General features: G+C 38.0%; 2 protein-coding genes across 2 annotated transcripts; one reads left to right on the top strand and one right to left on the bottom strand.

Annotated features, from left to right (window-relative positions):
• Window positions 1-25,822: 25,822 nt before the first annotated feature.
• Window positions 25,823-39,460, top strand: LOC147177419 (uncharacterized). Its single transcript, XM_086072283.1, has 4 exons — window positions 25,823-26,137; window positions 28,473-29,288; window positions 34,002-34,172; window positions 37,104-39,460. Exons 2-4 carry the CDS (start codon window positions 28,493-28,495, stop codon window positions 37,223-37,225), a joined length of 1,089 nt encoding a protein of 362 aa, XP_085928409.1. The 5' UTR covers window positions 25,823-26,137; window positions 28,473-28,492; the 3' UTR covers window positions 37,226-39,460.
• A 69,940-nt stretch (window positions 39,461-109,400) lies between these two features.
• luzp2 (leucine zipper protein 2) lies at window positions 109,401-267,239 on the bottom strand. The gene is made up of 12 exons (XM_086072231.1): window positions 266,935-267,239; window positions 191,620-191,737; window positions 183,877-183,947; window positions 180,425-180,506; window positions 174,255-174,317; window positions 156,487-156,549; window positions 143,915-143,977; window positions 131,382-131,456; window positions 130,980-131,147; window positions 123,920-124,024; window positions 120,722-120,796; window positions 109,401-113,276 (listed from the first exon to the last, which is right to left on the bottom strand). The coding sequence occupies exons 1-12, from the start codon at window positions 266,994-266,996 to the stop codon at window positions 113,142-113,144; spliced, it is 1,080 nt and encodes a 359-aa protein (XP_085928357.1). The 5' UTR covers window positions 266,997-267,239; the 3' UTR covers window positions 109,401-113,141.
• Between the last annotated feature and the right edge of the window lie 11,860 nt (window positions 267,240-279,099).

The raw sequence follows: 279,099 nt of genomic DNA, 5'->3' as shown, positions 1-279,099 counted from the left end.
CCTGAATTTCACTCACTGGCGTGAGCTCAAACACAACGCATTGCGCTTGTCCTCATGGGAAATGTGGTCTTGCTTCAGACATAACATTATCACCTTTGTCCATATGGCACCGCCATAATCCACATTAATTGAAAGTTCCCTTGTGTTGCTTTTAAAGAAGTGTAAATGTATTCTAAATCAGATAAACACACACCTGTAGATGCCCGTTGGAGAAAGATGGCCGACGAGGGGTGGTCATCGCTAATGCTAAGTGCTATCTTGGTTGACAGTTCAAAAGCACTAAACAATCCTCGCGCTTCACTGCATTTCAACGTGAATGTTTTTATTGTTCACATTTTTAATACAAAAGTTTGATCATGTAGCAATGTTGATTTGAACTATACAGAAACATCTGTCTTTTCTTCTCTGGCTTCAGAATAATACTCATACTCAGTCATTTTTATAGGGTAGTATCAAATGTAGTCAATACTATTCTATTCTGGCACATATTTAAATCTCTCTTTGTGTAGTTTCAATTTTCACTTCAGTTTAATTAAGCATGGTAATATTTAAAGTACTGTAATACATGTATGTATATATTTTTCTGTACATCTATTTACATCTACATTAAATGCATATGATCTCGCAGTGCAGTGTAGTTAAAACCCCCCCAATAATAAACGGGACAATAAAATTGAACTAGAAAAATTCCCGCGGAAATTTTGAATGGGCCTGCTAACTCTTTTCAATGAGCTGAACAGTTTAAACTTTCAACCATTGAAATCGGTCAAGAAATGTGGAAGTTAACCATAATCAAGATCAAATAAAGTATCTTACTGTCCCTTTAAGAAATATGCACATTCACGCACACACATTTGATTTTAACCAACATTTCAATGAGCTGAACAGTTTAAACTTTCAACCATTGAAATCGCTCAAGAAATGTGCAAGTTAACCATAATGTACAGTATGTTACTGCCCCTTTAAGAAACATGCACATTCACGCACACACATTTGATTTTAAGCAACATTTCAATGAGCTGAACAGTTTAAAATTCAAACCATTGAAATCGGTCAAGAAATGTGGAATCTACCATAATTAATAGTATCTCACTGCCCCTTTACAAAACATGCACATTCACGCACACACATTTGATTTTAAGTTGTGAGGAGACGTCACGCACCAACACTCCATTGATTTGTATAGGATTACGCTCACCTCAAACAAAAGCCTCTCGCGACTTAACGGTTGAAGATGCAGATTCCAGAAATGGCTTGTTAGAACGGCAAGGGTTTGGGGAACGCGAGCATGTTCTCAGTTTTTTAATCGGATGAAAAATGACCAAATGAGAGCAGGTTGAAAACTTATGATTGATCGAAAATGAAGAGGGAAAAAGGGCGAAAATTACATTGAAAAGAGATCAAAAATGTGCGACTTCTCCTCGCTTAAAGTGAAAATAAAGGTACTAAATGACACCTTAGCCAAATAAAACTTAGTTTTTCAGAAAGCAGAGGCTTGTGGCTACAAAATGTGCGAATTTGATGTCTAGTGAGCAAAGATTGTGGCCATGGTGACGAGTTGAAGTGAAACTTGAAATCTATTTTTTCTCTGTCTACACTCTGATTCTTAATTGGTCCGCTCTAGCTCATGCAATACACACACATGGGATAAAGGATATTTCACTCACTGTCTTTGAACCCGCACAGGGGGGAGAGCTTTCATTCCTTAAATTTTTTTTGACACTGAGCTAAAGATGACAAAAATTCCAACAAAATGAGCTAAAATTCATATCGGTCGGTCAACGTATGCGCGCGCAGCGTGTCTTTGAAAAAGGTGCTTGATTGGAGTTGATCTCTTTCGGATTCCCATTCATTCCTATGGGACTTTTTTTGGGAGTTTTTTGGGAATAGCGTCGCCATGGTAACTGGGAATTCTTATAAAAATAATAGCGCAGCGAGTCAGAGCGAGCCGCATCGTTTGATACCTCTTTTGTCCCGGTGCGATCTACGGTACGGGCCGCATTTTTGCGGAAAATAATAAACCCTTTTTCCCTTTTTCTAGGATAGTAATATGTGCCTTCTGCTTCGCAGCAGGCCCATAATTAGTGTTGTATTAGATGGACTGTACGGGTTTGCCTCATGTTGTGACCAGTGTCTTTTTGTGAGTGTAATGTGAGTCTTCTTTTACTCAGTGTCTCTTGGCAGCGCATACTGTGCACTGAATCAGTTGCTCTGGGACATATAAAAAAGGTGTTACGTTAGCACATTTTGTTGCCACCACCTGTTCTTTTAGTCATCTGCTGGCATTAAAAGACAAGTCAAGATTAGGTCAAAAGAAATAAGACTACATGTGACTTGCTGAGTAACTAGAAGCGTTTGAAATATTTGTACTGTTGCAATCCAAATTGGGGTTTTATGACTTTGTTTTGTGTGTGCTGAATTATGCATTGCAGAAATGAAAAATAATAAGGCTATTGTTATCTTTCCTTATAAGACTAAACAGCCTTTTCCATCCCTAGAGTGGAGAACGATTTCAGTTTAAAAAGGTGATCCCGATTCCTCTCACATGAACGTATCTTTCCAGTGGAAAATGCAAAACACGGAGACCACCGGCTTTCCCACTGCATGACTGTTTATTTGGAAAGCTTTCGGTTGTGACTCTCATCCAAAAGGCTTTTAAATTGAAGTGACAGTTTGTTAAGTTTTGGTTTATTTTCTTAGATTTAGTGATGGAACTGAAAAATAAATTTAACATCCAAAATCCTCATGTAATCCAGTCTGGGCAAATCAGCATGAGTCAATATTGCGTGCTAGGAAGTCTGTCTTCATGTCACTTGTGGTTCCTGATGTTTATGACCGCATTACGTTTGCCAAGTCTCTACTCTAACCCTGGACTTAGGTCAACTTTAACAGAAACTTACTTGCGGCTGTGAAAATTGAATACGTAGACTGGAAAAAGTTCCTTCGTTTTTTTAATTTTACTTTTTATGAATTGGTCTCATTTCAGAGTCAGAGGGAAGAAAAAAGTGCAGTCATTTTAGGTCAAGGTATGTTACTCGGTTTTGAATTTAATGAATTTCATTATAATTACATCTAATCATTCTGAAACGAACTCCAGACACTCACATTAGACTGTGCCATTAAATAAATGGAGGCTGTGAAAGTTATTAACTGTAACAACATATCATTGCCCTCTAACTCAAGTTAACCCAATTTGTGCCTCCACTTGTAGCTGATGTCACTTGGTCAGAAACAGAACAAACACTATTGTTTGGCAAATAACAACTAAACTCTGTCAAAGCAAACAGGCAAGAAAAAACACATAATGAAAACCGGTATGGTAGAGAGAGAGTAGACATTTTTGTGCAGAAGCACAGTCCATACAGCTACAGCTTGACAGCAGCTTCATATGCCGAGGGTTTAATTAAGGGGAGCGAGATGGAGAAGCAGGTGTGACAGCAGCTGATGATTAGGTGCATGCTTAATTGCGGGAAGTGACCGGGAACGGCTGTTTAACAGGTAATGACATGGTGAACTGACCTGGCAGGTTAGAACTGGCAGACGTGCTTTTTGGCAAAAAAGGATGTTGAATGATGGGGCCAGACTTGACTGGGTCTGCAAGAATAATACGCCAGTCGCGCTCTAATTTGGTGTACTTTAAGTCACTGTGTTATCAAGGGGGTATCGAGATCCCGATGTTGACGTCACAAGTCCCACGCCACACTTTAACAATGATAGACAGCTGTTATGGACCAGCTGAGAAGAGGCCAAAAAAGGATTGAGCATTCTCCAGGCTACCGAGGAACCAATGGATCACAGCAGCCATAAAAAGGGTGAACAACAAGATGAAGGATTTGGGATCCTCCTCATTGCTTGTGTAGCGGTCACTTCATATCAGGTCAGGTGTGTCAATTACGGAGTCAGTTAGTTGTGTAGATGTAGCTCGATTGTATGTGTAGTTATCACATGAAGGCAAAAGGCGCGATTGGGCACTTTGTACATGATGGCTGAATCAGCAGATGCTAACTTGCTTGAAGCATCCTACCATTGGAGGGTGGCTTCATGCACACGCAAAATGTGGAGTAAATAATCTGTTTTGTTTGTTTGTGCTGCTACGGTTTAATAGATATTACACAGTTGAATTTAATGACTGCCCAACAAGCACGGCATAAATAACGGCAGGGTAGGCCGAATTAGCAGGTGCTAAATTGCTAACGTACCTAAATAACACTGTATCTAATAACACTAGTGTGAAACTGCTAACATCGATGGCATCTTTTACCATACATATAGGGGAAATAAATCCGGATTGTACAAACTTGTAAAGTAATTGTACAATCAGATTTGAAAGCACTCACAAGTGTAAGAAATAGGCTAATTCCATGTAGCAGCGTCTTCTTCTTTTCCTTTGGGCTTTTCCCTTCAGAGGTTGCCACAGCGAATCAGTTGCCGCCATCGAACCCTGTCCTTTGCATGCTCTGCTCTCACACCAACTACCTTCATGTCCTCTTTAACTCCATCCATACATCTCCTCATTGGTCTTCCTCTAGACCTCCTGCCAGGCATTTGGAAACTCAGCATCCTTTTGCCAATATACTATCTCTCCTCTGGACACCGAGTTGAAAAAAAATAAAACCACCTCGCGAATGTGTATCAGGTCATTTTCATCAAAGTGAGTGTCAATGCTCTTGGGCGGAAAGTTGATGGTTAAATGCTAGTTTTATTTCTCCCTGCCTTTGTAGTCCATTAACACGGCGCCACAACTTTCCTGTCAGAGGGGGCGTGTTCAGAGAAATAGTCACGTGATGACATCCGGATCGCTATTAGCAGAAACGCTGTCACTGTCTTTCCTGGAAAAGCAACACTATAGCTATATCCATAGTTGTAGGCTATATCCTTCAAAGGCCGAAATTATCGACCACATGACGTTACCCCCGGCAGTGGCCTTCAAATTTAGGGCCAAAGTGGAAAAGTGCACTGCAGTCTAATGAGTTTAGACTTCAAATCATTTTTTTGAAATCATGGACATACATTGTGATTGTGTGCGAGTTGTCGAGTACTAGACTGGCCTGCCAGCAGTCCAGACCTGTCATAGAAAATGTGTGGCGAATTATGAAGCACAATGCACAACAACGGAGACCTCAGATTGTTGAGCAAGAGAAACTGATAACTGTTATTTGCAAAATGTTAACTTGCGAACAGTGGTTGGATTGGGATGGTTTTCATTGAGCCTGACATGAGCTCTTAGAAACAAACTTGCACACAGACCTCTACAGCCAGGTGGGTTCATACAGGTATCTGGGGGTCCACATTGACAACACACTCAGCTGGAGGGTACATGTTGGAAGTCTCTGCTCCAAACTCCAACAGCGTCTCTATTTCCTACGCAGACTTAGAGTCTATGGAGTGGAGCAGAGGATCATGCTGTTGTTCTACCGGGCTGCATTAGAAAGTATCATCAGATACGGCATTGCGGCCTGGTACGGCAACCTCACTGTGCAGTCAAGGTCACAGATTGCCGGTCTGGTGCGGACTGCCAAAGATCATGGGGGTCAGGAATCATCCTTCCCTACAGATGCTTTATGAGCGGTCCGTCACCGGACTGGCACAGAAAATTGTTACCGACCCGACTCACATTCTGCATCATGAGTTCCAGCTACTGCCTTCCGGCAGGAGATTCAGGGCCCCCAGAACCAGGCTGAACCGCTACAAGAACTCATTCCTGCCGACATCTATCAAACTGCTTAACAACCAACATTAACTCAGTACAATAAGATATATGGTGCAATGTTGTGTGTGTGGAATATATGCAGCCGTGCTGTACATACTCATGTGTATATATATATATATATATGTATTTAGGAGTGTGTGTGTGTATATGGGTGTATGCAGTCCTCATGTATGTACTTTAACTTTAATTTTATCTCTTTTTATTCTGTTGTTTTTTCTTTACTGTAACTGCAGCTGGACGGAGTCCAGGAAAAAGTTCCCCATGGGGAAACTAAAAGTATATCGTATCGTATCGTACTGATTAAAAAAAAAAAATCTGTCTTCAACTACAAAGAAAAAAAATACCTCACTTTCCTCGCCTTTGCACATTCTCAATAAAAATATTTTTGGTTGCACATCTGGAAACATTATTAACTTTGGGCCCTTATGTCACACTTTATTTCAAATTAGGTCCAGACACCACAATTTAAACCATCTACTCTGCTGCATTACCTCAAGCCAAATAAGTGACCCAGCAAAACGAGTGATGACAGGATGGAATCAGTAGAACAGTGTATTATGTGGACTCCTACAAGTACTGAATGTGTAAGAAGTCATGAGTCATGTAGACCAGGGTTCACCAACTTTTTGGAAACTGAGAGCTACTTTTTGGGTACTGAGTAATACAAAGAGCTACCAGTTTGATACACACATATGAAAATAACATACAGTATTCGCTCAAATTACTTTTAATTAATTCCACTATATCATTATAAAAAAAAAAAAAACAAGCCCTAGGCTACTCTCGTGGTCATTGTTGGTGACTAATCAACGCCCGGAACTCATACGGGCAAAGTGTTGCCGTGTTTCATTTGCATTTGTGTTATTTTTGTGACAATATATTTACAGTTGTGCCCCACAATTTAGGGCTGGCCCACAAATAGCGAAAATTTGCGTATAATTGACGGCAATTATTATTATTTTTTAATTATGGACAATATTTTACCGATCCGGCCCACTTGGTAATATATTTTCCTCCATGTGGCCCCTGAGCTAATATGAGTTAACACCCCTGCCTAACACAAGCTACATTTTGCTACATTCATTCTTATCTGTTTGCAAAATCAGTGTGTTCTGCACTTCAAATCTAATCAAAACCAACTTTGTGCCCAAGAGGAAGACAATATGAAACTTTAATACGGTTTCCCTACAGCCAATTTAATAACAACGGAATTTCAGTTTTTGCACTCCAAAACCACATTGCTGTGTAAGATGGGGACAAAAGGACACTAAAAAACCATTCAGTCAAAATCACTACCCAGTGTTAATCCTTCATGCTCTCTAAACCAAGGTTTCGTATGATTTGTTAAAGTGTCGAGTGTTATCCATGATGACAGTTAAAAAGTTTTGTGCAACCTTTAAAACAGTTTTCAATCAAACTGAAACGAACCACCTCAGGGACCTTTGACTACTTTATAGAGCAGTGATTCCTAACTAGGGCGCCGTGTGAGATTAGGGTCGCCCTGTAAAATTTTCCAATTCCAAGTAATTTGTCAGAAAATTCTTATTTATTACAGACATATTTTTGTCCATCTATCTATACCCGAGATATAGTGAAAGGCAGAACAGTTAAATGCTCACTAGATGACAGAAGATACAACAAACACGTGTATCCACCCGTTGACATTTACACAGTTATCAGTTTTGTGTTCAGTTAATCAGGCCCACATTTAAAACGGAGTTGGTAAATTTGTGGGTAAATTGAGACAAAAGCATCATTATTTCCGTATTTTTGTTTGGTGCTTTGGCTCAATATAGGATGGGGAGGCTGGAATAGAAGGTTTGACTGTCTGCACCAAAACTGGTTCCCTCAAAAGGATCCAGGATCTTTTTTTTCTGGAAACTCGCATACAAATATACATATATATATATATATATTTTTTTTTTTTAGCATGAATTTCATTGGCAAGGCCTTAGTTGCTCAAAATGATTCACCACAGAAACTACGGAAGTGAACCATCCTCTTGTATGACTTAATTGTAAACACACGTGGGTGCAAATGCATGAGTCACAATGTGACGAATGTGTTTGATGATGATTTACACAAATGAGAGGTTGACGCCACTGTCTGATAAAATGAGTCACAACCACCATGAATCAGAATGATCTATTTTGTAATTTATAAAAAGCAATTCTTCTTTTTTCCCCCCTGCAACAACATTACCATTTTATCATCCGGAAACATAATAATTTCTAAAACCAGCGTGTCAAACATACAAAACAGCATTTGTATATTCAGTCCAGTATCCTTAACTAAATATTATTACAAAATAAGGGGATATGGGAAGTAGTGGTGTCAAAGTTAAAGCATTAACCCATTGATTAATCACAAAATGTATTAACGCAGAATAATCACACTAATTTTGATCCTTTAGCTTGACAGCAATTGGTTACATTAAAGGTAGCACAGGTTGTGTTTGAGCAATAAACATAAACAACATTCATTCAAGTAAAGCATTTAATAAATGCTTGCATATGACAGACATTCAGAATATTTGTTCATGTCAAACTATTGGGGTCACCCCCCCCCCCCCCCATTTTTGATTATACAATAATTAACTGATTAAAAAAAGAGGAAGAAGAGAGTGTGCAGTGGTTCAAAAAATGTGGAACACATCCTCATAACATTAAATGTAGAAAGGATTAACACATAACAGGTGCTCTTCAAATTTGGCAGGTAAAAAATGATGATAAAAAGCCTTTTTAACTCATTCACTGCCATTGACAACTATAGACGTAAAAAATTCATGTGAACTATTTCTATTAGTATAACAATTTTTCATTTAATTGAATTTTTTTATGAAAACCCATTTTTTTATTGTACATTAATAACAGATACAACAAATAACGAATACACGGCCCTTATTTTTAATATATATTTTTTAAATTAGGCCCGTCAGGCGATTCATTTTTTAAAATTGTAATTAATCACATGACTTCACTAGTTAACTAACGATTAATCACAAATTTGATATCTGTTCTAAATTTACAATATTTTTTTTTCTAGGTTTTCATACTCTTGTTAGCAAAAGTGGATTTTTTTTAAACTAATAGAAATAGTTAAAATTAAATTTTGACGTCTATAGCCGTCAATGGCAGTGAATGAGTTAATTAAGTGATTAATCATGATTAATCAAAATTCTAAGATAAAAAAAAATCATTTAGCAGCTCTACTGGGAAGGTAAAACTACTTTGTAATTTTGGTGAATTCATTATAAAAAACAAAGTCCAAATAGGAAAAAAATATATAATCAACCAATCTGTAAAAGTGCATTTTATGAAATGATTTAAAAAATGCAACCGATTTTGTGTATCTCAGATCCACAGGCATCTGATGGAAAATGCACTCTCACCCTCGACTTCAGAATAACTGAGACCACAGGCGGGCTCATAGGTGGTTAAAACTTTGAATACGTAGCTCGTAGCCAGTCCCATAAACACTTTAAAATTAATCAGTAGAATCTTTCAAATCAGGAGGGAGGTGAGAGGGTGATTTTTGACTAATTCCCGAGAGGAGTGATCTAACCTGTAAAAAATTAAGGCATGAATCAGTCGTTCAAGGTCGGGTTTGGATAGTATTTATTCCATCTCGGCTATTGCACGTACTTTGTAGATGACAGAAACATGATTGGCCAACTTTATTGATATGGGTTATGAAGGGGAAAACCTAATGCAAGATGAGTCTCAAGTGTTTGGCCGTGGAAGTGAACTTATCAGTAGAGAACCAAGACTAGATTTAACATTTTGAGTGGTATTTGGCAACTCGGACGAAAATCACGAGGAAAGAGCAAAACTTTAGGTGGTTGCTGTTTTCTCAGCTTTTTATTTTATGTACTTGACGTGGATGAATGGTTTGAGTGAGAGGAGACGGCTCGTCCCCGTAAGTTCCTGTAAATGTGGCCCGGTTGGGAAGGCTCCTGCAGTAAAGACGCGCACATACTGGGCTGGTCCCATAAATTTACCCCGAAGTTCCTGAAGTGGAAACGCGGCTTATATTAGGTTTGTTTGTTTCCCCCGATGTACGGCGCTTCCTGGTTTCATCACAGCTGCATGTCCTGTCCTAAACAACACCTGATTGGTCCGACCTAAAAAAAAAAAAGGTCAGTTGCAAACGTATCAGCGGGAGCAGTATATGATGTATTCTCGTAGTATTTGTGAACTACCACGAGAATTCAGCTGGCAAGGTGAGGGTCCTTCGGTCTCAGGAGAGGCTATATCTTGACTTTGAGTCATCTGCATAGCAGTAACAGGACACTTTATGGCGCTCAATAATTTGGCCAAAGGGCAGCATATAAATAGAAAATAACATTGGGCGTAAAACTGATCCTTGCGGTACACCATAGGCAAGGGCATACGTTGCTGAGCAGTTAGTAAACTTAATTAAGTCGAAGTATTTTTATTTTAGTATTTGAGTTAGTGCTAAGCTACAACAGCGCTGTTATCTACCATTGCTATTTTCACTGTGAAGTGCTTGTTACTCCCTGAACAGAAACAGTATGACTCAGGATCAAATGTTATCAGTTTTTTGTCAGGCTTTAAATCACAATTGTCAGGAAAACAAATGGGCAAAATGGCTCTGTTAGTATCTGTTTTCAGATCAATCCAATGGAAATTGGAAACGCATCCACTTAAATGGCCAAACTCCCAAAGTCATCAAAACCACTGTCAGTCCAATGCAGTGAGTGCTGACATATTAAACACCATTGTAGAAATCTCATTCAAAACTTGGTAATTTACCAACACTTTAACACACTTTGGAAGACTGAACTAGGTGATTAGGAGTAAAGCTGCCAACAGTATGTCAAAGCAAAGAACCTCCTCCAAATGAGAACTGTATCTACGAGCTGAAGCCTCTGACTGCTGACTTTGGGCGAGAGGTCGGTCGGGTAAGCCCTGGACTGTTTGCCAGTCAAATATAGGGCACATAGTTAAACAACCATTCATGCTCGCATTCACACCTATTGACAATTTAGAGTCTTTAATCCACCTCAAATGCATATTTTTGGAATGTGAGAGGATGCGAGCATACCTGGGGAACGAACACCCATGCAAGCCCACGAAGAACATGCAAACCAATAGCAATAGTTGAACCCTGAATCTCATTACCATGTAGCAGAGAGGCAAACCACTCGGCTCTTAAGGTTGATGTGGTTCACAAGAGTAAACAGTATTAGGATGTGGTGGTCAGTTAACATGTACATCCAGCATACCCAGGGGTGACGCTGAAATTGCATTCAAATAGTCTGATTCAAACACAACACTGTGCAGGGGTCATAAATTTGTGTCCAGGTTCAAATGAAATCATTATGGCAACAATGTTATTCAGTACGTGTCTGATTGAAAAGCTCAAAACTTTAGGGACTTGTATAATTTGAATGTTGACGGGAAGAATGACGCAGATGGGATAGAGAGAAAAATCAATATACAAAGCGGCAAGGCCAATCTGAACAACTGAATTGAAGCCACAATTTTGATGAAAATGATTACCAGAGATTTTGAAGCGTAAAAAGAAGGTTGATGGTGTTTTTCTGACACAAGACTTCTGCTCAAGCCAATAAAGACAATTAGTTCCAAGTAAGCTTGAAGACCATGTGAAGATGCCGTGCTTTGAATATTAAAAGTTGGAGAGAAAAAAACGAATAACGTTTTGGAGCTCGAGATCTGACCTAAATGCCATCAAAATGTGGCGAGAAACGATTGACTGTACTGTATATCTGTAGTCCTCACAATTCAATTTCCCAAGGCTTAGTACTAAGATTGATTGATAAATTTAGTTGCAGTCTGCATTCGAGATTAAATTCATATAACGTTTTACGGCACTATCGGGTACATCTAATTTAATTTGTGCCATGCAGGGTGCCAATTTGTAGAAGTGGGCACTTCCGTCTCTCGTCTATTCCAGTCATTGACGGATGCCCACATTTTCGGCGAGTGCTTTATGACGTGAAGCCTCGAAAAAATACATAAAGTGAGGAGCGTCTGCACTCTAAAAACAAATGAATAAAAAATTATCCAAACGGACCGACCAAACCTTTAAATTAAGTTAAGTGAAATGTAATTATTAACCCACAAAGGAACCCAATTATTGGGGTTATTTTGTGGGTTATTCATTTGACCCAACTGTTTGGGCTAATTGAATAACCCAATTGAATTGGTTTAAAAATGAACCGACCCAACTTTTTGAGTTACACAAAACCTTTTTGAGTTATTTAACCCAAAAAGTTGACAAAAAAAATGTGGGTTATTAAATAAACCCAACTATTTTGTTTAATTGAATAATCCAATTGAATTGAGTCAAAAATGAACCAGCCCAACTTTTTTTAATTATTTAAACCAAAAACTCAAGTTAACTTAAATTAATGACCCACAAAGCAATCCAATTGTATGGGTTGTTTTGTGTGTTATTCATTTGACCCAACTTTTTGGGTCAATTGAATAACCAACAAAGTTGGGTCAGTCCCTTTTTGACCCAATTTGTGCTATTTTTGACCCAACTGTTTTTAGAGTGTACTGACCACACTAAAAAGACCACATCAATGGAGCCAAGATTTGATGAGTCACTGCCCTCTGCTTCCGCGTTTTTGTTTTTTTACCCCTCTCAACAGGAAATCTAAATGCAATCTATCATATGGCAAATTTGATCATGTCTTTAGAAAAAAAAGTACAACACTGCAGCAGCTTCCCATAGGCGTGGGATAATGTTGCTGCTCGGGTCAATGCGTGAATTTAAATGTAGTCCTTTGCAATCACAATAATATTACAGGGGAAACCTGTTGAATGGTAGCTCATGAATTAATTTAATTTAGGTACAATTCTGCGGGGGAGAAGTGCACATGACTCAAGATGAAATATTACAAACCTCAGACGAAATATAAAAACATTATTCAAACAGGTATAAGAAAAAAAACGGAGCGCAACACACAATATGCTGTGATGTGAGCGCATGACCACGGCTGGTAATGTTGCAAATGTAAGGACGGATTAAGTTGTGTATGATGTAGATGATGGACTGTGATGCGAAACGGTACCGCTAAAAAGATAACTGTCCGGATATGTCAGCAGACGAATATTTAATTCCCTGATTAATAATGCGGCACCTTCATCAATAGGGTCATTGTCAAACGGACATGCCATGTTCCTGACAAAAGTGGACTTTACGCTATAGACTATAGCCGTATTTACGCAAAAACTCGCCGCAGCGGACTGAATGAATGAGGAAATCAAATGTCGTGTGTGGCTGAAAGGAGGCGGGTACAGAGAAAAACTCGAGGTTCATTGTGATAAACCTGCTACCGACCAGGTAAGGTTCATGGACACTGGTAGTACGGTAACTGACCGAGAGCTTAAATGACCTCTTTTTATGAAACAGGCTAGAGTTACCTCTTTCCCTCTGGTTTCAGTTACCTCCCTTTCTGAAACGGAAGACACAGTTTCCCACATTTCAGGGTTTCTTGACTCTGGATTCTCACTAAACCTGCTTTGTGAAATGGACCCCAGGTTGTCCATCCCAGACAAAAACAAAAAATAAACAAATAAAAACATTCTCATAGGTTAATTTAGACAGCATTGAATGAGTCTGTCACTGTCTTACGTGAGCTAATGTAATACCGACAACTACAGAGGACAAAATATAAACGACAGAGATGCCTTCCGTTGTGCAAATTGGCAGCCTTACAGACACAGCACATCAACAGCAGATTCGGCCCACATTTAGTGACTGAAAGGTTGAGATACATTTACATAAAAATAATTATTTGTGCAGAAATAACACATTTCGGTTTACAATTACATTAGACAGGAAATAAAAACTTGAATGGGAACGTAAATTAAAACTCTTAACACTACCCCAAGGCAAAAAACATTTTACGACACTTAATTTCCCCCTGTCAGTAGTAGAAAGTGTCTTCTTGTAACAAACGATCAAAACACAGGACACAGAGACGATTCACTTTTGGCAACCAAGTCCATAAACTACCCATCAGATCAATAGAACCGAGGCCCTGAGTGAGCGAGCTGCTCTGAATTCTTCGTCATTGCATAGCTTCAGTAAGTCTAAAGAAATGTTCCCTTTTTGAATGGACACAGTGGCTACTATCTATTTATCGTTTGTATTTTTATCTTCCATGCAAGTGTTGGCATCTGTTTTCCAGATTCTGAAAGTTGTCCTAATCACAGCTTGTGTAAAACCTTGTTTTGGTTGCTAAGCGATTTCCCCAGGGACACAAGGAAGTAAATTCCAGCAGGGGACAATGATTGTTTCTAAACAACATGGTTTCTTTGTCTTTGCTCTGTGTTTTTCTCTGTCTTTGCCGCTATATAGGTCCCTATTGTAAACTTGACTCCATACAGTTGGCTTGATGCTAAATGTGACCATAAAACGGTGTTACATGTTATTTGATTTCTTGTTATGATCCCAATTCCTTTTGCAACTTGTGAAATGTGGACAGTCCTGGGGAACACCTATGGTAACCTGGGAAGGAACGTATTTAAGGTCTTTAGGTCTAAGAGATGTAAGAGTGAAAAGTGAGAGATAGTATCAAAGGCAATGAAGTCATTTTTTATGTTTTAGCCCCTTTTCTTTGCTGTGACGAGGAAAGGAGCTGCACTGCTAAGGCTCACGTTTCAAACGAGGGCAGCATTTTACATTTGACATTTCTTGCGATCACATTTGAAATGAGGATTTTGGCTCTACAAAATAGATTGAGGGAAAAAAGAAGAGGGAACATTAACCTAATCCCAGATCTTGATTAAAAAAATATTCCAGTTGGAAATCTTGATTACAGAGTGTGGTTCCTTGAGAGCAAAATAACTATTAGTGGGAACCCAAATTATGAACTCGGCGAGGATGGGATCAGAATCAAAAACTAAGTGGAAATGTTTGATCATCAGATGATCCAACTTATTTAAATTCCTTCAAGACGTGATTTGGCTCAGTAATGTTTATGGCTCTACATGCGTATTTGCGCTCCCTAACGTCTGGCCATGCTCTTGATGAGATTGTGGATGGACTTGCTGGGGATCTCCTCCCACACCTTGATCACGGAATCGGTCAGCTTCTTGACAGTTGTGGTATGACATGGTGGTGATGAATGCAAAAATACATGATGTCCTAGAGATTTTCTGGATTAGGGTTCAGGGAAAGAGTGGGTGGGAGTCAAAGCATCAGACAAAAATGTCTCCCTATAAATTACTTAAATATTCTTAAGAGAGGACTAGATTTTGGAAAATGTGGAGTACTAGAGTATGACTTCCCTGCTGCGAGATGATGATGACTGAGGAATATGTCAGTGTGACAACTGAGCAAAATCAGGTGATGACTCACAACACCCACTGTATGGTTACTTTGTATTGGACAATAAACCACATTTACTTTCAGCCAGTATCACTGGAACAGAGACAGGCATTAGTTAAGTTGGCCTTTCACTGAGGTCGTGCTTCTTATGTTGCGGCAGAGGGTCTGCAGTGTGTAACTCCTCCACAAAATGTATTACCCACTGCAAAAGGTCACACGGGTGTCAATGTGTGTGGAGCTTGAACAGTGACTGGTTTATGTCTACGCGAGAAAGTGCATTTGTAGCTAATTAATCTTCCTGACAATTCCAAAACAAGGGACCGAGTAATTTTAAATCACTTAAATACCATTTGGAATGAGCAAAATGTGTATATTTTTATTTTTATTTTTTATTTTATACTATACATACCAGGTACATCTGTATTACAGTAATCCCTCACTGAGCAGCTGGAACAGATCAATAGAACTAGTTTACACTATAAATATGGAATATGTGTCATGCAGATAATCACAAATCCATTCAAAGACAGCACAATGGAGTTGTTCAGTAGCCCCGCTAAAAGTCTGCCTCATAGTCACTTATTTGAGTTCAATTTGTGTGCATGCTTTCCACATGCTGTAAGATATTGTGGTAGTTGGCAACACAGCGGAACCAGTGCGGTAATCTTTGGATCACGCTCCCGCATGAATGATGGCTGCGATTCTGTGAGTATGCTGACTGCCTGGCAGCAGCGGTGAGCTGATCCTTGCGAATGACACCATTAATGTGCATATGGGACATACCTCTGGCGCATGCAGTCGTCTCTTGCAAATATCAAGACACTTTCTATTCTTTCTTTTTCTCTTTTTGCAAGCGCCAGCTTTTAACTATGCAGCACATTTTTTTTCTAGCAGTGTTTTTTGCTGACAACTTTAATTTGATCTACTGTGGAACTGCTAATCTAATACTCCTCTGGTAATTCATCCCACCCCTAACCCCCCCAAATAAGGAAATTCTACATAAATAGAAATAAGTTGACAACCTCCACTCCGTTCAACTTTGGAGGTTCAACCGTAAACCATCTTGGCATACTTAGTTGTACTGACTGATTTTGGCCCAATTCCGCCATGTCCATAGCGGTTTTCTCGTCAGCGCTCTCCTGGTTGCAATTTCTCCACTTAACTCCAAACTTGTCTAATGACAACTGACACAAGATGGCTGACATAACCGCAAGGTCATACATCAAATTAGTTCAGTACATGCCGTGTTTTCAATACTCATCATTTTCGATTAATTATGATATCTTGGGACTTGCAATATATTCTCTGCGTTGTATTATGAATTAAATATTACATTTTGCAGAATTTATAATGCAATGCATGTTGGTATTTCTCACAAATGCAAAAAGAGTGAAGGGGATAATACAATTTCACTAAACCTAAAGTAACTCTACTGCAGAGGTGGCAAATCCAGGTCCAGAAAGTAAAAACCCTGCCACAGTCTGGCTTTAGCCCCTGGTGCTAGCTAGCTAGCTAGTTTCCTAGCAGGTGAAGTGAATTAATTTAATTATAACTGTTTGATTTATAATATTACTATTTAGAAGTGGATATAACTGCTTTAATTTACTCAGTATGTCTCTGTGTGAGAAGTCAAGGTGATGTGGGGGGTTGAAGCGAATGTGTTAATTAGATTCCTTTGTCTTTTACAAACCGGTTGAGCAGGAGAGGGTTCAGTGACATCTCTTCTTGCTCTGAAAACAACGTAAATCTTTATCTTGTGAGAGGAGGGGGAGCATTTGGGCGATGTGTATTGATGTATCATGTGACTGTCTGAGAAGGAGAGGATTGGCAGAAGAAGACGGGGAGGGGTTTGAAGAGTCACGAAGGATACTAGTGCCTGGAACTGGGGGAGGAGCGACACACATGAGGGAGAGAATGGCGGCGTTTGGCCATCTCATGTGTCCATAAGCTTATGTAAAAATAAATCCTGATTTCACCGATCTCATTGTCTGAGTTTGATAATCAACATTATGAACACGGGAAAACAAAGAACGATTTTCCAACACAGGTAAGGGAGCTAGCTAGGGAGCTAGCTAGCTAGACCTGAGGCTAAAGCCAAACTGTGGCAGGGTTTTTAAGATTTCAAGATAGCCATATTAAAGGAAGCATTGTAAGTCGTGGTGTTTTTTTGTGTCATGGAAAAAAACGCCTATCTAAGCCTTTCTGCCACATGATTCAGATTAGCTGCTGAAGTCCTTCCATTTTGTCACACAAACTCTAAATGAAATGTGCGGTGAGATTATAGTCAGTGGGTTTTTAGCTTTAACCCGAGGCATTGGTTTAAGTCTTCCCATTGTTCACATACCTATTAAATATTGGTGCGGTCACTTTGACAAATCATAATTTTTCTTTAATGAGTGGAAAGCTGCAGGAGAACATTTTCTTCCGCCACGGAATTGGATTTGTCTCATTGCAAGAAAAAGTATGGCTCTCCGAGTTGTAATGGATTCCAGTGGGATGTTTCTGTCGACCAATAGGTTCTCAGGCCTACATTATTTTCAGCTCCACAAAAGGAAACAAATGCAGAGGAAAATACAAATACAATTTCAACAAATAGGTCACACCCAATAGGAAATGTGACACAAAAGCAAATATTTATATCACAGGACCATCATCTGTTTAACTTTCAGTATGTTAGGCTAAGAGCAGGTTTGAACAGATGCAGCTGCCAGACTCTTAATAAAAAGTCTGTTATCATTTAATCATAGACCTTTCACAGACTTTTCTTTGGATGGATGAAATAGTTAAGAAGTTTATGTTGTATGTGGAGGAACGGACAATGACGTCAATGTTTTTATCCAATCCCACTGTCTAAAAAAATCTAACAAAACAAAAAACAGATTGGTACTTTCAAAAGCCAAGACAATTCAAACAATTCTCATTGGAATTCCAGTGTCTTCCACAAATATTTGTCATAGCCCCTTTTCTGTGTGTTTCTGGCAAGTCTGGATTGTGGTGCAGAATGTCAGCCCTTTTTCTGGACGGCATCCTTGTTCTACTTAAAAGGAAACATCAGTCAGTGGCCATTCAATACGTCTTGCTGGAAGATTTTATTCCAACCTTTTGTTGAGTTGTTTGTACGGAAGCACTCCTGGTGTCATGTATGAGAACAATAACACTGGAAAACACATTTTTTGTTGAGTTAAGTATGGCAACTACTATGCTATCTTTCTCCTTACTAACCTATTGGGACTGACTGCACACTCCTCTACGGAAGCGTGGAGATGCCAATGTGGAGTAAACATTTTTGGTTGGCGAGTACGTTCGAACTCCACATTGGCAGCTCCACGCTTCTGTACTCCTCCCACCGTCTCAATTGTGACCACTCAAATAAGTTGCCACGTTGCTGTAGATGAGTCCAGTCGTATAATCAGCTCTTCGTACAATGGTCTTACTATAGCTAATCAGTGGAATCTTGCTTATATGGATGGATTGGAAAAATGTGGGAAAAAAAATGGATAGGCTAGAAGAAGAAAAAAAAACAGACTGCAATTTTGGAATCAGCATACCAATTTTAGTTTTAATCAGCATAAAAATGTTATTGTAGTCTTCTGGTTGCTGCAATATTCATTCAATGTCTTCTGGCTGAAAAAAACCCCCCAGCCACAAACCAAGCACCGGGTACAAAAAAACCCCCCTCTCCATTGTTTTTGCCAGTGTGTGCAGTGCACGCTAGCTGCGGTTGCTTTAGCATGACATCACTGGCGAGGTGAGGAGGGGCTCCCGGGTGGTGGCCGTGGCGACACACTGCTTTTTGGTATAGAGCCAAGTAGAGCAGAGCAGAGTAGAGTAGATACCTTCGATGGAAACAAGGCTTAAGCTTACATACTTACTGCTATGGGGTCATTTCAAAGATACAATAAATGTCAAGAATGATTTATTTTGAATGAAAGAAACAAACAAACAAAAAAAATGAATTCCATACATGAATATACAACCAAAAGGGTGTAGGCAGAAGCAAAAGCTTTTCATTTCTGTGCTTACCCTTCTAGCACTACAAAATAGAAGAAAATAAGAAATAATCAATAATTCAATAATTGTACATTTTATATAGCACCAAATCAAAACAAGTTGCCACAAGGCGCTCCACAGCAAGGTCTAACCTTGCACGTACCCTCTGAGCAAGCACAACAGCAACAGTGGTAAGGAAAAACTCCTTCATTTTCAATTGTAGGAAGAAACCTCAAGCAGACCGGGCTCAGAGGATGACCATCTGCCCTGGTCTTTTTAACAGCAGTAAAACAATACAGTAAAACAATACAGAGTACAAAGAACACAAATCATCCAATAGAAAATTTGAATCATGAACAATGGAAAAACATACCAAACATTCAACACACATCAACTTCAATATGCTGGTATCTGTGATTATCTTTCCATGGTATAACTCATTATCATACCATCCTTAAAAACGTTTTTTCATCATACTTAATGAACTGCAGGTTTTGATATTTTACTGACACAGTGACTTTTAACATTAGTACGTTTTTTTTTTTTTTCAAATAGTAAGGATCCTCTGAGATTATATTCTTTGTCTCTGACTTTAAACAACATCTGGATACTTGGTTAAGACTTACTATGTCGTTAAATTTAGTATATTTAACTGAACAAAAAGTGGATTAGTTGATTCTCTAAACGCTTTTTTGACTAATAATTTGTATTGCTTTCTTTTGCAACAAGAGCATTTGTATTTGTTTTATAAGTATTTCCCCAAACCTCAATACAGTAAGTCATATATGGAACTACGGGTGAATAATATAATATTTTCAGGGAGTTTTGATTTATACAACTTAAACCTATACTAAGTGAGTGCGTGTGTGTGCGTGCACGTGTGTGTGTGTGTCATCTCACCGTATTCTTTCATAATATCCTTTCAAATGCGTGCCACGTCAAACAGTAAACTCTAGGTTGTGCTTGCGGAACGGACAACCACACATCATGCATCTAAGACCAGATGATTTCTACCCTGATCATAAGAACAGGGCAAAAGAAAAAGAAAATGTGTTAAAGATAACAGTGTAAGAGATTCACCCATATTCATTGTTTCACTTATTATTAACTCTATGCTACTGGAAAATTATGAGGAAATGCAACAATTTGCACCATACAAACTGAATAATTTTGGGCTTCTATGTATTTTTAGTGCTAATGCCACCCTCAGCAGATACTGATGTTGCTTGTTATCATCTTTTGGAGTCTTTTAAACGCCGATGTCCATTTATCATTCATGTGGACGGGTTAGTAAAGAAATGTCAAAAATACCATTTTGAAACAGATAAGGAGATGTTGATTGTTGCTGACATCTAGTGGTGAAAAAAGAACAAGCATGTCTGTCTATCTGTCTTTCTATCTATCTATCTATCTATCTATCTATCTATCTATCTATCTATCTATCTATCTATCTATCTATCTATCTATCTATCTATCTATCTATCTATCTATCTATCTATCTATCTATCTATCTATCTATCTATCTATCTATCCATCCGAGAGGGGTCTGCCTTTCTTCCTTGCCTTTTTTTGTCACATCAAACAACTTTCACGTCCCACAAACACATCATACATGCCTTGTAAGTGTCTCTAAATTATTGGTATAAAAGAGTGTTTACTTCCATCACTTAAGCTGTTTGGATAAAAATCTCCGGCTAATATATTAATGGGAGCCCATTTTGCACGGTGATGGTTAGCACAGTAAGTCAAAGCCATTATGTTTGTTATTCTCTGCCGGTGTAAAGAAAAATGGATAAATAAACATCAGGACATAATACAGAAGGGCGTCTTTTAACCACTGTGAGTCCTCGTCTGAGTTGAATCATGAGGCCAAAGGCGTGTCTACGTCTGTAGTAGAGATGAAAAATAGTGCTTCGTGATGAAGAGAACAGAGTAAAATTTCACACAATAAATATTTTAACTGTGACTGGGAATGGAGGATATTGTTCTTATTATTAATAAGATGCCATTGTTCAATCATGCTAAATGCTTGTTTTTCAACTTTGACCTGCATGGGTTTAGTTTGTGTAGGCTTAAATGAGGAAATGTGGATGTTCAAGGATCTGGACGCAAATATAGAGGTAACATTCGCGCAAAATAATTATATTAAAAAATAAAAATAAAGTGACAACAAATAGGACGCATGATGATTTGCAATCGATTTTAAATGAATGGGTTTATTTTACTGTTAAAATACAATAAGAACATCAATTTTTACAACCCCAACTACTAGACAACCATTCGAGTCTCTCTAGCACATGACATTGTTAACAATGTCTTACTCGTAAAAAATTAGAGGAACATTTCAGAAATGATCACCCAACTCACTTCCTCTAGATTCCGCTAATAAATTGCTTCAATTTTTACGACACATTTATGTGGTCTTCTTTTCTTTTTTTTTGTGCAACCATGGATAATCTTACCCATAATACTGACAAAAAAATGACAGTGTGATCTGAATGCTCATGTGGCTAATCTATTTAGAAGAGAATCATTTTTTTTTTTTTTTTAAAGGTTCCATTAAGGAGGCTTCACAGACTAATGCAGAGAAAAAGGACGTGAAAAATTGATCACCAACTGAAATAAAATAACGCTTTTAATGTGTACTTTGCATCATATGTAAGCGGTTTCTGGAGCAAGAGATAAAAATACAGATAAAGAAAAGTGTTCCTCCCCTCTCTCCTGAGAAGAAAAATCATTGTAAAGCTTTACAATTTAAATTATATAGTAGCCCTTGAACTACCAATGGAAAAAGCAAGCCTCTCCTTCATTTTCTTGTAGAGAATATCTAATGTTATTGGATATATTGTAGCCTATGATTAAGCTGTTTCCATGCACTCCATGAGTCTAACCAAAGCCTCACCCGTCAATGATGTTCATGAATGTGATTTTCAAACGCAGCCATTTATAATGAAATGCAATTATGGAAGTACATACTGTAGTTGTGATAGTCACAGAGAATACTGTCCGCGTCAACACACGTTAGCAATACTATGCTAGCTACTGTAAACAAGCTAATGCTAGCCACAAATGCTAAATTGGAAATTGGATGAGAATTCAAATGTCATATTAGTTGTAAGTCTTTGGCGTATCATCTCAGAGCAAAATACCCTTCTCAGGTGACATCCACGTAAGTCTTCGCGTGAGCAGAACTTAACCTGTAAGCGAGCACGTTCAGGGAAGTTGGGTGAAGTTGAGAACAAAAACTTCAAAAGTTCATCACCTGAAAATATCTAAAAAGATGTGAGGATGGAAGGTCAGTGAAAGAGCAGACCCCACCTTTACAAAGATCCTTAAAACATTTCAGTCCCTTCTCATTCTATACAGCAAAAGCGGAGTCAGTAAAGACAGGTTTTATCACCGGATTCTTTAACAGTGGAGTCAACACCGCGGGAGCCGTAAATTTAAAATGTATCCTAAATTGAAACCATATCTTAAGGGTTGTGATAAGATTTTGCTGCTAAGGCCAGAGGTGTTTGTGGTGGACCACACAAATCCGACTGCACATCCAAGTGACTCACACACGCACGCACACGCACCCGCACCCGCACCCGCGCCCACGCACACGCACACAAATAAAAAAAACAAATGCAATTCAAAAAAAAAGAGTGAAATGATCAAGTCTAACCCACCTTTGAATATCTGCCAAAGGATGTGAAATATTTACACAACGAAGTGAATAAAAAGATCTGCCTTTGCCAACCCCCAGGTACCTAAACCCCAGAGGGCTCATTTTAAAAGGAATGTCAAATGTAGAGAGCTGAACTGCTAAATCATTGACTGGATAGCATTCACTCTTAGCAGCATTGGCCCTTATTTACTAACCATGCAAATGTTGTGTTCCGAATGGCCAGCTGGTACCCCTCAAATTCTTCAAGAGTCTCACTGGCCATAAAGACGCAAAATGACTTTTTGTTGCGCTTTACCCATGTGAGCATTGATGTTCCTCTGCAAAACTAGAGTCTCCATAAAGAGTTGTGTCCAGCACACCCTTCAAGGACTCCCAAACTGAACTGATCTGTTGCTGCTGCATAAGCACAAACAAAAGTCAAAACCCATTTCTCCCGCGCAAAGGTGGAGTGAGGCTACCCTCTCGTTCACTGGGTGAACACCAAAGTACAGGGACCTGCTCGGTCCCTTTTTCCGTGTGAGATACCAACCCCTCTCAGAGTCCAAGCTAGGTGAGGCGGACAATGTTTAGCTGGAAGTTGTCAACCTCTCACACCAGCTTGGGCTCCTTTCCTGCTTCAGAAATGAAATTCAACATCCCCAGAGACAGCTTCTGTAGCCTCAAATTTGGCTTTGCGGCTTTGGCTGCACAGCTCACAGTGCACTGGACTCCTTTGGCCCCTCCCACAGGTGTAGAGTCCATGGGAAGGGACAGATTAATCAATTCTTTAAAAAAAATATTGTTGCAAAACTAATATCATTACATAATACAACTACTTATTTGTATGGATGTGTTAAATGGGGAACAAAAAAGTAGTACCCTGAAGTAAAATGTCACAAAAACATATTATTGCTCTATTCCTTAACAGCAGAAACCTCCAGCTACATATTTTTTTTAAAATATGCCTTATTATAGATTCAAGGGCCCCTTTGAGAAGCATAGGCCAATTTAATGAATTGAAAAGTTATAACAAAAAAAAACGAGCGAACCATCTTTTCATTATTTTGAAGAATCCGTTGAGACATTTGTGGAATATTTGCAGTGATTATTTGATCATTTCATCAGAGTATAAACGTGCTTAGGTGTCATAAACAGAAGATGCACCTTCAGTCCCTGTGAGAAAGCAGGCTTACACGCTCTACTGAACAAGCACATAGTCAAGAACACGAGTATCCATATTTTATCAACATGAAATACATACAGAAAATTTTGAGGAGGCGGGTAAAATTTACAGTGTGTTCTTGACGCATATTAAATAAATATATGCAAAGCAACTCATCTCCCTATTCAGAACTACAATATAAGAATATTTGGATTATTAACAAATTATCCATGACTTTGGAACTCAGAAGCAAGAGACTCGGTAGCCAGTGCACTGGAAATGGGATGTTGCATGAGTTGAAGCAACAGCCAAACAATGCAAAGCAGCTACGGCGCCTTTGTGGAACGGCTGCAGCCACCAGCTGGAGTTGTTGACATTGATGGTGTGTTAGACATGTGCTGTTTGCACACAATGCCGTGAAAGCATGTAGACAATCGACTTCTGCCGGTCCATCAGGGGAAAGCTTTTAATAGAAAGTAGGAGAATGACAATGAGTGGGAGATGGGGGTTTTGCAGAACAGTCAAATCATCACAGTAGCTACTCAACCAAACCTCAGTTGCTGCGGTTAAGTTTGTTGAAATTAGGACAGAAATACTTTTAGAACATGATGAGCGAGTCTGCAACAAGTCACTTGGAGTTCAGAGGTAAAAACAAATATATTTTTTTCTGTTTTTTTGAATATTTTTTTTCTGTTTTTTTTAAATATTTTTACCCTGTTTTCCTGAATAATTTTTTCAGCCTGTTTTTCAAAAATATTTTTTGACAGAAAAAAAAATTCAGTAAAACAGAAAAAAAAATTCAGAAAAACAAAAAACACTCAAAAAAACAAAGCTCCCCCCAACAATGTGTCAGAAAAACAGGAGTTGTTTTCTCTCTCTCAAATGAATGCAATACGCTTCCGTACTATTATACCCTCATTGTCAACATGTTAAAAAACTGATGGCAGAAAAATCACAATTTTAAAAAATGTCTTATCACATTAAATAGTCTTGAATTAACATTAATGAAAAGTTCATATTTGTGGCCATGCATTGCATGCATGAATGATTTTAATGAACCTACACTGCACATCTTTTCAATGAAAAAATGTTGGAAACCGGTTTTTACTGCCACCCTCAAGCCAAGCCTAATAGTGAGCTGGGAGGTGTGGCATAGGTACTGTTGAGTTTTTCCAGTGGTAACAGAGGGAATCAAGATCCGGCGTGCTGTTTGATATAGACAGAATTTACACCACACTTCAAATTTTGTGTAACGTTCATTCTTCTTAGGTGTCAGATTTGGCCTAAAGTTTTTTTGACACGTGGACTACCTAAAGGACTAGATGTGAAGACTTCCTGTGATGTATTTTTTTCTATGCGCAACAAGCTGACGCGATCAATGACAAAAGTCTGTTTTCACCCATGTTTACTCCCTCAGTAATTTTCATTTATGGATGAGGATGGAAGAGCCTGTTTAAAAAAAAATTGTCCTGTTATGATTGTGCTTGACCTCGTCATATCATATTTCACATTTTATGCAGGCATCTCCACCCAGGGAGTGGTTTCTTTGTTGTGTTTATATTTGTCACAAGGAAAACAGTAATCGTATCTATCTGCTTCTGCACCGCTCTGTGTTTTGAGCTGTTAATTTCCTCACAAAGGGAAGAAAATAGCAGAAATACAACCGCCTTTTTTTCCACCAAAGAACAGCATCCTTGAGTACCAACTCATCCGCTTGTCACAAGCACTGGAATCTCATTTCAACCACATCGTGACGCACTTATCGGAACTGAAACAACAACAATCACGCTTCATTTGAGTTCAGAAAAGCTACGTGTCACGCGCTAGACTGATATACAACACAGACAAAAGATGAAACCTGAGCTTGTCACCTTTGTGTTGCTATAACGACAGCAGCCGCTTCTACTGTCCCAGTGGGGCGGGGACTCGGTGGACTTGTCGCCAGAAGCTCCACCCATTGGGGGGAATTTACTCAGGTATCACTGTGAGAAGTCAGGAAATGGATACAACCAACTCATTTAAATGCTAACTTGATATTTAACAGTTCTATCACGCCAATTAATCCTTTAGGACCACTTACTTATGTATGTATATGCTCTTGTACGTAAGACTGGGTTCAGCTACGGGTGTGTCGCTATTGCTGAGAGGCGCAGCAGCAGGTTTAGCAGGTTGTTCCGTGCGTGAGTGCTCCCTCCTCTCGCAGGGTGACTGCTGATTCATTCGGGTTGATCACTCAGTGAAGATAATAGTTGCTTGAGCACCTGTTCTCCTCTGAGAGAGCCGCCTTGAGAATAAGGTAAGGAATTTACTGGGAGAGACTTGATTTGGCTGGTTGTCCAGTGAAGTACAAGCTAAAATGGCCAACTGGAATATCAATGGACATATTTTTTGAACAGATCTGATGTAGGGAGTCAATATTTTGAAGAAACAACCCACAACAGCAGAATTTCAAACATCCTCATACAGACATTTAAATTGAGTACTGTACAGTGCATCAACATAGAATAGAAAAGTTGGGCTTATGTGGGCAATATCTGGCAGTTTATTATGATATTTTTTTTTATTTACAATTTTAAGAGTAATGTTTTGGCATGGCAATGTAGGCTACTTAAAGCTACATCCTAATCACTGCAACAATATCAACAATAGAGAAAGGAGGTGAATTAATTATTCATTAGAGCAAAACTAAACACATTTGAATGAAATCCTACCATATTGAGCCGTTTCAGTTTTATGGTGACTTAAGGATTTGGTGTTACATCTAGTACAGAAGTTGGTCAGGCCACTAAGCTTATGATCATTTTGGATTTTTTCATTAAAGCTCGTTTTTATTTCATTTTGTATTTACTATTTTGAGTGGGTGATTTTTTAAAGTAATTATTATTATTTTGTATTTAACAAAAAAGAAGTCCCAATAAATAAATAAATATATATATATATATATATATATATATATATACACACATACATACATACAGTGCTAATGTATACAGTGCTAATGTTACATTCTTTTATAAATACAAATAATATTTTAGAGAACTAAAAAACTAAAACTAAAAACAATATGCACCTCTATTTTGATCTATTGTCAGGTGGGGGGCGAGCACTTGGCGGCAGTCCATATTTATGGGCTGCCTGATGATATTGCTTAGACGACATACATTAAATAAACTACAATTCCCAAAACGCCTGTTCAACCTTCCTACTGAAATAAATATATTTAAAATCAACCCCAAAAGATGAAAACAAAGGACATTTTTGCTATAAATATACTTAGTTTCAGTTAGTCATAGTTTTTTAAAAACACGTTTTGATTTTAATTCATTTAAGATAGTGGGTTGTTTTTTTCAATTAATTTTTTTTTTTTTACTGTAATAATCTTGTCTCCCATATTCCATGTTAGTTTAATTGAAAAGGTAGAGTTTGAAATGTGTCTTAACATAACAGCCAACTTCAAAATAAATATTTATCGCATATTTGATTTTCAAAGCATTATGTTGACAAGCTTGAGATAAGTATTCATATAACTGAGAAAACAGTTCTAGAATGCAGCCAAGCCAGTCTGTGTCCACCCTTACTGCATGCAGACTGAGGCTTGGCAATGCCTCGTTGCAAGGATAATGATTAGCCAAATTAAGTTTATTTACGTAGCCCTTAATTACAAAAAGTCTCAAAGGGCTGCACAGGCCTACAATCCACAAAAATAAACAGCACCCCGTGGTTTAGACCCACCATACACAAAAGGAAAAGATATCCAAGAAAACCCATTCAGATTGTCCTAACAATGGGCATGACTGCAATTGGCTGGTAGCCAATTGAGGGTGTGCCCTTGGAGAGACGGAGGGTCTTGCCTAAAGTCAGCTGGGATAGGCTCCAACTCAACTGAAACCCTTAACATTCGCACCAAAACCGAAAAGGCGGTGGATGGGGTTTGCTTTAAATGGGAACGTTTATAGTTTGGATTTGAAATATAGTATTGGTGACGCTGGTCCTGAAACTTTTCTGACACACCTCGTTGATGTCCTACAATAGGGTGACAGGTTTTACAGCAACAATGTGGGCGATAGCAGGACAAAACTTCCCACATTTGCCAATTTGACTGCCATGACTAGCAATGCTCTATACAGAAACATACACTAATTACAAACTAATACAACCATTAAACCGTAGTATGATATTCTACATACTACTGTATATAGTACATAGACGCTTATATTATATAGATATCATATTTTTACATAGATACCCATATATATTAAATTCACAAGTAAGTAAGTAAGTAAGTAAGTAAGTGAGTGAGTGAGTGAGTGAGTGAGTGAGTGAGTGAGTGAGTGAGTGAGTGAGTGAGTGAGTGAGTGAGTGAGTAAGTAAGTATCGGTAAGTCTCAATTTGAGTCACAAGCCTGAACTCCATAAAACCAAATGATCGTGTCTTGGAGATATGTGTGAATTACAATATGGCTTAGTTTCCCCCTCTTCTCACTGAAAATACTGTTTTTGGGTCATGGTACTTTTTCTGAAGTTAAAAGCAGCTGTGGATTTATTTATTTATTTATTCATTCATTTATGTATTTATATATTTATGTATTTATTTATTCATTACTAACAGAAATAATCTATTGTGTGTTTCAGGGAGATACCATACAGAAGAAATGGGACGGAATTTTATAATCACAATACACGTGCTGCTATTTGTTCACGCTTTTTACTTCGCCTTACTCCAAAATGTAACAGATTCTCCGGTGGACAGGTTGACTGGTAATAAAAGCTGGTTGCGTCAGCCAGACCTTGCTGGTGAAGAGGAAGGTGAAAATGGGCAGGAAGGTGATGTGTCTGGTATGGAAACAAGCAACAATTTCAGCGGCATATTTCATGAAGAAAATAATGTGGGCAGTCTCGAGCAGAGTGAGAATGAAGCATCAGATGATCTGGATGTTGCCATAACTACCGAGCCTCCCACATCTCCAAATGCCACAACAGTGCAACCCGAAATGTTGGATGGGAGAAGCAACATCACAAACATAAAAAATGAGGAGGAGTTTATTAATTCAACCACGCCTCCTCCTGCAATACCGGATGTTGATCTGCTTGATCAAAATGCAACTATAGCTCCTGATTTCTCCAATCACAGCAATATAGGCAACACCACCACCTTGGCACCAGAGATCCATGATTTAAATGAAAACACAACAACAACAACAACAACAAACACAACAACAACAACAACACCATCTGGGAACGATACAAAGTCAACCAACGTAACAGAATCGAACAACATAACAGTGGTAACGACATCAGCAACAGCAGAGATGAACAATACATCTGCAACATTGTCATCAGCAAACTCGTTGCCTCCTGAACCCACCAATGTGACAACCGTTGCTCCTATAACTCCTGAAGGCAACTTGACAGATAAACAGGCATCTTCAGGGAGCAGCTCCGACAGAGGTAGAGTTGCATTTTTGACTGTCCAAGTTTTGTTGAACCCTTAAGATCATTCTGCTTTGTTCATGAGGAGATTTCTCAACTTTAGTGGTGGGCGGATCGATCCAAATATCAATATTATCGATACCAAGTCAGTATCAATATTGGATCGATACTGGCACTATAATATCCATCTAGTAGATTAATTTCAGTTTTGCTCTTTTATGCACCGCTATGGTTTTGGTCAAACAGATAACAGTCAAGTCACAGTAGCCACAGGCAGACTTGCTCCCGCTCTCCCTCCTCCCCTCCTGTGTTTTGGTCGTGTGCCGTCATGTGACTTAGCATCTCATCTTTGTAGTAGATTGCATGAACACACATTTAATTTTTTTTTGGTTTTTTTTTACGTTTTATATTTGTTGTTGCATGATCATCTTTAACATCTTGTTTATTTAGGTTAAAAAATACGTGATGAAGACAGAATTTTTTGTTTTGTATTTGTAGTTTCTGAACAGTATATGATGAAGTATTTTTTTAAATTTCTTTTCCTATGATCACTTTGTGCGCTTTGTTTAAAGCTGCAATATGGAAATCCCCCCCCCCCCCCAACAAAAAATATCTTTACAGTAGCCTTTTTATTTGACCATTTATGACTTAAATGTCTTCTAATTAGTAGATGAACACCTTAGCTGTTCACAATGGCTACTCCTGCAAGCCTCTGGTCAATAGTTTTCAGGCTCGATTCGGGTTTGAATTTCTCGTCGTAATGTGCGCGCTGTGTATGTGAAGAAGTGTATGTGCAGTTCCATTTTTTGTGGCAGTAGCAATTCAAAATAGAATAGCCTACGTTCAGTAGCTTTAAAAAAGTGAAAACAAATGTTAGGGTTGTAATGTTTCTGGGGGGGGGGGGGGGACATTGATAAAGTATTTTGTATTTATCAATAAAATGTGTTATTTGTTTAAAAAGGAAATAACACAAAATCACTTAAAGTTTGACAATTGATTGTGAACAAACAATTCAATGAAACAGCTACCTTAATTTAAAAATTAATTTTATACCAGAATTTTCAACAAGTATTGATATCAGTATCGGCGATACTGGCCCTGTATTTACCTGGTATCGGATCTATACCAAAATTTGCAGTATCGCACACCACTACTAAACTTCCTAAAAATGGAAGATTGGAAGAATGAAGATTACAACGTAAATATAATCAGCATTGAATCAGATTGCACTTTCTATGCACATTTCCAGAAGAAGAAGAAGAAGATAACTATTTTACAATTTAATGTGTATGGAATTTTAACTTTGGTCCACATACAAACTTTAAGGTCACTAAAAACAGACTTGACCCCAGAGTGAAAAAAAATAATGCAAATGTACGTGTGTGCATGTGGACAGTTCATGTTTTATGTTTCTAGGATCAGTATTATACTGTAGCCAGGTCGTAAATAAGCATGTGTATTATTTAGGTACTGTGACTGAAGCAAAAATAGGGGAATTTAAGAGTAATATAATCCTCGCAAGATTGTTATCGCATTTTTCAGTTTGACGGTAACTCTAAACTCATTGTTTACAAGCATACAGTAGATATCACTGGTGCTTATTTGGTTGCTTTATTCTGTCCACCTTCTCACCGACCTACATTAAGTGAGATTTCACACAGGACAAATATCCCTTCTTTCAAAAGGAAAAAACAAAAAGCTCGGGGTTGGGTTTCAGCTGCCCACTTTGCCTGAAGGGTCCTTTTATAACTTCTTACTCTGCATGGACAATGATCTACTGTTTTAGTGAGGAAAAAAACAGAGAGAAAGAGCTTTAGTTCAAAGATACCTGCTCTGCCTCTGCCACATGCGTATGAGATGAGTTAAAATGAGATTTAAATTGATACTGTCTAAATGATATTATGAATTTAATTGTATTAATTCTTGAATTTTGACAATATAATACTTGAATTCAATTAAAATGCGGGCTTCTGAACAGGGTATCATATATTAAATAAATCCCGTAAGTAGTTTTAGTGTCTGGATAAACTTTCAAAAAAAAATTCAAGCACAACATGATCTGTTTAGCCTTGACTTTCTTCCTAGGGGTTCACAAAGCCAACAATGGGTGTCTGTTCCTGACCCAAAAAGATGTGAAAAAACAACACAAAGTTGTGCTTATAAAATTACATACAGTACAGAAAGGTATCTTGGTCGACCTGTTAAGAGCTTTTGCTTTGGAAGCTCTGCATGACATCTCAGCTGGTAAAAACATGACAGTATAAACCTGAATTTGATGTATTACAGCAGTATTAATGTTTAGGAAATCCAAGTTTTGGTCACAAAAGAGTCTCAAAGGGCTTCACAAGCCCACAGTTGACAAAGATCAATGACATCCCCTGGTCCATCCTGGTCATTAGGGGGGGAAATTGAACATTTGAGAAGATGACCAGGCTGAAATGGATACAGAGTGGGCAACATGAAACATATGATACAATACAATTTGAGGTTAAACAGCATGATAGTCCATTTGATTAAATAAAGCACCGCAGGTAGACACATTCAGAGAAGTGGTCTCCGTTGATCGATGTACACAATTGTTATCGCAGCAGGTTGCTTACTAAATCACTTTTGCATCCATGTTAAAGATGCCACTGTGAGCACTAAGCGTATCAGGAGCAACTATATAGCTATCTACAATGCAAAATGCACACCGGTGTTCAACAGTGTCAAGTCTGTAAATATCAAGAATGCTCAGCCTGGACCATGGCGCGCGACTGGCAGATACATTTTCACATTTACGCCTCCAAGCCAGTACAAACTGTAGGCCGGTCACCGATCACTCAGGCCTGGAGCTAAATGCCAAGCCTAAATGCTGAGGGTTGCATCAGAAAGGGCATCTGGTATCAAACTTTGCCAAACAATTTCATACCATTCACAAGCCCTGCCATTGGCGCTGTTAACCAACAGGGGGTGCCCTGGAAAGTAGAGAAATAAAGGTTAGTCAGTAATACAAATGAGCATGAGCGACGACACAAGGAGAAGAGTAGAGGACTTTTAATAATTAGGGTCAGCAGTCCAAATCAATAGTGAGTTTGGAACAAGTGTAAAGTGCCATGTTATGTTATAGAATGTGATGTCATGTGATAGAAGATTAGGATTACGGGACAAGACAATGGTGAGGTCTGCTGGGATGTAAATTGTGCAGACACTCAAGAGATGACAGGAGGTGGCGCAGATGAAGCTGTTGCTTTTCTCTTTAGAAGTGACCAGGTCGGATTGGATTCAAATTGAGATTAACAAAGCCAAGGGTCAGGCGAGGTTAGATGTTTTGGAGGCAAAGATAGAGAGCCCAGACATAGATGGTTTGAGTTAGTGAGTACAGTATATTGGTAGAAAGATGATGAGGATGGAGCTGCTAGGCAATAGACTTGAGGAAGACCTACGAGAAGGTTGATAGGTGATGGCAGTTGGGCGGTATTTTCATTACCAGCTCAAGTCTAACTTTGCGCATGGGTGGAGTTTTCTTTCATTTGGTGTTTACAGAAACTAGACAAGCAGAGGTAAAAAGGTATTTTTGTCATTATGCGTTATTGTGGTAGTAAACGCAGACGATTTGTTGAGTGCAACTCAACAATACTTAGATAGATGATAAATCTGAACGTATGGTGTCCTGGCATCTAATTACCCTGTGTAATGGAACCGTGTGGGAAACTGGCCGTAAATTATAACTAATTATTATCTGCATCACAAAAAGAAAAATACAAATTTATCAAAATCCTCCCAATGCCATCGGTGTGGCCAGTGGGGCAGCCAGAGAATGGCCCCACGAAGCTCCGCCCCTGGCCAACCAACCATACATTTTCACTTGTAAAACTTTAGCTGCAAGAAAAAAAACGATACTAATGTAAACTGTTTATAAAATTGACTGTGGTGAATTAATTCATATTATTGTCAGTATTTGGAACAAAATGTTAAGAGAACATTCCCAATTATAGAAAAAGCAATGCATTATCTCCTAAATAAATCTTGGCTGATCTTTTTATGAGTAAGCCTATTCCCCAAATTTTTATTATTATTATTAAATCCTAATTTAGGACACGTCCACGTAAAAATTTGGCAGTAATACATTTAATAATAATGCATATATGTGTGGAGACTGAGGTCAAGTTGTATTTTACAATTTAAAAAATGTGCAAAATTTCACAACTTACTTCATGTTAAAGTTGAGCTTAATATGAAAAGAAAAATGCACTGAGCTGTCACCGTCTTACAAATGCAATTATGCCATCTAGTGGCAGAAAAATGATCTCAACACAAATCAATATCATATTCAACACACTTTTTACAGTATATCTTTTTAATTTTAACTCAACTTTATGAATTATTATGAAATTCCTGTGTCAATTACTAAAAGATGTAGCCATGTTTGTATTCGTTTAACATTTCCCCCACATTTATGTTAACAAGAGTATAAAACTTAGGAAAAATACTTTATTGTACATTTGATTGTACATTTAGAACACAAATCAAATTTGTGATTAATTGTGAATTAACTACTGAAGTCATGCAATTAATTAAAAATCATTAATCACCTGACATTTTAGTTAATTTTCTATTTCACTGCTGCACAATTCAACAGTGTGGTCCTATTTGGTAGTAAAATGGGAAGTTTAATTATTCAGAATATATAGAATACTCTGACTAATTGGGCAGTCCTTCTAACCTGTCATTCCTTCTCTTATTATGAAGGGTTGTCATCCGAGACCAGCAACAGCAAACGGAATGAAGCGTGGGGGGCTGTATTGGGAACAGCTGTGGTTGTGTCCATCGTGGGATTGGTGGCATACATCTTCTTGAAAAGAAGACACGTCAAAGGTTTCTCCCACAGGAAACTGGTTGAGGAGTTCCCTTCGGACCCAGGTAAGATAGGTTCAAAAAATCCTTTAATGATTCCCCAAAGGGGAAATGCAGGCTTCTCAACAACACACATATGACATGAGAGAGTGTGAACAATAAAAAAAAATAAGCACAACAAACCCTCTTGTAGGATAAAGTGGGATAGTATTTTTTGTTATTTTGAGCTGCAGATAAAAAAAAAAGAAAAAAAAAAGAACAGCTGATTAAACCACACATCGAGTCTCCGAGTTGTGGGCGACACCGATGGTGATGGGCTAAAAAAATGTTGGTTGCCCATTACACAGTTTAGTAGGAATATTAATCGTAATTATTGTTGAACAATCTGCAACAGCACATGGTGACAACAACATCAATTCATAATTTAGAATTGTCCTCTCTTTGGAGAGACGTCCTCGTTAAAGTGTCAAATTGGACCTGACAAAAATTACACACACACGCACACACGTCCCCCCACTCCCACACACGCCTGTAAGGAACTTGTACCATGGTAATTTGCAATTCATCAAATTCTAGCCATGTACTTCAGCAAGAAATGTCACTTAGTTGCTAGAATTACATGCTTAACCTTACTGTTAAGAGTCCAAAATGAACCACGGGGACAGAGTAGAAGAGAAAATATCATGCTGTTCCATTAAATTCTAACAGTACGTGAATATGAATGACTGATTTTCATTTCTCAGGTTACTTGCGTCACAAAGAAACCAAGTACAAGGCTTTTGAGAACACTTAATTAAAGCTGCTTCAATCATTTGTAAGGCTTAATATCCATTAAATAAATTATGCATTCAAGTATCAAACATTTTTATGGTGATTAGAGATTAAATATAAAGGCTCCACATTAATTACGACATTGGCATTTGAACAGTAGAAAATGAAGAATATAAGTCGGGAAATTTATGATTTAAGGGTCTGCAGACACGCTTTATTCTCATCTGCCTTTAAAATATTCTATTGTCTTTCATGTAAAGAAGCTAGTCTAAATATTTTTATCCTGAAAATATAGTTTGGTGGTACCGTAATTGATGAACTTGTCCGGTCACAACCATAGAACCTGAAAAATTAAAAGAGGCCTTTATTTCTTGGTGTACACAGTTACCTTATTGCTGTCAAAATTCTTTAAAAAAAACAACAACAACAAAAACATTCAATAAATATCTGTAAGGTTTCAGTGGATCCCAAAACACGGACAAATAAGTGAATTTACAAAAATATTTATTTACAGCAAAAACTAAGCACAAAGGCAAAAGTCCAAAAAAAAGAGCTTGCAATGGCAAGAGAAAATTTAATAACAAAAAACGCATGCAACAAATACGCGAAACATATAAATAATAATAATAATGCATCGGATTTATATAGCACTTTTCTAGACACTCAAAGACGCTTTACAATGGAATGGACACATTATTCATGCAGTCACACATTCACACTGTGGTGGTGCTAAGCTACTTAAGTAGCCACAGCTGCTCTGGGGCAGGCTGACGGAAGCGAGGCTGCCAGTGTGCGCTCACGGCGCCCTCTGACCACCACCAAACTTTCACACCTTCCATACACCAGTGTGATCAGCACTGGAGGCAATGTGTGTGAAGTGTCTTGCCCAAGGACACAACGACACATGACTTGGGGAGAGCGGGGATCGAACAGCCGACCTTTTGGTTACCGTCTCTAAACCCTGAGCCATTGGCCAAAAAGGCAACAAGGCAAAGTACAAAAAAAAAAATCTTCAAGAACTTACAAGGAACAGAAACGGGAAGGCAAGATCTAGGTCGAGGTCACAAATGAGGTCTAGGAGTCGAGGCTATCTTGGACTGAGCCATGAGCAAGTGAATAGTCCGACAAATGGCCTCTTAGGCCCCGTCCAGACGGAAGCAAAGCCGGCTTCGTTCCTCAAACAAATCTCGTACTCACAGAAGCATTTCAAAACTTGCGTGTGTCCAAAAGAAGACGCTGAGAACGTTTAACGACTGTAATGTATATGCCAAGTCTGGAGTGGCGCTGTAGCGCAGCCACAGGGAATTAACGGAAAGCGTAGAAGAAGAATCAGCGAAGAAGACGGACACTTTTTAAAAACTTTATTGCAATCTACAGAACAAACATGATTTTGCATGTATCGAAACAACATGAAACACAGGAGAAGTGACAACGGCGGGTGATTCAAGTACAACACCGCTTGTTGAACGTGGGAATAAAGAAGCAACATATTTTGCTGCAAAAGCATAAGCAAGCTGGGGAGGCTGCGCAAAACGGCTATGACACGGCTATCCGTCATTGTCACGCGAGAATTGGCGCATACGTCATCAATCTGCGACAATGCGTCGTCATTGAGCTGCGACTATTACGTCATCACATGAGGAGAATCCTGCATATGGTTTCCAGACGGACGCGTACGGGGCGCGTTTTGAAATCTTTCCACTCTCTAGCTCGGTTTCAAAAGTGATCAGTTTCAAGCTCCGAAACCGCGCCATCGTGTGGACGAACGGTTTAAACGGTAAGAAATTTGTGAGGATACATTGAAACTGGCTTTCGTGTGGATGGGGCCTTAAATATACAAGACGTAATTGCTGATGAGCAGCGGCTGTGCAGAGTCTCATGGGCGCGTGACAAAGTCCAGGGCTATATGCGACCTTGGGCACGCAGGAACAGGCAAGGGTCTCACTTCACCGGCAGAGGTTCGAGCACAAACCGAGCAGGCCTTGACAAACTAATATCTTTGCGGTGTGTGTTTGATATAAAGAGAGTGGGTTCAGAATAAAAAACATATTAAAAGGTAAAAGTTATAGTAAATTACATCAATATCATAAACAGTCCAATAGCTATTGGAATTTAATGTATGGATTTCATGGTCAGTATTAACAGTTGAAGAAGCTGTATTTCAAATTCCTAATAATAGTTTTATAGTGGAACTATAAACTCTTTGTGTTAATCTTCATTTTCCAGTTCTGCGATTGGACAACAGTGATCCTCTGGATCTGAATTTCGGTGGCTCAGCCTATTACAACCCGGGACTACAAGGAGACAACATTCAAATGGCCAACATTCCTGCGCGCCGGGCAATGTAAAAGGACACAGTTTGGTGAATAAAGCTGCCATAGTAACTTTTTATTGGAGACATTTTAGCTCAAATGTATACCATCATGAACTCAATGTGATCATTTTTCATGGCCAACACAATCATCCATGTTGCCAAAGGTAATATGCTATGTGTTCCTCGGGTAACCCAGCTTTCTCCCACATTCCAAAAACATGCATGTTCAATTATTTGAGGAATCCAAATTGCCCACAGGTTTGAATGTGATTGTGAGTGGTTGCTTCTCTGTCTGCCCTGCGATTGACTGTCCAGTGTGTACCTTGCCTCCCACCCAAAGACATCTTGGAGAGGCTGCAGCACACCCATAAAGAAAATGAATGAATGGATAACAAATGTTAGGATTTAAGATTATATTCCCCTTTGAATATTTCTAATTCAAACCTTAATTCCAATAAAGTTGGAACATTGAGTGTAACAAATAAAAACAGATGACAAAGATTAGCGAAACCTTTTGAACACATAAAAAAAAGGGTATATTTACCACTGTGCTACATCAATAATAAGCGTTTGGGAACTGAGGACACAAATTGATTAAGCTTTGTAGGCAGAATTGTTTCCCATTCTTGCTTGATGTACAACATCAGTTGCTCAACAGTCCAGGGTCTCCATTGTCATATTTTGCGCTTCAATAATTTCACACAGAAGACAGGTCTGGACTGCTGGCAAGCCAATCTAGTCACTGACTCTCTTTGTACTATTTTCCTTTTTTTACACTTGGTTTTGGAGGACACAACGTCCACGGTTTCCAAAGACAATTTCAAATACGGACTCGTCAGACCACAGCACACTTTTCCAGTTTGCAACAGTCCATCTATGATGAGCTCCATAAATCCATAAATTCTTTGCAATTGTACATTGAGAAACTTTTTTTTTCTTAAACTGCTGGATTATTTGCTCATGAAGTTGTTCACAAAGTGAACCTCGGCCCATCCTTGCTTGTGAAAAACTGAGCCTTTCGAGGATGCTCCATTTATACTCAACCATCACACCTGTTTCCAATTAACCTGTTTACCTACGGAATGTTCCAAACAGTTTTTTTTAGGAGTCTTTTGTTGCATCTTGCAGGCAAAATTCAAATTCAAAATGAGTGGATATTTGCATAAAAACAATAACAGTAATCAGTTTGTCTTTGGAATGTATTAATAAAATTTAGGTTGAAAATAATTAGCACATTTTGGAATCTATTTTTTTTTAACACTTTACCAAATGTCCCATCTTCATTGGAATTGGGGTTTATATACCCAAACAAAATAAAATTTCTGCTTTTACAAAATAGAATGAGGAGCCAATGCGAACAATGATATTACCTGTATGTGCATTCGTTTCGGCATGCCGAGGTCAATAGGTAGTAAAACTAAAAGTTGTCCTTTCAGGTGCTGCCAGTTGCATAACCACACACCAAGAACGGGAATTTCTTGGAAGAAAACTATTTTGAGTATCTGTTTTTGGTTTTTGGATTCCATGAAGTTATATATTTAGTTGTAAGATAGCTACAGCAATATTATCATAGAAAACTTCCTTAATTTATGACCTCTATCTGTTTAAACAGAGATATGACAATTTTTTTTTGTGTACAGTGATGTGGTGCTCCTCAGAGAGTTACTCCGCTTTCACATGCAGCATACCAAGCAGAGACTGTGAAATGCACAATCGTTTAAAACTTTTTCAATGTCATTGTCATTCTTCTCATGAGTTTTCTTTGAATTTGAATGACAACCTTCAGCAAGCATCTCTAATCTCAATTTATTTTGTTATACATGGGGAGAATAATTTCTAATAATTTATTTTGTAACATTTTGATGGCCAGTCAAACAATATTTTATAATTGCAAATAAAAAATAAAAGCATATTGTCATATTCTCTCTCTCTCTCTCTCTCTCTCTCTCTCTCTCTCTCTCTCTCTCTCTCTCTCTCTCTCTCTCTCTCTCTCTCTCATTTTTTTATTATTATTATTATTTTTAATGAACTAGGTTAGCTCTCAATGAATGTGTTCTGATTTTAATTGATATGCACCACAGTTTGTAAAGAACAGCCGACAATAACTCAAGAGATACGTAACTTTCTTTGTAGTTAAATGCAGTGGTGACGCCTTTGTTCTAATTCAACTTTGTTCTCAAATCTGACACCGATCAATCAAAATGGCACTTTACGCAGCACTGTTAAACATAAATAAATAAATACATGTGTATTCTGCACTGCATATCAATGGTTGAAGTTTCTGATGCTTTCTACCTGCCTTGATGTTCCCACCCTCAATATTCAATGCACATATTTTGTAAATTTTTACACCCATTTGACACTGTATGTATTGTTTGTATGATAATTAGCATTTATTTATTTTCCATATCCAAAATCCAGAATTGTGGGTCAAAATAAACTGTGGTTGTTTGTCAGTGGACTTGGATTTCAATTATAGACAATACACACAGTAGAACTTTTAGCCAAACACCCCACAGGTCGAATAGAATAGAATAGAATAGAAGATATTTTGACTCTCATCCAAGTAGGCGTCTTTAGTTCATGCAACAAGATTTGGTTGGGACTGCACCAGCCTAAGTTGGTGTGGAAAACCCAACTATTTATGCTCCAAGCATAAACAATATCATTCTTTCAAAATTCACAAACAGCAGATGCCTTATCGAGAGGGCTCTGTAAATATTCCATTCAGTTGGAAAAAGATAGCCGGGTTTTCTACACCACTCGAATGAGAAGTGAAACGTCTTCTGAGGGAAACAGATCAGTCCAGTTGCGATCGATTCAATGCCCTGAAAATGAAATGATATGATGAATGAGAAAAGTTTGTTTTTATATATATATATTAAAAAAAAATCTAATTCTGCATAATGGTTCATGGAAAAACAAAATAAACAAATGATCAACTGAACACTCAAATGTTCAGTCAAGATCACAAAGTGTTTGACTTTAGAAGTTCCACACCCCATTATTTCATGTAAGACAGTAAAATACAGTTAAACACTATTATTCACAAAAGATAAACAGGCTCTTATTGATATGTCAAGCCGACAGAATAATGCTGTAGATGGACTTCGACACATGAGTTAACTTGACACTCACGTGGTTGTATTTTCACATGTTGCATTCAATCAGCAGCTGATATATACAATTTCCATTCCCAGGTTCATTTTGATCAATACAGCAGCACAGCAGTTTGGGATGAACCCATTTGGCAGGATGCTGAAATCAATTAAATGACACCACATCCCTGCTCGGAAATGTTCATATTGCATTTGAGGGTTTGGATAGGTTCATTTTCTCCTCCAGCTGAGTCAAATCAATTTGAATGGAATTAAATGATTACTATCTAAATTGAGGTTATGCCAAACATTTTAACAGCTAAATTCAATTTCATTCTTTTAGATAACACTCAGTAAATGAGTCAAGAACCAAAATTATAGTTGTTTTAATTACGGCAGATGAAACTTTAAAACAATGATTATACTCAACCATGGTGCCTTTGTGTGTTAATTTGCATATCTATTGACATTAGTTTCCAAACATAAAAATGTATATAAACAACGGCACAGTTCAGATAGATAATAAATGTGACTGAGCAAAGGAAAACGGCACAGAAATTGAATATGCTTCAATGACGAGGCCAGTTGTCTGATGTCAAGCCAACTTGTACTTTTCACCAACTGAAGACAAAATGAGGGCATCAAGACAGAAAAAAGCAAAAGGTAGGGTTGGCTACAGTCGAGGCCTGGACAGCATCTTGAAGAAGGAAAAACGCAATTTGATGAAGTCCTTCAGACAGTTGAGAGTGCAAATTATTTTCATTCAAGTATTATAGTAAGTAGTAGTACTGATTGTATTTATTTTTGTGTGTGAAATATAAACATCACTTGTATCAAGAATGTTGTATCCATTGTGGCGGTGCTGGTTCTAAAGCTGCTATAGGAAAAAAATATATCTGTATATTAAAAAAAAAAGCATTCCAAATGGGCTTCGTCCAGTCTTTTACATTTTTTTAATTTGTTTTTAATATGGAGCAGTGTGGTTTTTGCCCAGGCTGTGGAACATGGGTGGTGGACCAGTTCTACACCTTTAACAGGGTTCAGGTTGGTACATGGGAGTTTGACAAACCAGTTTACATGTGGTTTCTGGATTTGGATTTCAACTGTGTTTCCCAGGGGGTCTTTTGGAGGGTACACTCAGAGTACAAGGTACCGGACTCCCTAATACGGGATGTTCAATCTCTGTACAACCAGTGCCAGAGTTTGGACCTAGTGTTAATTTCGCTAACGAAAACTAAAAATATGAAATATTTTCGTCAACACACATTTTTCACCTGACAAAAACTAGACTAGACTAGACTAAAACCCACATTAATAAACAATAATTGAATCTAAATCAGAATGCATTTTTGTCGACGAATAAAGACGAGACAAAAATGTAGCTCACTTAATAAAGACTGGACATTTTAGTTCACTAATAAAGATGAGACGAAAATCATGATTTTGTAAAATCCTGTCTCTCCTAATCTGTCACTAACACACAAATCTGCAGCTAGCGAGTGCAACGTAACATTAATCCAACAGCTACAACGTTCAAACAACGTTAATCCGACCGCTAACTAATGCTAGCTAACTTACTAGCTTGTAGCATGGAGTCATAATAGCCACTCGTTGATCAACTGTAATTGTGTGTGAAGTTATTTTAAATAAAAAAGATGAGAGAAAATTTTATGTGAAGTAGTTTTAGATTAGACGGATATGTTCAATATTATCTGCTGACAAAAAAAATGTAAAAGGGTAAAATGATTGACTAAAACTAGTTTAAAATGTTGACAGTTTCTGTTGACTAAAATTGGACAAATAAAATTATGTTTTCTTGAACTAAAATAAAGACTAAAATGTTCGACTTATAGTCGAATAAAAGTGGACTAAGTAAAAATGGGATGAGGCTGACTAACTAACTATGATTAAAAACTAACAAGTGTGATACTGAAACTGAGACTAAATTTTAAAATGGCTGATAAAATTAACACTATTTGGACCGCATTCTACTGTCTTAATCAAGCTGTGATCTTCAATTTCAAATTTGGGACCATCAGTTGGAAAAGGGCGACGTGCCTAAAGTGTTATTGCACAAATGCAAATTTATTCCAATGAACTGCTCTATTGTTTTTTAAAAGAAAAAAAGTTACATTGTGACATCATCTATGGAGAATTTATGTGAGTGTATTATTCCAAAAGTAGCGTAACCAACATGCCATCTGTGCATGTACAAGTAGGTTGATGCTCTTGTTATGCATATTAAAAATACCCGCGCTTCAGACAGGTTTGACAATGAAGGCACAGGCGAGTTGCATTTAAAAGTAACATATCACCGTGAGGTGAGAAAGGAGGTCAATCATCAGGTGAACTTTCTCTTTGTTAATGCAGCACTTTGCTAATGTTGCTTTCTGTAGTTGAAACAGTTGATCATTTAGCTCTTGGAGGGGCTACAGCAATACACTCTGTCAGTGATCTTTCCAAGCTGCTGCTGCAGTCATGTCACCGGGGTGGGTGTGAAAGGTCAGCATGCTCCTGGCAGTCCAGAAAGATAAACAAAGACGGTACAAAAGGTTTCCAAATATACATGGCCGGGAGGGAGATTTGCATCGACAGACTTTGAATACTAAAAACGCTGCTAGTAAATTGGGTTGCAGCTTGTCGAGCAGAACACTGGCGGTGAGATATATTTGACGGTTTGGTGAGCTTCTGGACAAGATGCTGCATGAATGAAAGATACGTGGCAAAATATATTCTGTACACCAAACAACTGGTATCAAACAGTAATATTAATTTTAAAAAAATTGCAAATTGAGATATCATGTTGTTCTTGTTTTTAAATATAGCAGACTTGATTGGTTGTAGTCCTGTCAGCATACTTTGTTTAGTTTATTACATTGATTTGTCCAAATCCAGTTAGTGACATCAACAGCTCTGCCATTGAGAAGAAGATGAAAGCATGAATAATCAAAAGACTGCAAATTAATTGCCATCTAGATGCACCATTGTAACAACTTGCCCTATATTTAAAAATGTGTATTTATCAGCGTCTTTGACATACTAGCCATTTATGTGTGTGTCGTTTGTAAATGTCCTATTAACAGCCTTGACTCCGATGAATGCTGTACTTTATTTGCTGTAGAAATAAACCCAATAACATACGACATCTTCTTCATGCTTAGCAAGGTAGCTTCCAGTGTGCAGGCGGAGAGGGTTCCGTTTCTACGGAAGACATCAGGTCTCGTGCTGGTACCTAAAACTGGGTGCCCTCCCTTCACACATTATGAAGACCCTGAAGTGGCTGTTCCTCTCCCACCAGAGACCACATACCTCTCATGCTATGGACCCCTTTACAGTTCGGGTACTGCGAAGATATTGGAGTGGACGACACTGTTGTCCTCTATCAGCCGCATCGGTACTAATCCATCGAAATGAGTTAACTGAGGATCACATTCTTTGACTGAGAAGTGCTTTTCGCACCATCCGGGCTTCTGTGGGTGTTGGTTTCTCCTTCACTTTCTGGATCTTAGACCCGCCACATTCAGAAGTAGTCTGTTGATATTGTAACTGTGAGGGAAGGACAGTGGTGTATTTCACAAAGCAGGTTTAGTGAGAATTCTGGGTCAAGAAACCCTGAAATGTGGGAAACTGTCTTCCGTTTCAGAAAGGGAGGTAACTGAAACCAGAGAAAAGCTCTCGGTAAATTACCGTAATAACAGTGTCCATGAACCTAACCTGGTCGGTTGCAGGTTTTTCACAATGAACTTCGAGTTTTTCTCTGTCCCCGCCTCCTTTCAGGACCACACACGACATTTCATTTCCTCATTCATTCAGTCTGCTGCGGCGAGTTTTTGCGTATATACGGCTATAGACTATAGGCTATAGCGTAAAGTCCACACATAGCATATCCGTTTGACAATGACCCTATTGATGAAGGTGCCGCATTATTACGCAGGGAGTTAAATATTCGTCGTGAGATTGTTATCAGACCGTGCATAGGTATGCTGACATTTGCGGACAGTTATCTTTTTGAGCGGTACCGTTTCACATCACAGTCCACCACCTACATACACAACTTAATCCGTCCTTACATTTGCAATAATACCAGCCGTAGTCGTGCGCTCACATCGCAGCGAAAATGGTGTGTTGCGCTCCGTTTTTTTTCTTATACTTGTTTGAATAATGTTTTTATATTTCATCTTAAGTCAAGGTGCGCTTCTTCCCTACCTCCAAGCTTAACTACTCTGCGTTGATACATGTACATACATTCTTCAAGAAGTGACACTAACTATAGAAAAAGACGATAAAAAAAAAAAGATTGAAGAGACACTTGAGGGGTACTTGTTAAATATTGCTATACGTCGCTAAGTTGGTAAAACTTTCTGCCACTTACTCCTTAAAAGTGACACAACACATTACATATTAACACAAAGTAACAAAGATTAAAACTGAAAGTTAAATTCACCCTTGGAAATGTTAAGGGTCTTTCCCACCCCACCCCACATTGAACTATTTAATTTTCAAAGGTCAGCTAGCATCCTGAAATGGAATGCTTTCATCTTTTAAGTCCAGCACAGTTTAAGCTTAGAATTTTTTGTTCCAAACAATTGCTATCTATTCATTCCCAAATACATTTGTTAAACAACCTCTTTTGTGAAAAGCAGCATCAGGTGTGTCAGGTGATAAAATAAAATAAACAGAAATCTCATATGTGCTTCCTATATTAGTCATCAGTCAATTCACAGCTCTAAATGAAAGCAGAAAATTGCCCATTGGGTTTCTCTGAGCAGCTTGAGCAGCATAAATCCAGACAGATGTTTGCAATGTGGTTCTAAATGTGCAATATTTACACCATTATTGCTTGGATTACCCGCATCTCAGATCTGCACCAAGCCAACTGCCAACAACATTCTCGAATAATTTTTAAGACTGTTGACAGAGGATTATGTAAGTGGTTTACAGAGAATGAGCAGAAAGTAGAGAGAGGCTGGTGATCAATGATTTTTTTTTTTATGCTTTTGTGACATGAGAACATGCAGAATCTTGTGTTTTAGTGCACATGGAAGATACATATAAATGCATTTGCATTGAATTCTTTAGTTACAGAATGAGCTAACATCTATTTTAATTTAAAAACATGCAAAACGTCACGATGGTGTTAAAATGCCTGGCTTAAGATGACAGCTGTGACTACATGTTAAAGATGCATTACCATGTTTACATGATAATACAACACGGCACACATTTAAAGATTATGTTGTCGTAGATGATTTACTTATTCAAATCCAGAATTGTTGTTGAAATTTAACAGTGATGAGTACCAATCGAGTCCAAGACTGGATATCCCTCCCTATGTGTATGGAATGTGGTGTTCCTCTTTCACATCCTATCTATTGTATTCAAACTGTCAAACTTGCAACAAGCTCAAGGTGCTTGGGGTTGCCGAATAAGGTGTTTATTCCTTTTCATCTGAAGGGCCGTTGAAAGTGTGTTTTGCCAGGTTTTCTCTGGGAAGTCTAACAAAACCTGGCACTCTTAAGGGTACTTATAAGATTCGCTTATACATATATGTATAAGCAAGCAAGGCGAGGCAGCTTTATTTATATAGCACACCTCAAATGCAAGGTAATTCAATGTGATTCACGTCATTAAAAATATAACTTTTAAAAGCATTTAAAAACAAAATCATTTAATACATTTAAAAAGCAAACTAAACCCAGTCATAACAGTCCGTTTTCTGCGTCCCCAGACCACCCTCAACCTCCCACCCCCGCACACCCAATAAAACAAAACTGCACCTTTCAGAGTGGCCTTTTATTCTGGGCAGTCTAAGGCACACCTGTGCACCAATCATGGTGTCTAATCAGCATCTTGATGGCACACCTGTGAGGTGGGATGGATTATCTTGGCAAAGGAGAAGAACTCACAATCACAGATTTAGACTGGTATGTGAACAGTATTTGAGAGAAATTGTGTTTATGAGTTCATCTCATACAAATTGGGAGCACAAACAAAAGTGTTTATATTATATATATATATATATATATATATATTAGAGGTGTCAGTCTACATTTTTTAATTGTAGTTAATTGCATGACTTCAATAATTAAGTCACGATTAATAGCAAATTAATCACACATTTTATATCACACATACATTTAAAATAGAAGGTGTACAATATTTTTATTTTATTTTTCATACTCTTTGTTATGATTTGTGTATATCATGCTTAGGTTTGTTGTTTTGGCTTTGTGTCCTGTCTTGCGTGTTAGGTTTTGTTTGCACCTGTACTCGTCATCCTGTTCCCTTGTGTCATCCAATCATCTCCCCCAGCCACTTGTGTCTTGTCCAGGTGTCTGTCGTTGTCTCGTCAGTTGGCTTGTATTTAGTTTCCTGGTTTCGTTCCGTCTTGGTTGGATCATTGTCGCTGTCACCACTCTTGTGTTTTGTGGTTACTTTGACTTTTTGGTCTTTTCATAACATTGTTTTGTTTATTTAGAGTTTTACCCAATTCCCCTGTTAGTGTTTTGGTTAGATAAATTGTGTTCAGTATTACATGCATCCCTGCCGTGGTTCTCCTGCCTCCTTGCATTTGGGTTCTTCACCCCAACGTGACACTATTGTTAATATAAAATTGGGAGAAGTGTTAATCTAATAGAAATATGGTAGCATTTTTTTAGTCATTGATACAGTAATTTCATAACAATTCATACAAAAATAAAAAAAATAAAAATAGTTACTGTACTGTTAACTGTAGTTGCGTCCATTCGGCTCTTGGCTCTCACAAGGAGACCCATGGACACCTCTTGGCGAGCTGGAAAAACCTAGCTCATTGCTAACGGCTAACCAAGTATGTTTTTCCAAGGCAGAGAACCGGCGGTAATGCTACACAGTCCAAATGGCTCCTCCACTTGAATATTCTGCCCCTTAAACATTGTGTGTTTTAGCTTCTGTATAGTACAGTGCATTTCTATTGCGTAATTTTGACATGCATGTTTCTGCTGCGTCATGACTGGATTTCCCTTCAGTAGAGGCTTTCCAAATAAGGGGCAGTTGTTAATCGAGTGAAATACTTGACCCAATGCTTAATCTCTGCTTTACTATGTATGCAAGTCTATTATAGCCCAATTTTACATTCAAACAGCCCAGATTCTTTTCTTTGTAAAGTTAGGGAGCCAGGTTCCCTGCAACCTTTAACACCCCACTGCAAAGGAGAATAAATCCTTACAACACTTTCTCTATTCAAATGCTATGCATGGAACCAGCATACGTCAGCATCTTGTGAAACAGCTTAATGACAAATGCAGCAGAATGTTGTACAGACGGAATCCATTGGGGAGACTGTTGGGCAAACATAATCAATTATCACGCCTCCCAACACGTTCCAATTGCAGGGGCCACTTGATTATTTAAGGGAATTAGCTATCGATCAACTAAGAGCCACCAGCCAACTAGACAGTCACATTTACTGCATTAGGGGAAATGGTTGGTTGAACGCCTGCTATCTTCTGTTTAGGACATAACTTAAGATGACTGGGAAGGATTTGAGAAATGGAAATTATGAATGAAAGGCATGCTCAAATCAAAGTATACAAATATTGACAGGCCGTTATTTCCAAGTTATATGTCACACTGGCATTGTGTTTATTTCATCAGCCAGGACATATTCGTACAGTTTAGCCAATGAAGAAGAAGAAGAAGAATGCATACAATTCCACAATTCCCATATAACACCACATCTCTGAAAAATATTTGATAGACCTGCGGTCTGGTAGAAGCAAAACTATTAACCTCACAGTCACATAACACTTCCACAATGCCAAACAGTCATTTTAGGACTGGAGGGCACTTTGACTCTTGGACTGAAATAAATAGCAAACTTGGCTTCTCTAATTCCCAAAATTGAACAGCTGGCACTGCAATTTGTCTGCCTTCTTAAATGTGGGTCCACAAATAAACACAGAGCCAAAAAAAAAAAACAGCACCACAAGGTTAAAAGCAAAAACGTCTCTTGACCTATAAGTACCTGCTGTAACTGTGGCCCTGACTAGTCACTCGTCAATACGCAGAACACATGCTGACAAACTAAATGTCACATTCATACCAATGGACAGTTTCGAGTCAGGTACTCAAACATCCACGGTTCGGTGTGCCTGTGATGTGAAAGAAAGCTGGAGTATGTGGACAAAATAGACACAGAGTTTCTAATGTCAACTCAATGTTTGGGTGTCCGATGTGTCCATTTTCCATTATTTTTATGATATTTCAGATCACCAAGGGCATCTTACATGATGCAAAAATGTGTCTATTGCAAATATTTGTTCTCTTTATTATTGGGCCCCTCATTAGCCATAAACGTGACCAGCCAATATAAATTTAATACTTGCAAGGCACAAGTGCCTTGAGGTTTCCTGATAATGAAGTAGCTTGCCACTTAAAAAGATGACATCATGTTCTTTCCCGGTACTTACTGTTTTCTGCAACGGTCTCTCATGACCACTTCGTGACAACTGCACACCACTTACTGGGAAGTGTCTCAATGTTTCTTCTTCATGTACTAGGGGTGTCAGGCAAATAAAAATTGCAAAGAGAAATGGTCATAATGTGTATGTGGAAGAAGTTTTTGATCTTTGAGTTAATCTCATAAAAAATGGAAGTACAAACAAAAGTGTTTATATATTTTTTGATATATATAATAGAGGTGTCAGTCGATAATTAAAAAAAAAATCGTAATTAATCGCATGCCTTCAATAGTTAACTCACGATTAATCACACATTTTATATCTGTTCTAAATGTACAGTAAAATGTACAATAAACTATTTTTAGGTGTTCATACTCCTGTTAACATAATAGTGGAAAAAATGTTAAGCTAATAGAAATATGGCTCTTTTAGTCATTGATACAATAATTTCATAATAATTAATAACCAAATTTTGACGTGGATGTGTCTGCTGCGTTGCGACTGGAATTCTCCCAGTATCGAATTTTCAAGTAAGGGGTGGTCATTAATGGAGCATAAAAAAAAATAGTGGCATTAAATAAACTTTAAATTAACTCAAAATTAATTACCAATTTTGGACACCCCTAATATGTACATTTGTATGCATTTCTTTTGTTGTTGTTGTGGGGACCATAAGAGCAGGACATCACTAAGAATTTACGGGCAATATATAATTGCGGCACGTCTCAGCTGCATCCTGACTATTGTCAATCTGCCCTTGGGTCTGTCCTCTAGACTCAGTGAAGTGTTCTAGCATCATTTGTCCTCCCCATCACTCACCTCATCTCTTCTTGCATTTCTTTATGTGTGCTCTCTGCTTCTCTTTGTTGGTACGTAACAGAAATATACAACAGTGTCTTAAAAATCCCACCAGCCATCCTCCGGTTGTTTATGATACTCTATGTGGAGAACATTTATCATTAGAACCAAAACGTTTGACGATTAGAACCAAAACGTTTGACGATGAAAAAGCTATCCCAAGATTGCAAACTATACTCTTCAGCAAGGAGAATAGACAGGCAAAGGTAAAACGTGCTAGAAAGTACAGAGAGAACGTAAACAATTCTGAGGTAAAGGTTTTATGCTGAACCTTTACCGACAATAGGAAGACTTAATTTTCCAGACAGACGGGATTTGCTCATGATCCCAAATAACAGCGCTTATCTGCAATAAGCAGTGGAGCTAATGTCAAAGCTTGGCCTCTCATGATACTGCAATATTGAACGTGTCAGCCTCACTTCTGAAATGATGGCGACAAGCTGCCCTTGCACTGATTGGTGAGAGACCACCTGCAGTATCACAAGTAGTGTCTTGCTTACAATCCACTGAGGCACACTCTCCTCCCAAATCACATCAAAGTTGACGAGTATGGGCAGTAGACGAGTGTACTCCCTCGCTTTTGAATGACTCCCTGGCGATCAGAGGTGGCAATGAACGACGCGAGAGCTGTACTGTCTTTACTGTCTCCTTTGGATGAGTTCACAGCCTCAGGAGAGTCAAAAGTCATCTCCAGTGGAGCTACAGCTGAGATGCTCTCGCTTTGTGAATTGCTCCGGGTTTAATTTGAACCTGGCGAGCGGACACGCCATTTACAACATTCATTTTCTACATTTTCTACATACAGTAGCTTAATGGGAAAGTCAACCCACCAAAAAATGTCTTGATAATAATATGTTCTTTGTAGCCCCACTAGTCTAAACACAGTATTCTGGTTAATATTGTGTTAGTGGAATATGAGATAAGCAGCAAAATCCAGCTGTTTTTATCCATCTCAGAGGGCGGCCATTTTGCCACAGGCTGTCAACTGAAGATGACATCAATGATGCTCAGATCTCAGGTAACAACCAATCACAGCTTCAAAAAACAGGTGCGCTGTGATTGGTCATTGCCTGAGCAACTGTGATGCCATCCACAAACGTTATATTAATCAGAATGTCATGTTTAGACTAGTGAGGTCACATATAACATATTATTGTAAAGAAAAGTTTAAGGTCTACTTCCCCTTTAACTAATTTTCTCCAAAAATCTATCACAAGATTGCAAACTATACTCTGTTCTATTTTAAATGTTTGAAGTGTCCCAAAGACGTTTTTAATGTTTTTTTTTTAATGCTATAGCATACAGAAGGCTTTGATGCAGCCTCTGAACTGCAAAAAAACGGGTGAAGCAATGGTAGTTATTACAAATACGGCCAGCAGGTGGCAGCAGAGCAAAATAGATCAACCAGGGCCATGTTGCAAATAAACAGATTTTCCCACAATACAGATTTGTGTATAATGATGAAACTCCGCTATATTCTAATGCTAATTGGTGCAAAACGGAAACATAGAAATATGTTTTTATAGCAATAGAACACAACATTCTGTGGGCCTTGCAAAATCAGTCAAAATTCAGTCAAAAAGCCGGGAGCGAAGGGGGTTTCTTCAGTGAAAATGGCTGGGAGTAAATGAGTTCAAAAGGTGAACCACAAGCTATTCATGTTTTGCCAGGAGCCAGAATTTTTTCAGTGGGATGGTCAGGGTGACAACACCTCATAGAGGGTTGGCCATGCACAATAATACAAGCAAGAATGAGTCCAACTAAAAAGCAACATTTTGCTGAGTCTAATTTATGAGATATTTCCATTTCCTTTGCCATTGCTTTGCTTTTGTGTACTATCACATAGTTTGCTTCAATTTCATGCACTGATTTGCTGGCGAACAGTCAGTGTTCAGTTCACCGACGGACGGCACCATTTTGCAAACTAATCTAATCATATCTAAAAAGCACAATGACTCAAAAATCTCTTAATTCTTCACAATTCTAAATGTTGCTTTTTTACTTAGGTTTAGTCTTGCTTGTTTTATGAGTGTGTTGGGGAAGATTGGTATATGTGTGCATTTTATTCCATGAAACCGTGACTGTGGATGGTATTATAAACAATCAGCCATATTATTTGCTTACTATGATGTGGAAATTTGATATTGACTCCAAGACTCAGATGTTCTTCCATGATTCTTTTAAAATTTGCATTCGAAGCAATTGCTAAGTTACTCTAAATGAACTGTGGCATAGTGTATAAGAATACTGCATCCATGTAAAAATGAGCAATAAAGTCACAGGTATCAAAATCATCTTCCCTAAGGAGAAAAGGTTCTGTTGTTTACGAATTGGCAACAGGGTTTCTACGCATTTGGAATTTCAAAATTACATATTTTTCCTTACCCTAATTTCCAGACTTCTGTTGAGTTTTTTTCTCTCTCTCAGAGAAATATGCTACATCTGAGTAAATACATCAGTGTATCATAAATAAATCATGCACTTTAATTATTCTTAATATTTTTATTTTAACACATTAACAGTTCAATGCTCACATTTTTTTTGTGTCTGACTTCTCTGAACATAAAACTGTAACCAAATGCGCGCACGCACGCACATACATACACACACTGAATTATGTTATCGTCTCATTATTTGCGTGCTGGAAAACCATAGAGGTATATTTGAACAAACACGTGCAAAACCCACACGAAACCACGTGAAACCTGTCCGACTCGTCCATCTTGTCGAGAGTTCAGTGCTTGAGACAGTGAAACTTAATAATCGGCTACTTCGGGGCCTAGTGTAGGGCCATGGGGCAGTGGACTGGACAGACCGCCTGTCAATCCGGATGTTTTCCGAGACGTTCGCTCTCACGCAACTGTGCTTGACCCGGCAAAAAACACAATCTTGATTAAATGAGTGCAGAGGTTTTCAGTGTGTGTTTTAAGTTTAGCAAATGCAAACTGTATTTCTGTATATATGAATACCTCAAATCTAAAATGCCACCTTTCTCACAAAGCAGCCACTCTCAATTTCCATACTTTAGTTCATAGTGGAACTGATCCAATGAGCTACTTCCTTTAAAGATATACACACTGGTGTATTCCCTCCATTCTTGGTCCACAGCATCCACTCAAACACACACAAAAAATCAATTTCTCTAGGTGCTTTTGGGGTTGTTGGAGGCACATAATGATGAATTTGATTGCAACTGCATGCCCGTATTGATAATTGCTGTCATGTATAATTAGTCCCTTTCAGTGGCAATAAGAGCATGTACTTGACAGTTGTTTTCTTCTGTCAGCCCCACAGCTCCTGTAGAGCGTGCCAAGCACACATTAAACCTTCAACAGTCCACTGCTCCCCAAGCATTCACTTATTTGTGTGTTACATTAAAAGGATGCTCCTCTTTCATCTTCTGTTCTGAACATATCTCACCCTATTTTCTTTCCAAAGTAATGCCTTTGGATACTAATAGTGTCAACGCCCCTCCATTGCGTCATGTTCCAGATTTCTGCGACAAGTGAAAGACCAAATTAATAAAAAAAAATTCTTAACTCATTCACTGCCATTGACGGCTATAGACGTCAACAAGAGTATAAAACCTAGAATTGTTTTTATTTTTATTGTTCATTTAGAACAGATATAAAATTTGTGATTAATCGTGAGTTATTAACTAGCGAAGTCATGGGATTAATTATGAAAAATTCAAAAATGTTAATCTTTTTTTAAAGTAATTTTTTTAATTTAAATATATATATTTTTTTTTTTAAAGAAAAGATTATTAAAAATTAGGGGCGTAAAGCGATTACAATTTTTAATAAAAACATTTCTAGGTTTTCATACTCAACTTACTTAACAAAAGTGGGGAAAAATGTTAAACTAATAGAAATAGTTCAAATTAATTTTTTACCTCTATAGCCATCAATGGCAGTGAAGGAGTTAAAGATGAACACACTGTAAAACATTACTAGGGATGTTCGATACCACTTTTAATTTATTATTATTCTTTTTTTTACAGATCTGACTATATCCAGTCATAACTTCTCAATCTCCCTATCAGAAAGACTGCATTTGCCATTTGCCTTTTTTTTCTTTTCTTAAACTGGTCAAATTATCTTTCATTGAGGACTAAGTTGAGGTTCATATTTTAGAGGTCCCATTTCGACCATCACTGTGCGTGAGGATGTTGAGGGTGTTTGCAAAATGCACGAAGGCAATTTAATGGGAGTTTGTCTGGCCTCATCTCGATAAAGATTTACATTCCGTTTCAATTGAGGTGACAGACGAGGCATCAGTGTTTGCGCGCAAAATGCAAAGTTGTCAACCAGTGTTCTTATGATTGCATTACAAATGTCAGGCTTTCCCTGTTCTTGTTATTGTTATTGTAGTCACATTAAGGAAACAAGGACAGTTCCGCTGCTGACAAACCGCCATTTTTCAATTCAATACAACTAGAAAAACATTTCAGTCTTCCTGAGGGATGTTTTTGAGACAGTTTTTTCACCATCTGTCAAGCCAAGATGACGTGTACATTGCTCATATTCAAATGTACTTGATTGTAAAGTGTAGACCAAGGGGATGGAATTAATTTAACATCTTTTTAGCTCAGTTTTCAGTGCTTAGTGTATTTATTATTCATGACTGTATCACTATCATCCTGATTTGATCATCTGCCATGCTGCTGTTTTCCCCACCAAGTTTCCTGAAATTGAATAATTAACCACCACTGAAATAATCATTTTTGCTATTTGGCACTTAATGTTATGGTTTGCTTTTTATTATGATGGCCTATTAATGATGTATTAGTTTTAAAGTATTATGACTGCACTGGAAAATCTCCAAAAAATTCTTGTCATGGGGTACATTTTGAATTGTAACAAATGCCTTGAAAGGTGGCACTGCGAAGAGGATGGGCAAGACTTCAATTTGTCCTCCTTTTTTAATCAAATTCACCGCAACTTAGCTCCTTTGCATTACTCCATGCGGCTTTCTGAAACATGTGTAGAATTATGTTCACCACAGCTTCCTGACTGTTATTCTGCATGCAAAATACAGCTGCGCAAAAACGGAAATGCCATTAACTCAAGGTTTTCTGATGCAAATAGCATGTACTTCTAGAGTAATAGTTACCTACCAATTCCATGGTCTACATTTCTGTAATTAGCATTTCAAACGTACCCAAAAATGCATATTTCTGAATTACATTGTATAGTGTACATAGAAGCATAAAAAACATGCAAATTAAGGATTAGTGTTGGTGCTTGGAGCGTTCTTTTATGCACACTCGCCTGCTAAATCTAGAGTAGGTGTCTTGTGCCCGCCCATCTACACGTGGCCCGAGGAGGTGCCTGGTGCCTCTCCCGTGCGTGAGGTTGTGGGTTTGATCCTCGCCCCTGCTGACCATGTCAAAGTGTCCTTGAGCAAGACACTGAACCCCGATTTCCTCTCAATGGACCTGGCAGCGCTGTGCGTGGCAGCAGTCGGCCATTGGTGTTTGAATGTGTGTGTGAATGGGTAAATGTGAAGCATTGTAAAGCGCCATATAGTGAAGTTAAAGCGCTATATAAAAAGTATATTTACCATTTATTATGCACATATACCAATAACACAAATAGTCCCGTAATTTATATATCGCTGCAATGACTTATGTATGGCTAATAATAGCTCAAAATATCAAGTACCATGATTATGTTTGCAGTAACGGCCACGTGTCAACCGTAAATGCAAGATGAACCACAAAAACAGTTTATTTGTGGATGTATTCAAAACATATTTTAACACAACTTTATCAGCACTGTAGGTGAAGTCAATGTTATGATATGATATTAAGAAATACACAATTTCTGGTGGCCATTTTTTTTCCTGCCATATAGGTCAACAGTCAAATGTGTGCCTGCCCTGCCTGAATCATTTCTCTAGGGCTTGTTCTGTTTACACCTAATTTCACGCTTTTATCATTAAATGAGCAATGTTTTCACAAATCTGCCTCTACTTCTACTATTTCTTCACCGTCATTTCTTACATTGAATTAATCTGCAGTGCCTTACTGACACAAACACTGTACAATTGTTTCATTGATTCATCCGTCCATGTCCATCGTGTCCTCAACATCAGCAAATGTTGTTTGGAACACAATCCATCTTGACGGATACAGTTAAACAAAGAAACTGACAAATCAGTGATTCTTCCCCCCCCCCCCCCCCTTCTCTTTAAGTAAAGGCAACCGTAAGGGGTCCATTTTTCGGTTTAGACATCAACTGAAAGCTTGCTAGCTTGTTTACACACAAGACATTTGTAAATTTGCTCAGTGACATTTAACAAATCACGAAAGATAGACACACTTCATCAGAATATCTTTAGCTGGTCCAGTGATGTTTTCAATTTTGTGGAGGTGATAGTTTTTTCCTTACAGGAGCTCACATTTAATGTCAATAAAATCCGAAATATTGTGCCGATCAGTTTTATATTTTTGCAGGTTTAAGTGGACAAGAGAAGGAATGTGCATATGAATTTGGGTGACAATTGGTTTCTATTTTACAATTTTACATAAAGACAGACCTAAGGCAGGGAGGAAGAACTATTTATTACTTCAATTCACATTCTAATCCACATTCATCTAAACTCGGTTTTCCAAATTAATTAATTTGACATAGAATACAAATTAGTGTGTAAAATGGGGCCACTGACTCTTTGACACCAATCAGTGGTATGGGCATTTCAGCCCAGGCTTTTCTGATACTTTCTATCAGCTCTTTGTTTTTGGTTCTGGTGGCCCTCATTTTCCTCGTGATAGTAATGTATTACAAAAGGAAAACGAGGGCCACAATACATTACTATCAAGAGGAAAATGAGGGCCCCCAGAACCAAAAACAAGGAGCTCACAGCAAGCATCAGGAAAGCCACGGCACATCGAGGCAGTGATTAAGGCAAAGGGAATCCAGCCAACTATTGAAGATTGACATATCGTTTTGAAAATACCATCCATCCATCCATCTTTTCCCCCCCATGCAAAAGACTGGGAAGTATGCATGGTGATTTCTTTACATTATTCAAATTTTTTGACATCCTGTTTCAGTGGGTTTTATGAGCTGGAAGCCCAAATAATGTAAAAATGAACAAATAAATACTTAAAATCACACAACTGTGGGCCCTGAATCTATAATCTATGAAAGTTTGACTGTTGAGTTCTCATCTTTGGATATTAATGACAAGTGGAGGCAGCTTTTGCGTTTGAAGGTAAACTATTGCTTCTGGCTACGAGTCTGTGTTTACATCACATGATTCCGTAACGCTCGCCTGTAGGTTTATCTCTAATGATTGGGCGTCTACACTTGCAGGCCTAAAGTTAAGAATGACAGGGAGAGGAGAAGCAGTTTTGAAGGCAGATACTAAAGCTGTGATAAGACCACAGACGCAGCAGACACGTTAATAGAGGTGGGTCGGGGGGGAAAAATAGCTAGTGGCATCTCAGAGAGCGTGTGTGGCGCAGAGACGACCTTGAAACATGAAATACTTTCATTTTTGTCCCTTTGTGCTGCTAATTTAGTCTGCTTTACTTCAATAATAAGGCCCAATTGATGTCCACTATCTCTAACCGGTCTGATTATAGCCTCTAGCTAGTAACTTTAGTTTGCTAGCTGAAGCAGAAACCTGCAGGAGAAAATCATTTCAACAACACATTTGGTCGTGATTCACTGAAATATATTAGATTCCAGCAGCCCTAGAGAGTTTCCTTGGCGAGTGAAAGTTTCTCTCTTGTTATTTCGATGTGTGTAGGGTTCAATACTTCAATCATTACACATTATGCTCGTCTGCTGTGCTGAGCCGGGACTGCACTCAAAGCAGGAAGCGCCTGAACCTGCCGTGGGATTAAAAGGAAGCTTTGCATATCTAAACAGTGTAGCTCGCAGACATTTGAGACTACCAAGCTTATAAATCAATACCGACATCAAATATGACAGCTATAGATTTTACAGCTTTGTCTGGACTTGGATGTTGAGTTACATTTCTCCAGCTGCACACCAATCATATGTGTTGACCAAAAGGAAGTTAAGATTCAGATATTCTTCATTTTTGCTCCGTCTGTTCTTTCATAAGTAATTCTTTAATCTGCACATCCTTTTTTTTTTAATAGCCAAATGATGCTCCATGTTAGTATTACAAACAAGTTCAAATCTGATGTAGAGCTTGTTCACTTGCTCCTTTTGCTCACCTATCATTTCCCCAATATTGTCATCCAGTAATAAATGAGTGTGCAAAAAAATAAAAAATAAAAAAAATTTAAAAGAAGAAGAAGAAGCAAAATCTAGCAAGAGAGTGGAAATAGATTACTAAAGCTTCTCCTTTAAATATCTATTAAATGAAACTGTCTGGAATTAATAAGCACCAGCGGACACTGAAGCTAAACTATGCTTTAATGAGGAATGATGTTGTTTTCAGCTGAAGGTCTTGCTTTTGTTCCATAGACAACGGATCTGAATAAAGTAACTCAAACACATTCCCTGTTAGCAAATATGGGACCATAACATAATAATTGCATGCTTGCTTATATAAAACTTTTATTTCTTATGTCATTGGCAAATGATATATACTTCTAAGTTTACAAACATTTAATCAGACACTAACAAGCAGTTACCAGCTTCTGCACTGTCACACATTTTCATCCAACTGGCCTTTGATGTACATGTTAAGCTCTGCTAAAAAGACACCAACATTATATAATGTATACTTTTGTTTACATGGATTCAAATACAAGAAGGGGCTTGAAAAAAAATTGACATTTCAAAATGTCTAAAAATAATACTTCCCTTAAAGTGCAAGCTACAGCTTAAAGTAGCTCAAAATGTGTATTATCACACAAATGTTGTGAGAGTTGCAACAAGCAAAATGGGCACTTTTTGGGCCACCTCATTGCAACGCAAAGTTCATGTGCTGAGGGAGCGAAGGTTTCGTCGCTGTCTTTCCATTGGAAGCAACTGCCGTCATTAATGTCTCCGAATTATTGACTCATTTGACGCCATGCTTCACTGGACACCAAAATTGTGAGATAACGGGCTCACCTACAGATATATGCAAATGCTCACATTTCCATCTTTGTTGTTTTTGTTTTGGGCACAGAGTTTGTGCGTGAAGCCCTTCAAACAAATATTCTTGTTTTAAGCAGCATACAAAGCGAGCCTGAAATAGTCCTCACCCTCCAACCATAATCTCACTGAATCCAACTGACCAAGGCTGACGTCCTTTCCGACTTGCTCTTTGTCTCCAAGCCCAAATTCTGTGATCTTTTAAATGGTGTAGTCAACTGGACACCAAAATAAAAAGCATCACCCAGTTTAAGGCGAGAAAATAATAAGCACTCCAGATGCTAAACATGCCGTTTGCCCTTGGACGATTTGAAAATATTTTGTGTAACATGTTTGGTGTAACCTCATTAAATACAGTCAGCTAAGCTTTGAATTGACGGAAAATATTTGATAACAGAAAATGGACGGATGACTGTACGACCTCCAGTTTTAAAATACTTTGAAGTGTGAGAGTGGGGGAGCAAGCATCAGTTAAGAAAACATTCACCCAATGCTGACATCCCTCGGTCATATTTTCTTTCCATTAAATGCATTTTATGATTTTGGTGCGAGCTAGATTCACTTTCACAGTGTCACAGGAGCTTCTTAGATTGTCATATTTGATTTAAAAGCACTACTTATTGTGGAAACTGTGGGTACATTATGTCACAGTACCGTACTTGTATTTTGAATTTTTTTTTAACCATGCTGAGTAGCAAGCTAGCGGTGTACCTTTGCTAAGATTTAAGCAAGAACCACGTAATGTTTCACAACACTCGAGAATAAAGAGAATTTGTGCACAACACTGAACTGATTCATTTACCAACTTTTGGTTAATTCCTAAATCACATATTTTATTTTACAATGAAATGCCATTTTTGAGATTTAACTAGTCACCCAATCAAAAAGCAAATTATTATTAACATTAATAACAATTAGCACAGAAAGGCATGGTACATGTCAATAACACCGGGAACACAATTTTCTTGGATTAGGTCTGACAGCTGTTTTTTTTTCTTCCTCTACTAATTTTTGGGTGCGGAATCCAAAGCTGATCTATAGGATCCCCGTTTTCTTAAAAAATATGAAATAAATATATGAAATAAATATATGAAATATGAAATAAATATATAAAATATGAAATAAATATATAAAATATGAAATAAATATATAAAATATGAAATAAAACATATAAAATATGAACTAAATGTGTGTGTATAAATAAAACGCTAAGATGGAGTAGTTATACGCTATGAAAACAACAACAAAAAACACATACAAGAGTATTCCCATGGTTACAAGGTTAAAAGAAAAACAGCACTAATCATCTTAATTCCTTGCTCGCTTTCTGTTTGGAGATATTGATAGTACTGACCTATTGGGAGCTGCACACACCTCTAGCTGCTCTTTCTCAATTGTGATTGCACAAACCATGCAGCTGTAGATGAGTCCCATTGTACGATCAGCTTTTCTTACTACATTCTTACTATAGCTAATCAGTGGAATTGTGCTTATTTGGCGGGTAAGATGTGGAGAAAAAAACTTGACGTGCTAGAAAAAAAACTGACTACAATTTTGGAATTAGCATGCCAATTTTAATTACAAAGACTATAAAAATCTAACGCACCTGAATTTTTTATTTTTTTTTAATTGTATGCCATTGTGCCAAGTTGGCACGATTCAGTAACAATATTGCATTGGAAAGGGGCTTATACATGCAGCTCTATATATTATATGGTGTGGGTGTTCATGTGATACATTCAAGATTGTACAATTATATACAATTTGAATAGTATAAGATTATTAATAATATATTTAACATACATAATATGCATACAAGGAGTCACAATGTATGTAATATGTACTGTATATTTCTTGTAAATTACACTAAGAACTGCTTCTATGTAAAAGTGAACTAAAATGTTATATAACTTAAAAAGCTCCTCTTCTGCTTTTAAGTTGTGGAGAGGATGTGTATGGTTGTCCCTAATGGAGAGCAGTTTGGTCCCCTATACAAACTTCAGCTTCGGTTATAATGTATATTAACAGCCTTCTTATTAGATGTATTAATCCTGCTAATATACCTCTGCTCGAGCCAATTTCAGGTGAGCAGAACTAGTCACTGCATTGCCTTGGAATATATTTACAGCTGACTCTTTCAAGTACTTAATATTTGATCATTGCTCTCTGATTTAAAAGAGAACTTTGTTTTTGTAAAGTTTGTGTTGCTCAGTTACTGTGGACTGGCAAACATCTTTCGGAAATGAATGATTTATCAATGTTTGCTCAGGTACTTGCTTGTTGTGTTATGGTTGGTTGAGCCATTTTTGAAAATTCTCTCAAAGTCATTGCTAATGATTTCTCAGTAAATATTGACTTAGCATCTGCATGGCCATGCCTCTGCTGTGATTACATTTCTCACATGTTAATGTTACTGTAAAATGTACCACTGACAAATGGTTGAGTTATACTCAAGAAGAGATCTTGCCTACAAAAAATTGACACAACCCCTCACTCAACATTATTGTACTGTAAACATTTTAAAACAGTTGAAATTTCATTTTCAATTCTTACAACCTTACACACCTTACAACCTTGCCCTGCGATTGGCTGGCAACCAGTACAGGGTGTACCCCGCCTACTGCCCGAAGCCAGCTGGGATAGGCTCCAGCAACCCTGCGACCCTTGTGAGGACAAGCGGTACAGAAAATGGATGGATGGATGGATGGACAACCTTACACACGCAGAAGCCCCATAAAATAGATGGATTACATTATTCATGGTTTGATGAGATTAAACTTAGTTCCTCCCCGACATGCAAAGCTTGTCTCCCATTCAAAACGCATCACTTCAACGCGTACCACATTGATCTCAATTACTGTACTACTTTCCTATTTAGACAGGGCTTTGGTGGCACCTTAGGATATCTCAGAAATATTACCAAAACCGTAGATAGGTGAGTTTTCCACCAAATGAATAGGTTTCACAAATATGTGTCAATTACCGCATGTATATATTATCAGTAGTTTATATGCAATTGAGCACATGGCTAACCTGCTGACATTGTGGAAACAAATTAATTAGCGTTCCAAGGACCCATCCCTTTGCAACATTTTCTTACATGTTCAATCAATTGAAAAAAATCTGTTGATGCAGGCATGATGCATGATGTCAAAGGAGACAAAAAGAAAGAAAGAAAGAAAGAAAAAAATCCAACTACTTTGTGGACATGTTCCAAGCCCTTGGGGAATTTATAGCCAATTTATTATTTCAGTATGTAGGAAAAATCAATACCATCATGTTTTCCCCTCCACATATTAAAATAACCAAATAATGATTCTGTTAAACTGCATTTGTGCAAAATGTACGGATTCTTATGATGAACCAGGTCAGCAATTTGCTGTAATGCGTTCAGACAAAACCAGTAGGAAGGCTTTTTTTTCTTCATGAAAATCATAATTCAGTATAACCCTGTATTCAACTAAAACTAATGAAATAATAATAATAAAATAAAAAGGTCAAGGTCTCAACATTTCTTGAAAGCACATTATATGAAGCAGATCATAGTGTCTATTTCTATTTAAATTACCAAGTCATCATCATCTGCTTGTGATCAATACTCAGTCAAATCAAATGGTGTCAAGTTACACCATGCAGGGTGCATATAAGTTTTTGGGCTGTATTTTGTAGGGCTTTTGTGAAGTCAAGTTAATGAAAATCCGTTTTTTTCTCGAGGTGTCTTCATTTTATCACTTCCAAAACGTTGAATATTTGTGACACCACATATCCCTCCATCAAACACCTCACTGAGATTTTGTTTTTCTTTCAACTGTCCAATCCAGCCTAGTCAGCTCTGCTAACACGTTGTTGGCCAGTGTTTGTGCGTCACCTCTATCAGCTGTTGCTGTTGTAAGCAGCCGCTTTGTCACCTCATCATTTATATATCTTAAGACAGTTGTTGAAATATTTTCGCACCTGGGTGCCATCAACATTTAACGTATGAGTCGCCTATCTCTTCCATTATAACCTCAGTTAACAAGGTGCTGAGTGTATTTATCAGTTTGTTAAAATTTGGAAAGTAAAGATCTTTTTTTGTTTTTGTTTAGACCAGACACCAGTCCATGCCACACACGCACAAAACAAAACAAATACTGTACTGCTGACTACAGTATAAACCAGCATACTCAGATCTACAGCGGATGATAGATAGACAGAGAGATACATACATATAGAAAAAAAAAAAAAAACAAACATATTTTAAACTTTATTATTATTGTTATTATTATTATTATTTTCAGTCATTCTATTCCTTCAAATGAAGAATACATTTAGTTATGATGAGGACCATTTATGTAGCCTCTAAGCTACTGACAAATTACTAAAATATTATAATAATATAATTTGGTGTAGGACTTAATCAACATTAATAACAAAATAATCATATTTGTCCATTTCCGCACTGTAATCAACACAGAACTTTTCTCGATGCCCAACATACTTTGAGTGACGTCAGGGTACCAGAACATTAGGTTAACAATACGAAGGAACGAGGGGGCAACAGGAATGCATTGCTTATGCCGCTTTGCTTATCACCAAAACCAATGGTATCACTTTAGGGCAAAACATGGAGCAGCGAGCATGGAGACCACGGCGAACGTTAGCATCAACAATTCTGGTACAAGCCTCAGTAACTGGCTGAAAGAGGAGAAGAAATTTGCTGAATCCTTTTTTTTTTTTTTTTAAGAGCTCAGTATTGTTCATTCGGAAATGTCATCATCATTGCTCTTTATTATTTTTTATTTATTATTATTATTTTTTTGTGTGTGGGTGAGTATGTGTATGTGCGTGTGTGCGTGCGTGCGTGCGTGTATTTGTTAGCTCACCAAAAACCTATTAGAAAAAATCTCATACCGTTCACCTAAACCGAACACCGCCGTCAGGAGACCCGAGGGGACCAAAGATTTGCTGAATCCTATTTCACCCAAAGTCAGCCAGGCTCCAGCTTACCCTTTACCCTAATAAGGAGAAGAAAGTTTGGAAATGATTTGATTTATCATGGTCTCTTTTTTTTTATGTTACACAAACTTAGCATTTGATCAGGGTGTGTAGGCTTTTTATGTTCCTTTTACGTGCCTCTGTCTCTTTTTTAGAAATAGATAAAGACACACAAGCGATTGCTTGGCGTTCAAAGACATCTGACAACGGGCACTTAAAGATGAAGTGAAACACCCACTGTTGAAGTTAATGTAGGGGTTCTCAAACTCCTTTTTATAGTCGCCTATATTTTTCCAAGGACCGCCTCATAATCTTAACAGTAATTAAACATATAAGGAACAATACTACATACTGTACATAATTAATTGCAAATTATTATAATGTACTTTTGGTTCATCAATGACCATAATGTATTTGAATTACTGAGGATTATTTTAATAAATGGCCTTATTTCAGAATGACTATTAGTAAAGATCTAATTAATTAAATAAGTAAGTCTAATGGAGTCCAACCACTTTCCTTAAGCGTATTCTTTATGAGGTTATTTTTATCACCTTTGTCACCCTGCATTCACACTCTTTGCTCTTCCACAACTGTTTCTCTCCAAGCCATTTCATATTGTCTGTACTCACTGTCAAGCTGTCAGCACCTTGTCGAGTACAATGTACTTGAATGTGAGCACGAGATGCATGACCATCAAGTTAATTCAAAGTGTTCCAAGGTTGTTGGCACTTGGTTTATGAAAAAAAAGAAGAAGATGATGAGCCCTTGTCTTTGTATTTTTAGCTGCCCCACAAGTGTATTGATTTGTGAAAATTATTACATTTACCAAATTGTGATAAAGCAGGTTCCGACCCAATGCCAGCAACAGGCATGTCAGCTCCTGTTCACCGGGAGGAACAAGAGATTCAGCCTTGAGCAAGTCCGAACTTTGTGTTTTTTCCCCTCCCTCCTTCATGTAATCTGCAGCCGGAGTTAGCCAGGAATAGCAATAAGGCAGGTGTCTTGCCTGACAGCCGGTTCATGCGCAACTCATCTCAAAAAGCCATTCAGCCCTTTGTGTTTGACATCTAATAAACCTTGACTTAAATTAGAAGCCCATTAATGCCACATAATGGAGCATTGCTGCGCTCCTTGCACCGAGCGCCATCACACATCCTCCATGAGGAATTACGTTGTGCTGCACGGCTAAGGCCTTACCTATAGACGAGCACACTCCATTAAAAAGTTTCAGTACAAGATGGAAGAGTCACAAGAGGAGAGCGGCTAACAACCTTTTGGCAGCACAATTACTTACTATCTAACAGTATAATTAAAGACAGTCTTGTCGTCATTATGACATTGACTTCCTTTTCACCTGGTGACACTTTCCTCTCTGTCTTTTTGGAGAAACACGTTAAACCAAGTTACATTGGTCCTTATGCTTACAACTAGGAAGATGTTCGAACCTTTGCAAATAATATCTACTGAGACCCTTGTACACATCTTGCAAAAAAAACAACAGGATCTCAACAGTGTCATTCGGAACGTGAGTAGTTGAGGGATGGTGGACTCAAATGCAGGGAAGCAAGACAGTGAGACAGGAATGAAGTGCAGTATGTGGAGCTTGAATGAAACGCAGGAAAAAAAGGTGAACAGACAACAATGACTTGATGGGTGTCGACAGGACGTAACTGGACTGGGCCTGACATAGCGTACTTCGACTGGACATCGTGACTGGACTGGTCACCGTGACAGTACAGGACTGGACATCGTGACTGGACTGGTCATCGTGACTGGACAGGACAGGACGTGACCAGACAGGATGTGACTGGACTGGTCGTTGCGACTGGACAGGATGACATGACTTAAAGTGACAGGAGCGTGACGTGACGTGACAGGACCTGACTTGTCTTGACTTGACTTGAATAGCTGTGAAGTGGCTATAACTTGGCTGTGGCTGTGATGATGTCTTGGCTGTGACGGAGACTTGGCTGTGGCAAAGGCTTGGCTGTGACAAAGACTTAACTGTGACAACTTTGGCTGTGACAAACACTTGGCTGTGACGAAGACTTGGCTGAGACGAAGACTTGGCCGAGACGAAGACTTGGCCGAGACAAAGGCTTGGCTGTGACAAAGACTTGACTGCGACGAAAGCTTGGCTGTGACAAGGCTTAGCTTTGACGATACGAGACACACAAACCTTTTTTTGCCGATGTCAGCAATGATTAACCAAAGCAAATACAACCAAACATAGTGCAAAGTCCTGTCAAGCGAATTTAAGATGTGTGAGACTTTCCTGGTTGTACACCACTGGTTTCTTGTGACTCTCGAAGGAATTTAAACATTTGTGTTTACAATAATATTTTGGTGTGGCAAGTGTTAAGGCTGAGCTGCATGCACTGAAATGCTGCGACAGTGTCTCTTTGCCTCAGGTGCAGAATCTCTGTTGAACTAACAATTGTGAGAATTATATTCCTTCAGCATTCAACTCTAGATAAAAAAAATCATTTCTTATAGCTGTAGTCAGAGATGCAACATTTGTGTTGCTAGATACAAATATAGTTGACTCACTGGGAATAAATAAATGAAATAAAATAACCATAAATCGTGCATGTGAACAAGATGTTGAGTACTTCTGGCCCACGGTTTCATTAAATTAGCCAGCGGTTGCCATTCATTTGCTGTATGGGCCAAGAGGGATGAAACAACAAACAAACAAACCAAAAAGTACGCAGATCTGCACCGGTAGGATGCACAGATTATTTTACACCCTTAACTTCTGATAAGTGGCACTTAGTTGATTGCTCAGTGAAGTTGTCAACATGTTGGCAGTGGGGGCTAATTTGTGTTTGACGACGTGCCCGCTGCCACATCCATGTATCCTCACAGTAATGGACATGTAATTCACCGGCTTAGTGCTGCCTCCACGAGGGAAAATAGCGCTGCCCATTGCTGTCATGGTAACATAATCCATACTCATCACAGGCCCAGCAGTATGTAAGTGGGGGGAGATGATGACTAGGGTCACTTGAATGAAAAAAAAAAAATCCTCTCCAATGATAGTTTTTTTAAAGAGATAGGAAATAGGGTGTGTAAAATGTACAGTAAATCTGGGTAATTTTGATGATAGCATGTCATAAACATGTTACGAGATAATGATGATAAAAAGCGACACATCCATGCGGACTACATGTTTGACGATAAACCAACCACACCGCATTGCCGCCGTCCACTCTTTGAGGCATGATTTGATGCAATAAACACACGTGATATTCTGTTACGTCTTAATTTTAAAGGCGCTGGTGAGCAGCAACAGACACAACTCCCACGGCGCCACCGTGCAAAGCGAGCTTGACTGTGTGGAAACAACTCTATCTGTTTAATTACCCTCCTCTGAAGCGTCAACACATCACAAGTGCCACCCCCACAACTCATGAATTAATGATGCACATCTCTTGCCGTTATTAGTTAACTGCTTTGGGAGACAAACTGGTTGAAGTTAATTTAAGAATCAGCTCCAAAAATCTTCGGTGAGGTTCAAACAGACAATGAAAGCATTAAATATTCTTTCTTAAAATGATCAAGTTGATCACACCGCATTATTGTACCTGCCGCTCTTTTGACAATGCTCGGAATGTTTTTCCTGTTGATTTGATGTAAGCAAACACAAAAGCGCGCGTCATGATCGGTTGAGTGAAGGGTGAGAGTGAGAGAGTGAAGTCAAGCTGCACAAGATATTTTGAAATGCTACGTGATCGTTTAGAAGAGGGGTGCTCAATGCGTCGATCGCCAAGGTAGTATTGGTAGATCGCATGACAACATGCCACCTTAAAACAAAACAAAAAAGGGCGATATTCCATCATTGATCCCGTCGCTTGATTGTGCACCTGAATTTTTCTGACACTTAGGCACAGGCAACAACACAGCAAGCATCGCTGTGGCACGCGCCAATTTCCATATTTTACGCAAACTAAGCAAGAGGCCTTGCCTTCGCCATAGTCATAGTCATAAAATACAGTATATACAATAAATATAAGGCTAAACTATATTTACAATTTAAAAAGTACTTGAGGATGGATTTTTAATGATTGTGGTTTAAAAAAAAAATCGCGAGTGCGCACCGCTCGCCTGGTCGTGTGTTCCCATTCAATTGAATGAGAGCTTGAGCTGTAGTTAAATGAATGAGGCTGAGCTCTCCGTTCAGAAATCAAGATCACAATATTTCATCCATGGTGGTCCATATGAAACAGTAAATATGGTTCAATGTTGGTGCGACTTGCCACCTGTGAGATGCTATGGCAGAGCCACACATACTGCAGGTGTGCAAGTTTGGACAGTTCAAATGATCCTGCCCACATCCCGCCTGTTGTAATGAAAATGCAATGGAGGCCGTGTCTTGAAAAGTAGATCTTGGGGATCCCTAGTTTCGAAAAATAGAAAAAGGAAGCTTTCCACGTTTATTTTCAAGCAAGCAACAGACTGAGTGGAGTCAAACACACAACATGCTCTATTGCTAATATATCTATATCTGCGCCGCGAGCTATCTAGTGTACCAAGGATGCATTCTAAAACATGCAGCATTTAGGACTGTCTTGCCACAAGGACTATTTACTCCAGTTTTGTAACACAAAGTGTGCAATAAACAGACCCGGATTTTACAAATGGCCACAATACACTCAAATTACACAACAGACAAAAGGGAGTTTGCCAAAGTGGACACTGGCTGACCTTAGAGACAAACTTGCTCAGCATTAGCTAGTAGCATTAGCAAGGAGGAAGCTACAACAAGCTCGTACACATAACGCGGATGGATTTAAAATTGGACCAAAGACAAACTACACCCTTAGTTCTCCCATTTATCAGGGTACATGGTGCGAGATCCTGGAGCTTAAAGTTATTTGAAAACCTTTCCGTGTGTTGGTACACCGTGCCAACAGCCAGTGTAGGCTTCGACAACCGAATATGTTTGAATGAGATAAGTGAATATGTGCTTAGCAAAAGTATGAAATCAGTCTTAGTTGAAACACTGACTGAATGCACAATCCTCTCCCCTCTAATGTGGAAGCAGCGTACACTATGTGAGCTACATGATTTCAAATGATTGATGATGCAGCATCAGTGATAAACAGCACACTCATTTACATATATTAATTAATTTATGTATTTATTATATTTTTATCCAGTATGTGAACCTCTATGACAGTACATTGTTGAGTTCCTGGAAATGGCAATGAAAGTGTTCCACTGCAGTCTAATGCATTACTGAAACAGAGCACTTGGGGACTTTAGCAGCAAGATTTTGCACAAAACCACTTCATGAATGTTTAATATTAAGGCTTGTACCTAGAAACTGAGTTTTAAAAAGGAACATACACTGGTGAACTGAACAAAATCAAACTTTTTTTCATGTATAAAATAAGCTAAGAAGAATTTTAGGAAATTCTGCTGATTCATACTGCAGTGTTTATTTAATTTCCCCAAAGCACAAACTATATAGATGAACGAATACAGTGACAACTTACAATAATGCTGAATATCATTTCCACAACATTGTACACAATTGGTTTTGACTTTAAGGTCTGTTTTGGGCACTTCACTCAAATCAAGACAAGACTTTACAGGAGCACAGCTATGTCTATTTCAAATGGCGTTTCATGTATAATGTATTTGACATTTAGAAAGTCAATTTCAACAAGTTTTTTTTGCAGGTATGCTCCATTTTGCAGAGTTTCTCGCTGCACACGACAACATAGTTTTGTTACAGGTTTATGTAAATGATGGTTGTTCTTCCTTCTGAAAAAAGTCACAGTGCTATCGTCCATAAACATGAAACTGATTGATTTGAAATGAAAAAGTTCATTTATTATTATTATTATTTAAAAATTTCTTCTAGCAGATTCTGAGGAATTATTAGTGCTGAATCATATGTTGACATCGCAGCGGTACGCAATCTATAAAGATGCCTCTTACATTTGCCACTTGGAGATGTAACAACCTATAACCTCAAGACAAGGCACAACTCATGAGATTAACACTTTAATTTTAATTGCATTAATCCATTCAAACAACATTTTGCCATTTTTTAAATATAATTTGTAGAGTTTGTGGCAAATGTAGCAGACGTGCTGACGTATCGCACGGAACGGGCCACCCCGCTCAAGGAGGTGTCTATTTATACATTTCTATGCATTTTACAAAGCCCTAATGTGTAGAAGCTGTGATGTGCGGCTCACACTTTTGTACAAGTGATAAAAAGGAGCAAGAACCATTTTTTATTTTTCATAAACATGAGAAGGAATCATGTAAACATTTAGTACTGTTGTTGAAAGTAAGATTTTATCTAACTTATTTTCTCCCGGATTTGCAAAAAGTTTTGTTGCATACAGAATTAAAATTATTATAATTATTATTTTTTTAAACAAGCACAAGAAAACTCTCGTCATTTTAGATGCCCAAAGGGGTTTTGTGGCTCTCATGTTTTTTTTCCCCTGTATGAAACAGGTTCAAGCAGCTCTTTAACTTGCTAACCCGTGCCCTAACGCTTAGTGATATTGAAATCAGTGCTTCTTCACATACATTTATTCACATTTGCAGAAATTCATTATAAAAAGTACTTTACCTCAGAAATGTCCATTTCTAACTGTCGACGAGTTATTCCGAATTATAGGTAACGTTCTCAGAAGAACAAGCTTGATTTACTGGTCGCCTTCATATATAAGTGGTTCTCCCTGTAGCTTTGTCTTCTCCAAAAACTGTGACACGTAGCAATCAGTGATCATACAAATAATTCAGTGGCTAGTGAGCTGTATTGAAATATTAGAGGCAGGTAATTCACCTCCTAACCGTGTCAATTTATGCAAGGGGAACAGGAAGCTTTTGACCGAGTAGCTTGTAGGGATTCTGCTAAGCATTTTCACAGCACATTGCACCACATCAGCACTGCCTCGGGCCATCAGAATGAAAGCAGTAGGCTGATGTAACTCTTTAAAGAGTACAGAGACCAAGCAGATACAGGTCAGGTGAATATAATGACTTGACATGCTGCAGAATTTGGGTCACTTCGCTGGTTGGTAACATCAAGATCCAAGTGGGTCAGGCCTGTTATCATTCTTATTCTCATTGTAATAATCCTAATTTTGGGCAATAGTTGGGCTAAACAATGGACTGGTTGCCACAGGAAGCCGGAGTACACAGATTAAAAAAAACATTATTATTATTTTTTTTTTTTAAATAATTCAACTGGTGTGACAAAAAAACTGTTTGAATTGAAAAATCTGTTTTGAGTTAAGTGAGTAAAAATAGTAATAGCCTAAATTTAACTGTAAATATCCTCCCTTTAATACATTTTCAGCAGTATTTGGGTGTTTATCTTTAGTTTGCCTCTTGACTTTCTCTCTACACAATACTTGGGGATGTTATTACAATCAGGTTTGGGAGGGTTACTTTTAAAATGTATTCCGTTACAGTTACAAATTACCTGCTAAATTTTTTTTAGTTAGTAACGTAATCCAAGTACCATAATATTAAAGTAATGTAACAATTACTTTGGATTATTTTTGAATTACTCCAATACCAAGTATGGTCATGAAGTCAAAATAAAAATAAATATTGCCACAATTTATATTTCTAGTGCACTCCTGCTATTTGCAGGTGATAAGGACCCGGGCAGCCTACCAATAGCAAAAATTCTTGTATAATTGGCAACCATTTAAATGCATGTACAATATGGATGGATGGATGGATGGATGGATGGATAGATAGATTAATATTTTCTAAATTAGAGTAAAAAAAAATCGCAATAATCAATTTATAGATTTGTATCGGGATTAATCGGTATCTAATCGAATCGTGACCAATGAATCGTGACACGAATCGAATCGCCAGGTACTAGGCAATTCACACCCCTACTAAATACACAGCAAAAAAAAAAAAGCGGGGCTGGGGACCCTGACGAGTTAAATCAAGTAGTTTGAACAAATCTCTTTGTCAGGACCATTAACAATGGCAGTTTTATTACTGAGTTTATGAATACCGAAAGCTTCAATCTTCAGGGGTGCAAAAATCTTGCCATGATACATTTATAGACCTCTTTAGCTTCAGTTTTTCTAATTTGGTGTGCTTTTGAGCTGTGTGTAGAAATGTGTGCACAACATTCCTAATTTGAAAATACTACACTATCTCAGCATATGAAATTGTACTTATCATTTTCCCATCTGTTATTCATTGCCATATCTAATCAATTGCTGCAGAGCGAACATTGAGATGCAAAACTGTGACATTTGCTGTGATACGTATGTTAATTCACATGATTAGACCTATGGAAATATTAACCAGCTCTTTTCTGATACTGTGAGTTTCTGTGTTGTGTGTTTCATACTGCACAGTCAATTATGTCAGTAAAATGTCAACATTATTGTCATAAAACTATTGGCAAAAGTAGTTCATTATGTTAAAAACAACAAAACTACGGCGGCAATGAAGTGCAAAACACAACAACAAATAACTAAACACAACAGCCTATATTAACCTAGCGGAACTTGAAGAAATATCACACAAGTATAAAATGAAATACCGGTAATGACAAATCTAATGTAAAATGCTAAAACATAACACAACTACAAAACTCCACCTTTTTAAACATGAGACAAAATATGTTAGCTAGACAGTTGACAGCGAATTAGCTAGCGGCTCAGACTCATCAATTTTCATTCACTCGAGGCTCAATTTTGTCAAGCATCAGAAAGAGATGGACTTAAATTCACCACACGCAATGACGCAAAAACAGGATGTAGCAACCTAACCAAAAAATAGAGCTTTAATTGTCAGGATAAATGTTTCAGATATTTGATAATGAGACAATTGCTGACTTTGGCCGGAAGTGGGTAATCAGGCTCCAAATTGGTCTAATAAGCAATATGTGTGTCCTGGACTCGCCAAAGTGGTTTGCTCATTTTTGACGGACATCAGTGTGCCAGAGAGGTATCTGTAGCTATAATCAAGCTGCCTCCCTGTTTTTGTTTTGTTTTATGTGGCCCCAGGTGGTTCACTAGTCTGAATAGGTCAGTTTAGAATTTAATTGAGAAACACAGGAGTTAATTGATACTCCAATGGTTTCACAGCTAATAACTATCTCCAATTAGTGCTCCAGGACCACCTGTTAGGAAAGATCAGCGGAAATGATAAAAACCTAGAGAGAGGCGATATGTAATAGGAGTCTAGATAGATGATCTGATGCGCATTGTTTGAAAGACTGAGTCCAAAGACACAGCTGGGTAAAATCATTAACAAATCTATTGTGTGGGAATGATGAGCCATCTGCTCTCAAACTGACAATTCTGTGGGATGTTCATTAAAGATGTGAGCGCACACTGTGCACTGATAATGCTTAATGACTGCTATAAAAGGTATGAAACAGCAAATCATTATTGCAAAAGGGGGAAATGTAAGCTACACTTTAAAGTTTTTTGACATGGAAATGTAACTTCTTTTCTAGAAAGAGTTTGCCATCATTTTCTAAATACGGACTCCTACCAGTGTTGGGAATAGCGGCGTTTAAAGTAACGGCATTAGGTAACTCTTCTTCTTTTTTCATAATCTAACTAATTATTCTCCCCATATTTGAAGCGCCGTTATTGTTATTGTATATGAAATGCAGTGCTTTATAATTGATTTATTAGTTTGAAGGTTCGAAGTAAGCTTACAGTAGGTTCCGGTAAGTCCATTCATAAAAATGTCTTTTGTCGCATCACGTCACAATAAAGGTTTCCTGACAGCTGGAATGTGTAGTGACTTTTATTTTGAAGGTGCCGCAGGAAGCGGGTCATGTCTTTTTCACAATGAACATGATGTTTTAGCATTTTAGCAAGTCCACGTCCCTCACCTGGAACTCATTCGGGGTTTGACAACTTTGACAAGACTGACGTAGGTCAAAATAACCGAAGAGATCTGTCGAAAAACGGCCGGCATGATGAGCGATTTGTTGACAATTGTTGACAAGAGGAGATTGAAGACGACATTTTCATCTATTGCCGTGATAGGTCAAAACAAACGTGCACAAGATGGCGCTTCGTCTAATCAGATTGAAGTATTGTATAGTCCCTCCTTTCCCAAACAGATCTGCCAAGTAACGTTCCAGATTGATAATGTGAAGAACTCCCATGAGTGAATCACAATTATAAATCTGGTTTGTGAGGTTAAATTACAGCGATAAAGATAAGTCATAGCGACACAATTTCCTAATGTAATTAACAGCGCCAACAATTGTATTTCTCTTAGTCTGCGTTACGACTGTCCATAAATTACCGGTACATATAGGTGACATATGTGCCAAAAATCTCCATAGGCTATATGCAGGATTTATTTTATTTTTATTATTATTATGATTGCTGTAGTAATTGTCAGTGGTAGAGCATACAGTATTTTGTCATTATGGAGTGAGGAATTTTTGTGACATCAATAAATATTCACAACGAAAACACCATATGTAGCCTGGACATAATTTGAATTCCTTGTATACATATTTTTTAAACTATAACAATAATAATAACAAGAATAATGATAATAACAATAATAATAATAATAATAAATACATTTAAAAATCCAAATTATTTGATATAAAAAACAAATTTTTGTATGTAGTGAAAAAAGTAACTTTGCCTGGTAACATGCTACTTTTATTTTGAAGTAATTCAATTACTAACGCAGTTACTTTTTCTTTTCTTTCCTTTTTTTTTTTTTTTTTAGCAAGTATGATGTAATGAGTAACTATAACTACCGGTAATTACTTTTTTAAAGTAACGTTCCCAACACTGACTACTACTTGTACAATATTGGTCCTAAGGTAGAGTGTACAGTATCAGGTTGTGTTCTCGTTGGGCCATGACTAAGCAAAAATACATGATGACTAGGGGTGTGCATCTCTCCAATTAAAGACAATTTGATATGTATCTCAAATCGATACATGGGGTGCGATCCGCTTCAAGGACGGTACGTATTGAAATAGAGTGATTTGTTTCGGTTTGATGCAGTGGGATTACAATTCAGTGAGGTACTGCTAAATTCAAGAGGGTATAATGCGATGAGTTTGTTGTTGAAAGTACACAGATTTTACAATTGAGACTTTATTAGTTTGTGTACCTACTACCAATGCACTCACATCTTTTAAACCAAAGCCAATTTTTTGATTCAAATAGTTTTTTGTTGAGCCCCTAATCATTATCATAATTCATTTTAACCAAACTAAATATGTGAAGTTGTAATCTGTCCTTAAAAATTTTAATTAACGGAAAATTAATGTTAGAAGCCGGGCTCTAAGTCACACTAGAAAGGATCCAGCTGAGCCAGGATTACTCTTATCACTCTTTTTCCATTCGCCAAGTTTAGTTTTAAGTTTACTTAAGCTTCTTTTAATTCAATCATTGGACCCAAGCTTCAATTGTTCTCCATGTATTCAGAATCGAAAGACATGAATGATTTTGGTGTATGTTCATGTGATATTATTTTGTTGTGCATTTGTCATGCACCCACTTGCTCTGTTATGACACACACGATTTTGTCTCAAGAGTATTTTGTTTTGTGCCTCAAGCAAGATTTTAGTTCAAGGAGAAAAGGAAATCATGTGTAGCGTTTCGGTACGCTCTATTTCCTACTACTACGTTTGTGATTTAGTAAAGTGCATGCAACTCTTACTTTAGCGTTTGTTAATATTGAAGTAAAATCTGATGATTGTTCTAGGTTGATTAAGCTTTGAGATGGCACGCATCACTTTTACAGTGTTGGGAAACATTTTGTAGTATTAAACAATTCACCCCATCTCCCTACTCTATATCCCCAAGGACAACTTGAAGAAAAGAACATTCTTTTACACTAACTAAACATTACATATTAAGATGCACCGCAGCCCATTTTTGTTTGGAATCCATTGAAATCGCCTCAGAAAAGAAACAGTGGCAGAAAATATAAATGTATTCTGCTCTTGTCCCGCAGCAGGGACATTCACATTGCCAACACAGCAGCAGATAGAATTGGGCGTTCGGTATCTTCCTCAAGGAGAACAATGTTCTAATTTCGTGACAGAAAACTCTATTCCCTTCGGTCAGGCTGCCCTCCACATACTAGACTGTAAAAGCTAACATCTATTCAAATTTATGACTTTGCTCTTGCAGTGTCAATAAACCTAGACAACTCTTCCACCAACAATATCTCCACTGTTTATGTATTGTTTTTTTTTGTTGTTGTTTGTTTTGAAGTTTCTTTTTACAGCCATTGGTATATTTATTTGTGTCGTAGGAGTTTTTGCAGCTACAGACAAGAACATAAAGGAGTTGAGTGCAGTACGGCAATATTTGGCATTCGTCCTGTAAAGTTCTGGTGGGAACTTTCACTGGTTCTTGTATCTTAATGCTCGTGATATTATACAGACAGTAATGACCAGAAGATTGCATGTTCTCAGTTGAACTATTTACTGGATGCCAGAAAGATCAAGTACGCATCTGTGGAGCCCTCTTCTCTTAGTGTGCGGAAGAGGATCTAATCTATTCAAAATAGTCACTACTCTTAAACTGTCTTGGCCGCCCACCCACACTGGGGACGGCTCAGCCCAGCCCATGTAAAAATGTGTGACCTAATGGTCTTAAATGGTTTCTGCAGGATAAGTGTGCCAGAGTGCAGATAGATAAAAAAGGCGCCAAGTCAGGACACGTCACAGCGACGCAATGACCTATCACCTAGAGTCACCAAATACCAAATAAGTAAGAGGTCGGTATCCCTCTTACTGAAACTTTCAGTCCTTCCTCCAATCTGAATGAATTTCCTCTTAATATTTGTTAATTGGTTGAAAGCCATAACATATTTAGTTATGTTTATGGGTAAATGAAATATTTTATTACCAGTATTTATTTTTCACTACTACATTTTCATATTGTTTTTCTTAAATAAAGAAAAATACGGCATTATCTCTCAAGGGAAAAAAAGATCAAATATTCTTCTTTTTTTTTCCAAGTAGAATGAGTATTCAGGAAAGACAATACAACAGTAGAATATCATTTTAATACATTAGTTTTCTGGGGGGTTTCTCACTAGCCACTGTGGCTCGTGGTTTCTCAGAGATGGCCATTCTGCAGTTTCATTCGCCACAGTGTTGCTGTTGGATAAAAGGTTTTTTTAGCATCAATCGAAACTCAAACACAATCTGCTTCTTCCTCTGGTCGTCGAATCGGTGGAGGCTGATGTCTGTGGATCTCCCTCTGCTTCATCTGTCCTTCCTTCCTTTCCTCAGTCTCTCCTTTGGTCTCTTGATGTCTCCCTAATTTGTTGGAATTTAGATGTTTCTGGGGTTGGTGAAAGACTCTGGTTGGTAACCTGGTGGGTAGTAGGTAATGTCTGGTTGGTGCTGAATTTCACTTTCTTTTCTTTTCTTTGATCCTTCCTCGGGTCTCCTGACAACCTCACGACTCTAGCTGGATTCTGAAGTATTCGGTTTAATAAGTTTTAGGTGAACTAATAAGTACACGCTCACACGCACGCACACATGCACACACACATACAAAATAAAAAAATAAAAAAAAAATTACCGAATGAACAATACTGAGCTCTCAAGAAAAGAAAAAGGGGAAAAAAAGGATAAAAGGGGTTTTGAACAACCATATGTCCTGCATTTAGTAAAATAGGACATAGAAAAAGATAAGAGAATCAAAACAAAACTACAATAGGAAAAATGATGTTAAAAACTTGTATACAGTCACGTCACTTCCTGTCAAAGTACAAAACATGCATCTGACCATCAGTGAGCTGACTGATGACAAACCTATCCTAGCATTTGGCATCTCCATAGCAATATGTGAGAATTCCCACAAACACATATTCAGACCACAGGTGCACAATGCTCCATAAATGAATGTATAAGTTGTTCCACTGATGTTTGAGAGACGCGACGTGAGCCAAGCGAGTGGATGGGCACGACACCACTGTTACCATCGCTGTCACTTATACAGAAAAATGCCCAACTCTGCCAAGTCATGCGTTTAGTTTATTCAATACCCACCTTGAAATAATTCTTCATTCACACTCAGGGCTTTATTTCCCTGCCCAGGCAAAGTCTGCAGTCTAACTGTGCATGGGTGGATTTTTCTGTCTTTTGGTATTTTTCCTTGACTGGCACTGTTTGGCCATGCTCATGCGTGCCGAAACTGTGCTTGGAGAGTAATCCGTATGGATCACAGATCAAAGATGCACCCGCCAAAGTAGCCAGCGGGTGTTAAGGTGTCCCTAGCGACAACTGAGTTTCACTTACATTTGGCAGGGGTGAATGCCAAGCCCTGAATGAATCCCCCCACCACTAACTGACAGGACATGCCCAAAAGATGTCTTTGTTCTGGTCCTGGAAGTGCTGATTTGGAATTGGTTGTAGAGAGAGTTTGATATTTCATTTTAAGCTGTAAACCTGAGGTGAAAGGTCATGTGGCAGGAAGAGAGCAGCTATCAGGCAGATGGCATGACTCTTCAGAACAGCAGGGCAGGATAGACCGCAGGTGTGCAGCCTGAGGCTTGTGAGCTCAGAGCAAAGGCTCTGGAAAGCAGAACTGCATGGCCACTGGATTTGCATGCCTTAGAGATGAAGGCTGAGGACGGATGGCAGAAGAACAGAGGGGCTGGAGTTTTTCTGAAGTGGTTCATCTACCACTTTAGAGCCTGTAGGTCTGGTGTAAAGAAACAAAAAAAAACTCATCTGTGTTGGGATGTTGTTGTTTCTTATAGGAATGTCATAGAGGTGATCATTGGAATCACAGAGATTTATATAAAACTGAAGCATATTTATATGAATGTTTTTTTAATATTAAATCATTGTTGATAAATATTGTAAGAAGTCTGTCTGTCTGTCTGTCTGTCTGTCTGTCTGTCTGTCTGTCTGTCTGTCTGTCTGTCTGTCTGTCCGTCCGTCCGTCCGTCCGTCCGTCCGTCCGTCCGTCTATCTATCTATCTATATATCCATCCATCCAACCATCCATCAATCCATCTATCTATCCATCCATCCATCCATCTATCTATCCATCCATCCATTAATCCATCCATCCATCTATCCAACCATCCATCCATCCATCCATCTATCTATCTATCTATCCATCTATCCATCCATCCATCCAACCATCCATCCATCCATCCATCCATCCATCCATCCATCCATCCATCCATCCATCCATCCATCCATCTATCTATCTATCTATCTATCTATCTATCTATCTATCTATCTATCTATCTATCTATCTATCTATCTATCTATCTATCTATCTATCTATCTATCTATCTATCTATCTATCTATCCAACCACCCACCCATCCATCCATCCATCCATCTAACTATCTATCTATTTCTATCTGGCCTTTCTAGCAATTATAACCTGTTGAAAATTCAGTTAATATTTCTGATTGATGTTTTCCCTTTCAAACTCGTGTTTTGTATTTATTTGTATATTGTCCCTCTGGTATTGCCCATTGTTGGATTCAGGTCTGTAAAATTGTGGTCTACAGGGTAAAATGCGACATTTATTAAATTTCAATCTTGTGTAAAAAATGTCTCAGCGAGATCAATTTAATGACTGCTATCATTATTCCTGCTGACATCTGTTGGAAGACTTTACAAAAACAATCACAATAGTAATAGCTGATGGTAAAGGAGGAGGGGGGGGGGGGGAGAGCTGGCTAGGAATATAATGGGTTTGCAGTACACAAGAGACATCAATATGCAGCAAATACACTTACAAAGAAATATGGCTTTGGGGGTGACTTACGGGAGTGCAGATAAATACGGCCGCAAATACTTGGCTAAAGTACCAATAGGGCTAAAATCTTAGACTTCTATAGGGTCTTTTGAAAGAACTTGAAGGTCAGCTTAGAAAAAATAAATACAAATCATCAGCACTTTAGGAGAAGACCGCAAACAATGCAGTCAAGTATTACACAGCAAATCACAATTGTGTGAAAAGGCCGGATTTGGAGAGCTTTTGAGAGAGCGACCAGTGTGGAGAAAAATCGTGGCCTTGGGCTGTTGACAAAAGGGACTTAACAGGTCCGCTTGTCAAGAGGGGCCAAGGGGCGTGTAAGGTAAAGAGCTGAAGTACGATTGAGTGTTAAAGTATTAAACAATGTTAGAAAGCATGCAACACATGGCAGAAGCTGACGCCATCAAACAGTTGTAGCATGAAGAAAGACAGATGGAAACAGCACCATATTACAAATCAGAGTGAAATTGTCAATATTGAGAGATGTAAGGATTTTTTAAGACCTATTAAAAAAAACAGCTAAGTTTTTGTTGTTGCCCCCCCCAGAATAAGCTTTAAAGCAAGTCTGGTACAACAAAGAGAACAAAACAGTCCTCTCGACAAAAGCAAAACATGAACATCTCCTTAAATCAATGTGAAGCCACAGCCTAGCATCTCGTATGCGTGCAGCTTCAGTACTTGATTGACATGTATTTGATTGTGATTAAGACACATCGAAGGTTGTTAAAACTGCAGACTAGGCAGCTGTCTGTATGAGAATGACATCTGTCACAGGGTGGACTTGTATTCGGATTATTTTTCAGACAACTACAACATGTTCACTTTTGGTCTGACGTGCTGGGATCATTAAAACACTGGACGTCTTTGCCAGTTTTTATTTTGGCCAGAATTGATAACATATGGGCACAATTGGTGACAGTCTCCAGAATGACATATGAACCAACTGACAACATTCACAATTCCACTTCCATCCCACACAGATGTCAGTTGTCACCAACAACTGAATGTAAATTGAGGTTGGCAAATCTTCAAAATAAATGTAATTGCCTCAGCCTCTGAATTGGAAGAAATGCTAAGCACTGTGATGGTAAGACTCTTTAGTGTGACTCACAGTGCATTTGGTAATGACGGATGGATTAGTAACCCCATCGTCCCGCCAACGCAGACTGCAACTCACGCAGGCCACAAATGATTTGAAGCTTTTCGGCAACTAAGTCACACCTGACAGACGACACGTTTGGAACAGCACTAGAGTTTCTGAAAAACAAACACTACTAAAACATTCTCTACAAGGTTCAAACTAAGCGGTTTGGAAAACAAGTTTGCGAGTCAAACAGAATAGCAAAATTGACAATCACAAATTTGCATTTACGTTGTAAATAACTGAGTAAACTCATGCAGCCAGGTAACTGTGTTAGTGAAATTGTAATGTTTGTTTGCCCTCTATTCCCTACCTATAAACATTTTGTTGTGTTTTGTTGTGAAGTAGCATGTCTCATACAGCACAAACAACAATTTAGCATAAATTAGCCGAATGGCCACCTAATTAGCTAGTTTAACGTTATACGCTAAATCAATCATAGATAACGTGTTGAGCACCACAGGGTACAACTAATGACGGTGAAAGGAAGCTCTGTGGTCCGTGCTTTGAAAAGCATTGGACTTTGGATCATTGTAATTTGATTTGTGGGGATTATGTTGTCTTCAAAATGCGATGAACTGTTATTGTGTCTGGTTTGAAAAATACCCTTTTGCCTTCTTGTGACAAGAGTCAGCCTTATTCATTTTCATGCCATTGGTCTGTTTGGATACAATTGGTCTATTTATTTAGTAATTGTAGCATACTGCCTAGAAAGGAGAAGCTGAAAAGGGAAAAAGAAAAGGAGCTACAGCAAGCAGTCAAGGGAAGCATCTCTCTGCTCTCTTGGATGAAATCAAAGATGCATAAAGATGAAAGGTCAGAGTCCAGGCCAGAGATGTTAATTCGTGTTTAGCACATTTTAAAGCTCCCATTTTAATATTGATTTGTTTCTTAAGGTTAGTTTTATTGAAAATCTTAAAAGCTGTTAAAATTTTATTTTTAAGTGGTTTGTACTATATCAGCAGACATTAAGCTATTATTAGCTAAATTATTAGCTATTATTTTGTACAAACCATAACTGTAACTGAAAGTTATTTCTTTGCTACAAATATTGCAGTCGTGTTGCCCTAACAGGCTGTTATTAAAACTAGCAGTGGTGTATTATTATTATTATTATTATTATTATTATTATTAATATATGTGTGTGTAATGTTTATTTATTATTATTTTTTTAACTTCTATTGACATTTCTGAACTTCTGGGCATTTCTGACACTTCCCCAATGCAATGCAATGCGAAATGCTTCCTTTATACGGTGAAAGCAAGCAGCAGATTGTAATGCTTTTGTCTGTGACTATCATACAAGCCACGCCGATTGTTATAGTAGTCAAATGACATCTCATCACATTTTTAGATTAAAATAATCCTCACAAATCAAATTACAACGATCCATAGTCTAGTGCTTTTCAATGAGAGGATGTATTTCGTTCAGCAAATTGAGCGCCATCTTGACTTGTGACGTCATCTCGGAATTGTCAATAAGGTATTCCTTAAAAAGCGCAAACGCTCCCTTTTTCCCCCCTACGGCACTTGCCCCCCAAAATGTCTGTGCACGCCACTGGCAACACATTTATGTCACCGTACGTAAACTGTCGAGAAAAGCTCATTACTACTTAAGCCACAACCAGCTAACCCTAGCAAGGAGCTTCAGCTGGCTATTGTTGCTTGCTAAACACACCATAAATCACTGAAACGATGCGAAGTCTCTTGCTGAGTCAAAGGCCAAAGAATAGAGATGTCTGGCAAAAATATTATATATGTAATATGAAATTTTGTCCGTATCGTACATCCCTAAATCTAAAAAGCAAATGAAGGCAACTGCTAGCCAATCCCAGATAGAAGGGGCTGGGCCACAGAGTCATTCATTCGGACGTAGTTGTGGTGAGCAGTTATGTTGCAAATTAACTTTTGAGTTGAATAAATGCAAACAGAACTACAGTTCTTTCCGTTTGTCTTTTAGATTTCAGAAAGAACTGCCGCTTTTAAGTGACAAAAAAATACTTCTGAGCACTTTTGCGGTTGTCGCAACGGCACTATCCAGCCTAAAGAATTTTGCCCCCCCACCCCAAAAAAGTAACGCCCCCCCTGTAATTTCTTTCTGCAGAGGGGTCTGCCTATACATCATATACACACAGCTGCATTTTGTAGTTGGAGCCCCAAATTTTACCTAAAAGACATGTTTAAAAACAACAAAGTGTTGCATGTTCAATTAAACACATACAGAAGTTGTTCAAGTGCCATAATTTGTACTGTAGTTTAGAGTTAAACCCTTGGCTTTTGTTTCTCACACAGATATGATTTGTTGAGTGCACAAATTATTTCACAATTAACTTCTCAATTGGGGGCATTGATAGTGTTGACTTTGATGCAGCTTGTGTGGGATGAATTTCCGTTCAATCCTCAATTTATTTTCTCACTGACTGGCGACCAGCCCAGGATGTAGTGAACCATTAAACCTAAGCCTACACAGCTTTTGCTGTGACATTGACAAGGATGAGCGATATAGAAAAAGGGAAGAATGGAAAACTGTTCTGTCCTCAAAAGGATGCGACATGAGATAGAGTACAACATCATATTGGGTTTTAAGCCTTCAATGTTTTTTTTATGTCAACATGCTTTAAGCTAATTTTAGAGAATTTTCCGCTAACCAGTTTTAGAATCCGTTAGATGGACAGATTGAAGCAATTTGGAGATATTCTGTAGAGAATATGTTTTAAAAGTCAAGCCAAATTTGGAAGTCAGCGATCATCATATGCGGCATATAGTGAGATGTCGGATGATTTTTTTTGAGCTAATGTCTACCCTGGAAGTTACCAGAGAGGCTTGCCAACAAATTACTTTTTAAGTTAAAAAAATATATTTTTAATATTATTTCATGTATTTCACACCACACCATCTTCGGTAGCAATTCTTTAACAGTTCATGCTGTAGCATACATTTACAAACACAAACATGATTTTTTACTGTTCACATTGACATGAAAAAAATCAGATACATAAACCATTGAGCAAAAGAGTCAGAATTGACCCACAGCCTAAGGCTGGATTTACGCCTCATGGTTTAAATAGCACAATTTGGATGTGTCTCATGGCAGCGTAAAGAGGAAGACAGAAAAACTTATGGAATCAGCTGCATCATCTGAAGCAGACCTAAATGTGGCTAAAAGACCATCTAAATGATTTGTACCATTTAATATTTGTATTATTTATTCAATATGTTTGCTTTTGTGTTGTTCCTAGTGGAGTTGTGAGCAATGCGGCTTGTTTCATGTGCGGCGGTCCTGCAGGTTTTGGAGGTTTCCCTCTTCCAACACAAGCTGATTCTAATCAGCAGGATCGTTATCAGGCTCATGCAGAGCTTGCTGATGAGCTGATCATATATCAGCTGTGTTGGAGAACGGAAACATCCAAAACCTGCAGGACCGCGGCACATGAAACAAGCCGCATTGCTCACAACTCCACTAGGAACAACACAAAAGCAAACATATTGAATAAATAATACAAATATTAAATGGTACAAATCATTTAGATGGCGTTTGACACTTATGCACCAGACCAAAGACTGGGGGGGGGGGGGGGGGGGTGTTATGTTCATATTTAAACTTTGGCACCATGAGCTAAGGTCAGGTTAATTATCCCGTAATGTATCACTTGACCTTTCAGGTAGTACTGCACTGGGACATAAGATGATCCAATCATTTGATTGTGGTGCAACGTTAACATGAGTGTGGAAATCAGGATGACAGCGAAATGCCCCAAATGTTACATTCTGGACAATGAATATGCAAAAGCTATGAATCTCTTTGCAGTTGGCCTTAGTTCGTTTCACTGCATTCAAATGGTCCCTTTCCTGTCAGAGCCACAACCGCACAATGCCTGTCTGGAGAGCTATAAATAGTGACGGCAACAAGGAACCTTTAGAATTGTATTCTCCTGCGGCAGTACTGACCTGGAGTGGATTTGAACAAGTTATTCTGTTAGACATCGCTCTGAAACTCCACTTTGGGAAGAATGGGCTGCTTTTCTCTTTAAGATATCGTAATGTGAGAAATACTGCCTGTCCTAGATCTAAAACAAGAGTCCCCCGAGCTTGAGTAGCGTATAACCGATAACCAAGTCTCCACAGCAAACCTCTGATCATTAAAATATTATGCAGCATCCACTTTTTTGATGGCTGATCTTTTTAATGACCTTGATGATGACCCTGTCTGCTCCCAGGTGGTTTTAATTAATTTGCCGCATCACTCTAAAATAAACACTCAAGTTATTAGCTTGTTGACTCCATAATTGTATCGTTAAAAATGTGTGAACACACTTCAGGCAGGTCTAAGACTTGTGGCCTATGTATGTTTTTAAGAGTTCTGGCGCTGCATATTAAGTCAATTATAGATCTACATTTGGTATTCTTGACTGAGGCAGTTACTTTTCCTTATTTTTCTTGCTTTTTACACACAGAGTTTCATCCTTGACTCACCGCTTGAAGAACCCCCTCCAGTCAATGTCAGGTTGCCTTTTATCAACATAATACAGCATATAGCAGCGGAGCTGTTATGTTCTTCCCCTGCCACGACCTGTCCCAATCGAGTACGCTACATTTGATCTTCAATGCTACACCCTCTATTCCTTGCCACGCTCAACTTTGAGCAAATATTTCCTAAAGTTTATGCATAAACCTCTATATTTAGCATACGCACTTGTGTAATATGTCCTTGCTAATCTTTATTAGATTTGATTGTTTGCTGAGTCGCAAAACAAAGTCTGTTTGTTACAGAATGCATAGATGGCTCATTGAGGGGGTTGAGCATGGACGAGTATGAGTTTAGCTCCTCAATGCTCATGGCGGATCCTTCTGTGAACTCATGCAAGTGAACAGACTAAACTTCAGTAACAACCTTAAAGGTACAGTATGTAATAATTGACCACTAGATGTCGCTATACCATAGAATGCAGCCGAGGCGAGAGAGAAAAATAACAACAAACATTCAGAAGACCAAAAAAAGTAAAAAAAGAGAAGACAACGATTTATAGAAATGGTAAGTAAATAGTAATATATCGAATAGATTAATTTAACTCAATAATACTAATAGTATTGAGCTAATTACAAGACCTCAAATATTTGCTTCCAAACTAAATCAAACTGTTTTGTTTATTATTGTCCACTGATGTAGTTCTCTCAATATTTAAATAATATTTCATTATAGATTTCCATTTACTTATTCCTGGAGGGTGTGTATTTTTTACAATGTTGTAACAATAACTTCTTATAAACTAATGAAGAAAATTAAAGTTGCCATCCCACTGAATATTTAAATTTCAAAAAAGTATCTCGCAAGTCAAGTCATATAGTCTTGCTTAGTCAAACTATATTGGAGAGAGCAAATATTTTTTAACTAATCACACACAAAAGTACATTTATGGCCCTCTATTTTTTTTGTACTTGTTAATTAAAAAAACATTTTTTTTTTAACTTCATTTGTTATGAGTATTTACAGATACCAATATTACTATGATGATAAATATTGGCATTATACTGTATATGGGAGTGAACATGTACTGTAATTTCCAGGTTTAAAAATGACATACGCTTTTTTCCCCATGCTAATCTGTTCCCCAAATCTGTTAGTGTGGGTAAATGGGTGACTGACCCTCCGCGACACTTGCTCAACGACGCAGCTTCAGCACTCATCTGCGGCATTCTACAGCGGCTGAGGATGACCTTTCATAAAACGAGGAGGTAACTAAAATATGGAGATTGTAGCCAAACTGCTCTCCTATCAAGTGGAAGGGCCAAAAGGAAAATGCTTACAAAATGGTATGGTACAGTATGCATCCATTTATGTTTGATATGTTTTACATTTTTCTTTTTTTCTAGAGATAGCTCAGTATTGTTCATTCGGCAATCTTACCAATTCAACATGTCATCATCATTGCTCTCTCTCTTTCTATGTGTGTGCGTGAATATGTGCGTGCGTGTGAGTTTGTGCTCATTAATTCTCCTGAAACCTATTAAAAATTCTATACCCTTCACCCAAACCGAAGACTTCAGAATCCCACTAGAGTCGTCAGGAGACCTGAGGAAGGATCAAAGAAAAGAAAGAAAAGCGAAATCCAGCACCGACCAGACACCACCTACTACCCACAGGGTTACAAACCAGAATCTTTCACCAACTCCAGAAACATCTAAATTCCAACAAATTAGGGAGACCTCAAGAGACCAAAGGAAAGACTGAAGAAAGGAAAGAAGGACAGATGAAGCAGAGTGAGATCCACAGACATCAGCCTCCTCCCATTCAGTGACGAGAGGAAGAAGCGGATTGTGTTTGAATTTCGGTAGATGCTGGTGTGGTGGATCTGGCATGCATGAAAACCTCCACCAAAGAAGGGAGCCATCGACCCCGGCCAGGATAGGGCAAGCACAACCCCCCAGGGTCCCCCAGGCCGCTGCAGCGCCAGGGCACAACCCCCAGGCCCCGCGGGGGCCACCGACCGGAGAGCAAACCCAGGAGCCCGAAGCACCCCACACCCCAACTCGGCAGGCGCCCCAAGCCCAGAACGGCAGGCCCACCAGTCACCCCACCGGCCCACAGCCCACGCTCCCCCCACGACCCCCCGAACCACCCGTACCACCCCCTCCGCCGAACCGTAGGGCCTGATCTGAACCGACTACGGATCAATTATGATCCGTTGCACCACTACTTTCCAGTGGATGATCTGATATCTATGGTGCTAAACGCAACAGACAGTTTAATAATCCAGGTGGTGAGCAGATAAAATTATCAACAAATGAAAGCGTTTTTTTGCAGTCCCAGATGAGGGATTATACCTTGCTCACATAGAAAATAAAATCAAAATCAAGGCCCATCTGTCTCCCAGCCAAATTCTCAAATTTCGACAGTTTAAAGATGTTAAGTTGTTCTTATTCAATTTCAGGTGCTTGACGTGATTGGTCACAAAAGCATGATCGTTTGCTGCGTCTCTTCTCCCTATACCAGGCAATAGTGGACACCTGAGCCTTTTGCAGCATTGTCCCAATGTAGCAGCTTCCTGGCCAGTCAGGCACGGCTGTGGGAGTCCTCCTGGTATAGTCGAACCTATAGAACACGGGTCAGCAACTTTTTTGAAGCCGACCTATATTTCTTGGCTTCTGATTAGTGTGAAGGACTACCAGTAAGATATATATTTCTGAAATGACAAATTTGTTAAAATCAGTTGTAATCATATTTTATTATTATATGTTGTTATTAGGGCTGGGCTGGAAAGAAATCAGCCGGCCAAGTTCAAATACCAAAATTGTCTCAAAACACAGAAACATGTTATATTCCAATTATTAATAAAACAGAATCTAGACCATTTTGAGGATCCCCACTAAACACTCCCCAGTTTTATTACTCATTTTGCTTATGACGTGTAAAGAAAATGATGATCAAAATCTAAATTGCCCTTACAAATCTTCTTTTTATTACATATACTAACCTCATTCTCCCCTGCTCTTTTCTCCTGCTTGAGACACTTTCTACTTTGTCCTTCTTTCCTATTGCCAGGGTGATGACGGGTGCAGAGAGAATTAAAGAAGTGCTTTGAACAAAAAGCTTGAATATGAAAAGGAATGGGATATTAGGCACCATGAGGGGCTCATGGCGCCGCACCACTCCTTGCCTTGAAGTTGTCATATAATTAGATAAAGGTAGACACTCTGCTGCGAATCCATCCCTATTGAGAATCTCCTGCGACCCGTAGGTCAGTCCATAAATAGAATGGCAGAAGAAATGCAGGATGTTTCTTCCCTCATGTCAAGGTGACATCGTCTCATCACAATGAGGAAAAGAAAAAAAGGGCTAAAGGGATAGTGAGTATAATCTGATGGTGAAAAGGGACATGAAAAGCACAAGGGCTCTGCTAATGACCGATCGAAGTTGGGGAAAAAACAAACAAACAAACAAAAAAACGGTTTACGTAGCAATTTATTCTACTGGGCTGCAAACACACTCTCAAACAAAAACGTTACCTCCTTGGCAGAGGTAATGACTTTTTTGTGGGGGGGGGTGTAGTTAATTCAATGCTCTCTCTCTGCAAACACTCTGAAAATTTGGCCATTCTTCAATTTGTGCGTGAGTCCTTTTTTATGCGACTTGATTTGCATACTTTACATATCTAGACATATCATCTAGACTTCTGACACGCCCTCTGCGCATAAACTGCAAATCGCCGAGGAAACAGAAACAAAAACAAAAAACTCCAAAGAATTGTTTTCTAATGCCAACCATGAATAATATGTTTAGGGCAGAATTGCTTTCTTTAGGCGTTCGGTGGCGTATTAGGGCCACATATAAATATATTTATTTATTTATTTTGAGGGGGAAAAAAATCATAAATTCATGAGAAAAACTTGCAATTTGTGGCATTATAAAGTGGCAAATGTGCAAGAAAAAAACCACACACATTTACGAGAAATAAATTCACAGATTTGCGAGGAAAAAAAACCCTCAGAAACTTGTGCCAAGTCACAATTCCCAAGTGCGCAAAATGCCTACGGTGGAATAATTATACTTTTCGGTCGGTTTTCAAATAAGGAGATAATAAATGCTTTAGCAGAGATTAACCACATCATATCAAGCATTCACATTTTGGAGAGGCACTGCAAAATTTGCATAAGTAAATTTCTTAAATATTTTTATGAATACAGACTGGATTTAAGTTTGCCAGCTGCCTCCTCCCTTCTGAACATGTCATCATCTCGCAAATTTGTGAATTTGAATGACACAAATATTCAATTTGCCACTTTATAATGTCGCAAATATTCGAGTTTTTTCTCGTAAAGTTGTGAGTTTTTTCTCTGAATATTACACCCCTCAATAATATATATATATATATATATATATATATATATATATATATATATATATATATACGTAGCCCTAATACGCAGTTAATATGTGAGCATAAAATACAAACAGCAAAAAAAACAGTCCACTAGCGCTAATATACATTAATTCGACATTAAATATTGTAAAGCGCTTTGGGCACCATATGGTGAAGTTAAAGTGCTATATAATAAGCAGTCCTCATCCTCATCAACTTAACGCTCTAAAGTTGCAGACTCTTTGATCAACTGAATAAAATAGGTTTTGTTAGTAAGACCAGTCAGGCATGGAGATGATTGCTCTCTCCAGAGAGCCAAGTCCCAAAGTCAATACTGTACACTGTTTGTGTTTTGATTGCCCTCTTTTACAAATCTACCAGTCTCTGTTGCATATATTGTCCATCCATCCATTTTCAGTCTATTCCTCACATGAGTCGCGGGGGTGCTAGAGCCTAGCCCAGCCGGCTTTCGGCAGTAGGCAGGGTACACCCTGAACTGGTTGCTGCATATATTGTACATAAGTAAACATAATGATTAACCTTCCCGACAGCATCTGAAGCGCGCAAGAGGAAATGGAATTAAGGTGTCGAGCGAATACATGGAAGGTCAGATTTGACAGGGAACACTATGGTTGCTCAACTCAGAGTGCATATCTGGCAAGGAGGTGCATAAATGGCAAGATGATAAATGACATCAATGTTTTTTATTGGGTTTAATTTGGGTTGAAAATGAGCAGGACGCCCTTTTTTCCCCAAGCTATTTTTGTTGCTCAGAAAGAACTGTGATTTTGAATCGTTCTTTGTATCCTTAAAATAAAAAAAATGTTAGCTTTTCTCCGATTGGGTCTCTGTTCTGGAAAACAGCTTTCATTTGATTGGCTCGTTCAAGATATGAAGGCAACTTGTGTTGTCTCCAATGAAAGTTAGCTGGTGACCTGGTTGCCAGCCAATCACACAGAGACGAACCACCATCCGCACACACAATCACACCTATGGACAACTTGGAGCGTTCAATTAACCTGACATGCATGTCTTTGGAATGTGGAAGGAAACCGGAGTACCCGGGGAAAACCCACACAAGCACGGGGAGAACATACAAACTCCACCCAGGAATGCCGAAGCCCGGACTTGATCTCACGTCCTCTGCACTGGGAGGCGGACGTGCTAACCAGTCACCCACCGTGCCGCCCCACAGAAATTCTAATCCGAGTATTTTGCAAGCCTTTACTATTGCATCCAATCCATAAACTGTATAAACACTTAAAAGAGTTCACATACTTATTTTGATGTATGTTATGCATAGAACAATAGAAATTTATGATGGAAGGTCACGTTTAGGGACAGCGACTGTCTGAGCTTGGAATTCATATTTAATGGAGCAGATGGTTTTTCAATGTGTGTCTAAAAAGCAAATAATGTGTTCTATGAATCATAAAGCCTGACTAATGCTGTACATGCATATTTTCAAAACAGACAGTGTAATATAATTCGCCCCATTTTTGCACAATTTTCTACAAAACATTTGTAATATACTGACAGACGAGGCAGATTTGTGATATTTTGAACTTTTGAAATGGCTAAAGTACATACATTTTCACATGCAGTAAATAAATAACCAAGAAAGAGACCTTCAGTAAATCATCACTAATACTTTGCACACATGCTACAAATGACTATAATAGCACATATTGTTTTTGAGGACAAGATGGCTTGCGTCAAAGTAAGTATGGCAGTCTGTCAAACGTTTGCAATGTTGACACTCGCATTGACGATACTTGGTGTCAGCAACCCCTATTAGTGAGCAAATTATCCTGTAGGTTATAGACCACTCACGGCAGTGACAGGTTGAACTAATAGCATTTTCATGCATTAGTAAACACTGCGAGTCAACACAGACAGAACAAGACACTAATGCTATTACAGCTCTATATATTCTGAAAAAGATCTACTCGCAAGGGCTGAAAGGTCGGAAGTATTGAGAACTTAAAAACTAGCGCGTGTCCCTGCGACTTCGATAGCGTCTTCTTTAAATAATCAAAAGAAAATTGTTCATCTTTTTTCCAATGGCAAAGGTTGAGAACTTTGACAGTTGGGTCACTAAATTCATTGATCTCCCGCCTTTGTTCTTCACTGTCTCCCGACAGTGCCTTGGAACAGAAGGCTGAGATAAAAGTGTCTGACACCAGGAATTAGTGACATGTGAGGGCACAGCTCTGCAAGAAACTTCTTTCTGTGAAACAGAGAAAGGAAACTGACAGTAAGTTAGAAGAAAAAAAGAACAAGCTCAACTTGAAAACTCACACTGTCAAAGCAGTCTTGATGTGACAGTTATAATTTTTTTTTAAAGAGAGACACTAAAAAAAAAAATCGAGTTGATTAACTGTCACCATGAAAACTTTTCATTTTCTTTGAAAAGTAATGAAATACATTTAGCTTGAAATTCTTTTTCCTTTTCATTCCCAGATTTCTTAACAAATTGGCCATCAAATATGTCAACTAATACCACCACTAGAGACATTTTGGACCATTCGTCTTTACAACACTGTTAATGTCTTTAGTTCTCCTGCAAAATGTCTACCTAAACTTTAGAATTCCTTTTCCTTGTCAATGATAGTAATATTCAGGTTTTCATCTAATTGTTTCGATTTTTTTTTTAGCAAATTTACTGAAAATGCGCAAAACGGACATGCGACTTAGGCCCATTTCCATCTGTTCTTCTTTTGTGAATATTGAGAGGGGACTCCGCCGCTGTAGGTGGCGGTATACACCATAGAGATGTGATCCATCAGTAATTTAAAAGGAGAAGAAGACCAGGAAGCAACTGCGCCGTGCGCTGACGTCGTATGAATTTTCTTTTGAAATTCTTGATAAACCGTAGCGTATCTTTGCTGTTTTCCATCTAAAATAGCATTCATATTCACTTCTTTAATTAATTCCGAAAAAAAATTCTGTTTCGTCGTCCCCCCAAACATACCTTACTTTACCATCCGACATTGCTTTGGGACTACCAACGTACGTGTAACGTAATATCTGGTCAAAACGTACGACGTGTATCCGGTCTTGCCAGCGGTTATTCACAAAACCTGTTTCCATAGCCAAAATTTGCATTTTCCTTTTTTCGATATATGTATATATATATCTGAGGGTAAAAACATTTTTGGGCAAATTTTGGGCCCTTTTTCAAATTTCTAGTTTCCATTTAAATTTGAATACAAATGGGTTAGGGTTAGGGTTAGGGTTATCGTTAGGGTTAGGGTTAGGGTTAGGGTTAAGGTTAGTAGAAGCACCTGTGGCAAACTGTTTCAGGGTTTTTACTTTCTGGACCTGAATTTCCCAACCCTGACCAAGTACAAGTATTTCACATACTTTCTCTTGCCATTGTATTTTTTAATTCTATTCTAAAATTATAGTCATGTGGGTGTAAACACAACAGCAAAAATAAAGCATTGATGATTTAAACTGTAACCTATTGTCAATATCTTGTCAAACTTGTTAAAAAAAAACAACCTGTCTTTGCTCAGCTGTGACTCACTTAACTGTTGAGTCATTGGAAAAGTAGTAATTGTCTTTCACAAATGGAATGAATTGCTCTGCGAAGGAGAAGTTTGGCAAGTTGCTGAGATGAAGCAATCCATGTCCAAGCACAGGTGTAAGTGTTGTCATTACATTCTGCCTGAGGTTATGCTCTCCCGTTGGAGAGATTATTTGTTTTTCATTTAAAGGCAAACAACAGCAGATGTCCTTTGTTCCCACAACATAACAAAAAATTGCTTCATAATACATCTTTTTAAATTGAATTAATTATACAATACATATTATAATTTGTATGTGACATTTTTGCTTTTTTTATTCGATCGATAGTAAATATGCACATTGTCAATGGTCCTGATTGACGTGATTTAGATATCGTTTTACCAGGCTGCCCACATCCTTGCCATTGTTATTCTTGATGTGCCATCAAAAAAATATATCTATTTTTTTTTTAAAGTAAAAGTACTAAGAAGTACTACTTTCTACTTCTCCTATTGTCATTTACAGGAGAGAAGTCATTTTTGGTAACTTAAGTGGGTGGACCCTGTACACCTCATTACAAGGAAGCAGAATCCAGTCAATAAGCCAAAACATTTTTATTACACATAATTTGGAATTGCATATTTAGTGACCTTTAACTTTTTTTAAGGGAACATATTATGGAAGCCGTTCACATAATGGTTGGATGAACTTTGAAGTAGTTGGGTCTCTGGAGTGACTGCCCACCTATCAAGTCTGAAATTAAATAACCAGTAAAAACTTTGATCTGATCATTTTCTGATCAGTTAATGTGCACAATACATAAAGGTAAACCTGCCACTGCATTATCCAATAGACAAGTGATATTCCAAGGCTGGTTTATGCTTTTGTTGTCTTTATGGAGGCTCACTTTATATTTAAACTCGCCGCTGGCACTTCAGCACAAGTACTGTCTTTTTGGTTTAGGACTACAAGTCCCATTTTTTTTTTTTATAGTTTGGCTGGTCCTGCATCTTATACTCTGGCGTGACTTTCTGCGCATTACTACATTCTTTCCACCCACGGTAATGCAGCAAAATTGTCTGCTAACCGTCAAAAGAAAGTTGAAGAAGAAACGGAACAAGAAGAAGAGTAGTTGGCAACGATTGTGACGTAGCTATAGCTCGTTTAGCATTCGGCTTCCTTACGCTACAAAAAGGATTTACAGCACCAAATAAATCACCAACCGGGATTCTACCTTTAGCCACAATGTAACATGGGATTTGAGTTAAGGTAAACCATTTTATACTAAAAAGCAAAGCGTTTCTGTTTTGAAGTTTCGTCCAACTGGGACTCGTCTGCTGCCATGAACATGTTCAATATGTCATTGCGACAAAGAAAAACATTGAAATATTGGGCGATTGTCTGGTGAACATTTTACAAATGTTGCAACCTTGAACGAACCCTAACAAACCCCAAGGTGAAATCAACATTCGCTAGCATCGCAAATGTTCACCCCTTGCGGGCTTAAACAGGCTGATTTTAACGGTCTCTACAAAGAATGAAAGAGTAAAATGTGTGCTGTATTTTTTGATATTTGTGGTATTTTGATGAAAGCCTGTCACAGACATGTTGTCAATTAATAATTTGTGGAAAATTTGCATAAAATCTAACCATTTATTTTCAGGACTACTTGTCCTTATTAAGGTTATGGGTGAGTTTGAGTCTATCCCAGTGGACTTCGGGGCAACAGGTAAAATACTACTGACTGGTTTACAGAATCGGTCTCCTTTAATAATAATAAAACCGTTATTTACATTTGTTAAACATCTTCCATGTGCATGTAAAAGATGAGATTTAATTCATGGATATAATTTTTTTTATTAGATAATTTTGACACTATAGGGCTTCTAACCCTGTGCTGACCATTTTCTTGTAGGCTATATTTAATATATTGATATGGACTGAACTTCAGCATAATGAGGCAAACGTAGTACATATACCTTATAAAAGAGACTGAATTCATAAAAGCCAACCTTTGAACTGCTCCCTTGTGTGAGGAGGTTCAGCCTCATTTAGCTTGCAGCCTTCTTTACCTTCACTTTTATATTGTATTGTCTCAGAAATTCTTCCCCTTTGGGGAAATGTACATGAAAGCAAATATATACTTGCAGCCAAGAATCAGCCGCAAGTTTCGGGCGCTGGAAAGTCCCCTGTGAATATTTGATGTGTATGCCTATGCCCATCCTCCCACACACAGTGCACTCAGTAAATCAGAAATGGCTGGACAAGGGGTTACAGTAGCTACATCAAAGCTCTGTTGTAGTCCCAGAAGCAAGTGGGAAAAGCAGCTGGTGGCTTATTTGGATGATGCAAGAACATCTAAATAAAGTTTAGTTGTGGAGTTTGGGTGCTGACTTTGAGAACCACAGGTCATCGTGAGCTACTTTGCATCTTGCTTTTATTGTGTGCCGCACTCAGCCTGGCTCAATAAATGTCGGGGGAGCTGTTTCAAAGCAACAGTTGTTCTATTAGTTTCCAGTAAAGCCAGTTGTTACCAAGATCGATGATGCACGCGGGAATTCTTCTTCTTCGACGCTATAGGGGCAAAGTCTGAACTGAAACTTTGGCGCAGCTCTGGTGTTGTTGGGATAGTCTTAAGGTATGTTCAATGTTATAACAGTTTATATGCGGTCTGTTTTCAGTGTTCACATTGGCAGAAATCTACCATTTACATCATGCCAATCTGAATTCAGCATTAATTCAGCATTAGATTCAATGAAGTCTAGCAAGTGTCAATATGACTGGCTTCATTTGACAGTTTTAGAAGATTTTCCTGTCTTGGAATGGTCACTGATTTGGTATGGTAGTTTGTACGGTTTAGGCAATTTTTTTTTGTAAATAAACTCTCCACTTTTAAAAACTGAAATCATGCATTTTGTACAATGAGGTATTAGAGCCCTGTATGCATACATTTTGTAGAGGGGGAGGGGGGGATAATATTCGGAGAAAAAAAACTTGCAAATTTGCTACTTTATAAACTCTCAAAATTTATAAAGTGGCAGATTTGCGAGAAAAAAACTCTGAAACTCACGAGAAATACACATAATACTCGAATGATTGTTCCAATACTTTTCGGTCGGGTTCTCAAATAAAAAGATAATAATTAGAGAGGGCAAGGAAAAAAAAAAAAAAAAAAAACATCAGGGGGAAAATGGGAAACAGATGTGGTAATCACCCTTCCTGAATGATCAGGCCGCAATGGATGCCGAATGTGCAAAAATTTACATAGTTTGTGATACTAATGATAGGGGGTCAGGAAGTGTTGTCACTTTAGTTGTCGCGTATGACGAGTAAAGTTTCAATTAAGAAGAAATCTGTCTCCATCCTGCCTTTTTATTTTATAAAGGGTGTTCCATTAATCACTAACGAATCCTTCCGTTAGCTCCTGGTGGACACAAGCCAGTGCACCTCATCCAGACTATAGCTACGCTACGTGTGATTCATGCAAGTTTCTGAGGGTTTTTTTCGCCACAAATCTGCAACTTTATAAAGTCGCAAATTTAAGCGTTTTTTCTCCAAATATTACCCCCCCCCCCCAAAAAAAAGAAAATACATATAGGCATATTTATACATTGCCCTAATATGCCGTCGTAATTTTGTACACATTTATTGTAAAATTATTGTAATAGGGACTTACAGACACAAAAATAAGAGTCCTGTTCTAATGCATTCTGTTCATGAAATTTAATGCCGTTTTTTTTTTAGACTTTAAAAGAATAAATACCACAGACATAGTTTAGTGCGACGGGATTTTATTCAGTGGATGTCAACTGTTCCATGAGGGACACGGGCATACGTTTGGTATTCAAGTTATTAGTGATGTTCTGATGGTTCTATTTATTACTGTATGTGTGAAGTCTATGCAAATGTGACAGTGGCGCATTCTAAGAAAAGTGTGGCAGGGGCTGGTTCAAACTGCTGTAAGGCTGCAGCACTTTGAAAGGAGGCAGGAGGAGTAGATTCTTTGTTTCCATGGAAACCAAGGGAATGTGCAAGGGAGAAAGGGGGTGCTACAATGAAGAAGCTAAAGGTGAGACCGAAATGCAAATTATTTGACCACATATTTTTCTTCCCTGAATAAGTGTGCTCACGCCCACATCTCATACCTTTTGTAGCAAATTCCAGGTGATTTTATGTTGGGCTTCATCTCACTATGTGTTCCATATATCCACAACACGACAGATTGTACTTGAAATAGAGGCTCCATCTGATGTTAAAAGACTGGCAGGTCTGGTCTGTTTTTGAAATGTTTCCCTCCTTCCCGCCTCATTATTTTAGATTTCAAGAGAAAGCACTTTGATCTGCAAGACAAACCTCAGAAGAGTTAATAAGTGTGCATATGATGCATAATGTCTAAACTTACATCATTTTCCGAATCTCCACAGACTTAGTGAACAAGAAATATTTTATGGATTGCAATATCAGTAACTGTAAAAGAAAAAGACTAGATATAGTTAATGAAGTTCCTTTTTTTTCCGGAGAGCTCAGTATTATTCCTTCGGCAGCCGAGTCAACATGTCGTCTTCATCGCTCTCTATTGTGTGTGTGTGTGTGTGTGTGTGCGCACATGTGAGTTTGTGCTCTTTAATTCACCTGAAACCTGTTATAAATCCAAGACCGTTCACCTTCTCCGGATACTTCAGAGTCCCGCCAGAGACGTGAAGTGGTCAGGAGACCAGAGGAAGGACCAAAGGAAAGAAAGATGAAGCAAAGTGAAATCCAACACCAACCAGACACCACACTCCACCCACAAAGTTACAAATCTGAATCTTTCACCAACCCCAAATACTTCTGAATTCAAACAGATTAGGGAGACATCAAGAGACCAGAGGAAAGACTAAAGGAAGGAAGGAAGGATAGATGAAGCGGAGTGAGATCCACAAACGGCAACCTCCACTGATTCAGCGACCAGTGGGAGAAGCAAATTCTTTTTGAGTTTTAGTAGATGTGGTGGACCTGGCATGCATGAGAACCTCCAAAAATATCAGAAATGCAGCAATAATCTACTATCCAAAAAAGAGCATGTTTGTTCAATAATAGTTTATTCGGGGCTCACTCGTTAATGTGAACGAGAATAGAGCTATAGAGGTTAATTTAAAAAGTATTCACAAATTGATACTATCAGTGATATTTTTGAGATACGCTACAAGACATGCTAAATGATTGATAAGAAAGATTTTTTAAATGTAATTACTTATCCTGCTCACCTGTGCAAGAATTTCAGGATGACTGGAATATTAATGTGTCTCCAACTTGGTTGTGCTTCTGAACGTGTGTTATGTATTCCAACCCGCTGGATTCGATACCAAAGCGGCTACAGTACATAACTTCGTTCCCATGACATTCTGTCTCTTCAACTCCTCCTGTTTCTTCAAGCAAAATTCGTTGTGATTAGAGCTCGTCTCTGGCAGACATTTCCATTCGTTGTTCAAAATGTCAATACATTTCATCATCATCTTAGTCCTGGGAAATGCATTTTTATGTCGTTTTCATCTCGTTTTCATCAGCAAAAAAAAAAAAAAAGTAATTCACTATACATATGGCAAGACATTTTCATCAAGAATATTAAGGCTGATACTGAGGCCAATTAAATATTTCTGGAAGGTTTTTATTAACGTGAATTTTGAAAATATGTCATGCAAAAGTATTGCTTTGAATTAACTATTCACAATGTTTAATGTATGAGTATGTGTGCATCTTTTTAAACAAAATCAAGGTTTGTTCCTTTCTGTGTGGAGTTTGCTTATAACCGACCTCTCGACCAAAATCAGCTGTGCTGATTACCCATTTTGCTTGTTTACTTCACTTGGTCTTGGGGGTGTTGGGTGGGGGGGTGGGGGGTGTCTTGTAGATTCTTAGAAGGAAAGCGTTTTGGGCAAGATCAGTAATCGCATACCAATGAATAAACACCAAGACTTAAGCAATACTGAAATAGAAATGACAATTTATTTGGTAGATAGAAAACACACACTATGAAGACATCGGCATGTTTAATAGACAATGTAATTTTTTCTCGTTGACAAGTAAACAGAAAAACAACGCAAATCAATATTTAATCTCCAGTAATCTGCTCTGACCCCTAAAAATATTCTGTCTTTGCGGAATGTTTCCATGCTTTATATTTCTGGAAGACAAAAAGCATCAATACATTTTCCAAACAATTTCACAAAAGGAAAGGTTACATTTGTCTCGGTGACTTAAAAAAAAAAAGGTGAAAAAGAAAATAGAATTCAGGAAGCCACGTTGTAAATGTAGGTATTGATTCGAGTCTCACAAGTAAACTTTCATCAAAAGTTTGCTTGTTACACAAACAGTGCTGCATCAGTTCAAATCAGCGCCATGTGTTTAAATTGACTCCATGTTTTCAACTTCATTGCTTGTAAAAACTAAAAGGTATCACATGAGGGGGGCTTTCATTTGACTGCACTGTGGCAGCATGTATAAGAAGATAACCAGACTTCATCTGCATTTTCCCAACATCGTAGGACAGTAAAACAATATGAAAATGAAGACTTATTTCCAAGTCACGGCGCCTTTCTATTCTTGTTCCCGCAAACATTGATGCTTTTTCACACCCACACAGAGTTGTTATATGTAGTGTGAGATTAGTCATACAGTACTGAAAATATATGAACCTGTCGTGCTACTGTGGAAATTATATTATTTTGGACTGTTAACTGGGACTCAACTATGATACCAGCAACTTAGAAAAGTATAAAAGCACTTTATTTTGATTTGAATACAAATAGACATCCATAGTGATCTAAGCTGACTTCATATTATGTCCCTATTGGCACTGCTGCAACAATGACTCGCTCCTGGTCTGATTATGGTGTGAGCTAAATCCAAGGTTTCTCTAATAATGTAAAATTAATTGATTGGTTAGACTTATTAGTACCCCTTGGCTGTGATCTTTGTTGCGGGCTAATTTACAAGGTTTTCAAATATGAATGACAATATCCAAAGAATTTGACTCAGGAGCTATGAATTACCAACAATTTAATTTTCAAAAGGAAGACTGCACTCTTCTGATGGGAAAAATTCAATAAACTAATTAAATTGTGCTCTTTCGTTTTTCAATGTTAAATTAAGATGCTGACTCCAAATGGATAATTGATGACTTACACAACTGCATTAACAAAACAATTTTTATAAGCTACATACTAAACATATACCGTATTCACTAATTGCAAGAATGCATCATTTGACAAGAGTATTCACATTGACAATGAAAACTAGACAACAAGAAACCCTCATTGCTAAACACTTGAACATCTAAACAACAATTTTGGACTACGACAAGAATTAGAAACTGTGATTAACACAGTTGGCTTGAGTTCACCAAGTAGTAGTGAAAAAAGAAAATACATGCATGCATATTCAAAGGATACCAAAACAGACCAATTAACTTATACAGTAATTTAAGGTATTGAAAATGAAAGTTACACAAATGAGGTGCTATATTTTGTTCATGTAGAACAGATTTTCAGTTGACACAATACACGTGATTGACACAAGGTCTATAACTTTTAACAGGATGTCAGGAAAGTGGCACAAGTGCAGTTATTGTTCCTGAGAGTGTTAAAAGGTCCAATTGTACATTTACTTTGGTGAAAGTACAAATGATCTTTCCCCAAGAAAGACATGAATAATGTTGATACGAGGTCATTGTGATCGGGGCTTCGTGGAAGAAGCCGTTGCTGAAATTTGCAGTGCAGATGTGGATGCTGCAAAGCCTTCGGCCTGATTGCATGGGGGCAAAGAGGGTGCGTGCAGTTTGGGAGGGGTTCTTTAAAACAGGGGAGGAATGCATTGATGTCCTTGGATATGGAGGACCAAAACTGCCCAAATTAAAAATAAATAAATGAAGAGATAATGAAATGACTAAAAGTGAAAATAAAAACGGATATAAAACATATAAGTCAACTGTGCGTTTAGGCTAGGCTAACGTTATGAAATGTAGTGCTATCCCAACGTTAGCAATTTAGCCCTAAACTAGCTAGATTAGGATCATGTGGGGCAGTGGTTCTCAACCGATTTGCAGTGATAAACCCTTGCAAAAAAAAAAAAATTCAGCCAAGTACCACCAACCAGTGCAAAGCATTTGGGAAAAACAGTGCTGTGCCATCATGCCTCTGGTTTTAAATTGGGAACTGGTTTTAAGTTTGACCACAGTCCCACTATGTATTGGTAAAAAAAAAAACAAGAACAAAAAACAAAGAATTGTCTTAATGGTAAATAAATAATTGTGCAATAATTATCAACATAACAAGTCCTTTTGGGATAATGGTTTCTTGCATGTATGCTGCTTTTTAAATACACTTTAAAATCCCATGTGCCCTCTGATGTGTTTTCACCTACCCACAGGGGCACACGTACCCCAATTTGAGAACCACTGATGTACGGAACCTCTGTAATTGTTTCAGTAATTGTATGATTAACCCAGTTTGCAAAGATTGTTATGCCAGACTGCAATGTCAAATGAATGAAACTGTAATAAATGACCAGACCAGAGATTATCTCAGTGTCTATGAAGCCCCCCCCCCCCCCCCCCAACCGTATTCTTAGGTCTAAGTATTGTTAACCAAGTTATTGTATACTGAAGACAATAACTTAAAGTAACATAGCACTAACTAACTTATATGATATAGTTTAATTTGATAGTGGATACCATATTATTCATTTCACATTACAAACTGCTTCTAATTCATTCATGATCATTTTATTATTGTGTGTAATTACAAATGATGTTTTTTTACCTCAAAGCAAAAAAAAAAAGTAAGTCAAATTTAGAGTATACTCACTTCTCCAGAGACCACGACACCACTTAATGGAAGGAATCATTTGAAGGTCTCCTAAATCCTCCAGACTTTCTTTCGAGAAAGAGAGTTTGAGCATGTGGCAGGTGTTCAACATTTAACGTGTGAGGAAGGGTGTGTTGCTCATGAATAGTTTGAAGATCACAAAATGTAAAGTTTTGGGAACCATCAGTTGTATCCAGGCCAGTCAGGCTCACGTATGAAATTGTGAAAACTGTGATACAATCTATTTGATTTTGCACTTCTAGCAGGCACGGGCATTTTCATTAGCTAAAATGGTAGGAAAGAAAAGGGTTCAGGGTTCACATACAAAACGTTAACTGGACTGACAACCAACAATAACAAAACCCCAAAAAATGGAGTTCTGTTATTCTTAAGTAAAGCTGGCGGTGTGACCAAGGCTGAATTGGTTCAAAAATGGAAACAGGATGAGCTGATAACGGAATCTCATTATTACAGGAACAGAGAAAGCACTTGTCGGAGGGTGCACATTAAGCAGTCAAGACGGGATTAAAGATGATTAAGGACCACTCAATAAGCTTCTCATTTCCACAATGCTGCAGTCAAACTTTTCACACTTTCGTCCTCCTCTGCAATGTGGCAACCATCGTGGCGCTCTCAAATAATGATCAATGTTTTTCAGCATCTTTATCACAAGCGAGCCCATCGGACGAAGATTAAATAATGCAACAACCATCATTGCTTTTCAGCCTTTGAAAGGACAAACATGGTAAGGTTAAAGTTAACGTTTATTTTGAAAGTTGAATTGTATGCATTGAGTTGCATTCACACTTATTGACTGTCGCTAGAACCCTTTCATGGTCAGAGACTTTGAAACATCCGTTCAAAAGGTTCAACATTGCATGCAATTTCAACAATGGTCCACTGTTTTATATACTCCACACAATAAAAAATTAACAATAAAACCAAACAATATGGGGCAGTACAATGTCATAAAATAGAAAACAAAGAATGCTTACTTCATTTCTTTTAGTTGAACGTTCATTTACTGATCTGTCCTTTTTCTATACTGCTTGCCCTGGTTGTACTCATTAACATTTCATTTAACAAGTACATTTTTATTCAACGCTCATGAACTTTGTACGAGAACTTGACTGTGAATACAAGTGCTGGGTTACCGTAAAACATGACATAAACACCGTTCTAAATGTTATGTTTATGAAATGGTTTCATCATACGATCGTAAAAATGGCAACTCAAATGTGAGGATTTTTACTACCCGTATTTTCTAGGCAGTGTCTTACTAGCAAGCTGCGCACTTCAATGTCATCCACTGAAAGCTCAGCCATCACCTTGGGGAAATCCAGGAGACGATAACACATATTTGGATCTTCTCGGTTGTCTGCTTCAATATCCGAGATGTCCGATTTTTGAAGGGGAGAGGTCCTCAAGCCTTCAGTCACAGCTCAGTAGAAAACTCGCTCACGCTGAGGCTTGGTGTCCATCCATATGCTGCAGCATGAACCTTATAAATGACAGTGAGCTGCAGCGGGAGTATGCTACGGATCATCCATCGAACCAAGTTGTATTCCGCTTGTCCTTATGTGCATGTTTTTGGAATGTGGGATTAGAACAGTGGCAGGAGAAAAGGAAGGCCCGTTAACAAACGTGGAGACGAGGATGCCTGAAAATAGCTTTTAGCTCAAATATTCCGTGTAGTAACTGAACATATTTTTACATCTTTGGTTGAGGATTTGTGGCCATTGAATATCAATGTTTACATTCTGCTCTCAGATCAGGTCGGACACAATGAAGACAAATTGGAAGCAACGCCGACATTTTAATTCACCTTCTGTTGATTCCTATTGATAATGAAATATCTAGGCGGCGTCCATTGGACAAACATAGGATTAATATCAATCCATCATTCCATCTCTACCTCCTCTTGTTTAGGGTCTCCGGGAAAGTGGAGCCAATCCCAGCTGATTTAATGCGCGATCTTATTATCAGTCAATCAGAGGAGTGAGACAAAAAGACACACAATGTATACAGCACTCACATTAGAGAATTAACATTAGGGATAGTTCAATACCACTTTTTTTCAGACCGATACCAGTGCATGTAATCAACTCTTAGTCACCAATATAAATGCCATTTACCCATACTAGAAGTACTTCGATACATAAAATCCACCCCCCCCTCCCAAAATAAAACAACGATAGATCATTTTAAAGAAAGACCTATACATTCCAATAATACATTTGTCCTTAACTATTTCACTGCCATAAATTCGTAAAAAAAAAGAAAAAGATTATTAAAAATTAGGGGCGACAAGCGATTAACATTTTTAATTGTAATTAATTGCATGACTTCACTAGTTAACTCTTGATTAATCACAAATTTTATATCTGTTCTAAATGTACAATAAAAAAAACATTCTAGGTTTTCATACTTTTGTTAACAAAAGTGGGATTTTTAAAAAAAAACTTAATAGAAATAGTTAAAAGGAATTTTTGACGTCTATAGCCGTCAATGGCAGTGAATGAGTTAAAATTGCATGAGATTAATGACAATTTTCAGTTTTTTTTATAATTCTTGGTTTATAGTTCATGATTTTAAACCGGCTACAAGAGGGCGGCTGATGTATCGGCCGTTGTCATGAGTACTGATACCTTGAAATAAGGCCTGATATCAGCCTGATAGAAAATTCCCATAAATGCCATGGAATTTTAGGGAAACATGCTCTATTGAAATATTTAGGTCTTTCTTTAAAATGATTTGTCAATGGGATATTTTATGTATCAAAAGTACTAGTGTAATCGATACTTGGTATCAGTGACTTCTCAAGCTTACTCGTATTGGTATCTGTCTGAAAAAAAAAAGCGGTACCGAACATCCCTAATTAACATAAAACTAATATATTTATTAGAGTTAATATTTGTACATTTTGTTTTTGTAATTAATTGAAGTAACTGAAAAATTTGACATACTGTAGCTCAGGTCTTCCACATCAATGTTTCCAAACATTTATTGCGCATTTATTAAGTCATCCATGTGACATAACAAAAATCTCAACCAAACAAAAATATCAACATCAATTTGAATATTGAAATAGTGATCTCAATTTACTCACAAATGTACGTACTCAATGTGAAATCTGGTCATGTTTAATTGAACACATACGCCATGACTTATTGTTGTAAGAATGTGCAAGTGGAAACACTTGAATACACAAGTTTATAGCATCATTTGCTAGCTAATCAAAGAGTGTTTGTTTTGCTTGTGACCTTGTGTTGCCAGCATTGTAAAACGGTGTAATTGTTCCTAATAAATAACATTCATCCCAATGAAATGAACTTGGATGATCTCGTGGAGCGCGGCGGCACCTTACTTGGAAATCACGGATTCTCAATGCGACTGACTGGCCAGCGTGTAGTTAAAAAAAAAGAAATGCAATCCCTGCTTGACAAGTATGGGACAATAATGACTTTTACATTGACAGGCTCCGACTTAGCATATGCATGTCCATGAAATAAAGGTGTCCTTTAAACTGTATATTACTCGCCTCATTGGTATTGATTAACAGCCTTATACACTCAAGTTCATTTTCTTCTTAAGAGGCAGTAAAACCTCGAAACAGCTTATTTGATAACGACTGTGCCACAAACCTGTCGATGCTGCAATGCCTCGGTCTCTAAATATGTCAGTTATACAACCGTCCACTTCATGATACCAAGGATAACCGTGTCTCAAATCAGAAGCTCACACCCATTTTCATCTTTTAGCACTTCTATGAGTTTTCCTAAAAGACAGCCTAATGCACATTGATCTGTGCAAACTGCACTCGCTGCCATGCCGTAGATCAAAAAAGGCAAGTTGAGAGATCAGGATACATGTGATTTTTGTTTCTTCAATTTTTCAGGAGAAGGCAACAAGTCTTGAAATGATTGTTTGATACAAATGAAGCAATTGTGCTAATGTTACTTTTCCTTCTAAAGTTGTGATTGACCGAAACGTTTGTTCACCTGAAGGCAAGTGCAGGAAATGGGAAACTGCTGACATTGGCAAAAAACAAAACAAAACAGAGCAGAAGAGATGGATTGAGAAGACCTCGAGAGCAAGGTCATAAAAACAGGCTGGTCAGCAAGAGATGCTTGATGAATGGCTTTCAATTTGCCCCCGCTCCATAACCACCCCCCCCCCCCCCAATGTATTATACTTAAAACCAACATTCATTTGAGTACAAATGTACCTTTACATTCACTCCATTATCAATCACCAGAATAAGATGGACATTTACTTAACTGTGTGTGAATTTGATTTTATACTACTAATCTGGTAAACTTTGCCAATAATGTGTGAGACATGCAAATAACACGTATTCCATTCATTATTCTGACTACTACTACATCGACGCCTTCCTAAAATAATCGCCTGAGTAATTTTTTTCAGATTTTTCAGGAAACACATTTTTTTTGTACCATTTGCATCATGAGATGATTTAGGCAATATATATGTATATTATTAATATATATATATATATTAGGGTGTGCATTGCCTAGTACCTGGTGATTCAATTCATATCACGATTCGATTCGATACCGATTAATCCCGATACAAATCTATAAATTGATTATTGCAATTTTTTTTTATACTCAAATTTAGAAAATACTAATCAGTAAATTTGTAACAGTACACTGTAATATTTGTATGAAAATTGATTTTTTTAATCTGAAAATTCAGGCTTATAACTGAGCCACAATATTTAACAAACAGGTTGCAGTCTGTTTCATGTTTGAACAGCACTGAAATAAAATATTAAGGCTTAATGTTCCATTAATATAAAATGATTCTATGCTTAATGTGTGAATTCTAACCCTAAGTAAGGCGTTTTGTTGAATATTCCCATAGAAAATTTGATGTTTAAAAATCGATTCGGCCGCATATCGAATCGATTCAAGAATTGCGCGCTGTAATATTGCAAAATATTGCCAAATTGATTTTTAAACACCCCTAATATATATATATATATATATATATATATATATATATATATATATATATATATATATATTGCAAAAAAACAAAACTTAGGCTAACGAAAGAAAAAAAAACTCTTTTAGCATTAATATCAAAATGTTAAAAGTAGAAGTGTGGATTCTGCACATGCATACCTGAAGTCATATGGTTGCACGTGTATGTCACAAATCACTGCAGACGAGACACATATAGCCGACACATATAGAGTACTGTAATACCACAGTTGTTTTTTCAAATAAAATGAATACCCAATAAAATGTGCAATTGTTATAATTGCTCAGTAATAATTATTTTTTTAATGTTCTCTTGTCGACATAATTTTTTTAATTTTGTCTAAATGCAAGTTCAAAATGAATGATAATAGGATAGATGGTAGCTCCAGCTCATGAAAACAATGTAGTCAATACATGAGTTTGTTAGGCTTGAGTCATCTCACACACTTGTGTACGTGAAACGAGCATCCATTGTCAAAACATTTGCAGCTTATAAATATTTGTTGAATTGGGTTTGTGAATGTGGGAAAACAAAAAAGGTCCATGTATAAAAGTAAAAAATTCATACTTGAGCCTTGAGTCTTGTATATTTCCTTATTAAGATCTTGTCTCAACCTTGGCCAAATTAAGATCCAAATAAAATGATTTATGTGCAAAATGGTAAATAAACTCCCCATTGCTGGGTTTCTTCATCATCATGTAAAGTGCTTAACAAATGTATTATGCCACCCTCCCCTTTTTGTCTCAGAGACCATCCAGGATCATGACATAATGAAGCCATTTCCTATTGTGTGAGTTGATCTTAATTAGTACAAATGCAAAATTCATTTGCACGGGGACAAGGTTAAAGAAACGAAGATAATCCGGCTTCTATCAACAGCCTTTGTTCCCTAATAAATTGTAAATCACTCCTCATTGGTCTGTTGAATTTGAAAAGGATTTCAGCTTCAAATAAAGGTATCGTGATGTTTTTTTGTGCGTGTGTCTGTGGCAAAATGAAACTGGCATACAAATAACGCCTTGTTGCTTTGATAAAAGCCCCAATCTTCTTTTTTTCTCTCTCCCATCAAAGGGATATTGTTGAAAGGCAGTATCTTTTGAATCCTGTTTGGCTCTCCAAATCTTGGTTGGAGGGTCTTTTTAAGCGACTGCAACGTGTTGACCTGACCTGTGGGAGTCACTCCGTTTTGCACAAAAAGAAGGATTATGGCCTTGGAAAAACGCGGCGCACCTGTCATCTGACATTTTTAAAACGGCCGGCACGTTCTTGGATCCTGTGGTCACAGCAAATGTCACACGGAGGGGCTGCTGGAGATGGGCTGAGATGTCAGTTGGTTTCAAAACAGACAAACTTGGGGGGCTTCTTGGTCAAATGTGGTCGTAACAGTACACGATAGTAAATGGTAGTCATATAAAAGGCTCACAATAGATGAATAGTATGGGTGAAAATAAATAACGCTTAATTGCATCCATTCATTTTCCTTACTGCTTATTTTGTTTACGTTCACACAAATGTGATTGGTCCTTTTACCCCACTGAAGTCCGAAACATGAGCTGATACATGGTGAACAATATAAATATGTAAATTTAAGCAATGAATGTTAAAAAACAAAAAAAATAGAATCAACAATTTGTATCGCTTAAATTCACATTGTAGTCTATATAGCGGCAAAAGTCAAAACTCAGGACACTATTAGGAAAACAAACAAATTACTTTACCTAACTATATGAATATACTTTTAAGCTTATGAGCCAAGTTTATTCATTTCTACCTCTAGATTAGTTTAGCGAAAATGATTTTTACTCTATTATAGCCAAACGTTGGTGAAAATTGTAATCGGTTTTACACTTAATTGCGGTGTGAAATAGGGATGCAACAATATCCAAACACCAATATATGATATTATCACGATATGATAATAATATTGTGGCGAGGTTGGCGATAGGGCTGTGCAATTCATTGAAATTCAATTACAATTTCAATTATTACATGCACTCCACGATTACAAAATGAGCATAATCATAAAAAAAGATTATTAACTCTTTGACTGCCAGACGTTTTCAGAAAAGGGATGCTGTGAGTGCCAGCCGATTTAAGCATTTTGACTGATCTTTCAAGGTCCACAGAAAATGTTCTGTTTGGACTGTGCACACATACTACCAAATGAAAGATTGAACTTTCATCTTTCATTAGAAAAAGAAAGTTTGTTTCTACCTTATTCCGTTCTTTAGTAATCAACAATAGAAAATGGTCAGTTTCATCTGAATGCGCTTGTTTTGGACCAAAATACGGAGAAATCAAGCTTTTAGTGAAACGATATTATTTCATGCACTCTAGTGAATTTTACACTTCTTTTTGTCCATGAATGATGCCACAAACACCTAAATATTGCTTTACTTCTATAAAACACTACCACCAAGAATGAAAAAGTGTTTTTTGATAGCAAAATACGTTTATTAACATTCAACAGTGTAACAATTTGACAATTTGGCAAACTATTTACAAATGTGTGCAACTGTGGTACAATTTACAATTATGTGGATGTTTCAACGACAGTTTTTCTTTTTGTGAAACACTCCCCTGCGTACAAGGAGACGCAACATTATTTGCACAACAGATTAGTTTCACTGCGATTGCCTCTTCGCGGGCAGAAGCTACACTTTCTTGCAGGCCGTTTTTTCCGGGGAATAGCAAGTATATACTGCAGTGTGTGTTGCCATAAAGTTTAATATCAGGATCATGTTACGGTGGTGTTACGTCTGGCTTCCTCATGTCCTTCAGTTGCTATACCGGGTGGTAAGAGATGTTCTGATCCATCTTATCCACTCCATTCATGGTGGCATCGTAGTCCAGAACCAGTGTCTTCTCCGTGATCAGACTGTACCCGCTCCTCCGATGAACATGCATTGGACTCGGGGTACTCTTCATTGTCCGATCGAATGTCCGCTTGTGCAGCTCCTGCGTTAGCAGCGCTAGCCGGTGAGGCTTTATGACGTGAGAATAAAGGCCGCGTCTAACTGTGGCGTCCAACTGTGGCATCAACCTCGGGATTCACCATCATCATCATCATCAATGTGCATTGGTCGATGCTTTTCGACAACTCTCCATCGCCCGATCAAATCTCCGCTTGTGCAGAAGTACCCGGTCGGTTGTGCTGCGCGTTTTCCGGCGTTAGCAGCGCTAGCCGGTGAGGCTTACTACGTGATCATAACGGTCGCGTCAAGGCTTCCAACTTTGGCGTCAAGCTCGGAGTCATCATCATCGTCGACATCAATGTGCTTTTTAGTATTGATCGATGCTTTCCGTCTTTGAAAAAAATGCTCAAGCGTGAGCTGCTTGCAACCGGTCGCCATTGTTGCATCATCATTCATTGTCTCCTCAACACTCTAGCTCCGCCTCACGTCTTCTACTGACGCCCACGGTGGGCGGCCCACCCAACCTTGTGCAAAGAGAGTCATCGCTGCCATCTAGGGGCCAAAACGAGTCATTAAACTAACTAGATCTGCTTGATACTTGATACACAGCTGCCCAAGGCTTTCCTCCACCAGTTTCCAAAAAAAAACAAAAAAAAAAACATAGTGAACGTCTTTTAACGTCCTCGGCGCCCCTCCGTAGGTTTTTACTAAACGTTTTATAACGTTTATGGCGGTCAAAAAGTTAATACTAAATTTGAGTTGTTAATTTTATACATTTGCACCTTTTTTAAATTTTTAAATAACTAATTTAATACATTTGGTTTCATCCAAAAGCAACTTGCACAATAATAGGTTAAAACAATTAAAAAATATATTTTTTACATTTAAACATTTTCTTGTTTTGTACCAAAAAAATAATCGTTATTAATATTTTCTTCATAATCGAGCAGCCATATAAAAAAAAGGTCACAATATTGTAAAAACAAAACAAAAAAGTTCATACTAAAAAAAATACAATGTTGTGCTTTTGTACATAACAGCAATGCATATAAACCACCTGCAATCTCTAATAGCACTTAATATTGAGGCACTTACTTGCTAATGCACGCACACGTTGAGTTACTTCACATATTGACTCGGTTCATAAGCATATTACGTTTCCCTTCATCTGCCCATTAGCATGGATTTTAAACATATAAGGGCCAAAACATGCCTTGTGAAAATTAAACGGCACTAAAATACTAGCCAGCAGAGGGTGCTAGAACTGCACAAATGGAAATCAACCTGCCTTTTTTAACATATGTGCTGCTTTTAATATCGGGACATGACGACGACGATATTTTGGCAGTTTTAATATCGCGATATCACGATATTGCCGTTATGGTTACATCCCTGGTGTGAAATGAGCTAGCCTAATATCAATCCTAGTTTAGCATTTTGTTGAGGGTGACTATATTTTAGGGGTTGCTAGGCCTGGTCTTAAGAAACTTAAATTATATCAAAGATGGCATAACTATTTTAACGTATGCCTCCTCTGTATAGGTTTAATCTAAAACTAAGAAAAACATAATTTTTTTTTTACTTAGGTGATAAATAAGTAAAAATAATCCAAGGTCTTAGGTTACAAATGTCCTATTGCTTGCATTATAATTATATTGCATTATATACTGAATTATAATCATATTCCATCCCATTTCATCAGCAAAGTTTTCCTGGCACTCATGTATCAAAACAAAACATTCCATCACTTGCCTTCTTTTCCGGGTCCCCTACCATTCGTGTTCACGTCACACACATCATGCCCCAAATATGCCGTTAACAGCACCACCTTTCATTTGGCGTGCAAAGCATCAGTACATGCTAATTGGTCCAGTGAAAACCAATGAAACGCGTTAAAATCAGGCATATTTTGCAATTTTTTGAACCGCAAACTGTGATACTGGTCCACTAAAGTGGTCACACTTAAGATGAAGAACTGCAGGTCTGCTGGGGTTATACGGTAACTTCTAGATTTGATGGATACATTTCTCACAGACACCGCATTTGTGACGCCTTTATCTTAAGATGGAAAGGCATAAAAATGATTGATTGACTTCTATTGTTAATTTCATTATTCAGAAAGCCCTTGACAACCTCCACTATGCGGAGAATATTTACGACTGTGGAAAGTACAAATCATCGGCTCTAATCTAAACATCTATTGAAATGTGCACAATTAATGAAACATTCTTCATAGGACTTATTTGCGCAATGAGCAATGTTTTGCTCTGTTGATCACAAATATACTGGCTCATGTTTTTTCCCCCCCACAAATAACCATTTATTCTTCACAAATGTACTGAAAATTACAGTTCATTGAAAGTACACATAAAGGTCAGAGAACACAGATACATGTAGCTAGGAAATACTACTCAGTGCATGGCACATTCTCAGGGAGACGACCCATTGTGAGTCTTCGGCTCGTTGCCTCTGGAGTGGTAAAGGCAGAAAGGGTGCACAGAGATTCAATGTTCAGCAGTTGGCCAGCCAACTTGAGCCTTAATATTCCAAAATGGCGAGGAGTAAATTAACCTGCTACGATGAGTGACAAACAATAGAATACGTTTGGTAGTAGTTGTAGGATTTTGTTGTCGTTGTATAAAGCACTGTACAATTTTGACCATCTCGAATGGAAAATGCAACAAAATATGGAACGTGTGTGACCAACATCCAGCAGCGTCCCAAATTTCACGGGTTCTCTGACGGTACGATAGAAAATCAGACAAGAGAAACACGGCATGAAATGAAATGAATATCATCAGCATCAGCAACTGCACATGTCAACTTGCATTCATAGTGTCATGTGACTCTCTTCGAGTGACGCTTGTAACATCGGTCACACTTTCCCATACTTCTTCTTTTATTCATTTAGTTTCAACATAAACACCACTATGTGAGCATTTTGGCTCAAAGTCACAACAACAACCTGCGGTGGACCCATACTAATGATGCAAAGACCCTGAAAATCACTCTAGCCAAACGTCAACGTATGTTCCATCACACAATGTGAATGAACATTATGAAAATGAGCAACTGCAAAAATGGTACAGTGTAAAACAGGCATCGGTAAATTCATATACTTAATCACACTATACAGTGTCCGGACCTTACCAGTGCAAAGGGATTTTTTCTAGAAAGATCACACATTAGTAAGCAGTACCCTCACTAAGAAGAAAACTCAGATAAGTAAACATCAAATGAACAATCATGAAACAAGTTACCAGTGCCATTCATTTGCTACCTTCAAAATAAAACTGTAGAATGCATGCCGTGTTGTTGTGTTGACATTTCCGGTGTCAATGCTGATACGGGACGTGTGTGTGTGTTTTGCGTGTGTGCACGCACATTTTTGTGAAAGTGCGTCAGATGTGTGTGCTCTTTGAAATATCGTGGCAGGAATGCAGGAGATTTGTATTTTTCATGATACGCTGTCCACTATTTTGGAGGCTTTATTTTTCTGCTGCCGCCGCTGCCGCCGCTGCCGCCGCCGCCGCTTTGCCCTTCGTCCTTGCTGTCGTCTGGGCGCTTTCCACTGCTTTCCGAGCTCCCGGGCTGCCCTTGGCTTCTTTGCTGTGAGGTTCAACAGACAAACATGAATAATAAATAATGCTCATATTTCATTGCAGGCGATTTGACTGATAGGTATTAGGTAAGCGCAATGCTCATTAATACGGCAGAATGTCAAGAAATGATGTGTTCAAAGAATAGATAGATTAAAAAAAAACGGTTCCATTTTTATTATTCGTCAGGGCCTTATACTGATTACTGTACATTCAATGTTTAGAGCTAACATTAGCTAGTTAGGCCAGCTGCATTTTCTTGTTTATGGCTAAGAATTAACAGCATCACAATCCATATATATATATTTTTTTATTCCGGACAAAGAGTGAATGAGGAATGCATAATGCATGCCATTAACCACCATGTGGGGTGAAAACTCCATCCATTCTTTGATGGACAGCCACAGCAGTCTGCTCACTGTTGAGCACAATACGCATTATGAAGGATGCTTGCTCCTGCTTTGTAACGTATGCCCTCCAATTCCATTCTCATTGTCATTTGGAATATTTGAGTCCATTTTTCCGCATGTTGGCGTGACATTTTTTTCAGCTCAACTGTACACGCAGAAACGACTGAGTAGAAAGCATTTCTCTATGCAAAGCACCTGTCGTATGCTTGCCAATGTGACTTTTGCGAATGCCTTTCTACTGGTGGCAGCAAATGATTTATTTACACACCACTCACCATAGCAAAGTGTGACTTAAAGCAAAATACACTACAATGGCTGTCAAACAAAATCACACGAGGGACCGAACTCAAAGCACACTTTATGGTTGTAGGCTGAAGAGAATAAAAGGAAACACTTTTCTTTCTTTTTTTATTTATTTATTTTTTTTACATAAATGTGAATCGAAACATACAGGGTACAATCTTGTTCCAAAATAAATCAATTTGAACTTAAAATAACCTTTAAAGTGTCCATCCACATAAAATATATCTGTCAAAATTATTAGAGCTGTCAAACGATGACATTTTTTAATCAGATTAATCACATTTGATAATTTTGATTAATCACGATTCATTTACTTACTTTTTTTAATCAAAATGTTTTTCCTGCCAAATTTGAAGACCAGCGTTTATGTGTTCATTCTTTTGACATTTAATGTTATGAGGACGTCTTCAACATTTTTGGATCCACTGCACACACTCATCCTCCTCTTCTTCCAGTTAATTACTTGTCATAATTTAAAATGTAGAAAAAAAATGACCCCACTATTTTGACATGAAGAAATATTCTAAATGTGATACGCAAACATTTATTAAATGCTTTACTTTAATGCATGTAATGTTTATTGCTCAAACACAACCTGTGCTACCTTAAACGTAGCCATCCGCTGTCACGTTGAATCTATGGTCTGCATTAATTCAATGAATAATGCGATAATTTTTTGTGATTAATTAATCAGTTAACGCTTCAATTCATTGACAGCACTAACAATTATACAAACCCTACATTCTAAAAAGAGAATTGCTGAACCAACTTAAATGAACTATATCACGGTATTTTAAGCCTTTCCACAGTTAACTATAAGCATATAATGATTAAATCTTACCTCTGACATCATGACAATGTAATTTTTTTAGGAATTTATGGTATTTTGCTGGCTATTTTTAGAACGCCCGGATGGAAAATGGAAGAATTAGCATTTTCACATGGCTAAAAGACCCTGCACACTCCACGGTTTCTTTAGGGAGGGAAGGGGGGGATTTCTTACCTCAGTTGAAGTCATGTTTTGTCTTCGTTTGTCAACTGTGGTTGGCGCGTTAAGATGGATGAAGATTAGGGATGGAAATCGAAAATCCGTTCTTGTTGAGAACCGGCTCCCAGTGTTTCAATTCCCTGGCATCACATTTTTGCTAACGATTCCCTGTGCGGGACGATGACGTTAGCACGCGGGCCGAGCAACAAACATGGCGCCACGTTTGCAATATTTGCAAATTGGATATTTCATCTAAGGGAGGAAACACTACCACCAACGCAAGAGCATTTGCACACACAGCATGCGATGACGTTCTGTCGTGTTTGGGAGCGCTCCAAAGTCCCGGTGGGATCAACACTGCAGGCAACGGCCGCCAGCATTGCAAGCGTTCTCTCCTACCAACAATCCAGGTGCTGGTAGTAAGTATATTAGCGCCAGTTTGCCTTTATGTGAAATGTGCCTTTAGTAACTGCAAACCGCGAGGTTTGTGGTTTTTTTTCCATCAGGGTTCATTCACCAGTCTACTGACTGCGTCTGTTTTGACTGAGGAAGGGAGGAGGAGGAGCTTTTAGTTCATATGAGTGTTGAAATGTTACTGGAGTTCGACATTATTGTCACAAAATAATCTAGGTTGTATTTTGTAAATTTCTACATTTTTAATGTATTTATTTTCAAATCTTTTTTTTTTTCTGGAGACCCCATGGCCCCCCAAATGTGGACCTTAAAACTTCACTGTTGGGTTTGTCAGGCCATGTTACTTTTAAACATGTCTCTTGTTTACAGATACAACTAAGACATAAAAAAGTGGATGCTAATGTATGTTTATTCATCTTTTTCCCCAAAAAAGAATCGATAAGACAATCGATAAAAGAATCGAATCGTTAAGCAGAATCGAAAACCGAATCGCAATCGTAAAAATCTTATCAATTCCCCTCCCTAGTGCACGTACTCACACGCGCACCATGAACGAGCCTGACACAGATGCTGCAGTTACGCTTTGGGCCAGAGGTGGCAGTCGCGAGTAAAAAAGTGACAAACTGCACAAAGATCTTTTAATTATTAGTTTATTAAACTTAATATATTCACTTGAATTACGTTAATCCAAAATTAATCCAAAGTGAATATATTAAATTTAACGAACTCTTAATTAATTACATTTAATGTATTTACTTTGGATTGGCCATTTTTTTTTTTAAGTTGGTCAACAATTCAATTTGTCATCTTAAATTGGTTCAACAATTCTCTTTTTAGAGTGTTTATATAAACATGCAGCAATGAAGGACATTTTAAAGAACAATTGTGCTTTTCAGTAAAAGTTAGAGGAATTTGTAAAATCAAAACCTTTCTTTACTCTTATGCCATTTTGTCAGAAACGGAATATTTGAGATCTTTTCATGGCATGTTTTATGTTTGAGTTGTACAGTCAGTGTATGTCAGTGTGGCAAATAGTGTAAGTGATGATAAGGCAATAGTTATACAAAGAAAATGACAGCACAATGTGTAATAATAATAACTAAAGTTAGTTGTAATTCTCAACAACTAATCACTGGAAAGTCCAGCAGCAACCCTTGCAGCTATAAAGACTATACAAAACTATAGATTTCAGCAGAGTACTTTTCTGAACTATATTTTAAACCTAAAAAAATGCAAGGCCAAACCCTCTGTGCTGTGTTTTGAACAAGCCAGAATATGTTGTCTTTCTCCACTTTTTCCGGCATTTCACGGAATCTTAGCGAAATCTCTTCGGCGAGTGTCTTGAGCTGTCAAACTGTTGATGCAAAAGCCACAAAGCGTGAGAACCAGCACGTGCGATCAGCCTGCTGGAAGGCATAGAAGAGGACATATTATATTGAACAGGCCAGATGCTGCTCTATTTTTGTGGCTTTCAGCGTACTATTTCGCTCCATAAAACATTTGTACATCAGGGAAGGCCTCACTGAAGTTCTGAGTGAACATGAGAACGCATAATGCAAGTAGAACGGTGACAGCCATATTGGACAATGTAATGCAGACGCACCCAGACAGACCTGACTGCAAATCACTACTAATCAAACTGTTTACTGCAAAATGAATGTTGGCGTGATTCTGCGCGGAAGGAACAAATAACCAAAGGGAACAAACAAACAAACAAACAAACTTGTGTCTAAAATGAAATACTATACAAACGTCACATTTTTTCCCAACATAATTAACCATATGCATGACACCGCATTAAGCATTTCCTGTGGAAAGGTCAGATGGAATAACAGCTGTTAATATGTTCCGAGATGCTGGGACGCTATTTGGCTCTGTTGTTCAACATCTGATAGTTTGGGGTTGTCGATAGTTCGCGCTAGTACATTTCAAGGTCAAAATGGCACCAATAGTTTTTACTGATCAAAGACGAGGAGACGTAGCGTGCCCTAATTTCACCATCAACTGGTTTTAAGTTTTGTTGTCAAGGGGAATTTAAATTTTCTTTACAATAATATGTTCTATGCGCCCCTACTAATTACACAGATTTTTTAATTTCATTATTTTATTTTATTTTTTACGGTTTTTATTAATAATCACTCTGATGTTGCAAAATCCCGTCATGGCAGTATTGTTTGAAAAAAAGAAAAAAAAAGTCAATTAACGTCTAACAATTAAATTAGAGCAAAACCACTCACCAAGTCAAATGCTCTGAGCAACAGTGCAAATAACAAGGCACATTTCACAAACAGCTGCATGCCTGACAGGCAATCAATTACCTCCTTGTAAATATTTACCGTATACTGGAGAAAATATACTGTATGCATTAACTATATATATGAACATCAAATAAAGGTACAAGCATATAAAATGCCAAACCAAAATAAAATAAATAATCGTTAATAAAAGTGCAAATAAGGAAGGAATTTAAATAATTGAAAGAGACCATCAATTGAAAACCCCATATTTTAATTAACTAATATATTTTTTTGGGGTACTACAAACTACTACATAAAGCACAACAACTACAGTTTTTCCTTTTTTTTTATTTTTATTTTTTTAAATATGTTTTGCTGTGATCTGACTTTGCATACATTGTGACATACGGTGTATGCAGCAGGTGCATCAAATCAGAAGGTGCATCCAATTTTAAACTGTGCAGTTAACAGAAAATTGAATCATATTAGAAATTGTTGACTGTGACAATACTGGATTTTCTCTTTGAGTAAACATGCCAGTGATGCCACCATATACTTCATGTGTTAGTGCTGTATGCTAAGAGCCTCATTCATCATCTCTAAAGAACTTGCTGTGTTGTATTATTTTATCATCATACATAATATCATACACCACATCATTGTATTTATTGATGAGGCAACAATACAACTGACCAATAATTAATGATACCAGCTAACGTATTGATAAACAATCAATAGCTGGGCAGTCACTGGAAAGTTTCTGGTATGCAGAAATTCCCTCTTAAAATGTTGCCATATTCTTGTGCAAATAGAATGTGTCCAAAAGTGAATGGATTCATTTGGAATGCATGACAAGTTCTCCGCTTGACATGATTGTTCTGAATTCAAATGGGATGTGTTGTTTTATTGCACCATCTGCCAACTCCAGGTAGGTGTGACTTAATTTAGCAATATGATGCGACATGTTATGCTTCAGCATCGCAGCCAGGATTAGATATTGCACTGTATTTTCCCATACAATATCTTAAGCTCTCATTTTCTCTTCTGTTTTTCTCCACATATTGCTTTATAATTGACCTTAGTCCATTTCTCAACTCTTATCAGCTAGAAATCCATTGTGGATGAACACAAATTAAAAAAGGCTTAATATAGACAATCAAAATGCTATTCTTTCCATTTTTCTTTTCATATTGAGATCCTTCAATTCACCATTTTCTAAAGTCTTTCTTTTTTTTCTAAAGACTTTCTGAGAGAGGTGTGGTCCACCTTGGACAGGTTGCTGGTAGATAAACAGCCACTCACATTCACACAATTTAAACAAAATCTAGGAATCCTGTTTTTGGAATGTGACAATGCAGAGAAATGCCTGCAGGCGTGGGGACAACACACAAACTAGATATATTTAAAACCCCCAACCTCAGAACAAAAAAAATCTGTTTGGAGCCACAACACATTTGAACATTGTGATGACGGAAACAGGGTGTTATTGTTAGTGTAATGTACTGCTGCAACAGAACAGAACAATATGCAGCATCCAATACGTAGAGGTTCATTTTCTTCTACCTTTTGTCTTCCGTTTTGGGATTTTTTTTCGGTAATATTTTTAAATTTCGATTTTCATAAATTTTTTGCCTTTTTAGTCTGTCAAATTTCTGGCATTTTTGGCAATCTGATGGATATATTACAGTAATTTTCTGCCTCTCTTATTCCTTTATTTGACATTTTATGGCTATTTTTTGACTTTTTTTCCCCTTGCCGTTTTTATATAAGTTTTCTCACATTTTTGGCAATTTTGTGGACATTTTACCGGTAGATTTCCAGATATTTTATTTTGTTTGTGAACATTTTATAGTTAATTTTTGAACATTTTCATTCCTGCCTTTGCTTAAATATACACTACTCACAAAAAGTTAGGGATATTTGGCTTTCAGGTGAAATTGAAGGAAAATGTAACAAGTTGATGCTACAGTGATATCATATCATGAAAGTAGGACATTGAAGTAGAAGGATACACTGGTGATTTCCTCATCTCAAACAATTCATTGAAAGAAAAGGTAACCACAATGGTGGGTACACCACAACATAAAAATGTCAACGTCTCAATAACTCCTCATGTGCCCTTGAGCATCAATTACAGCTTGACAACGACGTCTCGTGCTGTTCAAAAGTCGATTCGTTGTCTGCTGAGGCATGACATCTCACTCTTCTTGAAGGGCAGCCCTCAGGTCATTGAGGTTGTGGGGTGCAGAGTTTTGAGCGGCGAGTCTGCTGATCCCACAGGTTTTCAATTGGATTCAGGTCTGAAGAAAGTGCAGACCGTTCCATTTGCGGTACACCAGTCTCCAACAGCCGTTCCCTGATGGTGCCACCTCCATGAGCTGGAGCATTGTCGTTTGTGAATTCGATTTTGAATTTTAAGCTCCTCGTTAAAGAACACCACTGAAAGATTTAACAGTTGGACATGTGCATTCAAAAGCTTAGAGAAGATAACATTAAGCTCACCTCCCTAACTTTTTGTGAGTAGTGTATTTTCAAACGTTTTTTTGGGGGGGAGGGGGGCAATTTTGTAGACATTTTATGTTTACTTTTTGAATGCTTTCTTTTCTGCCTCTTTTTATATTCAATTCTCTGACATTTTTTGCAATTTTGTGGACATTTTATGGTAATTTTCTGCTTTTCCACTCCCTTTTGGACATTTCTAGGTAATTTTTGATCGGCGTTTGTCTGTTATTCTAACAACTTAAAAATGTGAGCTCTGACATTTAATTATTCATTTTTCAAAAATCTAAATCATTCATTCAGTTAAAAATGTTTTATGTATATGTCAATTTAAATATATGTAAAACAATATTAATTTCTACAATCTTTTTAGAGATCCACAGATCCACATGAGAGGGATTAAGGAGCCGCAGGTTGCAGACCCTGTTCTTCATCATTTCAATATCTCACAAAGATAACAAAAGTAAGTATGAAATGGAATTTAAAAATGAGGATTCCATTGTTTACCAAGTGTGAAATACGAGAAACTTCCTTTAAGAGTGCCACAAGTTTCTCATGACAACATACCGGTACTTCATTTTGAGTGTTTTGACCTCAATCTCACCTGATGCGCTTCTGGTTGCTGTTTTGCTTCTGGAGCTAATTCCTTTGTCTGATTCTGGAAGCAGTCACTACCAGTCTGTTGGAGGAGAAAGAAAACAAATCGGAATGTACATACGGAAGCTTGCAACTTGGCTAACAAGCTTATTGAATATTGTGTTCCAAAACACGTTTCATGTTAATTAAAATTGTCCATCATGATTTTTTCCCTGTATGACAAATGTGTGCATGCTTGTGCACCAACAGCTCTCGCTTGTGCTCTGACTTCAAGGCTGGATTTCAAATGCAATATATCTGAGTTGTTTTTTTTTTTTTTGCGTAAACTGTGAAGTATAATACAAGCTGTGAAAACCAGACCCCAAAAATTGCAGTATTGACTCTAATGGATGCAGGAAAGATGCCACGTTTGAGCTCTAAATGTGCGTTGAAATTTTTGGAGGGATATTTTATAGCGTAAAGCAAATCATGTGTATCATTATTTCTCATCTCTCAGGGTGAGCTATACCTATAAACTGGTGGGCTGGGCACCGACACTGGCACTATAACCAACAACGTCATTAAAATGTCTACCGACTAGCCACCACATTATGAATGCTTGCACAATATAATTGTATCCAATAAAATAGCTTGATCAAATATTCTGTACACCGCTGCAAAATACAACCACAATAATGAACATGTTTTTGAGCCTTTTTGTGAACCGCTAAATATTTCTCTGACAAGCCTGAACATTTTTATAAAAGCACAATATTTCAATAATTATATTGTGGAAGTGGTCCAATAGCTGCGGTTGGTCAGTGTCTGAAATCAATTTCGGTCCTATTGAACCTTTGTTCCAGACTTTTCCACAAATCACGGTAGTTTAAAAAGTGTTTCATATATTTAATATTGTCAATGTGAATTCAAATTTCATTGATTAATTTTTTTTTTTTAAAATATAAATATTCCATTTTTGGAGACACACTTGCTGTCAGCTGTAAAATTTCAGAACATTGTGCGAAGATGTAAAACCATTTCATTTCCAGAGGATGGCATCACAAATGCCCATTTTGCTGGCATATAATGAATGACGGGGAACTTCGAAAAACTTACAGACTAAGCACCGACGGAAGCCAGATAAATAGCATTATTCACAGCAATTTTATCAGTCATATATGTATGGGTTGCAAGTCGTCCTGTATTAACTAATTTAAACCCCCAAAATGTGTAAACACGTTTTTAATACTTTGTCCTTCACTGCCTAAAATGTATTTACAGCTTGTTTGTTTTTTTTAATAATTTTTTTTATGTAAGAGCATACAGAAGACTTTTTTGCGCTTCTGATATAAAGATGTGGCTTAAAGCAATGGTAGTTATTACAAAAAACGGCCAGCAGGTGGCAGTAGAGCAAAATAGATCAACCAGGGCCATGTTGAAAAAAGCTCTTTTACCCAGTTCTATACAGATTTGTGTATAATGATGAAACTTAGCTATATCGTAACGCTAATTGCTGCAAAACGGAAACAGATACAAATATACTTTTTTTCCTGATGAAAGAAGAGACTCTAATCTTTCTTTTGGTAGGTTCCATGTTTTTATAGCAATAGAACACAATATTCCGAGGGTCTTGCAAAATCAGTCAAAATACAGTAAAACAGCCAGGAGGGAAGGTGGTTGCTTCTGTGAAAATGGCTGGGAGTTAATGAATTAAAGGTGTATTCCAGGATCTTCTCGAAAAGTAGAAGCCAAACGTCTGTTTGCCACTTTCTAAAAACTGTGCATGCAAAAAAACATCCAATCTGCCGGGAACATGCAGGCTCATGTTCATCTTCATCTGTAGCTGCAGCCATTTTCAAAATATGCGGTGAGATCGGTGGAGCTACAACGATGAATGGCTGAGTCAGAAGCTCTGCAGCTGCTACAAACACTCGAAGTGCGAAGGAACGAGCACGCACGACGTTGTTACGGCAGATTGTTTGACGTGATCGAGAAACAATCATTAAAATGATCCACCCGGAAGACGCAGCGACAAAAGATCCTGGAATACTATATTAAAAAAAATCAAAAAAAAAAAAAAAAAAAGATCCTGGAATACACCTTTAAGAGGTAGATCAAGTTGAGTAAGTACCCACTGAAGAAGCAGGTGCAAATTGTGTGGCCCACCACTGAAACCCATATATCCACCCTGACTGCTGGGAAACCAACACGAGTTATGGCAACATTCACTATTTGAGTGTTTTCCTCAAATTTGCCGGTATCTTCCCTTATCCGGATCACAATGGTTCTCTCGCTTGCTGCAGGAGTTTTACAACCACGCCAAAATTACGTAATCAATTGTTGCACACAGCACAATTTCATTACGAACGATCTCCTTGAAACAATTTTTACAAAAGCTATTTTCCTCCATGACATTCTGCAATAGTCTCCTGACACTCTATCAATGTTCATCTTTACTACTTCTTGCTAGCTACTTGTCGAAAATCCTGATGGTCCTGTTTAATCCTTTTGGTTTTCACAAGTCTGAAGAGGTTATGAAAGACTCCTTGACAGCCGGAATGTCACAGTTGCCTGATTCTTAGCGATGTTCGCCAGTGACAGTGGAGCAGCAAATTAAGCAAAATTTGAATAGCGAATGTCAATTATTGACTATCTCTTCTCACTTGCAGTAACTGCTTTCATATTCATTTTCAACTCAGCGCAGCACTCAGCTGAAGATTTTGTTCAAATGAGTCCTTCTGGCAGGACTATTTGGAATCCAGAACAGTGTAGTTGAGAGTGAAGAGCTTTTATGCTGTAAGTGTCAATTTTTAAATGATACCCTAATGCAAGTATTCCTTTCATCCATTTATTATCGTAAAAGCGTATTCTGTGCAGGGTCATAGGGAGCTCGAGCCAGCACACACTGGCCAAGATGTGGCGTCACACTGGGTAGTTTACTGCTGACCTTGAATGACTTTGGCTCAATTGATCAGCTTTTGGTGTTAAAGGCAAATTGTCTTAATAAAGAAATATATATTTATATTCACACCTCCATCCATTGCGCATGATGGATAATCGAATGAATGAAAAAAAACAAAACAATTTCAGTCCTTCCACAAAGTTCATGGATAATGATAACAATAAAGACAAACTATGTTTTTAAACCCTGGTGAGGGATTTGAATGGATGCTGGTGGATTCAAGCCCTTGGGTTGCATCGTGGTTTAATCACTGTTAAGGCTCACCTCCTCCATCTGGCACTTTTTAACTCCGCCACTTTCTCTCCTCATTACGCCGATGTTCGTGGGGGTTTTGCTGGTTGTGACGACTCTCTGAACTTTAGAGATATCCTGTTAGGAAAAAAACAAACATTTTAGCCTGGGGTTAAAAATAAAATGCAGAAACGGCTCGTATATTGCGGTATTAAATCTGAGCATCCTGAAAAACACATCTGACTCATAATGGTTGTGTTTTATGTGCTCGTTTAAGTTCATTTATGCAATTCAATCAATCCATAGTATTTCTACAGCATTAAAACAAGAACAGCAGGGTTGTAGAAGATGTATAAAAGATAAGGAACAAAAATAACCAAAATGCAATTTCAAAATTGGTGTTGAATTGTTTTGCACACATTACATTTAACGAGTCACAACACTGTCAAGAATGCAGCAGAGCATCATTACTTGGTTTAAATGAACTGGTTGATGACAAGCTTGGGCAATGAATGTAGTGTCTTAGGGCAGGTCAACTGTTAACGTTAAAGGTCAGAGCCTGTTTGTGGCATGCATGCATTCAGGTGGACACATTTGTAGTAAAGTAAAGTCAATTTGATGGTGATTTCAATATAAAATGTACAGAGTATATAAAATGACAAAGCAAAGACATGAGATTAATTTAAATTTCTGGTGCTATATTTCAGTAAAGTTGCCTGAATTGTAGTAGAAATTGACTCTAGTGAGGTTAAGCAGTTTGGAAAATTGATGGATGGATGGTATGATGTAGTTTTCTCTCTTGTTTCTACATGAAACTGCACTTCGGGGCATATTCTTCCAGGTGTCAGACATGGCGCACTGCTGCACTTTTTTTGGGCTGTGCAGGTTCACCCATTAACTTAATCGTGTCAATTAGGCACCGTCATGAAATGTACGCACTCTAGATGGAGGCTTAAGCATCTTTCTTCCAATCCTACAAAACCATCAAAATAATGCAGTCACAAAGTAGCAATATAATTTGTTTTTGGGAAGTAGAAATATTCTCATTTTTAACAGGTTCACCCTGCCAGTTTCCCATAATATGGTTTATGCTGATGGATTTTTTTTTTTTAAATGAAGTTCATAGAGATAAGATCTGCTGATTTTTTTGTTTTGTTTTAGCCCACAAACATTGGATGCAAAAATAAGAGAAAGCTACAGTATAGAAATCACAACTGCAACACTAAACCTAACCAGACTAAATATATAATTCTCTTTTTTAAGCCAAATCAATGTTGACATTTTTTTTTTCTTAAGAAACTGCATGTCCAAAGCAAAGGCGAAAGAAGCATCCACTGCATTAAGAAACACTGATCCAAATGTAACTGCCTGTTGCAACCAACTGCTCAGGGCTGTTATATTGTAGTTTCCTTCACTGGGCCAAATGTCTCTTGAGAGTAAAAAGCAAAACATTTTTAAGATGAATACAAGCCATTTTAACGTCACTGTCAAACTTTTTCTTCTTCTTTTTTTTTTCCACAGCTCAGTCAAGAATACTTTTGGAAGAGAGAGGAAGTTTTGAGGGAGGGCATTGCATGAATTATTTCTCACCTCTTGACAGCAACCATCACAATCACAGCAATAGGGGAAGGAATAGATTTAAAATGCTCTTTCTCCTTGTGTGTTAACAATACTTTTTATACATAATGATAAATTATATATATATATATATATATATATATATATATATATATATATATATATATATATATATATATATATATATATATATATATATATATGAGTGCCTCAATCGGTATTCATTCCAAAATCAACAAAGGAATTAGAAAAGAAACAGATATGATTAAAATACTTGAATCAGAATGTCTTCATCCTATTATGTAGAGCACCCTTTTTCAATTAAGAAGCGTTTCTCCTTTTTTCTGCTACTTGGTTAAACTAAATGAAAAATAAATAGTTGTGTGTTTTAAAAAAAAGTTGTATTTATTTATAATAGTGTGTTTTTGCTTTATTCTATATTGTGTTGTATTTAATCACACACTGGTTAAAAAGAAGTTAAGCATAATTACATTTGGGGGCAGAACAGATTAGTTACATTCCCATTAATTTAAATGAGAAACATTACCTGTGAACGTATCGGGTTACAAACATTTTAAAATAAAATGTAATTCTGTTTAACTTGAATAAAATTATCACTGATTGAAATTCCCATTGTTTGTATCAATTTACCGGTAAACAAATTAGGGGGGGAAAAACATACTTGCATGAAGTGCCGAAAAAGGAGCAACAAAATGACTTATTTCTTCTTTAAGCACAGTGTACCAAATCCTACATCATCAAGACATCTTCTTCCATTACGCAGATGCAATTTGCATGCTATTGGACCACAAGCCATGACTCTTTCCCCAAGACTCTTAAATATGAAGCAACTTCCACTGCAATCTTGCTGCATCCTCACACTAATGAATCTTTCAACAGTGTGTTGAGTTTTGTGAACGTGGGAGGCCAAGGCCATGGCTCCCCTGCTATTGCATCCATGAGCTCTTAAGCCTCATTATATTAACTCAAACAAGAAACACAGACAGGTGTCACTGAGCAGTGCACTTGAACAAACTACCCTGCACTTATCCTCTTTGCACGGCAAATGCGGAATCTACTCTCAAGTGTGCTTATGAAACACTAACATCATATGGTGGGAAATTGCCATTCTCTTTGCAATGTTTTTTTTTTTTAATCAAACAGATTACAAAAAACACCAATTCCATATGACTGTCAAATGACAATGCATATGTTAAACAGGCTAATTTAACCTTAAAGGGATACTTGACGCATTGAGCCATTTTTAGCAGTAAAAAGTTCTTATTTTGTCCAGAATTAATTTGATACATTTATTATTTTGCATGTACAATTAATGGCTTTACAATTACCTTGCTACACCCCGCCCCCTTTGTGCCCTTGTTCTACACTTCGGCTGAGCCAAGTGCATTACCCATAATTCAGTGCGGAGTTGACTAAAAGAGCGGGAAAATGGCATTTGATGGTAATTCCTGTGCCTGTGTCAAATAAAAAGTATTTTCAAGTGCAAGTATCACTCTATCATTTGTTTTTGCATTTGTATATATGTCATTTTAATCAAAGTTTAACCTCACCTACATACAGTATTTTGCACGAGTGCAGTTGCCATACTTAGCGACCTTGTGCGTGTGTGCCGCAGGTCGTGCAGGGGCTGCAAATAAATGCTTCGCAAATCCAGGCATGGAACCATAGCTGTCGTCGACTGGAGTTTTTACTTTATTACTACTTTACTAGTTTTACAGTCATTTTAAGCAGCAAAATTGCTAAAACATAATAAAACACGGTGGTGCAAGTCTACAATTTTCTCACACTTGTAACCTGCGCTCTCCAACACTTCGTGTACCTCTAAGTGAACACTTCAGTAGTTAGGTTCCCATCTAAATGTTTCAAAATTTGTAGGCAAATTTTATGAAAATTTGACTTAGACTTAGACTTGACTTTATTCATCCCTTTGGGATGACTCCCTCTGGGAAATTTACGTTTCCAGCAGCAATAAGAACAGATAGGCATGCAGACAGGAAGAGCAAAAAATTACAAATTTAAAAAAAACCACACAAAAATAAAAAATCAATCAATCAATAAATAAGGTTATTGCACCAGGGAGTAGTTTATTGCACATTGAATAAAGTAAAGTGCCATTTCTGTGCAGTGTAGTGTACTGTACGCCTTCCTCCCCCTCAGTGAGGAGTTACAGAGTACAATGGCATGGCAATGCGCAAAACGGACATGCGAATTATGCCCGTTTCCATTTGCTCTTCTTTGGCGAATATGCGTCGCGAGATGACGTTGTAGTGACGGAACTTTGGGACAATGGGGAGTTCCAGGTGGGAATGTTGTTTTTGACGGACTGAACGGAAGTAGTTTGTCTTGTTGGCTTCCCTCCCGCATGTAAGTGAAGTGTGTTGTTACATTGAGAGCTGATGTTAATAAAGCCATCTAAAATTGCATTCATGGTTTTTTTTTTTCTTTAATTAATTATAAAAAGAATCGTGCTTCTTCGTCTCCCCAAACATATCTTACAAACAATGCTTCCCATTTATTGTGACTACAAATTTCCGTGTGACGTAGTATCGGTCAAAACGTGCGACGTATATCCGGTCTTGTAGTCACTTATTCGCAAAACCTGTTTCCATCGCCAAAATGCGCATTTTCCTTTTTTCCATACTCTTCAAAAACCACCTCCCGCAAACGTAAAAACAAATTTTGGGCCTTTTTTCTAATTTCTGCCCTTTCCATTGTTTCTTTTTTGCAATTCTTGAAAATTAGAATAAAAATAGGTGGATGGAAACCCACCTATTGAAGAGTGTAGGGTGTAGTGTGGGTATTGAAACTGGGCCATAAAACATGTGCTGAAGAAATAGGTAACGACCAATCACGGCTCACCTGTTTTCTTGGTTTGGCCAGCAAAATGAGCCATGATTGGTCATTACCTGTTTCCTCAGCATCAGCCTCAGTGATGTCATCTTCAGCAAGTGGCAACATTTGTTTTTAAAGGTATAAATTGTTCATGAAAAAATAATGAAGTTATCACATTCATTATAGACAAAATATTATCTTTTTACTGTTGAAAATGGCTCAAAGAGCCAAGTATCCTTTTAATGTTCAAGTACTTCTTTCGGTCTTCGTGAGATGCCTCCTTCTAATAAACCAGGATAAAAGATCTATTATTCTTTACCATAATGAGAAACATATTATTATACTAAGAGATATGTTTTTGACCTCTGATGATCATCAGGATATTTTTCTAATGCATTTCAAAACATAGTCCTTTAATTTAGAGAGGTGTGATTTGCGGGTCTCTGGCGTGACTCCCTCTATGTCAACTAACCCCTCATCAAACACTGGGGATTTGCTTCCCTAATTGCCAGGAGTGGTTGCAGAATCGTATCTTGAAATTGTGAGTACATAAGAACACCATCTTTTAAACATACAGTATGAGCTCCTTCAACTTTGTACGGAATGATTTTAGTATAGTTCCTTATTCTAAATATTTAATTTCTTAAAGATATTTTGCTTTGTAATATTGGTTCATTATTTCATTTTCTGTGCATTATCTCTTAATGAGCACTGCCTTGAGGGAGACTTTGCACTTATGGTGGGGTGCCACAAATCTGGGGATGTACAGTAGAATGAATGGACCTGTGGTGAGTGTGTGTGTGTGTGTTTTGTTTTGTTCATATATTTTATATTGTAAAACTCATTTTAACATCTGCAGTTGTGAAATGATATAATAAAATCAAAATCACATATATAATAAAAATCTGCCTTATTGCCTTGGCTCTTTGTGAGATGAATATTTTTATAATCGTTTTCTTTACAGCTCTGTCTGTCTTCTAAAGTATCAGTAACAGTCCACCACACACACACGCACACCCACACACGCACCCCCACACACCCCACACGCACACACACGCACATTCACACACACGCACGCACGCACACACCCACACACACAGAAGTGAGGCTTTTGATCATTTTTCTAATATAGAAAACACACACACACTTAACATGGCTGCCCCTCATGCTTGATTTTAGTCATGAATCTTAAAAAAAAAAGAACATTTAAAACACACACTATAATGTTGCCTTCACTAAAACAACATTTGGAGCACAGCATTTCTGCCAAGTTGGGGGAGCGTGTTCTATTGTTAGCAAACATAGTTGTGCACCATTCTACTCTACAGTGAGTGCAATTATGTGCTGTTCCGAACAAAATTATTTTTAAACAATTTGGCAGGGATTTCAATGAGATCTGGCACACCTCCATATAAGCAGACAGAGTGGACAGATGGAGCACCCCAGTAATCTTTACAGCGAGGGCTGATTTATCAGACAGCCAGTCAAAGATTACAGCGCTTAAAGGAGATAATGGAGATAATAGAGCTAGAATCTTCCTTCGCCAGTGGAGTGTGGCTATTTTTAAGTGTGCACAAACCTAACGCTTTGAGTTTGTGTTTGTTTTGCAAATATGTGGTACACAAGGTAAAAAGTTGGCAAGAAAATACACCTTTGTATGAAGCAGTCTGTTTGAAGTGTTTAATTGGGAGCAAAAAAGCCAGTCTCATCCTTTTGTTTTTCACAATGTCACTGACAGTGGAGGCGATGGTGAAAGTGAGACATGATAAGGGAAAGAAATGGAAAAAACATCTTCGTAGCATGTCGAATCTCCGAGGCGCCCACTGAAGGGACGCAGAGCAAATTGCGACTGCTTTGACGGGAGAAAAGCCTCTTAAAGACAGAATTGCTCACCAGAATCATGGCAGATAAGGCACAGCAGTGCTGTGGCCGACCAGATGATTTCAAAGTGCCAGCAGTGGCTGCTTTTCAGAAATCAGAATGAACGAAATCTCTGATTGGGCTTGACACGACTGCTTGGTACAGCAAAAATACACATAACAATTGTTCGGGTGATGTATGTGTTGTGGTGCAATGCAGAAGCGCAGTATCTTTTTATGGAACTGATATCATGTGACATTTTGGGTATTATTCTTGATGGTGACGTTTAGACTACACACTGTCTTTAAAAAGCTACCCTAAATTAATTAAACAAGGGTACATTCTATAAAATGTAAGGTTGAGTAAAATATGAGGATTTAAAATGATAGCTGATAATGAAGGACTCAATATTGCACTCTAATATTGTAGTCGGTGTCTCTGCTCCAAAGATGACAGTGTGTTGGATCTAAATGTAAGCAATAACCCCGTGCGAGTTGCAAATTAGATCGGAAAAGATGTGGTCGCTTGACTGAAGCTAAAAATGACAAGCTTTTACAGCACTTTGATTTTCTTCCCCCAAAAAGTAGGACCATCAATTCCCAGGGACAACAATACATTTGGGTCTTTGTTACATCTTTGCCCACATTGACATTCTTCATGACACACTCTGTTAGTTCAAGGACGGCTGAGAGTCACTCTTCAGTAGACCCGCGTAAAATATTAGTGGAGCAAATTTGACAACAAAAGTGCTTCTTTTTGATCAGCATTAAATCAGATGGCACTGAGGGAAATACTGCATTACCTTGGCATGGGGCTGTTGAAAGGTGACTCTGGAGCTGTTGATGAGTGATGAGTATCTGTACAAATGGGAGGAGGAGGTGGGAAATCTGTGGCTGCCGCTGGGCTGGTTCTGCAGGACAGCTGAGAAGCAGATGTGAACAGTGTCCTTTAGCGCCTTCAGCTGAGAATCCTGTGCCCAAAAAAGATTACACACAGGACAATTTTTGAATTCATACGTTTCTCTTAACATGCATTCAATTGATTAATTGATATAATCAGATACCACGCTCTTAACTTTCAAATAGCTACAAAGCATTGTGTATGTGCACATAGACATGTTTTTAAGGACAAGTGCTATGAATTCGAGGTCACATTTCAATGACTTGAAATGCAAAAGCCCTACTAAGGCATGAAAAGTACTCACCCTGTCGAGAGCAGTCTTCTCTAATTCTTCCTTGGCCATGGTTAACTTGTGTTCCAAATCCATTAGCTGCTGTCCCTAGAAAAATACATAACTTTTGAATCAAATGAACCTTTCAGCATTTTCTTCCTACATTTCCTCAGTACTATCACGTCCAAGTGAAATCTTGCGGTTTTGCTGAAACTGTTTAATTTAGCATAAAATCACACACTCAATTTAAAGGCTTACGGCACATCTGGGCAAAGTTTATCGTTAATATGTTTAGATATGTCATTTTAATATAACTGAATAAACTTTTTTCAGTTTTTTTTCTTTCAGTTCTTATTTCCTGATTACAACAACATAGTTATCCCAGGGCTACATAATAACAGCCTATTTAAATACTACAATTCAATGTTTTATTAAAAAAAAATAATAATTGCATTGCCCCATTTAAAATTAATTGCCCACCTCTGACTTGCAGTATAGAACCGTGTGATCTGCTAATTCAACAGTTCTCTACGGGCAGCCTAACCCAATCGAGAGGTTACGCACATACAACAACAAGCCATGGTTCACTGCCAAAATCTGTCAATTGTCAGGCTAAGGAGGAAACCTATCGGAGTGGAGACAGAACTCCGTACAGACAAGCCTGAAAACCAGCATAAATAAATTAACATTGCCAATCGAAGCTATGCAGAAAAGCAGGGGAAAAAAGTTTACTGATAATAACTCTGTCAGTGTGGAAAAGTCTGCAATCAATCACCAAATAAAGAGACCCCTTCCCCAGGCAGAGAACAATAAGGGATTCTCTGGTGATTTGAATATGTTCTACTTGTCATGTCTGGGAAGATCTGGTTTTGGATGAGGGTCCCGATTGGTCCTGAGTGGGTTCCAGCCCTTCCGGGTTGACCAATCCGGGCCCTCAGCCACTTATGCCTGGCCCCAGGTGTGGCTAGTTACCCAATTAGTGTGAGTGTATTTAATTCCCGGGTGGTGATCAGTCGGTGCGGGATCATTGCCGCTTGTCACGGTCAACCACGGAGTTCTGCCTGTCATTTTGATTTAGTATCTTTTCAGTTTGTTGTTTAGTTAGCATTAACCAGTACCCTGGTTAGTGTTTTCTGTAAAATAAAGCACGCCAGTCTCGCACTCCTGCTGTGGTTCTCCTGCCTCCCTGCATTTTGGGTCCTCCACTTCACACGCCGACAGACACCACGCCGCTCCGTGACCACACCGTGACACTACTGAAATTGGAAAAGCCTATTTTTTCACCTCAAACCTGCCCAGCCCCACCAACAACCCCCATCACACCCGATTCCATCTTCAAGTGACAATTGCCGATTTATAAACAATTCGTGGGACACCTCTGCAAGAGACAAAAGACCAAGTAGGCATTAGAACGAGCAGAACCCAGCAGGTGATGCTGGCGGGGAAAACCACAGCAACACACACCACTAGCACTGGGCCAAGGGCCAAGGATGCATCCTCTCCACACAAACGACTGCACATCAAAGCACCCAGCTGTCAAACGCCTGACATTTGCAGATGCCCTCACAGTCATCGGCTCATCAACAACGGTGATGAGTCTGCATATGGAAAGGAAGTGGAACGGCCAACACATCTTGGAGCTCAACTTGCTCAAGACTAAATGATTGTGGGCTATAGGAAACATCCTTTGCCACAGCTGCCTGTCTCGCTGTCCAACTGCCCTGTGTCAACCGTTGAGACCTACAAGGTCTTGGGTATTACAGTCTCTAACAACCTGAAGTGGGAGACCAACATCAACTCCCTCCTGGAAAAGGACAAGCAGAGGATGTACTTCCTTCGACTGCTGAGGAAGTACGGTCTGCCGCTACAGCTAGCAATTCAATATAGCAGTCATTGAACAGGTGTGTTTATCCGTCAGTCTGCTTTAGTGCCATCACAAAGAAAGAAAAAATCGGACTGCAACGGACATCTAGAACTGTCAAGAAGATCATCGGATTCCTCCTACCAACTCTTGCTGACAAGACAAAGGCAAGCAAAAATGGTCTTGGACTCACACCAGACACCACATTTTCCATCTCTTTCCCTCTACTAGTTGCTATCGAATAATGCACACTAAAACCAGCAAACAGTACTGTCTTTTTCCTTGCCATCAACAAGAAATTTAAAGTGTTTGAAAACTTGTGGTTGTAGCAAATACATAGTAAAGCAATCCTCGGATTCAGGAGGAGCAGTGTAATTTTCGTCCCGGCTGTGGAACAGTGGACCAGCTCTACACCCTCGGCAGGGTACTCGAGGGTGCATGGGAGTTCGCCCAACCAGTCTACATGTGTTTTGTGGAGAAGGTGTTCGACTGTGTCCCTCGGGGAGTCCTGTGGAGGGCGCTTCGAGAGTATGGGGTACAAACCTCCAGATACGGGCTGACCTGCATTACCAAGTCGGATTTGTTTCCAGTGAGGGTTGGACCCCACTAAGGTTGCCTTTTTTCACCAATTCTGTTCATAAACTTTATGGACAGAATTTCTAGGCGCAGCCGAGGCGTTAAATGGTCCGGTTTGGTAGCCTCAGCATTGCATCTCTGCTTTTTGCAGATGATGCGGTGCTTTTTCAAGCCGCAATCTCCAACTCTCACTGGAGCGGTTTGCAGCCGAGTGTGAAGCGGTTGGGATGGGCATCAGCACCTACAAATCCGAGACCATGGTCCTCACTCGGAAATGGGTGGAGTTTCCTTTCCCTGGGTCAGATATTAGATCCTGCCCCAAGTGGAGGTGTTCAAGTATCTAGGGGGTTTTGTTTACGAGTGAGGGCAGGAGGGAGTGGGAGATCGACTGGCGGATCGGTGCGGCGTCTGCAGTGATGCAGACTCTGTATTGTTCCGTTGTGGTGATGAAGAAGTTGAGCTGAAAGGCGACGCTCTCGATTTACGAATCGATCTACGTTTCTACCCTCACCTATGATCACGAGCTGTGGGTTGTCATCAAAAGAATAAGATCCCAAGTGGCCAAAATGACTTTCCTACACAGGGTGTTCGGGCTCTCCTTTAAAAGATAGGGTGAGAAGCTCGGCCATCCGGGTGTGACTCAGAGTCGAGCCGCTGCTCCTCCGCGTTGAGAGGAGCCAGCTGAGGTGGTTCGGGCATCTGGTTCTGATGCCTTACTGACGCCTCACTGGAGAGGTGTTCCGGGCATGTCCCACTGGCGGAAGGCCCCGGGGACGACCCAGGACATGCTGGAGAGACCATGTCTCTCGGCTGGCCTGGGAACACCTTTGGATTCCGCCAGAGGAGCTAGATAAAGTGGCTGGGGAGAGGGAAGATTGGGCTTCACTGCTAAAGCTAAGCGAATGAAGATGGATGGATAGATGGCATGTTACAACATACATAAAAAGACATTGTCTGCTGGAGTGTTGCAATATTACATACTCTAATGTATTACAGTGCAGTGTTTCATATTAAGTGTCATACTGTATATATGACACACACGACCCATAATTACTATCATTGCGCAAGGTTGAGCCCTGAACTGAATAATAAACAGTAGGGGCATTTAGTTCACACAAAAAGACCATCAATAGAAGAGCCAAATGAATGTCATTGTTAATAGCTTTAACACCGTGATAATTTGCATGCAGATTGTGTAAAACTAAAACTGACCTTGGTGGTCTACTTTCAATGATGATCTTTTATTAGGTTTCTTTTACTGGCCTTTTGAAATGAAACGTTCTCCGTGCTTGAAAACAGCAAAGGCTGGCTAAATCCACACATAGTAGGGACAATGTATTGGTTTGTATATGTCCTTTTCAATAGTATTACAGTGCCCGCATAGGTATTGTGTCAGTGATGAAACATTGAATATTTGCAAAATCCACCTCATTTGTATGCATTTTAATCACACAAATTCATAATTTTAATGAGGTCAGTTGCGTTTACAACTCAACGGGTCAAGTAAAATTATGTTTATTTGGCCTGATGGGTGAGTCATACCATACAGAAGAGGACTAATGTCTGAAAATTTTATTTTTTGTTGTTGTCAGAATCACATCTATGTGGACTATTTTCTAAAATATTACTACAAAAAACTAGCCATATTCACTGGTATTGTTATTTGAGCAAAACAGATGGCAACTAGAAAAACAACATTAAATCGCTAAATTTCAAAGAAGCCTGTGACATTTTACATTGTGGCTGTCAGAATACTGGCGCAGGACATTTTAATACGATGCTGCAGAAGGGAAAACACAGAATGTATCTTATCACAGGAGATAATACACGCACAAAATGTTGCTCAGTATGTCAGATGAAACATTGCAAATACAATGTGCTAAATAACGAGTCCAGGTTGGTTTGGCTAACAAGCATAGACATTTGCCGCCTGCTCTCAGTCTCCTCCCAAAGGCTGACGGAAGAATGTGTGCACATACGCATGCATGTGACTGTGTTGCATTACAGAGAGCCATTAGTGCCATTGCTTCGTGCATCATCAGCAGATAGTCCTCTGAGGAATGCAGGCACATGGTGACTGACCCAGAAATGCTGACTTTCAGGGTTACTGACTCAAAGCTCCATATTTATGTGTCAGTCCATTATGGAGGTGTGGGGTCAGTAGAGTACAAGCCATTTCGCCAGATGAGGCATGCGACTACATCAAGCCACCATACTTCTTTTGCTTTTAGAAGCCAGTGGAGAAACAGCCCGAGGTAAAGTTGAATGGGGACTTGCAGAGTGGAGGCTCTTCTGACATGCAACACGAGGAAGGGCAGTTCTTCTTAGGGCCTTTATATAATAACAGAGACAACAAGTGAAGACAAACCTGCCTGGGTATAGTGTTTACAGTTTAGCACTGACTGCGGTGACTGTTTTACAGCAACTAGAGAGTATTCTGACATCTTGACATTTTTGATAGAAGCTAGAGGTGAACACAAGTGCATTGGTAGGATCATCTGATGACAAAATCAAAGATAAAATGCATTCCCATTTGCATTTGGAGTGAGCATTGGTGATTATTGATAATACCTTAGAAACAGGGTGAATAGATTGTGCCTTTTTCATCTTTGGCACAATATTAGATTTGAACTACTGGGCATGACACTTCTTTGTTCAGTGTTCTGAATTCGTATAATCATTTAATTTTAAAGACTTTTTCAAAACATTTGTTCACCGAATTGTTCATTTCCCCCCACGGGAGCATAAAAAAAATAAAAATAATAATAAAAAAGCTCCTGAACAAGACATCTCCATTCTGCTTTGTGTTCACTCTCCTCTTACTCTTATGTCTGTATCTATTCGTTGATTATTTATTTAAACCTATAAAGACTGAACCATGAATTATACGAGAAGAAAATCGGATTATTTGTATTTATTGGTCCTTTTGAACAAACAACAGCAAAAATAATAATAATTGAAAATCAACTTCCTGACTTTTGATTTGTGTCATATTTGATACATCCGGTCACAATGCTTTAAATTCGTAGACTTATATTATAACTGTAAAAAATATAATAATAAACAGACATATCAAACGTATTAGTATTTCCAATACAATCCAAGACATAATATTTCCCACTATTAATAAGTATAGGTGTCTCTCCTTTCTCAATTGGGGCGATCTTGCAAAGTCGCTGGAAAAGCCATCAGCTGGGTGATACTGCTGTCTAATGGATTATCCGTGCAATGCATGTCAGATCATATACGTCAGGGTTTTAATGGGAAAAAAACATTGTACTCATGAAATAGAGGGCTCAAAATGTCTTGTATTTAATATGATACGTTTGGCGTTATAGGGTTAAATTTAGTACAAATCTTTAAAAAAAATGTGTGCGCTTCCTTTTGTGTGGTTTGCATTTACCGTTAGCTTGGCTAAATGGATGCCATTGAAAGCCCTGTGATGTCGAAATGAGTGGTGGTTCACTGAGTGTTAACATTGTTATTTCCACTCACATATAGTACGTTCAGTTACTGAAATGGTAATATGCCATTATGGCAGTACGTTCACTGACTTGTTCGCAAACGACAATAGCAGTGCATTCACTCACTGACTCGTTCACAAAGGGCAACAGCATGACAGTACGCTCAGTTAAGACCGTTCCCTGACTGACAATGGCTGTTGATTGGTTGTTCGTGAAGATTCACGAGTGAGTGACAGGCTGTAATTCTGTTTCTACTCCCAGCTGAGATGGCTGAGCTCAAATGAACCGGGAAAAGAACCAATCACTTCAGGCAGCTATCTGTTCAGTCACATTTATTGAAATGATTTGTTCTTTTGAATGAAGTGTTGTGGCATGAAAATGACACAACACTAGTCTGAACATGCCATAGTCTGCTGGATTTAAATTCACACATCGAATCTCAAGTTGATCTTCAAGTAATTGTGCTCACAGATAGTGCTCAACAGATGTTGTCCTCTTTTTTAATTATACTGTATTTGGGGGAAAAAATGCCCTAGTGGTTTCACAATGTTATTTTGTTGTACCCACAGTATGTGCCTTTATAAAATACATCATAAAGTTCCCATTTGGTTTGTGTCGGAGGTATCTGTATTTTTTGCCAATGTGGTGTAACGCCGGACCGACGGTTATAATTTTTGTGTACTGTCACCACATAAAATGCATTTTGCTGCGGTACAATAGCTGTTATAACCAATTCAATTTCCTGGCGGACAAGGTGCCTTGACTGACATCCCCCATGTGAGGCTGATGACATTTCCGATCTTGAGTGACTCTTCCCTGCATTCTCGTCTCATCTGTCCCCTGCTGGGCTTTCAATCATTGCATACAGGGAATACAGATAAGATTTAAAAGAAAGCTGGCAAAAAAAATAAAATAAATAATAACTAACACTGGCTTTGTCCCCTAATAAAAAAAATAAAACAACACACAACACATTGCTATTTTTATGCATCAAAGTTAGTCATATTTCCAAAAACACTCAAAGACTAGTCTGCTTAAGGTTCCTTGAACATACTGTATGGGTGACAATGCTTTGGATAATGTGACTGAAGCAATGTTGAATCAACAACATACAAAGGGTCACATGACACAACAAGGCTAAAAGTAAAGCAAGGGACAGAACAGTCACAAAATGTGGAAACCCTCAATGTATATATATTAAGGGTGTCAAATTATCGCGCTAATTGCAATCAATTTATTACAGCCATATTTAAAGTGTTATGTTTTTTAATTGTGTTAATATAAACTTGACGGTTTCTGTATTCTGATGAGATCCATTTTTATGCATTGGGCTTCTTGCGTCTGTGTTGTTGGGGGAGAGTTCCCGTTCTTATGAACAATAAATTTCAATTTAAAAAACACCCCAATGGAACCTTTGATAAAGGTAGAGTCATATGCCTTCTTTGTAGGGAGTTTGCTTACCATAGATGCATCTCAGTTTTGGCCTACCACATAAATGAAAAGCACCCAGTCACGACTGTAGCCACAGCTAAAAAAAGCAGCAAAGATGCTGATGTAGCGAGCCATTGCAGAGTTCTTTGCCATACTAAACTCAAGAATACCCTGCGAATGAGCAAGTCTGCGACCGACAGGTTGACAAATGTTCTTGTCAAGTGGATGGCGATGAACTGCAGGCCGATTAAACACAGCTGAACACAAGGGATTAATTGAGGTGTTACAAACAGCGTCCTCTGACCCATCATACAAACCACCGCGCAGGACTCCAGTGACGACTAAAATCAGCAAGATCATGTATGACGGTGAAAAGCAAAACAAACATGATATTTGCATGGAAGATTCCTCCAACTGTGTTGCTATAACCGAAGATGACTGGACCTCAACTGGAAACCACAGCTACTTGGGCGGGGTGGCTTTACTGATGGTGAGTGGAACATCAACTCATTTTTTACTGACCGTCGTGAAAAAAAAAAAACAGTTTGGGGCCATTATTGTGCCAAAACTATTTACATTATTTAGATACACAATTATGTAAAAATAATTTGTATATGTAACCAAAGTCACAAATGCGTAACGAGAATCCACATATGTGTGACATAAATCAGCAAATGCGTACAATGATTTGTATGCGTAAACACATATTTGAATGCGTATCTGACCTGTAAACGCCGGGCCTCTTGATTGGCTGTATTTTTACATGTGACTTTTGTCACAGACCTGCCATGCAGGAATCACGAATGCGTGTGGCGCTTTGCAAATGCGTGAATAGAGACTTGTAGGACCACCAGGAGAATCTAGAGTCAATAATATTTACGTTGTTAGCTGCAATCTAGGCCACAGGCGTTTGTTTTTGTATGTTTTCTTGTCTTTCGGAGACCAGGGGCCTCTTCAGATTCTCGTCTTTGCCGAGGAAATTTATTTTCCTATCATATCCACAGACTTCTTATGAACAGTCCATTCATATTTAAGTCCGTGATCCTATGCGAGATGACCCGGAAGTACTTGGAGGATCATTCTCGTCATCCTTTACGAATACACAGTAATTCATGTTTTTCCTTGATTTCTATAATACATTTCTTTAATAAATAATCTAAATGTGTTTACAATTCTGTTTGCCTGCAGCCACACTTTTGTTTATGCTTTGAACTAGTGCTGTCAAAGTTAAAGTGTTAACAGATTAATTAATCACAAAAAATTATCGCATTAATCATAAATTAACGCAGATTAATCGCACTATTAATTTTGACCATAGATTCAACGTGACAGCGGATGGCTACGTTTAAGGTAGCACAGGTGGTGTTTGAGCAACAAACATAATTACATGCATTAAAGTAAAGCATTTAATAAATGTTTGCGTATCACATTTAGAATATTTGTTCATGTCAAAATATTGGGGTAATTTTTTTCCATTTTAAATTATGCAAGTAATTAACTCATTAGAAAAAGAGGAGGATGAGCGTGTGCAGTGGATAAAAAATGTTGAAGACGTCCTCAATGTGAAACAAATGAACACATAACCAGTGCTCTTCAAATTTGGCGGGAAAAAAATGTTGATTAAAAAAATTATTTTTTTATTAAGGGATTAATCGTGATTAATCAAAATTCTAAGATGTGATAAATTTGATTAAAATTTTTGAACATATATTTTTCGGCCTCGCTCACAACAAAGTTGCATTACTATTTTCATTAAATGATGATTTTAAAAGTCTTGAGTGTTAAACTTGAGCGTTTGAGTAGTCTGTTAATTACGTTGGTGTCCTGTTGCTTTAAATATTCGAAGTGGATACTTTGCCATGACCGGCAACTCGCCACTTATAAATCGTACAAATAATGCGCTGTTGTAGATTTACTAAATTGTGGCATAATATATGATACGTTGGTCCCGAAAATCCGGAGTCCTGAGTTCGATTCTTACTTTGACAATTAAATTATTTTTTTTTTTTATATATACATCTTCATTAAATAATATGAAACTGCAATATCTTGACAACAGCTTGCTCTGAAGGTTATGATTAGGGTTAGCCAGATCATGCTGATAATAGCCTATCTTCGGTGGCAAAACAAAATGGAATCATAATGAAAAGTCTCAAAAGGGGTGAAGTTAAGCAAGGCAGCAACCACGGCCACCGCATGATTCGGACGGTAATTGACCAATCAGACCCATTCACGGCAAAATAGCATGAGCAGGAGAGTTACAGGTCAGAGCAAAAATATCTACTGCCTTAAATATTGCTGGCGTAATGAATTATTGACTATTATCCTCTCATAAAGGACGACGAGAACAATCCTCAGAGTACTTCCAAGTCATCTCGCTCGGATAGGGATCACAGACTTAAATATGAATGAGGACTGTTCATAAGAAGTCAGTGGATATGATAGGAAAATAAATTCGGCAAAGACGAGAATCTGAAGAGGCCTCTGGTCCCCGAAAGACAAGAAAACAAACAAAAACAAACGCTGTCTATGGCCAAGATTGCAGCCAACAATGTAAGTATTATTGACGCTAGTGTCCCTTGGTGGTCGGAGCTACATACAAGTCTCCATACACGCATTTGCAAATCGCCACACGCATTTGTGACTCCTGCACGGCAGTACTGTGAGAAACGTCACATGTAAAAATACAGCCAATCAAGAAGCCCCAGCGTTTACAGGTCATACAAATCAGTGTATGCATTTGCATATTTATGTCACACAATTGTGACTTCAAGTCACATATGTATGCACTCTCCTTACGCATTTGTGACTTTAGTTACACATTTGTAGAATATCGTTACGTATTTGTGACTTCAGTTACACATTTGTGGATTCTCGTTACACCTTTGTTTTTTTTTGTTTGTTTTTTTACACCTTTGTGACTTTGGTTACGGTTACAAATTCTTTTTACATATTTGTGAATTTCGATCCACAAATATGTAAAAAGAAAGGCACTTGTAAATAGTTTTGGCACAATAATGGCCCCATAAACCAGGGACTTTGCTGATAAATGCACCCAACGTTTGCTTACATACAGTGCAGCTAGTGTACAAGCCAAGTGCCACAAACAAATTCATTTCATTTCAAACAAAGCCCGACGAGCACCACAAAATTTAACCAGCAACAAATAGAAATGTGGAAAAAAGAGCGAGCAACTTACAATAACAATATATTTAAATAAAAATACCTCTGTTTTTTTCAGCAATTTTTAGGGTAGATTAAAGATATAGAATAATTAGATGAATTACATAGAGTGATCAAACACTACTGTCTCATAATATCTTAGTAATTTTGTCACAGACCCATTGGGACATTCTGTAATATCTACTTCCTACCAATTGTCCCCAATAGTTCATGATCCTTGCATCTTAAAGTTGCTGTAAAGTGAAAATAGAAATGTCATATAAAATGTACCCACCAAAGAGAACAGTGGTGTCAGCAAGCCTGCCAAAATCAGAAAGAATTAAAAAATAAAAAATAAAATAAAAGGTAAGTTCATGAAATCAGGCTCTCTCGGGCTCCGTCAGAGCTCAGCTCTTAAATCTATGAGTGTGTCTACTAAATGCGCTGAAAAAACACACACCCTGATCCTGACAATATGCACTGCCTACACATCCCTATATAGTATGTTTGAGCCATGAAAATATATCCCATCATGAAAATATATCTTATGATGAGAGGCGCTAGCGACCAGTGCGCTTCTGGACACCGTGGGCTGCCGTTGGGTTTGTGCGATTCTTCATTTATATAGCACATTTCCACGTTACAAGCCGTCAAAGCGCTACATTTTGACTACTCATTCACCTACTGATGATGCAGGATCAGGAGCAACTGGGGTTTCAGTATCTTGCGCAAGATCACTCGTTTTAGCCACACCCATAAAATCCTAAACACATAATGGTGTTAAATGCTTTGTCTCCATAATTGAGTACTACATATTTCTGAATCTTTGCATATGGTTAGTAATTGTTTTTTAACACGTACAATGTATATGAATTCAATTTAGAGGTTCTTCAAAGAGCATCTCATAAGAACTTATCAACATGCAATCTGTGACTGAGAAAAATGTTAGGGATTTTGCAGGAAATAAACACAGGACAAAGAACATGCAGACTGAGTTCTGGCCATTTGACAAAAAGAGAAGAAAAAAAACACGGAAATGCTTTAAAAAGAAAAGAAAAAGACAACTAAATGAAACAAAATTTCAAGTTCATAAAACTAACTAAAAACTAAGTATAATTACAGCAAAAAAAGGTTTTGTTTTCGTTTTTGTCAATTAATATCATACATGAGGTTTTGGGGTTTATGTTACATGTATTTATATTGGTATTACTGTTAGGCCAGACAGAAGAAAGAAGGCCAAACAGTTACTTTGGAATTGTAGCATTCCAGTACTTTACTTTATTACACAATCCTTAAACACAATAATCGTAATTAATCGCATGACTTCAATAGTTAATTCGTGATTAATCACACATTTGATATCTGTTTAAAATGTACAATGAAATATTTTTTTCCCAAGTTTTCCTACTCTTGTTAACATAAAAGTGGAAAAATGATTAAGTTCAGAAATATGACTGCATGTCATTGATACAGTATTTTCATAATAATTCATAAAATTGAATTAAAATTAAAATTATATTGATTTGTGTTGAGGTAATTTTTCTGCCACTAGATGGCATAATTGAATTTGTAAGACGTTGGTGACAGCTCGGTGCATTTTTCTTTTCATATAAAGAGCTATCTAATCTCTAATATGAAGTAACTTGTGAAATTCTGCACATTTTTTAAATAGTAAAATACAACTTGACCCCAGTCTCCACAAATATATGCATTATTATTAAATGTACTACTGCAAAATTTTGACGGGACTGGAATTCCCCCACTTTCAATTCCAAGTAAGGCGCCGTTACTAATTGCGCGTAAACAAAGTATAGTGTAATATTTTGACACCCCTAATAAAAACAAAAGTGAAGCATTAAAAAAGCTTACTCTAAAAAGTTAAATTAACTGAATTGAAAAACAAAACAAAATAAAAACTAACTACAATGAAAAATCCCAAACAATTTTGACCCTCTCAGTTGACAATTTAACTGCCTTGCCTGAAGAGATTTTGTAATTGGAGGCAAATTAATGAGGATATTGCCTGTGAGTGGACCTTCTTTAAAGCTAACCACCTTTCAGTGTGAGCTTACCTTAAAAATTAAATCCTTTTTCCCATACCGCAGTTCTTTCAGTTGAGCCTGGATTTTTTTGGACTGCAAGAGAAAGATAAGAAAATAAGTGTTAGCTCATTCAAATTGTGAAATTGGTTTTAGATCACGTAGCAGGATTCTGGCAGTTGCAGCAGAAGACTCCTTTGTGAGTGTTCCCAGGGCAAAAGCTCCAACTAAAAGAACAGCGTTACTGTGGGCTGGGAAGGAAAATATCAAATCTCCCCTTCACTGAACTGCAAAGGCAAACCAAACAGTGATGCAGCCATGTGTTGGCTTTATGCCCACTGCCAAATTATCACACACCCCACATAGTGACACCACCAGGTATGAAGATTCCTTGGTGACAACCAGCTGTTGCTATAATCAGTACGCAATTCCCTCAAACACTGACACATTCTTTTATGACTGATCGAAATAAATTGTATTCATTCATTCATTCTTTGCTACGACACCTAACGGAACAAGCCGAAAAGAAAATAAGATAGTGAGTAGAAATTAAAATTCTTGGCCGAAAATCAAAAACCGAAACACACACAAAAAAATGTAATACCTCTAAATAATAATAATAATAATAATAATACAATTCTGGAGAATTTTCTCAATTTTGGTGACACCACAAGATTTTGTTCATGACACGGAAACATTACAATAAAATAATTTTTTGTTTTTTGTTTTCTTTTTTTAATCCAACCCAGGCCTCTTTTGTCTGATCAAATTTGTATCAGATGCATCTGCAGTTTGGACGCTCAAGTCATGCTCATCTGACCTGTCCGTCATCAGAAGGAGCCAAAGTCCAGCAATGGTGGAGCAGAAAACAGTTACTCAAATTATAGCTCTTTAAAAGCAGGGCCAATTTTAAATCAGCACAAAGAATAAAAAATGACTTTCAAACTCACAACAATTAGTTTGTTGTGCTGTGGATCGGGTCACGGAAAGAAGTTAATTAATAACAAATTGATTCCATCTGAAGCTTTTATGAGACGTTACAAGAATAAATTACCGAAAGAAGTTGCACTGCTCCATTGAAAAGTTAACTTGACAAAGAAATGCAAATATTTGTATCTTTTAATATGCTGCACTCTCGGCATATTTACCCACTAAATCACCTCCTCTACCCAAGAGAATTACAGCGTCATGTCAGTCTTGATGTCTGAGGAAAGTATTGTATGAAAGTACAATGCATTCAGGAAGTATTCATATGCCCTACATTTTTATATACAGTACAGGCCAAAAGTTTGAACACACTTTCATATTCAATGCATTTGCTTTATTCTCATGACTGGTTACTTTGTAGATTCTCACTGAAGGCATCAAAACTATGTATGAACTGATGTGGCGTTATGATCTTAACACAAAAAAAGGAAAGAAGGTGAAACAACTCAAAACATGTTTTATTTCTATAGATTCTTAAAAATAGCCATCCTTCCTTAAAAACTGTTAAAAAATCCTTTCAGGTGACTACCTTTTGAAGCTCATCGGGAGAATGCCATTAATGTGCAAAAAAAGTAACCAGAGACAAAACTAAGTACAAAACTCCAAATGCGTTTGTTAGTTGTTATAGTTTTGATGCCTTCAGTAAGAATCTACAATGTACATAGTCATGAAAATAATGCAAATGTATTGAATGAGAAGGTGTGTCCAATCATTTGGCCTGTACTGTACATGTGATCAAATATCCATATCCTAATCTACATTCTACATTGCAGTACATCCTAATAATAAAGCTATACTTGAGTAGGATTTTGTGCAGTTCTTCATTTTTATGTAGGTGCAATTTATTCTAACATTCAGTTTGGCGTTGTCATTATTTTTATAAGGCTCTAACATAAATGTTTACTGATGGAGTGTGAATACTTTTTGAATTTACTGTATAGTCAAGTTCTTCGAAATATATTCCCACATTCTTAGGATAATTGATGACGCCAAATTGTGCATAGGTGTGAATGTATGTGGATGCTTGTGCAAACAAATAAGATGTAATATAATACACTTTTATACAGAAGTGTATTGCATTCATTTGAAAAAAAAAAGGCTTGTTTTTCCGACAAATTTTTTGGGGGAGCTTTGTTTTTTTGAGTATTTTCCCCCCTGTTTTTGAGTATTTTTTTTTTTTTATATTTTAAAAAAATATATATTTTCCTCTGTTTTTCTGTCATTTCCCCCCGTTTTATAAAATAACTATTTTTTGTTTTGTTTTTCTGAATATTTTTTTAAAGGGGTTTTTCCTCAGAGATTAGAGAACAAACCACAATACAGTATACGCATTCATTCCTTTATTGAGAGCCAGTAACTAAACATGATCATCTTATTGCATATGGAGGTGTGCGGGAAAGTGTCCGCTTCCGCTATTAGCGAGTCTGCAACAAGTCACTTGGAGTTCAGAGGTTAAAAAAATAAAATAAAACTCCAGCTCTGTTTTTCGTAATAATGTTTTTTTCTTTTTCCTTTTTTTTTATTCTGTTTTTTTAATATATTTCCCCCTGTTTTTGGGGATAATCCCCCCATCCCCGTTTTCTGAGTAATTTTTTTCAGCCTGTTTTTCTGAATATTTTTTTTGACTGAAAAAAAAAATCAGTAAAACAGAAAAAAATATTCCTAAACACTCAAAAAATACTAAAAAAAACAAGGCTCCCCCAAAAATGTCAGAAAAACAGGAGGTTTTTTTTTCTCAAGTGAATGCAATACGGCACCTCCTTTTGAGTGATGTATACGCAAATTATTTCATTCATTCATTTCCAGTTTTCAGACCCTATTGTGTGAGGCTGTTTAATATTTATTTTCGTTTTTATTTTTTCGTTAATTTGCTGTTCACAGTTGGTTACTCCCCACTGTAACGAATGTGGTTCCAATGAGACTACAGTGCAAATTGTAGTGTAACATCAATCATTGATTCCGGTGCATGGTGGCTGTAACAGCTTAGAGCCGGTTTAGCATGGCTTAGCAATAGCAAGCCTTCTGTAAATTACTACTCATCCTCCTTTGTTCTTAATGAAACTTGTCAGAAGTGTCACTTATTCCACACAATGAAGGAGATGATTAGAGACTTTTAGATAAGCAGCTGCTGTTTAGCCACTGTATTAACCACTGTATAAAACCAGCCAGCCACATTTGCACATTCATGGAGCTAGTTTTGTACACGGTGAAGATGCGATGACATCAACAAACATAATCATGATTGGCTGTTAGAAGCCACACAGCCTCATCATCTTCACAACATTATCGACCTCTGCGGAAAAGCGGAGTAGATGAGAACTTCCGTAACAAATTGGAACACTTGGCATGTCTGTATGTGCCCTGTAATTGGCTGGTGACCCGTCCAGGTCAAAGCTATAGAAAACAAAGTCTGGACACTCTTTGAACTTGCAGTGCTAAATGAGTTGAATCCACATTAACTGGTTTATGGACATCATGCTTTTTGTATTACCAACCCTACCACCGCAATGCATGGTGATGTTGCTGTCAAGCTGGGTGACAAAATGGCACCGGCGTGTCTCACTGTAGCCTGGCAAGCCACACCCACTTTCTTGAAAGACAGTCATCACGCGAATCATCAAGGTTTTACCGCAACGACGACGTAAGTCATTCACTACTGTCTCTCTTCGAGTAGCCATGTTGAATTTACTCCGTATATGCCCATCGCTACTATTTACTCACGGTCTGACACATGAATATTATATATTTCATATTCACTGTCTATGTTTGCCCCTCCTCAGAAATGCACTTCATAGCGACTGAGCCCAGAATCACTCGCTGGTAAAGCAATGAGTTTCCACGCTTGTGTCCCTGTCCATACTTTGTTTTCTACAACTTTGGTCCAGGGTACACCATCTCTCGGCCAAGGTCAAATAGGATAGGATTTAGATTACCTGAAATTCTGGAAAGGATAATCACTGTAGAAAACTAATGGATGAGTAAGTGCAAGTACAGCATTGGAAAAAACTGCTCATGGGAACCATACCACTATATATCTGGCTACTTTAATATATGTCATGATCCATTAATAGATAAATACGAGAAGGTCACCAAAGTTAAAGGAATACTTAGGAACTTTTCAACCTTCAATATTTTTATAATTCTTCTGATGAAATATCGACTTACAGCTAGTTCATTGGTGCCTTTGTCATGGCCGTAGGGGGTCTGTACAGTATGGCTTTTACTGGCACTAAACAACTCTGAGGAGGGTGGCAGGAATCCTGACACACAGAAAACTACAAATGTGGACTGCTTTACAGCATATGTCACTTCTTCCTTTCCCCATTCATTACAAAGACGGAAGTCGATTCAAACATATATGTGCAATTGCGGCTGTCATGGCAGAAGCTGCAAAACAATAACAAGTTTTGTCTGCCGAGACCAAAAAAAAGAAATGAAGAAAAAGCGAGGCTAAAAGGAGAGTCAAGAATCAACATTGGCCCGGTTTTCACTCGCTGGTGTGAGCTCAAAGACGATGCTATGTGCTGGTCCTCATGGGAAATGCGGTCTTCCTACCACTACTACCACTTTTGTCCATATGGTGCTGCCGCAATCAACGAAAACTGAAAGTTCCTTGTTGTTTCTTTAAGGATTTCAAGAGTTTCGTTTCTGCTGGGATAATACTCGATTGCATGACTTATCATTTGCCACATTTCACACTCTATGCATCACAATTTAGAGGCCTGTATTGTAATGTAACCATATTTATATTATTGCAATTATAGTTAACAGAGCTGTACTTCATCATACTAAGCTGTTGTTATTTGTTACTCTTTTCATGTGGCTAAAAGAGGATTACTGAAATTAGCAATGTGACAAGTGGCTGCCATCTTGGTGGAGGTTTTGAAAAATTCCGAGTTAGCTCTTCAAATGCCACTAAAATCCTCTAAGTGTTCCCAGAGGATGAGACAAATGAAAGGATCAGCTGCCGCTGTGGACATCTGTGCAACGCCGCCAAAGATGTGGCCTCCCTGGGTGAGTACTGAAATTCTGTTCAGGTTTCAATACCCTTGAAACCTGCTAATATGCAAAATGTCAAGTCAATCACTGAGTTTTCATGTTAGTAACTGAACATAGATGAGTGATCTCGCAAGCAGGCGCGACTCGCCACACACCCTCGTACACCTGCACGTTCAATTGCTACGTCCTTGGGGTGAGTTCAATAAAACATAACATGCGGGTTCAGTTATCGGAGTGATTGATTTACTTTCTGTACTTCAGTAATAATTGATTGTTTCTTCCATTAATGTTACAAAAGACTAGCTTTGTGGTGGTGTCTTACAACTTCAGGTGTATATTGTATACCATCAAGTAAAATATACTGTGTAGCATCAATCATCACCAATAGCTTTGGAGGTAAATGCATGATAAGTTTTAGCGTTGTTCCGATACACCAATACTGCATAAAAACAGTAGTATCGGCATCCGCAAGTAATAACAAATAACATGCCGATACTATTATTTCCGACGCTAATATAGGACTTTGGATGCAGCATCTTTTGTTTTACTTGTGCACAACATTCACTGATGTGTGACGTGTTCACTGCATGCCAAGCTAGGATACCCTATTTGCCCTTGAATGCTCTGAACCAATGACAGGGCAGCTTTTTCATGTTGAAAAAAACAAAAACCCAGGTATCGGAACGGTATCGGCATCGGCCGATACTGCAAAACTGGGTATCGGAATCAGTATCGGAGGCCAAAAAACGGTATCGGAACAACACTAATACGTTTCAGGCAAATCCATTCGGCAATTCTTGATAAATAACATTGCTAGTGAATTCACGTAATTCTATTAGAAAGTTCCTGTAACCATGCTAATGCTAACATTTTCAAATAGTCCATAATTTTAAAATTATAATAAGTTCATGTAAACATCTGTAAACATCAGCACCCTTAAGTTTCTTCTGATAAAGGAAAATCTCTTTAAATAATGTAATTTTTTTTGTCAGTTTATGATAATTAGTTTAAACATTTAACACTATGACGCAAGTTAATTTTCAAAAGTTATGTCCCATTTCTTCTAATATTCAATGCCACTCTGCAACTCATAAGAGCACAAAAGTATCCCAAAACTGCTATACATCCCTCTCTTCAAAGTCGTCTATTCGCCCGACTTTCTAGGATATGTCAGATGAGGCGGAAGGGTCATAATCAATGGACAAGAAGTAAATTTTATTTTAATCATTCCAGTCATTTCAGGTGTCTGAATTATTCAATACGGATAGTGAATGAGGGCGAACACGGGAAATTGTTTTATTTGACAGATATGCTCTTGCGCTCATCACTAATTGTATTGCAGGGTACATTTAGTGAAGGCGGGTGCTGCACACATCTCTCATAACAATGAATTATCAATGCGGCAAAACATCAAATTTTTGTTTGTTGAACTTCAGTGCTACTTTTGGATTTTTTGACACAACATTTTGATCTTGCATCTCGATGAATATGCATTGGTCCGTTTTTTAATTCTTTTTTTTTTGCATTCTCTTGCTGCCTTACTAAATTAAACCACTTTTCAAATGCTTCATTGTTTTTTGGCCTATGCATTCTCCACTGTACAACTCTGAATGATTGTACTTGACTTTTCAAGTTAGTGCAAAATCTATTTGTCCCATAAATACATAAGAAAATATAATTTCAAAGGTCAATTTTGTTTTTGTATCTTACTGTTTTCTTGAAATTTACTGTTCACATGAATTTAAAAGTATTTTCTTACATTTATGAAAGCCCTGATTGATTGCATGTTAAGACAATTCAGAATCTTTTAATTTATATTTATTTTTATTTAATTATGAAAATATTTACATCTCATCCTTGCACATGTCAGTGTTTGTGTAACACTTAAAGTGATTATGACGTGTTACTTTCATTAATAAACTAAAACCAGTTACTGCCTCAGCACATTTTAATCTGGAATTTAATGTTTGTGGCGTTTTTATCATGTGCTTGATATCTAAGAAGAATTCATTGATATTGGATTGAACTGAAATAATGTGTTTGCTTCAGTGACGCAGATTCAAAGTCGTGCTGCATGACTTTGTCTCCCAAATGCTTAAAAGAGCCTGTACCTACCTTCCTGTCCACCTATCAATTCGCTTTTCCTCCATTTTAAAATATTTCGACTAATGAGGACATCATAACTAGTAAATATTGTAAATACTATAAACGCACAGTAAAAAACAAACAAATAACAACTGTTATGCTTGCAGTTAGGCTAATGGCAGCTGTGCAACCCTCCACCTAAATTCAAATAACCAATCATCGTTTGTCTGCACAGCACAACCCCCCCCCCCCCCTTCCCTCCCCGTGCAATTCAGCGTACACACCAAGTCAAGTCAAAATACCCTCCTCAGGCTTAGGAGCTTAGGTAATATCGTTCTGACCTCCCCAGATTCCGAGCCAGTTTTGTGTGTGAATGCAAACTTTGGACAAACTCCCAAGGGTACATAGGGAACTTCTATCATTGGTTCCTGCGGTGTGAAAGCCCCTTATGTTGTTTCTGTGACTTCAGGCTCCTCCCATCAGAAGTTGCCAGAGCAAGCCACTCGCATGATTTGTTTGGCACATATTTTGTGACAGATGTCCTTCGTGATGCAGTACAACACATTTTTTAATCTGGTTTGGGACAGACCATGACTGGGTATTGGGGCCGGGAAGCGCATCACAGCAACTACATATACAGTAACTTGAGAGTCGAGTTGAGTGAAAACATGGCCGTCAACCTTTAATGACTGCCATTACATCCTAGAAAGACACATTTCTCTCTACAGCGCCAGAAGCACTTTTCATTCAATCATTCATTCAGTCTACACCGGAGTTTGCATCTCAGTACCATTAATTAGGTTATTTTTACTGTCAGAATCATCCTCAAATTTTGATTGCATATTAGTTTGGTACTCAAGGACAATCTAAAATTTGTGTTTTAGGCCGCAGGCGCAGCTGTGGAATGCATTAAGCTGATTTTCTCAGCAGGATCCATAGACTTATGGCTAGAATAGAATTATAGTTTATGAGATCCAGTGGAGACGAAATCCATGGTACTAAAACAGATTTTTCACATGCAAATCCCTTTCCATGGACACCTCTTGTGTTTTATTTGCCTGATGACACATTTAGGTAGGTATAGCATCATCTGTAATAAAGAGGAACATGCAGCAACAACATTTAGTTTACAGAAAAGAAACAAGCAATGGTCACATGCGCTTACAGAGGAAGCAACTGATTAAACGGCAGATGCAATGCCTCTTACTCCTCCCTTCACCTCCAAGGTCTGTATGACTCAGACTAGTATTGAATTTTTCAATGTCAGATGTTTCCCTTGAGGATTTCGTCAAATGTTTCTGAAAGGTTAGATGGTACTTTTGTAATGAACCAACAGCTGTCAACTCAGAGCCAGCTAACTGAACAGCTTTTCATCTCAAAGCGAAGTCCTGGATTATTGTTTGAGACGCACATCGTATGAAAGCCTTAGATATTGCAAATAAAAGCTTAAGGGCAGCAAACTGTAATGTACTTCACTGATGCTTAGGCGCTCTCCACTAAATCCTTGCAATTTGGAACACGTTCTTCTTTATTATGAGTACCTAAGCCGATTTGCTTGTTCACATGTTAACAACTGTGTTAACGTTATTCAGCTGGAATCACAGTCTTAGTTTCCTCAAACTAGGAAATAAGGTAAACTGAAGGATAAGAGGATACAAAATATTTGTATGGCCACAAATGTTTACACTGAACTTTCTTCGTTAGTTTGTCTCAGTCACAATAATATTCTCTTCCCATTTGCTGTGCCACATAATCATTTTCCAAGTCTCATTAAAGTGTTCTCAAATATGATGCACCGAGATGTAGAATTGTTTCTTCACTAAGTCCAAAGTCACACAGACAATACAAATGTAGGCCTACTGCATGTAACAAAGTGCTTGAAAAGTTTATCTAAGTCCTTCTAAAAAAGCAGTAGCCTCATTTCGGCTCTTGGCCATGACTTCAAAGCTCAGATTTAAGATTTTATCAAAAGCTTTGTTTTTGTTTTTTAACTTAGCTGGAGCTTTAAGTGGAAATGGTTTTGCTCAAAGTGCATATTATAATATTCTAGCATAAACAATTTCTTAAGGGGTAGTATGTAGGTTGAACTTTAAGGGTGCGTAAAGTTACCCTATCACTGTTATTTCAGTGTTTGCCTGTGGATATTCTCATTCATCCAGGTTTATTTCATTGAAATGATCATAACTGATCATAAGACGCCGCTCATCCGAGAAGGCTTCATTTGTTGAAGCATACATACTCTTATCATTTTGACAGTGAATAGTTTGATGTTTACACAGTGGCATTACGATGTGTACTATTTAAAGACTGCAACTCGATGACTCGACCAGTCCATGGTGGATGGATTTAAAGCACACATTTTAATCTGCTTATTTTCAAGAACTGTTTGCTTGCCTTAAAGCACGTCTCCAGAAACATTTGGACAGACAACAAAAAAGGACTGTTCAAGACCACAATTCACACTTCAATAACAGATAATAAGACATGAGATAGTAGAGAAGAGATCGAAGAGTCATTTCATCTCTGCAAGTGGAATGAACACTTTTATTTTAACTTAACTCATTCACTGCCATTGACGGCTATAGATGTCAAAAATTCATTTGAACTATTTCTATTAGTTTAACATTTTTTCCCATTTTTTGTTAACAAGAGTATGAAAACCTAGAATTGTTTATTGTACATTTAGAACAGATATAAAATGTGTGATTAATTGTGAGCTAACTAGTGAAGTCATGCGATTAATTATGATTACAAATTTTAATCGCCTGACGCCCCGAATTTTTTTTCTTTTTTTTTTATTAATTCATTGCTATTGACAGCTATAAACGTCAAAAATTAATTTAAACTATTTCTATTAGATATAAAATTTGTGATAAATCGTGAGTTAACTAGTGAAGTCTGCGATTAATTAAAATTTAAAAAAAAATTATTGCCTGTCGCCCCTAATTGTTAATGATCTTTTATTTTTATTTTTTTATGAATTTATGGCATTGAATGAGTTAATATTGTTGCTATAAAGGAAACTTAAGAAATGGGTCATGTCCGCAAGAAAAATACTACTGTCACAGTCTCAAAAAATAGAGCTGTACAGCTGGAATCTAGTTTTTCCACAGCTGAAATAATGCATTTTTTTTCTATATGTTGACCTAATATTCTCATAATATACTCACATTTGTTAAACCTTTTGTAAAGTACGGCACTTTCTCAGTAGAAGCAAGTATGTTAAATCATCCTCGCCTGCTAGGGAATCCTTGGCTCCGGCTTGACTGACAAACTGACAGCTTAAATTATGGCCTTTCGGTCTTTGTTGTCTTTCCAGCTTTTTCTCCAGGGCCTGCGCCAGATCCTCAAGTTTACAAATATGATTAAGACTTGGAAAAGCTACATTTTTGTTGGATGCGATTCAGATATACTCGTCTTGAGGGTTTAGTGCGGAAAAGAGGCTAATAGGTGTTTCAACAAGCAAATTTAGGTTTGTTTGTTTACAGCAGAGGTTTCCTGTGTTGTCAAATAAAACACATCCTTAAAAAGAATTGGGCTCTTGATGATATTATAGCATAATGTTTTCACGTGACAAATCCTACTGTTCTACATAATAGGGAATGCACAGACTAGTCTGCTAGGCGACTTGACTACTCCACGATGTTTAGGTCATGACGGCTTGAGGAGAAGACAGAGCTACTTGCAGAATAGATGAGCATGCTGAATAAAACTTTAAAGTGGCAGTGTGTAATGGTTGACCACTAGATGTTGTTGTCGTATGGTGGCTTAGAGAGACCACACTTCGCTAGCCTACCACCAATTCTTATTTTGAGCAAACGAGCATCTCAGCTCGAGCAGCTAACAAGAGCGGCTAGCAGGAGATAGTTGGAGCCATCGGCCGGAGTGGCTAACGAGCGACTAGCGGGAAAAGCTAGTAAAAAAAAAAGCTAGCAAAAGCTTACAAGAACAAAGCAGAAGGTGACAATTAGTGACGGGAGCCTGAATCACAACTCCAGTTGTGGAAGGCAAACAGCGGTCAACCCATTGGGCCATTTGGAGCATAATATATTTTATATATATATATATATATATATATATATATATTTTTTTTTTATATGTGTTTCTATATAGGTACATCAACCTACGTCATGTACGTTAAACTTGTCTGTGGCTCAAAAAGGGTTGGGCACCGCTGAAGAAATATAAAAATTATTGCTTTATTGCCATTGGCTGGCTCAACTTTCATCACATAAACATCAAATCCCAAAAATAGTTGTCCAACTCCTATTTCCAATGTGTTTATGTAAGATATCTATTTTTGGGGAACATTTTTACAAACATGAATACGTTTTTAATTTAACTATTGTACTGTAATGAAAATATATCAACAACATCATCAGCGATTGGTCGGCATCAACTTGACTTTCATCACAATAGTGTCGACTGAAGTCATGAAACCCCTATCATATAATCCACCTCTAAATAGCACTATTAGGACACCCAAATGACCCACTAAGTCATAGGTGTCAAACTCCGGTACTGGAGGGCCGCAGACCTGCAGGTTTTGGATGTTTCCGTTCTCCAACACAGCTGATATATGATCAGCTCATCAGCAAGCTCTGCATAAGACTGATAACAATCCTGCTGATTGGAATCAGCTTGTGTTGGAAGAGGAAACCTCTAAAACCTGCAGGACTGCGGCCCTCAAGGACCGGAGTTTGACACCTATGCAGTAAGTGTTTAAAACTACTGCTATCAAAACACTGCAAATGCAGTGTTTAAAATATGGACTCATCCTGAATTCAAACACCAACTAACTCATAACAGTTGGTCTAGGAAACGTAGATAATCTAAATCTAAAATATATTATCTAAATGTTGTACAGTAATTTCTGGACTATAAGGCGCACCTGACTATAAGATGCGCTAGCTAAATTTCAAGTTTGTTACACAAATAAGCCGCACCTGACTGTAAGCCGCAGATGCTTTAATGTTACCGCACCGGGTTCCCGCTACTTTCCTTTTCATAATGAGGGCGTGTATTGCCTCGTTCTCGTTCTGTCTCTCCTACTGTATCTGGGCTCACTTGATTTGTTTTGCTCGGCCTGACGCTCTTTCGCTTCCTTTATAGAGCGCCCCCTTGTGATCTGATGGATAAGCGCACCTTTGTATCAGCTGCAGGGTCAAATGCAAGTGAAAAAAGTAACGGCTTATAGTCCAGAAAATACTGTAGTTAAAGATTCCATAAATTCAATGTGATATCCAACCTCAGACTAGGCTTGGTAAGTATGGGTACATGGTGCACTGCTACATACATACGCACCAAAACGATTACCAAACAGTTACTGTAGCATTGTCACAAGCTAAATGACACAATGGCAAACTGAAATCATTCATTTTTTTCCTCTGCACTGCCGTGAAAAAACAATTCACCTGACAAAACAAATTTGGCTCTACAACACCCAAATTGATTGTTTTACAGTTGAAATTACATTTCAGCATTGGCTTAGTTTGTGTTGTGTTTCTTTGTTCTTCAATTGAACATGCACTTACCTCTTCGGCGTGAGCGTCACAAAGCTTGTTTCCCGACAAGAGTTTATTCTTCAAGCTCTTGTTCTGGAAAAAGGATGAGAGAGGAGATGATGAAATTGGTGTCTGGTGGTTTATGTTCTTCCCATACATGTTTTGTTATTTTATGACTCAGTGGGCCTCGCTTTCTCAGTCTGGGCTGGAGCTCTGACAGTGAGTGCTTGGATGCCTCTCATTGTCAGAATAGATTTAGTAGCACAAGGAGCGGCCTCTCTTTGGATATAAAAGCTTACATGCAGGTTACAAAAGCAGCTGATTTTTCAATATATTTTTCTCTTCCAAGCCACAATGTGTAAAGCAACAAACAATTGCAGATATTGCAACATTAACCTATGAAGCACATCTTTTTACCTAATTATTTTCCACAACACACCTTTATGTACTGTATATACTTTTATTATGCCCAGCAATTTGGGGTAATGATCCAAAAGGCAATTTTGCGGCCTGTGTTACGCCTGAAAAGATCATTGCAGCAACTCAATCTCCGATAAATAAAACAGCAGTGGTAAACATGGTGAGTCAAGCGCAGTCAATACAAAGAAAAAGTTGTCAGTGTTATAAGATCATCTCAAGTAATAAAAACGACTGAACAGAAGAACTGTGAACAGTAATAGAAGTAGTAATGGTGTTGTTTGCCAAATAAAATAAAATAAAGTAAAAATAAAAAAAGGTGATTGAAAGCCAACATCCACCAACTGGCCATTTACTGATCTAATGATATCCAATACAATTGATGTATAAAAAGGTCTGCCTTTACAAAGATTATAATGTGCCGTTTTAATTGAGTTTGTTGTGTCAGGAAGTTTTATCTGGCAAGCTTTCTTCTGCTCTTTGAGAACGGGGAGCCTTTGTGCAAACATTGAACACAATGAATAAATGTGTGGATATTTTCTGGAGGCACACCAAGGGAATTGGTTACTTTTTCTTCATTTTTTTTCTTTTCTTCCCAGTATTCAAGTCTTGCTTAGTTTTCTCATTATCTATTAGGGTATCCATGATGGGCATTGAGAGGAAGGAACACTTCAATTTAGCCCACATTCGCGACTTCAGACTTTCTTAAGCTTTTCCACATAAATGCATTCCCAAAGGTTAACATATATTTTACTCGAAAATTGTAAAAAACCTGAAACATTTTGAATTTCTATTTAACATACAAGTAAATCACGCTAAGGCAACGGAGATAATGAGCTGGCATAGAAACAGTTTTGGGATCCAATGAGGCAAAACTGGACGAGTATCAATTCCAGAAATTTGCACCTCCTCTCACTCCTACACAGGGAGCACCATATGAGGACATGTACAACTGGCAGCTGTCACAAAATGTGATGCAGTTAAGCCCCTGGACATCCTCTGAGTGAAAATGAGATCCTCTAGAGCCCCTCTGTCACTGTGCATTATGCAAAATGCAATACTTTGAGTTGCATATGTCCAAACGTGTTAGTCCCGGAGCACTGTAAATTGTGGACCTGGAAGTAAAAGAATATTTTCATATTTATATGGTGTTCTTTTCCCTTTGGCCGTATACAACAATGCACTACACGTGTAGGTCCTGCTCCAAAATGTCCCTTTCAGCCGTAAGAGCATTAACCCAGATTATTGCATAATTCTGCAACTCAACAGTCTGGAGAACATAGCTAACAGCAACATTAGCAATCATCACCTCACCTACTTAGCTGGAAAATGACAACTTTGCTTCAGTGCCCAAACTAGAATGTGATGCCAAATAAATTAGGAATACAACTGTCCATCATACAAGTACCGAGGTCGTGATTTAAGTTGACAAGGCCCTCAAAATGATTTTTTACAATGTCACCTCATTCATGAATAATTAATGATACGTTGAGTTGAAAAATAAAAGGTTATTTGACTGATGAAGCAGAATCGTGACCATCAATCTTGGTCAAGGTCCACAATCCACGAGAGAACTTGATCTTGTAAACTATTCTAAATATTAAATCCTCATTTCAACATTGAAAGTGGAGGGAAGATGCAGTGATACTTTAACCCATAAGCAACCCTAGCAATCAATTTGATTAGCTAAAATAGGTACCACCTTCTATTTGTATGAAACACCAAATTGACTGTATTTTCTCACCATACACATTTTAAGCTGGCCCTAAAGGAGAGGCTTACAAGCTAGTCGGCCTTTGTCTTTTTTTTATGCTACGGGATGTTAGAGAGGGAAAACAACAACAACAACAACAGTAAAATAATAGTAGCAGCCAGAGTGCAAAAACTACACAGCATCCTCAGCTTGGTCTATTCTCTGTCGTCCCTACAGTTTTGGGCATTAGCAAACCATCCATCAGATCCTTTTCCAGCACTCAGGGCTAACCTGCAGCGGATTCCAAAGGTGGTCTGTCCTGTATACAGCCACATCGCCAGCCTTCACAGTGACTCCATCTTTGGCACCGAGGCGACTTAACAGATGGGAGTGGCTCCCCCTTTGTTGTTTCCATTCAACAGAAAACTGACTTCAGCACTTGGGTTCTTCGTTGCTTCATTGCCAGATCAGAAGCCACCCGCTGATGTGGGTGTCCACCAACTAGGCTGAACTTTATGCTGTGTTACCATATTCAGTTTTACTTGCATTATGATGTTAAATTAAAATAATAATTTGTAATTTGGTCACATCTAACCAGTGTTGGGAATAACGGCGTTTAAACTAACTGCGTTAGGTAACTTTTTTTTTTTCCATAAACAATCTAATCTAACTAATTATTCTCCCTATATTTGAAACGCCGTTATCGTTATTGTATTAGAAATGCATTGCGTTATTGCGTTTATTTATTAGATTCAAGGCTCGAAGTAAGTTACAAGACATTGTGCGATCAATAGCTCTGAAAATTTTATTTGCGCACAGTTAGAGGCACTGTTGTTGTCGAACCTCGTCACAATAAAAGTGTCTTGACAGCTGAAATGTAGTGACTTTTATTTTGGAGGTGCCGCGGGAAGTGTGTCACGTATTTATTTTATTTGTATTATTATTCAGATTGCTGTGTGTGCTGTATTATTATTATTATTATTATTATTGTACGATGTGTCATATTATGGAGTGAGCCATTTGTGTGACATAAATATTCACAAAAATAAATGAAAACACCCTATATAGCCTGGACGTAATTTTAATTCCTGGTATAATAATAATAATAATAATAATAATATATTTTAAAAACATTTAAAATCCAAATTGTTTGATATAAAAAAAAGTAGTGAAAATACTTACTATATTGGTGGTGTACAGTGAGGAATAAAGCAATGTGCCTGAGTGACAGCCTGAGACCAACATTCTATACTATTGTGGTCTGCCTTTACTTCTCAATTTTTGTTATTTCTGCTTCAAGGGAAAATAACCATGGTTTGATATGTCCTCATGTAACCTCTTATATAAGGATATGTTGTTGTCCTGAACTGTTGTACGAATCCAGGTGCCCAACAATTTGTAAATAAAGGGCGTAATCAGCCTGGGAGTGAATACCTTGTTTATACTACAGCCTTCCCTGCTTCGCAAACATGTTTTCGAGAGTGTCTGGGAGAGGGCTTGGACAGCCCGGTTTCTCACGCTCACAACTTTTTGCTAACGAATAAAAGACGGAGCGGCACACGGTCCGGACGGAGTCCGCTGTAGAACACGTACGATTGCCCAGCCGTTTTGCAGCTCGCTTCACCTGGACCGTAGGCTCCCCGGTCTAGTGTCAAGGTAAGCGCTGATGATGATCCTATTATGCTGCTTAATGTTGTAGTGTATTGATTGCTGTTTGCGGGGAATAAAAGACACCATTCTTGCAAATCGAGTTGTGGTTATTGCTGTTTGCGGGGAATAAAAGGTACAATCATTCTAGCAAAGCAAGTTGTGATTATTGCTGTTTGCGGGGAATAAAAGGTACAATCATTCTAGCAAAGCACAGGTGTTGATGACTGTCTGCGAGGAATAAAACGTACGATTATTCTAGCACAGTATAAAAGTGTTTATTGCTGTTTGCGGGGAATAAAAGGCACAGTTATTCTAGCAAAGCATATCCGTTTCTGTGTATTCATTGTTGCCGCCGACCACTCACGATCCTGCATAAAAATATAAAGGTGAAGTAGTGTTTTCCACAAAACACTGCTCATATGGAATCAGTAAGTAATAAGAGAAATGCCGTGAGCATGAGATATAAATGCATGCACAAGTACTTTTGTTTTTTGAGGCAAAGGTCATAACGATTGTGATGCATACTTTCATTTGGGATGGATTTACACTGCATATATATATATATATATATATATATATATATATATATATATATGCCCTGGATTGGCTGGCAACCAGTTCAGGGTGTACCCCGCTGAAGGGAAAATAACCATGGTTTGATATGTCCTCATGTAACCTCTTATATAAGGATATGTTGTTGTCCTGAACTGTTGTACGAATCCAGGTGCCCAGCAATTTGTGAATAAAGGGCGGAATCAGCCTGGGAACTTTTCCTTGTTTATACTATAGTCCTAAACATGTTTTCGAGGATGCCTGGGATTTCCCAGGTTGTATGCCTTGTTTATACTGTAGACCTAAACATGTTTTCGAGGGTGCCTGGGAATTCTCGGGTTGTATGCCTTGTTTCTCACACTCACCCCTTTTTGCTAACGAATGAAAGACGGAGCGGCACACGGTTCGGGTAGAGTCAGCTGTGGAATACATATGATTGCCCAGCCGTTTTGCAGCTCGTTCTACCTGGAACGTCGGCTCTCCGGTCTAGTGTCAAGGTAAGCGCTGATGATGATTATATTCTGCTGCTTAGCGTTGAAGTGTGTTGATTGCTGTTTGCGGGTAATAAAAGGCACAATTATTCTAGCAAAGTACAGGTGTTGATTGCTGTTTGCGGGGAATAAAAGGTACAATTATTCTAGCACAGTACAGGTGTTGATTGCTGTTTGCGGGGAATAAAAAGCACAATTATTCTAGCACAGTATATCAGTCTCTGTGTATTCATTGTTGCCGCTGACCACTCACGATCCTGCATAAAAATATAAAAGTGAAGTAGTGTTTTCCACAAAACACCCGCCTATTGCCCGAAGTCAGCTGGGATAGGCTCCAGCGCCCCCCGCGACCCTTGAGAGGAAAGGCGGTTAAGAAAATGGATGAATGGATACATATATATATATATATATATATATATAATACTGTATATTTACAGTATATTTACATTACAAGTAAGTCATCCCATTTGGCAGTGTTTACATTCATGGAACACATGAGACGAAACTCACGTGTCCAAAATGTACATAATTCCACAAGCATCCTCACTGTGGAGTGCCAACACAGAAGTAGTTAATAATACATAAATGAAAGAAATATTAAACGTTCCATTTCGCTTAGTTGGTCTGGGCTCACCCTTCCCCCCATTGATTTGAATAGGGTAAACTCTACATCACTCCACTGGTTGTCGTCAGCCATTATTTTGCTTATTTATTATTCAATGTACCTCTGTTATACATATTTGTACTGTATGTGATTTTTGTCCACATTTGGAAAAGGCCTGATTACAGCCACCCACCCATGCATCCATCAATTTCTATATCACTTGTCTTTATTAGGGATTCTAATCTAGTATATAATCTAGTATGTGAAAGAGTCACTAAATTAAATATTACAACTGATTACATTTAAAAGATCAAATATAAACAAGGTTAAAAAGCAAGAAAAATAAGCAACTTTCCCCTGTCAGGAGTCGTCACAGTAAGCCACCCAACATGATATGTTTGGCAATTGGCACAGTTTTCACACCAGATGCCTTTTTCCACGGGTGGGCCATCCGTCCTGACTAGTGTCCCAAGTCAGTGCGCCATCAAGCTACCAGCACTTTCACAGAATATTACATAAGATTTACTTCATTCTTCAGTACACATCATGTACACATGATCAAAAAAAAATTCAGTTCTTCAATCTGCCCAAATGCAATCTTAAACCCAAAATGCTTTGTCAAAATAATTAACCCAACCTGAGTAAAAGTAACACAATCTGATCAAAATCCACAGCTACCCAGTGAGTGGCTTAAAAAAAACCCCCAGCATTTCTTATCTAAGTGTATATGCATGCAGGCTGTTCAAGCTTTTTGTTGTTGTTTGTAATTAATACTTTTTAAAAAATAATAATTGTCAACCTAAGTAATTTGTATTTAACATTTAAGCACTGTACAATACATTTGCATATAACTGTGAACTGTTTATTAAAAAAAAAAAAAAGTACAGCTTTCATTTAACATGTTTGTGTAATGCATTTTCATTGAATCATTTAAGTACATTTTTCATTTTATAGTTAGCATATGTTTTAGGTAGTTAAAGAGGACATGAAGGTAGAGAGCAAAGGATGCAGAGGACAGGGTTAGATGGGGGCAACTGATTCGCTGTGGCGACTCCTGAAGGGAATAGCCAAAAGGAAAAGTAAGTATACGTTTTAACATTTAAATAAAACCTCTCCCCCTTTTTTGACGAACCCTTAGGCCTACTACTACTTAACCGTATTCTAACGTTGGCCATTTCTGTTGTACTTGGAGAGCTAAGTATTTGTTTTGGGCGGTACCTGGTGAAAAAACTTTGAGAATTACTAAGCAAAGTTGCTGATTTCATAGGGCGGGATGGCACAACTTCCGAGAACAGAAAAACTGTGTATACAGGTTTGCATTACGGATTTTCCAAAAAACTGACCTGGATTTACACTGATTGGTGACTCAATTACAATGTTTTGCTCTTAAGTGACACAATTCCGATTCTCAGTGACTGCAGCATAAGCTGAATGATATATATGATGAATATATCTTGCTAGTGCGAGCTTGATATTATTAGAATGTACTGATTGGTATATACTCTACCCAAACTACATCAGAAAAACAGGTGCAAGGCTAAACCACAGTGAAGGCATGGGGCAGTTAAATAAAATCGAAATATGGTACATATAAGAGATGTGTTATAAAGTTATAAATTATAAAAGGAAAAAAAACAACAGACGTTATGTAACGTTGAAAGGACACAAATGAAGCCCCCCCCCCCCCCCCCTTTCTACACTTGTAATAGTTCCTAGGTGTCTTATCGTCTGTGTCATGCATTCATAAAAATAACTCAAGCACCTAGAATAATATCACATTTTATGCACATTATTTTCGTGCAAGTAAATCAGCCCTCATCCCACATCATCTACTGCTGGGCCAATGAGCCCGGCATTTATAAGATTGACAACCAGTGGGCTGTATTTCATTTGTCTCCTCTTTTCGATTGTCTCCTCTTCTGCCTTGCTCAGCGGCGAGTGTTTGTGGCAGCCTGCTGCTTGCATCTCCTTGCAGAAGCAGAGCCCAGAGTGTAAAAAAACAAACCAGTGACCTTAGCTTAAAGACAATGAAAGCATTTTATCTTGTGGAGGGAACAGATCATTCTGTATATATGAGACATTGACACTTTCCCAAAAATAAACAACCTCCACACATTGCACCAAGTAAATGCCATTCATCACAAGCTAACACTGCTTTAATATGCATTGAATATGCATTACAAAACTCAGTGCAGCTCAGTTTACTTTGGGTGGAGGCACAAGTGGCAAATGTAACTTTATCCCAAGGACCCATAGATTGCAATATTACTGGTGAAAGCACCATTTTATCATGCAGCTGCCGTGTTACATTTGTCAATGTACGTAGCGGTTTGGTGCATGACATCGCCAAACATACAACCATGTTGAGAACTTTGAGTATGCACTCGTTATCAGAAGTGAATGCTGGTTTGTCAGCCTTTGACTTTGACATGATAGTCACTTGCTGCCATAGATTTGCCGCCTTTACCAAAAAGTTAGGTACAGTAAGTGGTACAGAAAAAGGATGGCTGGATATGCAACATTAACATCCTTTAAGGACTCTAGCCAGTTAGACAATGAAGTCATGGAAATAAAATATGCATATTGAAAAACAACAACAACAAAACAAACAAACAGAAACATCCATTTTTCGTTTCTGTGTATAAAAGCACTTGGGCGGTGGATTTGCAGATTTAATTCAATCAGCCCACTGGCATGCTGAGCTAATATGTCATCATATTAGTATTAGACACTGCACCACCACTTGGTCATTCCGTTTTCCAGATTCACTGCCACCTCAGATTTAATTAAAGACAAGCTGGCAGAAATATTTTACTCCACAGTTAACACATAACACATACTCTTTATCCGGCAAGGTTTCTGATCATAGAGCCTGCACTATTATAAAAGCGTCATAACTTCACTCGGCTTCTTACTTTAGGCAGAGCACGAATGATGACAAAAAATGAATGAGAAGACAGTTTGTTGACTATTTATACTGTCGATACTCCATATCACTGAAAAAATACTAAACTACAACAATGAATACCTTTAGTTTTCTCGCATGTCAAAACACCCATGTTGCTCCTATGCGTACCTTCACCCAGTTGTCCATTGTTCACTCCAGATGAAAATGTTTTCCAAATCCCATTTTTTTCTGTACCCATATGGACAAAGAAGACTGTTAACTTTTTCCCTCCAGAAATGACAGAGACCAAATCATTAACACATAGCTACATCCTAAACAATTTTTTAACAATGAAGTAAACATTTCCTAGGGGTTGCATATAGCTGTATTTCCTCTTTGGCTTATTTTCACTGATATCTTTTAACATGTCAGAGAAGTTACAAGGCTAAAACACTAGGATTGTGCCAAGGATCCAGTTTTGCCGTCTTTTTTGTTTGTGTACTTTTTTTTTTTTTTTAAAGATTATATTACGGGTTGTGAGGTCGCATTACTGTTGAAGAGCCAAGGGTCAAGTCAAGTGTTATTCAACAGCCCAACTATGGCATATGACACAATCAGTGAAATGCAAATAGAGATAATTGCATGTGTAAATTGTATTGCACTACACTTGTATTGTCAGTTCCAGCCTTCTAACGAGCACTTACCTTCCATTTTGTATTTATTAACTTCACCCCATACTTTGCATAACAAACCAGCCCTACTGTGTCTTCTTTATGAATGAAGTCAATCAGGCTGTATATCAGTTGTCTGAGTCAAACGCTACATCACGTCCTACCCCTTCTCATTCCATTTCACTTAAAGCTCCATTTTCGCCAGTGCACTTTCTCCTTAATGCGTGTCAGCAATCATATGTGTGAAATTACTTCTGACAGTGTCTTGATGGCGCTGAAAGCCTCCTTTTGTTAATACTGCGGTTGTTCAGTCATTGAGTGATATACCAGTTGAGTAGGGAGAAAGCTATTAATTCTTCATGATGTTAATATCCTACAGCGTGCAAGTATTTTTGTGAATTTCTTAGAAAGGTTCATGCATACTTTTTTCACTGCAAAAAGATCATTTCCTGCTGGCTTACTATTTCAGTAATGAACTTTAATGGTCTCAGTTGTCACAAAGACGGCACATTTTTGTGAGTATTTTGTCTCCCCAGGGAAACAGATACATTTTGCTCATTTCATCTGTTTAACTACATTTTAGACTAGAAGCATCAGTTGCAACGAGTGGAGTATGTGGCAAAGCAGCCGTCCATTACGATTCTCTGTAAAGCTGATGAAACCCAGTAGAAGCCAATTTTGCATCTAAGTCATTCTCCTTCTATATTCCTTGTAAAGCAGAGAACGCATAGATAACATTTTCCGATTGAATTGCAGCCCCTCAGCTACCTCGCATCATGGCACAATCAACATTCATGTGAAAGATGGCGAGCCACATTTAATGGCTAATGCTGACATGGGTGAACATGATTATCTTAAAAGATGACCCTTGCAGCTTAATTCAGCATTTCCACAGTATATTTTAATGAAAGCAGGTGTTTGACCAATGGCTATGCTCTGCGTTGTGTATAGAATATACTAAAATATGTACTGGTAATTATAATGCTTTCTCATTTCAATAATGAATACCATTCTTTTACGAGTAGTTGTTGTTGTTGTTGTTGTTACAGTTTGCTATCATTTTATGTAAAAGTGGAGAAATATGACAACAAAAAGTGGGATGCATGTCTCTGTCTTGCTGCATGGTACATTGGTGCAGAATTGAATGCAGTTAAATACAAGTCAAGTCAAAACTTTTCTTTACAACAGTATGTTCTATGCACCACACCAAAATTGTTTTTATAGAATATAAATTAAGCAGCAAAATCCACCCATTTTTTATCCATCACCAGTGGGCGGCCATTTTGCCATTTGCTGTCCACTGAAAATGACATCACAGTGCCTAAGGGCTCATGTAATGACCAATCCGGCTCAGCTGTTTTTGTTGTTGTTGTTTTTTTTTGTGGGGGGGGGGGGGGGGGGGTCGGTCATCTGACATTCACAAACTGAGCCATGATTGGTTGTTGACTGAGCAACTGTGATGTCATTCTCAGTAAACAGCAAGCAGCAAAATGGCCCTAAAATGAGAAGGATAAAAACAGGCGGATTTTTCTACTTAGCTAATATTCCACAAACACAATATTAATCAGAATTCCATATTTGGAATAGTGGGGGTGCATAGAACATATTATTGTAAGTAAAATGTTTGAATTGAATTACAGTACAGGCCAAAAGTTTAGACACACCTCATTCAATGTGTCATTGTAGCTTCTCACTGAAGTCATCAAAACTAAGAATGAACATGTGGAGTTCTGTACTTGACAAAAAAAAAAAATCTCACCTCTGGGAACTCCTTTAATACTGTTGGGAAACCATTTCAGGTGACTACTCTTGAAGGTCATCGAGGGGATGCCAAGAGTGTGCAAAAAAAAAATCATCAGAGCAAAGAGTGACTATTTTGAAGAAACTAGAATATGTTTTCAATTATTTCACCTTTTTTTTTAAAAGGTGCATTGTGCTGTTTAAAAAGGTAATATTAAAGTTTTTTCTACATCATGCATGCTCCACAAATGCCCAGATGAGTACGAAGAGCCCTGACTGTTTTTCTCTGACTGCACCTATTAGCTTTTATCTTCCCTTTTTAGTAGAGCGGACCCGCACACTCCACAGTTTCTTTGGGGAGGAGAGGGGTGGAGTGATGGAGGTTGACGTAATGCGCGTCCCCGCAGAGTAGTGGACATGTGGTGTTGTGCTGGCATTAGCCTGTGGTGTCAGCTAGCGTACGACACTGCACGCATGAGCTGCTGACTTTCCACAGTTGGGATGCTGCAGTTACACTTTGGGCCAGAGGTGGCAGTTGCGAGTAAAAAAGTGACAAACTGCACAAAGTTCCTTTAAGTACATAACTCCACGTGTGTTCATTCATGGTTTTGATGGCTTCGGTGAGAATGGATAATGTAAATAGTCATGAAAATAAAGAAAATCTATTGCATGAGAAGGTGTGTCCTAACTTTTGGCCAGTACTGTATATAAAGTGAGCTTTAGTAAATCTATCATGCTATTGCGCGTTTTTGGCACAACATTTTCATCATCTTCATCTAGTGTCCCTGCAGTCATGGAAGAGTTTGATCATTTGTTGTTCAGTATGCATTTAAAATTTGCATATAGATATCCATCCATCCATTTTTAACACCATTTCAGGGTCGCAGGGTGCTGGAGCCTACCCCAACTGACTTCAGGAAAAAAGCAGACTACAGTACACTCTGAACTTGGCAATCAGTCGAGGAAACACACTGTATAGAGACAGACAACCATTCACTTGCTTTCACACCGTCAGTGAGTGGGAAGTGAACCCACGCTGCCTGCATTAAAGTCAGACAAATGTACCATTACACCACCAGTAAATTGCGTAAAGCTACTGTATATAACATGAATTACTGCCTATATAATGTTTAAAATATTTCCTATGCAGTTAATAAGGCTTTTATCTTGGGCATATTTTGAGTTTTTAATTTTATACAGTGGGAGAAGAAATAGTTGAAACAAATTGGAATACAAGTAGCATCACTCACCGGACCGTGGCAGACTTTGAAGGTTTTACTGTAATAGTTTAACATTGTTACTGTTTGACTTTCTGAACGCAATACATTTTGGTAAGTGATGCTCTAATAGATTCTGTGCATGAAGCCAGTTTAAATGTCAGGTCATCACAGATGTCAGAGATGTTCTGCTGAGCACAAACGATCCTTTCTGTATGTGATTACATTGGCCCAGAAACCTTGGAAGGGCATTTACTAAGTGATGCAGATATGGGAAAGAAAAAAAGCAAATGTCAGCAATTAGGCACTCATATGATGATGGAGCAACTGGTTGAGACATCTGCCAGTGCAGTGCAAGCACGATGGCTTGCTGATCCTAAAAGCATTAGGGACATGTAATGGAAAAGCTGCATTCTGAACAAAAATGGATGACAAAAGTACAGTAATCCTCTCAGCAGAAACTGTGCTGTTTCCAACCATGTTTCCGATACAGTCAAAGCAGGTTCCTGATTTTCTGCCAAATAATTTCTATTTTAGATTTTACATCAATCCAGATCCTTCTGTGTAACATTGTAACCCAAAAGTATCCCAAATCATGTGCATTTATTTCTAACATCATAACAGTATATTTTTTAGTCTTAAATGACTGCTCATTTACCAATAAGAAGAATAAACTGCTGACAGCAGGTTTTCCCACTTGCTCTTTCTTCCGCTAAAATTAATCTTAGCACTCGTTGAGAGACTTATTTGTGAAATTAGGTTAACCAGTCGACTAGAGATCAAAGTATGTCAAAGAAGTGCTTGACACTAACAAATATAATTTCAATTGGTGTCGAGGACTTTATTCGGTCTATTTCCACATTGTTTAAGAGTAAAGGAATACCTAATCGTCCATTAACAAGGCAAATTATGGCCCTCTTTATTGGCCATTTATCCACTTAAACAGATCTAGTGTGCAATACAAGCCACATCCACAGTCGCCCTTTGTGTACATTTTTGATTTGATCACATTATAATGGGTACAGCGCTTGAGAGCCCAGTCAATTCATGTAATTACTTATATGAACAATCAATAACATACATTCAATTAAATTGGAACATTCACAAAAAAAATCCATTAAAATAGTTATTTAAAACTGAATTATAATACTATATATCGTGTTATAGCAGTGGTTCTCAACCGCGGTCATCGAGTACCCCTATCCACTCAGTTTTCCATGGCTCCCACAAGCAACACAGGTGTTTCAAACGATCAGCTAATCAGCAAGCTTTACAGAAAGCCTGATAATGATCCTCAGCTGTGTTAGCTGGGGAGACATGGAAAACAGGCTGGATAGGGGTACTCGAGGACTGGGGCTGAGAAACAGTGTGTTATAGTTTGTGGAGGAGAAAGGTTTGCACATCTTAAAAGATTTATTGAGTCTATCACAAAACAGCCTTCAGACATTTCACCAAGAAAACTACTATCAGCTTGTGACAAATTTCAAGTTGTGTACATGTTGTGACACTGGTAAGCAAGAGAGCACTGCAAGATCAAGACAAAGAAAGCAGCAGGTCCGGACAATCTGAGCTCCAGGCTCGTCAAGTCGTGCGTGGATGAGCTGTGCAAGATCATGGAGCAGGTCTTCAATCTGAGCCACAAGGTGGGGAGAGATTCAAAGCTGCGGACGACCTCTTGTGTGGTTCTATGCGCAAAACAGCATCCTAAAGACCTCAACGGCTATAGGTCTGTGCATCAATTCCAAAGAAGACACAGAAGCAGCTATTTCTGAAGCACCTATGTCCCCTAGTGAAGCCATTAAAAGAGCTGCCGCAGTTTGCCAATGCACCTGTCATCTGCTTCTCATCGAGTTATTCCTCACGTGGAGAAGCCTGGATGCACTGTAAGGATCAGAACATGTGCTTTTAGCCAACTCCAGCCTAGCCTTATAAACTGCCTCACTGACCGACCACAGTTTGTCAGTTCGTCAGACATAGTGGTCATTCATAACGAGATCCCTGAAGGTAACAATTCTTACACTATTTTTCTTCACCCAGTGTACTGCAAACATCATGTTTTGTTCTGCAATACTGTCACTGTCATCCGTTTTCTGAAGATTGTGGACGATAGTAACAAATTACTAGAAATTGCAAACTGGTCAGAGCCGCACCTGATCAAGCAAAATTGTATTTGGAGCTATAAACTTTGGCAACGTCACACTGTTTAGCTGTAGTAAGACTGTAGTAAGAAAAGCTGATTGGACTCATCTACAGCTACGTAGCAACTTGTTTGTCTCAATTGACAGTGCGGTGAGAGGTGTGTGTAGTTCCCAATAGGTCAGTATTTTCAACAACTGCAAACAAAAAGCGAGCATACCAGTAGAAACAAATGTGCTGGCTTTACTTTTAACCTTGTAACAATGGGCATACCGTAAGTTTTAATTTGTTTCATGATTTTTGTTTTGTTTTGTTTTGTTTTCAAAGCTTGGATCTATTTCATCTCAGTGTTTTATTTACATACATACATTTTTTTTTTTTACCAAAACGGGGATCCTATGGCTCAAAAATTTGACGTGATAGAGAAAAACTGAGATCGGTTTTGGAATCCGCACCCCAATTTTTTTTACAAACCACTGTCAGAACCAACACAACAAAAAATGTGCTCCCCAGTGTTATTAATAAAACATATTTTGTATTATAATAAAAACTATAATACAATTTAATAATTCATCATCCTCATTATCATCATCATTTATTTCATTCATTTATAAAAGAAAAAAGGCAATATAAAGCAATATTCAAATTCAAAGTAAAGTGGGGACAGAAAAAAGTTAAACTTGTTTTGTCTATTGAATATTAATTGATTGATAGTTAACTTTAATCAGTATGTTTACATGCTGTACAACCAAACAGTCATTTTACCACTCCATTTCATAGGCATAGGGCATTAACAGCCTATTAAATAAATGGTTATCAGGGCTGCTGGGGGATGGTGGTGGGGGGCTCCTCAGTCTAGACAGAGACTGGAGGCTGGATCTAATGAGTAACTGCTTTGTGCCACAAAGTGTATTTCAACAACATTCACCTTCAGGTGAAGCATAAGCTTCCTCTTGTTTTCCTTTCCAAGTGGCATGATGTCGTGTGGACGACACGCCACGACTCACTCTTCGCTCTGCATGGAGAATAAGACCCTACGCACAGTGTGTGTCCTGCGTTTAAGACTGAGACTGGTGCTCGCAGAACCACCACCTGGTCAACGTGGAAAAGATTCAAGAGCTGGTGGTGGATTACAGCAGATAAACGTTCTCAACACTGGTGAACATCAACGGAAAGGGCAACGTGATAGTTGACACTATATGGTAGCTGGGATTCACCAATCAAAAAGGCTGACAACAACAAATGCACATGTCTTTACACAAAAAAATAAGCAAAGAACACAGCTGTGCAGAGGAAGCTGAGGTCCTTGAAGGGGGCATTGCTGAGGACAGGGGCAGGGGAGGCCGGTCTCTGTGTTGTCCTGGACTCAATGTAGTGGGTATAAGCATGCTAACAAAGCAAAGCTGCCATCTGTGACGGTCAGTAACTCCAACCCGATGAGCAGCACCAAAAACACTCTCAGCAGCTTACTAAGTGACAACTCTCTTGCCCCAAATGTGTGAAGGAGAGATACAGCAGATATTTCTTTCTTTGCTGCTAGCAGATTGTACGGCCAGCACTTCTCTCACTTGCCTGTACACATTCACACATCCATTTACCTATGTATAGGTGTCATTTCATTGCGTTTAGCGAAAATGTATGGTTTCCAAATTGCATATCCACATCTATAACCTATAAACGTATATGGCATTGAATGAATTTATTGCCAAGAACTCTATTAGCTTTGTTTCAAAGGGGGCATCTTGGCTGCACAGCTTTTTTCCCCTATTTTCTATTTTATCTAATCAGTCAGTCGGTAATTAAAAAAAAATCACAGTTTGAAGATTAAATACTTGTTTGAAGATTTATTTAAGTCTAAGCCTATCTACCACTCATGCTTGCTTTTTTTCTATGAATGCTCTCTTGGACCACATCTCAAAGCGATGAACCTATGTGTCATCCCCACTCCGCCACTAATATGCTTAGAAGATTCGTCACCTTTGTATGTGACACTCCAAATAAGCTTTAAAATGGGCCTCCTTTTGCGCATCTGTGGGTTGCCTAGGAACCCACCTGGTGCAAACCTTTTCAAAGCCTAGCTCTTTCTTGAGTTTTGGAGCACTTCCATGTTTTTTTTTTTCTCCACAGAAATTCATCACTCGTGACTCGGTGATCTTCCCTGATCAGTGCCTCGACTCGAGCACTATTTGCCAGATGAACTGCTGAAAATGTTACGGAGGTCACACAAGGCAGGCTCTTTGTTCTTCGCCTTTGATCCTGGACACACACTTTTTGATTCTGCTGCAGACTATTGCAGGTTCCCTGCACACATTTTGCAATCTTGCCTCTCCTTGTGCACTAAACAAATAAAAAACATTTTGGATCTCTGGTTACATGCTGGGTAATCTTCAGGCCCATGGCAAGAACTTGTAATGGACGATGTTCCTCACATCACAGAATCAACATGACCTCAACTTTGGACTTCAACCGTTTCACTGCAGCTGCTAGCATGCTGCCTCCGAGTCATACACAAAGACCCATGCCTCATCACCAGTGGCAACAACAACATTTTTAAACTTTTCTTAAAGTAAGAGGAGAGAAGCTGCGGGACAAGTAGGTTGTCTGCAGCAGCAGTAGCTGACCGTAAGATTGCTGTCTGCTTGCTAAAAGTCAAAAGTAGGGTCAGGTAAGGCAAAGTGGCCAGCTTGACAAAGTGGGCTAATGAGTGTACAGACTTAAGAGTCAAAAAGTTACCAAACTGTTTGGAAATGTTAGATTTTATTTTAATTCCCAGGCAGAAATTATATCCCATTGACAAACTGATCGTAATCATTTTGTAAGTGTCATAAAATTGACTCGTTAAAGTAGCTTAACCTCTGCACAACCAGTACAGTATTTCATAGAAGCAATATCATTGGGGAATGCAAAGAGTGACACTATTCAATTCAATTATGGGCCTTTACACACGGTCACGGGTGCAAGGCGGTCTCCAAATACCGACTACATGAACCTCAAGGGGAAATCTTGGAGTTTACCATTTTAAACGCACATTGCTCGCATCAATATGTGATGCACAGACCAGCGAATCTGCTTTCTGTTTCCGCAATGTCAAGCTCGACAGCCCTGGTTTTAATGCAAATGAGGGGAACTGTTACGAGCTGGGACTTGGCTACTTTCCTTCCCACAATGGCGCACAACAGAGCAACCACTTCATTACGCCCAATTCTACTTGAAATAAAAGTCCACCCATATGCAGTTAGAATGCGCTATGTGCTAGACTTGTGCTGGGAACAAAAATAGGGCCCAAAATCTTCATATTTCATTCAAGTTTCAAAATTTAGGTTTTACATATTGACATCTTCAGACACACATTGTAAAATCTTGCATAATCTTAATCTCCGCAACATTAAGAAGATCCCCTCATTGCTTCAGGACGTAAACATCTCTAAACCTATATGAATCAACGCAGGAATAAGAAGTAAGACACTTTAGCCGTTACAAAACACATTTAAATGTTAGTGCATGCTGCAACAAACAATTTGAGATTATGACAAGTACTCCCATCAAGTCTACCGGGATTGTCAGAAGGCATCTGAAGTTAAATTCAATGGAAAGTGTACATGGGAAAGAAAGCGAGTTGATGATAATTACTTTATTTCAAGCTGTTGTACATACAGTATATGCCGTAGAAGAAGAATATGAATGAAAGTAGGACTTGAAAGTGTTCAAAACAAACTTTGAATAATTCATAGATGACTCACCTCTTGCTGTAAATCCTTGATGATTTTGGTTTTCTTTTCCATCTCTGCTTTAATCAATTTAACCTGCAGACAGAGAGAACAAAATTCAGCAGTCATCATGAATGTTATTTGACTCCACACTATTTGTCAGCATTGACTAAGAATACAATATTTTTTTATGACTGTGTTTATGGTAACAATCTGGAAATAATATCCATGCTACGTTGTATTCTAGCCAGTATTCATATATAAGCCAGTTAAAAACAATAAGAGAGAGAGAAAGAGAGAGAGAGAGAGAGAGAGAGAGAGAGAGAGAGAGAGAGAGAGAGAGAGAGAGAGAGGCTGTATTTTTCTGGCAGTTTTAAAGCGTTCAGAGTCCTTGAAAGAGGTCTTCAAGATAAACCACGTGACAAAAAGGTAAATAATCATGGTGTTGGTGACCTCCTACTAGGTATGCACCTTAGGGAACTGTAAACTAAGCCATGCCAGTTGACTCCCATCCCAGAATATAGCAAGACAACATCAAGTTTTATCTTTGAGTCTTCCGGTGTGTGTCAGAGCCTAAGGGACCGATTAAAAAAAAACACATATTAGCAGCTTCTTTACAATATTTAATTCTGACATTCATTCTGCATTTGTATCATTTACTGCATTGTTGCAAGAGGTAATCCTCGCTCATTAGAGATTTATAAATCACATACGATGAAAAATATGTCACTTCACAATTACAGAAGGCTAATCTATCTCAAGGTAGCCGATTTAATAAAAATGACAAATGTTTATTTCTTTAATGGATTGCATCAGCTAACAGAGAGAGACTAGAGCAATCAGAAGCTACAAACTACTTTAAATCATTTGCTCCCACAAATGTATAAAAACTAAAACTATTTTAAATATTGTTTTCCTGGTGAACGAAGAGACTCTAATCTTTCTTTTGGTAGGTCCCATGTTTTTATAGCAATAGAACAAAATATTCTGTGGGCCTTGCAAAATCTCTGGGGGCTTGGGGGCCTGGGGGCGGCTGGGTTGGGGTGGATGGCGGGGGTGGATGGGTGGCGGGGGGGTTGTGGGGGCAGCGGGGGCTGTGGAACGGTGGGGTGCCTGGCGGGCCTGCAGTGTCCCGTCCTGCTGCGTTGGGGGCGCGGGCCGTGTTGGGGTGGGGGGCGCTCCTGCTCCTGGGTTTGCTCTCCGGCCGGTGGCCCTGGCGGGGCCCGGGGGTCGTCCTTTGGCGCTGCCGCGGCCTGGGGGGCCCTGAGGTGTTGCGCTTGCTCTGTCCTGGCAAAGGTCGACGGCTCCCCTCTTAGGTGGAGATTTTCATGCATGCCAGATCCACCACACCAGCATCTATCGAAACTCAAACACAATCTGCTTCTTCCTCAGGTCATTGAATCGGTGGAGGCTGGTGTCTGTGGATCTCACTCGGCTTCGTCTGTCCTTCCTTCCTTTCCTCAGTCTCTCCTTTGGTCTATTGAGGTCTCCCTGATTTGTTGGAATTTAGATGTTTCTGGGGTTGGTGAAGAACTCTGGTTGGTGGCCCGGTGGGTGGTGTCTGGTCGGTGCTGGATTTCACTTTCCTTTGCTTTCTTTGATCCTTCCTCGGGTCTCCTGACGGTCTCACGACTCTGGCTGGATTCTGAAGTGTTCGGTTTAGGTGAACGGTATGGGATTTTTTAAAATAGGTTTTTGGTGAACTAACGAATACACACACACTCGCACGCACACTCGCACGCACACGCGCACGCACTCACCCACATACAAAAAAAATAAAATGCAAAAATAAATAACAAGAAAATGAGAATGAGCATACATCATATGCAGACATAGCAAAAATAATAATTATTTTTTTGCTGATTGAACTTGACAACGATGCCGCCTTTTTGCTGAGAAAGAACTGCGCCCCTCTCTGTCTGAATTGTTGATCCGATTGGTCCTTCTATTGTTGTCGTTGTTTCCTTTTTCATGAGGATATGTGAATAAAACACTTGTGAAACTAAACGATCAAGTGTGCCAGCTTTTGTGTGTTATATGTTATTTTCATTGCTCTCCCTGTGTCTTGCTTAGTGTTGTTCAACCTCTATCATTCAGATGAGAACACTTGATTATCGCGTATGAATCATAATTGGTATCCATGGTAACATTTCTGAATAAAGCACTGCATCCAATTACGGTTAATGAACATTCTCTTCTGTTACATCGGGCCCTATTTTAATGCCCAGCACAGGTCTAGCGTAAAGTGCAGTCTAACTGTGCGCATGGGTTGAGGTATTTTTTTCTGACATTTTACTATACTAGTGCATATTGACCTTTTGCACGTGACATCACAGCCCTAATGGGAACGCCCCCTCCGGGACGCTGGAAGAGCCACTTGCCTGTATTGTAACCATTGAATCTCATACAGCGTAAAGTCCTTTATCTAATCGATTATCTTATAAAATGGTCATATCTTGCTGTGTGGTCGGTTGTACAGACAGAGAAAAGAGTAAACCAAATGTTGCTTTTTATCACATACCTAGTAATGAAGACAAAATACGTCGATTGATAGCAGCAATCAACAGAAAGGACTGGCAGCCCACAGAGTATTCACAAATTTGCAGCGATAATTTTTTGCGAGGTTGGTAGATAAATGTTCATACATTTTACTAGTGAACGTACACTCTAACAAAGATTGTAACAGAGGTGCCAAATGACGTGTTTCAAATCCCATTAACGAGCCAGATAGTTAAAGTCCACTTATTTTTTAAATGTACCTTCTTTAAAACTATTAAGTGCATTTGACTGTTTAATAATGGGGGATTTTGTCTTTGTGCTTGGAGTTTTTCACTCTGGAACCGGAGTCATATTCATGAAATTACTGCATGGCTTGCCACTACGATAGTCATTCATTCCATGCTAGTAAACAGAGAACAAAGTGTTCGCTATACATAAAATACAGTTGTGCAACCATTCAGATATTTTTCCTAAGTTGAGTGGCAACCACAAAGTGGGCAGGAATAAACGGACTATGTAAAAATAAGTCAGACTGCCTTGCACCCCTGATTGTGCTTTCCTCTGATGGGTAGTTGGCAATACTGTATCTGGGTTGTCTTTGGCGGCCATGTAGGCTCTTTCGTCATTGCAAAGCAACATTTACCAAGCATTGGTGACTCACACCTGCACATTAAGCAGTTTGATATATGGTTGCCCTGAACAGTGAGGCTGTGTAAGCTTTTGAGGCTGCACATGCTGTGTATTGTACTTTATCATAATTAACAAACCATAAAAAGATGACAGTTACTGCAAGCTTTGTTATTTCATCCTGAGGATGTATAATAGCAATATAATATAATAATCATATAATAGTCATCCTCTGCGAAATGTGCCCAAACACAGCACAATTCTGATTTCTCCAAAAACAATATGAAGCCATACATTCCTTTACTCCTCTGCCGTTGATGCAAAGTGTTAGCTATACATAAAATGCAATGTGCAGGAACTTGAATACCGAGAAGTCAATTACGTCACAACCGAGGCTGAACTGAGACCAAAAATTTGCATTTTTGGCTCAGACCCGGCCCATCATAATTAGCAGTAGTAGCATGCAGATGCATTCTCTCTTCTCAACAGTTACCACCATGGCCTGGCTAGACTCAACAGAAAGAGAGTGACTCATTCACTCATTTTCATGTTTGTTTCACCTTGTTGCTTTCTCACGATTGTCTCTTAATTCTCTGACCTAGCAATTGCCAGATTCATGTGAATCACTCAAAGGAGTTGTCCACAATATCAATCTAGGACTGCTCCAATGTGATCTGATTGGGGAAGGTGGGACATTCAGTACAATGCTTTGAGCTGTGGGCAATGGAGCAACTTGTGCAAGCCTACACAGTAAAAAAGAGTGGGAACAAATAGACTCAGTTTTAGATTAATATTTATACTTGGAAGAGAATAAAATAAAGAATAAAAGTCACTCAAAGGTAGAGGAACGAACTCACGACCTTCAGCTCGGGAGACAGCCGATCTACTCCCAGAGCCACGCAGCTCCTTTTTTGTACTTTTGCGTCCTTCTTTTTTTGGGGGGGGTGGGTGGTGGGTGGGGGGTTTGTTGCAGGGGGATAATTTTTATTTTCCAATGCATTTCAATGGACGTCACGGTCCACTGCATTATATAATTATTATCTTTATATTGTATGTTCAAATTGATTGTAGGCTATATGCAATTATATGTTTTCTTTGTGCTACATCAATGAAAAAAATGTGATACAGCCCCAATGATGGCAAGTCTTATTTAAAAAAAACAACAACAAAAGAAACGCTAACTTCAGCAGACATCCTGACTATTATCCTGTTTTTATTTATAGCGTCCCACAAAGGTTTTGGGGGGAAAAAAACATTGATATATTAAGGTATTGCCAAATGTATTGAGAAGGCATTGTGTGCACCATTTCACAAGGCAGTCTTGCATTTATTATTATTATTGTTTTTTATTTTATTTTATAAAAACGTTGTTTTGAAGTTTGACTTTTTGCCAAAGCAACAAGCAGCAATTAAATGCTTTCGCAGTAGATGGGAGTCCTGATTCTGTTCTCTGACATAAGATACATTGCAACTAGGTGCAATAGGTAGGAGTGTGAATGTTTGGTGAGAAAGTAGGTTGGACACATTCATTTTCAAGAGAATCTATGAGATTGAAAGAGACTTTCTACTACTTTGTTTGCGTCTAATGGTTCATGCCACCATCTGCACCTCAAATGAGAACAGCCCGGCCAGTGATTGCCTAATGCTCAGGGATGTCAATGCTAGATTATGATCCATGGGGGAATACAAAGACATCCATGTACTTGACTGGTTTCAAGTACATCAGTGAGACTCAGCAATCACCCCGGAAGTAAGAATGACAACGACTTAAATCAGACTGTAACGATCACGTTACAAAAAAATAGAAAATAGCCATAAAAACAATGTAATTCAGTCCAACTGTAGACGCCTTGGACGTCCGGATTTCACGATGATATGCGCTTGGCCTCATGGGAAATGTGGTTCTTTCAAGGGAAATTAAAGGGAAAACATTACCGCTTTTGTCCAAAGGTGGTGCCATAATCAGTGAAAACCAAATGCTCATTTATGCTACTTTAAGTGAAAATGTGTTATTCTCAAGAAATTACGGTCATACCATTTAATGAGCATAAAGTCAAACTCAATAATAATGGGAAGTTGGAGTTGAGTGTGTACTCAACTAAGAGAAATCCGAACCCACAACCTAACCTGTGCTCTGCACTGTTCTTTATCTACTTAATCTATACACCAAACAGGTGTTTAGATTTTGTATTGCTATTCCATAGCATGTATTATCACCCCCTGACCAAACATAAAAATCAGGCATATTTTTTTACGAGCATAAATGGAAATTCCCTGCAGCGTTCTGCCTTGCAATAAACTTGATGTTGAATCGTTGATGGTTCGTTTACAGCAGGAGAATGTTTCAATCCATCAGCCATATGGACACACAGTACATTCAAAACACGTTGAACTAAGGCTTACAATACACACAACGGTAACATTAGTCTTGGATACATTCTGAAAATAAAATTACATCTTTGTACGCTTAGGGCAACGATAGCTTGTCAGTAGTCTGGTGACTCCCTTAGAAGTGCTTGTTTTATCCCTTTCCCATTTCACTGACTTTTACAGCTGAGGAGCATTTGTGTTTTCCTTTGGCTGGGAACCAAGGATACAAATCAGCTGACAGTAAAATCTGATTCCATTGTTCAAGTGAATGTGAGCGATATTGGTCGAACATGTGTTCCTCATAATGATTAAATCAATTCTCGTTAATTATTTATTCAGACTAAAGAGCACAGTAGATGATACGCACCAAATGCGTACAAACAGAATATAGTAGCCAAGTCAAACGACATGCTAGCTCCATATAGAAATGCCCAAGTTGACACCAAGCTTGTTGCTGAGAGACAACCACACTAACAACTGGGCCATTGTGCTCCCTTTGCTCGATCTTATTAATCTTTAGTTGAGGATTGAATGAAGGGGACAGACCACTTTCTCCTGCCGTTTTCGAAGAGTGTCAAGTGTTGAGTGAAGGAGCTGACAGAGAGCGTTCCTGGCTAATAAGCCTGGGTCACGAGGGGCCCGTGTGTCAGGTGACAGGACAGTTTGGAAACAACCGGATGTTGATGGTCAGGTCAGGTCTGTCTTACTGTGGCCTGCTGCTTCTCGGCTCTCTCGTTTGCCTCATCCAGCTGCTTCTGCAAGGCTGCCTGGAGGGACTTCATCTCGTCTCTGTCAATTGTCAAGCAAATGAGAAACTGTTAGCACACTTTCCACATATTGTTAGCGGCTTGGACAAGCAGTGAATGGCTATACTCAGTAAAGCGATGCTTGACAAAATGTTTGCTCATACAGTTTTGAGTATAGCATACGAATATTTTTTAATTCCACAAGCTAGGGCATTACAATTTTAATCATTACACTCCACAATTACAAATTTGGCATAAAGGTAAACAAAAATTTAAAGATTATTAATACTAGAGCTGTCAAACGATTCATTTTTTAATCAGATTAATCACATCTTAGAATTGCAATTAATTACGATTAAAAAGGCTTTTTTTAATCAACATTTTTTGCCCGCCAAATTTAAAGAGCACCTGTTATGTGTTAATTGTTTTGACATTTATGAGGACGTCTACAAATGACACTGCACACGCCCATCTCTGGGAAAAAAAAATCATCCCAATAGTTTGATATGAATAACTATTCTGAATGTCATACGCAAACATTTATTAAATGTTTTACTTTAATGCATGTAGTTATGTTTATTTCTCAAACACAACTTGTGCTACCTTTAACGTAACCAATGCTGTCAACTTAAATATCATCTGCGGTGAAAATTAATAGTGTGATTAATCTGCCATAATACAAGATTAATGCGATATTTTTTGTGAGTAATAGTTAACACTTTAACTTTGACAGCACTAATTAATACAAATTTTGAGTTGCTTAAAACTTTATATTTTCACTTTTTTTAAATAACTTATTTCATAAAAATCTTGCATAATTCTAGTGTGTCAACGAAATGTATTTGTCTTAATATTTTTTCCATTAAAACATTTTCTTGTTTTGCGCCAAAAAACAAATGATCGTCCTAATCGGGATTTTCATTGTTACCAAATTCATCGTGATTAATATTTTCTTCATAATCGAGCAAATGTGATCATTTATAAATGAGTGCGAGTCACAATTAGAGCTGGAAGGCAGTTGGTGAACATGAATAATAAATACATGTTGTGATTTTAAATTTAGCAAATCAAAGATTTGGGGAGCATACTGTATATAGTCCCTTTGTGACTTCATTCATAGTACATCAAAAGTTGTTCCATTTTCGAAATGCATGAATAATGCAAACCTTATGTTTTGCACATGGCACTTTGTGAATGAAAATATGTTGAACAACTTGAAATGAACTTGTTCAATTAGTTAGCCCTTGGTTTTTCTTTTTTTTTCATTAAATTGTCGCATTTCACTGCTGCAGTGTCAGAACCTTTATTTTGCCATCTATTTTCCTAATGGCCTCCAAATCAAGTGCATTATTACACCCAATCGGTCCTGTGGCTTGTTAGTCACTAATCATATTAAAGTTCTTTTTAATTAAAGGAGTCTTGACAAATGTAAATGGAATAAAGGCTATTTGACTTGAGGTCAATACGGAGACGGTGATGACATACAGCAGTATGAAATATTCATTATGTTTCGTCATGCTCTTCCCTTTGAGCATTTGGAATGCTCTACAGACACCATGCTATGCTCATTATATTGTCTACATGAATGCTGATGACTCTAAATCTATACATATATGGCATTTACTGTAACAGTAATACAGTACGCTTTAACTTGAGCTTGGCGGTAATGTTAAATCATGTTTCTAAGCACAGCTGTACCTTGACATTACAAGCAGTCAGCCATTGGCAGAGTTAAGCAGCAGCCTTTGAAGGCAAAAAAAACCCACTTGCATTGTTTGTGTTGAAAGACTCTCTGTGCTTCACAGCCGCACAACTCTTTTACATACCAGTGGGCTTATGTTTTGGCATTGCCAAAATCCTTGAAAATGATTTCCTTTTCAGCGACCAGCCACCCACGGCTGCTTTGGCATTTCATTTTTATTCTCATCTCCCGCGTCCCCTGCTTGGAAACGCTTCCACAAACAAAATCAAAAAGTGCCCACATAGACAGGAAAGGGCACAGTGACTGTGAGGCCGACGCAGAGGTACAGAGCAGTAAGGATATGACGGAAGAGGCCAAACAGGTTTATTAAAGGTGAAATCACTACGTTTCTTTCATTTGTTTTTCTTTTTTTCATGAAATCTAGAAAGCAATCCTTTAGAGTAGGTAATCCATCAGTATAGATTCATGGAATTGCAGTATGGCGTAGTTGTCGAAAATAAGTTATTTGTGATTAATCACGTTGTCTTGTGTTATGATGGAAGCAGATTATAATTATACTTAGCACATGTGGGACTCCACAGGCGGAGTAATAACACTGGCTGCAAAAATTGCGGTTCAGTGCTTGGTAAGCAACGCTGAGCCAAGGTGCTGCTCTATGCTTCTTAGCTTCATCACGTGAACGCTGCCATGCGTTGGTGATAGGCTATTGATTGCCTATCAAGATACTGCATGTAGGAGGCTGGACTTTAATCAGTCTGACATTTCAGAAAGCAAGAAGGCCACAGATGACTCCTAATCATTAACAGTCTCATTACACACAACATTAATCAGACAATGCTAACTTGTGGAGCACTTTAGGTAAACACTTTTCCAGCTCGCTTGCAAAAAGATATATTGCTAATCCAGGACGGGTTCTTTTCTAACATGGGTTTCTTATTTCACATATATGGTTGGATTACAAATTAATTTACAAGAACATGCTGCAGTTAAAGTAGAAGTCAACCTTAAACATTTCTTGACAATAATATGTTATATTAAGGAATAACGCTTCGTTCGTCGAGCAAACGCAACGAGCAATCATCAAGCAATGATCCGCAGGGTTAATGGATCGGTTTTGCCGGTCACATCGACCCCTGGACAACTGGATGCTCAATAGGGCTGCAGTTTGACCAGTCAATTGTTTATTTTCATGTGCAATAAACTGTTATTTTGTTATCAAAAGCACTTTTTGGAACGTTGTTTTATTGCACGAAAACATTATGTAGATGTTTGAGCTGTCACAAAAGAAAAAATAGTAGTGTTAAAATTGAAGTTGTGCTTGAAATGTTTGTTTTACAAAAGCTCTTTTTCTACGTTTTTTTCTCAGGAATTGGAATTTTGACTAAACTTGGCTATATTCTAACGCTGATAACAAAATAACAAAAAGGATAAAAATACACTTATTTTTTTGGAAAAAGAGAGTCTAATCTTGCTTTTGGTATGTTCCATGTTTATAAAGCAAGAGAACACAATATTCTGTGGGCCTTGCAAGATCAGTCAAAATCCAGTAAAATGGCTGGTGTTGAAGGGGGTTGCTCCAATGAAAATGGCTGCTATTCAATGAGTTAAATGGTTAATTTGGTTGTGAAGGGATTCGTGAATAATGTTTTACTTATATGTTAAATATGTTACAAATGATTTCAATCTTGAACAGTAGTGCTGGTCTCCTTACCTCTGTTTGTGGCTGAGCTCCAAAATCCTTTGTACGTCCTTCTTGGCCACTGAGTCATCATTTTTCAATGACTAAAAGAGACAAAGACACAGACATTTTTGCATTTTATACAATGACCTTTTCGTGAGTGTTAGGGCAAATCAGCACACTTCATCCAAGGGACTATGCTGTATTTAGAAAACAAAGTTCAAAGCAAAATCATCCTTGAATACTTAATATAAAAAACTGATGAATCTTAAAATAATTGAGATGAATACCATTAAGATAGAATTAGGCAGCAGATGTTCAAATGTTGATGCCCCGGAAAAAAAAAATATAGCCTCCAACAATCAATCTGGCTATGATGTCTGAAAGAATCCTAACGAGGGGTAAAGGGAAAAGCTTTCTTTCTTGTTACTGGTGCCTAAGCACCTGCCTGGTGGGTAATTCTGGATTCATCATGTCTCTGATTGCTTGACAGTCCCTTGAAGATATTTTTGTTTGTTATGAATTGAGCAGAATTTCCTCAAGTAATAGGACTCCGAAATGATATAGCTTATTTTAAAACATGCTTGAAGGTAAATATCGTGGCAATTAATATTGCATTTCCATAAACCCCATTTCCATTGGTGGTACAGGGATGTTTTCCGCTTCTTCCTTGTCCCCAACGGCCCCTCATTCACATTTATGTTCAGGAATGAGGCAGGCGCTGGTTGATAAATGAATATTAAATCAGTCAAAGCCTTTTTGAGCTATGCAAGTGGAGGAGGAAACGTGTTTTGACTTACAGTGGAACATCTACACGCCTTTGTTGTACAATTTGGAAAATGACCCAGATTTTCTAAAGTGATGCCTCTCCAACAGCTTTTGAGTTTGAATCACGATCATGGAACACGCCACATGAGACTATAGTGAACTTGACAGGAGACCTCAGTTCAATGAATATCCATCCCTCCATCTTTTACTGTATACAGTAGCTCTTGTCCTCATTAGGATTGTGGCTGAGCTTGTAACAATCTACAGTGCGGTACCGCGCCACGGGTTTTTTGTTGTGCATATGCAGCGCCTTTTCGTTTTGGCTGTCAATGTTTTTGACGCTGTGAAAGCGTACAATTATTGTGACGCGTGGTGACGCCGAGCCCACACTTTTTTGTTTATTTGTAACTCATTCAAACCCCAAAACGTATTTATATGTTTATTTAGTTATTATTTTTTTTTAATGCTAGAGCACAGGTGTCAGAGTCCGGTTCTTGAGGGCCTGAGTCCTGCATGTTTTTTAGGCTTCTCTACTTCAACACACCTGATTCAATGATCCGGATCATTATCAGGCTTCTGCAGAGCTTGCTTATGATCTTAAGTATGAATCAGTTGTGTTGAATGTGGGAAATCTCTTTTGATGTAGTTTCTAAACCTGAAGGTTGCTTAAAGCAATGGTAGTTATTACAAAAAACGGCCAGCAGGTAACAGCAGAGTATAAGAGATTAACCAGGGCCATGTTGCAACAAGCTCTTTTCTCCAGTGTTTTCAAAAGGCTTATGAATAATGTTGAAACTTAGCTATATTATAATGCTAATTGCTGCAAAACGGAAACAGAACATCCAGTAAAACAGCTCTGAGTGAAGGGGGTTGCTTCAGTGAAAATAGCTGGGGGTGAATGAGTTAATAAAGTGAACCAGTGGACTTCCAGTTATTTTGTTGCTTTTCCATTTTTGCTGTCCCTCTGTGCCGTCCATGGCCGATCAGCCACCGCACGTTACAAGCTGTAGCCTATCGCAGCTGATTTTGAAAAGCAATGGAATGAACTGAACGAATGTATATATAGACAAACAACTATTCATATCTATAGACAATTTAGAATTGTAAACATGCATGCTTTTGTAATACCAGGGGAAAACACACACAAGCATGGTAACAAAATACAACCTCAACACAGGAAAACAGAGAAATATGACATAAGACATATGACCCACTTGGACACCGTGAGACCCATCAGTGGTCACCAGATTAATTACTGTAAACCCCCGTGAATAGCACTCATTTATTTGCCCCCCCAAAAAAGGAAAAAAAAAGTCAGGTAGGTGGGGGTTGTTATACAGGGAGCTTATATGTTTTCCCGATGTGTAGAGCAGACATTTACTAGACATCTAGTGGTTAAAAAAAAAAATAGAATCACACTGTAACAAATTTCTGTAAAATGTACGGTAAAAAATTACAGCATTTTCTTTTTTTCTCAATTTTACAGTATTTAACTGTATACAGCAATGCATTATGAGTAAAACAAAGTGCATTATGGGTAAAAAGCTGTATATTTTACAGCAAATATGTTTTGGCACCGTGGCGCGTATATATGTGGATTACAGGTAAATACTGTACAGGTTGTTGGATTTTGGCGGGTATCTCTCTATAGGAGAAGATGCAAATAGGGTACCCTGTATTGTAACCGGAGCAAGGACAAGAAGAATATTTTAGCACGAGGTTAGTCTGCATTGTCTTCACATCGCATTTCTCCGATAAACAGGCAACATTACGGCTAGCATTCATTTATGCACTCGGCTGCAGAACGAGGATGGATTTTACAACAAGGGTGGATGACTGGTTAGCATTCCGCCTCCCAGTGCTGAGGGTGTGAGATTGAGTCCGGGTTTCAGCCTTCCTGGGTGGGGTTTACAACTTTGCATGTTCTCCAGGTGCTCTGGTCTCCTCCCACATTCCAAAGACATGCAAGGCCCTAGGTGTGATTGTGAGTGTGGATGATTGTTTGTCTCTGTGTGCCCTGCAATTGGCTGGCAGCCCGTTCAGGGTGTCCTCGCCTACTGCCAAAAGCCAGCTGTGATAGGCTCCAGCAACCCTTTGAGGAATTAGCGGTTAAGAAAATGGATGGATGGATTTTACAACGACATACTGTATTATGTAAATTACGTAGAATACAAGAAACGGTTGTAAACTAGATTACAATGAATTGCTGTAAAAGTAAATACAGTACAGAAAGTAATTTATCTACAGTAAATACTTGTAAAAATACAGTAATTTACTGAGATTTTACAAGCATTAGCTGGCAACTTTTTTGCCAGTTATTTCCTGTAAATTTTAGTCAGTCAGATTTATAGTGCATTTCATACACAACGTAACTTTCTCACATACTGTCATTAAAAACAGTTAAAAACAAGGCTATTAGAGATTTAAAAGCAAAGTAAGGAAATACAAAAATAATAATAATAATTAAAATTAAAATTACTTAAATTAATTAAAATAAAAATAAAAAATAACTAAAAAAATTAATAAAAATCAATAATTATATTTTTTTTTATTAAAGGTGCATTGTGCAGTTAAAAGGGTAATTTTAAAGCTTTTTCTACATCATGCATGCTCCACCAATGCCCAGATGAGTCAGAAGAGCCCTGACTGTTTTAATCTGACTGCAAGTATCAGCTTTTATCTTCCCTTCATAGTAGAGTGTGCGGACCCTTACACTCCACAGTTTCTTTGGGGAGGGGAGGGATAGAGTTTTTATTACCTCATTTGAAGTCATGTCTTCTTTTGTCAACTATCGCGTCACTTTAAGATTGTGCACATACTCACACACACACCATGAACGACCCTGGCACAGATGTTGCAGTTACGCTGCAGTCGTGAGTAAAAAAGTGACAGACTGCACAAAGATCCTTTAATTTAAAAAATAAAATGAAATAAAAAGACTTACTAAAATTCCTAAAAGAGTGAACAGTGCAAGAACTAGATTTTCAAAAACATGATTTTAAAAATACTTTGAAAGACCTTAATCACATGTATGGGTAAGAGCATCGTTTTTCCCCTGGATTTTAAAGCATTTACACGTTATTGGTATCTTTTGAATCTTTATTCATGTATTCATTCCATAATTTTCATTCTGATAATAGATACCAGCAAATTAGGGGACTGCATTATACAAAAGTACAGAGGGGAAAAAGTGCTTTTTAAGGGTGATTTGTGGAGAATGGGGGTTTATACACGGGTGCGTGTTATTCACAGGATTTTACGGTATGCTCGGGTGTTGCTTTTTCTTTTTTGTAAACCCATTTAAAAGAATGTCCTTTCTTTAAAAAGCGTGTAAAGAGATCATGGGCCTGCCTCGTTGACTAATAAATGCATAGGAATGTTTGTACACTGCACACAAGTTGAGTGTATATGCAAAGTCACCGTCAGATTCAGGACACATGTACCAGCCAATTTTCTTTGCACGGCTGTGCATATATTGATGGATCAGAATTCATTCTAAATGACAGCGCATGCTGGCCCGCGGGACCCAGATTTGCATAACCCATGCCCGTTTTATCCCCAAAAGGCGCATCCTTTTGAGACATCTCAGACAATGCACAGAGGTTAAAAAAAAAAAGTTACGAGAGATGGCCTCTAAACGTCAATAGCTTTCTCAATGTTTATCCTATTTTCAAAAGGTCATCAGAAAGCTTTGTGAACACAGAAGCTGACCACATATAATGATGATGACAATCAATTTGAATGAAGTCCAAAGTTAAAGTGGAGAATGCTGTACACAAAACATGCATGGGAAAAAAAAAATATTAGCCAGTCAATGAACAAACTGCAAGAGGATGGAAGTGTTAAAAAGTGCCCGAGCTTGTTAGCAAATGGATGATTAGTTATTAAATATCATTAAAATTATTATAAATGATTTATAAATGACTGCAGTTTCAATAGGTTGTGCATCTTGGGTCACGCCATCATTACTTACGCGTGGTTTTAAGGATGTTCTAAATTTGTTTGCACAACGCACACAAATTCAAGTACGAAAATATTGATGAATCACGGTTATTGAATGAGGTCCAATATAAGGAGAGAAGAAGTAACATGGCATAAAGAGAGTGTTAACTCAAAGTGTAAGACTTCAGCAGTACTGAATGTTTCGTACTTGACCTCATAGGAGGCAAACGAGAAACAAATACTCGCAAAATAGTTTTCCACATCAGAACTCATTGCATTGATGGCCCACATTGCATGCTTGTTCAAAGTGTTAGCTGCGGTAAGGCACCTGCACGTTGCTGAAATGTCCACACAGGAGACCCACTAAAGCGTGTAACACATGCAGTACAATGTCAGCTACAACCTCGGGGTAGTAGTGTGTGGTAAGTAAGCAAGCAAGGTCATATGAACAAAAATGTTCATCTGTTACCCTGCTGCGCTAAGTCCAAATGCTAATTTGACAGATAATAATCACTGAATAATGAAGTGATTAGGTCCTAAAAAAACATATATATGTATTTATTTTTTATTTAATTACTAGGGTGCTTGCCTGAAACTTGAAGGCGACTCATAACACCGGCTAGTTCAAATCTGCTTTGACCCACTACTTCCCTTATAAAAAGCTTCTTCTTTTTTTGGGTTGTATGTATGTGTGTGTGTGTGTGTATTAGCTTTTTCTCCCAAATATATATGCCCAAAACCCAATCTGTGTCTCGTCTATTATGCTGGCACTGGGCCCAGGATAAAAGTACAGCAGTCGCCTGCAGTGGAAAGACATTCAAGTCTGCCCAGGGGGAAAATGATAGCCACACATTGGACATCTCTGAACAACATGCGCACGCACCCCCCCCCCCCCCCCCCACACACACACACACTTTGCTGGCTGTGTATCACTTCTTTGATAACCAATCTACTAAGAATTATATTTGCCCAAAAAACACATCAAAAACCATCAGTCATACAGAACATTGGAAGGCAAGCACTGAAAGGGGAACAATTGAAAAAGTTTGATGTGAATTCTCTTCTTTCCTGTGTTGGCAATAAAAGGTAGGTCATCTTTCTTGGTTCCTTCTTTTTTTGTGAAATATTGCATTGAGTGAAACATTTTGTAATTGAGGACTTCCATACTTTGGTGGAACAAAAGTGCCAACATTAAATACATGAATAAACCATTAAATAATTAAATAAATGTGTCATTAATTAATGAAATGACCTATGATTATTTGTAAATATACATATATACTTATTTCTCTATTTAGTTGAATTTATTTTATCTGTCAAACCCACCCATCAAAGTTTGGTGGGCAGGTCCTAACACCTGATTGGTCAACCTGCTCACCAAGTCAAGGCAAATCCATGGAAACACCTACAAGTCAAAACTGTACTTTAGCGAAATAGTAGAAATATCGCTTTTATTTTTATGATGGTTTTGCACAATGACAAGCCTCGATCACTCTATATCAGCAAAAAAAATCCATCACCTTAGCCGCCATGTTTCTAACCTCTTCAGGCCGAAACAGTAGACAAGATTTGAGTGAATTAGCCCCGCCCACTAACTTTGACGGGCGAGTTTACCAGATAAAATAAATTAATGATTAATAATTAATGCAACACAGGAACATTAAATAAATAAATACAGAAACAATTATATATATATATATATATATATATATATATATATATATATATATATATATATATATATATATATATATATATATATATTAATAAATGACACATTTAATTATTTCATGACATATTTATTTAATTATTTATTGGTGTATTCATTTATTAAATTTTGGCACTTTTGGTCCTCCATACCATACAAGACATGTATTGTTGCACAAAAGAATGACGCTCAGTCTAAAATATTCTATTTAAATACTTTCATGTTTCACTTTCACTATGACCACAAAAAAAGTATACTCTCACTGCCTACTGTACTGAGAAAGAAAGAGGCAACGTACTTGCCCATCTACTTAAATGCTGAGTCCACAGTTTTTCATCAGTGCTACTCAGCGGGTCAAATGCGACCATGCGCTTCCTAACCAGATCTATGACAAAAATGCAATTTTAAATATGGACAAAATACGCATACATATGTGCTCTTAATCTATTTCAGTTTTGATACTACATTTTTCAATGCCTACATAAAAGATCCCCGCTATCCTAACCTAATGACACCAAACAACAAAACCACCCCATGCTGTGTTGTGCAAAGGGCTCTTTTGCATAAAATTACCCTTCACGGATGGCACAAATCTGCTGAACAGCAAACTAACAAAGTGGAAGAACTATTTGTGTGCACTTTTTTTCCACAAAAAGAAAAACAAATCTCACTCAATATTTTCATATTATTGAGGTACTATGTTTGTCCTAGATCATTCACAAAAAAATATTAGACTGCACAACAAATACATGACTGCCATCGAGTTGGTGAAAGGTGATATTACAAATTAAAACTACAGTTGACCCTTGCATATTCAGTTTGGCAATGTTTTTAATATATTAGATATTTAACAATTCAATGGGATTTTTTTCTTCTTTAATTTTTGCCATTTTCATGAAAAACATATTGAAAGTTTATTGTAGTTTTTGATTAAAAAAAATGTTGAACAAAGCTTTATTTCTTCTTCTTATTATTATTATTCTTATTTTTAGGGGGGGATTAATCGACTGGCCATGCGGTTGGCTTAGGGGCATAATTAATATGTTACCATTGTAAATATTGCTCAATTGCTGCTTAATTTCTTCGTCTCCAATGGACTTGCCATGTTCCAAAACAATGGTGTGCAGGGGACCCTCCTTATGAGTAGAGGTTTGTATTTCACGCCTCAAAACATTACCCACGGAGTAAATGGCTCTATTCTTTGTGTCACCATGTACTTAAACCAGAAAAAAATTCCATATATTTTTAAAATTGATAATAGTTCAGTTGTTTGTCAGACTGCTATATGTTGCATTTTTTACAACTCCAAAAAACAGCACTTTCATTGACTTTACAGTGAGAAAGAGAAAATATATAACCTGAATGTTGCCTTTTATGCTGTCCAGCTCCTTGGATGTCTTGGAGAGTTGGTGCAAGATGCTGCTTCTATCAGTGAAGACTTCCTTTAGCTTCTTTTCCAGACCATCATAGCTTTGTCTTTTAAGAGAGAAAGAAAGAAAGAAAGAAAGAAAGAAAGAAAGAAAGAAAGAAAGAAAGAAAGAAAGAAAGAAAGAAAGAAAGAAAGAAAGAAAGAAATGTTGCTTTTAATGTGTACCACTGACTGAGATTCAACTTTTACTGGCACCTATGCCAGGAGACTAAGCAGCAATATCAGAGACAAAGTGTAAAGCAAAGGTAAGGGAAACAAATATATCTGCTAAGCACAGTCCCCAGCGAATAAAAACAAATGGGAAAAGACACATGTACTGTGCCGCCGATTGCTTTCAACCAATCCTTTTAGTGACGTCTGTTTTAGAGAGATATGTCTGTTGACCAGAGGCATGCCCCTACTGTTCCATTTTGATATTGGAAGGGGTCCATTCAGCTGTTAAGGGGCGTGGGGTGGATGGGGAGGAGGGGGGGCAGTGTGTTGTGGGTGTAATGTCACATCCTGTTTGTCTCTGTAAAATTGAGCTTCCACTGCACAATACTGCTGAAGGTTTTTTTTTTTTGCCGTTTGTCACTGAAGCTTCAGCGAAAAAGACAAATGAAACTTCACAATATGTTTGCATGAATTGGGTGATGTCAAAAAAATATGTCATCATAGTCATGGACACCCACTGAGATGCCAGAGGTGCTTTACTAACAGACAGTTTGCACACATACTGCAAAAGTGAACTAATACAAGCGCTATGACCATGTGAACCAGTACATTTGAATTATTTTATGGCTCATTTAACAGACATGCACCAAAATAAAGGTGCACCTCTCACTGCCTGTTACTAAATAACATTTTCTTTAAATCCAATGTGCTTGTTTACTAACTAAAGAACAGCCAACAGCTCATTTGGGAAGTGTTTCAAATCAAGTGTATCTGTATGCAATTAACCTGTTGGTGAAAAGAGATGGGGGGCCTTAAATTTCCCTTCCAGACCATAAATGTGCTTACTGTGGTGCCCTGGGTATTTTAAATATCTTGTAAACTCTTCGCAAAAAGTCACAAAAGCAACTGGGCAGATGGCAAGGTTATTGATCCGGAAGGAAGCAGGTTTGTACAAGGAGATCAATTGCTGATGGTCAGTCAAATGGTCATCTTCTTAGATCCTCTCTTGCAACATTTTATACTGGTTATTGGCAGCAAGGATTAGATACGACAGTTACATCAAGCAGTCTTACAAGTAGTCTTAGACATTATTTCTTCCTCTTCATTTATTCTTGACTTTTCAGCTGACTTTGGTAAAAAGGCAGATATACCCTAAGAGCACATCTAAAGACAGATAACTCATTCATAGTCACAGTCCCACAGTCACCCATGGAGCCGGCACAGAAGTCATACGAGTGAACTACTGCACTCAATCAGTGACAATTATTAGGGCCCATTCTTCTTCTTATGTACTATTATTACTATTCGGATTCATTTCCCCATTGAATCACAATGTTCAGGGCCACATGAAAACACACTTTTTAGCGCCCTCAAATAAATCAACGTGATAAACAAAATCCAATTCTGATTTGACCTTGAAGATTTGAAGCATTTGTAGCACCCTTAGATCAGTTGTCAGTTGAAGCTGATGCTAATATGAGCAGGAAGTGAGCTATGATTTTATTTATTTTTTGAATGTCAAATTTTTGCCCATTTTAGCAAATTTACAGCACTTATAATTTTGTTGTGTCCTAAAAGTTTATTCAGATTGATTTAAAACTTAGAATGTACCATCTCAAAATCTGGGAAAATAGCAGGGAAAAAAATCATTTTTTTTTAACATACAATAGGGGGCAGGGCATCACATTTTGTGTTTCATATTTCCTTTGCCACAAGAGGAAATGCTTAATAATTCCCCTGCACATGCACCCAAAAAAATCCCAAACCTCACATGTATATTAATTAATTGCCTGTATATAATAATATTGTGCAATACATATAGCGCCACCTAGTGGTGACAAGAAATACCATATTTTACATTTTAATGTACTGTGCCGAGTACGTTGAACGAATCCAATTGAAAATTTGTCAGAAAAGCCTCAAGATGATCATGCTTTATATCGAATATTGTGACTTTTCAGCAGAGGGCGTGGCTATTATGGTGCTAATTTTAATTTTCTGTGACAACAAAAGATGCTGGTCCTTGACCCAGATACTCATATTTTGTCAAATTTCTATACATTTGTTGAGAGTCCAGGCCTGAAGGCATCTACAAACTTATTTTTCATTGCAGTGGTAGTGCCACAAATTGGAGCAGGGAAATAATCATGCACACATAATTTATGCATATGCACAGCCGCAGATATTGTACATGGGATTGATTAATTCCCATAGATTTGTGTCTGTTCAAAACAAACCAAAGCTAAACAAGGACTTGAAACTACATTGAATGCAAAAGTAAAGCTAAATCAAGCTATTTGTATAGTCCTTACTCACAAAAGCATCTCAAAGGGCTTCACAAACCTGAACGGGGCAAGGGAAAACAAATGCCTTGGGTTGTGGGGGAGACCGCAGAAGAGGGTCTAAACGTTCACGAGAATGTATTAAACATTGCTTACACATCAGGCCTGGCATAAAATTCCATATTCCAGAGATTTATTGTGGGACTAAAAAATCTAATTCCAATTTGCCTGTACTCCTAGTTATTATCTTAATGACAAGAAGTGTGCCATTGCAAATTACAACTACAATAATGAGCATATTGTTAAATGAATAATTTTCTGACAGTAACAATCAAAACGGAACTACAGCCTCGGCGAAAGCAGAATATCTGATGCGACGCTTGTATTGGATATCATTTTATTGTGCTTGTGGTCATAATTATGTGCCTGGTGGGTGTAAAATACTGACTACAATGTGCAACTGATAGGTGCACTTCTCACAAAAGGTTAGGTATATTCGGCTTTCGGGTGGAAAGAAGAACCTAAACTGCACTGTATAATCTCTCCAGGTCAAATTAATGTGACCTTCTCTAAGCTTTTAATGCACATGCTGTCCAACTGTTGGACTTGCTGTTCTGTAACAAGCAACTGAACGGCTAAATTCACCAAATGTCTTTCTGTAACTCTGTATATCAGTTGCACCCTGCTGTGATGCTCTAAACTGTGTGGTGTCTTCTCTCTCAGAACATGTTTGAAACCTCACACTGGTGAGGTATTTTTGATCAGTTGTTACATCTTGGCCTCTTGATGGCAAAATTTGAACCGCAAGATTAGAAGGACTGTTTAAATAAGAAATCTAACTGAACCAGCACACACATTGGATCAAACAGCTGCGGGGAAATTTTCTTTGTACTTTGGAATGCTTAGCAGTTGGACATATGCAGTCAACATTTTATAGAAGATAAAAATCTAATTGAGTTATATTTAGTATACTTTTTAGGTTCATCCTAAAATGTAACCCAAAAGCAGAATAGCCATAACTTTTTCTGAGTTGTGTGTATGTTTTTAGGGATGAGGGATGGATAGATCATGTTTTAAAGATAACTACAAGAAGTTAGGATTACATCATAAATACTTAAATGTTAGCAAATACTTTAGAATAAAGCCCCTAATTTATGCTTGATAGCATTTGATTTAGTAGTATTTTATTGTACACAATGTTTGATGGCTGACTCGTCAGAAACACATTAGACTAGAGGCCTGACTGAAAGCTGTTACTTTTAATTTGTTCAGATTTCAGTAAAATTACCTTTAAGATTAATATTATTTTAAATAATTTCGTCTAGAGTCCCAACTATCGTGATCATGAACCCTTTATTAATCGTGCAGGCAGTAATTAACTAATTTACTCCCAAAAACGACCACCGGAAGTTAAGATCAGGTTTGTTGACAGAAAGAAAAAGATTGCTCTTTTATTTTATTTTATATTTTTCTTCTTTTCTTCCGAGAGAGCTCAGTATTGTTCATCCGGTAATTTTACCGATTTGACATGTCATCATCATTGCTCTCTCTTTTTTTTATTTTTGTTTTTTTATTTTGTATGTGGGTGATCATGTGCATGTGCGTGTGTGTGTGTGCATGTGTGCGTGCGTGTGAGTGTGTACTCATTAGTTCACCTAAAACCTATTAAAAATCCCATACCGTTCACCTAAACCGAATACTTCAGAATCCAGCTAGAGTCGTGAGGTTGTCAGGAGACCCGAGGAAGGATCAAAGAAAAGAAAGGAAAGTGAAATCCAGCACCGACCAGACATTACCTACTACCCACCGGGTTACCAACCAGAGTCTTTAACCAACCCCAGAAACATCTAAATTACAACAAATTAGGGAGACCTCAAGAGACCAAAGGAGAGACTGAGGAAAGGAAGGAAGGATAGATGAAGCAGAGTGAGATCCACAGACATCAGCCTCCACCGATTCAACGACCAGAGAAAGAAGCAGATTGTGTTTGAATTTCGATAGATGCTGGTGTGGTGGATCTGGCATGCATGAAAACCTCCACCAAAGAGAGGAGCCGTTGACCCGGCCAGGACAGAGCAAGCACAACCCCCCAGGGCCTCCCAGGCCACGGCAGCGCCAAGGGAAGGGACAACCCCCGGGCTCTGCAGGGGCAACCGGCCGGAGAGCAAACCCAGGAGCGCCCCCCACCCCAACACGGCCCGCGCCCCCAACCCAACGCAGCAGGACGGTGTCTGAACATCTGCTGAAGGGGGTCAACAGGATAGGTAGGTATGCTTGGCTAAGCTGAGACGACTGGCTGTGAATGCACTGTCAATTTGTAGCGAGTGTGATGATTGGTGACTGAGGAGACACAGAAGGACACTGTGTATCCTAGAAGCACTTCAACATCCTGTCTTACTGTGCACAGAGGAATGTCTTCAGGAATGCCTTTTATACCCAAAGCTTTGGCTGCCATTGGTAGAAACATTGATCTTTCCGATCCGTCATCTAGGATCGCGAAAGTGTTCAGAGTCCGTGCCCCGTAGTGGATGAGGATGGGGAACACCTTTAACATGACACTGTTTCCTGCGCTTGAGGTAGAGAGGGTTGGAGGTGGAGCTAACTAAACAGCTCTCTTCTTTAACTGCTACTTCTTGGGGGGGCCTTCCCTGTCTTAGTATTCACCTCATGGAGGGCTAGAAGGTGATTTCCCTGACAAATGCTACAGGGCTTCTTTAGGGTGCAGTGGGCAGCTAAATAGGCACATGCGCAGCGCCAACAGCGTTTGTTAGCCTGGATCCCTCTTTGAGCTGCTCTGTGGAGAGCTTCGCAACCTCAGTACACTGACTAAGATAATGTTCATTACTCTCGCAGTAGGTGCAGTATGGGCAGGTCTTAGACTTCCTCTTATCTGCTGTACTCTTCATGGGAAGGGGGAGCTGCGGCCTCTCCAGCACCATGCAGGAGTGAGAAGGAGTGAGCTGGGAGGTGAGGAGAAGGTGAGTAAAAAGGCTGATTACTGGCCTCTTCAATCTTGAGGGATTGCATGTTACTTGGCAGGTCTGGCTCGAGCTCGGGCAAAGGTGAGGGGCTACAGCGCCTGAGTGTTTCGCCGTACTTGGAGCAGGTTGTAGGGTTGGGCCATTCCGGTTCTCAATGAGCAGGCAATGTCTATAAGTTATTTGATCTAATTTTGGACCTGGTTCAACTGGTTTAGGCCTGACTGGATCCATTGATGTGATTGGTGCGACTTCACATTCTCCTGTATTTCATTGATCACTTGGGGGTAAGTAGTAACTGTGGTAGGAGCTAGGCTGGGACAAGACTGGAAGTGTGGATTGAAGAAGAGCGTCCCATTCTGCGCTGGTTCTCCGAAGACGGGTTGGGGCTAATTCAGGAGTCTCCGTGTGAGCAGCATTCCCATGGAAGCTTTGGGGAGGAGGTTTCCGGAATGGGGTCGCCTGGGCTGAATGCTCTCGTGGCTGATCCTACATAATTCACTTCATAGTCTTGTAGGGCAGGAGGAGGCCGGGTTCGTCGCTTAGGTCTCACAACAGGATACATCTCTTCACTGGGTCTATCATAAATCCAGCAATCCTGCTCAAAGTACCACTTTTGTTATGACGATAATAGAAAGGAGCTGATTATTTCAGGGGCTTACTGAAAACACGACGGTGTGCCGGTCATAGCACAGGCAGGAAGAGAAAGGACTCCAGGGTATGATTCAGTAATCTTACATTGGTTGAAACATAGAACAATAGAACGTGAGTTCTGAGATTTTAATTGAAAAAGGCTTTAAATTGACTTGAAAGCAAATTGATATTGAGCTTGAAATTGAATAGGAATTGAGCTTGAAATTAACTTGACATTGAAATTGAATGAAATTAATTTTGTTGTCATCAACTCAGTGTGTAAAGGGGCATCAATAAGGTATGTAAAGGTGCTTTAGAAGATGAACAGGCTTCAACTAGCTGATCTGGATCGCAACTGGCTCAAACAGGAACAGGAAATAAATTGTAACGCGTAACAACACGAGACAGCAGCGCGTGAACTAAATTAAATGTAATGCTGAGCCTTTACTACATTAAGAAGTATCAAGATCTACAATAAGCATAATTGGATGCTGGCAGCAGTGGTGCTTAGTTGACCAGAATGGAGTGAACATCGCTGTGGACGCAATGGTCAGAATGCAAGCTGATCTACTCTTCTGGAAGCCACAACATGTGTGAAAGCTGATCCAAGGTCAGCAATGACGCTACAAATATACTTTGTTTTCCTGATGAAAGAAGAGACTCTATATATTCTAACGCTGATAACAAAAGAACGGAAAAGGATAGAAATACACTTCTTGTTTTGTGATGGAAAAAGAGAGTCTAATCTTTCTTTTGGTAGGTTCCATGTTTTTATAGCAATATAACACAATATTCCGTGGGCCTTGCAAAATCAGTCAAAAACCAGTAAAACATCTATGAGCGAAGGAGGTTGCTTCCGTGAAAATGGCTGGGAGTGAATGAATTAGGAACATGTTAACATTATTTGCTTCCATACAGCTATTATTGATCTAAAATTTCAAATTTCAAACATCTCAACATGTGTGAAGTTCACTGCCTTTGCCACAAAACCTTTTTAGCCTATTAAGTAATTAAAAGACAAAACTAACTATAACTAACTCCTTACTCTTTAACTATTGCAGTCTGGACTTTCATTCAAAAATCCTGCACACTCTCCTCGTATCACAGATTCCCACCAGCAGATCATTTAAAACAACACATATATCACTAGTTCAAAACAGCTGGAACACAATAAAAGAGTAAAGTCAAACACACACGTGGCTTGTCACCCAGCAGCATCAGCTGGAACTGTATTGCAAGTTTACACAACGGGGGAAAAGAAGGTGAAAGATTGCTCTTGTCAGCTATAATTCATAATGCGATCATTTAGTAACTGTTGGCAAAAGAGCGTGTATGAAAAGATGCTTAAATAGTTAATTCCTTGGATGGTTGCTAAAAGTCTACCATTGCATTTGCAAAACCACCAATCCCATTTGGAAAAGAGCATAGACATTATGTAATGCCAAAGACAATGCCTAACAAAGCCGTGTGCGGGCAGACAAGCAAATGGCCTTAAAGCAGAGGCACTGAAAAAATGAAATCTTTAATTAGAGACATTTGCAGTTTGTAAGAAGACTAAGACTGTCGTCAAGAAACTCATCAGACTCTAAGCTGAGGGGGAGGCTCCATTTATTCGATGCTATTATTAAGGACAAATACGTCAGAACTTTCTGAGTATGGAAGTATGAAAAATTATTTCAGGAAATAAAAGCAATGCTACTGAATAGTTGACAAGGGCTAGCCTGTAAATATAACACAGTAAGAAATACATTCAGCTTTATTGGACAGCCAGAACACAAATTTGCAAATGCTGCAATGCTCTCCCATATTTCTTCTACTGTAGCATATGCTAAACCATATTTCTGCCACATTGATGCCAATTTCCATTTGCAAGCCCTGGAGCATCTACTGAATTCTTCAAGTTCATGATTAATGTGCAAGGGCACTCTTAAATACTCAAATGGAAACCCATAATGTAAATTGCACGATCAAATTATGGAATTTAAAAAAGGATGTTGTTCCTATAATGCAATTGTTGACAATAATATGAAGTGGTTGATCGTTACAGTGAAGAAAAACATTTTGCTGCTTGACTCACGCAGTAGGCTACTTTTTTTTTCATGGGGAATTCAGTTACAATACCTGTCTATTAATATTGTAACCATAAAAATCAAATCGCCAACTCTGCCTTGTTTTCTTTCATCTGAGGGTGGTTGCAGAAATATTCCCGTGTACGTACCACCACAACTGACAAGGCATCAATTCAGTCGGATGACAATGTGCCGCATGAGGCACTCAACATCAGTGTCTTGAACACTGAAGTGTAGTGAAGATGAAAAAGAAAACATTAGCTGACAGGAGTGGAATATTCCTGAGTATGCTAAAAGTGTTCAATTTATTCATATTGTTGTCACAGCTGCCTGATTGCAATGTTCTGTTTGAAAGCATCTACATCAGTCTCAACACTGAAAGACAGATTATTTGGGTACCCTATTCTAGACCACTGGTAGTGATAGCATCACATGAACTCTGCTCAAGTGTGAAGACAGAAAAAGGTCACCTTACTTATTTTCTTTTCCCTGATATTGTAGTATCACAAAACAGACAAAATGTGATGTGTTTGGTGGACACCAGTTGAGGCACATCATCATCATCATCACAAAAAATACTGTATAGCGTAATTCGTACAACCCAATTCCAGTACATGGAAAAACAATCACTGAAACTAATAGGTGATTTGTTTACTGTTCCTCAAGTAGCCAATGTTTTTAGAAAATGTCCAAAAGCAAGGACAAGCAGTCAAGGACAAATGAAAGAGTTTTCCTGAATGCATTATCGAGAGAGGCTGTGGCCGTATAAACTAACCAGGGCAGTCAAGCCCAAGTGGGATCAAGGGCTTTGATGTATGTCTAGTATCAAACAAACCACACATGGCGTGCCGCGTGTCAACATGTTTTTTGTTCTTACTTGCTCGTATGATGAAACAAGAAAAAATCTCCTTGTGCGGCCAGATTATTTTGTAGAAATCTGATGAGTATTAAACAATTAGGAGAATGAAAAGGGCACTGAAATAAGTAGATGTCAGATATGTCCTATTATTTATTTATGAATAAATTGCAAGACGTGCCCTTTTTCTCACTTGAGCTCCTGCCCCCAAAATGTCTTTGCACATCCCTAAAGGTATATAAACATATGCATAATTCACTTTTTAGATCACACAAGAAATCATATTTTTACTTTATGTGCTAAATTGTTAATTGAAATTGATACAAACTCCATCAGTTAACACAGTACTGAAATGTGAAACTTCCAATTTGCTTATCACTTAAGTTATGTAATCTTCCATGGAAATAAAAGGCACAAAGTCAATGAAATAAAAATAATTAGCATGTTAACTAATTCACAAATTAACATTTTCAAGCACAACTAGATGCCAATTAGATTCCTTTGACATTTTGCACTGAATATGAACAATTCTGTTTTTAGACCGATGAGCGCTTCGTTGAAAATCTAAGGTTTTCACAGCAATGCTGTTAGTCCTTGTAACACTTCAACTTAAAATAATCCCCCCCCCAAAAAAAAGTTGTCTTTTAAAAATGTTTATTCAACAGCATAGCACAGAGGTAGGGAACCCTGGTCCTTGAGAGCCGCTGTCCTGCTTGTTTTCCATGTCTCCCTCCATCAACACACCTGATTGATGAACAAGATTGTTATCAGGCTTCTACAGAGCTTGCTGCTTAGCTGATCAGTTGAGTCAGCTGTGTCTGAGGAGAGAGACATGCAAAACAGGCAGGACAGTGGCTCTCAAGGACCAGGGTTCCCGTGAGGACCAGGGTTAGCGCAACCCAACAGTATAACTGTATGAGTTAAGCGATGTTAATATAATGCACAATGAAAACACATTCCTAGTTTTGAACATATTTGTTTGATTTTTTTCTCTCATATTAATTACAACAGTCACATGAAAATAATAAAATTATTTCTGTACATGTCAGACAAACATGTCAAACTCACATATGTTCTCCCTTGTTTGTCAAGACCTCGCCAACTCATTTTCGCATGAGCCCACCACCTTATACAGTATACTGTACGTCCCTCTTATATATTTTACAAGACATAATTAAGTTTGGTTGTCTTGATACCACTGAATACAAGATGCTGCTCGGACATATTTTCTTCCCTTATGCTATCACTCTTGATGGCATGACCCCAATTTAGGCACTCATATCACCATAATTGACTTTTAAAAACCTCTCAGCATCCTCATTGCCAACTTTTACCACATTTTGTGTGTAACTCCATCGAGTTTCTCATCAGTGTTGTATCACACTGCCATCCCTTGCTTACGTAACTGATATTTATTTTTCACCCCCTCCAAAATGGGCATGCTTGTAGCTGTTGTAAAATCTCACATTCTCCCTCAGAGATGTTTGTTACATACCGAATCTAAGTGTAAAAACAAACAAACAAAAGAACAAGAAAAGAAGAAAAAAGAGAAAAACAGCAACGGTATCATCAATGTATCCCTGGGACACGAACACTACTACTACAGCTTTGACTTATAGTTAGACCTCACTTTTGCTTTATATAAGGAAAGCACATGCATGATAGAATACAATATAATATATTAGCAGAAGTTAACCACTCCTATTAATTTGCTAATAACAAGAAAACACTTTTCAAACACTTTAAAGGAGACATATTGAACTTTGACTTTCTGGTTTTTGTATACAAATATCTCACAAACGAGAAAATTGCATCTCAAGGGTTTTATCCTATGTTAATAAAAAATTGTTGTTGTGTCTCTGGAGTGCCTGCCCATTGCCCATTTCTGAAAATGTTTATGTGCGCCACATCCACTTAATTAGCCCCAGTGTAACTTAACATGATGGTAGCCATTCCTTACACCGAGTTTCTCAGCCAATAATATGCTCAGCGCAGCTGGCCATGTTTCAAGAGGGAAATAACCTCTTTGAAGCGGTGGTCAAAGCACTATCATCTCAAAGCCAAAAGGAAAATAGGGTTGCAGTGTTACACACAGATTAGCATTGGCTAACCTAACAGTGTTATTAGTATTAACCAGGCTCGAGGGAGTAACATGTACATGTACTGCCGTTACGTAATCAGATTGCATTTTTTTTTTAACTGTATTCCATTAGTTACAGGAAAAAACATTTAATCAGATTACAGGTACATTTATTAAAAATGGGGATTACTTCGAGGGATTACAATTTCTACAATGAGAGAGAGTGCGAAAGAGGGCGAGAGAGTCTATTAGTCGTGCAGTCCACACGCGGCCAGTTTGAAAAAACTTCACGTACGGGTGGAGGAAATGTCGACCGGTATTCACTGGAACTTACTCGGAGCGAAAGTTTGAGCTGAGAGTCCAGCGGCATGCTATGCGCTGTAGCTTCTTGCTAGTTAGCCCGCTAGCCTACAACCATAATGTGAGTTACACCTTCCAAACAAATCTTCCTGCCACCAATTCACTATTTAAACATCATACACAATATATACACGGCTAAACTTGTGACAGGGATAAAAGTTCATTTTGCAGTTGATGTCACACATCATCATCTTCATTCTATCTATCTATCTATCTATCTATCTATCTATCTATCTATCTATCTATCTATCTATCTATCTATCTATCTATCTATCTATCTATCTATCTATCTATCTATCTATCTATCTATCTATCTATCTATCTATCTATCTATCTATCTATCTAACTGTGAGGTGTGGTTTGAAAACATATGGCCATCAATCAATCAATCAATAGCCTACATGCTTTTTAATTACACAAGGATGTTTGCTATTTGTAGGCTGGTCTCTATCACCCGCAATTAGCAGGGGCACATGGTATAGAATATATATTGTGGTGATATTTATTTTGATTTTGTCTTCATGAGCATACTCAATATTGGAGTAATCCAAAAGTAATCAAGTTACATTACTTTAATGTTATGGTACTTGGATTACATTACTAACTACATTTTTTAGCAGGTAACGTGTAACTGTAATGGATTACATTTTAAAAGTAACCCTCCAAACCCTGGTATTAACGTCTGATAATGATAATGTTACAGTGAGGCTGGATTAACTGTCAATGTGCTGGTAAATTAAGCTATCCTATTTGTGTTTAGCGATTAGCATTAGCATTAACTAACAAGTGTAATTCTGTGGCTTGGTGATGAAATGCTGTTAGCTACCACAAATAGGCAATGGAAACTATGAGAGCTCACTTTAAGTGTGTATGTGTGTGGAGTGGGGAAGCCAGTTGTCTCTTTGTGCATGGTAATTGAATGTGATATTAAGATATTAATATGAATCTGTTATATTAATATTACATTGCAAAGTGTTAACGTGCCACCTTCAAAACATCCTCAATTTATGACGGCTCTGATATGTCAGGGTCACAAATGGTGTATGGTGGAATGTGTTAATGCGACAAGAACAAGAAGAACTCACTATGCACTGTTTTTCATTTGATTCTTTTATATTTATGGCCTACAAGTAATTGCAATTTTGACTTTCAGACTAGTATACAAAGTTATATTCACCACCGCAGGAACAGGAAAGCATCATACACCTGGTTTCTTGGTGAACAAATTAATCATACAACCCCCCCTCCCCCAATAATCGGGTTAACAGCACAAATGTGTCTAGCCAAGGACCAACTGTGAATCCCAAGTTACAGGAAGATACCCATATAATATGTATAGGTTCGTTTTTTGAGTCTGCGCACCCTGAATTCGAATGTACTACTAATACTCTTTAACATTGAGAAATGTGAGCTGTTGCTGCTGTTGCCAGCACTTGTTAAAGTTAAATATGATCCTGGCTTCTAGTATGCAGATACACGTTACAGTATGTGTCTAAATCACGTCAAGGACCGTCTGTGAGGTCTTGCAGGAATGAGACAAGAAGACAAGTTAAGCCATCTGGAGGGAAAGCAGGAGGAGGAAGCGCGAGGTAGAGAATTCAAAATCAGATGACAGATGTGGCTTTATCACAGGTTTTATGCCCTTCTGGTACACCACTCTCTGAGAAAGTCTGAAGGAGAAACCCACAGGCAGCTGGATTATCCATTAAGTATGAGCATCGAAGGTAGACTTATCATGCGAACAAATATAATATTGTGTCCAGCATCATGTAGTAGACCTTTGCTGATATACTGAAAAAAACTGCAGTGACAGTCAGAGTCGTCTGGTTGACTTAAACTCACCCGCTGGCCAAAGTTTGGACTGGCATGATGAAATGCAAAGAAAAGCCCCAACATGCTGCTTGACTGTTTCTGTCACAGTAGAGATAAGACGATAGCTGAACAGAAAGGAATGACTGATGAGTAAAGATTTTGATCACTGTGTAATTGACAATGAAGCTCATGTTTGAGATCTGTGATTATTTTTATATTGGAACATGCAAAGGCATAGTTGCTATTAAGCAAGGCAGGCAATTGCTTGGGGCCCCTTTGCCAGCAGGGATTCCCAGAGGGCCAACAGATTTGACACAAACCGCATATCCTTCGGCATTAGCAGTGCAGCAATGACAATTGACCGTCTCAAATTCCCTGAGTCAGGTGTTTTTTTTTCCTTTCTTTAAACGCCCCCAAAACAAAACCATGTCTAGTAAGGCTGGTTATTTTTTGTAAATGAATATAAATAGAAGTAAAGCTTTTTTTTTTTTTTTTTTTTTTAAGCGACCATGTATATATAGTAAGGTGTTTTTTTTATTTTTTAAACCATGCTTATAGTAAGGCGGCCTTTGTTTTGTTTGTTTTTTAAACAACCATGTATATAGTAAAGCGTTTTTTGGGTGTGATTTTTTAAACAGCCTTGTATATAGTAAGGTGTTTTTTTAACGACCATGCATAGTAAATAAAGCATTTTTAAAAAGATGACTATTTATCGTAAGGCTTTTTCATTTTTATTTTTAAAGACCATGTATATATATAGTAAGGCGGGTTTTTTAACATGACCATATATAGTCAGGCATAATGTGTCTTACTTCTAAAAAAAAAAAATTAACATGCCGTTTTTTTTAACGACCATGTATAGTAAGGCTTTTTAAAAAAGATGACTATGTATCTTAAGGCGACTTTTTTCTTAAATTACCTTGTTATATATATATATATATATATATATATAGTTAGGCCTTTTTTTTTTTTTTTTACAAATAGTAAGACCATTTTGTTTAAAACGACCATATAGTAAGGTGTTAAAAAAAAAAAGAAGACCTGCATGTATACTAAGGCGTTTTTTTTTAAGAGCTCAGTATTGTTCATTCGGTAATTTTATCGATTTGACATGTCATCATCATTGTTCTCTTTTTTATTTTGTATGTGGGTGAGTATGTGTAGGTGCGTGCGTGTGAGTATGTGTGTATTCATTAGTTCACCAAAACCAAAAATCAGGAGACCCGAGGAAGGATCAAAGAAAACAAAGGAAAGTGAAATCCAGCACCGACCAGACACCACCCACCGGGCCACCAACCAGAGTCTTTCACCAACCCCAGAAACATCTAAATTCCAACAAATCAGGGAGACCTCAAGAGACCAAAGGAGAGACTGAGGAAAGGAAGGAAGGACAGACAAAGCAGAGTGAGATCCACAGACACCAGCCTCCACCGATTCAATGACCTGAGGAAGAAGCAGATTGTGTCTGAGTTTCAATAGATGCTGGTGTGGTGGATCTGGCATGCATGAAAACCTCCACCAAAGAGGGAAGCCGTCGACCCCTGCCAGGACAGAGCAAGCGCAACACCTCAGGGCCCCCCAGGCCGCGGCAGCGCCAAAGGACGACCCCCGGGCCCCGCCGGGGCCACCGGCCGGAGAGCAAACCCAGGAGTAGGAGCGCCCCCCACCCCAACACGGCCCGCGCCCCCAACCCAACGCAGCAGGACGGGGCACTGCAGGCCCGCCAGGCACCCCACCGGTCCACAGCCCCCGTTCCCCCCCGCCACCCATCCACAGCCCCCGTTCCCCCCCGCCACCCATCCACCCCCGCCATCCACCCCAACCCACCCCCAGCCGCCCCCAAAACCCCAGACACCCCCCCACCCCCAGTTTTTTTTTTAAACAACCGTGCGATTAGTATTTTTATTTTCTTACTCACTTCGAAGGATTCTTGCTAGAGTTAAACAAACAAACAAAACAAGTCACTTGAATGAAGCACAATTAATGGTGATTGTTTATTGAAGATAATGATGCGCAATTTTAAAATGACGTACTATGTATACTACGAATGGCCGCCGGGTCACCCAATCCCTTCTTATTTGGGGCCTTTAGGGAATGTTGCTACGCCACTGGGAACATGTTATGGCTCACAACAGCAAGTCTGTTTTGTAACCAGACAAGACCTATATTACCTGAGTCCCACCCAAGCTGTTAATTTAAATTCATTTTTAATAGTTTATATTATTTCACAGCTTTAATGTTAATTTGGAGGCCTAAACATTGGGAAGCTAACATACACTTCTTAAGCTTTTTGTAGTTGTAGTTTATTGTACACTGTCGTGCTCTGTAATTCATTGTTGGTGAAACAACAGAAATCAAAACCAAGTAAAGGCGTGTTAATCATTCATTCGGAACAAAGACTGGCATTCAAGGTAGCCTACATATGTTTAAAGATTTGGTCGTGTAGAACAATCCACTACAAATGAGGACACACAAGATTTCTATGGAATGTGAAACTGAAGTGTTTTAACACTCACTTCAATTCCCGTGTCTTAGATCCCAAATTCATTGGCTGGAGAGTTTAATCACTTGAGCCTCTCTAAAAAATATATATTAAATATTTGTCTCTTTAGTGAGACTTGCTTTGTGGACTTTATTAAACTCTCATGTCGGATTAAGATGTTCTTGAACAAAACCATATTGTATTCTCGAAAAGACTATCTTGTGCAACTATCTTGCACTGTACCCACCAACAAATCTTATTACAGGTCCAGTTTATGAACTGAGGAAAGCACTACAGATTTAACCGGATATTTGTTTGGGTTTGTGTTGTCTGATGTTTGTTGCTACTTTCTCAGAACCAGTCCACTGATATGCTGCAAGAAAGAGATAACTCAACATTTACAGTAGCCTATACACACTACAACAGAGTTACCCTCAGTTTCAAAAATGGTTTCCATTTACATGAGCAAAGTTTGCATTCATTCTTTCGCTGCATTCTTTAGTACAACAAAAAAAACTAATCTCTTTGACATACCTGTAGTTTTAAGTATAATTTAGTTTTTCGTCATTATCTTAGACAATGGTACTCTAATTTTTTTTTTTACACAATAGAACTTTAAATACAGAATGAAAAGCATTACAAATAATAATAATAATAATAATAATAATAATAATAATAAGAATAACAAGAAGAAGAATAATCTATTATTACACTTATTTATTTATTTTTTTACTATTTATCTCAGGAGGAAACATACTATATTGAACATACACCAAAAAAAAAAAAAAATGGTGCTGGCTACATAAAGCTAATTTACTTGTACTTGTACAGTACTTGATTTTGTGTGTGCCATCCATCCATCCATTCATCCATCCATCTATTCCCTGAGCTGCTTATTCCTCTTATAATAATAATAATAAAAATAAATAATAAAATAATAAAATAATAAATAAATACATAAATGATGGTGATGTGATTTGTAATCACATTGAGGACCTTTTACTTATGTTTCTTTGGGATGCCACTTGCAGTTATGCCTAAGCCTTGTTCACATTTTAACGCCGTACTTGCCTGGCTTACTGGACATGCATTGCCGCAAGGGGAAGTTTCTCCGTAAGGGAAAACAAACATTCATCTACTGTTACCTCTGACACTGGGCTGAACATCAGTAGAAAGAGCTGAACTTATCTCTCGAAGGCAACCTTGATGGTAGCAAGCTTGCCCGATTTTGTTCTTGTATCTCTGTTGTCAAGCCTGAGGACTCTTGTAATCATTCAAAGGGTCTGAAGTGACGTTGTTGTTCGGAATATAGTTGCACATCCCAGAGAGTATCAGTGGCCTCATTATTGGAGTTGTAAATTCCAACTTGGAGAAGATGTAAGCAACCAGGTACTGTAGTCCTCATCAATGTCATTTAACATGGCGCCATGTATGTTTTTTTTTCTTTTCTTCACATCGACAACTTCACAGAACATGAGCATGTGCTGCTAATCAGAAGCTAACAATGTTAGCTAACCCTCTGAGCATCCATAAAATGCAATGCAGTTACCGAGTCATGGGCTGAGAAACTCGATGTGGAGGCAACATGAAAATTAGTTCTACTGTTACGTCAAAATCCAGAAAAAATCAGAACAACTTGCTAACAGACAAATTTGGCATAATAGCACACACAAAATATACTTGGTTGTAGAAGTTCACACTTCATACGTGGGTAGGCACTCCAGAGGCCCAACTATTTGTTTACAAGCAATTAAAAAGGAACTTCTCCATATGTCCCATTGAACATTTTAAGCAACGCATTGGGTCGAATTGTGCAATTAAACAAAGACAGCTGTTAAAATGACAGTAAGTTTGCTGAATCAAAGCAGGAAAAATAAAAGTTTGATCATTCCTTCATATACAGTATTGTGTCATATTTATTTATGTCACCTAAAATTAGCTGGAATTCATCAGTGGTGCCCATTTGTAACAAAGTGATTTGTTTCATTCTGCATACCAGTGTCAATGTTCTGTTATTTGTTAGCAAAATGAAAAATCCATCCATCCATTCATTTTCATACCACTTATTCTGTTCATCATGTAACGTTAATTCCGAGATTTGTTCTTAAATACGTCAAACACGTTTGAAGAGATCTGCTGTAAACATGCACGGACTGAGACTTTTTTATTTTATTAATACCAGCGTTTTCTTGAATTTTGGGTTGTGACTAAAATGGTGCCCAGTGTTGTATATAAGAACGTGAGCTGTCTAGTGATGTCCTGTATCAAACTGAGAGCAAACTGAAGGTTGCTGATGACCAAAATCGTACAATCACTTCAGTCTGCAACATGGAAGTGCAATTCTCGGTGTCTGAAGTCAACCCAAAGTCTTATTTAGATGTAATCACCTAAAACATGTGTGTCTCACTACACTCTGTCACAGCGGAGTAGGGAGAGTCATTCATTCATTCATTGTAAAGTTGAATGAAGCAAGCTTCGTCTAATATCCTGTGATGCTCAGCCTCATGGGTGTCTTGTGACTTGTGCAAAATAAACAATAGTTTGTGGCTTTAATGAGCCTGCTTACAGACAGGACAGCTGTGTTTGTTTCACAGACAGTATGCAGGTTGAACTCTGTGCTGTACTAATTAGACAAATGACCTTTATGTATGAACAACATGTCTATTGTAATATGAATGCCACTTCAATTAGCCAGTATGTGGCCCACATTGTGACTGTGATTACATTGTATTTCTTAATTCAGTCTTCTTCATTTGCAGGTCAGCTCAGTAAATGTCAGTTGAGCCATGTTGAATTAAAAGTAAATCATGCTACATGCGTGTGTCATGCCCCTTTGTGCATTCCTTTTAGCCAACAAAGGAGACAGTTATTATTAAAACAAAAGATGGAAGCTCACAATGACGATTTAAACTGTGTCTCTTTGTGCTGCAGGGCTTGCGTAGACGACACAATTGCAATTGAAGGATTTGCCGGTCTTGGCTTGAGGCTCTTCCAGATGTCATCATGGTAAATTAACTGCATTATATACGTTCCACCTTCAAGGTACTGAAGGCAACTTTTACAATGTAGCCCCATTCAGCCTTTCCCACAATGATGATGGAGGATGCTGCCATGGAAGGAAACTAACCAGATCATTCACACACCACGACACTTTGGTGGAAAGAAAATCCCATTTCGAGCATATTATCGCTTACTTTCTGTGATGCTCACATTAGTTATAAAGTTTGCTAAATAAGATACATTATATGAATAAAAGTATGAAGACATTAGCTGGCCAATACAACTATAGGGAGAGAAAATTTGGACTTAATCACAACCTCAACTGTGTATATGGGAATTTTTGACAGGATGACATTGAGATGAGGCAAGCCGCAGTGAGCTCGTAATGACCAGTTGTGTCCATTGATTTGATTCAGAAGATGTGGAATGGCGTTTTTTAGGCTTTTTCCCCCCTCCCATGCTTTTGCTTGCCACCATTTCCCCCTTAACTCATTCACTGCCATTGACGGCTACAGACGTCAAAAATTCATTTGAAGTATTTTTATTAGTAAAACATTGTTTCCCACTTTTGTTAACAAGAGTTTGAAAACCTAGAATTTGTTTTATTGTATTAGAAGATATACAAATTGGGATTAATCGTGAGTTAACTAGTGAAGTCATGAGATTAATTACGATTAACGAAATTTTTTTGATCATCTTTTCTTTAAAAAAAAATGTTTTCATAAATTAGGGGCATCACGCAATTAAAATTTGTAATTGTAATTAATCTCATTATTTCACTAGTTAACTCACAATTAATCACACATTTGATATCAGTTCTAAATGTACCTCAAACATTTTTTTCTAGGTTTTCATACTCTTGTTAACAAAAATGGGAACAAATGTTAAATAGAAATAATTCAAATGAATTTTTTTACATCTATAGCCGTCAATGGCAGCGAATGAGTTAATCTCATCAGATCCTCCTCTGTGAGTCCATATACTCCTTACTTTTTTTGTCCAGTCCATGTCAGGCCCATGTCAGCCTAAAGGTGAAGTGGGCTTGAGGTCAGGGCTTTCATTAAACTCAGTAGTCTTGTCAAATCGATGCTTGATTAAGTGGCATAAATAAGGACACTTGCGTACTGTAACCTTCTCTTTTGGGGGTGTTAGATAATGTTATACTTCCTACAACAATGGAGGCGCCGAAAATAAACCAAAAACACTGCAGACAAAACAAAAAAGGGTAATTCAAAAGTATATATAGTTCTGTCCAATTTCTTTGACTTTTATCAAATAAAATGGTCTCAAGGGAACACATTTCCCAGCAAAATCAGATCTTCAAATATGTCTGACTTTTATTATGTTGCATAGTGATGAAGTGCATGTTGTGTGGTTGTGTAAAAGTAAAACCCTCTTGAGAGAATGGGCAATGTAGAGACTGCATATACAAAAAAAATAAACAGCCAAGTAGGTTTATTCGAGACTCTGTCTGATGATTGAAAAGGCAGACAGAACAAGGTTAATGGAAGCATTAAGGTCAAATGGACCTTGATTCAGGCAAATAAACACAAAGAGACTTTGTTCATCTAACCTTAAAAAGAAATGGAAAAATAATTTAGTCAGATGCTTCCTCCCAGATTCTTTCTTAAGGACACCACCAGGATAGAAGGCTAAAATAAATTTACTGCTCAATATGCTACATTGAAATTCTCAAATGTATCACCCAAGCAGTGTGCCGTGGCACACTGGTGAGCAGTGAGAGGTCATCACGGATGCTGTGAGAAATAATCCAATTGTCAGAAAACTATTTTTTATTCATCGAGACGGTGAGAGTTTTCCAATGTAGTAAAATTAGTACTATTGCTCAAAAAACAATGCAAAGATATATATATATTTTTAACTGGCACATCATGGAATCTGAATTAAGAACAAAAACAGTTTAAGAACAAAATAATTTCTAATCTATAGCACATTTGCACTTTGAACTATGTCAAATTATGGGAGAATATATAATAACATTTGCAAAAAGCGCTAATTTTAGAACAAACTGAAATGAGCACAGGTTAATAGTCTTCATAGTCAGTGAGTAACAATGAATGTGGGTAGCAGTGAACACATTATTTTACTAGACAATTACACAGTTACCTCATTGGATATGATCCTTAATTACATTGACCCTCTATCAAGAGGCTTTTCTATCAGAGACCATGAACCAAGACCTGGATATGAATCATTGAATATGAGAGCAGGGCTATTAAATAGGAACCCCGAAGAAAATTGCACTTAATTAGTGTTTTTATGAGATGACAAAGCTGGCTTGACAGCAACATACACCATTACACAACTCTATGGACAGTAGACTGGCAGACTGAAATGTATGGGCCATTTATGGTCACACTCAAGATCTTAAGGTGAGCATATCTTGTGAGAATTCTAAGCACTTCTCAAGCATGTATTGCCAATACTTTTGTGTTTTTTTGTGTATGTTTTTGTGATAGTCATTACCATATGCCAATTCAACAAATTAGTCAAAATTCAACAAATTAGTCAAAATTCAACAAATTAGTCAAAATTCAACAAATTAGTCAAAATGCACATTTATTTTCAAGTGCTTACTGTTTTGCAGAAATACTTTAAGGGTCATGTTAAACACTAACCTGTATGCTGTGTGTGGCTAACGCAGAAAATAACACCACTATTTTGTCACATTTAGCTCTGGGAAGATGTACTCTTGGACATAAAATATAATAATATTAAATAAGTTATTTTATTCATTATATATTTTTTAATTGACTGATGAATCAGTCTTCTTAACTCAATGTCTAATATGATAATTGTCATCAGCGGGGCTCTACTATAAAAAGCGCACTTTGAGTTTTTATTTAGGTGGTTCTGGTTGTCAGCAGTTTCAATTTGCATAATAGCTAAACACTTTATTCCACCCGAGACATTTAACACTTACATTTATGATTATAGTTGTATTCAGGATTTAGATTTAAAATGGTGACTTTTAGGAGTAACATGTAATACCTGTACAGGACAGGCCAAAAGTTTGGACACACCTTGTCATGCAATACATTTTCTTTATTTGCATGACTATTTACATTGTAGATTCTCACTGAAGGCATCAAAACTATGAACTACGAGCAGAGGGTGGCTATTTTGAAAAAACTAGAATATAAAACATGTTTTTAATTATTTCACCTTTTTTTTTTGTTAGCTACATAACTCATGTGTTCATTCTTAGATTTAAAGCCTTCAGTGAGAATCTGCAATGTAAATAGTCATGAAAATAAAGAAAATGCATTGCATGACAAGGTGTGTCCAACCTTTAGGCCTGGAATGTATTTTGATTTAACTATTAATGTTTTTTAGTTGAAAAATGTAAGTGTTCATTCTCAAAAATTGACAACAGTTTTTAAAACATTGTTTGCAGCTAAATGTGCTGTGCTTTACAAAGGCTTGCAGCATTTTTCCTTTCTGCCGTCTCCTTGACATAACTCAACATTAACACTGTATTTTAGCGGTTTCAGTGAAACCATCAAACTGTCTGTCACGCTGCTGTTTGGTACCTAGCCTCTAAAGCAACAGTTACCACAGTCAGTGTGCTGTGTCACAACTCTGCAATGAAAAAGCATCCATCTCATTATATTGTACCGCTGGTTCTGTGTATTTTTCACTTGAATGAAGCCGCATGGAAGTTTAGTGAAATTGCTTGTCTCGAGAATGTACTGTTTAATTATTTGTGTTGGGGAAGCCTTTTTACCCTTGGCTGTGGAACACTTTAAAATGGTTTCATTGTTTGTCAAATCTCCTACAACATGCCCACTTATCTATTTATATAAATTCAACTGACGAGTCATTTGTAGCTCTTTAATCTTGAGGATGACATATTTTAAATGTCGACTCAGTTAGAGTACTAGGTATTGACTATCATCAGTGTGTGAAACATAATGCTACAAGCATATTTCTCAAAGGAAAAATTATGGTCAATTGCTTTTCTGGAATACACCAATTAGTGGATTTTTTTTGGTCAATATTATTTTAAATAATTTTAATGCTTTTAGTTTTTATGTATCAGTTCAGGGTGTACCCCGCCTACTGCCCGAAGCCAGCTGGGATAGGCTCCAGCACCCCCGCAGCCCTTGTGAGGACAAGCGGTTAAGAAAATGGATGGATGGATAGATGGATAGTTTTTATGTTTTTTTTAAAGTTTGTTTTAGGGGTGCAACAACCATTTTTGGGGGGAAAACATAATTGGAGGTTTATCAGCATTTTTTAATTTGTATTTTTTAGGTTTTACATGTATTCATTTATTTACTTATTTATTTATTCCATTGCATTCCACTTGGTGTAAATTATACATGGATTTTCATTATTCAGGAACCTATAACTTTACCAATAGGGGGGTTCAACTGCATATTTCGTTTTTTTCTGTTTACCAATATGTCCATAAATGTTTTACCAAAACATTGCTGAGAATTTGGCCAATTTAGAGACTGGTACATTGTTTTTTGTTTTGGCAAACCTCATTTATGGGGATTTTCAAGAAAACAAACTATAGAACAGTTACCTCAAGTATGTCTATTTATCATTTATGGGGAGACGGAGTAACAGCACACTGATTTGATTTTCATTTTTAGATTGGCAATGAATCAGTTCCCTCCCTTGCTACGGCCATGTTTTTTCGTTTGGCCTTTTGTTGATATGAACACAAATCCTTTCAGACTTTAAAACTGAATCACATAGTAGGTGTTATCATCACAAAATAAAATCACTTGAATATGTTGCCAAGTTAACAAAGTAAGTGGAATTAAAATACTGTAATTAATATTTCTATTTGTGAGCATTGTTTTCCTGTAACTCAAACATGAAAAGAGGTGACATATGTTAGTGTACCTTTGAATGACAAATAGTTGAGGAATAGATGGAAAAAATACCAGGTAAAAATAGGAAAAATGTATTCTAGGATATGTCATGTCTTAAAGAAACATCAGCATTATACAAAGTATATAAATCCATCCATGCTCTATAACCCGCATCCTGTTCAGGCTTGTGGAAAGCTGGAGCATATCCCATCTGCTTTACTAACTAAATGATTTTATTGGTTATATTGTATATGATGCTTCATTCTGTGCATTGATTTTACTTGTCATGTATTGGTAGTGGAGTTCTCAATGGAATTCGCCTGTATGTAAGCTGAATACAAATTTGCTGCTAGAGTCGGTGAGATAGAAGGCATACATACCAACAAGCAGAAACATCTGATAAGCAGATGCATGAGCACAATCAATGTACAGCCCACTATTATAATTTGTAGGTATACATAAAGCTACTAATCTGAAAATGAATGTTTACATGAGAGTGAGACTGATATCATGTTTGCATTATATTGCATATAAAAACCTAGAAGTAAGAATGACAATAGGTCTGAGGATATAAGAAAAATTATAATGTGAAAACAGTTTTTGCTTTGCAACAGCAAGCAGAAACTGTGCTCTTAAACAAGAAATGTAACAGAATGAGAATTGCATGTCCCCTCAGTATGATTATTAAAAAACATATATACCACAAGTTTGAGATTGACAATGCATAGGAAACGTATTTGGAAGGGAAAGAGGCACCTTTGGCAGATACTCAAGTGTCAACAGTTCTACAGCGTGTTACACAGAAAACAATATCTTAAAATATGAACCACCGCTTGACGAGGTGTACTCGAGATGACCAACACACGTAAAGATTTATCCACCAAATATTGTGACTCTCATCCGCCAAACCGCAAGTCTTATTGGTAACTACATTGCTAATGTTGTCTTTGAGGCGAATGTCCCGTTATACAACTACTCAGAACAACCAGTTGCTGATCTACTCGCATCTGGAATCAGTGTGCGCTTATGTCGCTTCCTTTCAAGCCGCGACCTTTTCCCATGAGGGAGAGACAAAATCACACTTGATACAATACAATATAAAACACTACAGTAAGTGAAAGGTTTGAGATAATCTTTCAGATATCTGGTCTGGACTGACAGATTGAAGGAAAAAGATGAAACCTTGGCCAGAGTGTCAGTGTACCTCGCTAAAGTGGCAGGGCGAGGGGTTATTGGTCATTATTGTCTAAATTCTCTTACTGTATGTATTTATTTGTTGCATGTACTAATTGTTAAAAAATAAATAAAAAATGTGTTTTTAATTGCATTCATTTTATTGTACATTAAAGCCAGACACCTATGCACCACATATTCCAACAAGGAGCAAAACTTAAAAATGTTCCTGTCTCCCTGCTTTTATTGTGTGACAAACTTTGTGCTACATTTTAAAAATGTAAAGTATTATACGAATAAAGTCTTGATTGATTGCATCGATAACAATTCAGAAAACTCTCTCCCTCTCTATATATATATATATGTATTTATATTTATATTTTTATTTTTATCATTTTTTTATTAGCTTGTGTTAAGGGCTTGCTTGTTTTTGTGTTGAGTTAAGGTTAACTAACGTTTGCTAGTAGCATGCAATCGATAAAAGCTGCCATTAACGCCTGATCTGAAATGCTGCGATTATAGTTCATCAAGATGGCCAACAATTTGTGTGCTTTATGAACAAAACATACTAAATGATCCGACTAGAATATTGGACTTGAGCGACATGTAAAAGTTCCATCATTTGCATCGGTGCAATATCAACAATTTTAATTATTATAGTACGTGAAGTGGTGCTGGGAGAAGTGGATACAGACTTCGAAGGAAGCCTAGCGTCATGTTGTACATAGTCGCGGTAATTACCACCTCCACCTTATTTGCTCACTCCCTCCAGCCTGAGTGACTAATAAAGAATGAATGCTTTAACATGATAATAGTCATATTCTTATTGGAACTATTATTCTTATTATTGAAACATGGAATTATTATATGTTGCCTGTAAAAAATGAAAGTGAGTCAGTTGAATTTACAGAATGCATGCACGTCATTACACCTGGTCAGGATTAGGGATGTTCGATACCACTTTTTTCCAACCGATTCACAAGTAGTCACCACTACTTATACCAAATACAGATACCAATAATAAATAAAACCCTCACCCATAAATGACAGATTTTAAAGAAAGACCTATATATCCCAATATATTATTTTTCCTTAAAATTGCATGAAATTAATGGCAACTTTGTATTCATATAATTTCAAATTTCTTGTTCCTGATCGTAAAATGGCCGTAGTAGGGCGGTCGATAATTGTATTGGTCACCGTAAGACTGGTATTGGTAGTCACCCATCATAGTCAGGATGATACCACCTCTGCCTAAATTTGAGCCAGGAAAAACATTGCTATGGTATGCTTGCAAAAGGTGCTGTTGTTTTAATACGATGAACTTTACGACCACTTATTATATTATAAGTGACGTAATGTAACATATGCTGACTTTATACACGTTTCTGATAGAAATCTTACTGCAAAGTAACTGCCCACCGGAGGATAGGATGATCCAGGCACTAACACTCCCCCTCCTCCCAAAAAAAAAAACCTGCCATTGTTATTAGCACAGACACAAAAGCACACAAATTCCCAGCCGAGCACAATGTAGTGTCTGTGATGGACTTTCTACTTCAGTTGTAGAAAGAACCAAGATAAGCATTAAAAGAACATGCAAGCTCCATAATTAGTGGAACCATGTGTCAGGCAACATCAGAAACAATGAGCACAGCACACACGCTGCATGGAACACCGCAAATCAGTCACAGTCATTAATCTGTCAAATTGCTTTTGAGAACATTTCGCCACTACACAGAAAAGCAATAAATGTGATGTATGTTTGATGACCACCACCACACAAATGGAGGAAAGACTGCTTCCTGTGCATTTGAAACAATTGCTCTCCAGACAAGTCTTTAATGATGTCTCATCTGCATTTTTCAATTTGAATATGGCTAAAAATAAATCACTGGACAGCCATCGCCGAAATGACTCCAGAACATCATGGCAGCAATGTTCTAGCCTTACCAATATGCTATTTGTTAACTACAAACTAAGTCTAATTGCCAATAAAATATTTTGATGTTTAACAGGTATTTTAAATATTTAGTCGAATCATAACATTTCATTGGACATGTTTTAGGTACATATTGCAAACCCTATCCTGAATGATACTTTAGTGCAATACAATCTTAATGTCAGTGATAAAGATACAGTACTTGTGTGATTAATAATGATGATGATGTTAATAATCATAATAATAATAATTAATATGATTATTTTATAAATTAAATATAAATAATAATAATAATAGTTATTATTATTATTATTTTTATTATGAGGAATGTTCAATACCACTTTTTTTAGACTTATAACCGTACGATTACTCAACTCTTGAGTAGTCATCAATACCGATACCAAGTACCAATACCGATAGTACTTTTGATACATAAAATTCCCAAAAAACAAAACAATGACTCTCTGTCTGTAATGACTATTTTGTTTTTAAAGAAAGAAATTCAGCATTTTTCTCTCCTCAAAATTGCATTAAATTTTTGACAGTTTTAAAAATCTTTCTAATTCCTCCCTCCTGCTCATAAAATGGCCACAAAAGGGTGGCTGAAACCAGCATTGGCCACAGTTGCGAGTACCAACACCTTGAAATACGGCCAGTTATCGGCCCAATACTGATACCTGGTATCAGTACTCGCTCATAATAACAGTATATTATTATTATGATAATATTATTGTTATTATTATAAAGTCAATATTTCAAGAAAATCTACATCCATAAAAAGGAAAATAATACACTCTTTGGGGATAAATACACAAGAACCTGAAATAGTATTCATGCAGATGAAGGCTCTCATTTATCTTATACATTGTAAGTTTATTTCAGAAGGTCACATCAAATGCATCCCCTCTAAATGGCATGAACGCAGAGGTAATTCCAAGCTCTCTATTGCTGACAAGTAACCTCTTCTCTTGTCTCTGCATATGATTTGCATAATACAGTCGACCTATTTGAATATGTCATGTGCAATATGTGGTACAACGTGCGCAGCTCGAGTCACTTTCCTGTCCTGCTAAAGTAGAGACTTAGCCATTCCACTTCAGTTATTGGCTGAGCCAGCAACATCTCCCATATACTCTTTTCCCACTGCTATCCAGCCAAGACTATTAACATTTGGATAAATTCTGTTGGGAGATTGAAGAGCACAGGATCTTAAGCTTGTGATGAAGTGAGACAGATAATGGATGAAGTTCACTACCGCAGCAGTAAGAATGCCTCGTTTGTCACTTTAGAGTAGGCATGCTTCTCTCAACACGACTCTTGCTGGAAGCTCTTCATCGTATTTCCATTTCTTCACAAATGCAGAGAAGAACGAGCTGGCTGCGACCGTAAACTTCCCTCCTTCCTCTCGGCTTGCACGTCGCTCTCTATGTGTGTCAAAGTCTAGAGGATCCAATTCTTGTTGCTTCAGGTTCTGGGCTCATTCATGACCTTTAAGATTAAAGATAAGACAATGCTACCTGGAGTCTTTGAATAATCTTGGTTTCACGGCTACCTTTTTGATTAAATATTGAGGGGATCGTCGGGTGGGCTTGTCTGCAAATTAACTATAATGTGCTGATAAATTATTTCTGAGAAAAAGGTGTGGAGAATAATGGGCTTTCTTATCTTTAAAACATTGATGAAGGGATAACATAGCACACATTGGCATGTTTGCCTGATGAGAGAACGAAACAATCAGAAAGATTTCAAGCAGATTTGTTGTTGTTTCTCTTGTCAATTATCTGAGTAATTACACACACACACACACACACACACACACACACACACACACACACACACACACACACACACACACACACACACACACACACACACACACCCACACACACACACACAAATGTCATTTCCAGCAGCTTCTCCCCATCCTCTATCAACAAAGCTGTCATCAGTGTAACCTCTGCTGTCAACCGTTTGCTTTTCTCTTCGTTTTTGTGAGAGCAACCGAGGTGAAAAATAAAATGGAGCTTCTCCAGGGAAAAATAATTACCTTGTTTATTCCAGGCTTAAAAACAGACACAGGCAAAGTTTGTAGTATATGGCAGAATTAAGATGTGTGCGTGTGCGGCAAACAAAATATTGTTCAGCCACATCATTAAGAATGCACTGAAAGAGTTGTCTGTCAAATATCAAATTCACTTATAAAGTTTCAAATACTGTGGTGATAATGAATTCATGAAAAAAATTAACATTTAAAAATAAACATTTTGTGCTTGGTTAAAAAGTAAATGAGCATCTCATATTAGTCATTCAGTCTGTTTTTTTTGTTTGTATGTTTATTGACAAAATATCATTCCAAAACTGGCTTCTTAGAATTTACATGAGATGACAACCTAACAGTGTCTGCATAGAAGACTTCATCCAGTCTACCACCTTGGGGGTTTGCATATTTTGCAACCAGCAAGTGCAGTTATGGAAAAATTAGCAATAAAAAAAAAACTTGGTGCATAACCTTCCTTTTGATCTTAGAGAAAATGGTCAACCCCATTATGTGTTTTGGGGTTGTTCATTGTGTTATTATGGCCCTGTATTTGTGATGATGATGATGAGGATGATGTCAATTGTTATGCAGTTGCTATGTCTATTGTGATGATGATGTTGTCATGTTGCTATGACCCTTGGGAGGATGAAGCTCTCAGAAGATATGCAGTTGCTATGGTCCTGTAATTCTTACTATTCTCTATTTGTGCCTCTTATTTTGTCATATAGGCCTTTAATGTGTTCTATAGAATTATACTGTCTTTGCCGAGGTTCCTGCGTCAAGTTCTTTCCTCAAAGCCATCTACATCCAGTCCTGCTCTCTGTGGTTAATTGCTATATTTGTGTCTATAAAGACTCTGTTTTCCATGTGTTCTGTCTGCTTCTGGGTCCAAATTCCACACTTCACATAACACACATTACTGTATACACCATTTATAAAAAGGTGTGATAAAGGCTCAATCCCAATACCGCCCCTTATCACTCGTCTCGTCCCTCAGTCCTCGGAATGCACGTTCACAACGACAGAGTTCCCCAATTCTACGTATACTTTAGGGGTAAGGTTACATACAAGGTTACTATACTTTGGCAGAAATTGGCACAATTGCGTGTTTTGGTAAACGCTCGCTATTGTCGCGTCTTTTACGTCACAACTAATACACGGCTGCGGCAGCTCGAGGTAACGACGTAACAGATTGGATTGTTTTGTCTCTGCCTCGCCAAAGAAGTGAAGGAGGAGAGATAAACGAGACAAAGGGTGCAGGGTGAAGAGGAAGAAATGGGATTGGGGGAAAGTCTGCTTATAATCAAACTATCATCTACTACAAGATGGAAAATGCTCACACTTATCTTCATGTCACATTCATATCTATCACCACATTCAACTCTTGGGAAAAAAAAATAGTTGCCTGCCAATCCTGTTTTCCAAAATCACTGAATGTCACTCAGTATCAATACATGCCACTACTACCTTTAGTGTGGACTGAATGAGTTTGATTTCTGCTGTTGATCCCTTTCTTAGCCACTGCTGGTTCCATGCCTGAATAAAAATGTGTGAGTTTTGTAAGGAATAGCACCAGGTGTTGAAACAAATCATTCAAGTGACTCACAATGTCACAACTGGGGGTTCACACCTCCGGCCATTTCATACCAAAGACTATAAAAATGGGACCCATTGCCGCCCTGCTTGACACTCAGCATTAAGGATTTGAATTGGGGGGTTAGATCACCAAATGATTCCCGAGCGCGACCCCTGCTGCTGCTCACCGCTCCCTTAGGGGATGGATCAAATGCGGAGAATGAATTTCGCCCCAAGTGGGTGTGACAATCAGTGGTACTTTAATGTGTGTGTCACCCCCCATTTGCCATTATCGGTGCAAAGGAGCCGTTGTCAAAACATCACAGATAAAGGATAGGAAAATTTCGATGGGAAGGATTTTGAAGGGACATGGAAAAGGTTGTTTCATCCACCATCAGTTCAGTTGTCGATTGGAAAGTGCAGCTGACTGTAAAAAGTCAACAGAGAGACAGTCAACAGATCTGTGACTCATAGGCCAACAGCTTCAAGCTGCTCATCATAGACCAAAACAGAAAGTGTGTGTGACCAGTTACGTTCAGTGTTGAATAAATTCATTGGGAAAGATGCAAGATGAAAGACACTGTAGAATATTAGATATTATTTTACAGTATGTGGTAACAGTGTTAAGATACACACACACAGAAAACCACCAGATTGGTTCATTAATATAACCTAAATGACACTCACTTTTCTCTTCATCAGACAGTTATTTAAGATCACATTACGACAAATTGTTGGTTTAAATGAAAATGGACTTTAATGAAAAAATTTAAATAAAAAAATAAAAATGAATACATAAATACATGTACTTGTACAGTTCTTTCACTAGTAGACAAGAGCAGCAATTGTGATTTGTCAGGTAACCAAGTTAAATAATGTCACCCAAAGATGCTCCAAAAATTATATTTTCCAATTTGAGAAATTAAAACATTTTTCCTCTTTCCTATTCAACCTATCAACCTCTTTCAAACATTATGCTATCAGTTTAGCAGCCCCCGCATTTTGGAAGTGAGCCTCAGAGGAGACGGAGAAAAACAACATTGATGATTAATCCTGAAATTGCACTGCTGAGCTCCTCACTGTGGTGTTCAGGAAAAACAAAAGTGTGTTAACCTTCCACACTCATATCCAGGCTTTAAGATGATATGCCTTCTGAAAATTGGAAACTACAATGCTTCCAGTGGAAATAAATTGCACCTTTGTTTTATGTGAGGCCGTTGGTGATGAATGTTACAATGAACTCTCAATGATGGAGTTAGAGGACAGGTTCATTTCGATGCAAAGGGCATTTTGCAATTTTGAAAAAAAAATCACTTATTGTCATATTTGTTAAAACAGTCATTAGGATGTGGCAGTGTGTGTGTGTGTGTGTGGGGGGGGGGTGCTCGGAGGGGGAGGATCTGCCATCTCTGGCACCATCTTGTGACTCTAATTTGATAAAGATTATAAAGTGTCGATCAATTGTAGCACACTGGTCTCACCCTGTGACCTCACGCTGACCTTTTACCTTGTTACCCCAAAAAAGCAACTTTTATGAATGTAGTGTTACTGTAACATTAATTGTTATCAGTATGCAGGTTTATTGCTTGTGATTGCACAACTAATGATTGACACTTAGTAAACCACGCCTTCTACCTCTGATTGGTGGCTTTTTCACGGGTGGAGTGGTTTCGGCAAATAGAGGAACTTGAAGTGTCCAGAGAGAGCTGATTTTGAACTATCTGTATATTTACACAGCGGGTTGAAAAAAATCATTGGATTTTAAAGTATCACAACATCAAAAGGTTCTCCAAAATTGTTGCATAATGAATGGCTGCACAGCGTTATGACAACATGCATTTTACATTCAGAGACAGATCTTGTAAATGTGGATGGACACGCTCCCTCTGATGAAAAGGTCCCCCAGTCACTGATAAAATTTGCATTACTTTACATGGAGTCTACAAGCCGCAAATGACTAAAATAGGCTTTAACACTACTGTAGCTTCCACTACACTGTTCGCAAGCCAAGGAAACTACATTCATTCAGACAGTGGAATACTTCATTGGCTAATCCGGTACTTTACTGCACAACACGTGTTCCGCAGCGCTCAGTGCCAGACAATTCTACAGAGACACTGATGAAAGCTTGCACAGGCATACCCTCTTCATTTTTAACCATGCATTCCATAACTTTGGCTACCTGCTCAAGTATAAAATGACCCAAGTGAGTGGATTTCTTTGAAGTGGTCCGATGGTTAGGTCCATGTTATTTATAATGCACATGCCCAACCATGTGGTTGACCCAGTTTAACTTCAGCACATCCTGGCTTTCCAGTTAAAAAGAAGAGGTTGTTTTGACTACTAATATATATATATGCATACGCTGTATGTAAATCAAGATTGCATCAAAGGAGCAAGAACTATAACCATATGACACTCAATTGCGCACAGATCACCGCCAAGGCCATTAGTGAAAGACATGCATTTGTGTTTGTCTCTCTGTTTGTTATTAGCAGGGTAATTTCTGGTTCACAGAGAACAATAAAAATTGAGGAATCCTTATCTGGGGGTGAAATATTCTATTTACTGTGACTCAAATGTTGGAGTTAAAAATTAATTGCTGGCGCAGCATCTTTATCATCTTCACATGTTAAATAAGCTTTACCATGCCTCTTTCTCCACTGCTCATCAAAGCATTTTGAAATGAGAATCAATACTAAGTAATGACCCCTTAAGTTTTTATTATTTCCAAATCGTCTATCGGTTTTGTGCCAGTGGATTACATAGAGTATGATAAAAAAGTATTAAGATGTGATTTTTGTTTCCCCTTTAATGGAAATTCTGAGTTGTAGGTTGTAAATGTACTGACAAAAGTAGCACACATTCAATTTTGAATATAACTGGAGCTGTGGCACACACAAGAAACAGATTGAATATATTGAACTGCTTTGGGTCTTAAAGCTTTACAGTTTTGCTCTAGACCTGGAAAGATTCCTTAATTGTCTTTGTTTTTAAATTATGTGAACTTATTTCATAAAGTGAATAGCCCCAACATGTAAGGATAGTTAGCTAAATTGTACAAATGAACTAATCTTACAGACTTGAAAGAGTCTTCCAACCCCTTTGAACTTTTTCACATTTCCCTTTTTTCAAATTGTAACCACAAACTTAAATATTTTGTTTATGATTTTATGTGATCTGTCTGTCGGCCGTAGCTGTAAATTAGAACTGAAATTATGTACAGGCCCCGTCCACACGAAAGCCCTTTTCAATGTATCCACACAAGTTTCTTACTGTTTGGGCAGTTTGTCCACACGGCGGCGCCGTTTCGAAGCTTGAAACCGATCGCTTTTGTCGCATTGTCGTAGTTGAATGACGTATGCTCCACTTCTTTAATGACGTATGCTCCAATTCTCGCGTGACTGCGCGCGAACCGCCAGTCTGTCAACAACTATGGCGGTTGGTCGTTGTGCGCAACCTCCTTAGCTTGCTTATGCTTTTACAGCAAAATATATTGCGTGATGTTGTACTTCAATCACCTGCCATTGTCACTTCTGCATTCGTCTCCCTGATCAGTGGTTCACCTCCTTCGCTGATTCTTATTCTACGCTTTCTGTTCACCACTCCAGACTTGGCATATACATTACAGCCGTTAAACGTCCTCAGCGTCTTCTTTTGGACACTCGCATATCTTTAAACGTTTCTGTCTGTACAAGATTTTTTTGAGGAACGACAACAACATGCTTCTGTGTGAACAGGGCCCCAGAGTGTTGCTGAAAACAAATGCACACCACATTGTGCAAATTGATATTCGCTAACACTTTCAAAACCATTCGTCATTTTCATTCCCCTTAAAAATGATGTGCTACTTTGTGTTAAGTCTGTCAAATAAAATATAAACAAAATGCATTCAAGTTTGTGAATTTAAGATCTCAAAATGTGGAAAAAGTTCAAGGGGTGTGCATACTTTTTCAAGACACTCTGAGATCTGTTATATGTGCTCTGCAAGTTGACTAAGTACAGTAAATCATTTAATTAGAGCAAACCAGAACAGGAAGGTTGTTAGCACAACACCGAAAAACAATAATATGTTGTAAAACTAGAGTATATTATGTATTGTTGTATGTGTAATATATCATGTACTGTATATTTAACACTTCAATCAGATTCATATTCTAACAATAAAACTGGGGTTTTGTAAACTAAAAAAAGACCATATGATTATAGTGATCTGAATGGTATGATCTACTAACATGGCATAACCAGGATTGCATCAGTTTAAATGGGCTAATTTGCTGCGCAGTTCCATTTGTGCGTTTTGGGAGGAGTGTATGCACTTTCAATTATTTAACATGCACAATTAATATCACCCGAGAGGGAGTGATGTATGTCATCATGACTGTGTTTCGTCAAAGATAATCACAGCTGTGATGATACACTCTACATCATGAGTGTGATTTTGTGATTTTGAGCGGATGATGTTAAAGTTGAGATCACAGATGTGATGTGATTTAATTTGAAGTTGGCATTAGGAGACCACTTTATGAACCCATTAGGATGATTTCAGTTATAGATATTGATAGTAAAAATATTGATTCAATCAATTAATTTATTGAATGATTCAGAGGGTTCGGTGCATGCTGTTGTCATATTTATGAATGAAATACAATGATGACATCAAGCACACATGCTCCAAATCTGTCTACCTGCACCTGAATCAAATACACCAAAATCACATTAGGCTATCTGCGCCAATGCTTAGACATGGTTCCAGGAGGCGCAAAAAATATCTGCCACCAAAATGTCAGATGTGCCAGGAGGGTATCATAAACCCAATCTCTGTACATCGGACTGCCCAACAAATGTCGCAGAGGAAACTAACTCCCAAACAAAAACAACAAGCTTGCACCAGCACAACAGACAATATGCACCAGTTTTTACTTTATAAAAAAAAATAAAAAATCTTAAAAATGTGCCCATCTTTGTGATACTAAGTTGTTAACAACCCATAGTATACAGGTCAAATTAACAGTTTAGAACACTTGTAAGGTAGAGTGTAAGTCAAAGTAAGTTAAAAGTCTAAATTGCTATTGCACTGTATATCATCACCAATGAATAACTCGTGTTCAATCAAATTGCTTCAAACCCGAGATGTGTTAGCTAGCTGATTTAACATCTTCAAATATTGTATCTGAAAGGCAGGTGTGAACCAGCACACAAAGTGGTGGCAGATGTGTATTCAGGAATGCAATTTAGAGCTTCTGAATGATCTAAGGGCTGAGTTAGGGCCAATCACAAAAAGGGGTCATGCCATATCAACCTTTGACAACGGCGTATGAGTTGAATTTCACTTTGAGGGACAGTAATATGTTTAATAAAAATGACAAAATACTTTCAACTCTGCATTTCCATGCATCTGGGTCATTTCAGCGCACAAATTGGTGCAGGTCTCAGTTTAAAACGCAATGTTACACAGGACGGGCAATACAATTGCGAGTCAAATCAAGTAGAGTATGGTTTTAATGCAGTTGTTGGCTTCCCTAAAATTATCAGAGGGATTGATTGATTGATTGATTGATTGATTGATTGATTGATTGATTGATTGATTGATTGATTGATTGATTGAATGATTGATTGATCGATTGGTTGGTTGATTGATTCATTAATTGATTGATTTTCTGTCAGTAATATATTTATTTGCTTGCTCCAATTAGACTTCCTGTTCCATCACTTCATCCTCCAATTTGCAACAGAGCTGCAGGACTAAAGCACAAAATCCTCTTTTAATTATGGTGGTCTGCACCATTGTTATATTTGAAACCTTAGTAATAGATCGCAATCTTTGTAAATCATACACAGCACGCCCACCAATAGTGCACATAATCTGTTAGTGATCACACAATTTAGTGCCTGCTGTTTTGGATCAGGCCTTGTCCCAGTTGTTCTTTTAACATATATTGTGACATTGAAATTTGTAGTAAAGTAAGTAAAGTAAATGTGATGGTAATGAATGTAATGCTTTAGGGCAGGCAGCTGAGAGAATGTAAGATATGTATTCAAAATACGCCTGTGAATGTATTCTGTGAATATATTTTACTATCTACTGTATGTTAACAAGCAACAGTTAAATACAAGCATACATTCTCAATGTTTGAATGTATGATGACGAAGGCAAATACAGCTCATCAGACACCACTAAAGAACAGCTTTTCCTATCACCTGATCCTATCAGTACAGGGACTGCCTCACAGGAAGTGTTAACAATTCTTAAAACAGAGAGTAAGTTAGGACAAATATTATAAAATGGAATCCCATGTGCATCACAGCTCTGACTTGGTTTCTAAGGCACCCTCTCATCTTTCTGCAGTAGGGAGCATACCTGAGGTTCAATGTTGTATTTCTCAATTAGGCATACAGAATACGTTGTGGCCTAGCTTCCAAGATGCTTGTCCGATTAAGAATAGTTTTGCAGAGTCATAGCCTAATGGATTCATCAGTTTTTGTTAGGTGGAAAAGTGAGATGGCTGACAGAAAATGGACATGCCTTAGTAATTGGAAGCAGAATTTATGCACACCATGAGGCCTCTTTTTTACAAGCATGACAAGCATGGTTGCACTCAAATCAGCATTGATGTAGCAGTAGCACGGAAGCAGGCTATTTGATAGTAGTATTTTTTTTCAAAACTGAGCAAAGCAGAATCATGCCATTTTTAAATAGGGTGTGAATCACACCTGGTTCCGCCACAGAATTCTTTATTGTATTCTTTGTGCATCTTGGATATAAATAATTTATTGTCAATCATTCTTTTGTTGTCTGAAAATGTAGCTAACAAAACAGAATATTTGAGAAATGAATGATGAATTAAGAAAATAAGGCTACCTATTGCTAGGCGACTGAGAGGAAACAGTTTATTAGGTCCAATCAAAGCTTAACAACCCTGCAAAATATAAAGGAGTGTATAATATTCAGGTTTATTGAAAATGTTTTATAAAATCAAGATTGACAATTAATTATTGAACTCAATTGTCAGAAAATCAGTGAGAACGTTAACAGCTGAACTGATGCCAGGCATTACACGGTTTGTTTTTAATCCTATCATTTTTGGTGTTAAAAACAGTTATTTTATTGGTTTTTACTTTTGTCAGTTAAGCCCATGTCATACTTGCGCGCACGTAGCGAGAGTTTGTTTTCGTCAGATTTCATTCAAGATTGCAAAACCTTGCAAAGACGTTTGGCAGACCTTCGGAAACCATTTTTATGCTCAGTTTTTCTTGTCACCATCAAATTTTGAACATGTTAAAACATCTCTTTGCGACTATAAAAACGGTTTGCAAGCATAAAAATGGATGATAAGGTTCTGGCAAACACTCTTGGCAATGTTTTGTCAGTCTTGAAAGAGACCTGACGAAATGCCATCACTCGCATTGCGCGCACCCTCACAAGCCTTCGTTGCTCAGTGAGACACGGTCTTAACTGACAAAAAAAAACAGTAATAAAATGTTAAATATAAAGAGGAACAGTAAAATAGTGATACTATAAAAGACATCTTCAGACATCTTAAGATAATCTTGAGACGTCTCAAGATATCTTATTCATATTTCCAAGACATCTTAGGGCATCTTAAGGCATCTTAAGACTCGAGTCTATAGACATGTCTTATAGACTTCTTGATTTATCGAGACGTCTCAATACATGTCTATAAACACATCTTATAGACATGTCTTGACTTTAGAAGACATCCCAAGACGTCTCAAAAATATGTCTGAAGGCATAACTTAAGATGTCTTGAGACTCATTGATGGCTGAGTGTGTAGTTAAAAACAATGATTTATTTGGAAACAACTTAAAAACTTAACTGTGAATTATGTTTTGTATGTTGTTTGGATACATGCCGTCACTCACTGGAAAGACGTTTATTTATTTCCGCCTCACTCACATTTACTATCATTGCGCAGGAGACGGAGCGACCTGTCAATCAACTGGAGTGGCATTGGCACCCACGCATTCTCGGCATGACCCGCCCAACTTACTCTCTGATTGGCGCATCAGTCCTCGTGTCTTTAATTAACCAATAAGGCAGCGAGTGCAGGCCAGCCAGTCAGATGCAGCGGAGGGTGGGTCATGGCTGAATGGTCAATGGTACGCAAAAACTGCGCATCAAGAAGAATTGGGTAGCCGCCAAATTGAGGATTTAGAAGTGGGTATACGCCGTATACCCGCATAGTCCCTGGACTACACCACTGCCAGAGAGATATGTGATCTAAAGTTCGGGATGCGGCAGCCATTTTGCAGACGACAAAATGAATTGTGTTTTTTCTGAGATATGTATGAATTTGTGAAAGCATCAGAGCAATTGCATATGTATATGTTATGAACAACAAGACAAATGTAATGGGTTTATTGATCAGTTGGGATCATTGATGCTCTTGGTGTTATTTTATCAATGTCTTTTTCTAATTTATCCAGCCAAGTTACACGATTACTCTAAGTTGTTAAATTTATATTGTTATAAAATAAAAAAATCAAGTAATAATTTTGCATTTAAATTTACTGCAGATTTTGTTGTATTATTTATTATATTATTATTAAAGCTATTCTTTATAAATGCATATTTAAGTTGTTAAAGATTTTTCCTTCCATCTTGTTCAGATTACAATTGTGTTGGTTTGCTATGAAATTAATACATTTACGTCTTGATTTTCTTGACGATAACTGTCTTTACAGTTTTAGCAAGGGAGACCTTTATTCATATAAAACACAGGAAGCCTGAAAAAATCGGATGGAAAATGGTTATTTTTAGTCAATATAAATTGAAAAGAGATTAATTAAATACAAAGCTATATAATTTGATTATTTATTGTCCCACTACTATAGTATAAAAATTTAAAAATCCGACCAAGAGTTCCTGAAAGCACGCTAGTAAAATGAAAAGACAACTCTGTGCCGCAGTTGAAGGTTAGACTGTAAGTCAAGTGATAACCTGACCTTTGCAGCTCATGCTGAACCAATAAGTGAATCAAATAAAGGGATGTAAGGTCAGGTGCAAAACCAAAGTACATCCAATAATAAGCCAGGATTTGAGTCAACAATGAAAATACTTTTAGTAATTTCAGTATATGATGAATAGATCAATTTTACCATTAACTGCTCTGCATTTCATGAACATTCAAAGTCGGCAGTCATGTTTACATGCCCTTAACCTTACGGTTCGATCCACAAGCAATTTTGCTCTGTAATCCACTTTAAAAATTTAATTTGCCTGCAAAACGTACAGTATGTGCACCCTGCACAACGACATGTCCGTGCAATTATGATTAGGGTATTTACATGCAAATATTAATACAAAGATTTAGCTAATATATTTGCATTCGGTGCAAGGTTGCAATAATCAAATGGACTCTGTAGCAAGCATCATCAATCATGCCCACCCTGTCATAAATTACAGTCAAGTTTTTGCCCCGGACGATGTGTTGCATCCATGTAAATGAAGACAAGCTGTCAAACAGACCAGTGGCATAACAGTCCTTTGTACTGGACGGTATAAATATTAGAAGAAGAAAGTTGGCGACCGGGGCCTTTCCCCGCTGGGCCTGGGGTTCGGGGGTGCCGGCCGTCTTCCGGTGCCCCCATCTCCCCTTCTGCCCCCGGCGGGGGATGGGGAGGGCGCGGGTGCCCTCTCCGCTCCGCTGTCCGGCCCCTCTTCGGCGCCGATGCCTGGGTGCGAGGGGTCCCGGGGGGGGGGGGGGGGTGTCTGGGGTGGATGGGTGGCGGGGGGGTCGTGGGGGGATCGGGGGCTGTGGACCGATGGGGTGCCTGGCGGGCCTGCAGTGCCCCGTCCTGCTGCGTTGGGTTGGGGGCGCGGGCCGTGTTGGGGTGGGGCGCGCTCCTGCTCCTGGGTTTGCGCTTGCTCTGTCCTGGCAGGGGTCGACGGCTCCCCCTCTTTGGTGGAGATTTTCATGCATGCCAGATCCACCACACCAGCATTTATCGAAACTCAGACACAATCTGCTTCTTCCTCAGGTCATTGAATCGGTGGAGGCTGGTGTCTGTGGATCTCACTCTGCTTCGTTTGTCCTTCCTTCCTTTCCTCAGTCTCTCCTTTGGTTTCTGGGGTTGGTGAAGAACTCTGGTTGGTGGCCCGGTGGGTGGTGTCTGGTCGGTGCTGGATTTCACTTTCCTTTGTTTTCTTTGGTCCTTCCTCGGGTCTCCTGACGGCGGTGTTCGGTTTAGGTGAACGGTATGGGATTTTTTGAATAGGTTTTTGGTGAACTAACGAAAACACACACACTCGCACGCACGCACACATACTCACCCACATACAAAAAAAAAAAAAAGAGCAATGATGATGACATTATCGAATGAACAATACTGAGCTCTTAAAAGAAAAAAAAGAAGAAAAAAAAAAGAAGAAAGTTGGATTCATTGACAATTTATGTTAAGGTATTAACGGTGCTGATTTTACAGCACTGATCAGCATATGTAATTACTTTGTTTTGAGACTGTATGTAGCAGTGTAATAAATGCAATCTTAAAGTTAAAAGTCATTTAGGAATCCTCAGAGTGGAGTGACATCAGTGATGATTTTGCTAAATGCTGAATAATGTTATTACCGGTGCTAATTACAGTAAAAGCGTTGAGATGCTTCACTTATTAGATAATAGTACTCACAATGGAGTTTAAGGACTTTTAATTATATTAAATAAATACATAAAATAAATATTTATTAATTTTCTCAAAAATGTTAAGCATTAGTATTAAAAATGTTTAGTGGTAAATATAAGTGGGCTAAATAAGATGTCAGATCATTGTGACTAATTTAAAAAGCAGGACAAAGTGGCCTACATTTCTTAACCTACCTTTTGTAAAAATTGAAATACACAGGGTTTGCTTTGGGCCTCCAAATGACTAGTTACAGCCAGCTGGAATGTAATCACGTCTCGTACATTTGTGGCGAAGGCTGCATAGAGGTGCCAGAACTCATGTGAATTGACCCACACATTAACCATCGACACTTCATTGCTTCAAATGTGCAGAGATATATTCTCACTCAGCATCGTGGCTACTTGCACCGATCTGTTTTGAGCTGAATGGCGAGGTGACGAGTGGACAGCGTGAAAATCAGACAACTCCGCGTCTGCTATTAGCCTGTTGTCAAACACATCGCAACTATTTACCATGTATTTTTGCTCATTTTCAAACTGTCAGATGGACAGGGGCAATGTTATCTTAGTACATTAAAATCATTGTTAAGAACCCATCCATGTATAGGACCCGACAACTGTTAAAATTAATATAGGAGTGGCTTTGTGTCACATTTTTCTTTTTTGTGCTCAGTCAACCACATGTGCCAAATTAACTTTTCCACTTCTTTATATGCGCAATTGTTCTCATGCGCACCTTAAAGTGAACATTGCCTCAGACCAACTTTAGCCTTAGCCAAATTCCCGCCTGGGAAATATTTGTGTTGTCAGATTGATTTGAGGGATTTCACAGAGACAGTTTCACGTCTGTAATGCAGTTCTTTGGTAAGGGTTTCGGTGGATTCAGACTTGGTATTCACAACCGGCTGCACTGCGGTGCATGATAACACAGTGGATGAACGTGAGTTACAGATGTGAGGACGAGCTCATTCATGCCCTCGCCCCCTCGGTCGGTCAGCTTACAGATTCCAATTTTCACGCATATCAAAAGAGAACCAGGAGCCTGTTAGTTCGGATTTTGAATCACTTTAAGGCTACCTTCTTTTTCTCAGCAGTTTTCCAAAGCTTGCCTTGCCATTAAGTGTCTGGTTGGCTGCGTATCTCCGTCAAACAGGTTTCCCCCATTGAATTTACTATGCTTAACTAGGCTGAAGCTGGCAATCTCATTTGATCTGGGTCATGGCATACACACTATTTATGTAGTCAATACACAGAAAGAGAATCTCACAAGGGCTTTAAACCTCAATTCAAGCTCTGAAATACACTGAAAGCTAAAGTGACGTGACTACCTCACCTTCATAATACATGAACTAGGGTTTACATCCTTACTGCATTCCAACATTTTGTGTGGCAAAACAAATGTTTCACATTTAGTAAAAACACTTGTCAGACTGACATGTAAAAAAAAAAAAAAAATTTAAGTCATGGTTTATTAATTGATTTGGTTAAAAGTTAAATATGTTTATGGAGTATTGATTTATAAGAAATAAATTTTATATGTATACTTTTAATATTTCAAAATGCACAAATATGTTGTAGGTTAATTGCTAATTAAATGAAGACTTTTTATCCTTTTGTAGTGGCATGGCCTTGAAATGTTATCAGTGGCATGTTAAAGGGACAGTAACGTAAAAAATCAACTTTTTGGAGCTTTAGGCTATGTTAAAATGCTAATTCTTCATCACGGTAGTGGTGTTTTCCTCCATTCGCCCCTCTATGAGAAATTCTAGGTCATTCTGCTCTCCACACACCAGCCCCTCCCAACCCGAGAAAACGAGCGGGTGCTCACTTAATGACGTCATTAGGTGCGGACCCACCCCCACACCTCCTCTGGGGCCTACACACACGCCCACATTCTCTGAAACCTCCATGCTCGCAGGATAGTGATAAAAGTAGCCTCTATCAGTAAACCTTCACATTTGCAATGCCAATTGGCCATTTTAAATTCCCAGAAAGGTTACGTGGCTGATACTTGTGTAAACTACAAGTACAATTTTTGCGCTGTTGAACCAAACTGAACGAATGGTGTAGTGGTTAGCGTGCTCACACTGAACAAACGGTCCCTTGTTCATGACCCACTCAAGTGTTTTTTTCCTTTCTTTCTCTCTTCCCCTCCTCGTCCACAACGATTTCTTGCGACAAGGATCCGTTTTATTTCAAATGATTATTGAACAATTGAACATCCATCCAATTTCCACATTTAAAGAACACGGCAAGGGCTGGCTTGCGTGGCCAGTCAGAGGAGTGCTCTTGAACGCAGCACTCCAGAGCTTTGTGGCGCAGCAGCCGGCTCGGACTAGAGGGGCGCGGCAACCACACGGGGGGTTTTAGCCAGCAAAATACCTAATATTTCCTAAAGAATTACATTGCATCAAAGGTAAGATTTAATCATTATTTGCCTATAGTTAAGTGTTGAAGGGCTTAAAATAGCAAGATATAATACCTTTAAAGGATGTGATAATAGCAGTCATATAGTAAAATCAATCAATCTTTATTTACACAGTGCTTTTCATACATAAAAATGCAACTCAAAGTGCTTCACATAATTATAACTTTGGTGCATTAACTTAATGTAACTGTAATAAACCTATGCAACAATAAGCATTTACTGTATATAACATTAACGCAAGGACAGGGCTTTTTGTTATTGTGATGAAGGAATGGAGGAGGCATTATTTAAAAGCTTTGAATTTGCCCACTCCTGAAAAACGGTGAAATACACATTGTGCAGTGGACACCATGTAATAAAACATCTGGTGGCTGGTAGGTGTTTATACTGATAGTCTACTGCAGACTTATCAAGGAACTAAAAATAAGATATTCTTTTCCAGGGTAATTTGCCAGTGAACAGCCTGTAAAAGTAATTTATGATTTAATTAGTCTGGGATGCTATCCAGTTTTAGAATGACATATTCATTTTACAGAATGTTGCCATGTAATTGCGCGTAGATTGACTTTGAAGGAAAATCTATTTTCCAGCAATTTTTCTCTGTCGTACATATTCACCCAGGTATTTTGAATACCACCAGAGGATGTATCATGTACAAATGCACAATCTATAATCGTTTTTAAATTGATTAGAACTGGTCCCAAAGGAACCGGCGGCTCAATCAATCTAATGGTGTCCTACATGTGTTTACATACCTCTACTATGTGATCAGTTACACATTATGTTATTTTGTGCAGCTCACAAGGCTGGTGTGTGTGTATTACTTTAACTTGTAAGCATATCAAGAAGTAGAACTAATTGGCTGCCATCTTGGGTAGTATGCACTATTAAAACACTGGTTTTGGTGTTAAATCTTGCATAGAACGAATATTGCTGGGATGCATTTCCATCAAATAGATTGGAATTTACGCATTAGACATTGTTGTCATTGTCATCAATGTAAATTATTGATCGGATATCCAATTGCAGATTAAGTTATTCCATTCTGTGATATTTGTTTGGATTTGAGCCACACTGCAGTAAATTGTTCCCCTTTCTGGCAACCGCCAAAGGAAAATTGCTACAGTGTTTGCACAAAATGTAGTGATTATAGGCAACTGGAAACTATGATGGATTTTCTTGATGTCTATTTGGCCAACTATCTTTAGCCGTCGATGGGGGACACTTCAGGCTAGATTGCTCCCACAGCAATGTTTGTCTCAGCAATGCAAGCTCCTGTTAAGAATTATGCGCCAATCCTAACAGTCTCCCAAGGGAGGTTTGGGTGAGCACAGGGTGGAGTATAATTAACCCAGTTTTCCAATTAAGACCTAACAATCCACTGACAATCCATACTTGAGCAGACTGAAGCTCCAGTATCTTAAGAGGACAAGTGAAGATGAATGAGTAGAGGAAACCAAAACTAGTTTATGTAACAAAGTATAAATGGCTATTTTTCTTTTATTGATCTACATACTATTCACGGATAATCGGGCTCGCATTTGTTTTTTTTTAGTCTGTTGTCCCGGCGCACCGATTGAACAGATGTGAGCTAATAAAATGAAACTCAAAAATCTGCCCCACTAAAAGGAAGAGTCCTATCGAGGATTGTTTTTGCTCAGTTCCATGGCTGCTCATGAGGACACGTTTACTTCCCCATAATAACTAAAATGCATACAGTTCTTAGAAATTGTTTTTCCTATTCATGTAAACCACATAGACAATGTTAAAAAACAAATGCTACAACGGATGTTTTAAGGTAACTAGCACGTACACTGAAAAAAAATATCCATCCATCCATCCATCCATTTTCTAGTCTATCCCAGCTGACTTTGGGTGAGAGGGTACACTCTGGACTGTCCGCCACTCAATCGTAGGACACCTAGACAAACCATTCACACCTATAGACAGAACTAGACAGAACTTTGAGGTGTCATAATATGAATAACTGTGAACAAATTAGGGGTGTCAGGCGATGATTTAAAAAAAAAAATCTTTATATCTGTTCAAAAATGTACAGTACAATGTTTTCATATACATGTTAAAGCTACTGAACGTAGAATATTCCATTTCAAATCGCTACTGCCACCTGCTGACAAAATATTTAACTGCACATACCGTTCTGCACATACACACCCCGCACGTGACGTCACATCCGCAGACAGGGCGCGGGAAAGTCTAACCCGAATCCAATCTGAAAACTAGTGGCCAGAGGCTTGCAGGAGTACCGAATGTGAACAGCTAAAAAGTTAATCAGTTATAAATGGTCAAATAAAAAGCTTATTGTAAAGTTATTTTTGGGAAAAAAGTTCCATATTGCAGCTTTATAAAAATATGGCTGCACATTTTAGTCATTGATGCAGTAATTTCAGAATTCCTAAAATTAGTTACAATTAAAAAGATGTACTGTGCTGTAAAAAACGAGTGTGATATTGATTTGTGTTGAGGTAATTTTTCTGCCACTAGATGGCATAATTGCATTTGTAAGACAGTGACAGCTCAGTATTTTCTTTTCATATTAAGAGCTATCTAATCTTTAACATGAAGTAACTTTTGAAATTCTGCACTTTTTTTTGTGTGAAATACAACTTGACCCCAGGTTCCACAAATATATGGATTATTAATAAATGTATTACTGCAAAATGTTGACATGGACGTGTCTGCTGCGTTGCGACTGGAATTCCCCCAGCACAGGCTTTCCAAGTAAGAGGCCGTCATTAATCACATGTTAAAAAAATTAATGGCATTAAAGGAACTTTAAATTAACTCAAAACTAACACACTAATTTGGACACTCCTAGAACAAATATATATCATACATATTTATGGTCTTTGTTGCAATGTAATAAATTACAAGATTACCAACCTGATAGCAAATATAGGAAAAACATTTGAACAAAAAATTGGGACATTAACTCTTTGATTGCCATAAACGTTATAAAACGTTTAGCATAAACCTAGGGAAGGGCGCCGAGGACGTTAAAAGACGTCCCCTATGTTTTTTTTTGTTTTTTTGAAAACGGGTGCAGGAAAGCCTTGGGCAGCTGTGCTGAAAGTATCAGGCAGATCTGATTAGTAAAAGACTCGTTTTGGCCCCTAGAGGGCAGCGATGACTCTCTTTGCACAAGGTTGGATGGGCCGCCCACCGTGGGCGTCAGTAGAAGACGTGAGGCGGAGCTAGAGTGTTGAGGAGACATGGCTGAATAAGCCACAATGGCGGGACCAAGCAACCGGTTGCAAGCAGCTCACGCTTGAGCATTTTTTTCAAAGACGGAAAGCATCAATCAATACTAAAAAGCGCATTGATGTCGACGATGATGATGACTCCGAGCTTGACGCCAAAGTTGGAAGCCTTGACGCGACTGTTATGATCACGTAGTAAGCCTCACCGGCTAAGCGCGGCTAGCGCTGCTAAGGCCGGAAAACGCGCACAATAGCCGACCGGGTACTTCTACACAATCGGACATTCGATCGGGCGATGGAGAGTTGGCATCGACCAATGCAGATTGATGATGATGATGATGATGATGACTCCGAGCTTGACGCCAAAGTTGGAAGCCTTGACGCGACTGTTATGATCACGTAGTAAGCCTCACCGGCTAGCGCGGCTACCGCTGCTAACGCCGGAGCTTTCACATGCGGACATTTTGTCGGACAATGAAGAGTACCCCGAGTCCAATGCATATTCATCGGAGGAGCGGGTACAGTCTGATCACGGAGAAGACACTGTTTCTGGACTACGATGCCACCATGAATGGAGTGGATAAAATGGATCAAAACATCTCTTATAACCCGGTGTAGCAACTGAAGGACACGAGGAAGCGAGACGTAACGAAACCGTAGCATGATCCTGATATTAGACTTGATAGCAACACACACTGCAGTATATACTTGCTATTCCCCGGAAAAAACGGCCTGCAAGAAAGTGGAGCACGCGAAGAGGCAATCTGTTGTGCAAATGCTGTTGCGTCTTCTTGCACGCAGGAGAGTGTTACAAAAAGAAAAACTGTCGTTGAAACATCCACATATTTGTAAATAGCACCACAGTTGCACACATTTGTAAATAGTTTGCCAAATTGTTGTCAAATTGTTACACTGTTGAATGTAAATAAACGTATTTTGCTATCAAAAAACACTTTTTCATTCTTGGTGGTAGTGTTTTATAGAAGTAAAGCACTATTTAGGTGTTTGTGGCATCATTCATGGACAAAAAGAAGTGTAAAATTCACTAGAATGCATGAAATAATATCGTTTCACTAAAAGCTTGATTTCTCCGTATTTTGGTCCAAAACAGGCGAAATTGGGTCAAACTAACCATTTTCTATTGTTGATTACTAAAGAATAAGAATAAGGTAGAAACAAACTTTTTTTTTCTGATGAAAGATGAAAGTCCAATCTTTCATTTGGTAGTACGTGTGTTTCCATAGTCCAAACAGAACATTTTCTGTGGACCTTGAAAGATCAGTCAAAATGCTTAAATCGGCTGGCACTGACGGCATCCCTTTTCTGAAAACGTCTGGCAGTCAAAGAGTTAAGTTTCACTTTATTTTACCCCAACGTTTTCCTGTAGAACATCAGAAATTGGTAGACTCCAGACATTTAAAATGGATTATATGGAAAAAACACTTCAGGCAGATAATAGCAAGTGTGTTCATGGTTGCAAAATAGATTACTTGGCTGTCAATCTGTGTACCAAATGTTTCTTCTGGCAGCTTCTTTGGAGCATAATTAGTCATTTTAAAGATATTTTGCGTTTGTGTCATCACAAAACAAATAACAATTCCAGACTCGTAAAATGTCATTACTTTCTTCTTGCTTGAAGATTTGCTGGAGCTCATAGAAAATCATTTTGTTTTTACAACCAAATCAATACATCACTTGATCAACCAAGAACCTTTTGACAATATTAAAGTTGACTTTGATTCCATCTCTGCTCAGCCAAAATGGAGTTAATGTATTGCACAATGTGTTGTTTTTTGTAAAAGAATGGCCCACTGTTAGATAATTTCAGACACGTATTTTTAAAAGGAAGCCGGTGCCAAATCATTGGCTGTCGCGTTCTGCTCGCAGAAAGTACTAGTGAGACTCTTAAAGTTGTGTTTATAAAGCTTCTCAAAAATAGCAAGGTTATTTGATTAAGAATGTAAAGTAACAATTGAAAACAATAGCTGTGATAAAGGGATGGAAGGAAATATTTGTAGTGACATGTTGCAAACTAATGTTCCTCACTGGAAGTTATTATTTGAAGCAAAATATAATTAAACTGCTTCTGTCATTGTAAAACCACTATTAACTGTACGGTCAATGAAGTGAAGTTTGATTTAAATTTCTCAAAAGGCATTTAAATGATGTATTGGGAGGGAATAACAGCTAGCAGCTCATATTACAGTGCAATTATAAAAATAAAAATAAATTATGGTTGAATTTCTGATTTTGAACTGCTACTGTATTCATTGGGTACTACTACATTCAGTTTATGACTTGTGTTCCAATTGGCTTTAAAAATATGTTCTGTTCAAGCAATATGGTAAAAGGCCAATCCACTACAGCAAATACTCACAATGCCACTTTCTGAACAAGTGTGCAATTATGCAATTTCAACTACTGCTACCATACTAATCAAGAAGATCTCATGTGGTTTTCAGCTGCAATCAGTAAAGCTATTTAAAGTTGCAGAGTTTACAACAGGGGAAGGAAATTGTGTCCCCATTTCACATAATACATAATCAGGCATTATTATCAAGGGGAGATACAGTGTAAGATGAACATAAGCTTGTACACGAACTTGGATGTTATTCTCTCAACCCTAAATATGAATCAGCTAAAATAGTTGGTATGTTAATGTGTATTAATTTTTAATGTGTATTAATTTCAAATCAACTGCTTGGGAGATTATCCTGCACTTCTTTTCAAGGTGGTTATACTGTGCATGGACAATTGCAAAATGTAATTCTTTAGACAACTAATTAGGAACTAGTTGTTGGAGACTTCTGTCGAGGTGCCCTTGAGCAAGGCATCAAACTCCCTCTCACACTGAGCTCAGGAATGCAGCACCACTTGCAAGCCCATCACTCTGGTATCAGTCATTCCATGCCTGCACATGTATGATCAAGTTCTCCGTGTGATGTGCAACAACAACAAATAAAAGCAAGTGCAAATAAAATTTCCCCTTGAGGGATTACAATTAGTACATCCATCCATCCAGTCTCCGAACCGCTTATCATCACCACTATTTTGGGCACCCAAACCAAAAGAAAGGCATACACATGGCCATGCTTAAGGACAGTTTTATCCACCATCAATAAGCATTTAAGAACTGAAGGATATGCTGACAGGAAATGACCCAAAAAGCACAACATAATCAGAAAGCATTGACTTCCTCGAAGTCGGTGCCTTTTTATTGCCGCTTAGAGGAGAGCCCAACCAAAAACAATTTACAACCATCAACAGAACCAAATGTTCATGTCTGATGGATTAACGATTGGACTCCTAAACTGGATGGTAAAAAGTTATTTGAAAATGACACTCTAATTATAAATTATATTGAATACTTTTCACCTTTTTTTTAACTCTTCTTCTTCCCTGACGGTCATGAGTCTCTCGCATGGAAAGGCACAATCATGTATTTCATCTTGCAGCAGGCCCTAGAAAATTATACTCCTCACCTTACACCTTACAATATCCAGATTCTTACTTCCGTATGACACCTAATCTCACTTCTTGAATTTAAGCACTGACGTTTCATATTGGAAAAAGTTTGAGAACTACTCTTTGAGTGGGATGCAAACTTGCAAAAAGGCTACAGTGTTGTGTATTATTTACTATAATATGAATTGTGAATCAAACCTGTGCCCAAGTTTTTATAAACATTTAGGCCTACTACAATTTAATTGTAAATGGCATTTTGTTAATATAGCACTTTTCCACCTTATAAGGCCATCATAGTGCTTTACATTTTGACTACTCATTCACCTACCAATGACGATGGGTTCAGTATCTTGCTCAAGGATACTTCCACATAGTCAGATTGTCTGGGATTGAACCCACCCTCAGATTTGTGAGATGACCACTGAGCCACGCCACTCCCCGATCTTATCGACGATGGTGGCACTTGGAGAGCTACATATTTACACATTGGTGTAAAAAAACTTGAAAACCTGCACTACTCAAGATACTAATATATATATATATATATATATATATATATATATATATATATATATATATATATATATATATATATATATATATATATATTCTGCATATGTTTGGAAAATGTGAACTGTGATCTATTTTCAAGCCTATTTGATATACCTTTTTTTTCAACCCAGAAGATTTTTGAAGCGCTGAGGAGAGGCTGACATATTTCAAATGCCACAGCAATTATAAATATATCCAGTATGTTCAATGGTAGTCTCAAAGTTTTAAAGGGTTTTTACAGACTGATGAAGTTAACAATTCATAGTTCATGTCTTATCTCCAATCAAAGTCTCAATATTGAAGTGAAATGTCTCCATTATAAAACCATATAACTGCAATCAAATATGATCCGATATAACACATTAATTTGTTAAAATTGTCTACTTAAATGAAATATTCCCCTGAAAGAAGGCACATTCAGTCACCTGTGAAGTTCCCCAGCACGGCCATTTGACATTCAAATCTCATTATGAGAATACAATCGATTGAAGATGCATTTAAATCACTAAAGATGGACATAGAGGTCAGGTTCATAAACTAATTTCAAGTCAATGCCATTTTTATATTATTAATGGATGAACGTAATGATACAGGAAGTTCACATCTTTTCAAGGGGGCATTATCCACGCTAAAGTCAATGTTTGTCCATTACGTTGCTCCTAAGGGTAACTGTCTTCCGCCACATAAAGGTACCGCTCACTCCCTTAGAGGTTATTTTAATCAATATCACCCTGAGGGTCGACTGTCCCGTTTGATATAAGGTAAAAACTTAATCAGGTGACTTAAGTGAAATAGCAAAAAAAAGCAGCTCAAAAGTGTGCAGTCTGAATGACATTGAGGAAAGTATGCATGTGACAATTTTCGAGTGTATCCTCCAAAAACAAACAATCCATGCGATTCAAACACCTGAAATCCCAGATTAAAGACTACAATAGAATAGAAGGCATCCATTGGAAGACGCACAGTCCAAGGACCATATGTGCTTACTGAGACAACATGGAAGGAATGAGCACACCCCCTGTAGGTAAATACTCATTAGACCACAGAGTTGGCAACTGGGCTTCTACATTGCTCCATCCGTTAACTGGCAGCATTACACACTAGCCTGCAATCTCTGATTTCCACATTTTGGTTTGGTCCCTTATAGGATCAAAATAAATTATATGGCATCCCTTTTTCCAGGTGTGTCATACAGTTGTTGCATGTGTTTATTTTTAGGTACATGAATGGGGTCTTGTCAGGATGCTAGACAGACGTTTTCTGTATTGCTCATAAAAAGTAAAGAGGGTAGTATAAAATTATGATGGTGATTTTTATGTCTCGCCCCACACACCTGTCTTTGTTCCCTCAAACTTTCTAGTATTAACAATGTGGCTTAATAGAGTGCTTTCTCAGATTTATCTCAAGGACAGATTTATGCATGAATGGTTCTTCAGAGATACATTTGAGTGTTTAACTTTAGTTTCAGATCATATGAAATGAAGGCACTATTTTCTTGAATACTGTGAAACATCGGCACAGGGCCCTCATAAAAATTCAATTAGGAGGGATTTCATAATCTCATATAGTAAAGAGCACATTGGATTGCTCAGTGAATTTCTATACACCCGCTACACATGCAATGTGTTATAATGCTTTAAAAATGATTTAATGATAGCAATCCAATAACATACTTTGGCATTGTCTCCTTATTACAAAGATAAGTAGTGCACTCCTGCAGTGGTGGGGCAAAATGTAATAAAACCATCTGTACAGACACAATGGGAACACCTTCACCTGACGCATTCATTTCACAACTTTTGACCATTATGGCTACTTTACTATGTTACTGCGAATTTCCTTTTAGAACGATGTGATTATTTTGTCACATTGAAACCAGCAACTACTTTCAGATGATGCTCAAATGTAGCATAATTCAGGACTCACATTTTGCTTTTTGGTGTCTAAAACATAGCTTTTGGTACTGTGAGATGCTCCAATCCGCAAGTGATTTGAAATATCCTGTACAGTTAAAAAGCTCCAAAATATTTAAACAAAAGGGAACTTGGGTTGAAATAACCATTACAAAAAAGGCATTTTTTATTAACATTTTTTCCCCGCCAAATTTAAAGAGCACCAGGTTATGTGTTAATTATTTTGACATTTAATGTTAACTTGCTATGAGGACGTCTTGAAAAAAAATTAAAACTGCACACGCTCATCCTACTCTTTTTCTAATCAGTTAATTACTTGCATAATTTAAAATGGAAAAAAAATGACCCCATTATTTTGACATGAACAAATATTCTAAATGTTACGCAAATGACACGCAAACATTTATTAAATGCTTTACTTTAATGCATATAATTATGTTTATTGCTCAAACACGACCTGTGCTCCCTTAAAAGTAGGCATCCACTGTCACGCTAAAGGATCATCTATGGTCAAAATTAATAGTGCGAGTAATCTGCATTAATTCATGATTAATGCAAATATTTTTTTGTGATCAATTAATCAGTTAACGCTTTAATTTTGACACCACTAATATATATATATATATATATATATATATATATATATATATATATATATATATATATATATATATATATATATATATATACATATATATATATATATACACACACACACACACACACACGCACACGCACACACACAAACAAAGCTAAGTGAGAGCGGAAGCTGAAAATTCTAAATCCACCCATAAAATGTTTACTCAAGGGGTTCTTGCCTGCAAGTCTACTGCTATTGTCATGGGAACAGGAGGACTGTCAGACATCCCATCCCCGAAATGGGAAATGCCAATTAGTGGAATTGTGCCAGGAAATAAGAGTGTATCAACATGGCATCAGAAACGTGATACTGATTCCGGTGCCTGGAGGAAAAGTATATCGTAAGAGTGATGCAATAATAAGTCTATAGGTCTTTTTTTTTTTTTTTTTACTATCTTTATATGACACAGTTTACTTATTTAAACTTCTTGTTTTGTGTGATAAGGCTTGGTAAAAAAAAGGGATTTTTTTTTTTGTCATGTACATTTTGATTCCTGTTAACTATATTTTCTACTTTATTGTGTAGTTGGTCACTGTAGTAACACTAAAACATTTTTGCCATTCGTTAAGGTGGCAGTTGTGTTAGATTACTCTTCTCTCAGTATTGTGTTCTTTCATGCAGCATACACAAGAATTTATTTGCATTTGTTTCGAGTATACAATCTCTAGAAGAATTAAACATTCTCCGTTCACTCAGAGGTAAACACACGACAAGATGACAGCAAAGAAGCACACTATGGACTATATGCACAAAGCACTTCCACATTTGATGTATGAGTGCGCCCAACCTTCCGGTGCGGGGAGACTTTAGCGGAGCGCACTGTTGATGTGATGTAAGACTTGGAAGCATAAATCCTTAACCCACTCAAAAAGAACAGGAGTTGCTCCTTGCTTTAACACTATGTCTATCAGAATTTTAAAACTACTAATTAAATCACCCAGAGCCGTAATTTTGATGGCTTGAGCTCTGGTAATGATGTAATTGCTTAAAATTATTATTACACGTAAATAGGAGCCGTTTGAGTAGCTACTAAAGCTATTTTGTTTATTACATTTTTAATGTAAATGTAAATTATGTATTGTAGCTCCTCTCCCGGGACTACTGGAGTCCACACAGTACCCCACCTGCCCCCTACCAGTCAGATGGTAAGGTTGAGGTGTTGGATCTTCAGATGGAACCTGCCAGTTAACTGTTCATAACTTGTTAATTTGTCAAACTGTGCACACAGCAGCGATTGCTCAATATACTCTTGTCTCTCCTCTTTTTCGATGCCTTGACAAATGCACGCAACCACATTCATAAAAAACAATGATTAAAATATACTCCAAAACGCTGACAACTGGTCGAGGTTCTCTGAAGGAGAACAAACGACGATGGCCATTAGGTGCGTTATGAGATTTTCCCGGAAATACGTCACGGCTATTTGTGCATTGAGTCCATTGAAGTGAAGAAGAAACCGACTACTTTATTTAGCGTGGTGAGTGATATAAATTATTTTATTGACCGTTGAAAGTTAAAAGTGAATGACATTTATTTGTGTAATGGCGTCTGTGCGTCGCACTTTCGAATTGGGGTATTCCAGTTGAAAACAATAAACATGTATACGGGAGTAACTCGGGTTATCCCGAATGATTCAGGAAACCAGAATTTTGACATTTAATCAAATATTGACAGCATGTACACGTCACAGACAGGTAGTCAATGCAACTTAAAGTTTAGCTTTTGCGCAAAGTATTTAAGAACAAAACTTGTTTATGGTAGACAAAAAGTGATCGCTATAGGCCTACATTCGATATCTTTGATACAGATCAAACATTTCATCTGAATTGACTTATCCATTTGTTTTTTCTTCATGTTTTGTTTTATGTTCACAAGACCTTTTTATACTCTTTGTGGCTGTATAGTTTGGGCACAGTAAATTTATGTTTGCCTTTTTTTCCTGAAGCTGTAGATGAAAATGAGCCAAATTAAGTAAAATTGCAGAAGCAGCAGCAGGCAAAAATGATCTGAAATTAGAACTAGGCTACAACTTGGCAGTTGGTTGATCATTTACGTTCACATGACTGGCCTTATATTTTATTGATCTTTCCAAATAGTTTCCCTTGGTTGAAAAATGCAGATGCAGAAGAAGTCCCAGCTAAGCCACAAATATTGCAGTCAGCAGGTCATAACTTGGAATTTAATGATGACTTTACTAGACGAGAATTATATGTCTTGGTTTCTTATTCAGTTACTCTTTCACTCGGATGTGACTTTTCTATTAAGTCTTCTAATTATTTGTGTTCTCCAATCCTGAGTAATCCCTAGCTGTGTTAACTTGTTTGTATGGGGCATTAATTCAGCTATACAGTGAGAAGCCTCCCCCTCTTTCTTTGCACCAACTCGCATATATTACCATCACTCCTCCATTCTATTAACACACACTGGCAACAGTGAGATCAACTTGCTTCAAAGTGTTGTATATAAAGGGTATTTATGTGGAAAGGGAACTCAACACATTTTCAAGAGCATGAAATCACTGTTAATCCATTTAGGTTGGAAGTCATATTTTATTATTAGTCCTATCCATTTAAGTAATGGGATTCTGCTTGCTACACAGCCGAGTGCTATATTCAGAGGAACCTGTTGTTAACTCAGGCTAGGAGGTGTTGGATAAATTAGTTGTGTAACATATTACGTAAGCTTTGACAGACTCATGGGATGTACAGTCAAAAATGTGTAGATTTGTAGCTGCAGAATTTTCACTGGTGGGATTTATTTCAGTGGTTAAAAAAACAAAAATAATGTGTAATATTATAAAAACAGGATGATGGATGATATATTTTTTCATATTGTTCATTTAATATAGTAAAACATTTCCATTTGAATCATGAAAAAACTACCTCTGAGTGCAGTTGTGGTTTTGAAGGACATGCCTCATTGTAAGTGCCTGCTAAAATTCCAAGAAAAAGATGGCAAGAGGGCATTCTGATCATTTTGGGTCAATACCCATAGCGGGCGACTCTGCAGACCCTTCATCTCGATTATACAAGGTGAAGGAGAGATGACAAGGTTACGTACAGCGGGGATCGTTTTCACTGCAACCTGTAACCTTCTTCATGTCTTTTTAAACACGTATTTTTTTGTCATCTTGAATTTCAGTTATAATTAAACTGAAATGACTCTCTACTTTTCTATATTGCTTTCAAGGGAACTGCAACAAAGACAAAAGAGAAATAGAGCAAACCAACACTCTGTAATATTGTTGGTTAATGTGCCACTATAATGAACTGAACATCTGGACTTAAAAATCATGTCTGCACTAAAAATCCCCCACTCAAAAGACTCAGTAATGATTTTAGACGTGTTTCCTGACGGTTTTAGCACCCACAAATTGGGCGAAACAGTGACGTACTGTACGTCACACCTGTGTCAGAGGCAGAGGATGAGCTCATTTACCAGTAGTAGTGCGTGTGTCTATCTCAGCTTTGTCTATTATTTTTACACAATAGTAATAATTTGAAGTGGTGAAAATAGCTTGACGACAAATCTGTTAACGCTCTTGAACGCTAAAAATGTCTGAGAAGTAAGAAACACCACCTTTTCTGTGGAAGAAAGCAGCGCTCTGTAGTTTTCACCTGGAATGTTTTTTTGGTAGGTAATAACGAGTGCAAGTAATGATAGATAATGTACATTTGAGTAGGGTTGTTTTGTTTAACTTGATGGCTGCAGTGAGGAAAGAGCCACAACACTTATTGTAACCACTCGGAGCATGTCTTCGCCAATCTTTTGGTTTGGCTTTGGTTAGTTTTGTTGTTTTGTGTTTTGTCATGATCTGTGTTTTGTTTTGTTTGGTTTTGGTTTGGTTTTCGTTGTCATGTCTCCTTGTTGTCATTGTGCTTGTCATACACCTTGTGTCTCGTTTCGTTAGTTTGCTCCTATTTAGGCCCTGTCCACACAAAAGCCAGTCAATGTATCCTCACAAGTTTCTTACCGTTTAGGCCGTTCGTCCACACAATGGTGCTGTTTCGGAGCTTGAAACCGATCACTTTTGAAACCGGGCTACAGAGTGGAAAGATTTCAAAACGCGCCCGCATTGGTCCGTCTGGACACGATATGCAGGATACTCCTCCAGTGATGACGTTATGGCCGCAGCTCAATGATGACGCATTGTTGCAGATTGATGACGTATGCGGCAATTCTTGCGTGACTGTGCGCGAACCGTCAGTCTGTCAACAACAATGGCGGATAAATGTGTCGTAGTCGTTTTGCGCAGCCTCCTTAGTTTGCTTATGCAGTAAAATATTTTGCTTCTTTATTCCCACTTTCAACAAGCGGTGTTGTACTTGAATCCCCAGCCATTGTCACTTCTCCTGTGTTTGTCTTTTTCATGTTGTTTTGATACATGCAAAGTCGTGTTTGATCTGTAGATTGCAATAAAGTTTGAAAAAAAAAAGTGTCTTCTTCGCTGATACGCTTTTCGTTAACTCCATGTGGCTGCGCTACAGCGCCACTCCAGACTTGGCATATACATATAGGTCCTCAGCGTCTTTGTTTAAGGAACAACGCCGGCTTTGCTTTCATCTGGACAGGGCCTTACGCCCAATTCACACTGACTGCGGAACGGACGCGATGCGTTTTCCGTACAGCCGCCGCAAGGAATAGAAAGCATTCGAGTCTGCGTGTCAATTCACACCAGCTGCAGTGCGGTGCATATGCGGTGCGGAGGAGATGCGGCGCTGCGGAAGGTTTCCGCAAGTGTTCTATTTTTTCCGGACGCCGTATGCGGAACGCTTGCAGATTTTCATGAAGCTGAAGAAATTACACAAGCCAGACAGGAAGTCGAGCGTCGGCATCAAGGTCAATCCGGTATATTTAAAAATAAAACTGTTTGCGAACTCTTTTTGGGGGGAGAGAAGCTAGCTAACTACATAGCAAGACATGAGTCGGACATTTAAAACGAGCTTAGAATAAATGAAACATGACAAAATAACACTATTTAAATACAAAACTTACTTACCCATGGTAGAAGAGCCATGGTAGTCATTCATTTGCATCACAGAGTCTATGGCTGCGTTCACACTGCAGCTTAATTCCGATTTTTTCCACAAGTATCTGATTTTTTCATGCAGTGTGAACGGTACAATTCCGATTTTTTCACACCAAACCTGAGCCTCTTTTGTATGTGGATATAAATCGGATATGTATGCGATGCGTCTGCACTGTGAACGCTCATCCGCACGCACCCGATTCATACGTCATCAAAAGCCTGATATATCCATAGCCCGCTAAAAGCATCAGACATCATGAAGTGCGTTTGTGTATAGATAATTTTCCACCTTTATACTTGGGGTTTAGTAAGTTGTTTTATGAGTTGTATCACTTGTGGCTTTGTTTTTTGTTTTTTTGTCAACACAGAGCACCAGCCAGCACATCACTGACAATGCAATAACTTCAATTTTTTTAGGATATTAAATTATTATTATTATTATTATTATCCATCCATTTTCCGAACCACTTATCCTCACTAGGGTCACAGGCGTGCTGGAGCCTATCCCAGCTGTAAACGGGCGGCAGTATTATTAAATTATAATTGTTTCCTAAAAACCTTACATTTGGAGGTGGGAAGATTGATATGAGTAAATACTACCACTTGATAGTACAGCGACTTGTGTCCATTTCTGTCGCTGACGTGTACACCAAGTCATGGGGACATATCAATGTTGCCAATGAAAAAGTTGCATTCCAGTGGCAATTATTTATTTACAGACTGCTATAAAACTGATTGATGGCATTGAAAGTGAATGTTTCATTTTCTCGAAAAAATATAAATATAGTGAGCTTGGGCATGAAAAATGAACCACTTTGACCACAGTGCTCCTCTCAAAACAGGCAAGCTTCATTCAGGTCAAGAATTTCTTCCAAATCCTAAAGAACAAAAAAACAAGGTCTTCAGTATCATCTAAATGACAACGTAAATAGTTTGCAGTTTAATTGGTCCCCAGTTTGAACTTTTTCTGCAGGTACTCTGACTTTGTCGCACATTTCAATAGCTTGCATGTTAGGCTCAATGAATACTCTATCTGTGCGTAGGTGTGAATGTTAGTTTGTCAAAACTAAACTAAAACTGTATTCAACTACAGCACAAATAAAGACCTCTCCCCTGAATAGACACACATATTAATCTGCAGTGGAAGGAATAAATGACTGGGCAGTATATAGTAAAATATGCTAACCTTGTCCTATAGCCTACTAGTAAATTAAAGTCTGATGGCACATTGACTTAATTGTGACAAGATGACCACGGATCATTTACCTTCATGGTCAGTAATGTTCATGGACCAGCCAGGACACCTCTCATAATGAGTTAACATTTGTATTAGCAGTGTTACTATTCAGTGCTTGTACAAATATCAACACCCTTATTTTCTTCTTATTATTTTTAGTTACATTTCATTAATCTTGATTGCTGTTAGATATTGAATATTCAAAATGTCTGCTAGTATAAAGAGAATAAAACACTAATACGCAGAATAAAACGTACAAGTGTGCATTTGCAATTTCCAAAAAATAAACATAAAATGCATGGCTTAACTTCCGAGAGAAGTTCCAGTAGGCATGAAAATACTGAATAACTGTTGTAACTGGATTCCTCAAAGGCATAGTATCAAGCATGAACATCAATAATAAAATGCAAGCGAGCGTTAAAAAAAAAAAAAAAAAAACTACAACTGTTACCATGAAAATCATTTTTCTGCTCAGTGGTCACAACTCTCACAACCTCAGGGAATATTGCCTTCTTAACCTTCTTGCAGGTTTCCTCCCCAGTTTTGCATGCTATCAGAATGCCCAAAACTCGCAAGATTCTTCCCATTCAGGACTCTTCAGTCATGTCAATTTGCATCAGTACAATAGATCTGTTCCTGCTGCACATCAAGAAAAATGCAGTTTTCCTGTACAAGCAGAAACTGTCTACACATTGTAATGGATTTAGAGCGGAAATGCTCCATTGCCTGACTTAAACAATATCCTGGAAGTCAGTAATCCCCAAACCCCACATTCATCCTCCGGGGAATTTCATAAAGCTTATTAAATCGGCGTTAATCCAAACACCTGTCATCAAATGCTAATTTGTAAAAACATGCAACGGGGATGTTTTCTATAATTTCTTTAACACTTGAGATAAGATGCAGATGTTTACATATGACGGTAATATATTGGTATTTTTAATATGAAACTCGTGCGTTCAGATTTGTGTGAATTGACAACCTCCCCAGGCATCCCACAACTTCACCACCATAAAAGGGGTCCAGTGGAAGAACAAATTGGAGAAACATTTGAATGCTTCCCAGTAACTGATCTGTAATGGGGAGAAAATGTATGACATGTCCAAGGGTCCATGACTGACGGATATTTGCACCATTGGGATGGCGGCTTTCTTTCCTTGCGGCAGCCCTACTTCTCAAATGCAAACAGTCTTGAACACATTGACTATATAAGCAGGTCAAAGCAAAGGTCAAATAATACAAGACTGACATTGTGCAAATGCTTAGACATGCAACCTCTTCACACCGTCAAGCAAACATGAAGGCAAGGAGCATCTTGAAATTTAATTGTTTGTATAATCTGCAGTCAGGATGTAATTTCACCCTTGGCGAGAGAATATCTCATGTGCATAAGACCTCAGACTGTATGATGACTTGCATGCATGTGACCCAAGAAGCGTTGTACAAATGAAATTAGTTTCATATATCATCTGTAGTGTCTGCTTTCTTGCTCTTATATTCGGTGTTTGGGTGCTCAAGCAAAGCAATGTTTTTCAGCCATATTGATATTCGCTGTAGACTGCTCCCATCCTGTCATTTTGTCAACACCATCACTGTTTGGCTGAGCTCAGCCAAGCAAGGCACCTGACAGACAGGCAAACCAGAGTGGTGGACTTTGGTAACATAACACCCGATAGCTACCCTCTTTGAACCTAACAGAGAGGTTCACTGCTCATACAGTACTGTACATACACACCCACACAAAGCAGCGTTGCATTCTGTGGCTTAGATATCTCTTTGCTCTCATGTTGCTGCTGAAATACAGAATGAAAACTGGGCGAGACAGATTGATCAGAGAGATACAATCAGCAAGAAGGTGAACTGCATGAGTGGGTTTCCATTTGGTGCCAAATGACACTGCAGATTGATTGGCGAGTGACAAAAAAAAAACCTTAATCCAAAAAAACGTTATTCCCAGAACACTATCTCTCGGTCAGTAAAATGTAGTAATCTCCCTGCAGTGGTACTTTTACTGTTTTAATTCAATATGATTTTTCAGTATGTTGGAGATTGGCCAATCTATAAAAACAGTAGCATGGTGAAATGGGATGCTATAAATGTCCAATAAAACCAAGTTTCAACATAAATGTTCTGTAATTTCCTTATTTGCTTTTTTTGACCAAAGTCCTCCACTAGGCTGACCAGAGGTCCCGGTTTAAGTACGACAGTCCCGGCGAGCTGAAAGTACCACTGTGCATGCACTCAGCGCCAGTTTTCCGACGCATATTAAATGAATGAAATTAACTGAAGTCCTTTATTCACATTCAAATGGGTTTTAACTATGTCATATAATTGTCAAATAATGGATAAATAAAGACAGACACACTGGGTACTTCTTTTCAATGCATCTTTTAGATGCAAGAGCCTGTCAAGAGTAGCTGACGGAAACTTGCCATGCACAGACCCGACGGTAACTTGGCATGCACATGTACAGACCACTCGGTCAGTGCCGTTTGACAAGCAGCTTATTTTGGCAGTACACCAATTTTGAGCCTTGTGTCCCAAGCTGCGGCGAATTTCGGCAGCCCCATTGTTTTGTTTTGTTTTATTTATTTTTTAGCCAGTCAGCATGCTAATTGTTTGGGGCATGTGCATGTCAATCACACAGTTCTGATAGTGATTCATGCGACTAATCTAACTACATCTAGGGCGCGTTCAAAAATACGCTTAGAGCGCACACTGCTTCGCTCTAACAGTTCGGAAACCCTCATGGTCGGGAGACGACAGCTCTACCACTGAGCCATGCCGCCCCAACAACAGCAACTGGAAGTATCATTATTGAAATGTTGAGAGTGTGGTCGAAAATGTTCTCCTTCACCGGAAATCAGAGTGTGGTCAATTTAACACTCAAGGTAGTGCTATTCAGGTTACACCCAACATCCACCCCAACACTCAAGGACATGTACTCTGACAAAGCGTATTTTTTTATCCTAACAATGTTAAACTTCAGCACTTATTGCATATTTGATCAAACACTGGAAATTTAACACTGACCGATTTGCTGTGTATCCTCCACACATCATTTGGAGTTCAGACGTGCCATTGAATACTAACATCAGGCATCAGATCACTTGAAAAACTACAAAAATATTTGGGGGAAAAGAACTTGTTCTAAATGCAAAAGACCAAATGGGAAATGATCTCCTTGTACATAGTGTGCGCACCGGGTAACATACTCATCTGTCGTAAAACATTGAATAAACAGGGTGATAGGTGACTACTGGAAGTTGAGGTTGTCAGCCAAGATGGATCCTGAGACTAGAATATACTAAGGAAATGATGTGATAAAAATAACAGAAACCAACCAGACGCCTTCAAGGAGGTGTGCTAGCAACTGATAAAGGATTCAGATTTATATAGCCTTCATAAAACATAAGCCCATATTTATTTTGCTGAAAACTTGAACATGAGAGATAGGTAGGCTGCATAGTCTGCTCAGTATTGGTTACCAAATAAACACGAAACAGAAAATCATGAGTGCATTTTGGTAGTTTTGATTCATAGTTTTAGAGTTAAACTTGGGTTTGTTTTGTCTAAATATTGACTGTATGCATATCTTCTTTGTGTCGCCTACCATAGCACAGGCTATATCTGGTTTGTGAGTGGAGCAAAGTGTTAATTAAACAGGTGAGCAACTCCCTTTTTGTTGACTTACACACTCCCACCCCCAAGACTCAGGCTTAGGCGGTCATTTAATTGCTGCTCTCAAACACACATAAAACCTCCTTTTCTCCTTTGCTTAATTTAGTGCAATGCAGCAAATGATTATCTAATGAACATAACAGTCCAAAAAAAGTAGTATTCCACGAGGAACAAACTGAAAAGACTGACTACTTATCAGAGATTTGACATAAGATGTTTCTCACAAGAAGAATGCAGAGCAACATTTCCCATTGGAAAATGTCAACGCTTTAATTCATTTTACTTAATCTACCTTAACTGGTCATTGATTGTAAAAGGGTGAAAGTATGCAATTTAGCAGAAGTGGAATATATACTATAACCTGTATTACTATATCAGTTCACATTCATTTCAATTCAGAATTTAACATATAGGGATATTAATAGAGCTAACAACTTTGTGGTATTCACCTGGGGAATTCTGCAATGGCTTTGGAATACATGAACATAGTATTAAAGTAGACAATTGAATAAATGAATGCAATACCATTGAGAAGAAGAAGAGACATTTGTCTCTTCTTCTTCTCGCTGGCGCAAAATAAATAATGAAAGGGATGAACGACTGAGGTCTGGCTTCATCTTCCATGATCCAAGCATTTTGTGTATACCTGTATAATTTATAAGCCTTTTTTGTTCATGCCAAAAGAAACATCTTCATCTTCCGAGTTCTCCATTTTGTAGATAATTCCGCTGAGCTTGGTTCCGCCGGTAGTATACCAATTGTAGTTGTAGAGACAGACGAAAAGAACAAAAGTGGTCAACGGATACAGCCGACGGCAACATCATGATCACATAAGTGGGAGCAACATCTCAAAATGCTCAAGACGGTGAGAAAATATTTGATATTTACAGCGCAATTACTTGAGTCTTGAGCCACACTAACCGTAGCAGAGAAGACATTCAATAGAAGAGAAAGTAAACCCTGAACAGCAATAAATGTCGAACATGCTGCTCGTGAAAAACATGAAGTCTGTTCAGACTGTTTACTTGATGAAAAGGTGAGAATCACTGCAGCTGGGAGGCAAGAAAAAAAAAGATCATACAAGGTAATATTGTACGCTATCAGTCGGATGGATATTTGGACACTGTAGTGCAGTGATTCCCAACCCGGTTGCAGTGTACAAGTAGATCTTTATTCAGCCCTCTATGCCAGTGACATATAGTCACAGAAAGAACAATTAAATGCTCTTTCATTAGATGGCAGAATGTACAATAAACCTGTGTATCTGTCTGTTACCGTTCAAACAACAGAATAAGCCCTTTCCACCTGTATATCAGCTTTGTGTTATTTGTCGATCCCACGTGTAGTCTTCTCATATATATTTCACAAGTAAGTGAGCACATCTCTTTTGCCAAAGTAATCCATCCACCTTGCAGAAGTGGCATATTAAGGTACTGGTTAGACAGCTTGATTATTGCACAGGTGTGGCTTAGGCCAGTGGTTCTCAGCCCTAGTCCTCAAGTACCCCTATCCAGCCTGTGTTACACGTATCCCTCAGCCAACACGGGTGTTACAAATGATCAACTAATCAACAAGCTCTGCATGAAGCTTGACAACGATCCTCAGATGTGTTGGCGGAGGGAAACATGGAAAACGGGCTGGATAGGGCTACTCGAGGACCACTGGCTAAGGCTACCCACAATAAAAGGCCACTCCAAAATGTGCAGTTTTCCCTAACAGCACAAGATTAGTTGGGGACCTTCAATGCCTCTCCTTCATGCTCTCAACTTGCTCACTGCAATGTCGCCAGCTATTTTAAAGCGTTCTTGAAAGAGCCACTGAAAGCTTGTTTCAAGCTTTTTCCTTCTTTAGCAATCAGTAGTAGAACCTAGGTTGTGAAACCAAAATCACGTTGTTGTTTTTCTCACCAAAAAGCACAGAATGTGTTTGCCAGAAACATGTCAAGCAGAATGGTGACATTGACTCTAATATTGTTTGCATTAGTGACACCATTACAAAACAGACTGAGAAATGGTGTGTACTGTTAAAATGATGTTTATTTAGAGATATGCAGGACAACTCGGAGTGTGGCTTTTTTCACATGGAGTGAGCTTTCTAACAATTGCGAGAATCCAATTAAAATTATCTGTTTATATCATACATAACATATACATATCTATATATGCATAACCTTCATTGAATACTCTCAATTGTCCTTAGGTGTGTACGTGAGTGTGTTGCTTATTTGTCACTATGCCTTGCCAATCCCAGGTGTACCTTGCCTCTCAATCAAAGCTGGAATAGGCGCCAGCATAAGCGGCATAGAAAATAAACACATGGATACTATTCAATTCTCACTTTCACTACCTTGAATTTGAAACCTTTCCAAGTTTCCATGCACTTAGGGATATGCTGATTGCTAAGATGGATGTTGAAACGAACGATAAAAATAAAAAGCCCAGATCCTGTTTGAGTTGTAGTGAATGATCAGTAGATGTCTGTTTCAGATGCAAGGGAATCATATAAAGCGTGCAAGACGATGACACTTTAACTCAAATATTCTGCCATGACCAACATCCACATTGAAGAACCTCTGCAAGGCCTTGAGCGTCACATTTATATGCATTGATCAGATGTGACAAGATCCAAAAAGCACTCAAGCATGCTGCTTTAGCTTCAAAACAAATTGACTCAAAGCTGCAGCGCAACAATACGTTGAAAAAGTCAGTTAATATTCGCTGCCACTATGACAAGGGATGGTGCTCATCTTTTTTTTATTATGGTCATACATCTTGCACTACAGTGTAAAACAAAGAGCCAAGCCCTCCAGTAATGACTCATTTCTGAGAACACAAGTATCAGTGTTTAGAGGGACAGAGCAATTAAGTCTCTGCCAATTACAACAGCAATTTTGACAGCGCAACAGTATGTGTAGTGACAGCACCAAAGTCGTACAATCAAGCGCCGGTTGAAGCTGCTATAAAGATCCACATCAAAGTTCCTTAGATCGGCTTTAATGATTTGTAGGTGGGAAGAGAAGTCAGCAACACAATAAGCAGGAACATTGTGTTGAATAGAAAAAGGAAAATAAATACATTCCTTGATGTGGAAACAAATAGGATGATGTGAAGATGTACATGAAAATGTGTAAGACTACACAAATATTTTAGCATTGACAATCGAAAGCAAGTAGTATTAGTATGAAGTTGTATAAAATATTTAAATTGATTATCGGAAACTGAAGAAAGGACAATCAGTATTTTTAACATCATAAGATGGAAAGCAGTGTAATACACTGAACCTTCCGTGAATATAAAACTAAGCAACCCTTCAACCTGCATGATATGTGGTAATTCCAAGTGCATTATTTGATGGAGCCTTTCAGAGGCCATCACACTGCTCCCATCGGGCCCATCCAGTGATTTGTTTTCCTTTCATTTAAACTGCCAATTGAGCTTAGATGCCAAACATTAGCGGTGAGGATTGCTTCATAAAGAAGGGCTGTCCTGTCCTGGGTCACGTTCGCCGCTTACATGCAGAGGTGTGTAGCAACATGTTACATTTACTCTGTTACAGTTGCTCAAGTGATAATTTTATTTTATTTTTTTATCAAATGTACTTACAATGTAGTTTTAATACAACATACCATTTACGTTAGTATTTATGTTAAGAAGAAACATTACTTTTACTCTGCTACATTGAGCTAGATACTACTTGCTACTTCTATTTATCAATCAATAATTAGCTTGTTGCGATCTATTCGGTTTTGGCTCATCAGAGAGACTTCCTCCTTGGGTGCTAAACATTAGTGATATTTGACTGCATTTCATCAATCAAATGGCATCAGGCAGTCACATGACCGCACAGGTTTTTGCAGACCTGTCAAGGTGACTGTAAATGGTGGAGTGACTGAGTGACGTGCGTTTATATTTCAGACTACGGAAAACAACAGCTTTGTCTGTGTCTGCATAAACGTGGAAATTGCAGCCTACTTCTGACTTCTGTAGGTTTTTTGTTGTTGTTTTTTTATGTTTTGGCTGTGCTTAGGCCAACATTAACTTTATGATCAGAAGTAACTATCAGACAGGCATATTTTGGGGTAAATACTGCAGTGTAGCTTCTGTCTCACACGCACGCTTACACACGCACACATTCCAGTTGTTTTGCAAGTGCCAAAAAGCTAGATCAATAAATGTGGTCAACAAAGCAGCGTGTGATTTGAATGTAATTGGTTATTTCTGAGCAAAGTCACATACCAGTTACAAGAGGGTGTGCACACTTGTTCAACCAAATATTGTTATTTTATTTTGTATCTCTCTCCAGCTGACATAGGCTTCAGTGCCCCCCGCGACCTTTGTGAGGACTAAGCGGTTAAGAAAATGGATGGATGGATGGATAGGTTATTGGTCACATTAATGGTTGAAAATGTTTAGAAATTATTCATGTTGGTTATTTATTTATTTTTTCCAAACATCATATATATATATATATATATATATATATATATATATATATATATATTTTTTTTTTTTTTATATATATATACCGGTATATAATATATTCACTGTATCCTTCTCTTGGCAAGCCTATTGTGCTGTGTCACAAGGAAACACAAATGTATAGTATAAAACCATGGGGATTAATTTGCCTTAATTTAATTTGTTTGTTTGTTTGTTTGTTTTAAAGATTTTTATTTAAAAAATATATATATTAAGTAATATTGTTCAGCAATATCTGAATTTGGAGATTCATATTTTATTTCCTTATTTTTATTTTATTTGAAGTTCATGCTCTAAGCAAAAACCAAATCAGAAGTTACTCACCTGCTGCTCAGTACATGAGTAGTTTTTTCAAAGTACTTTTTACTCACACTCAAGTAAATATTAGAAGGACAAATTTTTACCTTAACTTGAGTCATATTATTTTAAAATAACAGCACTCTTACCTGACTACAGTTTTGGTCTACTCTACCCACCTCTGCTTACAAAGGCAGGGGAAGAGCAGAAGAGGAAACTCAATTACAGTTTTGTTGTGGCGGGGTGGGGGTTGTGGGGGGGGGGGGGGGGGGTTGCCACCAGGACCAGCCAAAACGTTTGTCATCTTATTGTCTGGTTGTAGGAAAGCCTTTCTCTGAGTGACTTCATAGGATACTGCCTCAATAAAATATCATATGAGACTTGTTTGTTCTCAACGTGTGTACCCACCCCTTCTTGCTTCCTGGTTACCCATCATTCACTGACCTTCAGAATTTAGAAACACTGATATGAACAAAAAATTAATGGTCTGACCAACATTCACTGGTCCATTAACTGTCACGGATAACCTTTTGCCTTATGGAGAATGCTTCATCTGAAGAGTCTGAACAACAAAAACAAAAAACAAACAAAAAAGTAAGGGAGATTTGTGATCCACAGTACGGCAGGGGACTGCAATAATAATAATAATAATAATAATAATAATAATAATAATAATAATAATAATAATAGTAGTGTTTATAAAATAATAAGAAGGGGAAAATACATGACAAATATGTCGTCCTAAACAGCTGTGATGCAGCAATTTTTAAAGATAAAGATATACAATACAAGATTTAAATTGCTTAGCTAATATTCACCTAAACTGCTAGATTAAAATTGGATGCATTCTTATTATTATTAATAAAATAAAGTGAAGAATGTCCAAGTTGCTATGGCTTCTTTTGATTCTTCTATATACAGTATATACAGCACAGACACACCCCCACACACCCCCTCAGTACTCTTAATATTTTCGTGTTTAAATCAAATGTAACCTAACTTTCACCCTTCTACTTTTTTTTAACGCATCAGGACCGTGGGGTGATTAGGCATTCCAAGTTTCCAGTGACTTTATAGATAAAAAATGTGCATAATGATCGTTCTTCTTTCTGAGTAACAACTTAGAAAGTTTGTGATCCAGATAAGCCTCAGTCAAATGAGAAAAACATCTGTGAGCTCTGTACTCCATGCTGAGATAAACCATTTGTCCAAATCAATCCATCACACTCATCTTCAACAAACAATACTCAAGGATGCAAGGCTATTTGCGTTCACTTTACCTCCTGATGATCTTGGTGAACATTTTCCAGTAAGGCATTGTCTAGTTTTCATTATCATTTCTGCTTGGTCAGTGCTTAGGCCTGAGTTGACCTGGACCATAGTCAATTAACTAAGGGACCAACTGTGGCAAATTATGTTTTATAACAAAGATTTGTCACTACGCTTTTATTGTTGGAAAATGACATAACATTACATGTTGCTACATATAAATTCAATACATCCTCATCTTCATGCAGTAATGAATTGCTACGACTTCATTCATTCATTGTTCTTATCTAGGCTAACAAAAATTGGAACAATTTGAATAAACATACTCTACACAGGCATACATAGACTTCATGTTCTATTCTATCATTTCAATAGGTACGCATGTTTTTTCTACATTATAATGTTTCATAATTTTAAGATGCAGAAAGTAACAGCTGGTGGATAAAAGCTTATGTTTTCTCACATTGAAATTTACATACAGCGGTGCTTTGAGATATGAGTTCAATTTGCTCCTTGACCACGTGCATAACTCAAAACACACGTATCTCAAATCCCCCTCCCTCATCGAATGGAATAAAACAGCTGTTGTCACACTTCCTCACTTAGTTCAACGCGCATTGTGCTGCTGCTCATTCTGGTGTGTGCATGCTGTGGACACCTGGGGGTAATATAAAGGCCAATTCATACTTCACACTTAATTTCCTGCTTGTATGCAGCAGCCAATCATATTGCAATGGGGCAGTTGGATTCACAATAGTTCAAAGCAGCGTGGTGCCGCCTGCCTGTAACACAAGTGGGATTCATAGTCATTCTTCGCTGAGGATAAAGAACACAGTATATGACAGAATACTATTACAGAACCCTCTTTTCCGGACTATAAATCGCACTGGAGTATAAGTCGCATTTTTTGTGGGTAAACTACTTGACTAAAGACATACATTACGTCATTTTGGAAGGCAAAAGTTGACTACTTGCAGCTGGTATTCTATAGAATAAGATTTTCTTTTGGGGGCATTTGTGTTAAGTTGTTCTCAATTGTCTTTGTAAGCTAATAATTACCGTTTAAATATTTAATTGTTAAGGAGTAGGAGATATCGGTGTGTAAGTCTTGACTGCCCTCTTGTGGCTGTCTGTGAAATTATATGCACCCGTATATTTTTTAATGTATAAGCCGCTCCAGAGCATAAGTCGCAGGAACAGCCATCGTATGAAAAAAAAGTGTGACTTATAGTCTGGAAAATACGGTATGTTGTCTATCTTCAGGTGTTGCTCCATTGTTTGTATTCATATGCTTTAAGGCACAGGTCTCAAACTCTTAAATACACATGTAATTCTCTTTGTTTTCAGTTTATTTTGAGAGTAAACTTAAACTGAGTGTGGCAAAAAACAGCTTGAAGCCACTTTTTTTGAACATTTACAAATTCTATCCATACCATACAGCGCTCGTGTCTCAAGTTTGCACTCACAAGTCGAAGCAAAAACGTAGCCGTTCGATGACTCGTATTTTGAAAAACTCTGATGACTAATATCTCATGGCACCACTGTATATGCTATATTTAATAGGGATGTAACAATATGATAATTATCACGATATTGTTGGGAGGTTGGCGATTTTAAAGAAAGGTCACAATATTGAAAAAAAAAATGCTGATACTAAAAAAAAGCACAATATTGTGCTTTTTTACATAACAGCTATGCATATAAACCATCTACAATCTATAATAACACTTAATATTGAGGCACTTGCTAATGTACACACACCTCCACATATTGACTTGGTTCACAAGCATATTACGTTCCTCTTCATCTGACCATTAGTGTGGATTTTAAACATAGGCGGCCAAAACATGCCTTGTGAAAATTAAACTGCACTAAAAAACTAGCCACCAGAGGGTGCTAGAAACGCACAAATGGAAATCAACCTGATTTTTTTAACAGATGTGCTGCTTTTAAAATCGTGGCAAGCCTTCGACGATTTATTGTGGCAGATTTAATATCTCAATATCAGGATAATGCTTTTATCGTTAGATCCCTAATATTTAATACAATGTACCACGTCACATTCAATGTGCATGAACAAAATTAATTAGAGTGATTTGTGCAGTCATTTCCATACATAAGTGTGTCTGTCTGACATCATTTAACAATGCACCATCTACCATCTCTCCCTATCCTTTCTCTGCTATGGTGGGCAGAAAAGCCCGTAGCCGCAATTTGCACAGTAAGGTTTATGGTGGGCTTACCTATGCATGCTGTTTAGTTTTGCAAAACATTGTGTTATATAGTGCGTTTTATAAAACATCACATATAGTATTTATTAGATGTGCATGTATTTTAGTACATTATTTAACAAGAAGATTAGATGTGAAAGTCAGTCAAAGAGCGTTTTGCTGTTTGGCACTTCACCAGTTTTATTTCATGTGAAAAAGACCACTTGAAACAACAGATACTTGTCTGTACTCAATCAGCAATCTAAGACTATCTCTTGCCCTTCCGTGTGACATCTCAAACAATCTAACATTTTGGAACTAGTGGAGACAGTGCCAGGTAAAGCAGCTTCTTCTAAGAAGAGCCTGCTGATGCAAGAGGCATCAAAGACGGTGTCAAGGAAATGTGTCAAAATGTTTTAAGAGAAACCCTGAAAGAGAATACTTGAAAGTGTAAAAGGGTGGGATTGTTTGATCTATACAGAAGGGGGAAAAAAAGCTGAATGGAGAAGAAGCGCATTCTTAGCCTTACTACCCTGACCTGGGGTGGACAGTCATATCTCACGGGGCTGGTGTCAATGCAGCCTTGTGTTCTGCCTAAGTACCAATTGATTTCAGCAATAGCACAAAACCCTGCACACTCATTCTGCGGCTGGAGTTTCTTACTCAATTCATTAAATTCAAACCTTTTTGATCACTTGCTCCTTGGAACTGGAGTTGGCATCGCTGCTCCGATACAGACATAAGCTGGCAGGTATACATTTTTAATTAACAGCCATGCTATTTTGATTATGATAACAGTACCATGGATGCCATTTTAGATTTCAGGGCAATGAAGCAGAAGCATGCATTTATTACACAAGGCAATTGTATCAGGTCAGACTTATAATACAAAAGGGATTCATTCACAGACCAATGATGTGATGATTGTGACAAAGCGAGGCAGAGCTCGACCTAGACTCGACAGCACGGCTCACAATTAATTCTCGTCCGCCTTCTATTCAGTAATATTCAATGTTACAGTACTATGCCACAGTGAACAGAAAATGATCCCTCTGAATCACAACTGAGTTTACATTCAAAAAGTACCATCTGACCAAAATGAAATCCCACTTTAATATGTTTTGTTAGCAAACAGACAACAAAGGGAAAACAAGTATATATATATATATATATATATATATATATATATATATATATATATATATATATATATATATATATATATATATTGATAAATGTAATAGTGTCCTCTCAACAATTGTGCAATGTTACATCAAAACATAAACATCTCAATGATAATGTAGTTAATTAATGTGCGCCTCAAAAACTAATTAACATATTCGATTACGTGAACAGACATGAAATATGTCACAATTGCAGCAGGGAGCTAATAATGGAGCCCAATGCTAATTAAAGTGTTATGTATCAGGTGTACATTAGTTTCCCAGTTCAATGGTGACATTTGACTGATGCTCACAACCATAACAGAAATAGAGGACGCCTAGCACTCCTCTGGGCCTTTCTTCTCGATCAGTCATTCTTAACCTTGTTGTTGGAGGCACTGAACGAGTAGAGTTGCCTTTTAGTTTTCATCGAAACTGGCTCTCTGTGTTCCTGTATCCACCATCTCCACGCAGCCTAAGGAAGTGTTCCTTTAGTTTTGCTCAATAGCAAGTTGTGCTGGACTAGAATTGCTCAAATTGGCACTTCAAATCATGCAGTTAGGACGCTGACTCCCATCACTGATGTCAACTCTATATCTACTAAGCACTTTAAACCAACCACCGCTGTTTTCTTAAGATGGAACCATGTGGCAGATACAACGAAAACACCAGAGGCCCCAGAATTGAACCCTGTGGAACACCATACGTTCCGTTATACATGTGAATTCATATTGCACTTATTCGTCCGACCACTTTATTTGTTTTCTCGACAGTATGAAGGGATTATAATAATAAAGAAATCACACAGCGTACCATCACAACAGCCACAAGTCAACAACTGAGCGCACCAAATTCCCTGCAGCACAGTTAGGCCAAGCAATGAAGCGTTATCACCTTTCAGCCAATGATGGCTTACCGGCGTATCGTCACGAATAATTTGAGTCGGGTGTGTGTCTTGAGCTCCGCCGAGCCACTGAGACTCACTCAGCGAAACCCCCGGAGTTGGATCGAACCCAGGTTAAGAACCACTGTTCGAGATGCAGTAGTTAGACTCAATAATATCACAACAAAGCTATGAAAACACAGACAAATGCAAGTTCTAATTACATGGTCAGGTGGTTACGTATACTCCACCAAAACACTTAATTCACAAATCATCTAAGCCTCTGTCATTAACACATCCTAAAAAAATGTGTTCACTTGAGGAAGAGATAAACTTAAAATCTGGCCTGAAATAGATTTGCGATATGTCAATGAATTGACTTTTTGATTGTAATTCTTGCAACCTACAGAAGCTCAAAACAGTATTTATTGAAAAGAGAATTTTCATACTTGGCATCTGTAAAAATATGTTTGATTTGTAATGTTTTCCTTCTAAACATAATATAAGATGCTTATTATACGTGGTCACGGTTAACTAAGTTTAAAGGTACTGTATTAACCCTCAAGCGGCACGTTGCAATGTGTGAGGAGTAGCAAAATTACCTCCACAACACCGCAAGCTCCCATTAGTACCCAAAGAACCCCTTTTAAAGGCTCAAGTGTAATTTTGTGAATAATAAGCCATGCACTGAAAAGTACACTTGAATGTAATAACAGCTAAATTAAGACATCATTAAGTTAGAAATAATCAATTGTTTACAACAAGATCACATTAAAAGAAGTTATATTTTGCACACATGCTATTTATCTAAGGTAAACATGACCACAGGCTACAAGCGTATGTATTTGCTTATTGCTAGATTGCTATGGGCTGATACATTAATGCAGCCTGGAGTAATACAAGTCATACATCATTAGTTAACCTCTGTGATATTGATGCATGTTGTACATGGGTAATAATCGTACTTTCCATCATACTCAAACGTTGGTATTGACCTTCTTTTCAGTAACAACAAACATATATCTGTTCAAAAATGTCATTTACTTTGTTCCCAAAGAAAATATGAAACCAGAATTAAAATGTTTTAGGCACCAAGTGCAGGAAAGGCAAGTTTTTGTTGTTGATTTCTTAAAAAAATTGCATAATGCATGATGTCGTTCTGCATCTGATTCTCCAAGGTATCATCAAAACCTTGAATTTCTCCTCACGACTCATTAAGACAGTGCAGGCACTGACAGGAAAGGAAGATTTTTCAACCATTTCATGCCTTACCAAAACTCTCCCAATCATACACTGCATCTCTCTGAGTCATTCTTTTTCCCTATGACTCTTCTTCCTTCTAAATGCAAAACATACATCACACACACACACACACACACACACACACACACACACACACACACACACACACACATGCTCATTATTTGCAAATTGCAGCACCAGCCACCTTTTCCTTTCTTTTCACCTGATTTGAACTTGCTGTCTCTTAAACCGGCATGCAGCAAAAGTCCCAAAAAGCACAGTGCTCACCCCCAACCACCACCACTACCCCAGCAGGCATCGCAAACAGGGAATTGCACACACAATGGGACAACTGTCTCTTAGACGACCTAGAACTGAGGAAGATAATAGCCCAGTTAAACAGATTATCTCTTCCTTCCTCCCTTTAAGTCCTTGAGTTTCCTGAAGCAACATGCGAAATACAGTGAGTCCCTGCCAGGACAATTTTAGGATCTATATTTGACAGGGCAGGACAGAGCTTTACATTATATTGTGCGTTTGCACATCCCTTCTTTTATTTGTTTTAGAGTGTCTGAAACTGGTTGAATGAAAACATGAACCAGTGCCTACCTGGTGTTGAGACTCAAAGCTGGACAGAAAAGCAGCATGCAAAAAGCCTGGATGGATTTCATAGCTGAATCGCACTCCCGTTCCTTCTCCCGTCTCAGATGCTTTTAGCCTTTCCTCTGCGTCTCTCTCCTCACTCTCTTGCTCTCTTCCCACTGGCTGCTTGGGATTTTAGTGCACCCTCACATTTACACACACGCGCACCCTCTCTCACACACACACACGCACATGGGAAGAGGCAGGGAGATGCAACACAGTGGCTGTGCGAGAGGGGGGATATCTGGTTTTAAATAACACAGAGACACGGAGCGACTTGCTAATGAAAAGGAGCGGGTGGGGCTTGAAATGAAGAGAGCGAGATGTGGAGGAGATATGATGTCAGTAGCCGCGCAGCTTCTGCGATTGGTGAGAGGCATCTTTGCCACTGTGTGGCTGCTGGTTGCTCCTCCAGCACTGTGGTACCCCATTCAGTCCGCACTGTTTGTTTACTATCTGCGTTGTGTGAGCGGTAGGACACAGTATGCGTAAGTGTTGAGAGTGGCCATCAGGGAACGGCTACATTGGAATTGACACTTCTGAGAAACGATGCTAACAGATTTGAACAGAGTGTAATCATCTATGACAGTGAAAAGGTTTTCCTTTTCATAAAAGTGAAAATATGAAGATTCCAAGCAGAGCATTGCTGAGGTGCCAAAGTAATGAAAAAGTCAAAGTAATTAAAACAAGAGCACTCAGAGAGCTCAGACCTTTGCCAAAGCTTAATCATTTGTATCTAGAAGCACTCGAGATATATACAAATGGTTCCCTTTCTATAAAACGGATTGGATGTCCCTAAAGTAACAGAAAAAAAAGCATTAAAATATGTTTATATATAAATATATATAAATATATATATATATATATATATATATATATATATATATATTAGAGCTGTCAAACTATTACATTTTTTGATCAGATTAGTCACATCTTAGAATTTTGATTATCATGATTAATCGTTTAATAAAAAAGCCTTTTTTATTTACATTTTTTTCCCCGCCAAATTTGAAGAGCACTGGTTATGTGTTAATTATTTTGAGGACGTCTTCAACATTTTTTGATCCACTGCACACGCTCATCCTCCTCTTGTTCCAGTTAATTACTTGCATAATTTAAAATGGAAAAAAATGACCCCAATATTTTGACATGAACAAATATTCTGAATGTGATACACAATCATTCATTAAATGCATTACTTTAATGCATTAAATTATGTTTATTGCTCAAACACCACCTGTGCTACCTTAAACGTAGCCATCTGCTGTCAGGCTAAAGGATAATCTATTGTCAAAATTAATAGTGCGATTAATCTGTGTTGATTCATGATTATTGCGATAATTTTTTGTGATTAATTAATCAATCAACGCTTTAACTTTGACAGCACTTTTATGTATATATATATATATATATATATATATATATATATATATATATATATATATATATATATATATACATATATAGGAGCTGTTGAACGATTAAATATTTTATTCAGATTAATCACATCTTAGAATTTTGATTAATCACAATTAAACGCGTAATTAAAAAGCTTTTTTAATCAATATTTTTTTCCCGCCAAATTTGAAGAGCACCTGTTACATGTGTTAATTATTTCGACATTTAATGTTATGAGGACGTTTTCAACATTTTTTGATTCATGCACATGCTCATCCTCCTCCTTTTCTGATCGGTTAATTACTTGACCCCAATATTTTGACATGAACAAATATTCTAAATGTGATACGCAAGCATTTATTAAATGCTTTACTTTAATGCATGTAGTTATGTTTATTGCTCAAACACAACCTGTGCTACCTTTAACGTAGCCATCTGCTGTCAAGATAAAGCTTAATCTGTGGTCAAAATTAATAGTGTGAGTTAATGTGATATTTTTTGTGATTAATTAATTAGTTACTGTGTGTATATATATATATATACATATATATATATATATATGAACCTTGTATATATATATATATATACTCACACTATTAATTTTAATTTTATTACATTTATTTATGAAAAGAACAAAACATCAAAACCCGCCACAGCTATTATCAGTTCATCTAATGCCATCCATACACCGAACCTCAGCTTGTAGAAGTTTAGATTCAATTTTGTTCCAATTTTGTTAGTTTTTTGTTTTTTAACAAAATTGAAGTTAAGATTATCTTTAAAAAAATGATGCCATCATAATTGGTTTGTTGATATGTTTAAACATATTCTTTTGAATTCCATTTATGAAGCACACTTCAACAATAAAACTGTGGATTTCAAATCTTCTTACCTTGGTGTATTCAATTGATTAGTCATGCACTACAATTTTGTAATGTCCTAGACTTCAAATTCTTTATTTGGGGACCTTCAGCAGATATGAGATTGAAATCGATTACCGGTAATTAGATTAATTAGTTACAATCCTGTAATTAATTAGATACATTTTTTTTTATCGCCTGACAGCTCTAATCAGTGACTGTTTTAGAGCACTAAAAGGATCTGAATATTACACAAAAAGTTATGATAATATTCTAATGTAGGCCTATCAGCAATATTTATATTGCATCCATATTATGTAATCTCTCTTGCTCTCTTCATCATCTCCTCAACAACTCTTTGATGACTATTAACTAGAAATCGCTCCTATCTAGTGCTTGACAATAAGGTGTGCAACTTTTATGTTAGTTCATGTTAAGTTACTAAATGTCTTGTATCGGGAATGTGGCTAAAACCTGAACCATAAAAAAAATGCATCAATGCAACTTAACTGGTGTGATTTAGTACTATACAAAAAAGAAAAATTAATTGATGATCTATATTTTATTCTCTAGTGTAATACTTTATCAGCATCTGAAGATAGACACGACACACAATTCCCCCACCATCACTGGTCAGAGTAAAAGCCTGGCTGTGGTGTGGAGTGATGCACACGTTCTACTTAAAAAAGCAATCACCTTTGAAGAAACCGAGTGTGTAAAACAGGGATGGGCAACTAGTGCCCCGTGAGCTGACCACACTCTGAATAGTCCCTTTGATTATTTAAAAACAATTCACAAACCCAATAAAGTCTTCAAAAAAGAAAAATAAGCCCTGCTAAACATTCAATATAGATTACATTTTCCACAAAGAACCGGGGGAAATGGGAAAAAACTGACAAATGGACAGAATGGGAAAAAAAAAAATCTCATCTCAATACTGATGTTGTAGTACTGGCGACGTAATCCAAATTTCAACTGAAGTCAGATTTCACCACTAAAGTCGATATTTCTATCAAAATACTTACTGTACAGTAATTTCAAAAAACATATTTGAGCCACACGGAAGATGCCGGAACCAATATGTTGTGTTTCCGCTCGGATGGCAAAGCGGAGCTAATGGAAACTTAAACACGGAAATGTGACGCACCTGATGGCGAGCCGACCTGCTCGTTGGACGTCCTTTGCTGGAGGCAACAACACCACAACTTTAAAATGCCGTGATTATTGCACTTAATGTTGGCTGTTTAGCAGTTTTGTGCTGTCCTTGAATGGTATTTTTTTTATGCAAAAGAGTACACACAGTATATGCTTAGTTTGTTGTTTGCTTCAAACCCTTTCATGTTGATTTAGGAAAGTGGATATTTTATGCATGCATTGAGAAATGTACTGTATTATGAAATACATTAAGAAAAAATACATTAAGAACAAGTATTTTGTCCATATTTTAAATAGTATTTTTGTCAAACATCTGGTTAAGAAGTGTGTGGTCCACTGATGAGAAGTTGTGCCCCCCTCCAGAATTTAAGTTTCAAGTATGTGGTGTAGAACGTGTAGAGAGGATGCTACCTAACCTCTAACCTCCACTGCCTCTGGAATGTATTTCAAATTAAATCTTGTCTTTATGAGGGTAGGCATGGGCATAAACACAAAATGTTGAGAGTTTAAGATTCAAGCAAGCTGGACCACTAAACATGAAATACATGCAGAATATGAAACAGCCCACGCAAAAGGTGAAAGTCACATACCATATACCACGGGCACGATAAATCATTTCCATGTCGGATTTAATAGAATTTCCAGCCTGTTGTGTCCTCGTAGGAGGCTACTGTCCATAATGAAAGATTTCCACCAATTTATCTGGTTTAATTAGAAGTTCATGCATGGAAACCCATGGTGACCAGCTATAATGAGTTACAGTATGCTTGAGATTACAGTGGAGAGAGTCCTTAACAGACCCCCCCAAATCTCCTCAATAATATACTGCGTAAGATGCACTTTTGCTGTTGCCAGTGTGCTGGCTGAGCCAATCTCTTGAGTATCGTAAAGAATAATTATTGTGGATGAGCATGAATTGCTGATATCAAGTGTGATTACATTTAGCTAAATCCCCAAAGCTAAGCTGGCGTGTCGCATCAATTGGTTTGTATATTTTGTGCACTACTTCGTTTGAATTCCGATCATGACCATGTGTAATATTTTTCTCGGGCATTACCACCAGTACTATATATTCCATAACTTTGCTTAGACAAACACATCACACTATTAATTATCCTGTTAGGGTCATGGGAGCCAAGACAATACACACATATATTACAAAAATAACCATTCACAGTCACATTAACACCTACGGGCAAATTATGGTTCAATTAAACTAGCATGATTGAGAGATGAAGTCGCTTTGTGTCAAGATATTTGTCCTATGCCATTCTATCCAGTCATATGCTTCTAGAAGAAGTATAAGATACGTAGCATGAAGTGAACGCTGCCTGCTCGGGCACTTAGTTCTTAACCAGTGGGGATGGTGTGGGTTTGAGTCCAAGGCTGATTTTTATTTATTCTTGCAAATAAATAAAAAGCACTCCCCGTACATAGGTCCATCACTGCCACTGGTTTTGGCCCACCCCTGGGAAGCAAATTAGGTTTGCAGTGTTCTTTACATGCTAGCTTTAGTTTTGCAAGCATGCAGCTTTTTTAAAAAGCACAGTTTTTTCCCTTACATGTCTAAATTTCATTTCCCCAGAAGCTTTAATTGTGGCTTTGTCGATATTGATTTTGTTAAATTCAAGTCTTGTCCGTTTCTGTCATTTCAGTGGTTTTCTATATGTTTATTTATTTTCTGTAAAAGGGTATCAATAATTTTGCCTATTTGTATGTAAATTATGATGCACCCTAGTATACAGTTAACAGGTTCAATGCCAAATGTATGCCCAAATACATTTACCTTTTAAGTGGTCAAACAGAAACCAGCAAGAAATGTACACATAAATTGTGCCTGTGTCTGTCCATCAAAATCCAAGGACCAAACATTGCAACTTTACAATAACACACCCAAGGTCAGCAATATTGATTGACAGTTGCCTGAGTAAAACAGGATTTATTATTTCTAGGAAATAGACAAAATATTGGCCTGTCAACAATGTTGACAATTCCACTGAGAACTGTTTGTCGAGGAGGTGCTTTTCGTTCCTCTTCTACTGTATGTTTCTCTGCATGAATATGTATAGAAAGTAGATAAGATGACAAGCAGTGAAATCTCCATAGCCTATTATGCACAATATGTTTACAGAGGGGCTGTACAAGAAGGGACAATATCCGATACTCCGTTGCATATATTTCATTTTCAGCGTCCATGTGCCATTCAAAACTCGGATTTGTGGAAAATACATGAGATAACAGGAAAGAAAAGTCTGGCTGTAAAGCACAAGTTTTAGGCAGTTTTCTGTCAGTTCATTCTCGGGATACACAATAATGATATTTTCAACCGATACCGATAAATCAAGAATTTAGAACGTGCAGATGTCGATAACCGATAAGTAAGCCGATAATTGTTTGCAAAATTTACTTGAATACAAATATACTTTCGAGTCCTACTATAAGTACAAAAACATCGAAACATTTGTAACACACCCTGAAGCTGCATTTTATTGATATCTCTGCTTCAAAGACAACCAGTAACTAATTTAGATTTTTTTTTGTCATGTTTTAAAAATTCAACAGAAAAATTTGAGGGTAACATTTTGGGGAGACACATCTTGAGCCACAACCACAACAGATGGACCAACGCGGCAAGTCTATTATTATCGGCGGATTTCTTTATTATCTGGTTTATCTGTTTGACGTCAAATTGGTCGATAATTGCCGATAATTATCGGCCACCGATATTTTCGTGCATTCATAATTCACAAATCAATGTGATACAGTAATGGTGTCTTGGCGCTCTGGTTGAATTATGAGCATTTATTCTACACCACCAGTACACTTTGTCGGTGATGCGTGCTGTGTTCATACTTACACTTAGTTTAGTACTCTTATACTGACTAGAAAACAAAAATAAAAAATACAACTTGTACCCATTTGTTCCATTTCGCTTTGTGTTCATGCTGAGATTCTTACAAGCAGATAAAAGACAATCAAATCAAGGTTCCCTTATAATTCAGACCAAACTTAGACATCACCATGGTGTACCGTATAGAACATGATTATTGCTCAAAACAAACCAGTGTAGGAATGAAGTAGGAGTTGCAGTATCTGCCAAGGGGATCATGGGCCGACACACACCAGTTGCAAGACACCCACAATAAGAAACAAGAAGCCAAGACACCCGCATTAAAAAAAGAATCACAGTGAACTGACAGGACACCCACACTGCCGATAAGACTACAGCAAGCATGAAGGACACCCTTCCTTTATGAAACAGAATCTAAGGATTTGTGTTGATGAAAAAAAACATGCTTAGAGAAACCATAATATAAGTTTACATTTTCTATTTCTATTTTCTCGGCGGCCTTGTTTCAGGCCACTACTGAACGGGATGGTCGTTTGAGAACATAGGGGAACAGGATGCAAATGTGAGAGAGAGAGGCAGAGAGAGAGAGAGAGAGAGAGAGAGAGACTCACTCATTCACTACTCTGAAAGCATATCAACGAGTGTGCAGTGTGTATGTGAAAAATGGACTCTTCTCCATGTTTTATTGTAATACTGTAAATTGATTAGTGAATTATTTGATGATGATAGAAAACTAACATTATCACACATATATTAAACAGCAATATACATGTGCCCATGACTCCCATCCCGGAACTTCAGCTGACTGCCTTTGGCAAAAGTGCTCCAAAGCTGCCCGGTGTCCAAGTTTCATTCGGACAAAGCTTAACAGAATGTGAAAAGCATGAGTGACCCCAACAAAACGTGATGGGCCAAAAGGGAACAGTAAGGCATCTGTTATAACCTGCAGGACAAAATGTAGTGTGCCTTTGAGCCTCAAAGACTCAACAGCCTCGAACCCCACTGCCAATCACGCTCTGTGATAGCCCGTGTAAAAACTAAGTGAGACTTGAATTCAGAGAGAAAAATGGCCAAAGTCCCACAGCGGACTGTTGTGGCCAAATACGGCTGCCGCGGCCACCGGGAACGTAGTGTAAACATTGCCGAAGCAAAAGCGTGGTAATTGTCCTCCAGCTTTGTTCACTGCATTGTGATGCAAGCTACCAGCCAGACCCCACAGGACATCCATATAAGGTCGTTTTCAGTGTAGTCAAGCAATTCTGGGGAATTGTTTCCTTTCTCTTTGTCTTCTGAATGGGCCTAAAAAGCATTCCCAAAAATGTCATTATGATTGCAATGAATAATTTAATTTATACTTATATTTCTTAAATCACTACCACCTCCTACTGTACTAATGGGCTGGAGAATGAGAGTGGATCTGGAACTGCTCAGAGGCACAATTATACCATATATAGGACATCCTCCTCCTCAGAGATGGGCACGTCAGTACATTTTGCTGGTCTGTCTTTTGCCATTCGCCAGCAGCTGGGCCATCGGTGATCGTCAGCCTGCCACTCCGTCACTGTTATTTTAACCACGCTTCCACAATATTGGACAATGTCATTGTGGTCTGAGGGACGTATTTGCAACGTACGTTCGATTACATATTGATGAAATCCTTTCTAAATGCTGAAAATTAGGGATGCACAATACTTGTATTTTCAACCGATATGATAAACCAACAATTTATAACCGATAAAGCCGATAATTGTTTGCAAAATTTAATTGAGTACAAAAATGCTTTAGGTTCCGACTATAGGTCTAACATTTATAAATACATTGAAACATTGTGTAAAGCACCATGAAGCTGAATTTTATTGATATTTCTGTTTCAAAGGCAACCAGTATCTCACTTTGAGTTTGTCAAAACAAAACAGTCATGTTTTAAAAATGCAACAAAAAACGGTGAAGGTAACATTTTGGGGAGACACAGTAAAGAAAATTGTAACTGGCGACTGCCCTGTCGTCATGAGGTTGCGCGCATTATGATGTCACAAATATGCAACACTACCATAGGAGAGGGGAGGGGTTGAGGAAGTTGGGCATAACTTGAGCCACAAACACAACCGATGGAACAAAGTGGCATGTCTGTTATTATTGGCGGATTGCTTTATTATCTAGTTTATCTATATGACGTCAAAGTGGTCGATAATTGCCGATAATTATCAGCCACCAATATTATCGTGCATACCTACTAAAAATATAGCATTTTTTCCCCTCATAATGGCGAATTTAAATCATGCGGTACAGATAGTTATAAAATAGCGTTAAAAAAAACATAAAAATTACTTTTAAAAAAACAATATTTCGTACTAGCATTTTGGTATAATATAGGACCAATGCTAAAAACAGTGTTGTTTTTATACATAATATTGTTTAAAAGTGTTTTTATTTTCTTTTTCCTTCATTTTTTTAGCCATGAATACATAATAGCAGTGTTTTGAAGCCTAAACATGCAAAAATGTTCAAAGGTGTTGAAAACAATGTTACCGCTTCCATGCAAATGTTGTGTGGCAGTCGATGAAAACAGAGGAAGTGTGTTAAGTGTTTGGTCAAGGTATGCACAAATACATTATAATCGAGACAGTGATGATGCTGTTGTAGCATCTGTGTTTAGAATGCCTCTCCAGCATTGTGCATTTACTGCGGCGCTACAGTGTCCAGTTGAGGCATATTGCTGACGAAATAGCCCATTTTTATGTCTAATATATGCTGATGAACGCTATTCAAAAGACAAAGGGATCCTATATGCATATGACATTTTTTCTGTTATTTTTGCTGATCAGTGTGTAAGGGAAATAGTTTGACAGCAACAATTTTCCTTGGAATTTGGAGTGATATGTGGGATTTGTTGGCCTGTCTGTCTGTTGTCTTGTGTCTCGGCCATTCAGTTGACCTGGAATGACTCCTGATACAGGGACATGTGAGGTTAGATTTAAAGAACAGACACTGTTAGTGTTAGCTAAACAAGAAGAGCAGAGCTATCGCAGGGGATGAGCTGGAGAGAAACGAGCAATAAACAAGGACAAGTGAGCAAGAGATGAAGAGAATCAGATAAAGATGAGTGAGTGGGACACAGAGATAATTAATGGCGTTCTCTAAGAAGAGAAAAGTGGATTTTTTATGTTTGCCAGAAACAGACTTTAAGCAGTGTCAAGACCCAATCTAACCTGTCCCCCAGGATCCTGACAGACAAGCGTTCTATCATCTGTTCGCTCTTACTCTCTTCCAGACTAGCACAAGAGCAGACACTTCAGCTAAAATAGCTGCAGCTGCACTTTTTTTTCTAAATATAAGCACTTTTTTTAGTTGCACTATTTTTCAAAAGCTTGCAACGATTTTTGGAATTAATTTGAGTGTTTTGTTGTGGACGATTAAAAAAAAATGTGCCCACATGAGCTTCCGTAGCGTTAGCTGTGCCAGAGGAACTCAACAACAGCAAACAAACTCCCGCTAAAAACCCCAAAACAGTTTACTATGTTGGATGTATGGAGGAGTCATTTACACAAGGAAGCACGTATGACAAGAAAGGGGCACAATCAGAGCGAGCACCAAAGCGGACACGTTGCACCTCGCTAATGATATGGCACCCATGCGTACAGTGACGAAGACTCGATTTCACCACTTGCTGAAAACGTTAGAACCCAGGTATGTGCTACTGCTACCTAGCCGCAAGTATATTGCTCAAGTTGCCCCACGCCATTTGTTTAGGCAGTGGTTATGTTGCCATGACTGGCAACTCAAATGCTAGCGATATTTTTGCTCTGAACGGCTCCAATATTGGTCAATCGCCGGAGCGAGGAAATCTTTAGCCTGCTGTAAATTTTATATTTTATACTAATTGCTTATAGACATTTACAAGCTTATGCGAATAATAGCACAAATGTGCACGTCGCATGGTCGCAAAAAATGTACGCTATCTCATCAAGAGTCAAAACGGACTCGCCTTGAAAGCACTTACCAATATGACAGACAAGCTTACTTTCACTCGCCGTGCCCGTGTCGTCTGCGACATAAAATCCTTATGAAATGTAGTATAGTGGGCTGGTAATGCTGATAACAGCCTATTTTCAGTGATAAAACAAATTGAAAAGTGAAAGGAGATCTATAGAGGGGGTTAACTTGGTGAAAAGGACTAATCACGGTAAAATAGCCGATTTACGGCAGGCCAAGACTTTCTTACTCCGGGGACTGGCCAATCAAATAACTCTAAAAGGAAATATGCCAGTCATGGCAAAACAGCCACCTCAATTTACATAACAGTACCTGTACTTGTAAAATCAGCAGATAGTTGGAGGGGATGACAAGCTCAGACCTCGGATCCTACATTAAAGCCAAAATGTGATGTTTATTCTTGTCATATTGAGGGACACAAGTAGCACTGTTAAGCTTTTAAAACAAATTTGACAATAAAGTTTTACTTTTCTACTTTATCAACAACACATAGAATTACATTTCCAGAAGTATTTGATTCAAGGTAGAAGTTTTGCACATTGATTCCAAGAGAAGATGTACGGTTACTTTTGTTAACTGATCAAATAAAAGCAAAACTTTTTAAGTTCTTGGTTTATATAAAAAAATATATAATAAGAATAATATTAATAAGAATTATATTAATAATAATAATAATAATATGAAATCGGAAAAAAATCGAGAAAAATCTGGAAAAAATCGTAAATCTATTTTTTTTGTTAAAAATCTGAGATTTTATTTTTAACCCTACTTGCAACAATTTTACTGAATAAGATACTCATTATGCATATCTACAGTACTATATCATATGCACGCATAAGATCATAGTTTAAGAAAAGACGTTTCAGTTTTTTCGCAATTTCAAACAATTCCCAGGCCTGTTAAAAACATGTCTTCTTCAACTTCTTCAGAGATGAATCACGTCAGTGCTGCATTGTGTCATTTAACCAACCCCAACATGCCACACACACAATTAAAACGAGTGCCCAATGAGATCCCATTGGATTGTTAGTCATAAATGCCCAATTTTATCACCATTGATAGCCCAATGGTGCTAGCTTAGCAGAACATTATCATAACATTGTAACTTCAACGTTCACATCAAAAAGGTCCTTTCGCTCTATAACGTCAATATTAACATGTTGTCATTAGCTGAGCCACTCAAGTGTGGAGGTGGTGTACTGGTTAGGATGTAAATTAGACCTACTGTCTCTCAGTGGAAGAGCAAAACTTGTAGCTCACAGGCACAATTTCAGAAAAAGACAGATAAGTACAAATGTTCTTGGTTGTTTAAAGCTGCAGCTGCCTTCTGTTGCCCCCCTTAGGCTGCATTTGCAACAACAGCGTCAGAGCTTTGATATGATATAGGCAATGTGTATCCTCCACCTCCCCACCGTGTGATTTTAAAATGTTTTAAAATCAGTCGCCACTATTCCGAGGGCCATTTGTTAGACTTTTTACTTCAGTCCTCACGGTAGCCTATGAGTGATCTGTGTGGCGGCTGCCTTGACTTGGTGGTAAACAAGGTTATTTTAACAAACAAAAACTAACAAAAAAAACTCAAATTAAATTTAAAAAAATGCGTTAACTAAAGAAAATAAAAACGAAAATGCTTTTAAAAAATTAAAATAACTGAAACGACTTTTTATGTTTACAAAAACTAATTATCGAGAAAATGTCCTTCGTTTTAGTCTTTGGTAATTAGTTTAATACGTTTGCTTTGGGGATGATATTAAATGAGATTTGAAGTATATTTATTTAGATATTAGCCGGAATAAAGACATTTGAAAGTGCGTCACAAAGAAATGATGTCATCCAGCAGCAGCCAATAGAAAAGCACCTTCAGATGATGTCGTT

This window comes from Leptonotus elevatus, chromosome 3 (assembly GCF_054856555.1).
Source record: "Leptonotus elevatus isolate MCC_2025b chromosome 3, RoL_Lele_1.0, whole genome shotgun sequence".
NCBI classification, from domain to species: Eukaryota; Metazoa; Chordata; class Actinopteri; order Syngnathiformes; family Syngnathidae; genus Leptonotus; species Leptonotus elevatus.
This window is presented reverse-complemented; position numbering and strand designations above follow the sequence as displayed.

What these genes read in the sequence shown, in the direction of transcription:
- LOC147177419 (XM_086072283.1), top strand. Translation starts at nt 28,493, where the DNA reads ATGGGACGGAATTTTATAATCACAATACACGTGCTGCTATTTGTTCAC. An exon ending in AGGGAGCAGCTCCGACAGAG is followed by an intron (nt 29,289 to 34,001) that starts GTAGAGTTGCAT and finishes CTTATTATGAAG; the next exon opens with GGTTGTCATCCGAGACCAGC. An exon ending in GGAGTTCCCTTCGGACCCAG is followed by an intron (nt 34,173 to 37,103) that starts GTAAGATAGGTT and finishes TTCATTTTCCAG; the next exon opens with TTCTGCGATTGGACAACAGT.
- luzp2 (XM_086072231.1), bottom strand. Translation starts at nt 266,996, where the DNA reads ATGAAATCCATCCAGGCTTTTTGCATGCTGCTTTTCTGTCCAGCTTTG. An exon ending in GAGCTCAGCCACAAACAGAG is followed by an intron (nt 180,507 to 183,876) that starts GTAAGGAGACCA and finishes GACAATTGACAG; the next exon opens with AGACGAGATGAAGTCCCTCC. An exon ending in TCAAGGATTTACAGCAAGAG is followed by an intron (nt 156,550 to 174,254) that starts GTGAGTCATCTA and finishes TCCTTTTTCCAG; the next exon opens with AACAAGAGCTTGAAGAATAA.